At 37.5% G+C, this 288,358-nt stretch overlaps 1 protein-coding gene and 1 long non-coding RNA gene across 3 annotated transcripts; both read right to left on the bottom strand.

Moving 5' to 3' along the window:
* Positions 1-84,618: 84,618 nt before the first annotated feature.
* LOC309572861 lies at positions 84,619-146,875 on the bottom strand. The gene is made up of 3 exons (XR_014226391.1): positions 146,434-146,875; positions 90,287-90,450; positions 84,619-88,151 (listed from the first exon to the last, which is right to left on the bottom strand). It is a non-coding gene; the product is annotated as an uncharacterized lncRNA (long non-coding RNA).
* A 7,634-nt stretch (positions 146,876-154,509) lies between these two features.
* PDGFC (platelet derived growth factor C) lies at positions 154,510-279,013 on the bottom strand. Of its 2 annotated transcripts, XM_082281307.1 has the most exons (7): positions 278,902-278,982; positions 278,379-278,748; positions 206,983-207,178; positions 188,499-188,679; positions 162,418-162,625; positions 156,815-157,032; positions 154,510-156,154 (listed from the first exon to the last, which is right to left on the bottom strand). In XM_082281307.1, exons 2-7 carry the CDS (start codon positions 278,494-278,496, stop codon positions 156,038-156,040), a joined length of 1,038 nt encoding a protein of 345 aa, XP_082137433.1. In that variant the 5' UTR covers positions 278,497-278,748; positions 278,902-278,982; the 3' UTR covers positions 154,510-156,037. The 2 variants fall into 2 exon arrangements, with proteins under 2 accessions (XP_082137433.1, XP_082137432.1); XM_082281306.1 differs by having other exon boundaries at positions 278,379-279,013.
* Positions 279,014-288,358: the final 9,345 nt, after the last annotated feature.

Below are 288,358 nucleotides of genomic sequence, written 5' to 3'. Positions count from 1 at the left end.
GCACATAAAATCTACACATGGAGATCCCACAGGAGTGTGAGGTGCTGAAACTGGAACCCTGGTGAACTGAGTGTTGTGCTGTGACAAACAAGCCTTTACCCTTAGTGGCCTTTTAATAGTTCTCTTTCCATATGTGTGTTTCAGAAGAGGGAAGAGGTGCTGGTGATTATTTTGCCACCACGTATCGCCATGGTCTTGCAAGGCTTCTGTATTAATTTCTTGGGTAGAAATAGCAATGAAGATAGCTGAGGATTGCTTGTGCAAGCTAGCAAATGTATGGTCTCTGGAGCACTGTTGCCACCCTGTCCTCATTGCTGTTGTCTCTGCTCCATAGATGGCAGCTTCTTTGAGTATGTCTGTGTCTTTTGTACTTATGTGCTGAATTTCTCCTTAGCCATATTAATCTCATCTGTGTTTAACATATTTTAGTACTTAGAGTGACTCAAAATCTTCCATCTCTTTTTCTTCCTTCCTTCTCTACCAGTGATGCAAATGATTTTCCTATAGAAAAAAGGAAACCTGGGCTGGCTACGTGCCTTTGCATTTCACTACAGCCTCACTAATAAATCTTCTGGAAATTACAGCAGCAACCTTAAGGGCTTATAAAACAAGCTGGACCGAAGGTGCCACTGTACAGAGCCAAGTTGGAAGTCTTAACACATGCAGGTTGGATAAACTACGCAAGAATATTTCAGAGCTGACTGTATTTTGATTTTTGCAGCTGTAAGAATCTAACCACCAGTCTAAGTTATGATGCTGCGACATACCACTCTATGTGAGCTGAAATAATCCCTTGTTGTATAGTAATGGTGAACAATGTCCTTTGGAAGCGTAAATTGGAAGCATTATTAGATGAAGTAATTTCATTTCCCTTTGTTCTGCAAATTTTTTTACCATTACTCATGAACTAGTCAGGGTATATATGCATATCTTTTTATAATGTATTTTATGTCAGCTGAAATTTAAAGTGTGTAGAAATAGACACAATGAACTAGAAGACTAGAAGTCTTACTGATACCGTCATTCATTCCTCACTGTTCCCTATTTCAACAGGCAGAAGAGAAAAGTTGTAAATGTTAGACTTATTTAATAATTTAAGCACCTCACAGAGCTGAGTCTGGGTAAAGGTGAATATACTGAAGACATAGTTCAAAAAAACCCCCCAAACACTCTGTCTGCCACTACTTCTTTGAAGTGACTGAACACTTGAAGTGTAGATTTTTAGCAATAAAAGCCTCTAGACATTTTGCTGCTTTTGTGAAACTCTTAGGTTGCTTTGGGTTAAGACATTTAGCCCTTGTCTCCCAAATAAACCCACTTAGAATGCAGATGCTCCTGCTTGCATGTATAAACATGTATTCATATACACACTCACACACATATATATTAATTATTCATTAGATGAAACAAATAAACATTCTTCATGTCAGAGAGAGCTCTTCCTTTGCAGCTGAGATTGCCACATCCAATATAAATGTATAGATATGAGGAGTCTTGCTCCATCATTGCATCATAGCAAATCTTGAAATCTGTTTTGCAGAGTGGCATGGTGAATACACCCCAGAGGCTCACTGCTGGGATATCCATATGAAAAAGAGTGTTTAAATGATCTGATTATCAAAATAATTAGAAAAAGAGAGTACATTTTCAGTATCTATGGGAATAAACACTTTATCAGAACTGTAAGCACAAATAGCTGATCTCTGTTGGAAGCTTATTGATATAAAAGTTGCTTTGCCTTGGTTTAAAAAAAGTGGAACCAATAAATAAGATATTTTTATAAACAAGTTTATAGCAAAATCCTACCCATGTGGGAAAAAGCTGTATGGCAATGAAAGAAGCAACTCAGTAAAGTGTTATTCTCTTTCTCTCCAGTGTTTTTTCAACAGGATCAGTGCAGTTAATTACCAAAGGCTTCAGATGGGCTGAGAAACAGGGAACTATATGTCTCACAAATATAGTAGCTGAGTTTAACTGTGCTTATGCTAAGTTTAGGCTTCTATATGAGCCACTATTTTATCATTGTCTGGACGGATCTTTCTGTGGTCCTTGACATGTTAGTGGCTTATATGAAAAAAAAGTCTTCCATTAACACCTAGTTATTATTCAATAAATATTCAAAGTGTAGCTACTTTGGTTTGGGTTGTGGCAGGAAAATGAGCTGGTAACTGCATGGGAAATAGGCAAGAAATGAGGTTTGTAACCACAAGAGATTTATTTGCGTCCTTAATTAGACAAAAAAAGGGATAGAGAGTAGAAGACAAAGAAGAAAAACAGAGGGAACATATGAATGAGGGAAGAATTAGGAAATGCTTGAGATTGGAGGAGAGGACTTGGAGGTGAGGAGATAAGCTTTCAAATTTCTTATGGGAGAATTTGCTTATAATTCTTAAAGGGATTGGAAGGAAGAAAGTAAAGCAAGTTCTGTAGACTAGGAAAGTGACACCTCATTTTGCCACCTTTCTCTTTAAAAAAAACCAGCTATAGTCATTACAGTGTTATAAAAGGAAGCAGGATAAAGGGATAGTTTGAGCAGTGAATCAAAGGTGACAAGAGGCAGCTAGGAACAGAGAAGCTGTATTGTCAACTGGAACAATGGGAGAACCAAAAGTAAAGGGGTTTGACTCAACTGCAAAGCAAATCCACTGAAAAACATTTCTTATAATGGATAGTATGTGTGCTTGAAGTATTAGAATGATTCCATTTAGTAACTTAATGCTCTTCTTTAAGGTATTCTATTTTCTTCCTTTTTTTTTTTTTTTTTTTTTTTTTTTTGGTGCAGTGTATATCTAGTGATTAAAACTCACAAAATGTTTTTTTGTGCATTATCATGTCACAAGTCTCATGTCAGTCAACTCAAGTCCAGTCTTTATTCAGGGTACTAAGTTTTTTACGTTGATAACATTGATAAAATAAATAAAAAACCAGACCTCTCTTAAATTCTTATTTTGTTTTTTAGTCTTAGAGTGAAAAACATGTAGTAAGCTGTAAGTGGTGGTGCTTCCTGCATCATCTCTATTTAAAATACAGAATGCTGTCTGTCCTTCAGACCTGATTAGCTTCCAAGGAAAGTCAGAATATCATAACAGAGTTTCTACTATTCTGAGGTTTTATGAACACTATTTTTCTGATCAGTTTACAGCTTTTTTTTTTTTTTTTTTACTTATTTTATTTGTGTAACAGGTAGCGTTTATAGACTGCAGATTGTCTTATGAATTAGATTAAGTCCTTCAAGGTTATAGAACTGCCTTAGCAACACCATTTCCCTTCTGAGCTGTGTTTCAGAGAAAGGAAGAAATATTGCTGCTGTCATGGCTGCTGAATTCACTGCTTCCAGCAGCTCTGAAAGACTTTGTAGAAAAGAGCAAGGCAGTAGCAAGTGTAAGACAGAATATACATTTCCAAAGCAAGTCCACTAGTAGTAAACTGTGAACACACAGTGCAAGAAAGACAAAAGTGTGTTACATCATGCATCACATCAAAACAAAGAATTTTGGAGGTCATCAGTAACAGAGGACTGTGATGGAGCAGTAAGATAGGGAATGGCAATTTCAAAATAATAGCAGGTGCAATAAATTAAACTGGAAAGAAGGGAATCCTAAAATACTGTAGTTGGCTTCAATCTCAGGTGCTGGGCTGCACTCTGAATTTTCAGCTTGAAGACAAAATGAAACCCATGAAAAATAGATACTGAGACCTGTAACTTTTTGCTAGGTGGAGAACAGGAAGGATGGAAACACACTGTGCTTTATAGGAGCTTTTTCCAGCTGTGGTTAAGGCTGTAAGTAATTGATAACAGGTGACCTAACTCAGCATGGAGAAGCCCTAACCCAGTTCTGGTAGAATTTTGATAAGAACTTTTTTTAAACACACATTGAATTTAGGAGTAGATTTTTAATAACCAGTTGCACACTATATCACCAACTGTTATCAATATGGAAATTCAATTAATCCTAACACATTTGGAATAGTTACAGTAATGTTGTAGCTGCTGTAAGAACTCAGTTGGACACAGGGCATTTTCTTCTCCAGCTGTCTCTCTTCCAATACGCAAGGCTGCGGTACAGATGGAATTACAACCAGACCAGGCTTGGCTGTGCTCTTGTAGAGCTTCTTGGGTTCTTGTACCACAGGGAGGAGCTCTGCAAAAAGCCAAGTTGAGGAGGTGTTGGCACCAGCATCTCAGTGGTGAAGTACACTTGCCTCAAGTGCAGAGGCAAGAGAGAGCAGAGACTATCCTGAAAAGAAGGTGCTTAGCAAATCAGAGCTGCACTGGTGTGATATAACCTGCGTGGTGCTGGAAAAGGGAGCCTTCAGGCTGTGTGTTTCCCGGAGAAGTGTTACAGAGGGAAGGAAAGCTGTACCTCTCAGCTGTCTGTGGTAAGAGCTAGCTAGCTTCATATCTGACTTGCATGAATAGAAGATAGTTTGTATACTTCCTTAAATCACAGCCTACAAGGAACCCAATCACTTTCTTCAAATCTCCCTGTACAGAAGGGCCAACATTTGGCCCCAAATTTGCCATATCAAGTTGCTATCTACATACAAAATTTTTGCCTGGAAGTAAGAAGCTGAAAAAACCACAACTGGGGAAAACAGAATACCACACTGTTGCCAGCACTCAGACTAAAATAATCCGTGTCTCAAAAGCAAACACATGATAGACATGTTCTAGTGGAAGGTATTTGTGCAATGCATCACATACATTTGTACTGTCATGAGGAGACTGTTATGACTAATATATAATGTATATGGTCTTTTAAGGCCAAAAAATAGCACTGAGCGAATAAGGTAGATTTATAGTTTAATAGTCCATTTTGAGGACATATAACAAGATAAATTTGAAAAATGTAAGTTACACCATCTCCAGATCAGTAACTGTAAGAAACCGAAGAGATGTTTCAGTTCAGAGGAAATTTCTGTTATTTATTTAAAATCTATAGCCTTAGCTGTTACTATGAAAAAAGTATCAGTGCAGAAATCTTTAGTACATTAGCAGTATTTAATAAATCACCAGGTAAATAGAATATTTCAGCTTCTGGAAAGTACAAGTGTTGCCACTAAGAAAAAAACCCTGTAGCATAACAAGTTACTGTGCCCTTAATAAAACTGAAAAATAACCAAAACATTTTTGAATATCAGTATGCAAAATAAATGTATGACTTCAGAGCTCTGGTATGAGAAATGAGGAGCTTTTAAGGTCTAGCCACAAACTTTGATAAGGAATTGGAATTCTTCGGCAATTTTTAAAGTTGAATTGCAGTTTTTGACGTTTTCAATCCAAACATTTTAGCAATTTTCTTTTGCACTGCTACTACTGTTATTTTGTTATAAACCAGAATTCCATGTAAAGATGGAGCTTCACTGTGCTAGAATTTTTGTTGTGTTAAAGTAAGAGTAAGGTGCAGCTGTCAGTTTACATCCTTTAGGTTCAAGCTGGTAAAAGCTGTTTGCAAAAAGCAATCTGCAACTTTGTGATTGCTTAGGTCCAAAGCTTGCATATTTGTAAAACTAAGAACTAAGTACGTGTAAGATATGGTACTTCTGGGAGTTAAGGGGAAATAGGTATTATTGCTAACCAAAACAGTTTTTCAGGGCACTCAAAATAATGCAAATAGGAAAGAAAAAAAATCTGTCTTCTTAACTTCTGGTTTTGGTGCCATATTTTTAGTTTATTTGCAAAATTATGAAATTGTTGCCATCCCAGTTATTAAGAATTAATAGAAAGAGAGACTGGTCAAGAAATCACAGTATTCAACAGTAGCAGGTTGGAAGAGACCACAGTGGGGTGATCTGGCCCAACCTTCCTTCTCAATGAGAGTCTTCCTAGAGCACATGGCAGAGGATTGCATCCGGAGGGTTCTTGAATATCTCCAGTGAGAGAGATTCAGTATTCCATGAGCTGGGACTTCCTTTCTAGCATTTTTAGTTGTGATGGCATTTTTAGTTGTTTCTGAACCAAACTGAAAAATTGGCCGCATAACAGACATTGTATTCCAGATATTTCAGGGGATATGTCACCTTCTGATCCTTCCTCTAATTTCTAGGCCAAGTAAAAACTAATTTTGGTTCTGTAGTCAAGGGAAGTCTACAATGCAGTGGGGAGCTTGAATTACATCTTCAATCAAACCAGCAGGGATAGGTAATGAAAGTGTCAGCAGAAATTTTGGTGTGGGCTGGAAAGGAGGATGTTTGTTTCCACTCGCTTCTCTTGGCCACCGCACAGTGAGGTCCGAACAGGTTGGCCTGTTCCTGCTGACATTACCCCCCCTGCCCACAGTGCAGTCATTCCTCGACAGCAGGTTGAAAGCAGCAGTTCTAAATCTGCTGATGGACAAACAGCCCATAGTGTCTACTCTGCCATCTGGGAATCGTGGCAGTCTCTAAGTTCCATCCTACTAAACCGAGTCATGTTGTTGCAAACCCTGAGCCTAGCAACAGGAAAAACAGCTATGTTTTTTTGTCAATATAATTTACACTTATAAACAGTTAGTTATATGCTTTTTTCTTTGTGCCTAGTTTATTCAATGCTAAATGAAGGTGAAATTCTTCCTAAACATGTTTGAAATTGCACATATTTATGAGGATATATCTCACAGTTTTCTATTTAATTAAAGCCCAAAGAGCCTTTGTTCAGCCTGCATTTATTTTTCAGTTGTGTGGGTGTGTATTCATGTATTTTCCTTAAATTGTATTTGTGCTATCTCATTTCTTCAGTGAAAGATTTTGAAGCAATAAAATGGTGCATGTGTTACCATAGTGATAAAGATCTTAGAGTATCAAAAATAGTATCTTGTTAAATCCCACTGTAGGGTTGGTACCCCTGCAGTTCCAGCATCACTGTCTTTTACTCAGAATTTTCTGTTTTTTCTTTGAAATATGGAATGAGTGTGATATCATATGGTAGTCATATATGAAATGAAGATGTCCATTAGCAAGCACACTTCACATGAGAGTGAAATGTGACGTGTTATGGGAATAAAATAAGGCATCATTCCAAGTCCCAGGAAAGATACAGGATGTGGCAGTTTTCTAATTTATGCTACAGGAATCTAAGTGTAAATATGTTAAGGCCAAATTAGTTATGTAGCTGTTAAATGAGTAGAAGAGAATGGAGCGTATTAGCAAAATCTTATGATCCCTGGATGCCAGTTATAAGTTTTAATATTAATTAAAATCTTCCAACAATGAATATGCACAAATAGGAATCTTTGGACAAAACCATTTGAACATTCAGCCGTTGATATTAAATTACAAGGGGTTTGTAACAGTGCAGAGATATTATAGATGTATGTATGTATCTGATTCCTTAGTGTTAATAGTGACAGGATATTTCAGTGTGCCAGAAGTCTGTTGTGCAAAATGATAAAACTGCTTTCAATAAATCAACCCCTTGTTTCAAAAACTTATTTCCAAATGTTGGACTTGACATCTTAAATTTGTGAACTAAATTTTGTATCAAAAGATAATTAAAGGACTCCTTGTGCTCCAAGTCAACCTGCATATGCTCAAATTTGATTTGAGGTCTTTTGTATTGTGTAGAAATTACTGTACATGAGAAGAATGTTAGGCTGTAGTAAAAAATATGCCATATTCATAGTAGGAAAAAAATTGATTTACATTCTGATTTAATTTTCTTTTTTACTTTAAATGTTACATATTGAAAAATTTTCAGTTTCCTCAGTAGATATTTAACTCAAGCATAAGTCTCCAAATAGTGAGGTTTCTGAGACTGCCCACTGTTTTTCTTCCCTTGCAAGCCAAATCACCTTTTCTACAATAAAATGTAAGTGTTTTCATATTTAACATCAGGTTGAGGAAAAATCAACTTCCTCAGATCTCTTCTTTCCCTATGCGTTTCTGTCTCCAAGTGGTTTTTGAAAGTCAACCTCTTTTCGTGTTTCCTCAGGTGCTTCGTAACACAACTGTGAAAGCAATGTTGTGGTTTCATTCATAATGAATATCTCGGATACTTTAGTCTTTTCCTGTGGACAAAATTAAGGATGAAAGATGTTGGATTCTGTGGCAAGACTTGGCATGACTTACAGACCCACTTCATTTAATCTGCAGGTGTTTGCATTGGAAGGCAATTAGGCATCTCTATTCTTCTGAAGTTTCCCATACATTAATATCCCTGTCTGTCTCCTTGCTCTTTTGATTTTTTAATATGTTTCATAACATAAAGATCAATATTGAAAAGGCAGTGGCTTCTCACATTCCTGTGGATTTGTGATGATTTATTAAATATAAATGATTAACCTAATAAAGTCTGAGAGCTATACTAAACACTTCTAAAGTTTACAATTTTTTTTTTTTCAGTTACCTTGGTGTTTAACATTTCCTTGTGAGATAGGTGTTTATAGAGTTTATTAGAATTATTTACTATATTAACCTTTGTTAAATGACCATAATATTGGTATATCTTTTCCTGAAAGAACATAACTGAATTGCCTGTGCCACAGTTCCTTCCACTGTGGCAACTGGCAATGCTTTAAACCTCTCCTGAAGTCCCATTCCCTAATCAGCGGTAAGTCTGAAAGTTAATAGGTTGAAATAGCAATATTGGCTTCTGAAAAAAATACTTCAGTAGGAATTACACATCTTTAGTTGTACACCATGGTGCTACCTGTCGTCACAGTAGTTTCTCAGGAATAAGAGTTTATATCCAGAAAAGAGATCGTAATGTATTAAATACCACATGCTGCCTACAAAAGAAAGAAATTGTCAGATATCTGGGTTACAATCATGAGTTTTTCTATTTGTCAGTAATAATGTATCATTTGCAAGTATTTATTAGCCTCTTTATAGCTTCTTATTCAGAACAGGTGCACCATTGTTATGATAAACTTACGGATGTCTTTAGTAGAATTACTAAAGTAATCTATTATCTATGTAATTATACAAAGAACATTTTTCCAATTGAAATGAATTTTATATGAATCAGGAAATTATCTATAAATATCAGAGCTAATAATTTATCATTAGCTGCAATTAAATTACCAATGTAGCAGAGCAGTGTTAGAATTTACAAACATTTCAATCAATACTTTATGAAAAAAACCCAGTTTTTCTGTTGCTGATGTGCTGTACACTTTTCTTCCTGTATAGGGTGTCACAAATCATGTATCGATATTTCCATTTTTATTGTTTAAATAAGAGGGAAAGAAATACCAATGGCATAGAACACATCAATTTTGGGGCAATATCTTCGTACTTTAATAGAAATTTATATTTTTACTAGGAAATCAATAGTCATTTTTGTAGTAAGAACTGATAAATAGGAGCAGGGCTGAGATCACGCATATTTATTAATTTACACATGGATTTTTTCTTTGTTTGCTTGTTTAGAAGTAGGAAAAACGCTTTAGAATTTGGATCTGTCAGCATTGCTTTTCTGTGTCACTCATTTGGCCTTTCCTGTGCCTTCTTTAGTGTCTGAATATTAGCTTGAAAAGATATGTATTGGTATATGTTTCAAGTGATCTGGTCTTCCTTTTGAATCCCATATTGATTAAGCCTGCTTAGTTATTTGGAATGCAAAGTGTCTTGCTGACAGGTTATGAGAATGCCTGCTGGAAAGGAAACATAATGACATGGCATAGACTGATTGCTCTAAATTACATGGAGCATGCAAGGTTTGTTTACAAACTCTTGGAGGGAAGGTACTGTGGTTTTCCCACTGCAGACTGATATCAAAAGAACTCTGTGATGCTCCTATTGTGCTGCAGGATATGATTTGGTTATGTTATTGGATCATTTAGTGTGTTTGATGAGAAGTGAAAGTGAAATACCAGGAACACGCAAATAATGTTGTACTTACAGTGTTTTGAAATTCTTGCTTAATTAGCTGCAGGGCAAAACCACTCTGCTTTTGAAAAAAGCCCCAGAGGATTTTAATTTTGCTAAGATGATACCTAAACAATGGTTATGAGAATGGCACTGGAGATGGGAAGTACACCTTGTTCCCTTTACATGTCTCATTTCTGTTAATTTTTTAAAAAGTATCTTTATTCGGTTGTTGCTTCTAAATAAGGCTTCAAAATATGCCCTAGTGTTAGATTCTTTAATATCCAGTATATTGTACTCCAAGGATCCCAATACAATCAAAAAGGGAGTACTATCTATTTTAAAAATCTATGCCTTCATTAGGTTGTTCTCTCAAATTCTCCAGTAAACTTCCCCCTGAAACAATAGGTTTTTCCGTTAGGAACACTTTTTTTTCCCCCCCAAAGAGATAATAGTAAGTTCAGAATTACAAGGACACTAGAAATAGAAAATCTGCAGTTTTTCAGGGATACTTCATTATAATTTTTTCATTCATTGCACTTAATCTCAGGAAAATTTCAGTAATTCCTCCAGATAGATATTCAATTTACTATTACATGCATATACTTGTATTGAAAGAAGAGCTGAAAATTTGCTTCTACAAAGACTTTTTGTTAATGGCAAGCAATGCACTAGGAAAGTAGGTTAAAAATATGTTGCTAGGAAACAGAAGAGGATCCTAGCAACTGCTTCTGAAAATGAAAATTGTATGCCTGTGTAAGGATAGAGCTTCAACCCACAGCAATCCAGCGAGCTAATATTGTTTTGTAACGAGGATGAATTCTGTAGCCTCAATCTTTGCTATTTGATTAGTAAAATCATATTTATTATTTAGAATTGTGTTCTTAGAGAAAGAAAATGATTTTTGGTCCATTATAGTATCTTACAATGTACTGGTAATATGCTCAGTATTTAGCTGGACCAGAATTGTAAGCTTTTGAGATCCACATCCCTTATTTATATGCAGGACTCACCAGTTAGAAAGATGCTCATTAACCTGTGGCTTTATGCAATCAATACTCTAACAGGGTATTTGTTTTATTGAATTTTTATTGTTATGTTCAGGGATTTAACACCTCAGGGATGAAGCATGCAGTTGTGATCCCAAATTGTTTTTAGGAAAAGAAATAATAAGGGGTTTTTGAAATATACGTAGCCTGCTCTTCTTTCAGCACTAATTTCATTTCCTTCCTGGACTTTCATTTTTCCATCTTCTTTTCCCTCTTGCTGTCATTTTCCACAATATTTCACCTCATAGCATTTGTACTTTTCCTTTTCTGTTAAACCTTTTCTCCCTTCCTCTTAAGGAAACTGCGTTTCTTACACAGTCATCCTTCCTTCTATTTTGCCAGACCTTGCCTTCTCTTCTCTCTCTTACTCCTCCCTCTCCCCTGATCCACATAGTTATGTTCATTTTCCCTAATGAACCTTTGCATTGGAAAATGGGGTACTAGTTACAGGACACTGTAATGCTACAATTCCTTCTAGTGTTGCTAACTACCTTCAAGGCAGATAGGCTTTTATTGGTGAAAGCAGCAGAATGGTAGAGAAAAGTCCTTTTTATCTTCCATGTCCAGGCTAATGCTGTGCAAGCTCAGGACCACTTGATCTACATCCACGTTACTTTTCTATCTGCATATGTATAGACACTTAACTACAGTCACAGGTAGCATATCATCCTAAATTTGTATGTGTATTCTTAGTGTGTGTGTGAGAGGCTGTCCTGATCTTTCCCACAATGTCAAGATAAAAACTGATATAGGAGTACTATCAAATAGGTCAACATGCAGAGCTGGTGTAGGTTCCAGCATGAGTTATCCTTCTGTATTATACACTTGAGTCATTCTTGGAGCAATAGAAAGAGTTAAATGTGTAAAAAAACCAGGCAGTTACTGTGCTATGATGTGCTGTACCCTGCAGTTCAAGGCCTGTTGAGGAGTAGGAAATCAGAAAGAGATCTTGATATCAAAAAGGACAGAAACAAGGGATGACAGGTAAAGAAAAGACAATCAGATGTGATTGAATTTACTCTCTTCAACTATCTCAGCTAAACTAGCTATGCATGTAAGCAGATGTTGCTAAGGAGTAGCTTTGGAGAAATTATGATTTATGAAGTGGGAAACTTCTGGAGGAAGAACATGAGTGAGTCAGGTCATTGTGAGGAATCAGCTGGTTTTTATAGGTATATGATGGGGAAGTCTGTGGAAATTGAAAAAAAGTAATCCTCTTTCTTCATTGTGGTTTGGAGGATCTGACTATCACAAAAAATAACTGATTAGAGGTGCAGGGGTATAAGTTATCTTTTATGACTATTTGGGGGGGTTTAGTTTGGGCATGTCAGTGATGTATTTGTAGGAGCTGTTGTGATGCAGTTGGGCAGCTCTTCTCTCACTCACCAGTCAGAAAGTAGCCAATCAAGACCTGAACCAAAACAGCAATTTTCCTCCTATTCATCTACTGACTCTTTTTATGTCCTTCTTCTTCAAAAGCTTAGGGAAATAACTTTCAGACTTTATTCTTTGCAAACTGAGGAAAAACACTGGACTGTCTGTGTCCTCAGAGGCAGGAGCTGGATCCAAATGTGGGGCTTCTCTCTTATTTGTTACTATGGTTTCAGAGCATGGTTGTCTTTGCTAAGATGTATCTCAGGTACAAAGACCTTGATCATTTAAAGGACTATCGTTCAGAGCAGTTAATTTCAAGTTATTCTGGACAGCAGTAGAAAAAAGGTGTAGAAGTTCCAGCACTGCTTCCGCTCATAACTGTGGAAGGTAATATTTACCAAATAAGCTGCCGTAACCTACAAAACAGCCATTTGTGAATTCATGTGAAGTATAGCCCTGGGAAAGAATACACTAAGTCTTGGTTCTTGCCTATTCTTGGAAGATCCTTGCTTGTGAGACAGTCTCAGAATACTTAAGCTAAGAGAAACGTGGTTAATCAATATTAGTAACTGATATCTCAGTTGGGAGAGGGCACACAGACGTGAGTCAATACACACACACATGTTCATGTGTACATACACTTATAAATCAACCCACAGGCAGTAAACTCATTTGGCTGTTACAAAGTTACTTTCATTACAACTAACAGTTAAAAGTAATCTATTTGCCTCATGCAATTGAATGCATCACTCCTTGCTGTAATACTGACTTCTCACTCCCACTGGTGTTGAAAAGTATTTTTAGTGTTACTCCAGTTTCATCAAATTAATGGGTAAAAGATGATTTGTTTCAGCATGTATTTTTTCTTCTCTGTGTCTTTAACTTGGAAGCAATTTCTAGACCATAGAGTTTGTGTATAGTTTAATATTAGTGCAGAAACTTCTGCTTTATTGAGATTGAACTTGTTTCTCCCCTTTGCAATGGGAGTACAATTGTGTTACCATGGCTGCAGGTTAAGAAGGAAGAAACTTGTGTGGTAGGATATTTAAATGATGTGGTTGTAAGTAAAACAGCAGAAGACAGTTATGCATAATGCAAAATGAACAAAGTTCTTCCTGGGAGTAATAATTTTTTAGAATTCTACTATGTGTGAAAGTTATCTTGAACTGCATAATCTCCTAAACCTTTCTTAAACATTTCATACTTAAAACCAAACAGAATTTTATGTAGTATACAACCATATTTTAATAATAAAGCTTATGCTAGTCTGTTTAAGGAGGAATAGAAATGTATTGTAAGTATCTTGTATCACTCACACCTGATGAAATAGGATGAAAAGATGGGGTTGCCAAAAAGTACAGGACCAAAGAGTGGGATATAGTTTTTCTGAGGTAATGAAGCTCTTTCAGCTGTAGAATACTGAAGCTTCTACTAGTCTTTAAGCAGAGTTGCTAACCAGGCAAGGATTTAAATGACCTCTACTGTTTCCAGATTAGCAAGCGGTCAGAAATGCTAAAGTAGAAGTAATATTAACTACTTCTATGTGCTTGTATAACTTAAGGATAGATATTAAGGAACTACCTACATGATTACAAAGGTGGATGTGGGAAAAAATTTTAAGATTTTGGAAATCTCAGACAATAATATAAATGTCTTGCTGCAAGTCTGTTATTTATGCAAGTTCTGTAGCATTGTAGTTTATGTACTTCTAAATACATCTATAAGTAAAAACAAAATACTATATAAAATTGTGTGCAACTTAAGAAAAGGACACAGGATAGCTTTTAAAAGATGCAAGGAAGCACAACATGCTTAGTTTAAGAACATTAAAGTTTTTCCTATGTTTTATCTGCTAAGAAACTTCAAAATCCCAGTAGGGTTTTAGGCATCCAAATATCACAGTAATTTACAAATTGATGCCCACTTTAGTAACATTATTTCTAAAAAATCAACGTCTCCAGTCATATCCAGAACTAGTGAATTGTATGCACATTTGTACTGTAGCTTATGGGATGGCATTGCTTTTAGTAAGGTCATACATAAGTGATAATATGTGGAAGAAACTTATGTGTGTGAAAAAGCTTAACAAGTACATGAAAACACAGGAGATGAACTTTTTTAGGGTGTGTGAGATGGTAGAAATCACTGGAGGGAAGATAACTATTCCTGAACTAGGGATTGTGTCCAGGGCTACCATAACATCCTGAGTATCTCCCTTTTAGAAGAACTTGTTCCTCTTCCATGATAATGTTATGGCTCATTGGAGAAACAGATCCATTTTGTACCTGCATTTGTTTTTTTTTGTTTTAAGACTTTCTTCAACACTCCTTTCTACTGTGGAGGAACTAAAGCTATGGTATGTGCACTATAAACATGAGAAATGTACCTGGCTTCAGTGTCCGTCAGACCAATCCACTGCCAGCCTTGTGCAGTATGGAGATTTTGCACAGACTCATTTAATAAAGGTTAACTCTGCCTAGAAAAAATTATGTACAGTAGCTGGTAAGATAATAATGGGGCATTCTCCCTTCAAGGGAACAAACTTATTTTGAAGTGACTAACAGTGCAGTCCTTGTAAACACAGTGAAAACCTCAGTAAATTAAGAAACACTAAAGAATAATTATCCCTCTGTTGCGGTTCTTGATTAATGAGTAATTGAATCTCTCAAGCTGCTGAATATGGAGTTTAAGTTTTGATGAAATTAGATCTCTGTGGTGTGAGCTGATCTCCCATTTCAACTCAAATAAAATACCCATTGCAGGAATTAGTTGGATGATCATACTCAGATCCTCAAAATATTTTGCTTTGCATTACTAAACCACTTAATTGTTTATCAAAAGTTGGTGAAAGTGTTGATTTCCAATATATCAGGTCAGGATGAAACAGCTCTGTTAAAAAAGGTGCTAGCACAGAGTAAGCTCCAAGTATGATATTCTGCTTTTCTTTTGCTTCATTAAAAACAAAGACTGATCATGTTAGATTTCTCCTTGTGTATATACTCATGTATTTGAAAGCATGGGGAATGCAGTGGGAGAGGTGGATACATTGGGAATGAGAGATGATTTGTCTATTTTCCACTACATTTAGTTCCACATCTTGTTATTTTCTGGAGTATTTTCATTTGGCTTATTTCTGTTTGAAAGGAATACCTTGCGTTTCATGTATTCAAAGGTGTATTTTTTTGAGGGCCTTGACAGAAAATTGGCTGTCATGAATAATTTCTCTGTGAATGTCAGTCACTTAAGTCTCTAAGCATGGCTGAACACACAACATGTTTAATGAAACTTTAACAGACCCAAAAATTTGGTTTATGTGAACAAACGTTCATGATTAAATTAAGGATTGTTTCCAGTCCAAAGCCCAGCAAAAACAATCCTAATGGCTCCAGCACGCTAAGAAGGATTAAAGAAAATGTGTGCTAAAGCTGACAGTGATCACTGATCAAAACTTCAGTCTTTTTAGCCCTAAGGTAACTGGGTCAGATTTCATAATTGTAATCCTTAAGGTATAAAATAGAAACTGAACTTGCATGGTGATGCAAGCTGGCTATGAAATTAGGAGGCCTTGGCTCACAAAATATGAAAAGTTGGCATACTCAATGGAAATGATGTTCAAAGCAGTTCACAGTAAGAATGAGAAAAACAGCTTGTGCCGCTTTGGAAGAATAAACAGCAGTTCTCTTTTTGCAGTACTCATATTTCACACATTAATAAGTATTAGGAAAAAAAAGCAAAATTAATGTCGAAGTAGGAATAAAAATAGTGATCCCTTGAAGTTTCTAAATGTTTAGAAATTGTCTATTGTGAAACTTCTGTGTGTAAAATATAAAAGCTATTTTTTTGTGAATAAATAAGCATTTAGGAAAAGATCCAAGTAGCTACATATAATAGTATATTTTCTAAAAAATAAAGCTAATAAAAAACCTAGCACTTGAAAGCAATTTGAGAAAATAATGAATAAAGGCATTTTCCTTTTGATACAGGCTTTTATGGTTGCATTTGTTACTAATCAACAGAAGTTTCTTCTTAGTAGATAGGGGGACTATTTATTCTATCTCACAAGCATAATTCTTTATATTGAATTCTAGGTTTTTAACTCGGCAAGAGGATTGGAATTTGAAATGTACATCAGGAGGAAGCATTACTTAGTGAGAATATCTGAACTGCGAGCACAACATGTTAGTTCCAATTTTACTTTTCTTTTCAAAATAGAACCAGAGCATTGTGTCTATAGGACTCCTCCTGAGATATGGGCAGAGATCTCTAAACAGAGTACTGGTTAAAAAAGAAGTCCAGTGTCGTACCTCCTTCCCCATGCTCTGGGTGTCAGCCCAGGAGTCTCAATGCTTGTCAGAAGCATCAGCATAATCAGCTGTCACAGTTCAACAAAATACCCATCCCAACTCAATGTGCTACAGCACCTATTCAGGAACACTGTGATCCCAAGAGCCATCATTTATTTAATCATGCAGACAAACAGGTAAAACTCTGAGTGCTACACACTGAAGGAATAAGGCTCTCTTCAGCAATTTATGGGAAAGTGATATTTTTCTTTTTGAGGTGTTCCGCTGGGTGCTGCTAGAGGCCCTCTAAAGACAGAGAGTACAAAGGGTGCACGATGCACTGTTGAGTAGGTGGGCTGTGACCACCTTGTGCTTCTTGTGAACTGTTTCAACACCATGTGAGCTTCTGCCAACTTTTTTTCCCCTCTTTATTTTTGCCTGTTGATCTTTTGAGTAAAAACCAAAATTAAGACTGTATAGTGTATGGTATGTGTCTCTAAAGAGGAGAAAAAGGGTGACAAAGGATGTTAATTTAGAAAGGCACGAGTGAAAAGTGATGATGAGAAACTGCCACAAACGTATTTATGAAATAAAATATACATTCTAAGCAGTGAGTGGCCACTGAATTACTCCCATCTAAGACATCTTGAAAATTGACTGGATGCCTGGGGGAGCAGCAGGACAGGGAGTGGAATATGCTGCAGTACTGGTAGCTGCAGGAGCTGGAGCCTGGTTTTTGACTGCTGTTGTGTACATGCATGTGCCTTACACTACCCTGAAAGAGATACTTCCCTTTCCTATATACCCCATGCTCTTCCACTGCTCCAAAGCTGGCAATTGCAGCAGGCTTGTATAATTAGCAGCTAAACCGTGAATAAATCAAGCCACGCCTCGTGGCTGGGCATATCTATTTAGCTGTTAAAGGTTTCATGTGGGAAGAAGGTATCAAACTGGAAATATCAGGAGGGGCTGTGATGTTAAAGCACGTGAGCACATAAAAGCTGAGCTGGCAGGGGGTTGGAGAACAGTCTTCCTTGGAAAGAGAAGGCAGCAGGCTGGATTCACCTGAAAAAACCTGACCAAGGATTAATTTAATGCCATGGACTTTTGATTCTGAACCTTAATGATCTGTGTGTACTTCCTATTAAAATACAATTATTTTTGGTTAAGCTTATTGTCTGCCACCTATTTTGGAAGACAGTCTTCTAATAATGTTCCATTTATTGAAATAAATTTAGGATATTTCTAGTGCTGGAAATGTGGTTATTTCCAGGGACTTCTGCCTAGAAAAAAACATCGGCATAGGACTGGAAGAACAGATCTCCCATGCACATTTTCTCTTTCACACTCACAACATATCTTTAAATTGCAGTATGTATTTACATCCAGACCCACATACGAAATTTAGGAGATGATTTAGGAAATAAGAAAAATGATAAACAAACATAGCTTTCATGAGCAGCACTTGTATAGAATATGGGAATGTGAGATGTAATGATGAAAAAGGAACAGAGCATGAGCACCGTATTTATGGTGATGCAAACAGAAATAAAATAAGTAAGAACATTAAGATTCAACTGAAACATATAAAGGTGCTGTGAAGTAGAGGCCTGTTCAAGCAGTGGGGTGATTTCTGCTGGAAGGAGTGCTGTCACTGAAGTAAGTTCAGAATACAATGGAAAAAATACGATTATGAGTAATCATACTTTGACAGAAGATAGAAGTAACACTGTCTCTATTTCTTTGGAGAAACAACAGGACAAAACAACAGACAGAAAGCATGCATTTTCCTAAAAAAATTCAATACAGTACTCTGAGTCAAAAATGTGAGGAGATGATGTTACTCATCAGCATTTCTATAGTTTTACTGATAGTCAGAATGTCCTGTTCTGCTTTGATATATGGATGTTTGATTAAGATAATGATTGGTTAATTGTAATGATGATTATCTGATGCTAATTTTAAGTGGTTTAAGGTGAAGCTCACCAGTGGAAACTGTTGGTTAATCTGCAGTAACCTAGTGTAATATTAGTTACTCCATTTTCATATCTTCATGCAAGCTGTTGTGTCAAAATCACTCCTTGTATTAATGGGGAGGCAAAATTGTAGTAATCGTTTTCATTTGCATAGGGTGCCTCCTCACAGTTCCTCAAGGAACACTGAGAAGCTCCAAGAAGAGTTTCAGCCTGGCTTGAGGGGTAGGAGGTTGTCTTTTGCCGGTGAGTAAGGGGAAAGGACAGATAAAATGCTGGTACTGAATGTCAGCCTGGGGGTCTGTTCAACTCAGATGTCTTAGTGCCCTCCATCTGAGGAGTCATTTGAAGAACTGAACAAACACGACATGAGGTAAAACTGGGAGCTGTATACCGCTGGAAGAGCCATGTGTGCTTTCATGGAGATGGAGCTTGCCTTCTTACCTGTCTCCAGAGTAAGATTAATTGAGTAGGAAGAGGCTGATGACTCTAGCTGGGATTTAAGAAGAAGCTCTTTGGGGAGAAAAGCAGATCTGTAAAGAGTCACTGCAAATCCTGTTGTGTGTTGCTCCAAAATGTAAGTGGACTTTAGCAGATAAATTAATTACGGTCATCATGAAACAAATGGAATAATCTCACTGCTGTCTTGGAAGAGACCCACTGCCAGAGTTCTCAGAAGGACTTAATGCATAATTTACTGTTTAGTTGCCTATATGTATGTCTATGTGTATTTTATTCATATTCTGAAAAAAAATCTTAAATATAATTATATTCAAAATTTTGCTTGAGAAAGCCGTATGAAGAAGCTGCATTTAGATTTCCCACATTTTAGCATAGATATCAGCTAGGTTTATTTATTTATTGTGAGGGGCCCTTGATGTGTTGTATCTGGCCCTTTTTTTTTTCCATTAGCCACCTGGCAAAGGGCTTTTAAAGAGTTCAGCTGAAGCTGAAGCAGTAGAACCAATGTACACAGTAGTTAATTAAATTGGCCAAAGCACTTTTGGCTCCAGCTCTAAGGAAAGGACTTATTAATATTTTCCAGTTTGCTTTCAATGATCTGAAAATTATTAGCAGCACACTATTCTAATATAGGATGAGATAGTTTATCAGAAAATTTTGAATTGACCTCTCTAATTTTGAATTAAACTCTGTCTATGAAAAATCTATTTTCAGTGTGCTGTGATAGCAAAAATACTCTTAAAACAATAATTTATATGATGGATCTTTAAGATTGCATACAATTTCACTGGACATTTATGAAGTTACCAGCATGTACTTTTAAAAAGAATTGTAAGGCTGAACCTCATTTACGCTGGGTTTTAGTGGAACAGTAAACTGCAGCGGAAATTAAGAGTATAAAATATGAAAATATCATATTTGTTATGCTTTCATGCTGTCAGTGCCATTATACCATCATACATTGCTTATTCTTGCAAATGTTTTGGTTTCCAAATCGAGGAATTATTGAAGAGTGGACTTATATTTTAAGAAAATTATTATTCTTAGAAATTCAAGGAGACTATTTAAATGTCCTTCATAAGTAGGATCAGTTTTAAAATGGAAGAAGAACCCAGACTTCAGTACACACACAGAGGTATGTTTATGCTCTGATGTATCCCTTTTTCACCAAATAGACTCTAGGGTATAGTTCTAGGTCATTTGGGCAGAAATTTGAAGATAGGCACCAAAGTTTGTTTTTTTCCTCCTAAGAACTCAATTCAGCAAGAGCATTTAGGCTAGACTAGATCTATAGAACACTGGTTTTCTACCTTTGCATTAAGAGTGGTAAATCTTGCCAGTAAGCATAGCCTTCCAATATAATTCTGGACAGAAACTTTCTGCAGTAGCTTTCTCTTCTTTGACAAATATCTGAAAAAGTCCTATACTGTATTCAGTTTTTACAGTAAAGTCTTTAAGCTTGTACTTTATGCAAAATGTTTGGGACTTTTTTTCTGATTAAAAGCTAATACTTGTTGACATTGTTCAGGCCATCCCTAGATTTTTTGTGCTTCATGTTTGTATCCTGAATTTTAATCTACATGATTTCCCTTCCTAAATTTCTTTAAAATTATATGACATTGTACAAAAAGTAGGGCTCAGAAATGTGAAGGTTGCTAATGAATGTTAATGTACTTTTTAGCCTGTTAGACCTTACCTTTTATCTCTACCCTATTTGTTAATATGAAATTAGCTATTGTAGGTTAATTTAAAGAAGTAATGAAATCAAGAGCTAGAAATATGACAATCTAAAAATAATTCAGAATGAGAATATTAAATGAAAAGGCATATTAACAAAAACATCAGGATTGATAAGGTAACAAAGGATGCAATGAGTTCCTTTCTTATTGATTTCATTGAGTAAGTTTAAAAATCTTGTTTGCAATGTTTCATTTTAATCCTGGTTCTCATCTGTTTGTGTATTGCAGAGTTGTCTGTGCATGGGTTCCTAGGAATACCACAGTGCTTTAGCAACAGAGGAATTAAACAGCTCACACTAGAATGCTGGACATTATCTAGAGTTGTACAAAGCTGGCCTAGAGAAAAATATTCTGTGAATTATTTAGGGCTATAGCTATGACATCTGTTTTCAATCAATCTGTTCATTGGTACAAGTTATATATTGATAGCCTTACTGAAATATCAGTGGCTTAGTTAACAGGAGAATGTTGTAAATTAGATAGGAAGCTACTGCTAGAAGATGTACTTGGGAGTTAGGAGATACGAATAAATTTAGAGCCATTCATAAATTTAGAACCATTTTTTCCTTACACTTCACACATAACTCCTTTAATTTTTGTTGTTGTTTGCTTTGGTTGGGGGGTTTTAATCATTTTTATAGAATAATTGTGAAGAATAAAATTCTGATGATAATAGGATACACATATATTTTGCATGAGCATGCCCATAGAAAAAAATCTTACTGTCCAAAAATTGTCCAACATCTCATGCCAAGTCAAAGGTATTTGAATGTGTCATCTGAGAGAAGGGCTCTGTTCTTGAGCAGCTTCTTGCAGTAGAGGTCAGAGCTGCAGTAACTTTAAAAACTGCTAAAGCCTTATATATCTTTGTAGCAAAGTTGATGTGTGAGTTCAGATAGTTGCAAAATGACTTTCCAAACCCTACCTAGCCTAAGCAGGGCTATTAGACACAATATTTTGATGTTCTACTAGAGTGTTGCAAAAGTCCATAATTTCACTTACTGCTTTCCTAATCTCAGATGGAGATCAGACTGTCATTTGGATCTTATATCTCTGCTATATCTGATTGCAACCCAAAGATTTCTGAATCTGGCTGCCTAAGCCCTAGATGAAAACTGCTGTTGATTGGCTTCATGACCATCTAGGTTTTTAGGTCTTCACCTTTGGCCATACACGTGCCTCTCAATCTGAATTATCCTCCTGTGATTTCCCTTTCAAAATCAGTACAGTTCCACAAAAAGCCTGTGTTTTGAAGAATTAGAATTTCTTGATGTTTCACCAAAAATTCCAGACAAGTTCTAACCATTTTCCAGACCCACCCATTTTTTACTGATTATAACTTGCCTAAAATCACACTACAAAAATGTGAAGGAGGACATGCCTGCACTGGCAAATAGAGGCAGGTCTGAGCTCCCTTTGGTTGTGTTAGCCTGCAAAAACCTGGGAAATACTGGGCAGAGATACCCATGCAGGTTCAATTAAATTCCAGCTACCTTAGTGCAGCACCTTGACACAGCCTAATATGACCAGCTGAGAACTCACTGTTAGCTCATTGTGCTCACAGCAGCATGCAGAACGTGGTAATTTTACATGTGTTCTTCACCATCCTCTGTTTATGAAGTCTGCTCCTCCCAGTGAACATACCTTCAAAATGGCCCTTTTTCCCATCCATTCCAAGTAGTCACCAAACTGGTGGAGAATGATATTCTCTTTTATCTGCTGAATCTGTACATGGAACACTGGAAATGAGTGATTGTTTTCATTACTTGAATTTGCTTAAACTAATTCTATCGCCACTGATCTTAGCTGGTATATAAGGAGAGGTATGCTCCTGTACAGGGTGATTACACAACACTTCTACAGTAAACCCAAAGCATGAGGGATTCTGAGACTGAATTGTGCAGATTCTGGCTACACTGTCTATTCATCATGGCACTTTGGCTGGAGCTCAGATATCAGAAATCTCGGACAAATGCACAGAACTTTGTTGTCTTAATAATGGAGGCTAAGATTTCTTACACACTGGCTGCAGTTCCCTCTGGCTATAAATCCATGTTTGACTAATGAAAAAGTAATAGAACTAACACGTGGCACGTAGAGCTGCAGCATGAATGAAGCCCCATTTCCTATGGACTGGTGCCTTGCAGTTGTTTGGCCTTGATGGTTAAGGTACAAAAATGCTGTAGCTTTTCTTAATACTGAATATTTATAAGTGCTGGCATGCAGATTTTCAGGTATCATAAAAATTTTGCACTCCTTTTACAGTCTTTCCTTCAGCCACAAACTTACAGAATCTGATCTCACTCCTCAGTTTTATATTTATGCAAAATGCATGGAAACGCAATAATCTTTGAGATCAATGTCCTTTTGTTTCATTTCCACTGAAATCAGACTGTGAGTTCCAAAGCTATTTAGGAAGCACACACAGATACATAAGAAGTGTACTGAGACAATGTTTGACAGCAGAGCAAACTATGGCAGAAACAGCACTGTATTTTTCTTAACTGTCATTAGTGAAAAGTTAGAGTACATTTTTCATTATTCTGGATGTCTGCAGGGGAAAATTGTTGTCTTAAAAATTTCTGCTTTGACAAGTTTGGACTAAATCTTGGTTTGTGCCTTAGGAAATAATGCCAAATGAACTAGCCGTCTTGGAACTTTCAAGACACAGAAATAAGATGATGGACAATAAAGCAGGAGATTACAAGACTATAGACTTGTGAAATTTAGATTGCTTTTGAAGCTTCAATTTGGCACTAACTTAAAACCCAATTGCCTGAAGTTCATTAAGAAATTTATTTTACAATAACCTTGTCTCTTAAACAATAAGTTGGAAGTCAGTTCTTAATATTTTATAATTTTTGTCACTTCTAAACCTTACAAAGCAAATACAGATACCTTGTCTAACTTTTAAAGATCAAAGAAGAAAATTTTTAGTGAAAAGTAATAAATATTTCTGATTGTGTTTATAACATTGATTTAGCACTGATTAAAACAGAAAACCTAGTTTTTCTCTGATATAATATACTCCTGTGATGCATATAAATTACGATTTTTAAAATACAAGTTATCAGAGGCTTTAGCACCAGTAAAATATTATTCTTGGCAGACATCAGTTTCAATGAAATTTGAACCACAGTTTATGCAAAGTTCTCATAAGAAATTCATGTGTTCGTCTGTGTAAGGCTGAAAAAGTCAGACCAGCAATGGACCTGTGCAAAGTGTGGAGAGGTCTGGAGAATGAGCACATGGAAGTGGCACTGACTACCTGCATCTAACTGCCCGCTCACAGATGCTGATGTCTCACACAGCTCACTTCTCACTTTTCCTCTGCTTTAGAATGTGACCACACAATAGCCCCTTCTCCCTCCTGATGTTGTCTCGTGACGCTGCTCCTCTGATTTCTGCAGATTTATGGAGAAATCTACCAAGAGAGAGCTGAGTTATGAGGCAATGTATTTATTTCTCAGGGGAGTTACCTCGTTAGGAACCCTCTTTGCATTTGCCAGTTCAATGCAAGTTTGTTCACTGGACAGCGAACAGGCACTTACACGTGTACTGACTTACACATGCAAATACACAGAGGAACAGTAGCTTTGAAACTGCATCCTAGAAGCAAAAAGATCATATTTTAAACTGAATAGCCTCTGCATTTGTGAATTAAATGGCTGTTTTTATAGCTGAACTTAATACTGAGATATTTGCAACCCATTCACCATAATCCTGAGGTATAGAAGAGAAAAGTATGAGTTTCTGAAGGGAGCAAGGGAATATGTACTCTGGTTGCCAGCACCAATAGAAACAAAAGGATATTTTTGAGAAGAAGGAAGTGTTATTTATGTCTGGGGTTTTTTTCTTTGGCAGCACGTATTATATCTGTTTTAATTTCTGATATCCTTGCTCTTTTGATTTGATCTCAATGTTCAACTGAGCTATATTCCAAGGCTTACACTCTAATAACTATTAAAATTCAGAAGTGTAAAAGAGACATGTTAAAACTCATAATCAGAAACTAGTGATTTTCAGATTAATATGCCACATCTGTTCTAACTTCCAGCTATGGACAGTATTATCTTGAGGCCTTGATGAACAGCAGAGAATACTGAGGAACATGTGGAAATCAATTTGCTATGCTATAGGGTACTTCTGGAAAGCTGCACAAACCTGTGCAGTCTCAGATGCATCCACAAACTGTGTTAGTAACTTTTTTTTTCCCCTTGCAATTTTCAGTCTTTACTGGAATATCTGAAACAAATGATACTAGACTGATAATGACAGATAAGGTGCTTTGTTAGTCTACATCAAGGTACAAAAGAACCCTTTGAAGTTCTTTAAGCATGTCCAGCTGAAAACCTATAAAACATGTCTGAACACTGAAGTTGTGTAGCGATGAATTCTTCTGATTTCCTTTAGGGCTGTCAAAAATATAACACATTTTCTGTGCTACCTCGAGGTCCTGCTACTCTTACCTAAAAACTCTCTCAATTTATATGTTATTGTCTCTTTTGAATAATAAGATTTTCAAAATTATCTCAATTACTTAGATCGTAAAACCCTTCAAATGGTTTTTAAAAAGTTATCTAAATAAATTCAATTTCCTAAGGGTGTATACGAGAAAGACCCGTAGAAACAAAACAAAAAAAGATGATCAGAGGGCTGGAACACCTCTCATATGGAGACAGGCTGAGAGAGTTGGGGTTGTTCATCCTGGGGAAGACAAGGCTCCAGGGGGACCTTAGAGCACCTTCCAGTACCTAAAGGGCTCCCCTACAAAAGAGCTGGAGATTGACTTTTTACAAGGACATGTAGTGAGAGGACAAGGGGGAATGACCTTGTGCCGAAATGAAAGAGGGTGCCTGGAAACATTCAAGGTCAGGTTGTCCATAGCTCTGGGCTCTGGTCTAGTTGACGATGTGCCTGCTCACTGCAGGGGGGTTGAACTAGACGAGCTTTACAAGGTCTATGACAACATTCTATGACTAACATTCTATGACTCTATGAATAATTTCATGAATCAACACCTGAAATTTAGTTTGAATAACATGTAATATTACATTCCTATATCACCAATGACTGCAATGTGTTTCTGTTTGGAAAAAACTGAGTTGGTACTTTCAATCAGTGTTTTCCAAAGGCTTTGATGAAGTATGTGGAAATGCTTTTAAGAATCAATATAAATGTTCTTAAGACTAAATTTTAGCTTGGTAATTTGAAAACATTGGGATTTGAATTTATCTTTGTTCTCTGTACAGTAATCAGAATATTTAGAAACACAGGAACTGTGACATCCATGATTTAGGGGTGGAAGAAAGCTCAGGGGAAGCATTGTATGTACTTGCTCTACTCTTCTGTTCTCCCTGGACCTCCACTTTGGATCACTGTCAGGAACAAAATATGAACTAGGCAGACCTTTGGTGTGACTCATGTTCTTGTAAGTGCTCTCTGCCTTTTTTCTGTCACTTGAACTGTATTCCATTATAATAGTGAAGCCTGTAAGCTCAGGGAGTGTGCATGTTTTTTCACTCTGCCCAGCATAAAGGGGCATTGAGCTCTGCCACCTCTTACTGCTGCCCTGGAAAAAGAAAAATAACATGACTAATACCATATACTACATTATTTTCTGCTTCTAAAGTAAAACCGTAGGGAATTTAGTAGTCAATTTAAGGAAATAAAAATGAACTTTCATGAAAGTGATGAGAATGGAATTAAAGAGTAAACTCAAACACTAAATCAATGTTCAGGTAATTATGTGATCTTTTTCAAGTTTACTGAACCTAAAATAAGCTAGGATATTTGGCCTTCACTATGAATGCATCCATAATACCAACACCTGTATTCATGTTTTAATGCTGTTATTTTAGTAATCCCAGATCACGACATGCTGGTATCCTCTGCTTAGTCAGCTCTCCAGTTAATGTGGTGGTTTTTATAGCTGTGTAAATAATTTCAAAATAAATATTGCAAAGTTAACTGAAAGCAAAGCAAAATACGTGTGTCAGCAACACGTTTGACAATTTAGACTGAAGTCTAAAAATATTTCTGTAAGATTATTTTGTAATGAAGTAGTCTTCTGGCTTAGGGAAATTCCTGAGAAACTGGATGGATGTGCCAATAAAGTGTTTCTACATACTCACACCTCCCTTATGCCTTAGCAAGACTAGATGGACATTTGCTGTGACTCAGAAAAGCTGTTCTTTCCCTAGACTGTTACATGCCACTGATATGTGCATCTCCTCTTTCCCCATTGGTAATTTCATCAACTAAATGAAGGTTTCAGATGGCACGGTCCATGGAAACTTCTGATAGATCAGTACATTATTTGAATGATTCAATATTGCTGACATGGGATTAGATGAGTTGTTTTAAGGATCAATGGAAGCGTTTGTGCGTGACCCTAATGTGTCTCAGAATAGAAATGAATTGCCATTTCTCTTGTTCATCTTGACTGTTCTTCTAGAATATACTCCATTGTTTTACTACCATAACTCTTTGCCAACCCATGTTCACCTTTTAAAAATAATCCTGCAAAAGGAAATAGATGTAAGGTTTCTCTCACCAGGCTCGCTAATTAAGTGAAATAATTGTTTTCAGTTATGTCTTGCTGACTGTTTATAACAGTTAAGTGATGTGTCATCAAGTGTGGCCCATCAGAGTGTGTAAATTTAATTCTTTAGCAAGGACTCTTAGGACATGCCACTGCTGCCAGTAATATCCTATATATCTATGATAACTGATGAGTGTAGTTTCTTCTTGAGACTTAAAATACAATGCCTATGTCTAATTGTAGAGTATATTCCTATTAAAGTGCTTATCTGGCAAAGAGGCATTTAAATATTTTTTCCATAATGATATGAAAACATATGTTAAATATGTGGGCTGTTTTTATATTATGGCTGAATGCATATAAATGTAGAAGTGTATCAATACTTTTAACTATTCCTGATTTATATTGATTTGAATTAAAGCAAAATTTGGCACATATTTTTATATTATCTTAGGGCAATACTCATGCTGCAGAACAAATTATATTTCCCAAAGTTTCAGACCTTGTATCTGGGCTTTTAAATGTTCTTTCTTGAATTCTCAGATTTATTTAATCTTTTACAGTTCTCTGAGGCAGAAGAAATGTTATTGAAAAATAATTCCATGCAATCCGAGAGACTTCTACCAGAAGGGATGCAATGCTGGATCTGGTGGTCACCAATGTAAGGGAGCGAATCAGGGACATCAAGATTGGAGGCAGCCTGATGGAGTTTGTGGAGTTTACAGTCCTAAAGGATATGAGTCAGATAAGGATTAAAGATTTGGTGCCTGAACTTTAGGAAAGAAAACTTCTATCTCTTTAAGGAAATAGTCAATAGGATCCCCTGGGAGACTGCCTTCAGGGATAAGGGAGTGAAATGGAGCTGGCAGATATTTAAGGAAGTCTTCCATAGAGTGCAAGAACTCACAATTCCCAGGACCAAGAAAATGGGCAAGGAAAGCAAGAGACTAGAATGGCTGAATGGAACTCAGGGAATGAGGGAACTGCTGGTCAAAATAAAGGGAAAGAAGCAAATGCACAGGCACTGGACACAAGGACAGGTGACCTGGGAAGGGCACAGAGCTGACGTATGGTTGTGTACTTGGCAAAGAATAGCAGGAAGGGCTTCTACAGGTATCTAAACCAGAAGAAGAACGTCAAAGAAGCTGTGCCATCCTGATAAATGAACTGCCAAACTGGTAAAAATGGAGAAGGCTGATGTGCTCAACAACTTCTTTGACTGAGTTTTCAATGGCAGCTTCTCTTCCCACACCTCTTGAGTGGATAGATGGCAGGATTGGGGAGAAAAGTCCATCCCACTGTAAGAAAAGATCATTTTCATGACCACCTGAGAAACCTGAATGTACATGAGTCTACGGGATCCAATGAGATGCATTCCAGAGTGCTGAGGAGATTGGCTGCCATTTACCTAAGCAGTGTTAGCTGCAGACAGTGAATAAAAGCTCCCAGAATGACACACCTCTTTGAATCAAAACCATCCCTCATGACACTAAAAGGAGTGTGTTTTTTCCACTTGGCATTCCTGCTATACCTTCACAATCTCTGGACAGGCATTACAGCCTCTGAAGCAAAGCAGTCTTAAACACAGCAATTTCAAATCCTGCCTCCTCTGATATCTGTGGCAAAAATCCCAATGGAGACAAGATTTCACCATGTTTATTAAAGCTCCAAGGTATTCCTTGATGTTTATGAGATTCCATTGTGCAAACGGAATACTATAAAAGTTCCTTTGACAGCAATTTCCCGTCCACTGGCATAAAAGCAGATCTTGTTTGGCACAAATATTAGCAGCTGGCACAAGCCATAGTTAAACCCACTAGTCTCAAGACTAGAGAGACGCAAACATGTAGAACACAACCATTTTACCACCTCTCCTAGTCCTGTCTTCCATAAAATAGATCTCAGCTGACACAGAGAGCTGCATAATTTCTTCCAAAAACTAAACATTGAGAAATTAATTCTCCAGTATGTTGTGCGCTGTGTAAAGAATTCACGTGAATGGGAGGTGTTGTAAGGTTCTATTAGCACTCATTTAGGATGACTTTACATTGCTCACAACTGGCAAAACCACAAGTGAGTCACATGGGTTAAACTACAACACATGGTCATCCTAAATGCACACCAAGAAAGTCTGCACCAGGAAGGCCACTGAGTCATTGGTGAGGCACTTATTAAGCAGTTGACAAGAGTTATTCACCTCTTGGAAGTAACTCTGGCTCACTATGGCATACCACAGAAAAGAATGACACTTGCTTTTGTTTCTATGATGTGAAGATGAAGATTTGATTTGCAGTTATTTGAGTCTAATCAGCAAACCTAGGACAGTCCAGTTTAACAGACTTGTGAGCATGGGAAAAATAAAAACAACATACACTTTTTTGTACCCTAATTGTGTGCTTATGTATCAGTCAAAAGCTTCAATAAAGACACAACTCATAGAACAAAAATTTAAATAAAACAGTTAATTCTAGACTGTGGCATTTTCCAGGATATAGTTGACATATCTAATATGTGAAATTATGTCTCTTGCAATATGGCTGGCTTTATATTCAAAAGAACAAATGGTTAAATTTATATCCCTATACAGTTATGGAGGGGAAGACTGCTTCAACAAACCTTTTGCCTTGTGCTGTCATCCTAAATTCTGTATGCAGCTCTTCTGCTAACATCCTGAATGTGACATGCTGCTCTCGAAAACAGGTATTGGAATAGTATTTTCAGTATATTTGTCTTCTTTCCTTAGTGAGTCCCTCTATTACCAGCTTACATTTCCTGGTATACTTTGGTGTCCTATTTTGAGTCATCAGTTTAGAGTCTTCCACAGTTTTGTCCCAAACAGTATAGCTGCTAATATGTAAAAGAAAGACTGAAAGGGTTAGACCTGCAACTTGTTTGAGACTGAATGGAAAATAAAAGTTAAATTTATTGTATTATCTTATTGATTTACTATGGCCATACAATTAATGCGGTGATAAAAGGGAATAAACTGAATGTTGTGAACTATAACTGTAACTAGATCTGGGATAACAAGAACATCCTGTAACAAAAATCTAATCTATTTACTTCCATGCCTGGTATTACTTGCAAATTTCTCTTGTTCTTCTTTCCTACATACATAGGGCTTCTTTCTTGCTCTTTCCATTTTCAGTTATTTCTTACTTTCTCACTTTTGCAATCTTCCCTATAAAAATTTCGTATGAAAATCTTGTTCAGACTGGTAAGTTTTGTAACAATGACAATATTTTACTCTCAATTGCAGTTTCAGCCAGAACACTTCATAGAAATAAGACACTTTTCAAAAGCAGACCTTTCTGGGAATGAGAACAGGTGGCAGTATAATGATAAAAATGCCATACAGTAGCAAAGAACAAACCATTATTGTTTAAAAAGGCATCACTATGATGTTAATAGTTACGCAAAAATTTGCAAAATATTTTCTTTGTTATTTTTTTAATGATACTGTCATTCTGCAAGATTTAGTTATAATTGCATTCACATCATGTAATATATTCTGCTGATGAGTATTTGGAGTGGCTGAGTCAGTGAGAGCATTTGAACCTGTGATGCCAGACAGTCTAAACTTGCTGTGTTAGGATATCCCTTTCCTGATTTCTTTTTGCTTTTTAATGGAATGTCTTTTTTAGATTTACTTAGAAATTCCTATCTCTAGTGCCAGGGTGTTCAGCAGCTACTGGGATGATTTACTTAGTTGTGAATTTGCTATCTTACTTTTAATCCCAGTCAAATGATCCACCTGCCTGGTACTCACTTCCCTGACAGTTTCTCCAATAAATCTCAGAAATAGGATTGGTATACTGGTTTGTGTATTATGGTGAATAGTTTTTTTCCTTAAGTTGCTAATATTGTGTATTATTTTAGCTTTGAAATCAAAGAGTTTTGTTCAAATAATATGCAAACCCAGTCATACTCTGTCACTGTAACTGTCATAGAATATGAGATATCCATAGGGTGACCAAAGAACTCACATTAGGCTCACTAAGGGAAATCTACATGTTCTATGTTTACAGGATGAACAGAAAGCAAATAAAAGCTACATATGGTACAATCTTATTATATGTTTACAATGTTTATAAATAACTCAGTTTTCAAAATGTATCTGCTCAGCAGGAAGTTAAACATCAGTGAGTTAATGTTTAACCAGATGGGCATAAGCCCACATTTTAGGAGAGGTACCATGTTCCAAATTGCAGAACATGTGCCATGCTACAGCATTCTAGAGCAGTTAGAGCTCTGTTGATTATCAGGGCATGCATGCACATCCATGTTTAGCTAAAGATTCCCTGTCCAGGATGTCAGAGATACAAAGTGAGTGTATCATTGTCCAAGGGACGAAGCAGAATACTTCAGAATGGAGCAGCATCATCTCCCTAAGAGTCTTGCCTGGATCTTGCCTGTGTAGCATTTCTGTTAGGGTACAAGATTTTTTATAAAAATATTCGTTTGGGTATGTTTTTGTTATTCTCATAGAAACTAGCATCCTGGATTAAGTAAAATCAAGTGCCTCTGAATTATATTTTTTGTAACCAGTAAGCTGGATGGAGGTAGTCTAGTAGATAAACTGGAAGTAAGATGAGATTTCTGCACCCTGGTTGCTTGGCATTGTAGCTGTTGACTTTGAAGGAAATGTGAATCTATTACAGTGCTTTGGAGCTATACACTTAAGTGAACAGATTTTTTTCACAGAAGTTCAGCAGTGGAGATATTTACTAGAATGAAAGTGATGTCGTTTCAATTACCTTCTGTTTGATTTAGAGTAAGGGCTTGAAGTTATTTCTGTCACGCCTTAAGAAATGGCAGGTAAAGTGGGCAGTCTGGGAGATTTATTTCCCAACCTCTCAGACTGGAATTGCTAAATTTTGAAGAAATAAATGTTAATTTCAAGAGTACTTTAAACCTCTTTTTTCTGTGACATTATTAAGTGTCATGGTTATGAAACTGGAGAACCACTTTCTCATATTTGATGGTGTGGGTGTTTCTGCCTGTACATGTCTGTCTCCTGCCATCATTCAATGACTGTTTTAGTTTGGGCAGAGGAGTGACAGAAAGTGTTGGGTGAGCACTAAACCACTGAATTTTTGTGTAAAGTAGAAGCAAAGCCTCTCCTAAATCTGGTTTCATCCCAAGCCTTTTTATAGAGGTCTCACTAGTGAGTATGCTTTCAGAGTATCCTAAGGACTCAAAAGAACAGGTGAGTACAAGATCTGTTGGGTGATTCACACCAGCAGCATCAGAATTTGAGAATTGCAAATATGTGATGACATAGGGAGCAAATACTATGTTAGACAAGTACACCCATTTTGGATCAAAGGGAACCAAAGTATTTATTCTCCAGAGTACCTGTGCTTCAAACCATCTAACACGAATGAAATTTTTAAATCTGAGGGGATAGCTTTTTCCCTGCCTTTTTCACAGAGGCATTGCTGTTAGTTTACTGGTAACTGTTTTAATCACAGCAGGTGGCTAACCTTGGACTATTTCATATTGTGTTATTTTCTCCAGTATAACTGCATAAAGCAATAGAATATGGTAACTGGTAAGGAAAGAGAATGTGGCACATGTATTACAGGAAAGAGCACTTAAAATGCAAGATGCAATTTTCAAAATATTAAAACAGTAACATTTTCACACTTTTTATTAACATCAGGGAGATTTTTCAGCCTATACATTAGGATTTTTTTTCTTTAAGTAGAGGTTTTATTATTGCAAATAATTTCAGTTTTGCTCAGGGTTGTTACTTGGTATCCAAAACAACCTAATGTGCAAATTAATGGGAGAAAAATGCATCCTAAATTGAGCACATACACATCTAGTCAGAAGACGACAGCAACACTTCTATCTGTAATCCAGACTTTCTGTGCTTTTATCTCTTAACCTTGTTCCTTTTACTTTTCTGTAGTTATGACAAAGTTGCAGGAAAGTTTTTGTCTTCAAAGGAGCCTCTTCAGTTTTGAAGTTCAGTCCACTCAGAAATGGATGACGCATTGCTGATTTAAAGGCAGCGTTTCAAAGTTTTTGTAATGAGAAGCTTTATTTTCAAAATATAAGCTTTTTCAGTGTGTTCAGAGAATCAAACATCTCCAGGAAAACTGCCACATTTTTTTCCCCTTTCTTTTTGTGGTGCTTTAAGAGGCACTAAATTATTTCTGGAGGATTTTGTGTTGAAAAGCAGCCTTTGCTGAGGACAGTGTCATGCTTGCATAACTGCATGACATATTTTTCCAATTTGCACCACAAGAGAAGAAATAAAGTTTATAGCATTTATCAGGCACTGGGTAGAGTGCCAAATCCCAGACAAGGTTTTTCTGAAGTTTGCACGTGCCAGGAAGGTAATGGATAATGGATTGGTAGTAAAATGTTGATGCCAGGGGAAAATATTGGCCTGCCATGAAAGTCCCAAAAGGAAAAAGGAAAGCTATAGCATAGGAAGTCTATTGCCAAAAAGCAATGAGATCAAGTAAATGAGTGCCATTTTTATGCACTGCCAAGCAGCAACATGAGTGACATTTTTATGGTTGCAAGCTTGTTTTTCTAATTCTGACCTTCTCAACTGAATAAAAATGCACTAAGGTTAATTCCTCCCATCAGGCCTCTGAGGTGCTCTCTCCCAGTGTTGCTATGATCACTGAATAGGAGCCATCAGCAATGGCCCGAAGATGAGACTTCCCTCAGCAGAGCCACTCACAGGTTGGATAAAACAAAGGAGAGTCCTATGGAAAAGACAAAGTTGATTTTCCCTCCTTGAGTAGTTCTCTCATAGAGAGCTACATTTGTCTTCATATTCACTCTCTACACTGCAGCTTTCATATTTCAGGTATGTTTACCATACCACAAAAACACTGCTGAGCCTCTGCTAAAGTGGAAGGTTGGAGGTAGGTTGTTGTTCTGTGACTTAAGAGAAGTAATGGGTTTATGTCTGATCTGATCCATGCCATTTCATTAAAGAAAACTGGAAAGACAGAGACTCCTAAACATTTAATATGGCAATAATTTCATATATTTTTTTAAATTCTAGTTTGTTTCCCTGTGATATGATAGCGTATAAGGTGTTAAATTCAGTTATTTTCTTAACTGAAGAGAGACAGTATGTAACACAGCAAGCTTTAAACAGCAGTGGGAGCCAAATTTATAGGAAATTGAAAAGCTGTGAAAACTGGGAGAAATATTTTTGCAAATAGTACCTTTTTCTGGCCTTAATTTTGTATGTTTTCTAAAAGAGGGTAAGCTATTTTAGAAACTGATTAAAATGCAGTCTTTATTGCATTCTACATATTGCAAGCACAGAGGTGGGTTTTTTGAGGGTTTGTTTTTTGGGTTTTTTGATTTTTTTTTTTTTTTTTTTTTTGCTAAAGAGAGAATTAAAAAGATGACTCACTATTTCACCAGCCAGAAAAATCAGAGAAGAAAAAGCTAATTCCATGGGTAGAACTCTAGCTAGAGTTTAAGACACAAACTCCAGTTGCTGTGCTACTGAATACTTCCAACACATTCCTGAATATATTGCTTGGTTTCTGTTGCACTTTGGCTTGGCTCAGCAGCACTCCTGTGCCTTACAGGCCATACTGAGGCAAAGCTGCAATAAAGGCTTTGGAGGGCTCAGCACTACAGGCACAGTACAGACATCCTCTATAGAATCTTACAGGTCCAAGGGTGTGATAAGAAGAGACCTTGCTTAGTGAACAGATTACAAAAAAAATGTGTCATAATCAGATAGTGTGGGCTACAGAGCTTCTAATACTCATCAATAGCATGCAAACAGGAGCTCAGGGTTTATAAAAATGAGTTTAATCAATTAATGACGGCCTTTGCTTGTATCTCGTTAGGTATCCCAGCTGCTATTCAAGCTGGTGCTTGCAAAGGTCCATGGATACACAAGTGTCTCCACAACCAGAAACAAATAAAAGAGGTTATTGTATGCTGGTTTTAACAGTGAGGAGTAACAGGGTTCCTAAATTACCATAGGAAAACCCATTTTATTAACATTTAAGCAGATAATGCAGTTATTCTTTCCTATAAGTGATAGAATCTTGCATGTGCTAAAGGTGCTGAGTTGAACTTTCAACGATAAGATGTGCAGGGGTCATTTTACTTGTATCCATTACAGCTGAAGGAGCTCATTTCTCTCCTTGAGAGGCAGAAATAAAGAAGGTTTCTTGCATGCTGACCCTCCTTTACATGCCTATGCAGACGACAATTTGAAAACTATGATTAGTTTACCAGGTTAAGTTAATTCTTTAAACTCTTCTGGGAACTGGTGTTGCTGTGCCTTTTTCTGAGTTTTCCAAACAATAAATATTCTAACTTGGTTCTCTGGAAAGTAATTTTTCTGTTGCAGGGAGTATGTTGTAATCACTTCTGTCATCTATCCATATTTATTCCTTGTTAAGCCGTAGTAGTAAAGATTTCCAGCGAATAGTTTTGTCTCTAAATATCATGATAAATTTTATGCTGTATGTTCCTTCTCTCATTGTTGCTTTTAATTACAATCTTGCATCTTTTTTGCTTTTAGTAGATATGACTATTATCTGGGATTTTTTGATGTATTCTAAAATAAAGAGAAAAAGCCTTCATATATATATATGATGATAATGCAATGTATTGATAAAATATTTGTAATGTAATTTGCTCCTGAGTAAGCAGTAGTGGATCAAATTTTGACTTAGAATGCATGATATTGAATTCACATGAAAGAGAAATCCTGAACATTAGTGATATATTTTTATGATAATTTGGTTATTACCACAGCCTGATCATAGCCTTAGACTACTTGAAACTATTGCATTGCCTTGGCTGTTTCCTTTGCCCAAACATCTTCTGTTTCATATTCTATGTTTATTTTTAAACTATCAAAACACTTACTACAATCTCCTTTGTTTTCTTATGAATCATATTCCTCACAAAAGTAAAATTAAAGTATTTTTTGTGTAAAGTCTCAATGGGAATGTGAGAGCTGTTTTAAAAAGTTTATCTCCCTGAACCTGCTTAACTGCAATTTTTAGGAATGGTTAGGAACCAGAAATGGTGTAGAAAAAATACCAAAGTTTAAAAAGATGTGAAGGGTTACATTATTTTTCATTTCTCATTTTGTCTAATCTTAGGTGCTAGAGGTTACTGGTGATTACTGCTGATTAAGGCTGCAGGCTGGGGTAGTTTTTCCAGTCTAGATCTGGGAAAGGCTTTTCTTCTCAGTCTCCTCTCTTATGTTGTTTTTTGTGTTAGCAGGAGTGAAGACTTGCAGTACAGAAATATTTGCTGTTGAAAAGCCGTAAGTTTGATTTATTTATTTGTATTTGGTGGTGGCAGCTTGTGTTATTCCTAGGAGGCAATGGGAAAAAGGAAGTGTTGGAGAGACATCTTGAGACTCGTAATAAACATACTGTATGTAAGAAGAAAGGTAGATCTAGGTTATGCCAAGCAGATATGTTCTGGAGGAGGGTGACTTTCTATTTAGTGTGCATAGTGCTCATGTGTTGGCAATACTGTTAAGTGTTGGAATGTAGAATTGTCTGGGAGAGAGGAATCCTGGCTTTTGTATGTATCTTCTTCTGGCTTGGCAAAACTTTCATACACCAAGTTGTTCTGATATAAATATGGCTTTTAGTTAAAATCATTAAGGGTAAAGGATGCAAATTGTGAAGGTCCATCCCCATACTAGGGGCTGCTTGTTTTAACACAGAGAAATTTCTTTGTTCCTGTATAAGCTGTGTCACTGCTTACTGATTTGTGCTATAATTATATAATTACTGAAGGTTTTGCCTTGTTTGTCCTAGAGCCAAATAATTCTACAGAGCGTAAATACTGATCCCCTCCTCTGTTTTCTTGAATATTGAACTTTCATTCACTAATGGAACTGTACATGTGATCTTAGAATAGTATTACACCCCTTTTTTGTTTTGTTTTCGCTTGGAAAATCTAATTTTAAAAGGATGAAGTAATAGGTAAAGTTGCAGCTAAAGAAAGTCTGTTAATACTGGAAACTCTACAGCAGAAAATCTTTATTATTTTACTCTCATTTTCCTCTCTTCTAAAGTGTAAATCATGGGTTTCATTGGGAATTTTGCTTCTTGGTAAACCTTTAAATAAATCCTTATCAATATTAAAAACCAAATATGAAAAATACTCTTTGTAATTAATGAGTTTCTGAAATCAGTGAGGAGCTTGCTCGTTAGATTAGGCTTTTTTTAATCTATAAAATATATAACTTCTCACTTGATACACCCAGCCAAAAACACTGCAACACTTCCCCTCAACATGTAACCACAGTTTTCTTAAGCCTTCTGATGTAAATAGATTTCCTTTTTATGTCTTTTAAGGCATTAAAATGGAATAATTATATTCATGGGAAGTAATATGAAGTTAAAAAGCACAGGGAATGGTGTCTTGTAGTTTTGTTTCTGTGGGCCATGGTGACCTGGCAGCATTTGGGTAGCTGGTAAGTGAAGGCACCTGCTACAAATTCCCTCCATAATGTAATTTTTGTTTCTTTTTTCCGAAGCTACTCTTTGGTTCTCTGCCAGGGAACTTTCTCAGTCAGTCTGTTTTTGTTCAGTCGAGACCAGACACGTTTATTTCATGCATTTTCCATGTTGAGGTGATGCAGCTTCAGACTGCTCACTGAAAACAGAGTGAGGCCCCAGTCATTAATGCTGGCTGAGGGGAGAGCATGTTGTAGCCCAAGAATTTGGGATGGCATTTGAAAGTAGTTTTAGACATCCTTCATGATTTGGTGATTTTTGGTTGTGTAACATAATCTGAGGGTTCTGTGGTGAGTATACACCGTTCTTGGAGATGCCGTGTCATTTGTGAGTGCGAATGGCCATGGATTGGTGGTTTTTGCTTTGGATGCCTGTTTGTCTCAGTTTTTTGTTTGCTTGTTATTCTAGACTGCCTAACTACTTGCTGTGGGCACATGATGAAAGATTGGACAGTTGGGATTTGTTATCGATTTATGAGGCATTAAATATTAATTAGTGTTGGTGCTTTAGGTTACAGAAGGAAAAAAATAATGTCTGGTCATCAAGAACAATAAAGAAGTTTTGGACAGTAGGGAATGTTTTTAGAGATCGTGTTGGACTTAATTACTGTGCTTTTTAATAGTGATGGGGGAAGCACATTATACTCAAAATAGCTCACCAAGACTGCTTTGAGTTGTTTTAATTTAGAGAATTAAAAAACTTTTAATGGGAAAGCAGTCTCTCAACAGAGAGAAAACAGTAAATTATTTTGATTTTCTTTGTCTTGTAAAAGTATACAAAACTTTTAGAAAAGTATAGTTGTGTGTATATCTGCAAATCTATCTACACACTTACGTGTAAATGTACACACCATAATGAATTTTACTCAGGTTATCAAGGGTTGGTGGTCCATCCAATAAGTGGCAGAAGTAGCACCCAAAATACAGGTGCACCACACCACAGGGCTTATTTAGAAACTTCCAAAATCTTTCTCAAATGACAATTTTTGGTCAAATGCTGCACATGTAGGCTTTGGTATGGAGTGGTCTTAAGAATTGTCATGCTGTTTAAATAATTTCAGCAGCATATAAGAACCAACCAGTCACACATTTTCTTTTCAAGCTTCTAAAAGAATTTCACCATCATGAATTGAACTGTCACAACAGTGGTAGATGTTCTTATAGAATTGAACTTTGCAATAGTTTTTCCTTTGTACTATTACGACTTTGGACATTGTAAATCTCAGCAGGCTCAGTGAGTGGAAATGGAATGTCACGAACACTAAATTCCAGAGCTGTCAAATCAGGACACAGAAATAATATTAACTCTTCTATCACCCTACATTATAAAACTCTTCTGTATAACACTGAACATGGCAACGACTTTGGTGAAACTGTGTCTTGGTTCATGCCTCGAAAAAGCAGTTATGGCAAATAACCTGAGCAGAGAGAGAGGGGAGTTTGGGGAACTGGATCCCTTCATTTCAGAATTACTAGTTACTATAGCAGTGATAGCTGAGATTTCCATCAAAACAATGCAGAGGGCTTTCAAATTGAACTAAGCTTAAGCAGTCCAAGTGTTAAGGGCATTGTAGCCTTCTGTTTTGTTAGGAGTTACATAGACTAACCAATTAGAAACAATTGACAAAAAATTAAGCATGTCTCTGAGTAAAGGCTTCATTGGTCTGAGTCCTAATAATTTCTGTGCAGAATTGAAAGCAGATTTAATGTTGCAGGCTTTCCAATTTGAATTTTTAGGATCAGGCTAGCCTTCCAAACAGATACACTGGTAGCCCACTCCAAGAGCAAGAAAAATTCCTGTTGCCCCTTGAGATGTTGTAAGAGTCCTCTAGACTTTGATCAAAATACAGAGGTAAACAGGGTAGAAGAGCCAACTGACTATAAGGCAAAATAACAGCCTTCAGCTGAACATTTAGAGAAGCTTAAGTATCTTGGCCAGTAAGGCTTTTGACAGTCCTGTTATTCTGTTTGTCCGCTTTGAATCTGTGTTGTCAAAATCTTGCAAATAACTTGCAAATGGATATATTTTTCAGGCAGGCTTCTTTAAAGGTAAGTGACTTTGAATTTCATCCTTGCAAACCAATCAACAAACTGCAATCATTTGCCGTTGCCATAAAAATTTATCTGAAGATTTAATCTGGTAGCAAAAGTAACATAACTTTGTATTAAAGAAACATAATGAAAACATATTTGTCACATACAGTTTTAAAAGATAGATACAAGCAAAACCAATAGAACAATCATAAAAGCATGCATTTTCCTGTGGGCCATCTACAGTCTATATAACATTCAAAGAAGCCAATATAGACCTGGAAAAATTCCATTTGCTAGACATTAAAAAAGAGAAGCCTTTTACTTTTAGATGTGGTATGCCCACAGTCTGGGGAGGATATCAGAAGGGCAAGCAAAACCTGCTGAAAGAAGACCAAGAAATGTGTTACACTGCTTTAGTCATTGGCCTGTCTTATTTGAAATGCTTTTGTTTCCACAGAGCCTATAAATTCTTTCTTGAAGCTTCGGTAAAATTATGTAGCCCTATAAACATCTGAGCTGCAAATCAGATTTTGTTCAGAAGTTTGGATCTGTGACATGAAGAAAATAATTTAAATGATTCCTTGAAAACAAAGGGCAGACTGAATACTCTGGCAGAACCTTAGAGACTTTCATTGCTGGTCTTAAGGGATGAAGGTTCCCCTTGCCTTGAGTATACCTTGGGTTCTCCAGCAAAAGTTACTATCAATGAAACTTCTAAGGGAATGAGTCTGGCAAAGAAAAAAAGCCAATTAAAAAAACCCCAAAGAAAGGAAGGAAGTAGAGGACATTTGAAATGCAACTGAATTTCCTTGTGGATATTAAATGACAGTGGAGGAAGTAGGGTTCTTGTTACATCTGAATCTGTTTGCCTGGAAAGCTCTGGCAAAAACTGTCCTGCACGTTCCTCACAGAGCTCTGATTGCTGTCGCCCCACTCTCTTACAGAGTCTAATGCTGTATTTCACATAACTTGATCTGGGACCTATAAAATCTTTTGGAGAAAAATGTTAGAATTACTTCAGCTATTCTGGATTTGGGTTTGCTTTTTTCCTCTAAGTTTTGGAGAGTAGTGTTGCTACTGTGTGTAGACACTTTTAAGTGACCACATAGAATAAAAGACTGGCGCTATTACATTACTGTTAGAAGTTAAAAGTGAGGGAATTGCAAAATATCATCATTAGCCATTAAGGTGCTTTCTAACTTAAGAGACCTAATGTGATTTAAGGTAAAAATCCTTGCCTTCGGAAGTACTCTGCTTACTGTTGTGCTGAAGAAACATCCTTTTCAGTTCTTAGCTCCTCAGCAAAGAACATAAGCTCCATCATCCAGTACACTTAGATCACCTTTTACGAAGTAAACAGAGCCAAAGTGCTCTGAAAGGAAAATGGAAAATACTGGCAGATCCTTTTGTAGAGCTACCAGTATTGAAGCCAGTAGCTGTATTTTCTCTGACTCACACTAAGTTGTTGCCCTTGCCCTTCTACTCCTCCCCACTCTCAGAAAAGCCGTGATTAAGTGCTAGAAAGAAAGTCTGTGTTTCAGACAGCTTTGGGATGGTGGGAAAGAAGTGATCTGTGATTTAATCCAAGTGGCTTCCTGGGTGTGAATGGGTAATGCAGAGACCTCAAAGTCTGTGTAGAATAGCAAACAGGAAGCAGCTTCAGGCTGTAAAATTATTTGATGCTTTTGCAGGCGTCACCCAGTTTTCTGAGTCTTGAATGTTCCATGTAGGACAATGTGTGTCTTGAATAACTCAAGGTATAACCTCAAGTGTATTTATGCTCATAATATCTGGACTAATTATCAGTTGGAAGACATATCTATAAAATCTGTGTCCCTTCATCTGATACAGAAAGAAATCCCCTTAAGATGAGGTTTTTTTCCAGATTAGCTGCTTTGGTGAATTGTACCACAATCAGGAGCTTGGAGGAACGGAAGACCTAGAGAGAGAGATAGAGATTTTCCTTATTTAACAAGTTTGTTCCTTCCATTGTTAATAAAAGTTATCCCAGTAGTCTTTCTGTAAAAATCTGTACATCTCTGTGTTCTGCGTGTCAACATTTTAGAATGTGATACAGAAGTTCCTGGTGTGGGTAACAAGCTAGCCTGGTAGTAAGAGTAGCACATCTGTGCACTGTGGCTATGGTAATAAACATTAACACTAAGAACAGAGCCTGCTAAATACCTTTTTCTTTTTTTCCCCCCCTTTTTAAGTTGCTGGAAAACACCATGTTTTTCCTCCTATTTTTCAGTCAGGACACAAGTGAAGAGCTATTTGAAAGATGTGTGAAAGAAATGAACCTTGTAAACGTGAACATGTAAAATACTTCAGTAAATACTTTGGCATTAAGATTAAAATTGGAGCATGTTCCATCTCCCTGCATGTTGTCTTCCCTCTCACTTCCTCCTCCTCACTACTGTCTGGATTTGCTTGTCTTCAGCTGACCTGAATTATGGTACTATCCCATACAGGACTTTTGGGCAGGGCTGGTGTCACAGGCTGAGCTCCTTCAGTAAATTAATGCCTGTCATCTTTTTTTCTCTACAGTAGCCAGCTTGACACAGATCAGAAAGTAGGGCAGTGTACTTTTTTAAATTAATAATAAATCTAGTATGCTTTTTTTATTTTTCTGCAGGTTGTATTGTCTCAGAATAGATCTGATCTAGCCTCCACGAACATACCACCATCCAGCAACTGAAATTATTTTAAAACAACAAATAAGGTTAAGTTGGCAGTGGATATATCTCTTGATGAGACTTCAGAAAAATTTATGTGACCCATAAGTACAAAATGATGAAGTCTGTTTCCAGATGGAAAAGGCAGTCTTTTAATGTGTGAGGTGGGAGAGGAAATGGCATTGAATGTTTTTGGATCATCATTTCCTTGAAATCTTTCATATGCAACATCCCCAGAGACCATTTTTCTGAGAGGAACAAATATTCAGCGACTTCCTAGGAACAAAAATAAGCCAATGTGTCTGTCTTTGAGAAGTTATACTGGAGTACATATGCCTTCTTTCTCTCTCCTGTGTTTTCAAACAGCCTCCCAGGGCAATATTATGAAAATTTAAAAATATTTTTATGCTGTCTTTAGTAAATGTGATTGCCCAAGATATTAAACTCTAAAGGATGTCATTAATCAATAGAAATGATACATTTAAGGCCAAAGAAAATTTGTTTTCCCTTTGTGTTTACATCTTTCTCATTTAATATGTGAGTTTTGTGGATCATCGGGGATAAAACTGTTTCCCACTTGAGGCCATTTAAATTAATTATCACAAAGCCTTGTTTGTGTAAATATTTTATTTTTTTTCTTCACAGAAAAATAATTAAATAAAAAAGTAAAAGGGCACCAGATTCCAGAAGCTATCATATTTTCTGCAACATTGCTAAAAGTCAAGATGGTGTATCCTGATTTTGCCTACAGAAATAAGCATTTGTCTTTGGGTAAATATGTCTATAAATTCACATTCACATGTGTCATCATCAGTCTCACCAGATTCCTGCATGTCAGCCAAGGAAACGAGAGTCCTAGGGACCTAGGGTGAAAAAATGAGAGCCAACAGTTCCAGAGACAGGGAAAATGGAATTGTGATATTTGTTGAGAAGCAGTTTTTAGAGTGAATTTTCCAAAGCCCCTGCTTGTGTTTTGTTTATTTTGTATTTGGGAGACTCCTCCTGTCAGACGTGGAACTCTATTGCTTGCAAAGCACTGCTGACGAATTTCCAAATGCAGCACCCAGGTGAGGTGGGGTAGACTGTGTCAGCTGGTGAGAGGTTTGGTGAAGCCTTAGACTGTGCAGAGGTGTCGTTCTTGTGCTGCAGCTCTATGTGAAGTGCACTGGTCTCTGAAATGTGCAGTTGCTCCAAACAAGGTCTGGATTTCTTACAAGGCTGTTCCAAGAGCTGCCCAGGGGTGTGTGTCTGTGATGGGCCTGTTGCTGTGGGAGCTAATTAAGTTCTAAAGTCAGCAGTAAGATTTCCTTCTGCTTTGATTCCCTGGAGAGGATGAGCAAGTCCTTTTCAAATGCAAATCTTCAGTGTGCAGCCAAAGTAGAGGGAATAAAGATGGGAAGAATAAATCTGTCTTAAGCTTCAGGCATTTTCAAATTGCTTGTGCTACTGGTACGCTGTTCTAACATTTCTTTTTTCATTTCTGCAGAGCATTACCTTGCATAAGCTCTGCGATGCTAAAATCAGTCTGATGTTTAGGAATGATTTTTCTTTTCTATGTGCAGGAAGTTGGTGGTTTTGGTGGGAGTCTACATACTTCTCTCCCTGACAATGGGGAAGTAGAAAGCTTCCTGCTGCCCCAGAATGATCATGTGCAGTTTTGGACCTTTTCCAGTAATGCACATTGTGGGGTTTTTCTGTTTGTTGGCTGGTTTTTATGTAGGTTTTTTTCTTTTTCCCCAGAAGTAAATAGAAGCACAGGATGTGGCATGAAGGGAGGAATTCTGCCGGTGTCAATTTGTAGCTCTCTTCTAACTGGGCTCAGGGAGTTACCATTGTCCTTGTTCCCTTCATTTCCTTTGCCTGTGAGAGCCCCTACCTTATGGTTTCATCATTGCCTAATACTGGATTGCAGAGAATTAATTTTAGATTTCCTTTTTTGACTTGCAGAAATACTTTATTCTGCAACTTGTCATCAGTACTAAATTACTAATTACAAAGTACATTCTTCCAGCATTCCCAAAGTAGCTATTTCCACAAAAGCCTGCAAAGCGTTCAGCACCTTTCCTGCAAGGACATGCAGAAGCCTATAATTTGGGAACCAAACTATGTTCAGTAGATGTTTAATCAAAAGTTGAAACTAAAAGATGACTGTTGTTACTTGCAAGAAGATGTTGTCTTTTTGATGATTTTAAAGCTGCCTTCTCCATGAAACCCTTACAATTTACATGCTTTAGGAAAATCTCTTAATGGCTAGGTCAAGATTGCTGCTGCAGTTGGAGAGAAAGTACTGTAAGTGTTGCTTCTGTGTCCCCTTAACCTGGGACTGGCTGTGCACTGAGTTCCTTCAAGTAAATCAGCCTTTAGTTCTCTCTCTTACTGCCATCAGTGCCACTATGGGTCCTTGAACTGCAATCATGGGATAGGGCAGTAACAGGTAAATGCAAGAGAGGGCAGTGTTGCTGGGAGGTGTGATACTATTGGATGCTAGAGAATAAAGCATTAGGGCAGATAAGATGCTGAATCACCCAAAACCTCCCTGAATCACCCCAAAAATGTCTTGGATCAGTTAAAGGAAGAACAAGTATCATCTGTTTTGCAGATGGGGCAGTTGTGATGTATCTATTCAAATGAATGATCAATGAATCAAAATACCAGTTTTCCTGATTGTGTAACCAACATCAAGGCTGTTCAGCAGTCTTAATTTTGGGGTAGTATTAGGGATTTCACTGCTGTAGTTCCATTGACTTCAATGGCATGACTTCTGCTTCTCAGGGGAACAGAAAAAGTAGCTGGACTCATGTTTCCGAAGTTTCTTTTAATTCTAGTTACTAAGTAGGTCATGACTTTTGCTTACCATGTGTTTCCCATAAAAGCCCTGGCTGCCTTGAGTGCTATATGATAGGTTGTCTGGAAGCTGCAGACAAAGTGCATGCACTATGCTAGAGACACTTCCTGAAATGTCTTGTGTACAGTAGCTGTGGCTGCCACATGCTGCTTATGCTACAGTGTCTGCATGTGGTCACAGTTACAGTGTTCACACTGCAGCATTCCCCAGAAAACTACCCAGTGATGAAAGGGCTGCAGTGCACACAGGATGATGTAAAAACAAGTTAAAAATAAATCTGTGCAACATCTAAGGAGAGGAAAAAAAGACTGGGAAGGACAATGCAAGCCCGTGCTTTTGTGGACAGTGGCAGGGAAGGGAGAACTAAAAGCACATGTCAAAACAAATACATTGAGGGATATAGGAAATATTCTCTCCTTCCAGATTTATCTTCTGTAACAGAAACCAAGGTTGAGAGTTAAAAGAAAACTAATCTGTGTTGTGTGAATGTAGAATAGCACAGTCTTAGCTTGTGGAAGGCAGGTTAAAGGGTGATCACCCAAAGCCAGCACTTTACTGAGCTATTTTATTAAATTGACTGTTTATTTGGCATGTGGCAATAGCAAACTACCAGGATTTTCATGCTGGGGAAAGTGTGTGGGAAGGGCTGTTTTGGGGTTTATGTTGTCACTTTGCTAATGGTTATAAACTTTCAAGTCTGGAAACTGACCATTTGTGTGTAAAAATGGAAGAAAAAAATAAGTTTACTAGGTTTTTTTACCTTTTTTCCTTTCTTGAAAACCTGTGTTTCTTCAGCCCTGCTGAATTCAATGCAAAATCTTCCACTTTCAGTTATCATAGGACACCATTTAATATTCACATCATCTCTCAGTCTTGTGGTGTAGGTGGTCTTGTCCCAGCTGTGGTTTCCTTTGACACCGCAGTTGTGCTGCATACAAAGGATACATCCCTGGGTCAGCATAGCTGTCTTCAGTGATATTCCAGAAGGGACACTGATGACTTGGCAATATTTCTGGGAAGGGGAGTCGTTTGCAGACACCATTGCCCGCAGTGTGGTTGAGCTGTAGAGCAGACAGATGAGCTGCTGGCGTCTGGTGTGTTCTCCCTCAGCAAAGGCTCAGGGCCAGGGTATGACATCATGGACTAATGGATCAGGTGGGTGCTGGTGCATCAGGACTACTGCTTTTGTATTAAGGAACAGTTTCCTATAAAGTCCAGAGGTCAACGTTGATGAAGGATGAGGTCTAGGCAGACAGACTTTGGGCTGAATCCTGCAATTCACTGCTCCTGCAAAGAGACAATGAGTAGCCCCAAATTCTGGGGTTGAGCTTATACTGGTTAAAATTTGTGGACTTTCTGCTGAAAAAAAGAAAAAATTACCAATTCTGTTGGAATTCTTAATGGCTTTGAAAGACAAAGATTTAGAACCCAACATTCTTGTTATTAAAAAAAAAAAATAATAAAACTTCAGAGTTAGTTTCATGTACATGAGTGATCTCTTTTTGGTTACTTCTGTACAAAGTTTTAATAAATTCCTCTGTAATTTGGGAGAAGGGGAAGAACATAATCCCTGGCATGGAATAGAGAAATTCTGAATAAAAATGGTGAGCATAAAATCTTCCTGTCTGCGCTCTAGTATGCTTTCACCATGTGACATACAGGTATGGTAACCGAGGAAACTATGTGATGTTTTAAGTGGGTTTTGGAATAGGGAGCCTTTTCTGAACAGACAGAACCTTGAATGGATGGATCAGGAAAAAGGCAAATGTCTTGCTGAAAAATCTGTCTTCTCTGCATCTAAATGAGTTGGGACTGTAAGGCTTTTATGAGGAAAAGCTGATGATTAAATCTTTTGAGTGCACATAAGCACGTAATAAATCTGGATCTGAACTCTGCAATGTGACTGACTGTACAGCAGGGTGTATCTGAAAAGCTATAACTTTGAAATCTGTGGAAAGATTTTGCAGTCCATTCTCCAGTTCTGCACTTTGAATTAATCAGTTGCAATTTATACTTCTGTTTTGATTATGGAGCACTTGAGTAACTCACATAGCAGTACAGGAGCTAGATTTATAGTGGAAATGTATTAATCCTTGTGAGATAAATATCTAAAATCCTATTTTGTAGTCTAAATAGAAGGAAAATGTGTGGGAAGGTGAGCGGGATCTGGCTGTGTATTTAGTCTTTAGTAATTGTTCAGGAGGGGTGTTCATAGATTAATAGGAGCAGTCTTCTTGGTTGCAAGGAAAATTCTCACTGGGTTGTATGAATGTCTTTGTTCTCTGGGTTTATTCTGTAGTATTACTCTGACTTATTCATTAGCAGGTTTACCCTGATTAAATGAGATTCAGCTCGTGTTTCTGGTGAATGTTAATAAACAGTCATGTTATGGCCAGGTGTATTAGATCTGAATTCATTTTGCTAGTCAAACTCACTTAGAAACTGTTGTAAACCCCAGGAAACTATTTGAGAGTATAAATGGCATCTTATTTTTCAGGAGGCTGAATCTGAACTTTGATTAAGTATCATGAAAAACTTCAAAGTAAATTTGAAGGAGCTCGTCTTGACTCAGAGGGGCAGAAAAAGACAGGGAGGTACAAGGGTCCTACACTGTCCAGGTTAGATTAATGATGTTTCATGCACCAGTCTGAAGTGGGAGAGAAGAAACCAAAATGCAACCAAGTTTGCTATATCCTCTATGTTTTCCTTGGATGTATAGGATCACTTTCCAAACATGGAGAGGGAGAGTTCAGAATTTGAAACAAAGTTATTGTTACCAACTGGGAAATAAATGTGCTTGTAGGGTAGAAGGGGATGCTGGTTTAATTATTCTTGTACATCCTGTCTTTTGATAGGGCCAATTCACAACACCCTGAGTGTGCTGTTTGTTTGATCTGCAAATCAAGATTCCTCTCACTTGATGAGGAAGAATAGCTACTGTAGAAATGGCAGAGCATATTGTAAGGAATATGAGACTCTTCAAGCCTTAATTAGGGAACAGGAAAATGAAAGAAAAATGACAGTGCCAATGAACTCACTCACAAAAATCAAAAATTTTGGTTTCATTGTTGTAGAGGATAATCAAATAAAGCTTTGCAAAAATGCTGATGCTTTTTTGCACTAGTACTTAGGTCAGAAAAGTTAGTTGCATGTGTCATTGCAAACTGCTTTTGACTCTTTCAAAGGGTGGGTACTAGAATGGGAAAGCTTTTGATAGCCTTGTTTGGAGGGTGGTTTAGTTTCTGCTTGGGGTTTTGTTGTTCTTTTCTCTTTCTATTTCTTTGTTGTTGTTCTGGTTTTGGTTTGTACTGTACCTCTATGTCAGAAGACTTAATTCAAAGGAGAACTTGAGTTTAAGACCCAAAAAAGGAAGGAAGGCAGGATGTAGTTCTCTAGAATTTTCTGTTGTTATGTAACTAGGAGAAGAAAAATGGATATTCTTTCAAAGATGTCTTGTTTTGCTTCTTCAAAGAGTTAGTTAGCCTCTTGCCATTGTCCACAAGTGAAAATAAAATATTTGTGTCTTACTTTGATAAAGTGGCCCCAATTATTTATTTGTTTTTTTCCTGGATTGTTTCAACATTAGTCAGGACTCCCTTCTGGAGCAGTGTCAAGAAACCTTGACTTATCTTTGATAATGTCTTCTGACAGATGTACAACATGATGTGAGGAATGATTTGACTGTACCTTTCCCTGTACTAAATTTCTCTTTACTCCTCTCCCTGACTCAGACATTTTACCATTTCTCTGTGGAAATGGAGGCCTGTCCACAGTTGTCAAAGCTCTCTAAACTGTCCCCAGTGCATTCTACTGTGTCACTGATGAATGTGACAGATCTGGTGTGAAGAAAAAAATGAGCAGAAGGAGATAGGAAGGGGTCAGTGTGTCCCTTCCCATCTAAATTACAGCAAAATTTACCAAAAAAACCCCTTTGTGGGCTAACATATTTATGCAAAACAACTATTCATGTTGTCTACCCATCTCACTGGTTCTTTTCTCAATAAGTACAAAAGGTTCCCCTTCCTGCAAATTACCATGTGGAACTGAGGGGCCAGCAGCATGAGATGTTGTACAGCAATATCACTAGTGACCTATAAAAGCTATTCAGAACATTTTGTAGCTGTTACACTTACCCGAAGATAACTGTATAGCAAAGCTAAAATATTACTTTTTTTTCATGAGTGAGGCATGCTGCTCTGTCAGTCTTGATTGTACCTATTGGATTCTTGTGCACACATACACATATGGTTGATTATGCAGTTAGGCTATATGTGCTGCATCTTATTTATCTGTTTGCCAGGATCAATTCTTTATGGTTGCATTTATGCTTTAATTTATAATTGGTTTTCAGAACTTGACATCTATCCTGAATAGATCTGTTAGTATTCATGGGTTTGGATGTCCTTTAATTTGCTTTACTATCAAAAGAAGCTATACATAAGACAGAAATATTCATGTCTCATCCTCCTTCATTTTCAGTTTAGGCTGCATCAGTTTTATTCCACTCAGTAAGCCTAAGAGCCATTATATAGCTGTGAATACAGTTCTTTCAGTAAAAAAAAATTAGCCTGAACTTTGGCTCTTTTTTTAGGTAGAGGGTTTTTTGTGAGGCCACTCAGAAGTGGAGTACTCTATTTTTCTCTTTCATAATGAATTTTGGAAAAAGCAGGTTGGATACTGGGAACACACTGACCTCCTTGCCCTCACCACACGAGTCCTAAAGGATTTTTTCTCCTCAAAGTGTCTTGCTACATAAACAGATGACCTACCTGTTTACCAGACTCATTCCTGGATATGAAATAAATTCCAGTGACTCAGTGCTTCCTATTAAGTAATATTACCAGTATTCAGGGGAAGGTGGTGGAATTTTCCATGCTTTCTGTGGCAAATTGTTTATTTCCAGCACGTCTGAAAGACTTACTGCAGATGCCTTTCTGATATCATTTCCTTTTAGAAACTGAAGAGGTATTTTTGGTATCTCAATACCAGGTAATACACAAGTATTTATACATGAATAATATTACACCAGTAATCATTTCCCCAATTGTAAAATTAATGGAACAGCTGCAAACAGTTTTCAGATATGCTATAAGAAATGTGAACGTAATGTGAACAATTTTCTACAGTCACAATATGAAAGGCTGCTGCTGCCTGTGGACCATTCCGTGGTCCATTGTTATTTTATTTAATCATCATCTTTGATCTTCTACAACACCATTCAGGAATTTTAGGTGGAGTCCTGCACTTATCTGTAAGGGATGATTTTGTTGCTGCATAGATCCCCATGCGATTGTCGTCGAGGCTCTGTCTATATGTGGCCATTTACATGACAAAAATGGATCTGGGCATGTAGCGAATCATGTGTTCCCCATGAGTGCATTTTTATTTCAAAGACTAAGAAATAAGTAAGATCCTGTTCTGCCCTTTTGTGTCTGCCTGGGTACTGCAGTATCCTTTGTCTACTTGAAAAAGAGGTCAAGAGCTCAGTGGGCAAGAAAGCCAAACTTTTAAGGTTTATTTTCCAGGGTGAAGGCAAGCAGGAACATAATATTTCTGTAATCTCTATTGGTGAAGATTCCTCTGTGAGTCTTTCCTAAGCTGTGTGCTAAACAGTTGGGAGGGAATGGGTATGCACGCAGTTTTTTATGCGTGTACTTATATGAACAACGATGGATATTGGGAGCCATTTCTAATATATTTTTTTCTATTTTGATGAAAACTGTACAGAAATCAATTCTAGTTGGCTACTTCCCATGAATGCAGTTTGCACAGGCTTCATACCTGGCTGAATGAAATGCTGGTGTAGAAAAAGAAATGCTAAATTAACTTCTTGGTTAAAAGATCTTACATGGTAATCATACCCCTTTCTATCAAACCAAGCTACTTTTGCTTCAGGTGTGAGTTAGAACTTACCAAATGCTGATTTGGGAGCCAGTGACACTGTGTGAGTTTGCCCTAGCTAAGGCACCAGAACACCCCAGTATGCATCGTGTTGTGTATCATCTCACAGTAGAGTCAGTATTGTGATTGGTTTTGGTGGAAGTCCTAGGTCTCCTATTGTAGCTTTGCTTCTCTCCTTCAGATTGTTTTCATGGCTCCACTGAAGTGTGAAAGACAGATCTCCTACATGATCTGGAGTGTAACTTGGAGTGATTTACATGGCTGAATCATTGATCTGACTTACAGTGACTTGAGGCTTGATGGTTAGCTGTGAATGGAGAATAATTGAACTGAGGGCAGTGGCACTGGTATAAAAAGGGTTATGGAAGAACAATGAAGTCCTGGAAAGCAGAATGAATTGGTATCTTGAACAAAAATTATAAGGCTGAACAAATCTTTTGAAAAACTATTTGGCTGAACTCATCCTATTAAACTCTTGTGTGGCCATAGCCAAAGAAGAAGTAATTCTTGTCTTGGCCGTGAGTTTACAGTGCAGTACTTTTAATGCTGAATATAGAGAGATATATTTAGCATGCATATATAACAGTAGCTTTGAATAATGTATTGTGCTATTATAGCTAAATGTCTCACCCCAAGATGAATGCACAATAGATTCTTTTTTCCTCCTCTAAAGATTTTGATTGAACGTCAAATTTAAAATCAGTAAAAAACCACTTATTTGATATTTTAAAATCTGGAAAGTAGATCATGAGTGTCAGACACTGATTTTAGTGATGGGGTACAGTATCCTTAACAAATGTTACCTCTTTCCCTGTGTGTTTCCTTGTGTACACCTGATTTACTTGATCATCACCATATTTTTAACCTGTAGTTTTATAGGCATTGTCTGTATTTCAGTTAAGGGATTGAAGGGCTACAAAAGACTGTCCTCTGGAATGTTCCCTAATTTTATTTTATTACAAAGTACTTAAGTGTAATGTTTCCATATGTGCTGTAGCATTTTGTATCCTAAATAACTCAGATGATAGGCAGGCATTATCATTATATCATTTCTTCATGACTCATTTCCTTAAAGCGAAGCTGTGACCAGTTGGTCTTTTATTTAAGGAGAAATACTGTTAATCTGTCAACTCTGTCATGCGCTGAGAATGCATGAAATTCATTCTCCCTGCATCTACCTACATACTTGCTTAGTATAATATATTTTTAAATCATGCTTGGGGTGTTAGTGGATTTTTTTGGTAGCTTACATTAAAAATTCAACAAAGCTGTAGGCTTTTTAAGCCCATAGTGTTTTTTAATCAGTGAGTTATGTGTATTTCAATTTACGGAGCATTTATTTTCTTATTATTTATTTGAAAGGCCACCATATCTAATTTTAGAAGTAAAAATAAAGTTAATTGTATTTTCCATTGAAGGGTTGCAATTTCTTGTGAGCTGCTGCAATCTTTTTGCTCTCTTTCCAGGAAGACAACTTCAATAAATGTCAGATGTAGAATGCCATGACATATAATGACATTGCTGCAGCAGAGCTTGTAGACTTGTCACATGTACCTTAGACCTTTGTCACCAAAACTACCTAGCAGAAAAAAAAAATCCAGTGTGTTTTTCATTTCTTTTTGCTTTCCTCCTTCCCAGAGTGATCCCTTCTAGACACCATGCCTAACTCCTCTCTCTAATATATTAAGGTAAATGAAGAGCAAAAAGATCAGTGTCATACCTGTAATAGTGTTGCCCTTGTTGAAGGAGAGAGGCTTTTGCCTGAGAACTGTGATTCCATCTCAGGGAAAAAGCCTTTGGTTTCTCTAGGGCTTTTGAGAAAGCTGAGTTGAAAGTTTGTTGTCCATCTTTTTGAAGTGTTCAGAACAAGGCAAGATGCTTTCCCCCCAACCTTCCTGAAGCTCCTGATTATTATTTATTTGCTATTCAGTAGGACTGTGTGTACCTGTTGCAGACCTGCTCAGGTTCCAGCTGCCAGCCAGGAGCTAAACTGGTATGCTGTATCTGTCTTGAAAATGGATTTTTCAGGTTTCACAAAGGAATGTGGGAGATGTTATGCACTGGCACAGCAAAGTCCACTCACAGCCCAACCTAGATCGTGGTCTGCTGTTTGAACAATCCCTGTCCTAGTGTCCCATGCTTAATTTGTCCTCTCTTGCTTTTCTCATTGGTTCATAGGATTTATGCTAGCAATAACAGCCAAAAGATTTTGTCTCCACTAACTGGTTTGGATTATACATTGTATTTGTCAATCAAGAACCTCATGATTACAATTTTCCTCTCCCTTGTTGCATTGCTTGCCTGTCTGCAAATGTCACAGTACCCGCTTTCTTCTACTGTGGAAAAATGAGCATTATGAAAGGCTGGCTTTCCTGATCTTTTTAATCATGACTTTTACATGATTTTTCCCTGTAGAGTCACCATGGTAACACTTGTCTTTTTAAAAGCAATAGTTGCATTTGCTAATAGTAGCTATTTATACAGTCATTGACCTGCTAGTAGAGGGGAAACTAGTGCTTTCACTACATAAAACCTTATTTGCAAAATCCAGATGCTCAGTAAAACCCAATTCCCTATATAACTAACATTCCTTGACTTTTGTAATTTTTCGTTAGATTTATCCTGCTAAATTGTTAAAATCCTGTTTTTTTGAACTTTTGCATCCCTGTTTCTAGAGCACCAGCAGTTTAAATGACTGTGAGAGGAGTTACTCTTCTGTTTCTGCCACACAGGAGGCAGTGTCTCTTTCACGTTTTCTTTTATATGTGCATTTGTAAGTGTGTGTAACTTTAAAGAACTTGCTTGCAGTGCAGTGACAACCTCATGCTTACTCAGCAGTAAAATTTTAAACTATTATTTTAATTGTAAACTTTATTTAAAAAAAATTAGTTGACTTTTGCTCATCAAACAAAAGGTATGGTATTGATTTCTAGTTTACTTTTAGGAATAGGTGATGCTGGAAAATTATGTAGAACAAGAATGTAGAATGCAGAATTAATATTCTTGTCATCTCCACAAATGAATGTGAGGTTTTCAAATGGTATAAGGTGCCATGCTGGAGGGATTTTAATTCCTGATATCTATTTACTTGAGTGTCTGCATTGCACAGCTTAGATGTCTTTTGTCCTTGGACTCTTCATGTATGTGTGTATAAATATCTTTCTGCAATGTTTACAGAAACTTTGTATGGCAGCCACATTCCTGTGGAGTAAGGGTGGGGTCTCTGCTGTGGATTTAATGCAACTGTTTCTCAGTCCTTGAGAACTTTGTCATCCCTACTTGACTCGTTTGTCTTCTCTCCTCTCCCTGCCTTTAAAAGAGTTTGCTTTATTTGTTTATTTTAATCAAATATTATAACTGCAATGTCATCAGCTCAGCTTAGAATAAAAAGAAAAGCATATCCTGGTGGGCAAAACAGAGGCAGATCTCCATTGCACATTATCAGTGATACATGGCTTGGAATTACAAATGAGTTTATGCATCTGTTTAATATAGTAAAGTATTTTAAAGAGAAGGAGTTAATGCACAATTTTTAAAAAAAGGGTTCCTAGCCAATGGTGATTCTGTAAGAAAAGATGGAAGTAAATATGAGAGGAGAACAGGAAAACTAAGTAAAGAAAATGTTTTTTATAAACCTAAAGAACTGACACTGCATCACAGGATGGTTAGGATTAGAAGGGATCTCTGGAGCTCATCTAGTCCAAATCCCCTGCCAAGGTTGGGTCTCCTCGTGCAGGTGACACAGGAACTTTTCCAGTTGGGTTTTAAACGCCTCCAGAGAGAAGACTCCACGACCTCCTGGCCAGGCTGTTCCAGTGATCAACCACCCTCAAAGTAAAAAAGTTCTTCATGTTGAGCTGAAACTTCTTGTGGTTTTTTTATGGTCATTACTCTTTGTCCAGTCTCTGGGCACCACTGAAAAGAGTGGCACAACTCTCTTGACACCCACCTTCAAGATATTTAAGTGAATTTATGAGTTCCCCTCTCCAGCTCCTGCAATCTCTCCTCCTAAGACAGATGCTCCAGACCCCAAATCATCTTTGTGACCCTCTGTTGGACCTTGTCCAGTCTTCCTTGAATTGCAGGGACTGGAACTGGACACAGCACTCCAGTTATGGCTTCTCTAGGGCCAAATAGAGTGGCCGGATCAAAGATTTCAACCTGCTGGGTGCACTCTTGCAGATGTTCCCAAAGATCCCATTGGCCCCCCTGACCCCAAGGCTACCACTGGCTCATGGACAGCTTGTCACCCACCAAGACTCCCAGCTCCTTCTCCACAGAGCTGCTGTCTAGTAGGTCAGTCCCCAGCCTGTGCTGGTATTTGGGGTTATTCCTCCCCAGGTTGCAGGACCCTACACTTGCCCTTGTTGAACCTCATTAGGTTTCTCTCCATCTAGCTCTTCAGCCTATCAAGGTCCTGCTGAATGGCAGCACAGCCTTCAAGTGTATCAGCTTCTCCCATCCAGTTTTATCATCAGCAAGTTATTCTGAATTATCCTGTAAGGTATCAAAATACCTTGATCTTGCACCTCTGCAACAAAATATTTTGTATTTTGTCATGGAACAATAATTAAAAGAAAAACTGTGCTGAAAGGGAAGAGCCAGAGGGAATTCTTTTAAAAACAGTACACAAATGAACATTTGAACTGGAGTTGCACAACAGTGAATGCCAAGACTAACTATTGCTGTGTCTGTCAAGTTTGGGAATGTAAATGTCATGCCAAAAATGAAAGAACCGTTCAGAAAGAAGTAAGAAATTTTACTGTTGCCAGAATTATACAGGAGTTCATTTAGATACTTTGCAAAATCTCACCAGGGTAATTCATGGTGAGAATTTAGAAAATGTGAGAGTTGTAACTGTTCAAACTATTGGAGAAAAATGATCATCTGAAGAGAAGTTTTCACTAAAGGCAATCTAATGAGCAAGCGACCAAACATCAGTAAAGATTTTACCTTGAATGTTTGACATGAAGTGACTTCATATGGTTCATTTCCCAGAGACCTAGGAGTTAAGAATTAGCTTGGAAGACAGCAGAGTTGTGACTGATACGAGTTTTGCACTTGTCTGCCTCTGGTGGGTTTGGGGATGGTGCTTGCCTCTGCATCTCTGCTTTTATACTTTTACTTCTGGAACCTGGAAGACTATCTTAGGATTTAGGGAGTAGGGCAGGATGGTTGTTGTAGGCTGTGTTTGATTTTTCTCCTCTAAAAGACAGACATGACTTTTGAAATTCAGAGAGGAGAAGGGCAGGGAATTTGGAAAGCTAGAACTTGAAATAACATGCAGGTAGAATTTCTGTCACATGGAACAAATTTTACTACACACTGGATTTAGTGTAATACGTGAAAGAAACCACCATTGCAAAATACTGTTATTGAGATTGTTCTTGATTCTTTATGGGATTGCTCAACCTCCTCAAAACAAGTTGTTAGTCCACAATCATACCCCTTTTGACCCTAATAAAGTGTATATGTGAAGCTGTATAAAGATGACAACATATGCTGGGTGTAAATACAACAGTCTAAAATACTGCGCTGTGCCTTTTAGTACCTTATAGCTGGTTTACACTGATATTGTAAATTTTTTGTTTTCCCAAACCTTATTCTAGTACATTTAAACCAAAATTTGGCTTAACACAGAAATCTAGCATGAGGGAGCAGGTGGAAGAGGGAGTACAAAATGTACACATTGGCAATTACTATTTGTACTTCTCAGCTAATAATAAGTTTTCATTCTTCAGTGAACAGAAAGCAAGTGAACTTAAAAACTTTTCAACTGTTGAAAAACATGGCTGCATCTACTAAAGAATAAGATCAAAGGAGATGCTTGGACTAGTCTCCCTCTGAAGGCTGCTCAGTCACAGCCTTGCTTGTGGAACACAGCTTTGAATCCCAGCTCAGTTCTGGCAGCTGGCAGCAGTTTATAAGGCTGCATTTTAACCCTCCAGCTGCCTTGCCAATGCTATCTTTGGTCTGGTTCCATGGTATCTCAAGGATTATCTGTGTGCATACTCCAACAGTTTTGCATGTCTCTTGGCAATATCCGGCTTTAAACTTAATACAGTAGGAGGTCATTCTTCCCATTGCTATGCTTCTTATTTGTTTAGATTTCATGCAGTCACTGGATCTGCCACAAGCTTTAAATTCTTGCATGCTTGGTTGGCCAGCGGGAGCACGTGTATAACTTACTGATAAGTGACACATTTTTGTCATTGTTTCCAGACTGGTGTAGTTTTTATGCCTGCCGTTTTGTGTTCAGTGGTAATCTCTTTCAGCTGTTGTATGCTAAAGTGTCTTAATAAACTATTGCTTCAGACAAAGTACCTGAATAATTTCATTATGCTTATATAAACAATTATCTCTGTTGTTTTAACACTTATCTTTCTAAGTAGAGATGTTAAGGCACAGCTGAGATGAGGAAGTGGTAAACCAGTTTTCAGGGCTCAGGGTTGTAAAGGCTGGGTATTTGCCCACCACCTCCCTCACACCCATGCCCAGTGAGGGCAAATGGTACAAGAGTCACCTAAGGCAGCTCAGAGTTGACATTGCCTTAAAAATTTCAGTTGTGTGAGAGTGTCTGTGAAGTTTTATTTACTTGACTTTGTACTTACTAGAGAAAAACCAGGTATTTGTCCAAAGGAAAAAAGGGAAAATATCTTCTGTGGTACCCCTAGCTGCTATAAAGAGAGGTGTAGGGCATCACCAGGAATTTTGACCGTGACCTAAGAAATAAAATAAGATATATAAAAATTGACTAGTAATAGTCTGTTTTCATTTCACTTTCCAGAAGTCCTAAGAATGTAACACCATAAAAACTGAACTGAATATTATCAAATAATTTTTGACTGGGCTGTTACTTAAAAAAAGCTCTGCTCTGACTCATGTGGTACTTAATCAGAATGAAATGTGTCAAGAACCTCTTAACTCTTACTGATGTTGCCAATTGTTTTTCTAGAGCATGATTCCTTGCTTTAAACTTGATGACTTCTTGAAACACAGTTACGGTTTTACCTTGTTCAAAGTTATTTTAAGCCTGACAATATCTCCCTCTAATTTGGATTTCTTCATCATATAACAACACTACATAAATGCATTTCACTCCTCTAACTTTTAAGAATAGATTAACTATTCTTAAACCTACCTTGGAACAACAGGTTTAGGTTTAATCCTGAACATGCACAGTCAAACTTTGGAAATGCCACTCACCTACTGCTAGCTTTTTCCAGAATGAAACAAGAAATTTCATTCTGAGATTTCTGAAATCATTAGCCACTAGTCTCATGCCACTGTACAAAAATGAAAAACCAAATGGTGCATAATTAACCAAAACATTATGTGTTACTCAAAATTTGTAGGCATATCAATTGGAAAGCCACACAGGGTTTCCCTGCGGTTTGCCGATTCCTGTGGAGAATTTCCAGCTGATGCCTGGCTGTCACAGTGATGGCTCGTGCCCCTGAGCGCAGCAGGGAGGATGGAGGGCAGGGATCATACCGTGCTGTTCTCTTTGGTGGCCACCGGGTGTCATTCTAGGAGCAGGCTTTGGCCAGCCCCGGAGCACGACTGTGGCAGCAGCGCTGGAGGCTTTGCACAGTAAGTTGCTTTGCAACCCATCAGCTTCTAAAGCAATGCTTATTTACCTTCTGTATCTACTTTTTTTTTTTTTTAATAATTATTCTAAAGTATAAACAGTGCTAACTTCCATCTCTGCATTCAGAATGTGAAATGCTGGGATGTAACAAAAAAACCTGAGGCATTTGTGTTAAGATGTTCTGTAAATGCTACACGTGCAGTTAGGGAAAATTCTGCATCTACTCATCAAATTTGCATGAGCTTTAATACAGCATTTGTGAAGATGTTAATATATATTTTTAATGACTACTTCGGGGGCAGTTGTTTTGAATCTGTACATAACTGACACTTCACAATTAAAGTGCAGGAAGAATGAGGAGGCAGAATGACTTTTAGACAGAAAAAAATAATCTCTTTCCAGTTTGGCTTTTTTTTTTTTTCCCAAGTCATGTCCAATAGAGACGGAAATCCTAGAAAAGTTCCATAGCACCATGTAAGGGACCAATATGGGCTTAGGTGGGTGTTACACTGAAGAAAGCATTCTGAATTCAGTGTTTAACTTATTGCTGGGCTTGTTTTAAATAATTTTTAGGAGGGGTACAGCTGGAAGAATTAGCGAGTGGGTGCACTGGATATCTTCAAGAACAGGAATAGCAGCATGAAAAGAGCATGTGAAGAAAAGGAGATGAAAGGTTTAATGAGGTGGAGTAAGGTCCATGAGGCAAAAAGGACAGATTTTGGTAGGGCAGAGATTTATGAAGCTTTAAAAGTGAAAATGTGAAACCTGAACTTAAAGCAAAATTACACTGGAAGAAAACTGGGTTGCAAAGAGGAGTAGAAGTTAACATATTAGAGAGCACTTTCAATGTCCTGTAATGAGGAAAAAAAAGGATTTTTTTGTTCTGCATGTCTCTGTTTGCCTTCAGCTTAGCATATTTTCTTCTTTAATTGATAAAATACACAAAGTTGAAAGCATTGGTGTCCATCCTAATAAATAAATCTGGAGACCCATGTAGAATGCTACTAAATTGTTGAGAAGTTTTTCAGGAAAACTGGGAACGGACTTATAGTGAGGCTTTTCAAGTAACATGTACCAGAATTGAAGGTAGTGCTGGAATTATTGCTTCAGGCTGCATATGGTCTTAAAAAAAAAAAAAAACAAACCAGCCCAAAAAAACCCCCTGCTCCTTATGAAATGTTAGTTCCCACTTTTTCCATTTGGCATTTATCCCTCAACAAAGATACTTGGTGTTTAAATTTTAAATATATTTGTATATAATTATATAAAAAGTCATATATTTATGACTGTTATGCTGTTTTTCCTAGCTGGCACACAGGGACCTGTCAACTCCACCTTGACCTACAGAATTAAAACTGTTGCCCCTTGTCTTGTCACTATCTGCCCATATAAAATGTCCCTCTCCTTTTCATGAAACTCTTTTAGGTATTGGAAGGCCACATTGTGGCAATGGTATTAAACTGAAAGAGGACAGGTTTAAACGAGATATTAGGAAGAAATTCTTTACTGTGAGGGTGGTGAGACACTGGAACAGGTTGCCCAGGGAAATTGTGGCTGCCTCATCCCTGGAAGTGTTCCAGGCTGGGTTGGATGGGGCCCTGAGCAACCTGACCTAGCAAATGGCATCCCTGCTCATGGCAGGGATGGAGGTGGGCTGGAATTAGGTGATCTTTAAAGGTCTTTAAAGCCATTCTATGATTCTATGAATGCCCAGAGGCTGTCAGAGGGCTGATATTTTTGGTCTTCTTGATAAGCTGAGAGCAAGTTTTATGGTGAGTTTATATGATACAGGGAGTTTTAGGGTGTTAGATGGAGAAGGGCAGACACATTTGTCTTCCCTGTGGAGGCTGATGCTCCTCCTGTCATCTTTGAGCTGGAGTACTCATACTTAGAATTCCCAAATGCAACTGGGTTGATTTAAAGATTTTTTTCTGAAGCAGTTGGACAACTTGTGATTGTCCAACAACCTGTGAGTTAAGTGAAATACAAGCTTTGGGTTTTCATTGGATCAGACAAAGGAACATTTAATTTTTTGTCGTTTCACTATGGTTGCATTTCTAGGAGTGTCAGATCTTGAAAACTTGCCTCCTTTTGAACTGATAGATGTTTTAAAGGCTGTCACAACTACAGGCAGTAAGCTTTCTTGTGAAGGTACTTCCACAAAGGATATGGAATAAGGCTCTCAGAGAACTTGGTTTCTTTTGAGCTGTTTTTACATTAGAAAATTAGTCCTTTTTAAAACTCACATTTCAAGAAAGATCTGTGCCCCTGTTCTTTGTGCTTTGCACCATTATTGTCTGTACCATGCTATCTGAGCATCTGCTCATATTGAGTTAATCAAGATTACCAGTCTCTCAAGTGGTGCTTTTCTTTCTCTTCCCTCTTGCCTCCCAAATTTTTCACCAGGAAGAGAGTGGTGTATATTATGTTCTGTATGTTTGAAAGGTCTTATATACACAGGCTACTGTGCAGGTGTTAAGAGATGGCAAAGCCAAAGTGGCATGTGAGTTTAGTTCAGAAGAGACATTCCTTGCAATAGTTGCTGATGTGAGGAAATGCTGACTTTAATTCAGGCCAGAATCTGCTTTCTAGGGATTTTGGACACCTTTTGTGTCAGGCTTTTGATGATTTGAAGGAAAAAGTCAGGGGACTCAAAACCAGCTGGATGGCAGCTGAAACAACTGTCATCTCTCAACAACTGAAAGTAGCAAAACTGATAAAAAAGCGAGCCAGGCAGGAGCAGAATGTCAGCGAAACCTGAGGGACAAGAGGGTGAATCAGCCAGGTATGGCTGAGCAGTTTAAAACTGAATGGGACAGCATTGTGCTACCAGCTGCTCCAGAACCTCTCCTGTGCATGATAGCATATTCCTCTGCTTCCACTAGCTCATTTTAATTAAGGTATGAAGTCATTTGAGTATTTCTTTGGCAAAAGCAATATGATCAGTGATTGTGAATGATCTTACTGCTGCTATTTTCCAAGTTTTAGCACTTTATTAAAAATCACTTTGTGTCATTTCTAATCACTGCTTTAAAGATTGTCACCCCTATTGCCAATAAAGTTGGTTACTGGAATAATACCATGAAGAAAATACAAGCTATGTCCATTCAGTGGCTACAGATAAGAGATTGGAGGTGGATTTCAGATTTTAAAATGCATGTTGGTGTTCCTTCCAGTGTTAAAATTTTTCTGTGTTCTGCTGGATGCATGCCACCTGTTTGGGAGTGAAAGAATTTGTCAGCTTCATTTTGCCGGGGGTAATAATAATACACAGTTCACCCAGAACTGTTGGTGTGTCTCTCAACCACCCTTCCTTTGCAACAGAGTATTTATTGACTTACACCTGCCTGAGGGAGCTTCTTCCCAGAAGCTGTCACAGGCAGTACAATTCCCACCCAGACTCTTTTCAGGCTGATCCTTGACAGGAAACGCTCCTTAGCCCCTGGATGCTGTTAAAAACTTCAGTTTTCTCCTGATTCTTCTCTCATCTTCCTTCTCCCCCTGCCCTAGCTCTAGACAGGCTCAGCAGTAAAACAAAAGGATCTATACAGCAAATGTGTACAAACAGGATTTTAGGTTACAGATTGAAAATAAAGGTGTTTTTGAAAAGCTTTAAACTAGAATTTTGTTTTATAGCTCAGATTCATAGCTGCCTAGCTTGCTTAATCTACTTTCTACCCCAGCATCAGTGCTAGGAATTCGGTGTGCTGTGACACCTTATTTCACAATGGTTGCTGTTGCTTCTGAATTTTCTTCCAGTGCCTCTTTCTGCCTTAGTGGTAAATTTTAGGAAAGGAATGAATTGCCATGAAAAAAGTGACAGCTAGAAAGAGAAAAGCTGGATACCTCACAGTGGTTTCAGCTACCTCAGCTGATATGCAGTTTACTGGGACTTAAGTGAAGCACTTTTTACTGGATGGATACTAAAGAGCTACTCATGTTTTAGCCGGTCCAAGGGATTGCACAGCAGCTGTTCACTTTGACTTAGTAGTTTCATTTATATTAAATGTTACCACACACATAACACATATACTATGAAGTCTGTGATTTCTAAACAAATACCAAATTTATCTTGTGAGTACATATGATCTTACTGACACAGATAACTGATACATCTAAGCCACATATTGTTGGCTTAGATGTATCTATGAGATCTAGTCTTGTTTTCAAGTGTGTTCCCAGTGTGTCTTCTTAATCCTGTATTGGAGAAAAAGGTTTTGTTTTTATTTTTATATCTTTTATAACAAGTTATGCTAAACAGTTTGGGGGGGTTGCAACAGATCTAATTATACTTTTGTGTTCTTAATGAGACAGAAAAATGTTATGTTGCATACAAGTAGTAATTACTGGAAGACTTAGAAGATACATTTGAAAAAAGATCTGCTGGTAACTGCTTAAAATACTGTAGCTGCTGCAGAGTTTGCTTTTAATGTTGGGCTGGGTATATATTCATACACAATACATCTAGTTACCAAGTCTGACTTAACTAGTAGTTGTCTTGCTTATGACGTTGAACAAACAAAATGGAGAAAAATACCATGATTTTTTTGAGGTTTATTTTCAATCTAGGTTTTGTTTGTTTTTATCTTCTTTTTAAAGGAATAATACTGTTGAAAATCTAAGAACTACAGGGTTTGAAAGTGTTATCTTGAGCTGGGTAGTGCTGAAGCTGAATTTCACCATCCCTCTATCCTTCTTTTTCAGTGTGGAACATCTTTAAAGGATGGGAGGGTGTGGGGGTGGGGGGGGCGGGGGGGTGGGAAATATTAGTTTTACCAGAAGAGATTATTCTCCATGAATGTCTGCCTATATAGAAGCACAGGGAGAAACATCTGCTGCTTCCCCAGTGATATCATCCTTTTCTTGAATAGTCATGGACTGCAAGGAGCACACAATAAGGGAGGGAGTTTAGGCAGGCCCTATTAAGGCTTAATTGCCATGTTTGGGCAGTTTCTTACTCAGGAGCACTGGAAAGTGAGGCTTACCTTCTAGCTCAAAAAAACTTTCTTGATTTCATTCTGGTAATATGATTCTAAATTGAGACCCTACATCTGTGCATTCATGGCCTGATCTCTTCTTAAAAGACAGAAGTTTTTTTGTTTTTTTTCAACAGGAGAGAACTCTATTTGTAGTTGTTAATTGGTGCATGGGACGGGGTGTTCCTGGTAATCCAGTGTGGTGCAGTGTTTTGAGTATTGACCATCTTTAATTCTACTCAAATATATTTGAAAAAGAGAGTGTGTATTCACATTCAACTTAAGCATGGAAATGCTTGAATCCAATGGTGACCACCTGTATCTATTTGGATAAAAAAGAATACTAAATACCAGAAAATTAGCTCTGTCCTTCTGCCCTGTTTTTTAGTGTCAGACACAAATGAGAAACTGATATCTCTTTTAGTAAGAGATGGTACTTGAGAGAAGGTAAAACAGAATTCTTTCTCCTTCCTCTAGTTCATAAGAAAATGTTCAGGTCATGTAACTGAAAACTAAAGCATGGAGGTTTGTGGTTGTTGGGAAAACAGTGTTTGGTGAAAGTCTTTCTCTCCCTTCAGGTATAGATTAACTAAAAGTTAGCTAACAAAGCTAGCAATAAAGTTCTATTCAGATAGTATATAAAATAGCTGCATTTAGTAATAATTAATACTGTGTAAATACTCCCAACAATTAACTAAGATATGAAAATCTCTTTAGTTTAAATATTACTTTGTATGGTCTTCGTTTGCTCCAGCTCTCTCCAAGGCTTTGACTTCTATCTCCAGCAAACAGCCAGAATCAATATGCACTCTAATATCATTGGATCTGCACTTCCAACACAGAAATTTACTGCTGGTCTGATATGATTATAGCAATAAGAGAATTGTGTGCTTCATGGTTGTGCAATTAATGCCTTTTATGGTTGATTTTGCCCTAATCCCACTAAGTGCTGTGCAATATTTGTAGAGAGTTACTGAGTGACTGGAAGGCAACAAGTTCAGTTACATGTAGCTCCATTTTGGCATTGATTTAGTTCTCTGGAGATATTAAGCGAATTTTTATTAAGGGTAGGACAGATCCCCTTTGAGGGTTAATTGTCTAGCAACATAGATATTCTGAGTGGTACTCATTTTATTTTTTCTTTTGGAAGATTACAGATTCCTAATCATTTTATACCACCACCTTTTTCTGTCTCCATTGGGATAATTACTCTAGGTCATCATACTTACAAGCATAGGGTTTCATATTAGTTTCACTGACTGACTTTTCTCAAATATCTGTAAAAAATCATACAAATTCTCTCAGCTTTGATGGCTTTTGCAACAATCATGGCACATCCACATGGTCACCTATAATGCTTTGGAAATGAGGCCTGGAACATTTATTTAAATTGTGTTCTAGAAGTCTACAAAAAATATTGTGTCTTCTTACCAAATGTTTTAACTAGATAAGACTTTAGAGGCTGTAGTTGCAAATCATCACAATTTGCATGCCTGAGGAGTGGAGGACCTAAATCTGATTCCAGAACCAGATGTTTTCTCCACACACTGTTTTAGCAGACCGCTAATTTTTAAACTTGAGGTACAAAGTAGTAAGGTAAGATATATGAGAGTGAGGGTGAGAAGGAGAGCGTGATCAAAACCTTAAGTAGAAAGATAGCTGCAGTTTATGACACTGAAAATAGCAAACAAAATACACAATTAAATAGGATTGATCAAGATTTATTTATTGAACCTGTTCAGGTTTTTTTTTTTAATTGAAGTCACCACTGGAATATTAGGAAAGAATTTGGCCTGTAGGTTTTAGTATGCACTGCCATTTTGGGAAGTTCTCTGAGACTTGAGTTGGAACTACACACATCTGATTTGTTTAGCTTTTATTTGGGTTTTTTGTGTTTGTTTGTTTTCCTTGCTGTGATCACTTATGACTGAGACAAAATGTGTTCTTCAACATCGACTGTTTTATTAAAACAATTTTAAACTAGGTATTGCTTTCATCCATCTAATTTGCATCTGCGTATAATATGCTTTTTCTGGTGTAGTAGTTCATAGGGCTGCTAAAATTCTAAGTCTTTGCTGAGGAAATCTCCAAACCAATGTTTTGGGAAAATAAGGGTCAAGGAGTGGGGAGACTTAAAGATTCTTGTTGGGGAGAGGGTAGATGCAGGGAGGGAACAGAATCATTATCCTTTATCTCTAGGAAGCTATTACATTTTCAAACAGCATGATGCATGCTTTGACTTCCTGTGGATGTGTTTTAGTTATTTAGGATAGAAACCCACATAGTTGTCTTTTACAATTAATTTTTGTAACTTCCAAATGAGGCCAAAAACTTAGTATGTTTCTTTGTCAGGAACTAAATAGATAATTCTGCAGACTAAACTTCTATGAGTATGTTGGAATAAAAACTGGTTTGGTTTAAATGGAAGTTAAAACGCATTTCCCCTAGTCAGTGGGGATTTGATCTTTTTCTATAGGTGATGTAATTTGTATGACTGGGTGAAGAAACTTATGATGTGACAATTTTGGTTATAGGGCAGCTGGAGTTCAGTGACTTAACGACTCTCAAAGTGAAATACAGCTTTGTACAGTAGTCCTCATTTCAATGCACTAAACCAGAAGTGGAACACTGGATTTGTCTCTAGTTACTGCAGACATTTAGTTGACAGGATGGGTAGCTTGCTCCTGCAGAGCACAGGACCAGCTGGCACCTGCAGAGAGTGTCACTGACACTTGTATAGGGACAGGTAATAACATTGATTACATTTTGCACTCATACACAAGTACCATACTATGCATAAAAAATTTAAAAAGCTAAAACTCTCCCCAGGTCAAGTACCATTCTCTGTTAGTTCAGCTGTGTCCTTTTACAAGCTGTCTTTAGTGCTTTCATTGGTTGTGCTCTTCAAAGGCAAACACTGCTCCCTTTGGAGGCAGTTTCATAATCAATAGACTTCATTACAGGCAATGTTTTCCTTCACTTTGTTCATTTTATTAACCCTAGATGACTCTTATAATCTCTCAGGAATCTAATCCCTAACTCTCTTTGGATCACTTCCATTCCCCAGCCCCCATCCTTATCCCACATAGTTTGGAGATACCACACAATGCCTCCTAGCAAAAACTTTCAGGAATTAACTTCTCTTTGCACTGTTGAACAAAGAGTGCACTTAATTATTCATCTGATATACTTGCCAAAACTATTGCCTTTTTTTTTCCTTAACGACTTTGTTTCCTATTCACTTTTACTACTTGGTCCCATTAGGAACAAAAAATATATATATATTTTCTTTTTCAAATGTTTGGGAGAACAAAATTGTTCACAGGACTAGGTTTGGAGATGCAATAAACATACAGCTGTGAAGGATGTTAGATTTCCAATTGCCTTCCTAACCAGCACTTAAAATCTCTTTGAGATAAGAGAGATACAAAGGCTAAACTGATGCAATGTAGTGGAACACTAAATAACCTTTTTCTTCTATATTCTTTATTTGCACAATTTGATGGAATGGGTCCTTTTACAAGGACAAGATTAACAGGAAGTGATCCAATATTGGTATGATGTGACAGATTTTGGTTTTTTTTCCTCGCTAGAATAGGAAATAGGGTACATATGCAAGGATTAGCTCAACCCAATATGCCTCAGTTTATGAAAGATCCTTAAAAGGTGAATCCTGATGTAGTTTGGCACAAAAATGCTGTGAGGAAGGTAAGCATTAAGCAATTTACTTTTCAATTAGAATATATTTATTACTTACGTGGGCCAAAGTATTTGTAGGAACATGTTGAAACTCTCGTTCTTTCTCTAACTTGCCTTAAAAGCATATCTCAGTATAACCTTATTCATGACTTCTCCTCTTTAATAGTATTTTTTCAGTTCATTTAAACCAGAAGCCAGTATGTCTTTTCAGATGGTGGGAAAGACCTCTATGGCAGAAAACAGCTAAAATCGGAAACTGAAATCTTTGAATGTTCACCAAGATGGAATAAATTATTGGCCTCTCATTATTTTGTAATTAGAATGTGAACATTGAACCCTGTGAGAGATAAGAGTATGAGAAAATTAAAAAGCAGATTCCTTTCATTCTACTTGCTTCTGATCAGGTCAGATAATGGCAGCGTATGAAAAAAATCCAGTAGATGAACATGAAAAATTATTGATGATGTTTGAAATATTGCATAGTTGCCACAGACCTATCATGACATTTTTTCAGAAGAGGGCAAGCAGCTGCCTTATTAGCGCTGCCAGACAGGGCCACACCCAGTAAATTCTGCTGCTTAAATCAGATTCTACACTTTTTGACATAAAAGCAGTAGCAATTTTTGGTACTTGTAACTCTTTATATTGTTTCAAAAGCAAAATTTAGTACTGCAGAGGAATTAAAACAAACTCTCCCTGTTCATTCTGTATTCTGAAGTACTCATATCCTGGGACCTGAAGGAATGATCAGCACAGGATTCTGCCTGTACTCTTCAATGCCCTGAGGTTATGAATATTTATTAAGAACCAAGCCTATTTCATAATTTACTGCTTTCTCAATGAACAGATAAAAGTCTAGGAGCATAACTAGAGTTAGTGTGATAAGGAGAATTATGACTACCAAGTTTCTACTATACTCCCAATTAACTCCCAATATTTCCTGCTAATTTCACTTTCCCTCTTGCTTAGAAATATGGATAAGCCTTATCTTGCTCAGCTATTTTCTGATTTTTTTCAATGGGCAGGGAAGTGAAAAGGTTAAGATATGCCTTTATTGTGGGATTTAATGGTTAGACCATTATTCCAAAAAGTCACTTGTGACTTTTCCTTCAAAGACCAGTCTGCCCCTCTGTGACTGAATTCAAAAGGTCACTCAAGATCCCGTAGTAAGTAAGCTGTGTGCATTGATCCAGTTCATAAACTTGTATAAAATATGATTCAGTGTGCATGCTCCCATGAAATACATGATTAATTGTGTGGAAAGTCTTCAACCTGAAATTTGAACACTGCTGTGTGATGCAGGAAAGAACACTTTATCTCTCTGTGGGCTAATCATTTATTTAGAACTTACTGAGAAATCTGTTTGAGGACAGCAGATGACCATGGCTCATCCAGCCATGGGACATTAGCATTTCTAAAGAGGTGGAAGCAGTTTATAGTCCAAAAAAGACTTCAAACTGTTCTGTGGATAAATAGGGGGTACCAATTTTAGGTAGGTATCTCTCTTTCTAATGTAGCCCTGGGAAGAACTTGAACTTTTGAAATGGAGGAAAAAAGAAGTAGGGAGGTTGAGAGGAAGAAGTGTTTGTGCACAAACTGCGATTCTGCTTGCTGATAGTAAAATTGAAGACAAAGCTCTTGCAATACATGGGATTGAGTTACATGACTGAAAAACATCAGAGCAGCTTTCCAGTTCAGTACACAAAGTGAGAGACAGTGGGATATGATCCCAAAAACTTGAGTTTTTTATTTAATACCCTTGGTTTACCTGCCTTTGTAATAACTTGTGTATGTTTGGGATTGCTAATGAATAGTTTACTCTTTTCCTAATCCCTTTATGTAAGGCTTCTTCAGAGTAAGAGCAGTACACACAATTCTATTTTACTGAATGAGACGATAAAAAAACCCAAACCAACCAACCAAAAGCAAAGCAAACAAAAAAAGAAAAAGAGAAATAATGGATAGTTGGATAACTTTCATAGAGATCCAAGAAAATTCTTGTTGCTACCCAGAAGAGGTTTCTTTGTGAAGCTGGACATACAGGTATGGGTGTTCATAAATACGTCTGTGTATGAGACATTTGTGGTGATCAGAAATATACCCAGCATAAAAAACATAAATGGGAAGAACAATAAAATGTTCTTTTCACATCTGAATTGCAAAAACAATGAAAGATTTTTTGAGGGTTTGTTTGTTTTCAACCCTCAACTTTAGCCAGACTATTATTTTTCTAGAATATTGCCTTACAGATAAGCCTGAGTTCCAGAAGGGACAATTATGATTTATTTCTTCTTGGCCCAGCTGTTGGACTCCCACACAAGCCTTCTAGAGACTGCAGCTGATCACTTATCTAAGTGATCACTTATCACTTCTAAGGCTGCATTTATTGTAGTGCAGAGGGAGTAAGGCACTTGTCTGCAAGCTACTTCTTTAACAAGCACCTTCTCTAGACCATTTTGACAACTGGAGCATCAACTCTGTCCTTATAGCCCACCATTATAATTGAATGCTTCATCATTCAAAGCAAGATCATAAATATGCTAGTTGTAATGTTACAACACTTCTGATTGCCCTGCTTATCAGTACCTTGTTCTATTCCACCTGATAGAGGAAGAGGGAAAAAACTTTAAACAGCCATGTTTTCAATCAAGTCATATCAGATTAAATAAACCCTGTTTTGAAGTTTATTTAATAGTCATCATCACTGGTGACACTAGAAATGCAAAGAAGTGCTCTGGCAAAGCTGATGAATGAGTCATGACTAGAAAGGTTTAGTAGTTTGGTGGGATTTTTTTGTAATTATGAAGTATTTGTACTACCACGACATTGTTTTAATATCTCTGTGCAGTCTGAATCCCTGGTAAACAGTCAGACTGAATTTTCAAAATATGTATTAAAGAACAAAGTGGACTACAAGTAGGAATCTTACAGACCTATATCTCATCTCTCGGCTGTTTCCATGTAACCCTCACTGCATACATTACTCCTTTCTGTGTCATGTGGTCTGTGCATAGTGTATATTTTCTTAGGAAAACAGCTGAAAATAATTCTGTAATTTCAAGCTGAGGATGTGCCATCCACTCTCTGCCTTTGCCATGTGTGCATTATATTCCAGTTTTCCCTGGACTGCCAGAGTAATTTCTGTTGTCACTATGAGCAATGCATTAATTTCTCCCTTTAGATGAATTACTACAGCACTCCCACAGTAATGAGGGAAGGATACGAGTCTGTGCATCCACAAGGATTTGGGGCCCCAAGATTTATATCACTCTAAGAGGGAAGAAGGTATGTTTCTGTGACAGGGCAGAGCACCAGGAGCTGCTATATTAGTTAAAAAGAAGTATTCATAACAGTGCTAGGTATAAGAGTCAAGCCAATAAAAAGCTGAGCCCTGGCTCTGGATGCAGAGAACCTGCACCTGACACAGGAATTTCTGCCAGCAGCCCAATTTGGTTTTCCTCTGTAGTCAGGAAGTTCAAGCAGCTGCATAATGATTACCTTAAATGCACACACACTAAGGTGGTGGCTACTGTTGGTTCTTTCTTTCAGGTGCATCCAAGTAGGAAAAGTCAGTATTTGGGCTCCTCTGTAGGCAAATCGTAGATCTACCACAATTTACTGTACATTTTTCTGCTTTTAAAATAAATGCTGAACCCAAGAGCGGTGTACATACCTTGGAAAGTACTTGCATAATAAGGCTAGTACTCCCTAGTGAATATTTTGTAGGCCTATGCAGTACAGTATCTGTGATTTTTCCTTTTTTTTTTATTTGTGGTGGATTTTTCAGTTTTGTTTAGATTTAGCACACAAGAAATTCTCCAGGCTAGTGGTTACTGCAGCTGCCAGCCCACTCTGCCCTGAAAGAGAAGAATGCAGTGCTCTTGAACTTTATAGATCCAGCTGCATCAAAGGAATTCTCACTGTACACATTTGTGTATTACATGATTTTATATATGATGTATTAAAAGAAAACAAAATTTCTCTCCTCCTTTCTTCTTACCATCACTAATTTTATCTGGTTTAATCAAGGATTAGCAAAACATGAACCTGGAAAGGATTATCTACTGCTTAGTTTTGAAAATATTCCTCCTCAGGACAATACTTTAGAAATTTTTTACAGTCTATAAAACCTACAGAAAATCATAAATTTTCTTTGGCAATCTTTTATTCGAACTGAAGGAAATTAAAATAAAGATAATTTAAATAGAAATAAAAAAAGAGAGAAAATGGTGGTCTGTTGGAGTTTAGTGGAGAAAGCAGACTAAAAGGTTTGCTTTATTTTAGCTAAAATAGATTTCCTGACTGTTCCTAAACAGTTGTCTACTTGTGCTCCTTTTTGAGAACTTTTTGCCTTCCAGGTTGGATATTGCATATTTAAATGCCTATTTTTGAAAATGGAGCTGATTTAGAAATTCTTACCTTGAACAAAAGTCATAATTGCTTCCATTCTCTCTCATGTACTTACCAGCTTCTTTTTCTTTTTTTTTAGCTCTTAGGTGGCTAAGCTGCCAAAAGTATGCACATAGCAGATCCTGATTGTGTTTTATTGACAGTTAAATTACACACAGCTAATATTTCAGCAAATATTAGGTTTTTAAAGTTCTGCATGCATCACCCTAGTCTAATATCTAAGTTAATTATACAAATGAAGAGAAATGGAACACAGGGAGTAAAATTCTTTTTTTTTTATTTTCTAAGGCCATTTCATGTGTAGAAGCAATAAGCAGCTACTCAGACTTCTGGTCTAGAATGAAGGCACATCTTTTATTTCAGATTTTGCTAGATTCTTAGTACATAAGTACATTAGCATTTATATTAGATTTTGACTTTTATTTCTTCCTATCTTGCAGTTCTCTTCTTCGTGGCATGCTTTGGGCATCAGTTACAGTTCAGAATAAGAATTCTGATCTATTGTGAGCATTCCTTCCACAACTACATTCTTCAGTGAAGCTGTTAAAAAAGACAACAGTCATGGCAAACAGTCTGAAGTAAAGATGGGTGTTAAAATCATCACATGTCCATATTTTGGGGTGACCCTAAACCTTCTGTCAGATTAGGAAGATGACTTTAGAACTGCGTCTTTTTTGAAACAGCATGAAGTCAGTGGGAAAGAAATATTTACGAAGGTTTGTATTGAAACAAAACTAAATACACAAACAGCTAAATTTGCATCTTCACTTGTTATTACACCATCACAGGAAGTGGACCTCACAGTATCAAAATGAGCAGAAAAGGGCCTCTGTTTTGGGGGGCAGAGGGTTGTCTGTTTATTTGTTTCAATTTTGTTTTGTTAAATGGAAGAGAAAGAGCAGAAAGAAACTGATTTTCTGGTATATAGTGTAGCTATGTTGACCTGTTGCTGGCAAAGAACCAAGAAGTGTAGAGGTGGTTGCTGTAGTAAATGTTTTTTTTTCAACTGCCTTAAAACTACAGTTATCTGGGGGAGTTACTGCACCAGAATTGTTTGTCTTCACTCATCCTTAGAAAAGTTAGACTTTTTATCTAGAGGAGATCTGGCCAACTGCATGGTCAAGTTTCTAGGAAATCTGGAAAAGGCTTTAGAAACAAGCTGTTTCAAACAGCCCAACTAAAAAACTGCCCTCATTTCTTGGAGGGAAGGAAGATCATTTATATGGTGAAAAACCTTTAATCTTTTAAGTTTTGAATTCAAGTTTTGTAGGGATGTAGAAGTAGTTCCAAGGTTATGTTAATGTAAAAACATTCTGCATTTGTTTCTATTATGTTCTCTCTGTATAAATGGCTTTATATAAAATGACAATGTGAGTCCACAGCTCAATTTCGTGTGTGTAGAACTGTGTCAACAGGATTTCGCAAATACTTGGATACATCCAAATATATGGTCTGTGATTGCTTTAGTCGGATAACTCTGCTAAAAGAGAGTCAACTCTGCTGTAGTATAAGAAAGTACAGCACTGAAATCCATAGAGATGTACTACTGCAGTATTAAATAAGGACCACATCCCATAGGAACACTGTTGATAGCTCATCCTTCATCTTGAGTGAACTGGAGCATATTTTGTAGGCAGTCCAAAGAATTGCTCTGTAAGGTTTGATGAGGATGCACGATTTTCCTACTTAAAGGACCATGCAGGGCCAAACACATACACAAAAAAGTGATATAAATGTCAGGTCTTTTGGACATCAGGCACTCAGTATTAAGCAGTGCAAAAATTGAGGCAGGATGGGAAGAGAGAGGAGCAAGATTTTACAACTGTGTTTTTATATAAAAGGATATTGTTTGTTGTTACATAAGAACATAGTATTAAAGGGAGTCATAAGGGCATGCAAATGGTGAAAGACAGATCACTTTCCTCTGGGTATTCCCATAACTTTCCTGTTTCCATATCTCTGAATATAATAGTGCCAGTTTAGCCAGTTTTCAGGTCAAAATGCATTTATTTTATTTTTTAATTTGGTAAATGTGTTCTCTGCAGTGAGAATCTAAATCTATATGAAATAGGAAAATGAGTGTACATTGTCATATTCCAGCTAGGGTCTTAAGTACCAGGCTGTATACATTCTTTGCTACCTTTCTCTTTGAGGAGACTTCAGCCTGCTCTGAATATCCCATTAAAACATACAGAGCACACCTCGCTCACGAGGCTCATCAGGACTTTCACAGATGTGGCCTGAAGGGGGTTCAAGGTATCCTGAACTATGGGGCACTAGTGGTACCTGATCAGTTCCTCTGCACTTAGATGGCATCTTGGAAGTGCCCTGATCTTCCTTGAAGGTCTGTGGTGCCTGGATTTTCGTAGAATCGGATCCCATGAGACAGAAATAGGTAACATCTGCTGAGGACCTGAGCCTTGACATCTTTTTAAGAATAGTGCTGTGACAGGGAAAGCTGTATGTGTGTTCTGATACAGATTAAGTGGTAAAAATGACTGAAGTCTTTTGACAAACATGTTAGGGTGGATTCATTTCATGCTTCAATTCTACTGCAAAATTTGATGAATCTCGCCAAGACATGCATCTGTTAGATTCCCTTCCTCTTTTGAAGCTTTGAATTGTTCATGTTACTGCAATCTGGATTTCCACTGATGTTACCTTGTAAGCAAGTAATTCCCAAAAGGTAAACTGCAGGGGTGAACAAATATTGAAAGACATAATCTATATAAACATGAGCTCTTCAGCAGGTGACTGACAGGAAAATTCAAATCTAGTCCTTGATATGAATTGAGAACTCTTTCTGTTGAATCTGATGAGGGACTGCTGCCATATTCTCCATTGCTAACTTTGAGAAGAATCAGCAGTGTGAGGGAAAACGAGTGCTTCAAGGATCTTTAGTAAAGGTGTTGCTATATATCAGGGCACTAGAGTTCAATTACTGTTTATGATACGGTATTTTGTAAGTTAGGTTTTGAAATGCTGTGACTAGAGACTCTTTCACCAGAAAACTGTATTGGAGGTTTTGCAACAGTTTTGAAGCTGTTAAAATGTTTTTCAAAATGGAAAATCAGTTAGACTTTGTTTCAAAAAAGGAGCATAAGAAAAAAGACCTGTTTAAACAGTCTCTGCTATAAGCACTTCCTGTGGCTGTGAAGGGCTATATAGACCCTGGAACTGCAAGAGGAAAAGGGCAAGCTTGAAAGGTGGAAGATTCCACCTCTCAAGTGGATGGACTGTATTTCATGGTTCTTGGAGTCACTGTAGTAGGGAAGCCTGTGTTTGAAAAGGGAGATGAGATATGGAAGAACAGGGCAGGCAAATCAGCTTCTTGCAAAAGAAATCTCAGCAGCAAAGGGAGAACAACTGACATCAATACTGCACTTGGAAAAAGCCAATGAGCTTGGAGTCTGTTGTGTAAAGATTTCTAGAATTATGGTAAAAATGTGTTTCCCCTCACCTGACGTCTCAGTAAAGATAAAGAAAGCTTTTAATCCCTGAAGAATGATTGGTGATACAAGCTCATTTTCTATCCTCTGTTTTTAGACCTGGGAAGTATAGTCCAGAATCCTGTGTATCGACCAGCTAAAGCTGAAACTGCAAGGGGTGGGAAAGGGAGGGATCATCTTTTTTCTTTATGTTTCTAAGGCAAATTTCAATGAATGAAGATTATTTTTTAAGAATGCACCTTTTATTACAAAAGTCTCATGCTTGCTTTTTAGAAAAAAAAAACAAAACAAATTATGTGCCTAGTGCAGGGAACCTTCCCTGTGGGGTAAAGGATTTAAATGTTTTAGGTCCCATAAAATAACGTAAAGCACAGCACAGAATGTTATAATGAGTAATAATGAGAGCTGGCAAAATCCTTCCTTTAGATCACAGACTGTGTTCTGTGTTACTGAATGTACTTGCAAAGGGCTATCTCAATCATCACCCCATCTTGCCAAGCCCCATGTTATTAAGCAGCAGCTGCAGTACTAGAAATGAAAGAAAAAGTCATTAAGGTTCTGTAAGGCTGAGAAATGCAGGCTCCATGCAGCAGCAGCTGCCAACTGTTGCAGTCTTGTAGGACAGTGGTTGTAGGGGTGACATTTCTGATCAGGCTATCATTAGGAGAGGGTGTTATGGATGGATTTGAGTGTGCTATGTAATTTCTTCAGATTTCCAGTGTGAAAAATTCTAAATGAAATATGCTTGCTATAGGAGAACTAATATTTTTTACATATCTTTGTAATGTACTGCAAGGTTCCATTCTTTTATCAGCAAAGATAACCATAGTAGTGCTAAAGATTGTGAATATGAGGCAGGAAAGTTAATTTACCAGGCATTTTGAAAAGAGAAGAAAATGATGGCGGGTGATGCAGACTTCCGCAGGATGCTACAGAGTAAGTTCTGCATTTTGCAAAAACCCAAATGCAGAGCATTTCTTTGGTGTACCTACAATTAAAAGATTTAAAGGAAGATTAAAAATGATGAGCTGCAGCAATTCTGCATAGTTAGCTCTGGACATAAGATGCAATTTCCTCAAGCCAATGTACAAAACCACAGCTTTAATCTTATACCTTTAGGCTTTGTTTCAGAACAGGAGCTGGCAAAGTCAGTTTTTCCAAGTCTGATTCAGCATCTTCATTTGGAAAGTCTGCCTTTTTCATCATCTGAGTACATTATGGTTACATCATATAGTATCCCAGGGTCTTTTTTTTGTCAGTTCAGTAACATAATGTACCGGCATCGATGTGTGTAGTTGAGGATGAGGATCCTCAGGCAAGGTAGAGGCCTAAGAGGTAGGCTTCTTTCTGCATGTTATTGCATATGCCACTCCATGCCCCACAACATGCATAATTATACTTTTCTGGAAAGAAGGTAGTAGAAGAAAATATCTAAATCTGCATTTAAATTTACAATTGCATAAGAGATATATGTCTCAGAAATGTTTATTAGCAGTAACCAGTTCTTGCTCAGCTTTTTAAATCTAAGCTCAGCAATCCGAAGTCAGTTTGCTCATGCCCCTGCTTCCCTCCCTGGAGCCTACCTACCTGTCCCAGTCTTGCCTGGGACAACTTTCTCTGCTGTATTTGCAACTTCAACCACTTCCACTGAATTTGGACATAGCAGGGAATGGGTTTTTCTCAAATCCCACTGCTTTCCATTCTGTAGAGGGTACTTGTCATCTGGAGTGAGACACAAAAGCCATAGCAGTTGGCTGCTGGATGTGTAGCCAAAAGAAAAGGAATTTGTTAGTAATTGTACCTGAAATCTGTTACTTGAAGACAATAAATGGATAATGAAGAATACAGGAAGGTAAGCGATTGTTGAAGCTTGTAAATGTATAGGAAATGTTAAGTGATATAACATGAGCATAGAACTGAAGGAGAAGGTGTAGAAGTAGAGCTCATTTCAGAAGCTTTATACCTTTAGCCACTCACAGAAATAATAATTTTGTGTAGAGTACAAAAAATGCTCCAGAGCTCCCCAGTTGTGCTGCACAATTCAGTCAAACTTGAATTCTGCTTGACATGGTTCAATCATGGAGACCTAATACTTGGTGTTTCTAAGTCGTGAAGCACATTGCAGATCTGTAGAGGAACAGCTGTTTAGCAAAATGAAAAATGTAGAAAACACAGGTCTAGAAAAGTATTTTATTATATTCTTAATATTTGGGTGATCATCAGATAAAAGGCTTTCTAGTAAGAAATGTTAGAGATTGCACTACTTTAATATAATTAAAAATGGAGAGAAAAAAAATAACAGAATAAGCTATTGTTATGTAATATCATGCAAGTAAGTTAGAAATTGGCAAAAATAATTTCTATAAAAGATGTGACTAAGCATGGTCTGTATGAGTCCTGTCCTAGCTGCCTTATCTAACTCATAAAACACAAATTTAACCATGGAATTGATTATTTACTGCACATTTAGGTAACATTTACACAATAATTGGTCATGAAAATTCCTTTTGCTAATGCATTTTCTGTCACTTGATGTAGCTGTGTCTGTATATTAATATGCCTTGTGCTTTAGGACATCCTGGATGTACCAAAGAAATGCTGACAAATCAGATCATTCAGCTGTAAAGTTCTCCTTGTGATCCCTGCTTCTCTGTTATGGCTTACATTATCACAGTACTTCTAATTCAAGCTCTCACATTTTTATAGAGGTGAGTAAGAAATATTGCTTGAATTACATGGCCCAAGGAAAGCAGGGAAGGAAAATTAACATGGGATAAAGCAGGATCTAAGGCACACCACCACAACTGCTAATCATTTCTATATAAATAGCAGCTAGGCATGGGTTAAGGTAGACCTCACAAGGTAACTGTGAGGACAGCTACTTAATTGTTGTTAAATGCATCAAAGATTTTGAAAGTAAAGAAATATTTGAAAAAGTCCAACAACTTTTTTTTTTTTCCTCCTCCCTTCCCTGCTCCAACCCCTTTCAGGTAAGAGGAGAAAGAAGGATACCATCCAAGTAAAATAGCCCCATCATATCTGTAATAAAAAGAGAGAAGAGAGGATTTTTATAGTTTTCCATTTTAAAGCATTTTTACGGATTAGAGTACCAGCAGGTCTCTTAGCTGTGTTTTGTGCCAAAAGCTTATAGAGTCAGTACCAAATAACTAACAGAATATAATTTCAGTGTGTGCTATTAGATGTTGATAAGTGTGTATTGAGGGCAGCTCAAAACTAAATTTCACTAATGTTAATAAGAGCTTATAGAATATCTAAATAGAAACAACACTAGAAAAAAGAATATTTTTCTAGGATAAGAAGATTTGTAAGGAGTCATTGCTAGAAATGCAGTATTTTTCTCTTCTCCTTTCATTGATCTGACAAAAGCATTGGATGTGGTAAGTTGCTGTGGTCTTTGCAGCCTCACAGAAAATTCTTATCTGTTTAAGTAATTTGCGGTAGACTTCAGAACTGCTTCATATCACTACCAAATGAAGTTCAACAGACTGATACTTTCCATAGGATAACTCAGAGTCCATCTTGTAACTAGTCTTGTTCATGCTGTTCAGTACAGTGAGGTACATGATCACTGTGACTTTCAAATGAGCATTTGGATTTTTTAACTTCATGAGTGTCACTTATTCTCTCCAAATAGTCTAAAAAAGCTAAATGGACAAGTTAAGAATTCTTGATTATAGCCACACATAGGTTATCCACTCCAATTTCTGATTTACAAGTGCTGGAACAGAAATCGATTCTTCTCCAGACAGCTTTTAATTTGGCTGTCAGATGAAAAATTAGGGCTGCTAGAGGGAACAACAAAAAAGAGTGTTGACCCTCTAAACTGAACTCCTTGTCTGAAAGCTGCTCATTTTTCGGTGTTTGCTGAGTAATAATGAATGCCTACTGAAAAATGGACCCAGAAATAAAGGCATTACTGACAGGCACTTTCAAGAAAATAGTAGTCTGGCATCAGGCTCTCCACAAGGTGTATTAAAGTTTTGAGCTTCTTTTTTCATGCAGGATAACTCTTTGGGAGCTGGACAGAAGATAAATCTGTGGACTGGAGTTCTCCTATGGAAACACCAGCTTCCCCCTCTCTGGAGGACACTGTGCAATGAGGTGATCAGTGGCAATGTTCAGACTTTATGCTCACCAAGGTGTCACTGACTAAATTCCAGCTGTGAGAGATCACAGAAATTGTCCATTTGAACTAAATGCAAGTGCTCAGTTCCCGTGCAGTGAGATTAAATGAGTTAACAGGAAGCACAGTTACCACCAGAGGGGCTGCTGAAGCTGTAAACGTGCTCCTGACTACTTTCAACACAGCACGAGACTCTTCAAGATCCCAGCCACATGTAACGCTAGCACTGCAAGTAGCCTACCTTTTTGAGGGAGCATACAGGTCTATCCAAACTCTTTGACTGGAAAATCATTCAAGTCAAAGGATGCACCCAGCAGCAGGTGTGCCTTGGCCCACAGACTGAATGGCAGCGTAGATTATTTAATGCCTGTGTACTCACCAACCCTTTATTCACCTATGCCTCAAAGTGCCGTCATCCTCAGCTTTGAGAATTTTCCTCTAGTGACATCAAGAACTATATTAGCAATTACATTGTCCTTAATTTTAAACTTGCATCAAATTGTAAATAATAAGCTTCTGACTACTTGAGACAGAGGTAAACCTATCAAAACCACATTTGCTTACAGTCTAACTAGGATTAAAATTTTGTGCTCCCTCATGAATCTCCACAGAAATTTCAGAGTTGGGAAGGAAGTGTGAAAATTAGATATGAAATTACCCAAGGTTCTCTGGTAGAAGTATGGCTTTTTGTGAGAGTTTAGTGACTTGAATTCCCTTTTTTTTCCCTTCAGATCAGGGGAACATGTGCACATGCTTGTTTTACTATGGTAATTGGCTACATAAATAATAGACTTACACTGACAGTGAATGCAAATGTGTGCTAAGATTAAACTATGTTAGACAGAAGGGGGTTTTTTGTGGGTAATTGTCTGCAGCCAAGGGACAGTACGAGGTGATTCAATAACATCAGTGTTTTGAAGTGTTACAGCCAAATCTGCCAAAACTACTTCTGTCTGAGACTTAGGTCTCATAAATATTAATTTGTGTAAGTCCTGAGGTAGGACTTTCATACCCTAAGCTTTTTTCCCTGTGTTTACAGCTAAAACCAGCTTGAGTTTTGCAGAGCTCTCCTTCTAATAGAATGAGACTAAAATTCTCCTATTATGCATTCATTAGTATCTTGCATTATGAGCATGAAAGATGCCCACTATTGTTCAAAGAGAGAAAAAGTTAAACTCTGTACCTTCAAGTGCTTACAATCTTTGGACCTCTTCCCTCCTGACGTGGTGTTTTGCAGTTGCCTGTAAAAGGTGCAGGACTTGATTCTAAATCATCCTACAAAACATTTAGGCTCTATTAAATAAACGTACTTTTGCTAAGGAGCTGAAGAAAAAAGCCACCAGTCTAACTTATTCCATAGAACTAAGAGGGTGATTAAATGTTCCAAATATGCAGAAGTCAAATGTCCCATTTCTGCTTTAAATCTTTTCCTTTTATAGGCTGTGGGTTATACTCCCTGCTTTGAAAACCTGTGCTGTTTAGGAACAAGAATTTATTTACAGTTTTAAAAACTTGCAACTAATCTTGGATGAATAGTCTGAATTAACCTTTGGCAGAGAAGTTGTAATTTCTAAGCCAACACATAACTGTATTTTGCATTAGTTTAGGAATACTGGGTACTTTGAGGGGTTAAGAATGAAATATTTTCCATGATTCATATCTCTTTTAGCTTGAAAAGTCAACAACTTGATTCCAGTGTAGCCAAAAGGGGTTTCCAGTCCAAAATGTCTCATTGCTTGCAATTAATTTGGGCTCTTGCAATTAGGGTTTTGTATCCCAATGCATTAATGCATGAAAGCAGCTGCACAATGAGTAGTGCCACATGTTTGAACTAAAAATAATCTGTGTATATCGTTGCTGTGCAAACAGTTGTACATTTTGGTCACTGAAGATAATCTCTGTGTTAGAACAGCAGAGATGCATATGCAGATGCGGTGCAAATTGTACAACTGTGAGGGGACAATTGTGTGTGCCTGCTTGTGCCACTTACCCACTCCTTTTTGTCCTAACAAATATGCTGAATCCTATTACTTAAATCCATGAAAAAGTACAACAAAACTTTTCGTAATAAACATACTTAGGCAAATGGAAACAACTTTATTTTCCATGAAGTAAGGATTTTGGAGCTTAGAAAACTTGACATGGTGCTTAAGGGAGGGGGGGAAAAGGCTGTGCTACTTTAGAATGAATTCTGTCTTGCAGATGTATCTATGGGAGAGGGTAAAAAACCTTACCATGAAAATGGCATGCTTTCCAAATTTCCGAGCTCAGTCCTTCTTCCACTGTGCTGGTTTTGGCTGGGGTAGAGTTAAATTTCTTCACAGTGGCTAGTACAGGGCTATATTTTGGATTTGTGATGAACACAGGGTTGATAATATAGAGATATTTTTGTTATTGCTGAGCCGGGCTTTTCTGCTTTCTGTACTGCCACGCTGGTGAAGACATTGGGGGTGCATCAGAGGCTGGGAGGGGACACAGTCAGGACAGGTGACCCAACACACCAAAGAGGTATTCTAGACCATATAGCATTGTGTTCAGTATGCAAAGTGAAAGGAAGAAGGAGGAAGGGGGGACATTTGGAGTGATAGCATTTGTCTTCCCAAGTAACCACTACAATGATGGTGCCCTGCTGTCCTGGAGATGGCTGAATACCTGCCAGCCTGTGGCAAGCAGTGGATTAATTCCTTCTTTTGCTTTGCTTTTATGTGCTGCTTTTGCTTTCCCTATTAAACTCTCTTTATCTTAACCCACTATTTCTCTGGCTTTGACCCTTTCTATTCTCTCCCCAGTCCTGCTGGATGGGGAGTGAGTGAGTAGCTGGGTGGTGCCTGATTGCTGACTGGGGCTAAATCACATCATCTGCTTACAGTTCAATGTTTTGTGGCACCATTGAAGAGTCTTCGCCTTTCCAGAAACTCCAGAAAATTTATTCTGATCCCCAGCCTGTTAACATTCAGTGACTGGGTGACTACTTTATCCAAACTCAGAGTAACCTTTGGGTCTCAAAGGCACTTTTTCTACTTCCAGCCTTGCACCTTAATCTCTGCTCCCCATTCCAGAGTAAATTATACAGAGTAAAAGATTATGTCTAAAATTTTTTCTTTTGTTTCTGTTCTGTGGCCTACATCTTACACTGGTGGCTCTCCAGTGCAATACTGCACTAGACCAGAGCCTGGGTATTCACACATGCTGGGAACTGCTGCCAAAGTGCAACATAATGAAGGAGACTGTACCATGTTCCATTAGAAGATAACAGGACTGCCAGCTATCACTGCTTTGTAGGTATTAACATCCTAGGCAAGTTGTCCGTCTTTATTTTCCAAGCCTCAGTACAGCGCAATGTGCTTGACTGCCAACAGCCATAACTGACAGATTTTGGCTGCTGCCTTTCAGCACGGACTCCTGTCTCCAGTCAAAATGCTTGGATTATAAATTTCCTGTGGAAATTATGAAACTCCACTCCTGCAAGTAAGTTATGATCTTATTTGATGGGATGCAGTTGCAGGTGGCTGTTGACCAAATGAAAGCTGAACAGTCTGTGTGTGCCCTGTCTGAGCACAACAGAATGTCAATATTGGTGAAAAAACATGCCCAGTTATAGTACTAGCACATAATTTTTAACAGAGGATGTTATAATTATGATCTATAAACTAGGTGCTTATAACCATTTACCTGTCATTAGATAAATATCTAATGTTTTCAATAGTTCTCTTATATCTGTTAAGTTGATAGGATAATGACAATATATTATCAAGCTGGTACATCACTTTCTGGTTGTCCTTCTTCCAAAAATGCAGCATCAATTGAATACTGACAGTGGAGAAAGAGGGGCTGGGATCCTGAAGCTGAGCACACAAGAAAGGCAGAATAGAGATGGAAAAGTGTTTAGTTTCACATTCAGAAGGAGTCAAGAAAGGAAGCTCTTAAGTCCAAAGTGTTAGCTATAAAGAGGCTCTGATTTGTGATTAAAGAAGCTGACTGCTATTGCATCTCTTCCTGAGAAAATGGGAAACAAAACCAGATATATTCCCTCTAATTAGGATTACAGCTAAACCTGGTTATTAACTACTTCTAAAGGTGAAAAACTTGACTATTTAAGTCAGAAAGAGTGATGGTTTTTGAGTACTTCTTTCTCTTATTCCAGACATTGTCTCTGCTTTTAGCTCTGTGTTCATTTGTCCTTTCTTTTTTTTTGTTCTTTTTTTCTCTTTTGAGAGTGAGACGAGTAATATGTGCCCATGGAAGAACTTGCATTGTACAAGGGTTTCCACTCCATGTTGCCAGACAAGTAGATGTGGTTCTGGCATCTCATTTGTGCTCATTTGGGGTTGTTTACTGACAGTAAAAAAACAAATAAACAGAAGCTGTGAGATAGAATTTTTTTTATTTGTACTTTTGCCAAGATGTACTTGTGTACTCTCTCTGCGCCAGGATTTTCAGTAACGAGGGTGTTAAACTGTCCCCTCTTCTTCCTTTGGTCATAACTAGTAAGCTCATTTGTTTTTATTTAAATTGGCTATTTTAGAAATGCTGTTATCAGTTAAAACAACTTCTCTTTTCTAGAATAATATCATGGTTGTGTGATTAAATCAAAAGTTCAGACTGCAAAAAAGACCTTGTAATGTAGAACTAGAGAAAAAGATGTATTAATTTCAAAATGTATTAAAGATGTCTGTGTTTCTCCCTCTCTTTACCATAGTAGTTTGTTTGGACAAATTTTAATGTACTGGTTTGGCCCCAGAAATTTCAAGGTTCTGAATTCTGGATTTTCTTTTTTTTTCAGAGGCTTAAAGACCCTATACAACCAGCATCCCTTTACCTAAGTTTCATTCTCAAACTTTTATTAATAGACTGTGAACAAAGGAACTAAAATATTTGTAAACGCAGAAGAAAGAATTAGTATTCTTCAAAAATACCTAGAATTGTGGGTTTTGTGCCTTCCAAAAAAATAAGTGGTAGCTATTAGCCTGTGTGAATTTCTCTGTTGATTTAGATAAAATTTTGAGAACCAGCCCTAAGCTTCAAAGCCTACCTTCAAGACCATGTACACCGTGGGGAGTACTTGGGAAGGTTTCATGACTAAATGCAATCCAAACATTTAGGTTTCAAAACAGACACCTAAATGTGTCCAGTTAATAAACTGTCAACATTAATTTTTTGCATCTAATCTGTCTCTTCACTTAGGTCTTGGAGTCTATTTTTCATCAGAATCCACATCCTAGAACCTTCTCTTTGTAGAATGTGGAAGGAATGGAAATCTCTTTTGAGTATAAAAACCTCCTTGACTAGGCTGCCTGTCCAGCATGTCCAGCACACAGGGGAATTTCCTTCTCTGCTTGAAGAGATATGGAAACAGAAGGATGCAGGATACCTTGGAAACTGGGCTTTCTGCCCCCCTTCCCCCACCTTTTTGTTTTTCAGAAGCTGCACCAGCCTGAAATGTGGGGATAAAAATGCATTGCCCAGTAAATCAGAGGGTGATCATAAGAAGGTATGTGACAATTTATTAGCTTATTGTTCATCATCTGTCTGGGATGAAGAATAGTCCAAGCATTCCAGCATTTCATATTAAACAGCAGCTAAAGAAATAATACATTCTTTGTTGAGAGTGGGAACTGAAAAGTAGTGCTCCCACCACTACCTTTCCTGGACCACAATTTGTCACTGTTTCCTTTGCTTACTGTTCCTTAGGCTGCGTTCATCTAACCTTCACTGCTGCAGAGACACTCTGTCTCAACAGCAGAAACAGAATGTCCTCCCCCATCCTCATTTTTGCACAGAAATATCCATGGTTTGACCTAAGTCAAACTTTCAGGATCTTCGATTCAGGGAAAACTTGTGAATCCCAAGCTCCTTTGTAGGTGGTATAACCAAGAGAGTTTGCAGCTCAGTCCATGTATCAATGCTTTTGGCTATGCTCAGTTATGGGATAGTTTTAGTTTTCATTTTATCTTTGCTAGTAAATAAATAAAGGTGTGTGTCGACTCATAATTGCTTAGACATGTGAGCTGCTGTTGTTACATCTCCATTGTTTTTATTGCCTTGTACTTCAATGCCTATATGCTACCATCTAATTTGCCTTTTTTTTTTCTCCCATATCCTTGGAAAATTCAACCTTGAGGAAAATTGGACGCATCTGGAAACATTCAAAAAGTGAAGATTCAGACACAAACTTTGAAGAGGAGGGCTAAGTACTAAGACACCTCAGGTTGCAGGATAAAGCAAGTAATACAAGGGTTTGAAAAATTTCAGTTTGGGATTCAAACACCTAAATTCCAATTCATGCCCACATTAGGCACCTAAATTTTGCTTTTTCCATATATTCTAAACAAACAGTAAGGGGTTTCTGTGGAATCCTCACAGCTTTTTACTGGCTAGGCTCATAGTTCAATGCCTTAGAAAGCCTCGGGCAGCCTAGAGAGGTAGCACGGGCAATCCAGCATTTCAGTAGCTCTGAAAGCGGCAAATGGTAGCTGCAAAGCTGATACCACCAGTAGAAGCAAAGAGGGAGAAATATAGCCTTCAGTTTGCCTAATTCCTGCAATTAGAAGCTTTCAAACAGAGACAGAAACACACAGATGTTCGTAAAAGGGATGTGAAGCCAAAGAGCGCGGGGCCCCCTCTGGGGCCCTTCTTTTATTGGGAGAAGGGGAAAGGTGAGGACTGGGGGCGGACCCGGGGTGACCGGCCAGTCAGACACTGCTGAAGAGTTTGAGGTACATTTGGTTTTGCCCACTCTTGGAACAAAGGAGTTCAGAGCACATGGCAGAGGCAAGTCCTGGCTTGTCTTGGGGAGGGGGAAGGGAAGCTCAGAACAGGCAGCAACAGGTTTCTAACAAGTATTCTTTATAGATATACTCAGGTTCCTGGTATTGTAGTTCTCTGTAAAATTGAACACATTTACTTTTAAAGTAAAGGAATGTTTAAGAAAGAAAAAGTCACTTTTTAAGAAAACATCAAAATGCCAAAACAAAACCTAGACACCCAAAAAATCTTAATATCCATAATTTCTGGTGCATAAAGAACTGGACCCACTCAACTAGTGGTTCATTTAGACTTTCAGAAAGCTGCAGTATTCTAATAAAAATATGCATGTTGCTCATTATGACTTGCACTAAAATGGTGTTCATGTAGCCCAACTTCTGCATGAGAGACATTTCTCTTCCCTAAGAAAATGTAGACACCTAAACCCAGAACAGAGAATGAAGCTTGGCTGCTATAGACTAGCACTTATTCCCCTCAGGGAAAGGGGAAATGCATCAGAAAAGTATTAGCTAACTTCTAACTTTCCGAATATGAGCTGTGGCAAGAAGCAGAGTTGTGAGAAATCACAGGATGACGGTGGAAATCTTTGGCAGAATCCCACAACAGAGGAGACTGAATGATCAAAGAGGAGCTCTCAAAAATCTGTGAGTACAGCCCTGCATTCCGTGCTGAACAGGAACACTGAGGCAGTGTGCTGCAAGCTCCTGGTGAATTAAAACAAGTGGTATTGGAACAACAGACCCAAATAATGCAGATATCCAAGTAAGCAACTCTGTTGTGTACTGCATTATTAAAATATGATTCAAGTAATGGAGGGCTGTTCAAACCCATGTATCAGGGTCAGAACTACTTGCACCTATTCTGCTTCAGGAACTTGGGAGAAAAAAGAATGGAAAACAGCAGATGTAAGGAAAGATTTAAAATGGAGGTTTTAAAATGCATATGGCTATTTAAGTTCTTTTTCACTGAAAAAGTTTAATAGAAAAATGGGGCACTATCTAATCAACCTGTGACTGAGCTGAAGCTCTTACCTACATTTCGATAAGCCATGCTATTAAAAGGAAGTTAAAGTACTTTGAACCACCTCAAAATACTGCTTAGAAGTATAAATTTGACCAATAAGTAGGAAAAATAGTCTCCGTAGGTGAAATAAGGCACTAAAGGCACTAAAGGTCATTCTTGATTTCCAGTGGCAGATAACTGTTTGATGAGTAGTATAGAGGGCTATTGATAGCCAATAAAAAAGAAGAAATCTATTTTTGTTTGTTTATTCAAGTGAAATTAATTATTTACAGGCAATGGTTTTGCAGTAAATAAATTTATTTCTATGTAAATGTAAAGAGCAGTCATTGCAGCAATTCTTCACAGAGCATAGTTTGGTGGGGGTTGTTTTGCTTGTGGGTTGTTTTGGTTTTTTTGACTAGGAACCCCAAAGGAATCTAAATATAGATAATGTGGATCTGAATCAAAAACTGCTTCCTTTCTGTTTGGTGAATTGACAAGCTGCAAACAATTTATGAAAGAAAACATGCAATTTAACTGTAAAATGTGAACTAGTCAATCCAGTGAAACCTGATGGAAAGAAGGATGAAAACAAGCATGGAGTTACATTAGTAACAGCAATGCACATTATGGGGGAAGAACAGAATGCTGTTATGCTGATTAGAAAAAAGTACATACCATTTCTTTATAATTACCCTAGAGTATTAAGAGGTTGTTTACTCTAAAACTTGCAAATATTAGTGCTTTTTACAAAAGTGCTAGTGGCTTTCTCCTGTAGCACCTTGTTGCCTGAGGATGGTTTCAGTCATCCTCTATTGTGCAATCCCTTCCAGGGGTCTGATGGCCTGGACTGCTCTTTTCCTTCCTCATGCTCTCAACGAGTCATGCTTCTGAACTCCAGACTGACAGGTTCAAATGCTGTGTCACCAGGGTAGCAGGATAAAGGGTCTGTTTGTTCCTTTTCGTATTTGGAAAAGCAAATAAAGAAAATAAATAGTTTTATTAAGGAGGCAAAAATAAATTACCCTTTCCCACCAAAGCGCAGTAATGAGAGTGAGTTGGAATGAAAAACAGGAGCTGGAAAGAAATTTTTTCCCTCTTTGGCCAGTCTTCTCACATGGAAGTCCTTTCCCTAAAGAAATATTGCTGGATTTCTCCATTTTTTTCCATTCCCAGAGAATCTCTTTTAGAGAGAGGGGACCTACTCTCTGTGCAGTACAATGTCAGGGCCTGAGGTTACTGTAGCTTATGGTTCCGGGTGCTCTAGTGCTGTAAGCTACTGAGGGACAAAACACTACATAAATCCTCTCCTGCACTTGGGAAACTTATTACTGGCTTCCTTATCATATCCAGACTCCTCCTTATCATATCCAGTAATGGGCCACAAAAGAATAATAATCCCAGTGATTACTGTGCAGTAGAAGCTAGACTAGCCCTTTTACAAAAACAAAGCGTTATTTTTGGGGCAATAATTACTCAGATTTGCTTGTGCTTGAGCAGTATAGTTTATGGCAGTTTTCTTCAACTTCATACTATTTCAGCTGTTATTATTATTATTATTATTATTATTAATCTCTGATCATAACAACCAGGGATAACCTCCTGTCTGCAGAAATTATCTGGATGTGAACAGTGACATATAGCCTAGAGAAACAGGAGTTTGGGTGGGGGCAGGACAGGAAAGAAGGGTCTAGATGCAGTACTTAGAAATCAGCCTTCTAAATTTTATTAGCTTTATTATGAGATGATGTAGAGGCTGCCAATACTTGTTGAAGTTTTTCAATGAACCCTTCGTTTTCCACAGGGTTTTTTCAATTTTTTTTCCCCCACAGATTTAACCTCCCTTCTGTTTTCCCTTTGTTGCTGCTCTTCACTTAGTTTTTTTCAGCCATGGACTAGCTGAGAAGTGTGAAAAAAAAATGAATGTTTAGACATGGCACAAAATATTCAGAGGTGTGCCAGCATTTTTTACTGTACTAGCTGTAGCAATAAGAACAAAGTATATGTTGAATAAACCCTCTAATTTCTGAAAGTTAACAAGGAAGACTTGTACCATAGCAGGAAGAATTTCTTTGTGGAAAGGGTTGTCAAGCACTGGAACAGGCTGCCCAGTGAGGTGGTGGAGCCACCATCCCTGGAGGTATTCAAGAAATGACTGGCTGTGGTTCTTAGTGCTCTGGTTTAGTTGACATGGTAGTGTTCAGTCAAAGGTCAGACTTGATGATCTGGGAGGTCTTTTCCAACCTTAATGATTCTATGATATGAAAAGCAAGAGCAAGAGCTACAATCCTCTGTTCACTTGGTAGCTGTCCTAGAGTAATGCGTCCTGTAGCTAATTCTTGGGCTTAAATACGTTAGGCAAGTCTCTGGTGGTGCAATGGTTACCCAGGGTTTAGTGATAGAGCAGCATCAAACAGCTGCCCTTCCTCAAGAAGGTCATACTAGCATCAGTGACATGACTATTTGGAATGATAAAGGAGCACACAGGAGATGTGGCACAGACTTGAAGAAGACAAGTAGGAATGGAATGGAACTTGCTCAGAGCAGATCCTAAGTCTTCTTCGCAGGAAGAAGTTTTGTCCTGTGCTTTTAAGGCCATATGCATAGTAGATAAAATTACGCCATTTCTGATACTTCTACCAAATAATTTCTTAGCAATAACATCTTTTTTGAATAACTTTGGAAATCACCAAAGTTATTCAAAAATACAACTTACTATAATGTTTTAAATTAAAATAATTACAATCACTTAGAGGGAGTCTGTAGTTGATTTGGTTGGGGTTTTTTTCAAACAGAATTATTGCTCTTCCTCTTTTCTATGTCAGTAATATGTAGTAAAAAAAGAAAAGAAGAAAGTCAAATTTAACAACACTGCTACAATTACTAATGACCCAGTTTCATTGCAAGATGCAAAAAATATCTGGAAAGTCTATTTTATGTTCAATATGGCTTCTGTCATTCTTAGAAGATGCAGCCATATCTGATAAAAATATTGTATTTAAAACTTACATAGGCTTGTTCCAGTTCCACTAGTGGAGTCTGCAAAGCTAGGAAAAAGTAAAAAGGACCAAGTTAACATGAAAAATTACATACCTGACAAAAATTAGGACTTTTGTAGTGTGTCAGGTTACCAATGCTTTGAGCCATTGGCAGTAACTGGTGTTTTCAAAGATGATGTAAATGAATCCTTTTCCAAGTTTAGAAATTAGTATAATGCAGGTCAGGTGCAGATTTCTGCTGTCTGTTTCCTCACCAGCCTACAAAGAGAAGGGCAGGGGCTTGAATAAGTCTGTGAAGGCAACATTTTATTACCCAGTACTCCTCATATGCTACCATGCATTGCTCCAGGTAAGTGTACCTGAGAAGTCAGTTACTTGTGAATACCAAAGTCAGCATCTTATGTGCTTTTTGGAAAAAAAAAATCTATGGTGTTTCACTATGCTATTACATGGTTTTAAATTAATTTCTATTTTGCTTAGGAAAAAGTAGGTGGCTGAGAAATGCAGTTTCATTGTCAAAAAGCTAGGTGAGCACAGAATAATTCTTCATCATAGGTGCAGCCTTTTTGTGTATAAAACTGCTAGTAAAATAAGTGGTAATTAAACATTAAAATTCTAAATTCTATCTGGCTTACAAGTTTAAGTCTGACAAATGGGTTTGGAAGTGCCAAGCCAACGCAGATCTACAGAACCAGTGCAGACTGTTCCATCCCAGGCTTCACTCTGTCCCCTGTGGCATTGGTAGTCTTGGCTGGGCAGGTATTCTTGATATCCTGCCTAGCTATCCACAGACAAAACAAAGGAACAGAATTCTTACATTTTATTCTGAAGTCCCTTTTAGAAATACAGCTAATCAATTCCTAGTATTAATGATAGATACATAACTATACAATGAATAGATGTATTATTTCATATTAACTCCATTCCCAATATCATACTGAACAATGTGAAAATGAAGGTAGGTCATAGTTCATTGAAAAGATAAAATAGGAGCAGTTTCAAGAGGGTGTAATTATTGTAACTAATAGAAATTGCCTTTTTTTTTAATATCCACGCTGATAATGAAATACAAAGCTCAGCTTATTCAAATGAGAGTAAAGGGACTAAAGGTAGATGATACTGACCCTTTAGGGATGGTAGTTAAAATTAAGTACCAAAAGAAATTATCTCATAAAGATTTGGTTTGTAAGTCTTGCTACAGACTGATATTTCAGCCCTTTGTGTGCACCACCCTTTCACACAGTATTTGTGTTGGCACTTCATTGCCCCTTCCCACACGGCCTCACTAGGGTTTTTGGGAACTGATGCTATTTGGGAGGATTTTTTTCTTTAAATATCTTTCTGTGTAACAAAGCTCATAACATAAGGGAAGGCCAAGCCAAGAAAACTAATATAGTTAGGAAAGAAAGGAGGGTATCCACAGCCAGCACACACTGGCTGTGGTAAGGGAGCCACTTTTCCATTTGGAGGTTTTGTGGATTTGAGCAGACCAAGTGGAACAACCTTCTATTTTGGGACTGTGAAAAAAAGTAAAAATCCCTTCTGGTATACCTTTCTCAATATTAGGTGCTCAACCATCAGAGGGAAAGTATAAACAAGAGTTTTAAAAAATCATTTTGACTATACACGTTATACAGACAGGGAATATTAGACCAAAGAAAACCTTGACCCCATGGAAATCACTAAATAAATGTTTCCTTCACTGGGAAATGTCTTCTACTTATTGCTTTCAGCATTAGATCTTTTTTCAAATCCAGCTTTTATTCTGGTTGCAAAGGGGAAAAAAGATTAATATTGAAAGGTTTATCCATCAAAAAACTGCCAGTGATATCACTACTACTCCTTCATCCTCAGCAGAATTATTTTCATTATGTTCTTTGCAAGCATGGAGAATAAATTATAAGAAGACCATCTGTTACTGTGTAGTACTACACCTGCTTAGTTGTCTTCTGGTGTATAATCTAAAATATTAAATGTCATCATTGGTATTGCATCTGCCACAGTAAAAATAACAAAAATCTGAAATGAAAGCTTGTGCCAAAGCTTTAATATATCTGTGAAACACAAAATTTTCTTCTGCAAATTGATGGGAAAGGTTGCTCAGCTGGAGACCTCAGACCTTGCTCTAAAACCTCTAGCCATTCAAATAACTCCTGCTCTGGTGGCCAGTGAGTTCTTTTGTAGTAATGCTACAGAGTAAATAATAATTGTTTCATTTTTGAAATATTGTATTGTCTAAAACAGCATTTATAGGAAATAAAAAATGAAGTAGTAGCATTGAACATCTACCATATCAAAGCATATCACCTAAGATGAGCATCTCAGCATTGCTAACTTGCGATGGGGTGCTCTCAATCTGTAGCTTCCCCCACCCCAAACTTCATTTAAAGTGGCTGAAAAGAGTCACTGTTCCTTCTAAATTCAGTCAGAAAGCCACACAATGAAAAAGGGCTGCTCCTTGTTACACTGAGAACCTCCTACATTGCACCAGTATGGCCCCCATGACAAGTGAAGATCAGGAGACCATGCACATAGGAAAATAATTAGACTATGGTAAAATAATGACCTTCCTGAGAAAGTATGTGAAAGTAGTAGGAATGTCTGCAATCTGGCAGAAATCAATAACATAATAATTTACACATATACTACATTTACAGTCAATTTTAATTTATCTTTTAGCAACCCAACACAAAATAAGATGTGAGGTACAAGAACAAAAGTCCCTGATAGACTTTTTTTTCTACTATTGTTATATATAGGGATAGTGCTTCTGTCATTAGAATACACATACACAGAACTGTTTCACATGCTAGCAGATAGATGGACAAAATATACCAAGTCAGTGATAAACTTTTTACAAGTGTTAATCACCTTTCATCTTCATAGACAGAAAAATACCTTCCCACTATGTGAACATGTTGCAGGTAGGATTATAAATGTTCCATCACTATCCTCACAGTAAAAAATTGCATTAAAAAATACTAGGTTTTAAGTGTTCCCTTTTGCCTGTTCTTTCCTTGGCCATTTCTTACCTCATTTGTTGGTTTTGGCTACAAATGCAAACCCTGAACTTTTACTTCACCACATACAACAGGACAGATTTTGGTGACAGAAGCCTCCTGAGTGCCCAAAATGAAATTACAAACTACATTTGGCATGAAACTGTTAAGTCTTTGTTTTAGAGCTAGGTAATGCCACAGTGCCCAAGGAAGGATGTAAAATTAGTGTCTTCCTTCCCAATCCTCCTTGATGGCAGAAAAGAAGATTTGCTACCAGCAGCCTTGGGGGCTTCCTCTCATAGAGCAACCACTGGTCAGGCAGGTGTGAGCAGGCAAGTAGCAGTGACTGTCAGGGCTGGAAAGAGATTGAAGTGTGGCACAGTGAGTGCATTCAGTGCCAGACACATCCAGGCAGGACAAATGGAAAAACATCAAAGTTTCATATCTCACCCACACAACCAGCTTTTGCTCAGATCCTTATGATTTTTGAATTACTGGATTCTTATTCAGTCTTTGAATTCACACAACTTTCTGAAAGACTGAATTAGTTCCATGGGAAGTCGTTCTTCTGAGAGGTATTGGCATAGGTTAGAACAGACCAGTTCACTGCTCCTGAGGCATTAAGAATGTTATGCATGCACATACAAATCCCAAGATCCATTTCCCTCATCCCTGAAAAAACATTGAAGGAGGTAAAAAAAAGATAAATACTGAAAAAACAAAAAAGATAATGCAAAGGGTTTAGTCTCTCACACCACAAATATGACAAAGATGACATTGTTTTCCTGATGTGAAAGGTCTTGAGAGGAGTGAAGCTGCCACATCTGATCTTTAACATTGTGCCCCTTGGTATAAACAGAGGAGACAGAACAAGCTTCCCATTTAATACACGTAACACTTATTGCCGGATGCATTTTCTAAAACCTAGAATGGCAAGTTAGAAATTCCATTTGGATTTTGTGGTGATGCTGCCGAAATGCTTTGTTAGCTCTCAGTTGAGCTTCTGTACTCCATTGTGGCTCCAGCCAAAAAGAACCTCTAGTTGTGCAAAAGTCTTGATTTTGGTATAACTTCTTTCCTATGAAGAATCAGTTGACCAACAGAAAATTAAGTAAATCTACTGGGTGTTGATGGGACCTTCTGATCTACTGGTACAGTATGGGAGTGCTACAGTCCCTTGCTCTGTAGCCACGAAGGGTCCTTACACCACGAATGAAAAACAAATTAATAGAACGCTTTGATATCCTTCCAATAAAGCCTCACCACATTCAAAGTCTCATAAATTCTGTTACTTGAAAAGCAACAGAATATACTCATATGGCTTTCAGTAGAGGAGCTCCTGGAAAGGGCTTTCTTGTTTCAAGAACCTCTGTAGAACGAGTTATAAAAACAACGGTAAATCTTCCCTACACATCCATTAAACACCAGAGTACAAACCACTATTATCTGATTTCTGTCCATGCAATACTATTGAATTTCCAGTGAAGATGGTGAAATCAACACAGTAGTAGGAAAAAGAAAATATCACTCTCCTGAACAATCCTGAATGCAAGAATTGAGGTTTTACAGAATCATAGAATCATTGAGTTTGGAGAAGACATCCAAGGTTGTCAACCCCAACCTTCGACAGAACACCACCATGCCAACTAAACCACAGTGCTAAGTGCCACATCCAGTCATTTCTTGAACACTTACAGAGACAGTGACTCCCCCACTTCACTGAAAGGGTAGTTAAGCATTGGAACAGGCTTTCTGATGTCCAACCTGAACCTCCCCCAGCACAACCTGAAGCCATTTCCTCTCGTCCTGTTGCAGTCTCTCCTGCGAGGAGAGACTGACCCCCACCTTGCTACAAGTTCCTTTCAAGTAGGTATAGAATGTGATAAGGGGGCTCTCTCCTGAGCCTCCTTTTTACCAGGCTGATTCTGAACTAAAAACAGTGTGGGAAGCTGTTTAGAATGCTGCTCACATCCTGCTCCCCACTTTAGCGAGGAATTCTCATTCTCTGTACCTGAGTCCTTTTTTCATTTACCCAACTGAGAACTTGGTATCCCTCTGCTGCTACCTGACAGCCTGTTGTTACCTGTGCATAACAGGAAGTGTATTACAACTTTGTTTCCCACTGTATTTTATACTTACTGAAAAGCTGATACATCTTTTGGGGCATAGAAAACCTTAAAGAAAAGTGAACTCCACTACTTAAAGTAACATTTGAAAAACAATCAAAGCAACCAAAAAGCTTCACAAACCCAGAAGCATGTGAACTTCCTTACATAATTTTACTGGTATATCTTTTGATACAGCCAATACACAAAGCTATTTTAATGGGACCTATAATAGGTTTTTAATATTAATATTCCTATAATATGCTTTTTTCTAACCATCACTTTTAGAGGCTTTTATAGCTAGATGCATGAGATGAAAAGCAATTCAGAAAGTGTCTTTTCCAGCTTTAAATATCAAACTACTAGGGAGGTAGATTTACCATCTGAACCAGGACACAGAGAAATAGAGATAAAAGAGGATTGAAAGCAGAAGGATCTTCAAGAAGTCATAAATAGAAATTTTTGTTTTCTCTACATCTTTCACTGCTTTCTTTTCTGGAGAGATTCCCAGACTTGGGGGCATGCTAGTATATCTCCCCTACACTTCAGGCAAATTGAAAGCTTTCATTCACAAAGAAATTAATGCCTGACAATATGCATCAGCTTTTGCTAATAAACTCCATAAATCAAAGTTCACTACAAAAATAAATATCTTTCTAACATTACAGACGTTACCTATACTTGATACATTTGTGCTCATCCACAGGTGCATATGACAAAATGAAGTCTAGCACTTCTAGCAATTTTTAGTGTTGGAACGAACATCAAGAAGTCTGTTTCCATAATTTATTTTGTAAAACATTATTAAATAGTAGTCACTTAAATCTTTTCATAAGAGGACAGGAAGTTTTCTAACCATACATTCACTCTGTATAAGTTGGGGAGCTACTCAATGATTTCTCATGTGCAGACAGTGAGTCTGCCTTTATACAGGAACATATATGTCAATGTACCACACCTACAGCTGAGCTTATGACCTACAGCTCAAAAGCAGCACCTCCATAATGTGTTTACAGCCTATTGCTCAAATGGTTTATACCAGTGGAGACCTAAGACAAGCCTTGAAAAAAAAGCATTTTCAAAAGAAAATGAAATAATTAAAAAAAAAAAAAAAAAAGGAACAGCTTCTTTTGCTGCCTGGGCTTACTTAACTTGATTGCAATATTCATGAGTGACACAGTTACGGGGCAATGGTTCTTAACATGGTAAAAACAAAATAAAAGCATTTGAATTTTCTCAGCTCAATCACCATTTGGGACTGCAGTGTACCAGAAACACAGACAGAATCCTAATTTCTGACACAGAATTTCACCTGATTGATGGCACCTTGACTGCTAACTTGATACTTGTCTGAGGTAAAAATCACTTTTCGGGCCTGCCCTACTCTGGTTCACATACTTCAAGTGTCCCTGTAGACCATATTTTATACAGTGGGCCTTTATGTAGTTTTGTGTAAGCTTCCAAGGACATGGTTATAAGATTTTTTTCTTGTCTTCTTAAATTTATTTTAGTCAGGTTAATCTTTAAAGTTTACTTTGTTCCAAAGTGTCTGTAAGGATGAATGTTTGATCATAATGTCTGAAAGCTCTTAACCATTTCCTTATTTGCACAGTAGAAGAAAGAAAAAAAGAAAAAAGTTTCTTTTAATGAGATATTCCCCATGATGAGAATATTTTGAAGAGCTGCAAACATTACTGTAACAGTGGCATAAGTCAAACCATTCACTAAATGCTTCACAAGTTGTAGTTTCCTTTGCTAAGAATAATACCTTATTCTGTCTGGAGTTCAAAACACTTTTCTAAGATGTTAAGCCACTTCCCACAAACTTCACTCTCAGGAAGTTTGAGTTGGCTGTTTTTCCAAAGAGGTTTGAAGGATGCCAGTGTTCTCAGCTTTGTAAACTCAAAATGAACTTGTGTTCATGTTTCAGATCAAATGAATGGCTTGAGTTTTATGTTTTATTTTTTAATCACTGTGGTGGCACTTTGGAATCCAAATATCCAGTTCTCTTTTTCTTTTTTTTTTTTTTTTTGTAAGCATTCACTCTCATATTTTACCTAGTCTGTTTGACAGAACCATTAGCTTCAGACTTTTCACAGCAAAAATATGCAAACACAGATATTGTATTTCTAAATCAGAGGCTGAGGGGGAACTCAAAAAGGCTCCATAACAATAAATAAAAGAAATAATAATCAAATGAAATAAATAATGCACAGTGGTCTCAACATACCTGAACAGATCCACTGAAAACTGTCTCAAATTTATTTTCTTTTTTTGATCATACTTGTTAGATTTATAAGCCTTAGACATTTTTATTTAAATAATGAACTAAGTAGCAGTGATAACAGCACTAGCGGCAACATACTTTGCTTAGCTCTGCAGGAAAACAAACTGAACCAACCAAATAAAAGAAACAAAACAACTCAGTAGTTATCCCAAGGACTTTGAGAGCAGTATCAGGTCAAAAGCAAATACAGCTTCTCATGAATATAACACAAGAGAATTTTTACAAGTACCCTGTGTAAACAGTGAGTAAAAAAGAAACTAATAATAGCAAAAACCCCACACTTGAAAATTTGAGATAAAAGTCTTAGGTCCAAATTCTTGAACAGCCTTATGGACTACTACTTTGTATGTAGAGTTGAGGTAGGGTTGTCTCAAGGCCCAGCCAAGGACAATCTGTTCTGAAGGTATGCAGGCTTGTCAGCCAAGGGGCCATTGTCATAGTTCCTATTTTCAGCCATGAACTAATGCAAGACAAGGGTATTTAATGTCTCTAAGCCCTTCCTGAATTGCATTGCACTAGTTTACTCTTCCACAAGAGCAGAGTCCTGAATTTCCCCCCTCTTTCAGATCTTCTCTCCTACTTATGAGTGTTCTCACTTTTTGAAGCAAAAAGCAGAATGACTCAACTGTCAGGTGTGGATTTAAGAGACTACAGGATTTCCATTCAGTCACTAGATAGGATTATTTAAAATAAGGGGTGGAAAAGAGAATGAAAAGAACACAGGGAGGCAGTGCTGCTATTGATTGTCAGCTGGTGTACACAGCCCATTACCCTTTTGGAGACAGCCTAACAAACTCCTTTAGTGATTGGAAGAATGTGCAGCTAAGCTGAATATATTGCTTTTACTTTCATTTGTTATATGCACCGGATACCACCCCATCATAGACAGAGACTGGATCCATCAAATTTATTACAGTTCATAGCAACAACTGTCAATACCTAGAAATCAGACAGGAAGCTTTCCAGAAGCTCAAAGTGTCTCCCAAATTACTGAAAGAACTGTAAAGGTTAATGTTTTACACATTTTCCATGTTTATTCATTTGAAGAGTTGGATGTTTGGGTGGTTTAAAAAAAAAGCTTCAGAAAAAATCAAAAGGAAACCCTAGAAGTCTTCAAAGAAACACAGCTACTACCAAATATAAACCAGCACTATAAAACAGTCACAATCACATAATTTAAAAATTGTTTTTCATGTAACTGAGCTACACTACAATAAATATTCTGGACAGTAGATGTCCTAATTGTAACTTGGCAACACCTTTTGGCTGCACCAACACATTTAAATGAAGTGTCAGACAGTTATTGGGTAAAATCCACCTTATATGGCAAAGAAAATACTTCAATTTGAGATGTGCAATAAGCAAAAACCACATAATATTAGGTTTTGCTTTTGAGATAAAATAAACATACAAAATGTGAATCTGATAAAAGTTCCACAGCTGTCGGGTTAAGTTTCTTTAAGAAAATATTTGTGACATTTTCCTTGTCTTAATGACATGGACAGGTAGAAAGATCCCTGAACTGTGTAATGTGGTATTCCCAGCCAGGGAATTTATCATTAAAGCTGGTAAATTAATTCACAAAACAAAAATAACAAGACTGTTAGGGAGATCAAAGATAACCTCCATTGCCGATCAGTGTTGGAAAGGCAAGTCCATCACACTGTGTTAACACAAAGGTCAGATAAGCCCTTTTTCATACAAACAATAGGCAAAAGTGCTCTGAGACTGAGAGCCCATAAACCTGAGACAATATCTAAAAACGGATTCAAATTTTCTCCAGGTACCATCCAACCGACTAATCAATCCTCTCTAGACACAAGTTTTGTTGGCCAAATAAGTGCAAACAACAATTTTATTTACTCTATTGTAAGGGAGAAAAAGGTAGAGCATAAGGAAGTGCTACAAGTCACAGCATATGAAGTATAAATAACCTTAGGTTTTAGAAAATATAAGCCAGGGAACTGAGCATTTCTGGATAACAAACACAAGGGCTCATTTTAGACAAATGCATGCAGAAAGTCTTAAAATAACTGACAGTCTTACTTTGTAGTTCTACTTCTCTGTTTTTCCAAGATATTTTGGAAACTTTTGAAATCTGTCTTTTCTGTGGAGAATAAATTTCAGTTGCAAGAAAAAATTTATTCCACTATTGTCTTTTAATAACAAGAGACAAGCTGCAGTGTATTAAGAGTAACAGGTTATCATTTTCTACAATTATCCAATATATCAAAGAGAATTTAAGTGGGTTAAAAATATCACAGAACTAAACAATCACTCTAAGTTTGAGAACTTCTTGCTTCTGGAAAATGCCAGAGATGCCAAAACAGCTTACACAAGTCAGAAGCAAAAATTCAATGAATTTTTTCTTGATACTGACACTGTAACAAAGAAAGAGTCAGATTTCTTGACTGATGGATTCCAGAAATACAGGGAAACAAAAGGTATTTGAATACAGATCATCAAATTATATTAAAAAAATCAATTAAAATATATGTCAGAGTTGGTTCTAGACTGCAGACAAAGATTTGAGGGTGAGGAAAACTGGGAGGGTAAGATATACCATGTGTTTATCTGAACCTAACATGCAAAATAGATTCACGTCTGGTATTTCCATCTACTAATACAACTCCAGTCTAAAGCTCACAACAAATTCACAGTAGTCAGCACATGTTAAATGAAAAGTTTCTGCTCTATACATTGAACTGACTACATCCCTCCACCCAAATACCTGCAAGTGTTGTTAACTAAAGCAAAGCATGCCCTGAAAAGGGAATTACTGTTACTGGATCTGAGCAAGGCCACTGGGATCTTTTGTTTGGAATCAAACCTAAATTAAACCATACAAGTGGACCATAGTATGATGTTCATTTCAAATACCTACAGATTCTAGATCTTAATTCAGACTACAATACATTATATAAGAAGATATTAAACATGCAGCTTTTGGACCATACATGCTTTGATTGCCAGGTTATACTCAGTAATTAAAGCTGGTAAACCCTATCAGCTGAGATAACCAGGATCGGGGGCCTGGTGGGAAAAGGAAACTCTCTACTATGAGCTTTTCCTTTCCTATCCTTTCTGGTCATGTCTTTGCAGCTAAACAGTTTTCTCTTTCAGTAAGTCACATGACAGATGTTAGCTGTTAACCCAATTGAAACTATTTTTCTTTCCTTTCCAGTACATTCCAATCAGCAGCATGAACCACAAAGAGTGCCCAGCAATTGGTGAGTGGCAGATGCCCGAATACCACGCTTTTCATCTCCTTTCAATATCCTTGACTCATGCATCCTGTCTGAGCTAATGTTAGTTTCCTGATTGCAGTGTGTCTGTACCCTTGGACTCTAAACAAGGACCTGAACCATCCCAGAAAGCTCACTCTTCCTTGCAAGACTTCAGCTACACTGTGCTTTTTGTGACTGTCTCAAAACTACCTTGTTTTGCCAATTCACATCTGTAATTTCTAAGTTTGCATTGATATAGCAGTCCATTTCTTTTCCTCTAATTTTAAAGTAATTCTAAGTCATCGTATTAAAAAATACTATTCAGTTCTGACTTTATTTGGCCTCTAAGAAGACAATGTACTGCCACCACCAGTTATACTCACCACACTCCCATTATTACATTATCACATTCTTCCACTCAAATAAAATGCCTCCAAAACAGATCTGACCCAGAAAAAAAGCATTCCTTGTTTGCAATGTACTTGTGCCTTTACTTGACCAATACTCTGAAATTCTCCTCTCCAAGTTACTGTCATTTTCTAGGTACTGTAGCAGTGATTTCACAATACTTAAGACCATTTAATATTTCTATGGGTATGAAGATGAAGTGCAGTGATGCCTAGTCCAAGGACCTGAGTTTTAAGGTAAAAGGATGCCTTTTAGAACAGAAGGCAAAATGGAAAAAAAGGGAAAAAAGAAAAAGACAAGAAAAAAAAGTAGCTTTACTTTTAGCTCTGATTCAGGAATATCAGCCAGGAACAGAAAGAAAAGAAGAGAGTTGCCAAGTACTAATTTTTCTTAAGTACCCTAGCTGTGATTAAAGTACAAAGAGTTACAGTTCTGTAGCAAACTCATTAATAGAATTAGCTAAGGGTGCAAAGCAGTTTTCTTTTTTCATCCTTTTATGCCACACAGTTAATACCAAACTCAAATTAGGGTCATTGCCTTTATTTTTACATGCTATAGCAGCAGGCCATATAAATTATATGACAGAGTTGGACAAATGCTTTATCAAGCTACTAATTTCAAACTTATCTGCATACATTTCCACGTTCAGTTATTTACCATGGAGTCCTTTTTCTTTCACATTAAAACTTGTCACTATTTCCTTAACATTAAAAATATTTCCCCCAGACCTTGTGACAGGGAAATACTCTTACCTCTATTTGACAGAAGGAACGAAGATACAAGATCCATACAGAAAGTCTGTGGCCCAGCCAAGACTCCAGATTTCCTGAGACTCAGTCCAACACTTTCTCCTCTGTAGCCTTTTGATCTTTTCTTTCCTTTGTGAATGACTAAGCTATAAAAGACCTCTGTCTGAAGAATAGGCTTTAAGAACAAATACACATTTCACATTATTTAGAAAAACTGATCAAACAAGCTTTTTAAACAAGACTTGAGTCTTACCCAATTCCAGCTACGTATTCAGCACGTGCAAGCTTATATGAAACTATAGGCACCTAATGTTGCAAACATGTTCAGAAGTTCAGCAAATACGAATTTGTGGCCAATGAATTGTGCTCAAACAGCCTACAAAAAAGCACATAGCCATCTTTAGTTCTCAAAAGATCAGTGCATGTACATTATTTGAGCAATGAGAAAATGTACAAGGCCAAAAGCCTGCAGGGTTCCAATTCAAATGTATTTACTCAAGTAACATCTAAGCAGTAATTGCCTCAATAATTGGTGGGTGGAGGACAGTGTCTCACCTTAAACTATGACAACAAAGGAAGAAATAGTAATAACAGCAGCAGCTGCATAATCTAGCACTTTGATCAGAAAGTTTAGGCAACAGATATAGATTTGTTTGGTCTGTTGTGTTTTTAAAATCAAGAATATTGCTATCATCCCAAGGTCCTGTCCACCCAAAAGAAACAAACTCAAAAAATGAGGAAAGTGAAGGATAAACTTGAAGGCAGGAAGTGGCAAAGCATATTTTGCAAGGTATAAAATCGTACCTTGCTTCTTCATAGACTTCCGGTTGGGAAAGAAAGTTATCATATTTTCCTTTTTCTGCTGATTACTCACAGTGTTTATTCTCCCTACCAAATGTCTCTGAAGGCATTAACCACTTTACCACCAGGCAGAGTGGTAACACACAAAGTAGAATCCCACTGCAGAATTGTGGGTGAACAAGACTCCCTTCTGCACCAAAATAATTCAGTAGCAATGCTACTGTTGAGACTTTCAAAATCATCTCCTAGTGATGCTGTGATGACCATGAAAAGTAGCTTTTCCTCATTTCTGTTTTAAAGCACTGGGCACTCTCCTTTATTTGTGAAAACAAACAAGCACGCAACCAACCTAAGCCCAACTTTCAAATAATGGCATTTGTTTCTGATTGCACTAGCTTTATAAAATAATACAAAATTACTAATGACACAGTTCAGTTTACAATAATGCAGTTCAACACTGAAGAAATGTTGAGCAGAGTAAGGTGGTAAGTATCACAAGTTCACCCCAAGAAACTGTATAGGTTGTGCAATGCACAGCAGATTCCTATTGCGATTTTCACACTGTTGATAACAAAGACAGTGAAAAAAACCAAATGAGTGATTTTCATTTAAAATTGTTCAGAAGAGTCTTACTGGAATCCATCCTGTGAATCTGCATTATTCAGATGGCATTTAATTGCTCAATTTGTGGAAGGAAATGATAGCTCATAGTCCTTTTGATAGCTGCAAGGAAGCTACCGAAGATGTAGGAGAAAGAACTCATTATACTCCTCACACTATTTTTGAACTTCTCTATTCTTGAACCAAAGCATAGACTGCTCTTGATTATCTGTTCAGTCCATTTATAATGCATATTGTGCAGATCAAGACACGAAATCTCTTCTTCCCGGCTGTGCAAGCATTGATCACAATAGCAGTCCCTCAGACCCATAATTTTCAGCCTCATTCACTAGTTTTTTCCAAGCTGTATTTACAGATCTCATAGTTATGCACATCAAAAGTTGATTCTCTGCCCTCTGAAGTGAGCACAGCATGGTGTGCAGGCAGGGAAGAAGTCTTCCTAAAATAAGCATTTAAGAAAAAAAAAAGGTATTTTACCTTCACTGAGAAGCAACTATAAGGTTAAGTTTATAAAAAAGTGCTTTAACATTGGTGTATCTACACATCTTGTTGTATAGGTTTATCATTATAGGTATGATACCAAAATGGATACAAAACATAGAAATTAAATATCTTGCCAGCTTTTGTGGTTTTTGTTTTTTTGGGTTTTTTTTGGGGTTTTTTTGGGGTTTTTTTGGGGGGGGGTTGTTTTTTTGGTATGGGTATGTGGAGCTGGTTTGGTTGGTTCACTTTTGCCTCTATTGACTGTAATCCTTTTTGAACTATTGCTACACTTCCTTGACAAACCTTTGCTGAAGATGTCCTTTGGATGTAGAAGTGTTTTGAATTAAATGTAAGAATTAAGTGATTAGGAACATCACAATTTTACTTCTTAGACATATTTGGCAATCATATTTCTTCAAATCAAAGGTCAATAGTTTCTTCTTGGAAGCTGTTTATAGTGCAGTGCAGAGTTTTCCAGGAACTGGGTTGCACTGGTATTATACAGATATTTCTCCAGTATACAATAGGACTTACTAAGAACCCAATTCAAGTATCCTGCAGTTGCAAATGCAAAATGACAGAAGGTGACAGAAATGTGACATTTCACATAAGCTAAACTCACAGCAGAGAATAAAGTACTACTGAAATTATTCTGAAACAGTCTGAATGTTAGAACTGACCACAGTTATTTGTATTACTGCTAGCTTTTTAAGATAAAATGTATCTTGCACTTATCAGGGAATGCAAATATACAAAGATACAGAATGCCCACATTCATGATATTAAGAGAGCTTAGAGTATATCTTTCTGGGGGTTGTTATGAAATATTTGTATGTTGCCACACACAGCTGATCTGATTGATGGTAGCAAGTTGTATTGATGAAGTCGTGGCAGACTGGTGGCAGAAGCACGTCAGACTGAGAGGAGCTTACTGGCCATGGATTCACATGGTACTGCATGCAGCACTAATTCAACCAGGTGTAGCCCAAGCAGGCCTGAATATAAACTACTGTTTTCAACTGACTCTCAAGAATGCAAAGAATTTAATTTTTAAGATTTATACCTTGTTCTTGTCCACAGGGAGCAGGAGCCCTAACAGTCTATTGCTCTGGATTCCAAGATTCCTCTCATATCATCTTATTAATAAAACTGTCAGTCACAAGACTGGCTTATATTTTGTTGTAGATTTCTTTATTTTTCTATGGCAAGAAGCTCACAAAGACTATTAATTGCTTTTATTTGATCACCTACTCTATTAAAATGAAACTATATCTGTCTAAGGGATAAGTGCATTTAAAATCAAGTTACATTTTAAAATCTTGTGTGGAAAAAACATGAAGTGGTTTGAGACAGTGAAAGTTTCTAGCACATAGAAGACTAATCTATGGTTGGTATCTGATATACATTCTTCACTGCTTATCACCAACTTCAGAAGGAGTCCCTCTAAAAATGAGAGTCACCATGTGAATTTCAGTAAAGTCATACCAATAATTATCTTTTGGAGGAACAAAATAAAGGTTTGTTCACCATTCTATAACAAAGGGGATTTCTTTGGCAAATGGAGTCAGGCAAATCTCTCAGACACATGATATGATCCTTGGAGCTGTCCTGTGCAAGGTCAGGAGTTGGTTGCTTCCAACTCAGGATAATCTATGATTCTATTAAAAAAAAAAAAGGTGGGAATACTGATTTGCTATTATACCTACATTTCAAGGCAGACAAGGGAGGACTGCAAATTCAAGTGCCTTAGTCACGTCACATTTTACTAAAGCTGTACCCTGGCTGATCATATATGAACACTGTGCAGCAGTACTTAAAAGTCTAAACTAAACATCTTGCCACAGTGCCTCCAATTTTATTTATATCAGCAGAGTTTGCATCTTCATTACCTCTCTGCTTGTTATGCTGCAGGACAATGGTGATCGCTCCTGATCTGCTGGAAGGTTTTGTAACACTGGTGGTGAACTCAGTTCAGGCTTATTTTTACCAGCATAATTCAAAATATTTCCTGGCAGACTCAAGTTTGCTTGCCAGCATTTTTGTTTTGAGCAGTCTTCCCGCTAGACTTGAGAACCTACTCCAGTAAAGCCCCAAATCTGTACAGATATCTCCTTTTTTTTGTCTGTTTTGCATAGATTCACTGAATTTGAAGAAATCTAAATTTCTGCTGTTATTGCCACATTCTCTCACATCAGATATTTTATAACCAATTCACCCATCATTTTATTTTCTTCAGAACAACATTAATGAACTTTTAATTGGGCTAAATAAAATCAATTGGTATAGACAACAGCACAGTAAGCCTAAGACATTTACTATGGCAAGAAAAGCATTAGAGAAAGTAATAGTATATACCCATTTTTAAAAATGTCCAGGTACTTCAACTAGGTTAAGTCAGGGAGGTATCCAAATTTTAATATAGGAACAAACTTATAGACAATAATGGGCATTTGTTACATATGTCATCCCTCTTACACAGCTGGCACATAGACTTAAAAGTGTAACAGCAGATTTGAATCCAAATAGGACAACAGTTGTTCTATTCTCAATGCTCTGAACTATCTTGTCTTCCACATCTTCTACCCACAAGATTTACAAATCACTCCATCAGAACCTGCCTCATTTTGGGGGGGGGGGGAGGGGGAGGGTGAGGAGGATGTTTAAGTAGTTGTCACTGTGTGAATTAGCTGCATCTCACACGATTTGCTCATGAATTTGGCTTGTGAAACTGCAGTGACTCCTGCTCCCCCTTCCCCACACAGGAATGATTGCCTCCTTTCCTTGCTCTGTGTGTGTATGCAGAGTTTCACAGCTCAAGCCCCAACTGCCCTTTGTACACAACCCAGCCGAGGTTCACAGCTTCAAGGCTTCAGTGACATCCCTGAGTAGTTCAAAATCCAGAAGTACATGCAATTATCATTCAGCTGCTGTGAGGACAGACAGAAGATTCAATTCACCATTATTTATGAGTTTCTCAAGACAGCATGATGAAGTTACATAGACATCTTGGACTGATTTCTTTGGGGGTGAATGCAGAACTTCCTTAGAAAGGGGTAGGCAAATTCGTAGGGATTGGGAGTTACCTGCTGGATTGGCCATAAACCTATTCTTTCAAGAAGAAAAACTTATTTCTTTTGCATGTGTGGATGAGCACAGAGATCTAAGCACATTTAGAAGCTTACCCCCAATAATCCAAGATTTGTTCTGAGTACTGGTTATCTACCGGGTTTTTTACGAGAAGAAATAGCATCATTATGTATGATGAGGAAAGGAAATCTTCCTACCTTAAAAATAGTTTTTAACCCAATAGGTACATGAAAATATTCTGTAGATGTGATTAGGAAACACGTCCTGACTCATTATTTATCACTGCTGGACTTAAGTCATACTTTTTTCCTTTCAAGCCTTAAAGACAGCATTGGTGCCAGAATGTTGCTTAAGAAATAATTAAATTAAGAAATAATTAAACCTTTTACTCCCTTAATAATACATTGCTACTATTCTGAAGAAACTGAATTTTAATTTGAAACCAGCTTTGGATGCTGGGGGTTTTTTTCAGTCTAGTGCTGACGCAAGCAATTAATCAATTCCTGTTCTTTTTTATTTCCATTCTCATCAAAGCTCCCAAGCTCCTGACTATAGACTCTGACTAATTTGTTATTGAAAAACTGCTTCTTATGCTGTTCCTGTGACTTCTGTGAGAAAGAAACATTAGGAGTTTCTGGGCAAGAACTGACCCTAAAAGCAGTGTTTATTCTAATTCTTAAAGTGGGTTGCACCAGCATTATCAGAATCTGTCTAACAACTAAGTCTAAACACATCTTCAAGGGAATAATATAATTACAACAAAAATGGCTACAACATTTTCTGTGGAGCTGCCAAATTATAATCCTAGTAAGACATGTCTACAACACTTGCTAAATCTTCCAATTATCATCATACTGTTTGGGGGTTTTTTGTCTTGTGTGCTTTTGCAACCATATGGTTTTTATTTGCAGGTGAAACTGTAAGGACATTTACATATAAAGTGCAGATTATCGGCAAATAATAGAAACCATGAATTCCATTGAAGAAATATCCATGAGAAAGCTACATACTGTAGCTGAACTCAGAATATAACACAATTTGAAGCAATGGAGGTTTTATATACTATCTTCTCCTAAAATGTTGCCAGCCTGGAATATTCCTTATAACAAATGTAATGATTCCTATGCTATTCCTTTTTATATGCTTTAATTTTGTGCTCTAAACATTAATGTTTTCAGCTGGTCTGCAGTTCTTTGCAGTCCTTTTGCTGCACATAATATGCATCTTTAAAGTCTCAAGCCTTCAGCCACAACACATCATCAAAACTAGCAAGACTACTGTTGATCCCACACATCTGGAAACCATAGCTTCAGGACAAAAAACAAAACACAACAAAACCCAAACAAAATGGAACAAACAGAAAACCACACAAAATGTCACCCCAGCAAAACCAACCAGAAATTCCCACTGCTAATTTTACTTGGTCATACACAACATATGTCTAAGTAGTTTTATATATCAGGATTGCACAGCTAACTTTGCAGTTCATTTCCATTTTTCATATAGTATGCATAATACTGATTTAAACTGTCTCTCTATTAAGCAATCTAAAAAAACACAATTTGCCATCAGAAAAAAAGTGTTTTGTACAACTGAAATGGACTTTAACTTATGATAAGAATTATGATTTTTAGTGATTCTTTACAAACTAACTTTTTGTAAAAATAGGTATTTTCATTTAACTTATAAACAACAGAGGAGAAATGAACTCAGACAGTTCCCATACTTTTTTTGGTATTGTTTCAGAGTATGCTATATTCCTAGACTCTAAGATCAGGATGGCAAGAATATTTTGATTTCAACTATTAAATAATGCAATTATTTGTGATGGCAAATGCTATCACTGAAGAGGAAGGGTACTGATCACCAGAGGAAAGATTTGCTTGTACTCCTGCAGCATTCTGCATGTCCACAGTTCACTGGTCAAATGGCTGTAGCAATACAGATTTGATTAATTACATTTCTGGGGAGTATTTTGATATGCATGGTGAGAGGGATGCTTGTGAATAGCCTAGCAAGTGCTGGCTCATAAATAACCCAAAAATAGAGATCTGTCCAAAAAATACACACAAGCAGATATTTCTGTATTTTTACTAAATAAGCAAGCAGTTGGTTAGCTCCTGACATCCCAGTGCTTGGTAGAAATGCACACACAAATAGTCTCTTCCACCAAAACCCAAATATATATATAAAACCCATTTATCCAAGATGTAAAAGAATGGATGGATGCATATAGGTACATTCCCTGCTGGCTGTCATCCAGGGTTATTATGTGGGGTGGGAGCCAATCTCCAGAGCTGGTCAGCTCCTCTCACTGCACTCATTCAGTAACATCAGCCCAGTGTTTGAGCTGGGAGCCTCTGCTGTGGTAGCAACCATGAATCCTTAAATCAGTCAGGCAAGGTTAATTACCAGTGTGTTTATGTATAAAGATGATCTGTGACAAGAAAGATTAAATACACGTAAAACGCCAGGTTGTTTGTTTAAGCTTTTCATTGCTGTAGAAGTAATTTTCTATCTCATGATCACAGCTATCAGAGCACAGCTCTTTATTTTATTTGAGAAGCCAATTCCCTCAATGTTGCTTTATTTGATCAAAAATCAGCATCCACACAGCACGTATTTCCCCCCTCATAGGCTATCTATGTCGCTAGGCTGGGCAGTAACTGAACAGCTCTCACATGCAGACGTATTGCAGACCTATAAAACATTACCACAATTTACTGAGCCTGGTAAGGATGCTTTTGTTACAGCTTTTGTTTTAAATCCAGTACTGTGTCTGCCTCCTAGGGCCATAAAGTAAGTCTCTTTAAAAAGAGCTAGAGATTTATTCTTCCACTTTGAATAAGTGAAAGTGTGTTTTGTTGAAAACTGCGAATAAATGGATTTCCTATAGAATCCCCTTTTGTTTATGGCTTTGATGAAAGCATTTGGCACTTGATGGTTCCCAGGCTATCCCCAGCTTAAAAAAGAAGAAATCAAGTGGGCTGAGTGTTAAAATGTTTTCAACTAACCTCAAAGCAAGTGTAATATAAAGACTTGCATCAGGTGTCAAATTAGTATGGAAGGGTGGTGCCTCCTGTCTTGCCTCCTCGATATTTACACTCAGTATACTGGCCAATTTTGTTCTTAAAGGAGAGCTACGGGCTGAACCTATTCAGGCAGCCACCTGAAAGCCAAACCTTTTCCTCCCAGTTTTATCACCTACTACTTCTTCCATTTCAATTTCTTCACAAAACTATGCAAAAATTGTTGAGATTACAGGCAGGTGCTGACTCCCCACAGCCAGCCCTATTACAGAAAGAACTGCAGAGTGAATAAGATTGAAACTTATTTGAACACAATGAACTTCTGTTAAACTCCTCATAAGAGATTATGTTCCACTAGCAGAGTGGTTCAGAATAAAATTTCTAACAGAGAGCTATTGACACTATAAATACACAGAGGACACAATAAATTGGCACTTCTAAGAGGCTTTCTGTAGGATTGGTTAACAGCAGTCCCAGCTTTTGGTGAGCAAACATTATTTACACTGAAGCAGAGAAATATTAAACAAATCTACATAAACTTTTGGGACAATACTAATTATTCATAATAAATTACCATGAATTAGTAAGATCTTTAACCCATAATACATCACGTGCAAATCTCAGAACTACCTATTCCCATTTGGAATAGCCAGGACTTTTTCCATTAATTTTTTTGAGAAAACAAATACTTATAATTCTAATCTAATTCATTGTAACGATAACATTGAACTTAACATTGTCCCTTGTTTCATTGCACTTTTTGTTACTGTCCTTTAAAATAGATATGACACAGTCATTGTAAATTGATCCTAACTAGCAAATATCCACCTGATTGGATCAACTGTCTCTGAATGGTCTAAACAGCATGGTTCAAAGTCATTGGTTTTAGAGTAATTTGCAAAAATGCCACAGGCTTATGACCTCTTATTTGATGCACGTTTCTATACTTCATTTATCCCCTGCTCTATGTCTAAAATAACTTCACCTTTCATGTGCTTGGAAACACAGTAACATAACTGAGCTCATAATAATTTCTACACTTCAAGAAATAAGCAAATTAAGCGTCATTTCTAGTCCATGGGATCTCATTTCACCCTCATATCTCCTATGATACAGTTTAAACCTCCTGCCCAGAGACCACTACCAGCCCCCAACTTAGGTGTAAGAGACGTGCAAAAAATAATCATGGACACAGTTTTTTCAGCCCAGTTGACAATTGAAAGGACTCCATCCTTCCCTTCAGAGGGCTTGGGTTCCCAGTGCTCCCTTCTGTGAATCACTAAGTCAGATATTGTGTAAAGTAACTATTTCTTCAGCTTAGTTTCCTGTAGTAGCAAGTAACATCAGCTCACAGGAAGGGCCTGTATCCCAGTCCCAACACAGGCAAGTGATGTGAGTAGCACTTCTTATTTACAGTACAGTGAAAATGGTCCATAGCATAATTCTGCAAGATGCAGAAAGAGAAGGAAAGCAAGCCAGCATCTTAAAGGTACAGTGAATAACCCTATGAAGACATCAGGTCAGTGCAAACATGTCTATATTTTCATTTTGAAGCACGAATAACCCTATGAAGACATCAGGTCAGTGCAAACGTCTATATTTTCATTTTGAAGCACAAGTACAAGGAAAGCACAAGAGTAGGAAGAGAGTAGTAGAATTAGTAAGTGATAAAGTGATTGCAAAAAAGATTTTCAGTATTTGTTTCCACATGAGAAATTACTAAATCAATTGTTTTCGTCCTGGCAAGGATAAAATTGAAGGGTAATGTGGCAGAGGCTCATAAAACCCCCTGTACTGTGACAAAATAAGGGGAAAAAGTAATTCACTGCCTGTTTTAAAATAAGGGTTAAAGAAAGATGAGACTAGGATCAGAGCAGTCAAAACAAACCAAAATGAGGCTTCTTCTTAAAATACAGTGTATAGTTAAGCTTGATGCCACCAAAGTAACATGTATGTTTGTTGTTGTGCTTTATTGCTTGGTTTTTGTTTGGTGGGTTTTTTTGAGGGTTTTTGTTTGTATGGGTTGGGTTTTTTCTTAAATTCATCTGTGTAAGAGAATGAATTAAATCCAAAACCACTCCCTCTGCTTTGGGTAGTCCCTGAACCATGTATTTGCCTAATCTGTAAGAGTATTCAGAGAAATACCACCTCCACCACCACTGTGCTCTACCCTGATACTTTTTCATACTAACATTTTTAGGGAGAGAAGAATAAGCTTAGCACAGCTCTCATTGGTCTGAAACACTGCTCACTATTGGCAGGCCTATGCAGAAAAAAGCACACTTTCACTGGAGGACATCCCCAAATCTGAAAGTCAACAAGCTGAAAGTTACTTACTGAAGCAAAGCTCTTATGGAACATTAATTATTTGCATCATCTTAACAAACACCTATTAACAATTTCTTCTTTGTTTTCTCCTGCCATTTTCTCTTAATCATCAAAAAAAAAAAGATGGCTCTTCTTACTGCAAGCTGAAATAAGGGGCATACTACATGCCCCTTATTGAATAAGGAGTGTACTAGATTCCTAGATTACATTTCTCACTTTAATATGTTTGGAATCTATTTTATATGCTTGCCGATGACCCTTCCCTCCTGCTCTCCTCCCACCATAATTTAATCCAAACTGGGAACAATCCAGAGATTTGCTTCAAAAGCACATCCCTAACTTGAAATGCTAGTGCAGTCCAATGTGCCAACAGATCAGGAACATTATAAGATAAGACTGTAGGAAAATAAGGAAAGAATTTAGAGACAAAACTGGACTTTTAAAATAACAATTGGACTTCTAAATAACAGCTTAGATACCCAAGAAAACCCTGTCAGTTCTGTTCTGTTGCCTCGTTCTCATACTTTATGTTCAAACAGTCAAGAAGCAGAACTAGGAGCAGGCATATTCTGGGGATGCATGAAAATATCTCAGCAAACAAAGTTGGGCATTCAAGCACTGCCCCTTTAGGAATCCTCTTACCTGTGGTAGCAAAGGATGCAAGTAGGTAGCTGCCTCTCACTCACTCACTTGTCCTAATGTCACAGAGGACAAAGACAAGGATAAACACAAGGTGAACTTTTCAGTTCATCTATTCTTTTATGTTTTGCATTAAGGTTAATGTTTTAAAGAAAATTGAATGGAAATGGTGTTCCTGTACTTTAAGCCAGTACTGAGTAATATTTCAATCTGTGTACCTGCTTAACCATGGTCTGAAAGTATCTGTCAGTATAGCTTTAAACAATGTTTAACAAATATTGCCTTCATGAATCGGGCTCATAGCCAGAATATTTTATCTAGTGCTGACTAAAATTGGATATTTCTGAGGAAGGTACAAAATGGATACTTACAAAATAGCATGTTCAGAAGACAACTTTCCCTGGGTTCTGTTAACATTTCATCACTTAAAATCTAATCCATTTCTGTTCTGTGCCCCTTTGCCAAATACCTCTGCCACTTTCATACTTGAGTATAAGCTAAAGAAAAGCTACTGGCTACTTTCTGGATTGTGTTTCCAGTCTCCAAGGGAAAAGCTAGGGAAAAAAAACCTGAGAAATGCTTGCAAACAACTCTTAGTGTGTTACACTAACAGTACATCTTCTTGGAGAGCAGCAGCCATCAGACCACATTAGCCTTTTTTGGCATCCCATCTCTTCTACCTCCTTTTTGCTGTTGCTTCTTCCCACCTAAGAAGAATGCTGTATTGGCCTAACTTAAAAAATTAAATCCCATTATATCTTCTTGCCGTTTATGCTGTTCCTGTCTCCTCTTTCTCCGTTTGGTTCGGGATATCAACATGACAAAGCAGCAGCTGTATACATTAGCTGAAAACATTTCAGTTGTAATTGATCTGAGACATAATAACTATACTAAAGTTCTCACTTGCAGTGCTCTCATCAGAGCTTCAGCTACAAAAAGATTTTTGCAATTTTACAGATTAATTCCCTTCAATCTTGGCGTAACTTTCCAAGTGGCTTCTGAGAAGTCAGTCTGTGCATTCACTGGGGTAAGTCCTAGTACATAGCAATAGTCAGTAGTTATATGGGAAGGAGAACCATTAGAACAAAGACAGGAACAAAGTGAACACAGATATCCCATATGGCAGGAATTCTCCTTTCCAATACAGTCACAGACAAAGCACGATAACCACAAGTTTTAGCAGTCCCAAAATATAAATTGCTGTTTGTAATCAACTTCCTGCTCACTGATATAAGGCTTTCCAGGCAGTTCTTAGTTTTTGATTGTCATCCTGGGCCTACTGCATGTGTAAGACATATTAAAGCAATTTTCTCCTAAAATCACTGCAGTGACTTTAAATTTAATACATTCTTTATTTTGTTACATTTATCATTAAGCACAGGTACTGTTCATCCTATATGGGCACTTACCCTCTTAAAACATTATAGCTACAGGCTAATTACCAGACTACTTCTGGATCACTCAAGTCTGCAGTCATTACACACAGTTGTCATGGCAGAACAAGTTCAGAACAAGTGTGAAGGTATTCATGTTCATCTCTACCAGGATGCAGAGTCCAGCCAACAGAAATGCCTGCAGTTTTGGGAAATTATAAAGTGAGTAGGAAAATCTCCTCTTATGCTCAAGAGTGGCAGCAAAGCCCCTATTTTCTCTGTTTTAAAGGACTCCCCCCTCTCCTTCTGACTGTGCCTATCACAATCCTACCTGAACTCACTAACAGGATGGCCAGAGGCAGCCCCAGTGATGAAGACATTCACTTCAACAACACTGAATCCGTTCCACTGTCAAAGAAAATGGACCAGATTCACTCTCAGAAAACCTACACCAGTGCCTAGGCCTCCTTGTCCAGACATGAAAGAGAAGTGCCACAGCTGGTTAAATAATTCTGCTCAGAAGATTAAGTACGTAAGGCAGGCTGTCATGCTTCCCGTTGTCCTGATAGCCATGCACTTCACAAAAGATGCCAAGCGCTATTGCAAACACAGTTTGTACTTCCATGACAGTAAGTGCTTCTCTGTGTCTTTTCATTGCCACAGACCAGTGCTTTTGATCCATCAGCAGTTCTCAGGGCACATTCCCAAGGGAAATTCTTTGAAATGTACCTTCATTTTGATCACTGACCTCAAGCTGGTCTGCACCGTAAGCACTAGTGCAAAGAGCTGCAGTTGCTTTGTGCAGAACTTTATCTGATTACCAGATTTCAAAGAAGCTAAACCCAGGCTAATCCACCACATAAAAGAGTCAAACTATTTTTAATGCACGTTCTCTCTTTTAAACCTTACAAGCGACCTAAAATTCAGACCACAATTTAGCACAGTTTTTTTTTTTTTGTCTCAGAGCCAGTCTGCTACAGTTTATCACAGAAGATTATGCTGTATTAAGAATATTATTCTAGACATAATAGAGCATTAGAAATACTTAGGAAAATCAAACATACATACAGATCCAAGAAATAAACCCCCACAAACACATAAAGAAGATGAAAATGTAACAGCTTAATCCATTCATAAACAATTAGCTGTTATTACGTTATTCTGGTATTACTAATATATCTTGCAAAGACATATATTTTGCTCAAATTAATGACTAACAAAGACTTCATGTAAAGACTAATTCATTTGTCTACTACATTTGTCACAGAAGTTCCTTCATAGTAAGTTGTGTGGATGTTTTTACACATAACATCTGCAACACTTTAAAAAAATATAAATGCTTATAATATATTGAGAGGCCCAGCTGTTGTGAGAATGAAGAAATCCTAATGATATCAGAAAGCAGGAATTATATTTCATTCACCCTTTTTGCCATGGTGAAAAGTCAGCCAACATGATCCAGATGTTTGTTCTGGGTGTTAGAGAGTGTCTATGTGGTAATTGTTGTGTGAGACACGAGCCTTTTCTTTATAGTGCTGAAATAATTGATTTAACCCAGAAGTAAAGAATTCAGAAATACAGCAGCCCTCTTCCATTATTTTTCAGAGTGGAGGACGTGGTTTAACATTTTTTTCACATTTTGATACTTAACATGAAATCTCATGAAATTTTTCAGTGGCCAAAGAAATCAAAAGGATAATGAGAGAAGTAAATAATGAAGTATTAGAATGGCAAGTTAGGTTTCCTAACAAGTTGAATGAAATCCTAGTTTTTGGTAATACATGCCATTTGTCACTAAAGTTACAACATTCTTTTTGTAATTCTTTTCAGTTCTATATGACAATGATTCTACTTTTTTAATGGGGGAAAAATTGAAGTTTAGCTATTGAAAGCACACTGTTCCTCTAGACCAGCTTAGGCTTTTGGAAATTCACCAGAGTCAGAGATTTAAATCAGCCATTAGTATTAACATTTATGGTGACATTACAAAAGAGCTTTGGCACCGCTACTCTCAGAAGCATCAGGTGAAGTGACAACTATTCCTGAGTACCAGAAAAGAGAGGAGCAGTAAATAGCTATACTTGCACTTGCATACAAGTTTCCATCATTACATTATAACAGGCTGAAAGACTGTATATTTACATCACATCCCCTTTCTTAATCTGCTTTACAATACCAGCTGTGTAAAAAAAAAAAAATTAAAAAAAAAAATCACATAACATTTTCCATTGATTTCCCCAGTTGATGATCAATGCTTCTGTGACAGACAATCATCATGTTGCACAGCCTATGCAAAGTCAACAGCAGCATAAAAACAACTGTATTTGCAAAATTATTGGACCTCTTGAGGCAGGAGAAAATGCAGTATTTTTACAAAAGGTCTGCTTCCCCTTGAACAGACTTAGGATAAAATGGAATGTATTCAACTGCAGGAGCCAGAGAAATCTACTAAGAGGAGCACCCAGGGAATGCTCTAGCCTTGCTTCTTTTTGCTTTAATCTCCTTGCTGTTACCTTAGCATCACAGGCATAAATTAAAAGCCTTTTATTATTATTTATTTAAATGAAGGTGGCAATGATAACTACAAAACTATCCCCCCCGATAGTGGACAATCAACTGTGATGTCCATAAAGTCTTCTCAACTGTAGCATAGTGACAATACAGTGCAAATATTTAACACAACCCACCAGGGTGATGCCAATCTTACGTGCAACACCTGACTTCAAAGACTACACCAGTTGGAAAAAAATAATGTGATCCATAAAATGAAGAAATTTACAGCTGCGGTTAACTGAGTATTTATTGACAAATACTATTTGCTTCTTGTGCACCTGTGTTATGCACCAGATAGCAATTAGTCAGAAATTCTGGTCTTCAGATGCTACTTAAGTGAACAAGTTTGGATTGGCTATTTATTTTGTAATGCATAATTTATTGCCAAATGCTTCAGACCCAAAAAAGCTGCGATGGTGTTTGCTCACATCCAGCTTACAGTATTGGAATTAATCACACTTCTGCAAAGCCAGACACAAGCCTGGTTTCCTCTGGAAAGAGGTAGCATACATGGCACAAAACTTAAAATCCTCCCAAGCAAATCCTACTGAAACTTCCCTGAGGTGATCGGGAAACTATAAACTTACAGTGAAGCTTTAATCTCTATCACACATCACATTCATGTATTAGCAATGAAAGGAGCTCTCCTAGGAAGACAATGTCTGACCTCTTTTTTGGTACCAAAAATCTGTAACACCACACTGAAGTTTGACTGGGGGCAGGGTAGGAATGAACCCAAAATACAGACATCACATTCAGAAAGCTGGCTGGAGATTCACAACTCAGCTAAGATGCAGAACATTTCAGGATAGTAGCTAAAACACAGATGAAATTCAAGCAATAAATTTCATTAAGAAGTTGGAACAACAGAGTCCTTTGCAAAAAAAGGTCTTGAATAAACTTCCAAAAAAGAAAGACAGGCAAACAAAACGCATTAAACACTATTTATTTTTGAGGTGTTCCTTGACTAGTGATTTCTTCAGAGCTTCTTAGATGAGGAACACTTTGGGTTAAATCTCTTGTTATTTACATTAAAAAAAAAATAAAATCCAGTCTGTAACAGCCTTTGCATATGAATAAGATAAAGAATTAAGGGGAAAAACCAAAAAGAATGCAAACAAAACCCAATACCTAAAATTACTTAAACTACTAAATTGCCTAGATTATTCTAAACATTTCTAATATTTTTATGGAGAATGGAAAAAACAGGAACATGCCAGTTGGCTAGAAGAGTGAAATTTCTAAACAAAATGTTTATGCAAACACTCTACTTCCAGTGGTAGTGGTTAACATATCAAGACAAAGTTTTCTGTCTTGATAAAATACCAATTTTATACTTATTTATTTAATTGTTAAAGCAGCAGTGAAGGATCCTGGGTGTCTACAATTGTGTCACTAAATGTACCTGTCTAGTTTTGAAATAATCTCTCTTTATAGACAACAGAAACAAATATTTCTGGGTAATTCTTTTTTTTTTTTTTTGCCTTGAAGAAGGCATCTGGAACAGGTCAGAAGAATCACACCCTAAAGTTTTCTCTTTCTCTTCAAAGATTTTTGCAAGAGCTTGATGAAAAGCTAAGGGGTAGGCACCTACATCAGGAAACTCCTATGCCCCATTTCTGACAAAGCCTCTAGGGTTGGAGTCACCCCAGCTCTTAGGTGCAAGGTTCACACCATTAAAATTTTGGGATTTTTTTCCCCCACTATGCATACAAGCCATCTCAGTGCCACTACAAACACCTTGTATCCTGTTTCTCTCACCAGAATTGAAAAGAATAAAGAGCTCAAAAAGTAGAGCATGACAAGTTTGCTCAGAGGACATTGAAACAAAATAAAAACTTCCCAGAAAAATAGGACTCTCTCATATTGTTTCCTCCCTATTAAAAGATCCATAGTAACCTCCAGTTGTTCTGTCATAATAGTTATCTGGAAGTTTAGAGAACTGTACGTGTTGCAAAATGGAGATTCTGTTTCAGCACATAAAACCATCTCTGAAACGAAAGAGGTTAAGGATCTTCTTATGTTAATGAAATTCCCCAAACGAATATTTACATGAGTGAAGATAAGTCTTCATACATGTTTAGCTTTGCAGGAGCCTGGGAAAAAGAGAAGTATGTTTTTTGCCAAACTAAAGACATCACATTGTGCTTTTGTGGAAATCTTCTCCCAGATTTCCCACCTTGACTGCTAATATAGGGCCTACATATGTTGGCAGGAAAGAAGTCAAGGAAAGAAAGTAAGTGACATTTGGGCTCAAAGTGCAGCAAGTTCTTGTTCACTTCAATGGAACTGAAATTCATCAGGATCATTATTCTTGTGTCTCATATTCTTGACAAACCACATTTTCCTTGTTTAACTGTTCAGCCTTTCCTGCAGACCAGCAGACACATGAGACAGTCAGGGAAGCTACATGGTCACAGTGAGCTGAGTCCTTGTGAATACAGAGCTGATATTTTATTTTGCGTGGTTGAGAAGGCCACATACCACAGCCTGACAGTTCGGAGCACGCAAACCACCATCCTAGCCCTTCATTATAAATACCACAGTTATCAAATATAGCCAGCAATGAAGTTCACAACAGACCACAAAATGATACTTTCTACAAAAGTCATAGTGGTCCTCCATTTCCACTCACACCTGGTTTTGATCAAAATATTTGCATGGATTTTTGGCTAGTTTGAGCCATATACTGGAGATGATACTATACACAGCTCACAATCCTGGAACAGGGGACCACAGAAGCAGCAGCCCTGCCAGCACTGCACTCCCCAACTACTTTGCTACACTACTAGCTTTGTGCCAATACACAGGATTTTTTTCCTCCCCACATTTATATGAATACAAGGAATTCTGCATTTAGAAGTCCAAGGTATACTAGGCCATGATAACTAGTCAACTATCAAGGAGAGTATGATGCAGGTTATTATTAAAAATCAAGCATCTGATTAACAAAGAAAGTATTGTCCTCAGGAAAGAAATACTAAACAAAAAGAAAGTGAAATAAGCTGGGGTCAAATAAGTCAACTCACTAAAATTTAGACATGTTTGCTACAAATATATTTTAACAGGGCTTTTGTGCCTTTAGGTTTTTGCTGTGCAGAGACAGATCCTTCAGGGGGGATTCATTCAAAAAAGGTGCATCTTAGTTCTTACAAAATGTGGTTGTAACATAGATGGCACCAGGGGTGGTGTAAGAAAAAGAGGAGAAGGAGAAATGAAGGAGACAAAACTCTGAACTGCTACTAAAGTCAGGAGAAGTCTCCACTGCCAGCATAACTTGGGTCAAACAGCAAAGGGTTCTTCAGTTGCTGACACAGGAGCAGCCTGAAGCCAATGTGATATAAATGTCAAGGTTACCCCAGGCCCGTAAGCACCCTCTCATGGCTGTTGACTAATTTCAGGACCTTGGCAACCTCTGTCCTGACAGGGAAATGGTTCTTTTCCCACCTAATGTCCTGGTTGGTCTAGAGCTTCATGGATGACCATAGGTCTTGTTGTGACTTAGTCACACAGAAAAATAATCTGCATTTTCACACATGTCCATCCACTGTTTATATGTTGAGTGGGGAGTGCCAAATGCTTACATTCAGGAGAGGACAGCATTAGACACATTAGTTGACCTCAACACTATTTTAAAAGTTAGAAGTTTGGTAGTGTTTTCTCTCTTATGCATTTTGACACTTCCTAATTGAAGGAAGGCAAAAATAAGTAAAAAGAAATTGAAACCACCACTGGTGGTTTTCAAACTGTGTGATATTTTACTGTTGCAAAAGCTTTTGAAGTTTGATTGCCAATTACATACATCACTGACTCCTGCAAGACTTTGTAAAAGAAGACAATAAATTTCCCTTTTCCAAGACTAATAAAAATTGTAACAGTGTCATAGGATTGCAGATGACTTTTCATGCAAAGTATTGGAATGTTGATTTTGGCTCCATAGAATATATAGCTGTATCATTATAGTTTACTAGAGCATGGAGGTGGAGGGCAAATCATACCCCACTTCATCACCCTGCTGTTCAAGGGGTTAAACATTTTTTTTAAACCCCTTTGGCAGGAAAAGCAATAGAAGGCAAATATAAAAGCATCTCTATAAAAGAGGGGAGTTGCTTGCTTAGGGAGCAGATTTAACAAGCTTAGTTCTTCATTCTTCTCAGTAAAATAGCCATATATGCATCTACTTTGCAGCTGATGTGAAAAACAGGAAAAAAAATAAAATCCCTAGTTCTGAACCTAATTGAACCATGTTAAAAGGGAATAACATCCCAGGCAATTAAAATCTTACTAAAGTACAGGTCAGTTGAAGTGATAGTGAGAAGTACTAACTCAGCAAAATTCAATGCTCTCTCCATTTACTTAGAAATAGGTACTATCATTATTGCCCACCATTAAAAAAAAAAAAAAAAAGCCTTATGAATTGACTATTTATAATTTAAGTTTGAAGTGTTGTCTTCAAATATTTAAAATAAAGTCTTTCTCCCAATTTTGATATTAAATAATCAAAACATTTACTTCAATAAAAACCATTTTTTGCCAATTTATTTGTCTCATTAAATAGTATTAAAGTAATGCTTGCGAATAGTTTTTCTTGGTGTCCCTGTCATACGGCTATGGTGTCCAAAATGTAATGACATTTTGCCCCCTTAAAAGAGAGGAATTTATTTTGCCTAATATGTGAGTCAGTAGATAAATCTGAAGACAATGATTGAAATGGCTAAACTTGAACAAGAAACCATTTGTAGTTCCAACTGTGATTTATTGCTTTCTTCTGAAATACAGTCAGGCAAACCATTCCAAGTACCCGATGCTGTACGTAACATGGCACATCAAATCTGTGGAGGTAGAAATACTTTCCTTGTAGAACAGGAGTAGCTTAGAAATATTCATGCATTTAACAGGCTCCAAACCATTATGTTTGTTCCTATGCTTAACCAGTAACTCACACAAAAAACCCCTGTTGAGCTGTAAAAGGCTCCTGACAATAGTAAAGAAGCAAAGGTTTGCAGAAACACTGTTTTACTCACCCACTTCTATGCATTTGCCTCATTTTAGAAAGGCACAGTTTGTGGTATCAGTTTAGAAGAAGCATAAAGATATTCGGGCAACTTGACCACACCAGCCTGAAAGTTTCATACTCAGAAATCTCATTTGGCTCCTACCTTCCTCTGTGATACCCATATTTCTTGAAGGGGTTAAAGAGGTGGCTGACATTCTTTCTGCACAAAGGGAAAGATCTTCTGGGCTTGCCTGTAACTGCCCAAACCTTGGCAAAGCTAAACAAAGAGCGTAGACCCAAGCCCTGCCAAGATCTCTGAAGGTGATCCCCTTCTTTGCCAGGTTTTCTCAGCCCATGATTGGTCTTTTTTTCTTATCATTCTCACTTGTGTTCTTAAAAAAAAACAAACCACCAATTCTCTAGCTAAATCCCACGTATCTGGAGAGAAAGGAGGGGCATTCTCTACACCAGAAGCACCCTTACTGGAACACCTGGCCAAGGAACAAAACCTGGCTCTAAATTCCCATCTCTGCTGAAGGTGATAGAACATGAAAAGTAAATTCTACAGGTTTACAGTGCTCTCTGACATCTTTCTCCACAGAAGTAGCGCTTGTGTGGGAAAAGTACTTCACTGAAAGTGAAAAAGAAAGATATTGTAAGTTATTTTATACTCAATGACTCAATGTCAGAAAATTGGGTCCACAGAGAGCAAATGTACTGGCACAACCTAAGAATTAGAACATTTATTCAGGATAGGGATAACTGGCCAACCACACTTGTTATTTTATATTACATATGCCATTATTTAAATGGCTAATTGAACAATTCCACAAGCAAAACTGAGAGTGCTTTATCACAGAATACTTTTCCACTCCGTGGCTTAAAGCATTCCCACTGGAGACAGTTACGTAGCGGTCAAACATTGCCATTAAAGAAGGAATTTCAGCCTTAGCTTTCCAGAGCCTGATAAAATATTTCAGCTTCTACCTAGATTTTTAAAGGGTTATTGTTCCAACAGTGTTTTCTTTCTGAGAAGCTTGTTAAGGGTACAAGCCACTGACGGCGTGGATATGCTTCAGTCACATTTTGTGGGAACAATTAGTCCGTTCTTTTAAAACAACCATCTGTGGTTTTTGTCTTGGGAACAGAACTGAATTTAAACACAGCTTAGTATCCCACTAAGTATCTGATTGGCTGTACTTCCCAGATTATCACATTCACTGACATTGGATTTATTAAATTTGATGAAATGAAATAAAGGAGACTGGAAAAGGAGTGCCAGAAAACAGTACCTATCTGTGTCTTACAGTGCTTCTTCCTTAAGGGCAACCGGAGGTTGCTGCAGTTTCAAAATTGCCATTTCAAAACCTTCTGGATCTTGGCCACAGAACATTCTTTTCAAAATTGCCACAGACACAGATCACTCAGATATGGGACACACAGAGACAAAACAAAAAGCCAGAGAGATGCAGAGCCACACACAAGCAGCTGCTGACTTTCGATACAGGGCACAGGTGGACTGCCCGTAGGCCTAACAATGCTATTCCTTGCCCCTCATCCCCCATTAGACATAAAACTACAAAAACATTAAATAATCTCTTAACTTTCTCCAAGGCTACTTTTACATGCTTTAAAACATTTATATTCTACTGGGTTTTTTTCCCCCTAGCCTTCTCAAACTGCAGATTTTCTTAATCTAAAGTGACAATGAAGACATTGTCACAATTATTTTGACAATGAAGATCCCAGTTCAGCAACTTGTTTCTTCAAAACAAAAATCCCTCACTGCCACAGGAATGCAAAGGAGAAGAGAAATGCAAACTTCTCAGTGCTGCATCTGCTGGAAGGTCTTTGTGCTAGTGCAAGGACAGGAAAATGCAATGCCCAGGGCTTTGCAGGAACAGGAAGCACAACAAGTGTTTGCAACTTCTATCAGCTGAAGAGCAGCACCAAAATGTCATCGCACCCAACAGCTAAATAACTCCTCCAGAACTCCCACCTGCCTCTGTCTGGCTGCATTTAAAAGAGCAGGCCTCCAAAAATAATAGTCCAGCAAACAGGGGGAGAGGGGAGCATAGGGAGGGAGAGAGGGAGCATCAATGCCTTGTCTTTCTAGATTAGTATATTAATTACTATTACATCAGTAACTGGTCACCAGTTCTAGCATCAATTTTGCTCTAAAATCAACCAAAAAAAAGGGCATATATGTCCTTCTAAGCTGAGATTTTGTCAGTACCTGCAGGCAGTCCCTGTGTGCATATGCAACAGATCAGGAGGATTGCCAGGAGCTGTGTAGCCAATGCCCAGATTTCAGAGAAGTTGAAAATGCCTTGCTAGAACTCCCCAGACGAGGTCAGCCCAGCCAAGCATAGAAATTAAATGCAGGGCCCTAAGAAACACCTGCAGGGAGCATGCAGGTGTTGCAAATTCGAGTTTAGGTGTCAAAAAAAAAGAGGCTTTTTTAACATTTTGATAAATATTTTTAACATCTTAAATCCTTCTAAGGTCTCCTCTGGAGTGGACCACAATTAGAAAACTTTACATCACTTTATTTGTTTTCCAACTGATATAAGTAAGGGGAAACATGAACTGCAGAAAATAAATATACAAACATTCTTACCTGTCACAGATGTGATAGGAAACATACATGACACTTTTTTACTACACAGAAAACTAAATTATTTACACAATACTTACAATTTTTTTATCTTGCAAATCCTGACAGTGTAACAAACAATTCTTAAAATTAGATTTGAGAAAGGGAGAGTTCCACTTCACAAGTAAATTATTGACAGAAATACAAGTATTTCATATAATGCTGTTATGTTCTATTTCATAAACTTTTAGCAAACAACATTACTGTATCTGTCCTCCAATTTCAGATCATTTACATGATCCGTGTGTCTTTACATATGGCCACTAGGTGTGCCTGTTTTAAGAGTCTAATGAAATCTTAAGCCTTTCACATATTAGAAGATGCCAGACTGCCAACTTTTAGGAAATTAACGTATCTATGGCTTAGTATTGGAGTATTTCAAATAGTGATGAGTTTCAGATCCGTCAAGTCTTACATCACATACTAACCAGCAACTGTAAAGCAAATATGTGAGTTTTCAGCTTAGAAGTGGTGGAATTCATAACTATTAGTTTCACAAGTGCTTAGAAGTGCAGAAGATGCATATTTTTGTGAAAAATTTTTGACAATGATTGATGGCTCAACTTTCCATTTGAAAAATATACTTGCTGAAATTTAGTTAAAACTATACTATTCTGCATCTTCAAAATATGGTAAATTAACCTGCTTTGTTACTGTTATGAAAACTGTAAGCTCACACAATTTTGCAAACTGAAACATCTGATACAGGAAAATTTCTACTTCTTCACAATGAAACAGTAAAACAAAACAATAAAGCTGATTTTCAATAATAATTTAAAAAATAATTAGTGTGTATAAACATCAGTTGTACTAACTTTTAAAAGTACTGATGCAAGAAGCAAAATTAAAACCTGGAAATTTTATTGTATACTGTAACTGTATTTCACATTGTTACTGTAGGTTGCCAGGAGGAACAAGAAATTAATTTGGTTTATTTTTTTTTCTTACAATAATTTCTATGATTTTAAGAACTTGGGAAGTTTTTAAATTTTACATTAGATTTAATTTTTTTTTTTTAAATCTTACTCTAGCACAGATAAGCAGTAGGATTTAATTTTGATCACAGGATCTTGATGTTTTCTCAGCTCTTATTCAATAAGACAAACTGGACATATAGAAAATCATGTGCTGAACACAGTTGTGCATTCCTGAAATCCTTCTTCTATAAACAAGTGGAGTAAACCCAGCCAGTAGCATAATTAATTTCAAAGATGATGGGAAAAAATCTGGGGTCACTGGGTGAATGGAAATTCATTCACCTTTGTAATTTGGCCAGTAACCAAATTCAAAAAGACAACACGGAATCTTGCAGAACCAAACTGAAGACCCGAGTAGCCTGTAAAGCATGGCAATGGCAGTGTCAAGGTTTATCAAGCAAAAATCTGAGATCAACACCTGATCCACAGCTCAGGGAGTACTATGTTTTGAGGAAAACATTATTTTAAAATTCTCTGTTGTCATCATAGCTCTCTGAGCCATTGAATTCGAAATTAATCTTACTGGTTGGAGTTGTAATATGTGTCCTCTCTGAATAGGAAGTGGGTCAACACAAACTGGTGGCTTTTGCATTCTCTGCTGCAAGAACAAGATATTAGTATTACTTTGAGACTGTATACCTTGCTGTCCAGTATCCAAAAAAATGAAGGCAAATTTATTTTTAAAGCAATCTTAAACTCACACCACTACTTCTTAGATAATCACACTTTTTTGAAAAAACAGTATAAACAAATCGAGTCTTTTTTTAGCTTTGTAATTTTTCATTTTAAAATTTGTGTGATGTTCTATTTCAACTGTCATAGCATTAGGAAGTCAAATAGAAAGTTCAGTTGTCCTTGCTGATAAAGTGTTTGTCTGGGTTTTTTTGAATGGTATCCTAAAAGAGAAAGCTTGCATTTCTGAAGCGCACACAGAAAGATACGTACCATCCTTGCCTCTGAAAATGCTTTACTGGTTTTCTGAAGAATCAAAAATACTATCCATTGAAATATTAGTTCACCAGATGTCTTGTAGGAGCCAGAAAAAAAGCATGAAGCAGCAGAAAAATAGAAACTACTGTGTTGATTCAAGAAAAAAATGGAAAACCTTAAAAATAGAATGCCCATTTACATGCAAAAGAGTGAGAGTATCTTACTCCAGAGACAGTGACTGGCAGCAGATGGAACTGTTCCAGAGAGTAAAATTGCTGCTGAAGTAAATTAAGACTATGAAGACTATGAAGACTATATCCTGCAGGTTAGGATAGCACAGGTAGAAATGTGTCCTGACATGGTGGCAAGGGACACAGTGTGACACATGGACTTTTACATATTCGCTGTCATCTATCCTACAGCTCTCTGCTGTGGTCAGTGGGGGACGTGGATGGACCACCAGGAGCACTCCTGCTGGCTCCTGTGTCAGCACATGGAGAGCACTGCTTGTGTAAAGGCACGGACAGCGTGCAAGGAGAGACCTCTGCCTGTGCCAGGGATCCAGTTACAGCCTAAAGCACCAAGTTAGTTCCCCTTACCCAGCCAGATACACTCTTTGCAAGACCCTTTGTATGAATAAATACAAAGGAGTAAACAGTGAAATACCCACTCTGTGCTACCAAGAAGAATTTGAATGAGTTTTCCTAACATGAAATCTGCTACCCGACATGTCTTGCATGGCACTTGATTAAACTCAACCAACTTGGGGTCAGGTTCTTGGTTGCAATGTGGCTGGGTTTTGCCACCCTGCACCGCTGCTCTTCTCCCCAATGACTGCAGTCAAGGAGAATTTTAAACAAGCCTAAATCAGGGCAGTCCTCAGGTTGTTTTATGGCTTGTGGAAGGCAGCCCAGTCTGCAGGGGACCACACAGCTGGAGAAATACAGGAAGTGAAAAAATAGGCCACTGTTTAAAAAAATCGGCAATTCTGAGCATGTATGAGAGTATCTGCAAACTGCCTTAATCTGGAGCCATCTATCTTCACTTATCCATTTGAAGAATCAAGGAATTTAAGGCATCTTTCAAAGTAAGGAAGAACTCGACTCTTTTCTCCCTGGGCCTTCACAGAGTAGTTCTGATGATTGGACTTACATTACATCACACTTATGGTGGTACAAGTAAGCAAGCAATGGAGGCTGGCTTCCTGCCCCTTTTTATTTGCATCCCAGAAACTATTTTTGCACCATCTGTGATCCTGTTGCAATATCTATATGGGGATAAATATTTCCTTCAGACTTCATTGTAGATAAGACCACACATGGCAGAAGGCATGAAGAATGAGCTCCCTGGGTCCTTATTCACAGATGTGGCTAAGTCTCCTCCTCTCACAGGTAACTAGCTCATCAGCTGCTGTAAGGGCAGCTCCCCCAGTTCCTGCTCCCCACATAACTGAGGACAGGAGGGATGTGCTTATTTTCCCTACTGAGGGAGGAGCTTTTTATGGTCAGCCCTCTGTAATACATGAATAGATTTCCACACTCCCAGAAGAGAGATGAATTGGCTATATAGCCATTTTGCACCAGACCAGAACAACACAATAAATCAGCAATGCTTTGTCAGGGATGGGGATGTGAACTGTGGTGCCTGGTTCAGGTGTTTCTCAGCAGCTTTCAATATAATCTGTAAAGAAAATGCCTGCCTGGAGTTGCCTCTGCAAAGCCATTCAGTTCATTGCCCATGGGAAGCACGTACTTCTCACATAACCCTTCTTCCCCTCACAGCACTTTGATTTTAGTAGTATGGCAAAACACCAGACCTATCTATATTCAGGCACAGCTTTTGCATGGAAGTCTCTGTATAGCGGGCAGCTTTCTGGCTTCTTTTCCATCACAAATCTTACAGGAGAAGAGCAGCAGTTTCAAAGACTTTTACAAGGAAGCCTCAGGGCTTCTTTGCCAGACTTCAATGGGTATGTTTAGAGCCTGGTATATGGAGGTTGAACTGCCTGACTCTCATTAACATTAATAGAGTCAGAAGGCTAAATGCCTGCGCACCATTCTGGTGACGTACCCACAGCATCTGGCAAGTAGTGGGCTGCCATTTCTAAGTCCTTTTGGATATGATGTTTCCTTCTTGAGTATCAGGGTGGCAAAGTAAAACAGAGAGAGACAGCCTACCTTCCTTCAGCTAAAATATTCTGAAAAGTAAAATAACTGTGAGAGTTCTGCCTGAATTTCAACAGAGAACCTTCCAATTGTACATCAACTTACATGAACTAGCAGCCTTACAAAAACTAAATTTAAAATTCCATATCAGACAACAAACTGCTGTCAACCTATTTGTTGATTACAAAAGAGTAGGGTAGCAGTTACACAGGATTCATGGTCTCACAGAAATTCTAGGATGTTTGGATTATATGTGCTCTTTGAAAATTATAGATAAAGGAGTTACTTTTCAGACATGAGGCTGTTGCACAGCTGAAGCAAGTAGCTAATTTAAAATGCAACCTGTATTAATATAAAAAAATCCTTCACTCCCTGTTTATGAACACCTGCAGTTTTTATCACACACATTTTTACTGGAAACAATCTGTTAAAACTGTAAAATCATTATGGTGTAGTCCCATAGTATGTCACACTGGCAGTACCTTTGATCTCAGCCCCTGGGAAACATTTTTCCATGTGGGCAGCAGCAGCAGCTGTAAATACAATGTTAATACTGTTGAAGTATTAAATTTCTCTTTTATTTTGCAGGCTGAAGTCTGAGTGCTTATGCAGTACTACACTTCCCATATAACATGCTTTCAAGTTTCTGAAGTTTCAAGATAATCTAGTGTCCGAGATAATGGACTGTCTTAGATACTTTTATAATGGTGTTACAAGTGAAAAAAAAGGACCTCTCAGTTTCTTTAAAATCTGGGAAAATATAGTTCGGTGATAAATCTTAATCTCTCAACATCTTGATCCCCCCCTTAGCTGCAGGACAATTCCCAGCTTTTCTGCTTCAAGCTGATTAGAAACAACCTGTTGGCTAAATTACTTTGTTATAACCTACAGATAGATTACTGCATGTTTTTTCTCACATGTGTAGTCCTACTTAAACAAAAAAGATCTCTTTTTACAAAGAGTTCTCTGAATCCCTGGTGATTGGCTTATCTCAACACTAAAATTCTAGATTGTGTACCGACTTTGCCATACACAAAGAGGACAAGGATCCACCCTTATCAGCCACCACACACCCATCCCAACTATTCCTGAAGCCAATGGTATAAGGACTGGATAATGCCCTGAGCAGTGTAAACAATAGCTTGAGCTAGATGAATGCTACTCGAACCCCTACAATCTTATCCTGGTGGAGTTTCTTTGCAATAATATCTTACTCATTCAAGTTTTATACAGGGAAAATTATAAAGATTGGGCACGTCTTTTATTGTTAATGTACTGAGTGCACGTCCTCAGTAAGAATATTTCTTAAATGACATTTTAATAAAACAAACAGCGCACACATTCTGTTAAGTGAAAATTTACGTTTATATCAGTGTTTTAAGCGCTTTTTGCCTTTCAAGGGCACTTGCAATAAAGTGTCTTAGGAAAAGTGATTCTACCAAATAACACGCAAACAATCTTAAGTGGCAAAATTATCTTGATTTAGCCTCTTCTGTTGACTGCTTTTGATTCTGAATGAGCACACAAGCCACAAGGCCTGTTCTAGTTTGTATGCTCTGTACCCACTGCCATCAAATGTGCATAATAACATACATTTTTGTTCATTTTCAAATACCACTGTAATAGTCAGTTGTGTGCACACAAAGCTTTTTAAATGCATACACTGGGGTTTTGTGCCTTAAGGCAAATCTCATTTCATGCTCCTTGGTATCAATATAGCTTGGGAATGCAAGGACTGAAGCCTATATTCAGGGTCTAAATCCAGAAAAGATATAAAAGACCTGGTAGAAGGAGGTGGGGATGGAGGGGGGGTGGGAGAAAGAGGGGCAAGCAAGAGAGTACACTTCCTACCAAGGCAGGTACATGTCTTTCTTCTTCAGCCTGTGAATAGAATTAGGCACCCATTTGAGACTTAGAATAGCCAGGAGGCTAATGTTCCTAATTTTTTTGTTAATCAGGCATCAGGTAAAGCTTTTAAATAACCACTTGCAAGGACTGGAAGTCAGCCTTCCCCCTTTCCCAGGCAAGAGCTCTAACTGCCCCAGGACACCTAAATAACATGACTATTCTGTGCACACTCTCCCCCACCTCCTTCCACTAATGAAAATAAGTATTCCTTTTATTCCTACATATTCTTTTTAAATGTGGAGCTTTTCACAGAGGAAAGCCATATTAGAAGAGTTTTTACATGGAAGATTGGGGGGAGAGATGGACCTAAACCCCTTCTGCCAGGCAGAGCTTGAACCCGCATTGCATACCCATACTCCTGAATGAATGGAGACTCCCATCACCTTCTGCTGCTGCTGTGCTTCATGCACAGCCTGCACCATTAGTCATGCTAGGAGGATGCCAGCTGGATAGAGCCCCTCAGGTGAAGGAGACTGAGGAATGCCTTGCTTATGAATTCAAATCAGGCTTGAATGTAAATTATGGTTGGGTCACTCCACACTAAGCTATTTCAGGGATGCCCAAGAAAGAGAGTTCAAAGCCTTCAGGAAATACAGGGATTTTGACATGAACAGGTGGCTAAAGGCAGGTTCAGTCTGCACTCCCTCCAACCCAGCTCCAGCTAAGCCTTCTCCATTTGAGAACCTGGGCAGCCATGTCAGTGTGAAGGCCCAGAAAAATGCATGACAACTAAAGAATTCAAATTTACTCCAAATTTACATGGCCCTTTTATAACTTCAAGGAGTCATAAACACTGCCATTTGGAACACAGATCCTTAAAGCAAATATTAGGCAACTTTGTTCTTTCAGATTCATCCAGTCCTGATTTTCTTCAGATTACTTATATGGTGGAAAATCCTAGTTAAAGAAGTTCAAAATTTTAGGGAGGAAAATTTCATATGACTTTAAATACCTTGATGGAAAGAATTACACATCCACACTGCAAAAGATGGTGGTGTGTAAGAGAACAACCTGTCAGAAGTGAGCCAAGAATGGAAAAGAGGGACAACCTACATGACTTAGATATTCAGGTACCAGCTCTTGTTTGAGGGGCAGGGTTCCAATCACATAACATAAGGGGCTCAGTATGACTGCATCATAGACTCCAGTGGCCTAAATCTATTTGCCTGCACTGACAAAGTTGGTTCTTGGGCTGCTCTTTGCAGCCTGGTTCTGGGTCACATCTGCAATTGCCTTTAACTGTGGTGGCAAAGAAAATTGTGCAAGGATGGAGATGCTTCCTGAAATCTAACAGGAGCACACATCTGTGCATCCTTGACACCAAATCAGTTAGGGATGGCACCCATCAAGGATTTATGGAGGAGAGATGTCTCTTTATAGCTTGGAAAACCCATCTTGCCTCATATCAAATATTCTAAGGCTCCTACCTCAAAAACTGTTAAGGTCTCCCAAGCAAAAACTCCCATTCCCTGACCATTTTTGTTTTGCACACACCTACACAGTTTCACAGACTACTAGAGGAATGAAATATTTTAATAGAAATCGTTCTCAAAAAAGCTGTGATCAGTGACAGGATGATGCATTTGTTATGGTAGATTTAGACTATGATAAGAACAAGTTCTTTGAGTAGCTCTGGTATTTTTCACTCATGTTGCTATACTAGATAGGGAAGAAACACTATTCTATTTACGGTATATAAATCAACAAACTGTATTATATACAATGTGCAAAACATAAAACTACTTTTGTCAGAGTAAATACTTATAGAACTGTGACTTTAAAATATTGCAGTGTTGTTTAGTAAAGAACTTTTCCTGCAGTTTAGAAATACAAATTCTGGTAAAAAAAAAAATTCAGGAGGTACATTTTCCTTTCCCACAGCATCCTGATACCCAAATTGGAACATTATGGGTGGTGGGTCTGGATGGGTGGCCTACTAGATGGGTGAAAACCTGCCTGGGCCCTGAGGGCAAAAGGGTGGGTGGTTAATGGCACATGCTCTACCTGGAGGCCAGTTGTGATTTTTTCAAGACCTCTCTTGTTGAACACCATTTTTCAGTGACCTGAAGGAGAGGTCAGAGTTCATCTTTACTGAACTTTCAGGGGACACCTAGTTGGTGCATGCAGCCAATCTGCTTGAAGCCATGGCCACCATCCAGGAGCTCCGGGCAGGCTGGGAGGGATGGGCTGGGAAGAACTCTAAGTACCAAAGCAAGGACAATTGCAAAGTTGTACCCCTTGAACATATGAAACACTTGCAGTGGTACAAGCTGTGGAGCAGCTCTGTAGAGAAGACATTGGTGGACTCTCATCTAAAGATGAACACGCTCTGGCAGTAAGGAAGGGTAGCAGTGTTTGGGCCTGTATAATCAGGAACACGCAGTGGCAAGGGAAAGTCTGTGGCCTTTAATTTCATCTGTCAGCCCTATCTAGGAGACTGTGTCTGGTTTGAGGTCTCTTGAGCAGTAAAGGAAGGCATTGTTAATGCAGCAAGTTCCATGGAGGACTGCCAAGATGGCTGGGACTGGAGCAGGAGTGCAGGCATCCTGTAAGGAGATGCTGAGGCTTGTTCATCTGGGGGAAGGAATGGTGCTTCAGGGGACCCAACAGAGCCCATGGTGCTTATGGTAAATTTAGCACGAAGACACAGCCACAACAGTCCATGTCAGCAGGGTGACAGGCAACAGACACAAACTGAAATGGGGGAGGTCCCACTGAAAACAGGAGAATACTCTTTTACTCTGATGGCAGTTCAGCAGTGGAACAGGCTGCCCAAGGAGGCTGTGCAGCCTTCAGCCTTGGAGGCTTTCAAGACCCAGCTGGATCAAACCCTGAGCAGCCTGAGCTGACCCCAGGACTGATTCTGCTTTGAGTGGCAAGTTGGACTAGAGATCTTCTGGGGCCTTTTCCAGCCTGGACTAATCTGTGATTCATTACATGTTTTAAGACCTTTCCTGGAGCTTCCTAATCACTATCTTCTTTAACTTTCTTTTGCTTTGACATGAAAATCTTCTAAACTATTTCTAAAAGTACATCTAAAAGAACATCCTTCAAAATAACTGTTCTATTTTAGGTAAGTACTGTCATTATATATATAGATATATATATATATTCAAGTTCGGAATACTGCAGCTTATTTTGAAAGGCTCTTCATGAAATAATGAAAGCAAGGGCAAGCTTTTAAAAATTTAATCTAGATGAGCTATGTAGGAATGAATTAATGCCTAAGGATATGCTGTCATATTTAAATGTAGAAAGGTATAATTACAAGTGCTACAAGTACAAAACAGCTTCTTAGAGAAATTAAGACTTCTTTAAGAAAAATAAAAGGAATTGCAAATGTCTGTGTGGCTTAAGTTTTCTTCTTTTGTTACTATGGCTACAATAAAGAATTACCAAAGGAGAGAATTGGACTGGTACAGTATTAAAGATGTGGAGTGCTAATTAGTATTCTCCTTCTATTACTCTGATAGCCACATAATCCAGAGCCATTTATTCTAAATCACTTAACTCTGAACGCTTTTTAGCATTGTTTTGAAAGTAAATGCCAACTTTATTTATTACACATTTGTCTGTATTTAAAAAAAGACTCGGTTCAATTAACATATTTTTGAAGTCTAGACTTCTTCATTTTTTAAATACTCCAGACAGCCATTTATTGTCAACTTTTAGGCATATTATTTTCTCTCACACAACTGTATTACACAGTGTACTTCCTTTGATATATAGTCATTTATATGGTGCCTCTATACTTTTGGCCACACATAACATAATTTGAACATAAGCTTTCTCTATCCCAAAAATAGCCCTTTTAAACTGAAACACATTCGGATTTTATACCATTTTAATTGAACATTCTTTTTTTTTTTCTAACATTGTAGAAATGTCTTTAAAGCCAAGTTGTCTATTGTGTACTTGAAAACCTCCACGCTGCTTTTTAAATCTGAATACTTACATTTTTCTCTCATTTTGTAATCTAAGTTTGCATGATGTATACACACAAATTAAACCAAAAGTATATAAAGCTGTTTGCAAATAAAAATAAAGGAGAGAAAGAAATAAGGTACTTTTTGTGGGCACAGTTCAAGTGTTAAACCAGTTAGTGAAAAAGACCACTAAATGGAAAACTCAAGAAGAGTGCTAGGCACTGATATTGATTCAGATTTTGATTCATTCTTCACTCTGTTTCAGACTTGATAAGGGACAAGCTATCTAATCTCCTTCCTGCCTGAGGTGGTAGATCCTGAAGCTGATCTGTCTGCTGGCTGCTGCCATCCTCCCTGTCTCAGCTCTGACCCTGGCTAAGGCATTTCAGTATGAAAAGCTGTATGAAAGGGTTTTGTTCTCCCCTCCCTACTTTCCCCTGCTTTTTATAGCTTTAAGGCACAGAATCAGCCAAAATCAAGGCTGGACAAACATTAGAGTTAGTGTGAAGAGAGGCTTGCTGGTTTTCCAGAAAAGAGAAACTGCTCTAAGTGAGACTTAGTTACACTGCATGGGCTATCAGCTTCAGTTTCTCTGTCTGTAACATTGTTTCAATGTTGGTTCCCTCTTTATTTTCTCCTTATTTGTCCTAATTTGTTACCTGTAACCTTTTTTTTTTTTTTTTTAGCAGTGAGACATATTTGGGAACACTTATTAGCTATACATAAAGAGTAGATGCATAAAAGTTCTAAAGGAAAGATGCTGAAAGCAGTGAAAGGAAGCAACAAATGGATTTCTGCCAATAATGTGTTATAGTTAAAGCTTCTGGGAAGGTGTTTCAGCAGATGTGTATGATAAGTATTTGAAAGCACTGGAGGACATTAATACTCTTTATCATTACTACTAATAGGTATTTTAATAGATGAATTAATAGCACAATGTGCAATAATAAGAGCAAGCAAACCACAGGGCCTTCCTTGAAAACCTTACTGACCCAAAGATAGAACAAGGGGTCATCAATGCTTGGCCACATTTTCATCACAAAGTAATTTTTTTTACTGTTATGTCTGATCTGGAAAAAACATTCTGCTCCGGGCATGGTAAATTGGACAAGATTACTGCCTACTATTTGACCAGTCAATGATTTTGTCTGTGTCTAGGTGATAGTAGTTTTTTTCCCAAGGCAAAAGGAACAATTGAAGGCTTGACTGGAAGTGGGGCAAGACTGTCTTAGAATAAGCTAAGGGTTAGAAAACTTATGGAGGAGAAAGAATTGGAAAAGATTTAAATCTGAACAAAATCTCACTGATTCCCAAGAAAAAATGGGACAGAAGATGCTCTTATTTTTCCTTTTTTCAAACAGTCTGGGAACACCAGGTATGAGGTAGGACAGTGCTACTGATCATGTGTGTTAGCATAATGCTAGCTTTTTAATACAAGGTGGATAGGTGCAATTGCCTAGAAATCCCAAACCTATGGACATGGCAGTCCATAGTATGTGTGACCTGAACATAGTTCTTAACCAAGCCCATCCACCTTGCAGAGCTCACGGAAATATCTCAACAGCGAGGAGGCACAACTCACTCATCTGCACGAGTGGACAAGACAAAGATCTGTGAGAAAGAGCACACAGATAACCCAGGGCTCTGTGTAGCTTCCAGGCAGCAACATGAGCCAGATAATCTCCCCCAGAGCAGCAGTCCTTGGAAAGTTCAATGCTGTGTATAAAAACATGTATATTTAAAGATTTTTTAAGTAACCTTCTTCAAAGGCTTATACAGGGGCTTCATGAACATTAAGAGGTCTCATTGACTGTAGTAGGACTAGTTACATATGTTAAACTGAGCCCATCTCTAAGCCTTTGTAGAAGAAAGCCCTTGGCAAGTACATGAAATGTGCCAGTGACAATGAGTTGCTGACAGCGAAGTTCTTTAAGAAAGATCAAAACTGAGCTTTAGGAGGAATTCACTGGGGAAAGGACTGGATCAAATGCCACACCACCCAGCTGCTACCAACAGATGGGTAGCAGCCCTGGCACACTGAGCAGCTCTTACAATGGTATAGTGACAACTGGGCAGGAAAGGAAGCAAAGTGGCTGGAGAGGTTGCTATGATTTTTTGCATAAACAGCAATGACCTCATAGGAGAGGTGTTTTTTCATTCCTTCACAATTTGCTAGGAGCTAACAGACAGAAAAAGCCAATGTTTGGTACAAAAGACAGGTCTTTGGCAGCTCCTTTTATAGTGTCAATCACTCGGCATGCAGACTGAAATATCAAAAGAGGAGGACACAGACTAGACAACCCTATAAATATATTTTTCCATTAATAATGGCTTTGTACAGTTAACACAGCTGCAAGAATTCTGCAATATTAAAAGGTTCACCAAAACCAATACATAATCCTTATAAGGAGCTTAAAATAGACCTGGGAAGTTTGATGTCTGGCAACTTTGACTCTCCTCCACCTTGGGATAAGCTGATACAGAATCTTTGAAGAAAACCAATAAATATATTAGTAAAGCACTAGAACTGAGATCCTTAGGGAGACTGTGCACCAAAGCAAGGTGGATTCATTGTCATTAGTACCATTATCAATGCTCTTGTGTGCAGGGGATGAAGCACAGCCTCTGTCAGAAGACAGCAGGCCGATCTAGACTTGATCTCTTTTGGAAACACGTCACAGTCTTCTTTGAACAAGCCTTGCCAATATCAGTGATGTTCACAATTATAATACTACATTTAATACCACCCTGTGACAACCCTGCCTCCCTGCCCTATGAAAAGAAAGAAAATGTAAAAAGTAGCATTCTGGAACTGTCAGAATATTTGAATTATTTTAAGGTCCACATTAGACTTTCCTATTAATTTTGTGTGCAGGATACTCAAGTGTTAGATGGATTATCTACAATGAAAAATGCAACAGTCACATATAAACTTAATTTCAGTGATTTACAAAAAAACCCAGCACAAATAATACTAATAAATTTATAAGTAGAAAATAGATGTAAAGACACAAGGATGTTATGACTCACCCAATGACACATCACATCTTAAAGGGATATGAATAATTGTTATTTCAACAATCAAGCATTCAGTCTTAATTTGATGCTATTGTTGGGAATGAAATGATACACAAGAAGAAACATAGTAATTGTTATGTGCCATTAATTACTTATACCACATATTGATGTTCCCTACAACAGAATTTCAAGAAACTTCAGTGCAGGTCCTGTGCTTTCCATCCAATTTCCTCAAACCCATGTAAATCTGTAAATTCTTCACTGTGGGTGAAGTATTCACATCTAAGGCGTGCTGTTCACGGTTATGAATGAGTCAAGAATTCTCCTAAGTCTTTGGTGTAGGTGGAATTGTCAGTGCCTGGGTTGCATATTGAAACACTGCAGTGGGAATAAATCTGTTGTCTCTGGTATAATCACTTTGATAGGAAAAAGGCATTGGCATGGCACTGATGTATCATGTAGGTGCTGCAGAATCTAATTATAACTCAGAATGATTAAAGCATCTTGCACTCCTGAAGCTAGAACCTTTTATAATTAGGATTTTCTGTTCTCTAAATGTATTTTCTCCTAAGAAGTGACAAAAGCAAGTGTGAGAAGAACAGAGAAAGATCCATCATAAATTCTTATCAAATTCATGTTTGCAAATAGAGTTTTCATAATTCCAATCTCTTCACGATATGATTGAATGAATATTGACTCATAAAAAAAAAAGAAAATAAAAACCACAATTTCCTCCATTTCCCTTAAAGCTTATTTCTGAGTTACTTTTCTATTTTAAAGACAGAAAAATGTATTACATATATTAATACCCAAATAAATGTTAAATGTGAATAAATAGAATATAAATACTAAAGGCTTTATTTTGTGCTCATAATTACAACATAAATAATGTGCATGATTTTCAGCACTGGTCTGTTTTGGTTTCTTAAGATAGGAATTTCACTTTTTTAGATATATAATTTTATGCGTGATAGAAACTGCTACAGACCACATTCACATGCATGTTTACCTAAATAATCTATTCAGCTATTAAATTACTGAATATCTCTTAAAAATTCCTATATTTTCACTGATTATATGTTATTAATATATAATACACATGCATAAATTTTTTCCTATGTATTTTACTGTCATTTAACCTTTCTCTCAGTTTCCCTGAGGTATCAATCTCCCCTATCCCCTCAACTCATTATTTTCTGTTCCAAATAAAGCAAACATAAATAGAAAGAGAATCTGACATATGCATTATTCAGTCAGCTTCCTGTGTTATTTTTCCCTTGAAGTGGTTCACTGAAATATGCTCCACAGGGCATATGAAGGTTATAGCACCTAGTCAAAGGAAATACATTTCCTAATAACTATTATTTCTTTCCTGAACTTCCCACCGAGACCTTCACCTGAAATAGTTTGCATTTCTAGAATCTATCTTTTTAGTCTGATTGCCTACAAATTTCCTGGAATACAGACAGATGAAGAATCAGTCTTAAGAAATCTGACAGAATAGCACTTGGACAGAACACAGACACAAGACATCAATGACAGTCTGAAGAGGCTTGAAGGATACCATTATAACATCCCTCTATTTACTAACAAACTGAATACATCAATTGAAAACACTGCATGACCATCAAGCTTTAGCACATGTTAAACCAAGACCCTACATATTTTACTACTGTTTCCTGAAATTTCAGGACTATAATAGTTGAAATAGGGAATGTGCACAAGTGCCCATGGAAATACACTTATTGGCTATTCTGAGGGTTATTACATCTTCACAGTGCAATCACATCATCCATGTTACTTCTGGTGAACTTTCATTGTTCAGTTACCGTGCCTGCACACATAAATGGGAAAGGGACGTGTATTATGGAATGGTGAAAGGAACACTGTACTTGCCAAGTCGAACAAATACAAGAGCTACTGAGTGAGCTAAAGATGGCCTGCATGTACCACTCATAAATTGTCAGCTGTCTGTTCCTAAATAAATACAGGCAGCTCTCACAGCTTAGAGTTGAAGGCTTGACCTGCTTCAGTATCAGACCGGTGATCTAAACATCTACACCTTCTTCCCTCTTCTATCCTAAGTGTAAAAGAATATTATTTATAGCTCAGTACTTCCTAAGTTGTTTCCTAGAATAACTGCTAAAAAGGGGATGCTGGGAATTAAAAGCAGCAAGCAAGGACACCGCCCCCATCTCCCTTCTTCGTACAAACTTAACCCTCTCACATGAATAACAGCCATAAAAAAATTCTCAGAATTCTCATTGAAGAGGGAAACTTACTATGGTCTTAATCAATACAGCAACTTGTTCCACTGTCACCCAGTGCTGCATTTAGCATCATACCCTCCCCTTGTCTTCTGGGAAGGTCATCACCACGGCCATAAGATACTTTTTGGTCCATTAAAGAACATCCAAACAGTTCCTCAGACTTAATATCTTGTCTTGTCCACCTGATATACCTGATTCCATGTAGATGTTTGGATAACTTCAAGGACACCCAATACTTACAGAAGAAGAGCTGGAGTTTTTATGATGCGTACATCACAAATTCACAGTTTCTTAACAGAAATTTCATCCATGACTAAATACCCATACAAGAACATTAAATCCTGTCCACCTGGATCTTTCTGCTAGTATCTGTGAGATGCCTGAGGGTTTTTTTCACTTTTTCTTGTGAAGATTCAGGCTATTTTATAGAAATATGTATATATACAATATGGCACAATACAATACAATACAACCTCTCCTCCAGCCTGTGCCAGTCTGACAACCAAATTGAATCTACAGAAAAATATGGGGGAATCAAAATATTCTGTTCAGTCTCTTTCCTGTAATGTGAAATATATCATATGTTTTATATGCTAATTAATGTCTCCTATGATTTTCTGCAACTGCAGACATGATAAGAATAAGAAATACTTACTTCTAGCAGTGACTGATACAAAACAGAAGGAATTAAAGCTGTACATGTGTGGGAGTTGCTTTTACGCATAGTGAAATTCTTTGTGGGTGAAAATGCATATGAACCCTTCAACAAGGTGGTGCACCATGATTTATATAAAAAGACAGCTCACACATCTCACCTATTGGATTCAGAAAATAATAAAATATTAGAAATATCACACATTTGTGAGATGGATCAAAAGGTGCTATTTAGACAAGGCTTTTGTATCTTTTTTTCCCCCAAAAACTAACAATAAGATTATGTCAAATTGATTTTCTTTTCCAAAAAAAGATGGCTTCAAACAAATCAAGTTATACTGAAGTCCCATTGTCTGGAGAAAAGGAAAATATTCCTGGAAAGAAAAAGTAACACTCCAAATCATATGCTACTTTTAAGTAATAACTGTGAGGAGCTTCTGTGATAGTCTAGTAATTCTTTACTTCATTTGCTTTCCAGAGGCTTCATAGTCTATAAAAGGACTGGAAATTCTTATAATGAATACTATAATAGAATTTATTATGCCAGCAGAATGAAGCCTGTGTCAACACTTCCAATTTAAAAATCTTGGTTTTAAGAGTTTGTAACTTATCTCTATAAATACCACATACCCCACTGTATAATAATAGTCAAACTATTATTTTCCCACAGCATAAAATTATTGCAATGAAATCACTGGCTTTAACTGAACAAAGGTCTTGATTAACAAAGATTAAAAGAGAAAATAACCTTATTGCTTTATCAATGAAGTGTTTATTTTTGCAACAGTGTGTCTGAATCTTAAAACATTCAACACTGGTTCATAATTGGGGTAATGAGACTGGGGATAGGAAGAAGCTTCCCTGTTGTCACTGAGTGTAATGGTAAAATATGCAGCACTGAAGACATTTCTTTCTCTGTAATTTGCACTCTTTACCACTCATTCTTTTGTCAATATTATGATAGGAAGACAGCATAGAAAATTAATAGAAATATGTGCATAACACAAGAATGTATGGTAAGAAGGCAAAACTAATTTCATATAAAAGGTAAGAGCTGAAACAGAGAAACAGACACACATGAAACCAGGGATGTTTTCACTCTAAATGTAAAGTCTAGCCTATGAATGCACAAATAAGGAAATACACATGTATATATATATATATATAAAGAAATATCACTTTTCATTTTGAAACATTAATACTATACTCCAGAGATTTTCAACAGTCCGGTGCCAATCTGGAGCCACATGTTATATTTAAGCTCCACAGTTTTAGGCCTTTTTAAAAGTATGTTAATTTAGATAGTCAGACTCAAATTTTATATTCTTGCTGATAAGTTTTTATATTTGTAGCTGCCAAATGAAATATAAATTTGGATTTCTTTCAACAGAAGGAGTGAGAAAGAAGAAAAAGATATTCAGAAAATAATTTGAATACTGTAAGATGTTTTAGGTTAGATAGAAGCATTTGCTATGTCTATAAAGAAGACTAAGAAGTGTAAAGTTCTCCCAGTTACTTCAGAAATGGTCCCTAAAACAGGAATAAATACCATTTGCAAATTTATCTAGAAAATAAAATGACTGTTAGTGACATATTGAACATGCATTTCTAATATATCACATACACAGTATAGTGGTGAAAAGGCATCTGATCTAATGAAAACCAATTTATTTCAATCCCATTAATGCTCACATTTCCAAATAATCCATAGAAAGTAAAGTGATTTCTGTATTATCCTTCAAGCTACAGGTGGTAAGAAAAAGCTTCAAGGGAGACAGAACCACTGAAAAAACAACTACTCCTGAACTCCTGGCTTTTCAGGTAATTCACTTTAATTAACTTTAATTTGCTGGGCTATTATTCTGTCTGAAGCAATGCAGACACATACCAACCCAAAAGCTGGAATCCATTGCAACCTTTAAATGGCGCAACACTAATTCTGCTGATTTGGAAAGAAACTTGCACTAATGAAGATGTGCTTAAAAAATTCCAACCAAAACAAAAAGGTACCACACTTCCATTTTAATGCATGACTGGGTTACTGTGAGAATGCAGAAGTTTCAAAATTATGAATGCTGCATGCAGCATCTCAGCACTTTGTGAAATAATTACCTGGGGAAATCACTGTCTTCCCCTTATGCAGCAATTCAATTACATGACAAAAATTTCTGCAGTTCCATTTCCTTTTCATTCTGTATATCCCTGGGTTCATCTACGTGGTATTATTCCAAACCAGCTTATAACAAATAAAGTTGCATTTAGCATGGCAATTCCATATTCAGAATTCAAAGTGCCTTGCAAAGAGGCACTACATCCAACAGGGTAAATTAAGGAAGGGAGAAGGACTTGCTCAGCAATTCACCAACCATCAGTGGCAGCACCAAGAATATAATGCTGATTTCCAGTCTGAAACATTACCATTTGCAGGCAGAGGAGAAAAAGATGTTATTACATTAAACCTGGAAGCACAGACTTTGCTTATAAAAGCACAGAATCTGGAGTTCAGACTCACAGTCCCAATTTCTCTGGTTTTTTGTAATGCATGAAATAAACATTTCTGCTGTGTTCTGCTCTGGCAAAAAGATAAACTTTCCCATGCAAACTGAAAGGGCAATTCATTATTGTGTAATCTGCCAGCTCATTAAAGGTGTTTATGGAATATCACAAGAAAGAAAATAGGCACACAGCTTAGAATGTGTCTCTGTCATCAAAGAAAATTTGATTTTAAAACCACTTGGAGCTCATAACAATCCAGCGCCAACCTTGGCAGAGAATACATCAAGCAAAACTCAGTATTAATTTGGACAATTTTTCCAATATTATAAAAAGTGAAAGAAAAGATTACCATTAAGAGGATCTCTCTGTGACAAATATCCAAACTAGTAGCCTTCCAGCATTTGTGCACATTGATTTGTGAAGGAGCTATAAAGGTGTATGGTGTGATCTGCTGTACACAACCTGTGTGTGGGTATTTACATGCATTCCTTCTTCAAAAGTGCACTCCTGCTCTAAACACTGTGCAGACATATCCACAGAAGACCATGTGGAAAACAGGACAGCTGACAGACTGCTTGATGGGCCCCCATCCACTTCTTAAAAAGAGAAGAAAATAAGATGATTTCAATATCTCTATGCTAGGAAATGTATCAATATAAAGACACAGCAGAAGCATTAAAAATGGAGAAGACAGGTCTCCAGCCCAGCTCTCCCCAGCTGAAAGAGTGCATGGTAATAGCACTGAAATTTCCCTTTGCTTCAGACTTGTCATGCAGCAGAGGTGAGGAGGCACACAGGACAGGCAGCTCGGCAGAACACACAGCCCTGCCCTCAGAGGCTCCCCAATGTGCCTTTGTGCCTGCCCAGCAGGAAAGAGGGGCTGTTTGTGTTTGTTATTGGGCAAATGAATCCATACTCAGATGTCTGATACAACTAAATTGACAGTCACTAAACTGACAGGCAACATACCTGGAAATAGTCTTAAGCTCTCAGTTTCTTCTGAAAGGACAAACATATTAGCAAAAAAAAGTACATGTCAAAAAGCTTTCTAACTTTAGGTAGAAAGCTGAATATTCCACTGCAAATAAAAAAATACTTTTAAAAATCTCTTGTAGAGTGAATGCATCATGTTATCTTCCCATTCTTCCCACATGAAGCAATTTATTTCACCCATGGGAAACTCGGGAAAATACACTTCACAGTATGTACCTCTGGTAAACAATTTTGCTGGAGCTCCAGTAAAAAGAAAAGTTTCAAATAATAGAAAATTAAACATAATACCTCTGATTACTGAAAATACTGCACCTAGAATAAAAAGGAAATCAAGCACAATAGGCTGAGGGAACACCAAGGAACATAACACAGCAAACAGAAGACTAAACTATCAAAGTAAAGATATTCTTGATTGCATAGCGGGAGAAAATGTCTAAGAGATGTATACAAGCAAGTTTTCTTTTAAAATTAATTTCCCACTTGCTAGATTTGAGTCTCAAAGTACTCATGCCACATAAATGGAAATTGCAGCAGCTCTTTCCAGCTGTAAAGTTTCAGGATTTGCTGAATTAAATGATAATAGACTGAAGCTGAAGAGGACATGCCCCAATAATTAGGAAATAGCCAATACATTGAAACATTTCTTTTTTCTGTTTAGAATTAAATATCAGCCAGTTTCTCAGTCACAGTAAACTTAAATCATAGGTCTGATCCTAAGTTTTTATGCATATTGTATGTTTTAACCAAATGCTCAGCCTCTTGAAGTTTTCCTTAGCCATGTGCAACCACAACCAAGCTCTTGCCATTACAGTCTTGAATGGCTTTTCAGCAAACAGCAGACAACCTCTCCAAATCCCTTCTCCTCCTTACAATCTTTCCCTCTATTCTATGCTTTAACACGAAATAGGAACAGCTGAGTATTTGGCTCATTGAATTTAAACACAATGCATGTCTCCTTGCAACCTATTAAATGCACATTCCTCAGTCAATGTGTTGGCCAGGCCTTCAAGAATCACAGCCTACCCTCTCCATAGTAGATTTGCTTGCACAGGACAAAATGTTTCTGCTCAGAAGCTGTGAAAGCTTCTAGATATCCTGGACTTCTATACCTCCCCATCCATAATGGTACCAGTGGTAAGACCCATGGATAAAACAACATTGCTATAATTATAGAAAAGGTAACTTTTTAATTTACTTGGTCAAAAGCGAGGTGCAGCAACCAAATATCAAATAATAAATTTAGTGTGTAATTCTACTATATAATCCCAGAGTGAGAAATTTGTGTCACATGACAAAATTAAGTATTTTAAAGTATTTGGGTGGCAGTAAACCCCACTATTGCATTTCTTTAAGATGGAAGTAACCATCCACTGTTTCATGGATAGGGTGGCAATCCCAGGCTGTAGTCTTCCCCTCCACACCCTCTCCACAGTCCAAACTTGCTTACTGATATTTCTGAGCCACAATCTTTGGCATTCAACTCCAAAAGCAATTGCCTTCCTGACAGCTATCTGAACTTTCCCCCACCATAAGAAGCACACCACAGCTTAGTTTCACCAACCCCCCCACTTTGTTTCACTGTCTCAAGAGCTCAGTCCCCCTGTATCCCAGCTTGCAATTCCAGCACTCTCTGCACTGCCTGCTCTTCCTCCCACACTCTCTTTACACTGCCTTTGAAAACAATCAGGTTTTGACTATTGATCAAATTACTGAAGGACAAAATAAAAGCAGTCAACTGAATTAGAATGCACCCTGAAAAGCACTGGCTCGAGGCACAGCCACAGCTGAGGCTCTCACCACTGAGAACTGCAGCTCAAACCAAAGATGTACTCTTTCTTACGGCAGAATGGCAAAGAGAGCAAAACATTCAGTGAAAAGAAGGAAAGGACAAGAAAATATTCTGACAAAACCTTCATCTTTTATGACTTCACAAAGTAATGACAAACCAGACAGAACCTTGGGAGATGAGTTTCCCTCTACAGCCTGAGAGAAGCCATACCTCACAACACATCCAAAGAAACATCACCCAGAACAGCACACTTGGTACCCAGGTGTGAAGGCATGGCAGATGTCTCCCAGTACAGCATACTCCCTGCCTAGACCCTGTCTGTCCCTGATGGCGTACCCTTGCAAGGCCAGTCAGGAGTGCTTCTGCCTTTGTGGCCCCTGAGAAGACTTCTACTTAGGCACCAGTGAGACCCCTTCAGCCTGCTGGAGTCAAGGTGCCCATTAACAGGTCTCTGCCATGCTTGTTTTTGACATCCTACACTGTCAGGCAGAATCAGAGCAGTGTAAAACACAACTCATCTTCCTGCAATTGAGATACCCACCCTATTCCTTCAGAGCTCCTCAAACAGTGAATACCACCAGTTCCCAAACACAACCAGCTTCCTTCATAAACACCACCCCTTGCCATGTGCTTCGTTTCTTCAGTCTTCCTACATCCCAGTCCCTTTTCAAAGCTTAGTTCCTGTTGCCTTTTTTCTTTTGCTCAAAGGGGAGACTTTTAAAGGCAGTAATAAAGTCAAACCCTACAGCCCACTGGCTCTCAAGAGGCGCTTACCTTATATTTGTGTCCGTAAAGGGTTCCTCTGGCTCTTCCATTTTTCATCTGTAGAGATACTGAGCTTTAAATTTTTAAATTTAGCATGGACTAGCTGCTCTTCTCCACTTACTAATTCTATTTCGTCACTACACTGACACTGATCTGAAACATCCAAAAAAAGACCGTTTCTACTTTCTGAGGCCTATTAGCATAGCTTGAAGGCAGGAAGAATATGCTGAGGCTCAGGCAGTCCTGATGCACTGCTTGCAATACAGAAGAATGTGCACAAAAAGAATATATGAAAACTAATGAAGTTAAATATTTGATTACAGGTTTTTTATTTTAATCTTTTTACATTTCCCTATTAGAGGGAAGGAAATTTAAGTTTGAAGAGACAAAACAATCCTAGCTCAGGAATTGGAGTCCCCTTTCTGCCAACTAGGAGTGGTGTCACTAGCCATCTTCCTGAAACTTAATCTCCACCTGACCTCTTCTCTTGCATTTAAATAAGATTGCTGTCATGATCTCAGGGTTTAAAACTGTCCCAAAGGTCACAAAGAAACTTTACACTGCAGCCATCACTCAAGAGTGACCTCTGACAATTCTGCAAGGGCAGCCAAAATTCTAAAATCCATTAAGATTACTTAAAATAGTTATGAACTATGCTACCATATTTAAGGCAAGAATTTTAACCCACCACACAAAGTGCTTTGACATGGTTGGTTGTGGTTAGTATGGCAGTGATACGTTAATTCGGGTACTTTCATAGAGTAAATTATTTATATAGAGAACCCTCTTCACTGCTTTCACACTGGAAAGAATGTTGCCTTTACTGATCTAAATGCCACCTTGAGCATGGGCAAGGGGAACTGCAGCATTGCTTAAATGCTCTATTGTTTTTCCACATTCCCATGAGGCAAAAAGAATTTTTAAGCATCAGGATAGTTCAACAAGCTCTTTTTTTTTTTTTTTCCAGGAAGACTAGGATGATGTCATTTGCCTTTACATATTCTCGCGAAGAAAATCAAGGACAAGTCAGCTTTGAAGAAGAGCATCCTTTCCACGGTTGACTCCCAGGGGTACTGGTCCCCAGCCGTGCATCCTGTGGGTATTTACATAGTGGCCTATCCGTGAGTGGATGGTTATCATCATCCTGTGTGGCACCATTCCTGGCATTGCTGCCCCTGGACAACATGCCATAAAATTGCTCTGATGTCATTTACCAAATGACTAGAAACTCACAGGCTCTTTTTGCTCCTATGAGGTACCTTTTGTCAGGGCAAAGTACTGCTAGCAAGTATGAGGGGAAAATGTCTATGTTCTTATGTGCTACATAAAGCAAAACTAAAACACAGAGACGCTCTGTAAGAAATTCTGTAACAAATTTCCTGTAAGAAATTTGGTAAGAGTTCAAAGGCTATCTCTTATACAAGAAACTTGATCTTGCTTGAAAAATAAAGGTGTGATTTCACACAGGATATTGGCCTAGGTATAGGTCATTTCCTATCACATAACATACTGTTATTTCACATCCTTATCTTCAGTTTTTATCTTGAAAGCAATAATTAACAAAGCAGATATAAACCCTTAGAAGCTTTTTCTGGGAGAAACTGAAGAATTTATCAGATCATAAACATTACAAGGCAATTTGATGCCTAGGTATATCCTTTATAGCATAATACTTGACTCTGTGCTTATTAATTCTTTGTTCTATGATGATTTGAAAATCTCGGTGTTAAGACAAAGATTTAATGTTTGTGGAAATTAGATGTGTGCTAAAGATGTGTGCCCACAGAAAGGCTGAGCTTGGAAGGGACCCCTGGAACTCATCTAGTTCAAGTCCTTTGCTCAGACAGGGCCACCTACAGCCAGCTGACCACGTACATGTCCAGATGGCTTTTGAATATCTACAAACAGGGAGATTCTTTGTGAAAACTCTGCCAGTGCTTTGTCACCCTCACAGTGACAAAGCATTTCCTGACGTTCAGAGGGAAACTCTGGCTTTTCAGTTTGTGTCCATTGCCTCTGGTCCTGTCAATCACTGAGCAACACTGAAGAGAACCTGGCTCCATCCTCTTTGTACTTTCCTTTCAGGTATTTGTACAAATTTATGAGATCCTCCTCAAGCCACCTCTTTTTCAGGCTGCACATTCACACCCCTCTTAGCCTTTTTTCATACAAGAGGTTCTCCAGTCCCTTATTTAACTTAGTGGACTTTTGCTGCACTCTCGCCAGTACATCCAGGTCTCTCTTGTACGGGGGAGCCCAGAACTGGACACAGCACTCCAGGTGAGCCCTCAGCAGTGCTGAGCAGAGAGAAAGGCTCGGCTCCCTTGCCCTGCTGGCAACACTCTTCCTAATGCAGCCTGTGACACCATTAGGCTTCTTTGCCACAGATGCATGTTGCTGGCTCACGATCAACTTGGTTTCCAACAAGAAGGACCTTCAGATCCTTTTCCTCAAAGCTGCTTTACAGCTTGGTGGCCCCTGGAATGTACTGGTGCCTAGGGTTGTTCCTCTCCAGATGCAGGACTTGGCACTTCATTTTGCTGAATGTCATGGGGTTCCTGTAGTCCCTTTCTCCAGCCTGTCAAAGTCCCTCTGCACAGCAGCACAACCCTCTGGTGTATCAGTCACTCCTCCCATTTTGGTGTCATCTAAATTTGCTGAGGGTGTATTCACTCTGCCCCAACATCCATCAGTAAAGATACTGAACAGGACTGGACTCAATACTGATCCTGGGTCACTACTACTGACCCACATACTGCTCTCCAACTGGAGTTTCTTCTGGGTTGACCATCCAGTTTTCAATCCATCTCACTGCCAGCTCATCCAGCCCACACTGCATTAATTTCTCTAATATAGTGGCCTAGTTTCATTTCATTAATTGCATGGAAGAAATCCTTATTTTTACAAGTAGAAAAAAAGCTACATTTTTGGCATTAAGGTGCTACACTGCTTAACTACTGGAAATGTGCAATTGCCAAGGTGACTGAAAGGAATTCTTCAAAGTCACAGACTTTCACTGTGGTTTAGGCCATAATTTTGTCTCTTTTTTTTTGAGATGTTTACACATCATCTCTGTTTAGCAATGACTATGCTTTAAAGTTTGCCTTCAATACTTCATGAACTATTGTTAGCAATAGTCAAAATTTCAGCGCCAAAAAAATGCTAATATTTTAATTTATCTGAAAGTGATGGGAAAAAAAGAATATGCCAAATGTATGAGAAAAGATTTTTCAACTTGACTGATGCCTTGGGTGTAATGAAATGCACAGAAGGAAATACATATGCTAACAATGCTTTGTAAAAGAACAATCAGTAACTTTTTTCTATCCTTCCTGAAATTAATTAGTCCGTATGACACTTTTATTACTTTTCTTGTACACTTCATAGTGCGTGCAAGAAGTGTGCTGCTTCTCCGGTGTAAAAGTTACTTCATGATCCCCCTGTCTTTTTGGTAGTGATCAGCTGTTGCTGATCTGCTCATTTTGAACCTGTTCAGCTCAGGTGTGACAAAGGAAATCAAGTTTAAGACACTTATGATAACCATCTTTCTGTGAGGCAGAACCTGCACTGAATTTCAGCACTCTGTGATCACATCATGCAGAAGACATCCATTTATTTAAATGGGCTGTGTTTTACAGCTGCTGCTGAGGATGTTACTGGCTGTAATTCAAACTCTGGCTAAAGGAGTCCTAAACTGCTGATTTATGGAATTTGAAAAGCATAACATACTTGTATGCTTTCATCAATGATCACTATGAATAGAGACAAGAATGCTGAACTAGATGATCACTTGGTCTAAGGCAACACAGGCCTTTTGCTTGTTTTCTTATTCATAGACTCCTAATTCTTCATAATCAATAATCAGTCTTCTAAGTGGAAGCCAGCCTGTCACCAAGGACCAAATATGCCAACCATATCTCACATATATGTACAGACTGCTTCCCAAAGAGCCAGATGCCATAAAATTGTCAGGAAAGGACGCCCTCTCACCCTGCTCCCCAGCCAAGTGGAGATTACTTCTGCCTGTATCAGAAGTTTTTGCTTAAGCTCTGAGATTTAACTACACAACATAACACAGAGTAAAATTGTTGTTATAGTTCGTTGCTTAAGGCTCTGGATAAAAAAGCTTCTTATACCTCAGATATGCTTTGTCTTTCAACGCTTACCTTCAACGTGAGACATGAAAAACTAACTAAACAGGTAAACAGATTTGAGGCTTTGCACATGGGGCTCATCCTTTCTGGAGAACAATGGTGGAATTTTGTTCATTTGAATTACTTACACCCTTCAGCTAGTCTGCTATGACTTTACAATTATGTGAAGGCACCAAAAAAGCCAATTCCTGCTTGGCACCTCCTCTCTGCAAGTGTACCAGAAGTCTGCTTAGCCTGCAAGCATAAAGATGCTATATGGTACACAGGTCACTGATTTCTCCTCACTGAAAAGTACGTAAGTCACAATAAAGGAGATGCCACCTTGAAGGCTGAAAGAATCAGGGGGTCCAGGCTTTTAAAACCTGAGGAAATAGAGACTTACGTGTTTACTTTACTGTTTTTGAGGGTAATCACTCAATTTATGACAAAAGGATACAGAATAAAAAACTATTAATGAGGGTGAAAAGCAGCCTCTCTTCTGAAATTGTGGAAAACCTCTAAAAGAGTGAAATCAAAGTTTAAATATTTTCTTCTTCTCCGTCTCTAAATGAAGCCTTTTGAACAAAGTAGTGAAGTTAATTTTACTATCTTTTGAGTCTCAAAGTTGATAATTGTTCTGATCACTGTGTGATGCTGTTTTTCAAAAAAGAACCCTAAACATTATGGCTTTCACTGGCCTTCTCTCTTAAGTTTTAGTTTCAGGTGCTGAGACAAGATCCACTCCACAGATATGAGTGAAGCAGGACAAAGATAAGCAAGTTTTCTTGCCAACTTTGCTAATTTACTGAGATTCTGCACAGTGAAAGGAAAGCAAGTCTACTGAGATGTGGTTTATCACTCACCCTGAACAGGAGAGACACCACACCCAAGCTAGCTTGGATCTGTCTTTAGTGCAGCAGAATCTGATGAAGGCAACAAGGGCTTGAGTCAAAGTGGCACTTCTGTCTTTACTTCATTAGGCAAAAAAAAAGCTGGCCAAATCAGCTATCTGGAAAGCTATTCCATACTCCAGAACTCCTTAAAACTCTTTGAGAAAGCAGTGTATTGTTCAGAAAATAGGCCTGTATATGGGGTATTCCTGTTGATGAACCTTATGCACCTAACAGAGCTGCCTCATCTGAGAGGGCCAGACTTTGCCTCTATACTTGACGAAGACAGACCAGCTCAATGAAGGCTGACACAGAGCAAGATTCAGAGCAGGAATATAGCTTATGTGCTATCACAATTGCAAAAAAACCTGTCACCTTTCTCCCATGACTGAGCTGTAAAGTTATTTTACTTTCAACAATCTAGAAGAATTCCAGTGAGGCAACAGGCAAACTGTTTTCCCCGAAAAGTTTGCCCAATTTATGCTGAAATAAGCAGCCATATTTTTTACACTGTGATTTTGGCAGACAAACAAAACCACTGGGCTTAAGAGGTGCACAAAAGGGCTTTTGAAGGCAAATTGATAAAGCATCCCATGCAAAAAGTGATATAAAGAGCAATCTTGCTGAAAGTAATTTAAATATCATATGACAAACAGAATGAGAAAAGTTGGTCTACTTAGCTTCAGCACCTGGTTTGAACAAGAACCTTGCAACCATGGTTCTTTAGCATTTCTCCATGAGGTTTCATGAGAGGGCTTTGAACAGTAGCACTACCATTGTATCTTCAGAAGACAAACAGAAAGTAAATGTTTACAATTTTTGTTTTCAGAGTTTGGAGTAATCAAAATGAGACTATTTAAGGAGCTAGCATCTGAATTGCAAATTTTTAAGAGTTTCAACACAGTTCTTTGTTAGAAAGGAAATCAGGTAACAGCTTGCATTAACTGATGCACTAGCTAATAAAAACCAAATCTTTGTGCTTCTGTCTATCTTTTTCTCCATACACTGTTGTATCATCCACATTTTTTTTCTCCTCTTCTGCTGAAAAGGAGCTGAAAGCCTGTTCAACCAGGCAGACATAGAGCAAAACCACTTAAACTAATTTAAGAGCCAAGAGATCTGCAGTTAACGCTCTCAGTGAGTAAAGATATGGTGCTTTTCCACATGACTCCCATGCTGGCCATAGCTGACAGGAGGGTTCCAGGAATGTGAGTATCTACAGAATGCATAAAAACAAGGCTCAACATCAGTCATCAGCTCCCCCACCTATTTCTCTGGAGGGAACAATTACTTTTAACTGAAGACATTTATTGGGCATAGGATAAAACCTACAAAATCCAGACTATGCTATTTGGATTTTGTCTGTATACAGGAGCTACTTCATTCTACTCAATTGTTACCACTGTTCAGACCCATTAGAAACAGCCATTATTGCCAAACACTGATGCTTACATTAATGCAATTCAGGAATTCATGGCTTAAAATAGAGAGCAACACTTTAAAAAAATCTCCACAAAGATGTAAGGTCAAAACTTGCAACTTGTATTCCGCATTAGAAAAATCACAGGCTTACTACCCACTTTTGTCAATCTTTTTCCACACATCCTTGCATTCAGCTGCCATTTCCTGTAGCTGTGAAAGGCACCATTAGTTGCTTGTTAGTAATCAATGATTAATATCTTCAGTCAGTTTTTACCACACCTTTTGCTCAGATGTCACCCATGGCCAGGGGCAGCTGCTCTGCCTGGCCGGACCCAGGCTGCAGCACCAGGCAGGAGAACTGCACCCTTCACTGCTCCCCTCAGCTGCTGCCTTTCCCACACCCCCTCCTGCAGGAGAAATGAGCCTGCCCAGACTCTTTCAGCTAGGGAGGAGGTGGAGTGCCAAATCTCCTGAACATCCTGAACGTCCAAAAACAAAGTCTAGGCAAAAGTGGTGAGAAGACAAAGCTTGAGCATGGAGCCGAGGGGGAGGCACAGAGCTCAATGGTGCTTGACAAGAGGGTGGCAAACAGAAAGGATGTTGATTTTGGGTCAGAAAAGAGAAACAGCCCTGTGAAGCTGAGATACAAGGAGCAAAGGGGTGAGGAGCTCAGATGCAGGTCCATAGAAAGCAGTTGGGAAGGAAACTGGTTCAAGAAATTGGCAAGGAAGAAAGTGAGCCAGAGGAGGGCAATACAAAAAAACTACTTGTGACATTTGGAAAACATTACTCTCCATAATCCCACATGGTTCCAGAAACTCCCCATTACTCTGCCGCCACCAAATATCTACCCCAAAATTCATGACTGGACTTCTTCTCCTAGCAAGTCTACAGAGAGGACAAGACCCCCTGCATTTCCCCCAGCACAAATTTCTGTAATGGAATTACATTTTTTGATTCTTCTGCTGAATTATGATTCCAGAGGCTATGATTTCTGTCTTTACCTTGACTTGCTGTTCAAAAACTTTAAAAAAAAAAAAAAAAAAAAAAAAAAAGGGGGGGACAACATTAATGCAAAAACATCCCCAACATCCCTGCAACACACTTGTGGTCAAAGACTCAAAACTCAAGTAAACCAGGCTTCTTTTGTGACCATAATTCTGAATTCTGACACAGGGTTAATATTCAGACTAGATAATTATATGTCACATTTACACCAGATATTTTTCTTATTGAGTAGGAGTTTGAGGGTGGGGACAAAATAAGAAGCCACCTGAGTATTTTCCAGAACTGGTATCAGAAAGTCATACCAACTTGCAAAAAAACCAAATTTTCATCAGAATTCATTTTCACTATGGAAACAATAACAGAAGATGTTATTTCAATCTGATGGCTTCACATCCACACAATTTTGAACATTTTGAATGTTTACACAAATAGCATCACATTAATTCCTCTCCTTTCTCTTCTTGTGGATTTCCAGTAATGCAGAATTAATAAAGCAACAGAATAAAGTCTTGGCAACAGAAATCTTCTGTTTCAAGAGCTGACTTTCAACATGGTAAGGAGAAAATCACCATCCTAACTTTTCCCATTAGATTGTATATTGACAGGTACAAATACGCCACCACACTGAAACATTTATTCTCCCAAAATTAGCATTATTACTTTATTTTGTGATTCATTACAATCTGAAAATCCAATAGTCAAAAAAATAAACTAGGCATAATATTAAAGCATTTTACAAGCAAAATACTTTATTGTTTCCGTTTCAATTTGCATAGGGTGGGATAAGTGTATTGGTTAAAGAATATAACATACAGAAGAACAATACCATAGTTCATCAAACTGCACTGCAGAGTGTTATGTTCCTGTGAGTGAACAGTACTTAAACAGCTATTTCTGCCAATGGAAAACCATACACTTCAACATTGACAAGGCTGCCTTCCCATGACCATGATGCATCATGACAGCTGCAAGCCACTGCTTTCTTGTCTTACATTGTAGGTCATTCTACTTTAAAGAAATTAAAGAGTTAAACAAGCCAGAATGCATCTATCTATGCTCATTTCTTCTCTACCTGAACAAAGGCCAGTATGGAGAGAGGGAATTTTTAAAGTCACCTTCTGAAACCGGTTATAGTAACCTCTGTCTCTCATATTTTTAGTCTCATGGAGCTAGCAAGCTTAGAGCTTCATCCACACATCTCTAATATTACTGTGCATCCAGGTGAAAAACTGTACTTTTCACTATGTTGGAACAAACCACAAAGAGATCACGCTTCTTTCCCACTGTAACCACATCTCTGTTCCTCCAACTGTATAAATCTGGCTTTAAAGTCTCACAAAACTAAAAAATAGTTGATCTAGGTTGTAATAAAAAAAAAGAATATTAAATACCTTTGGTAAAAATAGATATATTTAACAAGTTTAGAAAAGCAAATAGTTATATTGTCAAAAGGAGAGTATAAAAATGTACACAATAAAAAATAACAAACACACAAACAAAAAATCATCAGCCATAGTAGTAAGAATGAAGGCGCTGTTCTTTTCAATGTTTGCTTCCTTAGCTCACGTTATTGTCCAGTCTTCCTTCTAAAAGGCAGGAGCTTTACTAGAGCATATGGAAAAATCCAGTCCTTCCTACCAGCATTAGACAAATTAAATTTAATTTGGAAAAAGACAGTCTGTTTTAACCCAAGTTTATACAACAGAGAATGCTTTGATTTAGAGTACGTAGGAGTAGCTGAACACAGAAAGATTTCAGGTGTTTTCAACCAGAGGCCAGATGTACTCGAGCTGCAGAAATGAGACAGCCAGCAGGATCAAGTCTCCATGATGTCAGCCTTCTAACTCTATTTTTTACTCCTAAATTATAAATCCATGTATTGCCAAGAAAATTGTGGGGAACAACAACAATACATATATTTTAAATCCCTCATTGATGCCTTTCTCCCATCCTTTCACTGGGCCTCCAAACAGAGCTGTCACACAACATATAATCCCAGTTTGGCTTCTCCTCTTTTTAGAGCTCACTGTAAATCTTCAAGATGGAAGATCCCCAAAGCAAACAACTGAGATTACAGAAGGAGATAATGCACAAGCCCCATAATAGAATCAGCCATCGATTGAATGTGCTTTGAAAGAAAACAGCACAATTAAATCATGTTTATCCTTCAGTATTCCCTTTGCACACACAGTCACACTCCTCATGGTGTTCCAAGGGTACATCTGTCAATGATTTATGCAATCCCCGGACACCAATCCTTGGCTTCAGCTGAAGAACCTGAAGGAGAAGAAGCCAAGCATCAAGAAAACAGCAAGTGCTTCATCATACACCTAGACTATGACTTAGATTGCACTGGAAACACACTGGATGAAATGAAGTGTATTAAAACTGAATTTCTTCATTAATTCCACCCACTCGTTACTATTTTTGCTTTTACCTCAAGCTGTTTACAAAATTTATTAAATCATGTTGAACATAATTAAATCATGTTGCTTTATCAAAGAAGGGTCTTGCAGTTTCAGATTTTCACTTAATTTTATTTAAGAGCAAACAGTAGAGTTAACCCAATTAATAATTCTATCATAAATAATTTTAGCTATCAATTTATTTCAATGGAAATGAACAAATATTTATTTCTTCATAAAGTTGATATCTACCACTACAGAAAGATGAACAAAAGGTATGGTTGTGATGTGTCTGAACCGCACCAGTAAATACCTCAGAAATAAATTAATAGTTGCAAAGAAAAGTATACTAACAAGGAATATTTTAATTTTTTCAATGCAGTACCTAATTAAAATGCGAAAAATATATTTACTAAAAGTGTAATAAATAAAATATTAAAATATTAATACTGGTGCACTCATTTTATTAAAAATAAACTCCTTAATTTGCTTTCAGTATTTCCAAACATGCAAATGTAAAAACAGTGCATACCTCATGGTATTTTTTGGTGACTTTTGTTGGCACACATTGGCACTCATTGCAGCTCTGTTGACAACAGGCACAGTTTCCACCACAGCGTTTCACCAGCAGGCACAGTGGCCAGAAGATGGTGTCAGTTCTCTTCAGCTCCTCCCTCAGGGACACGGAGAAGTTGCGAGGAGTGCAACTGTACAGCCGCGCCTCCTCCTTCAGGAGGTTCAGATCCACCACTGCAAAGAGACAGAGACAATGGTGCTGTCCTGATTTGCAATCCAAGTTCATCTGTGGTAAGTAAACTTCAGCAGTGCAGAACCCATGAGGAAGGTTCACCTCTGTGAACCAGGTTCAGCACGAAAGTATAATACTGCAGTTGCGTGAATACCAGGAAACTTAAATGGAATGATTGCTGTTCACCAATTATTTTAAAACTCTGGCAAAGTTGGTTCAAATTAAAGCAAGATTTGACTACTACGTTCCAGTATGTGTTTCATCGAATCAACGCTAATGGAATTCACTTTGTTCACACTAATACTATGAGCTCCACTGTTGCTATACTAGAGTCGTTTTGGATGGAGAAACACACACAGAGCAATTAAGAATCCTGCAAAATTTCAACAACTTTAATTCACTTGCATAAAGCATTCATACTTCTTCCTTGTTAAAATTTCAACTATAGCTTCTTTGCTAAGGCATTGTTAAGTATAAGAAAGAATGAAACCATTCATATCTAAGCAGAAGTCACTTTTATGGACTAAGAACTTCAAGAAGTTGTCATCATCAGGGAATTCTGCACAGAATAAATAAGTGCACAAGATTGTATATATAACTATTAGTAGGCTCTATTTCCTCCTCCCTCTTCATAGCAGCATATATATGAATTTCTGTTGCTTCTCTGGTTTCATTTTCTCTTGATGTGTCTTAAATAAAAGTTCCTCCTTGTAAGCACCTAACTTGAAATGCAAGTTAAAGATATTAATATTTGGCACCGGTTTCCCTATAAACTGTTTTCACTGTATCATACCATGCCAATGGTTGAACAGCAAGTTCATAAAAAGATCCAAAAGAGAACAAACTCCCTTAGGTTCATCTTAGCTGCATAGTTAAGAAATAACAAGCCTTGAAAGAAGCAGTTAAAATTGGAATAAAAAATAAAAAAAAGACTGGGAAAAAAAAGTGAAAAGCAATGTAAATTGAATTTATTTCAGAAAAGTCAGACTATTATGATCATGATCTAGGATCTTTTGTCTGAACTGTTTTTCTCCACATCTACCATTAAGGAACAGAAGTGATGTCTAATTCACAGGGATACTACTCTCTCTAGTAAAAAAAAAAAAAAAAGAGAAAGAAAAAAGATAAGGTCCTATTGAGATGACTTAAATAGAGGCCCCGAACAAAGTGGCAGAGATCTTTAACCAACCATTTTTAAGCTAAATCAAGAAAAAACTAGGGGGAAAAATATCCCAGTGCATTAATATTCCTTAGAAAAATATTTTATTGTTATCCATTCACAAATAAAAAGATATACAATAAAGCTAAAACAAGTTTCTGATCTGAATTACCCTCTAGAGAAATACCTTTTTTTCCCTCTACTATGTAAAGAGCCTCAAGAGGTCATCAAGGAGAACTTCAGCCTATCAAGGCAAGATAATACCTCTTAATTCTATTTAAACACATAAGACATAAAAAAATCTAGACGCTGTATTTCTTTAGCACAATTGCTCACTGGTGGTCTCCCAGGAGCAGATCTTTGGGAAGGAATTTCAATCCATGTTCCTTCAAACATTTCTTTTGCAGGCCATATCCATATACTGGCATCCATAAGTAAGGATTTATTGTTGTGAAAGGTCAGTTAAACACACTGAAGCCTTTTCTTTGCTTGCACTCACAGTGAATGCCAAGCTGGGGCACTTCATTCCATCACTATCGGGTTAACATAGGGTCCTAAATAAACAAACTGAATTTTAAGAGGAAGGAGTGTGTAATAACTCCAATAAAGTTACTGATAGGACACCAGCCTGCCTCCCACACTGCAAGAGCATTCCTTGGAGAAAGTTGAGAAGGGAGCAGAGGAAAAGAGAGACAAAACTTCCAGGGGAGAGATTCACTGTGAGAAATCAGAAATTATTTAAGCCCTTCTGATCAGCTAATAGCTCTAGGCTGAGTCACTTAAAGGGTGGACGTGTCTACCTCCATTAATCAAGGACTGTGGACAGGAATGGAGTACTTCTTTCTTCTGCTACGTTTTCAAACATGTAATAAGTGAACTGTCTGAATGAGGATAAAATGCCTGAAGCACACTGTGAGAAGTGCTACTTCTGCTAATACTTTCTACTGGAAGATTGTTTCTGCAGAGACTGATATGCTTGGTGCAGTGAGTTTGAAGAAGCTAAGCTTATGTGCTGCTCAGCCCTTCACCATGAGATATTGAAAGTGGAACCTGGGCACTGACACCTCTTCCAGCAGGCCCATGGAGCAGAGGGAGAGAGATTCTTGTGTGTGGATGTCCTTCTCTGCTGCCTCCTGCCTTCTGGCAGCAGCAGAGAAATGCATCAATTTCCATACCTACAACTAGCTGTAGTTCTAGAGAAAAGGGCAATGCACTAAAATAAGCAGCATGTTACATATTTGGTCACAAGAAAGGAATTAATTTGAACTCAACCCCTCAGACCTGCAGACATTAATTATAAAAGGGATCTGTTGGAGAACACACAGTCAGCTCTTAGCAGATATCTTCCAGTGTGCTGTACTGTTACAACAGGCTTCAGGAGAGATGAACAAATGTCATGTTTGATTTCCATGCTTTAAAATGTACTAAGATATATTGCTATGATACCTCACAATGAACCCTTGCCCTACCTTATGTAATTCAATTTCATTAAAAGGTCTGTGGCAAATTTATCTAGTGCTTATATAATCACTTCTTTGAAGTGTGTGAATGAAGCTGTTATTTTTTCAAAGAGTAGCTGTCTGTTCAAAATTTATTTTAACACACTGTGGGCATGAAGCTAGATGAGAGAATGTATATATTCCCCTAAAAGTGTTTACTTAACCACAATAGAAGGTTATGTGGATTTCCCAAGTGCACTGAGTTACAGTACCTGTTATAATGTGAACATTTAAACACTCCTTCAACTCGGCTTCCACTCATGTATCATGTTTGACACAACATTCAGGGTTCTTTTGTCTAGCACTAGCTCAGGAGGAGTGAAAGGCTCTGCAGTAGCACATAGATGGGAAACACTAAAATAAAAATAAGAGAAGGAGAAAAAGGGAGAAAAAATGTAGACGAAGGTATGCCTACAGTAAAGTGTATTTCAAGAATGTGCCTTCACTGGCACATGCAACTGAACTAATCCATGTTCACATGAGCCTGAAATTAATTGCATTATGCAACTGGCAATGCAATTTTCTGGCATCTTCTGGGATGTGTATCGAGTACCACAGGGAAACTTCTTTCCCAAAACATTTTTCCAGCTGGATACTGCTCTCAAAGTCAATGAAACAAATTAAACTCTGGTTGGGGCACTTGTGTGTGAGCACAGATAGCAGCAGAATGGTTTTCATTCGTAAGCACTTTGGAGATGTTCCTGGGAATGTAAGTTTCTTCCTGGCTTCTACAATAGGACCTGTCACAAAATCTCGAGGAAGAAGTGGGGTATAAGAAAAAAAAGTCACATAACTGTATGAAAAACACAACTGCTAAGGACTATGCTTTGATTGTGACTATTTTTTTCCTCTTTAAGGAGATTTCGGAATATGATCTAATGATTATACATAGATTCCAGTGGGAAGTGATGGGATAATTTTTTTTTGCACTGCAAAATGTATTTTATTTTTAAGCATTTTTAATAGTATAAAAGGATTTAGGACTACATTTAGACATCAAAGCCTCTGAACTCGGTTTTTCTTCTTTTTTGACTAGTAGTTTTCGGAAGCATTTTATCCAGAGAAAACATCAGAGACAGAAGTTCTCTGGAATTTAGGTTGTCTAAATATAGTTTTTTTCATAAATTATTAAGTAGGAGTAGAGGACAGTTCTCCATGTAAAGTGAGATACACTTTTAATAACATGTTTATGAAAGCAGGACAGTAATTTAGCTTTTACACTGAAACACTGTAAAAATGAAACTGATCTAATCATGAAATCAAAGAGTTTGAATAAAACCAAAAATTTTAGGACATGCTCTTCTCACAAACATTTCTTAAAAAGGTTTTGAAATATGGCAAACATGCTGCTTGAGAGAATAACATTGGGGAAAAAAAAGAAGAAAAAGGTTTTGCTTTCCTATCTATTGAATAGTCCTATGGCATTTCAACTGGACATACTTTCCACCTCAGGCTATTATATTACAGACTCAGTAATGCAGTCTGAGGGTGGTCCCTCTAAGACAAGTGTGGCAATACCATGATATGTTTATTCAGTGGAAAAATCTATTTCAGCATCTAATTAGAAGTCTTTAAAAGATTTACTCTGATAGTTTCTTTCTAAGATGTGTCTTGCAGGGAGTTGCTTTTGTCTATATAGATGTTATCCAGCACTTGCATTTTGTTTTTCTCCCACTTACTGTGTGCTTATGGCATGCATTTGGCAAATACTGAATCTAATTAAGGAAGTGTTAAATGACTATCTGAGGGCTTTTAGAGATATTTCTTCCTCTCTGGATCCTAGTTTAGCTGCTCTATGCACAGCTATAGCAATACAGATAGGGTACACAAAGGATGATTTTTTGGCTCTGATCTAAGAATTAACTGTCAGATCCTTAAATTTCAGCTATGAAAGGTTCTACTTCCTCCCTTTTCTTGCTGATCAGATGATAACCTAGTTTACACCACCAACAGGGAAGTCTGTTCAGTTATGCTCATATGTCTTCCTTTTCATGCTGGGTGGTGGGCAAGGAAGGTGGTATTGCCTTCATGCTATTCATCCACATGGAACCCATAAACATGAAATAGTGGGTGGTATCTGGATGGCATGCGGCAGGAAATTCATGAGTGTCAAATGCAGATGGAAGAAAATTACTTGCTGATCAATAGATCTACAAATTTTGAAAACACAATCTACTTTACTTCTGATTAAGTTGACAACTGCATGATCAACCCAGACATGGACACATGGTATTTCCTGCGGTGTCACCAAAGAGAAACATTTAGGTAATTGCTCTCAATTCATTTCGTGTAGACACTAGAAAAATTCTAGGGAAATAAACAATTGGTCCCATGATATAATAAGTGTAAGACATTACCTATCCCAAATAAAAATACAGTTTTTGCTCTCCGTAAGAAAAAAGAAACCCAAAAAATTCAAATATGTTACCCCATCAAGATGCCCTGCTACTCTATGGAAATAAAGATCTCACAGGTTTCCTGCAGTGTTTGCTTCTTTTCTTTTTGCCCCTTTGCTGCCTTATCCTGCTAAGTTCCTCTGAGTTTTGAGTTTAGCTATTGTCCTTTTTTAAATAATACAGTGGTGAGGACAGCTAACAACAGTGATATGTGCTCTCTTTCTAACATATTCCTTTCTTGGAACCAAAACTCAAGGTGAAAAATGCTCTTAATTCTTTGTCAAGAAATCACACCCGTAGAAAGCTGCAAGGCCAGGCAGAAGAGTAAGTTACCTCTTGATTTCCTCCCATGAATATATGCTTTCCCAAGAAGTTGCCACGTTGGCCTGTACAAATCTTCCAAATCCAGTTGCCACCGATCTGGTTCAAGGTACCGGATAAGGTCTTCCACAGTGCTAAATCCAGCAACAGCATTGTTTAATACATCCAAGGGCAAGGCTGATGGGGGTAGCAAGGATGGGCTGGGTGCTTCTGTGTGGTGCTGCAATCAAAGCCAAGAGAAGAGCACCAGTCAGAGGGTTAATGGATCTGCTCTGACAAAGTGCTGTACTTTACCAAGTTACATAGCTGGGAAAGTTTATAAGTGGATAGCTTGTTTCCAAAGTACAGTTTATCTAATAAGACAAATGACAAGAGTCAAAAAGTACCTAATTATTCTTTAGCAATAATTGTAAACAAACTTCCACTACACAGTTTTCCTACTTCTTACATTTCCAGCCTTGCAGCCAGCATGCCACTACACCTGTCCTTTGAAGATGTTTACTGAGTGACAGATGGGACTTTAGAAATAGAACAAAGGGTGATTTAAAAGTATGGCCCCATTACAGGCATTTCCCGTACCCCTCTAGGAATCTGAAACATTCCACATTCTGCCTTTCCTCAGAAACTTAGCCACAATCTTTGTCTTCTTGTGCTTCAATGCAAAATATTAACATACCCCAGTATGAAGACAGCAAATATTCTTGCTCTCGTCTATAGATAACAAAAAGCACCAGATGTGTTTCATACGGTAATAAGAAATGTTTCTGATTAAACAGTAATGAGCAGAATAATAACAACATCTGGCATAAGTAAAATGATTTCTCCGTTACGAAGAGAAAAAAATGTTTCAAATGAAATCAGAAGTATTTCAATGTTGAAATTGAGTCCTGAGAAAGTACTTTACCACAGCACAAATCTCACTGACAAACTCACTGGACAGGACTACTTAGTCACACACAATTCAAGCAAAGTGAGGCGTCTGTTTTTGTTCACTCTACAGTCTGTTTTAAAATTATCCATTAATTTGTATTTTCAAAAGAATTTAAAAAGGCAGGAAGGGAAGCCTAAATAGGAAGCTGTTTCTGCAGCACTGTAAGTTTCTTTAGCCTTTTCCGTATGCAGACATCAATGCAGATATTAATGTCCAGAGTACTGCACCAGAGCAATTCATCTGGATCATGTAAGACAGATGCAGAATATGCTGCCAGCTTACGAGATGGGAAGGACAAGAATATGTGTTTATATCAATATCTATATTTAAAAATTCTCGTACCACTTAGTGTCAAAATGGCACTCTCAGCACTGCAATGTGAAGTGTATATATACTGTAATTTTTCCAATCTGTAATGTCAGATCAATGGTAGGCATTCATTTACCTTCACAAAATGATCAGAGAAATTGATGAGAAATGTTAACAGTTATGCTGGAAAAAAAAGATTTAGTAAACTAATTCTTGCAACATTCCTCACTCAGCAGAAGTTGTCTAAAATATATATGCCTGTGGTAGCTGTATTCCATACTAATAATAATACTTATTTTTTGTCCTCTAAATTCTATTAAATATGCAGTTTTGGTTTCAGCTAAATGTGTGGTTGAAAGAGCAGCAAATGGAAGTAACCACCACAGCCTTCCTATTTTTTGCTTCAAGGCTTTCCCTCTCTACAACCTCAAGAAATGCAGCCACCAGAACGATTTGTGCTGCTTTTTAACTGGAAGTCTTGCAAAAAGAATACAAAACATAGATTAAGTGTGCTGCTACTATTAACTTTACCATATTTTCATCTTGCTAATCTTTTCCAATAGAGTTGGTGAAACAGTTGTTTCCCTCCCATTCTGGATGAATGTGGTTTTAAAAATATTAAAATATTTCTTTTTCTCTTTTCTCCATTGCCCACATTAAAAATAGCAACATGTTGATTCATCTATTATGTTATGATAATAAAGCAACAGATTCTGGTCTATAATTTAAATAGTTGCTCTTAGCAAAATATGCTACTCAGCAAGCTTCAGAACAGTGCTGTGACACTGGAACTCGGATGGTCAAAAAAATAAACATTCCAAAATTTTTCTTCCTGTTTTTCTCCACAGTGATGTAACAGTCACATTTCCTGGTTTGAAGGTGCAGGGTTTTACTAACATGAAAAACAAAATCAATGGTAGAACTAATAACTGAAGCAAAAAAAAAAAAAAAAAGAATCCACTATTTTGTTTCCATCTGAAGAATTTACCTGAGCATCTTACTTCTGGTGGGATTTTTGTTGCCAGAAAAACAGGTGGATTCTAGAATAAAATTCATTGGTCTAGAATCTATTTCCATATTTACAACTTATAACATGCACTGCTAAACAATACATTTGTAGCAAGTAATCACACAGTTTATGGTACTCTGGGTTCAATGGTCATTTGCCTGAGTTAAAATGTTGTGAGGATATGGTGAATCATTGCACTTAATGGTAACACAATTAAAGTTGCCATCACTTTCTAGTCATTCTCATGGCAGCCCAAAACAGAAAGAAAAAGTAATTGAAACAGCAAAATTATACAACTTTGAAGATGAATGTTTTAGAATAAAGTCATTTGAATCTCAAGATTAAGAATGTTTTTTCCTAATAATCTTTACAGTTAGCCAATTTATATGACAGTTAAAATGTACCAAAGATTAAAGATAATTGATATAATAAAGCTATAAATGCTGTAAATTGTATTTGTGACACAACCTTTATGAAATCTCAATTCAATAAACTGTTCAATATAAATGGTACTTCTAATTATATTCTACATTGTTTTTACTTGCTAGTAGGTACTACTTATTTTATAATTTAAATCTTTTGGACAGAACATCCAGGGCAGCATAAGTGATACTCCTTCCAGTGACTAAAATTATACATTGGAATTCTATACAATTTATGATCTCACTTGACTTTTTCGAAGTTTGTCATCTATAGGTAGAGTTTACACATGCAGTAAGGTTTTACTCTCAGAGAGGAAAGGAGAAATGACTTGATACAAGAAATGAAAACTCATCTTCATTGATGGTACACACCTTTTAGAACAAGCAATACAGAACTTCAGCATAACTCTGAAACGTAACAACATAGCTGCAACTTAGAAACGCTGAAATGCTTCTTTACCTGAAGCTTTCATTCACTTTATAGGAAGTCCATCACTCCTGTTGCAATTTAATCTACATCTCTCTAGGCAGTCCTACTCGGACACCTCACTCCACCTGCGTGCCTGACACACACTGGTGTTTTCAATGCACTCTCTGTGCTGGGCTATGACATCAGTACTCAGTGGGTGTCAGAGAGAGAAGCCACTTCACTGCAGAATGGTGGTGTGGAAGCCTCCCAGGAGGACCACTGATAACCTCTAGCTGTTTGGCTGCACAACTTTGATGGAGATAATGAAGATGATCTTATAATGAAGATGATCTTATAATGAAGCAGCCATCTGTCAACTGCACATCTATTCTATAGATGGCATCACCTAATTTAGTCCACAGAACTTTGTCATGTCACCCGTAACGGGTCAGCTAGAAAATAATCAGGCTCTGATTTAACAGATTTATTTATCTGACAGGGGAGATATAACCCAAGACAAAAGACACTCCTGCTGTCCAAATATAGCAGCTCTCCAAAATATCTTTCCTGATGGAAACCATTTTCTGGGAAGTGATGTTCTCCAAGCTCTGCTATAATAAATACTAATTGACAGTAAACACTATTTCTGTCATAGTAACACATTCTCAACTCATACCAATGTTTTAGATCACCTTCCTTATTTTTTTTTCCTGAGCATGAATAATTTCTGTCAAGATAGATTTGCAAAATACATGAAGTTCTCTATGTGATTCCTCTAGTAAAAAAAAAATTCTGTGGTTTGTTTCTGTTTTCCTACCCAGGAAACAATTTCAAATTACTTCAATAAGCATAAATATGCTTAAAAGCAGGATAGAGACAAACAGTTGCATCTTTACTGTTAGTTAAAATGATTCAGGATGAAGACCAGAGCAGAAAACACTGAGCTTCTGCTGGCCTGTAAAACAGCCAAGAATGACAATTAGTGTTGGATCAAACAGAATTTTTGTCAGGTTTGTTTATATTGTATTTCTGTACACTTTGTGCACTTTGCTCTATCTTCTGTGCACTTTGCTCTATCAAAACAAATACCATACAGAAATCCCCTAAGTTGTTTACAAACATACAAGACAGGCCAATAGACAAAATTTAGGCAACAGTTTAAGATATGGGCTTGGAAAAAAGGACAGAAATAATACTGACTAATGTCACAAGACTATACAGCCCTGAACATAACACATAATAACAGCACCCCAAAAAAAATTTAGGGACTAAAATGCATCTTATGGTGCTCACAATGTTATTTGTGCTCTGTTAAAGGAATCAAAACTACCCCATCTAGCCTCTTTCTCAAAGGGAAAAGAGTAGGACACTACCATAAGTAGAATCAGAAGTCAACCCTCACTGAAGCAGCAGATCTGAACAAAAACGTCAACAAACAGATTTAAAATCATCTAGTTGAAGTTCAAGTCTGAAGTATTATTCAGTATGTAGTCTAACTTGAAGGACTATGATTAATTTCTTGTTTTGACATGTATTTCTTGTGTTATCCTGAGCACAGTATTTAGGCCAAACCTTCATAATGTAAAGCATCTGGAAGTACTATCTCCTTGCATGACTGTGTATGTGGCTGCATTATAAACAAGAGGTAAACTTCTGAAAAAGAAGCATAGATCTGCAACAGCTAAGTCATCACAACTGAAAGCACAGCAGCTGCTAACACAAATACAGTTTTAGAGTCACTCTGGCACCAGGAATTTCACAGCATACAGGTTTGTAACACTTGATCTCACAAGTTCTGTGAAAGAATGAATACAACCAATTTTTATTAGATATTCATTATCGGTTTACCTTGAAGAATCTAGAAGTGTGTTAGAGTGATATCAGGTATAAATTTGGATATGAGACTGGATATTATAACCTCTTCTGTTTGCCACTATCCATCTGTTCTTTCCTTGCACTGAACCTGCTCCAAGGATAAACAATTTAGAACATAACAGCACTGACCTACAATCTACACAAGATCAGCTTTTAAGCACTATCATGACCTAAGAAAAGCCTTTATATTGCTCCTGTTTCTTAGGATAGGACTGTCAAGGTACTAACACTACCCTCTTCCAGTTAAAGGAGAGGCAAGAAATAGTATTGTTAGGTTGCTGCCACCAGGAGTGAGGAATTTCATGTTTAATAACACAAGCACTAAGTTAAGACTGGAAAAACAAAAACAAGTGAGTCAAATACTTGGCATGACAGGACACTTACAAGTATTGAATAATATGTCTAAAATAATTACCGCCCCACAAAAGAAATCCCCACTTTTTTTTTTCATTTCTTGTCTTGAAGAAAACACTGTCAGGCAGTTTCTGAGTGATGACCCATTCATCAGTTGGCACAGTTCAGAGAAACTAATAAACATCAGTGTAGTTTAATCAAACTAGAAGGGACCCTATAGGAAACCTCAAAGGAACCTACTCTCTTCTGAAACCCAACTAGGATCAGTAATTTGAAAGAAATACCATATTTCTTTTAATGAAATATCCTTAGAGCTTTTTTAATTACTATAAAAGAACACTTCAAGTCCTGCTTAGATTTAAAGATACGCTTTTGAAACTTAGAGTACATGCACATTCTTGTAACATGCACAATAAAGAGCCTGTTTTCTTCCTTTATAATCACAGGTAACCCTCCTACTTGCATCATTAGAAGCTATGAGAGAAAGCAGATATCCAACTCTTCTGAGTTTGCCCTGAGGACACAAATTTTTCTGCGTAACAATAGTTCTTTCTTTTCTCCCATAAGTACATGCAGTAATAGGTGTGAAAAGCCTCTAGAAATCCTGACCTACCTGAAAAAGCACACACTTACTTGCTTGCATCTATGCAGCACAAAAAAAAGCACTTGTGAAAGTCTCTCATTTGTAAAGACATCTCTGTACAACATTAACCTGCACCGCAGCTATGAAATTATTAGTCCTGTTCAAGTTGCAAGGCAAGGCAGAAGGAAGCGAGATGATCTGTAGCTGGGCAAGTTCCAGGCAAAACCAGGAAGAAGGCAAGGGTGTTTATTGCACATGGCAGAGATGGAAGTCAGGAAGGCTGCCACAGCTCCCATCTACTGCAGCATTTTTTACTGCTTTAGCTGAAGTTACTGTCACAGCAGCAAGGATAGTTGCATGAGAGGCACATCACTCTGGGGCTGCTGAGTAGGTAGATCTGGTGAAATAAGCTCCAGTGGCACTGAATTAACATCCCTCTCCTTCAGTTGCCCTCACTTCAGGGGTGCAACTTCTGCCAGCCAAATGACACACAGGTAGGGGTACCAGCCCTCCTCAATTTAATCAGCTTCTGCAAATGAGAACCAGACTGCAGGATGACAGCACCCCTCTTTCCTGGGCCTCCAGCTCTCTGCCTTTCACAGGCTCCCTAAATTTTCTGTTCCTACAGTGTGCTACAGCCTCTTACCAAAAGCTTGTTCAGGCTCTCTTCACCTGCGTGCAGGGTTTTCCTTTTATCTCACTGAGGACCTCATTTGCTGAGAATCCATGCATGCCCTTTCACCAATTTACATATTAAAGCCAGAGATGGCTTTCCAAACTCTACATCCATATTTTTGTTACTGCAGTTTGAGGGTTGCTTTCTGAATAGTGTGTAGTTTCTACTCTCCAAAACCACCAACAGGAGAAAGATCACAGAGATCACAAGGGAAAATGAACACATTTGTGTCTTTCTGGTTTTGCCTGTCACAGGTCAGAATAAAAGAATAAAGATGTGCAAAAGTCACGTTGGCTAACAGTCTTATAGCTTAATTAACAGCATAATATTTCCTCAGGCTGAACTTTTGAGATAAAAAGGTTTTTGAAAATGTTTAAGTATTCCCCTAAATAGAGGTTCTGTGCCGTTCACAGAGGAGGCCTGGAATTCTAATTGTGCTGGAAACAACTGCAAGGTGCTCCCAAGGAAGCTAGCAGCACGGAAATAGCACAGGATGTCACTAATCATCAGTGTTCCTCTGGCAAATTGCACCTTTCTGCCTGAAGTGTATGCATATTGAAACCTTTTGGAATAGACAGTACAGGTGTGAGGGACACTCTGTGAAGACGGAGATGACACATCTAGAGCTAGTTCATTAACTCTCAAAGGATGCCATCAATAGCAATAATCTCTGGAAGCCGTTTTCAAAAAACTTTAGTGATTGCTTAGTTATAAATTTCTATAATTATGTATGTATACATAAATAGTCGTGTTTATAATCGCATAAAAATACATTTTAATTTTTCCTGTGACCACATGTATCAGTAACAAGCCACACTAACTCATTTAAAAGGCAAAAAGAAGAAAACTAATGCTCAGCATTGTATGTATGGGAGATCTTATTGTCAATACACTTCATCATGACAGTTTTAGAGGTTTCTATTCCTAGGAATAATATACACAGAGACAACGATCTTTCTTGGATGCAGTTGCATGTTATTGATTTTTTCAGTGCCATCTTGTAAGTCTCACTGAAGCAGCATGTGCTACTTCATGAGTATTTCATAAGCACTACAAAGTTACCTGCTTCTCCTTTACTGGAAGTATTCATTATTCTACAAAATGACCCATTGATTCTTGTATTCTTTTGGGTAAGAGCTTTCATTTGCTGATTTATTCTTTCAGCTAATTAAGGTGAGAAGAACTGTATAAACAACTCTGCTTGAAAGCTGTGTTGCCAGCACCTTTGGCAACTGCAGCCATCTCAAACCATGAAGCAAATAACCCCTGCAACCCCCAGAATCCAGAAAGCTTGCAGATTCAACCAGATACGTGCAGCGGAAGTCAAATTCTGATGCCTTTTTTCTACCTTTGTAATGGGTTTTTAATTATATTTGCTTGCATTAGGAATTTCTGGACATGGTAGTGAATAGTATTCTAGATAGAAGACTCAAATAAATGCAAGAAATCTCACGACTTGGACATATTTTGACTCAATAGGCAAAGACTCAGCCTTACTATTCTGAAAGCAGGACCTGATGAATTTGAACTTCACTGGGCTGAACAGGAAGCATTTAAAAGCAAATACTTAGCCTGTGATAACAGTATAAAACAAGTTATGGCACAGATTATCTCCAAGACAAGAAGCTTCAAAGTCGAATCAGTATGTCAGTTTTAATCTCAAGTTACTTCCTGAAATAATTTGTCTTTTTTATCATTTTCAAATTACTGTAGTTATACAAGCTAATTTTAGGTTTATTATCCCAGACTCTGGGTTCCTATTAAGTATACTTGTGGCAGAGTAACATTTAAACTATACCTACTTCCAAAATCTTAATTATTAGTGACCACTCTCTCCATTTTATACATTTCTCTCTTCTAAATGAGACTTTAAACAAAATTTAGAGTGAGCTCTCCCCACTCCATGTAACTATATATATATATGCCACAAGAAAAAAATCTACCTTTTGCATCCTAGTAACAACTGCAAAATATTTTGGTTTCTGAACTTCAGAGTACCTCTCATTATAACATTTTCAAACCAGATTTATGCAATACATTTAAAACTATCTGGCTGTTCCTGTCTCATGCATGAGCATATGGGAGGACTACAACTGCAACTTTAAAAAGCTAAATCCCAGTAGATGATGTCTTGTACAATTTAAATGCTTAATAAAAATATTTAGTCTAATTCAGACCACGGGCAATACTAACATGTATATACACATTTAAAAGGGTATGAAGTGTATTTGTGTGTGTTTGTACAGATAAAGTACCTGCTGAAAATGACTGAAAGTAGACTGTGTACAGGCAAAATGAAGTACCAAAACAATTTACTGAAGTACAGTTTCTCTCATCACAATCTCATAAAATCTTTCTTTGGAGAAAGATCTTGTCTTGTGCTTGCAGCAAGGTGCTAAAGCAGGCAAATCCCCCAATGTCTAAGAAATCATAACCTTCATGTCTGATAACATTTTCTTTTTTATACCCACAGGACTTTCCTAAACACATTAACAGCTGCAGTGAATCCTTACAAGGTGTGGAACGTGTGAGGGAACGTGCACCTTCTGTAAGTGCTTGCTACAAGTTCGGTCAAGTGACCTGCAGATGTCGGATGTTGGCTGCAGTCTCCTGCCTCGACAAACCTCTGTGCAGGACAGGTGGTTAATATTCACATCTTGTGGGACTGCTGCTGATTCCTGCAGGCTCAGTTTTGCAAACACAAAACACTTTCCTAAGTAGTAACTCTGTCCTCCCTGTCTTAGTGCCTTCCTTTCAACTCTTCCTTATTAACTACTCATCACAGTATTTAAGGACATTTAAAGTTTATTCCCTGCTCAATCTAGCTCATTGTTAAGAAGTCATTGCAGCCTTGTACCCATTTTCAGAGCAGAATTCCATATTGATTACTTGCTGAATTTTCCAATAAATGTGATATTTTCTCCTCATACTGCTCTCACTGAGGAGTTAAAGTAGAATATAGAGACCCTTCTAAAACGATATCAACATTTCATTGCTTTATTACTTTCTGAATACACCTGGAATTACCTTTTTATTTTTCCAACATCAGCTCTTAAGGTAGCTTTGTTTCTGTTTTGTGCTTGAGCTGTCCTTGAGATTAAAGCAGTAGGGTATTTAATGACTGTTTTAAATAGTAGTGACATCACTTTGCACTAAAACATTCTTTCGTGGACATTCAAATGCATGAGTTGACAGCAAAGTAAGAAGTGTTTTTTCAAATGCTGGTATAAATAAACCCTTTACCTTCATTTCATGAATATAAACTTAAATGTAATTTTCTAGGTTGTCCTATTTTGATGAATGTTGTATTATACCTGCAATTCCGTTCTAGAAGGGAAATTTTATAAAGATTTATATATCAAATACTAAGAGCAAGAAAGAGAATCTCTCTTCTCAATATTTATAATGATACCCTAATATTTTTTTTTTACAGTTTATATTTAGTGTAGAGAGACCCTGGCTCCAAAACTTAGCTGAACATCAGCAGAGCAGGATTCCACCACAGCTTAGCTTCTTTCCCTGAAACTTTGATACCACGCAATTGCAGTATACGTACCTGTTGCAGGCTGAAATGTGGAACACTTTTTACTCAGTCAGGACAACAGGACAACCTGAATTTTCCTTAAAATGTGAAATTATCATCTAAAAGGAGGAATAACATTTTAGTTGAACTAACAGTAAATTAAGATCCTCAGTGCCCAAATGACTCAATGCAAAAAGAGATTCCCACAATCAGATTGCAGTGGGCATGTAGATGTAGTCTTAGGAATGTTTGCTCAGATCTTGTTGCAAATGGGCTTACTGTGAATATTAATCACTACATCTATAGACACACCTAAAATTCAAGCAGGAAATGCTTGTGTCTGTTACATCTATGATTTACAGAAGCCTTTTTTAAAATTTTCTGTACACAGAGCTCTAGATCTTACTTGACTGACAGTAGCTGACAAGGAATAAACAGTCAACATAAGTGCAGCTGTTCTGAATAGAAAAAAGTTTTTGTACATTCTTCTATGACAGGGGATATGGCCAGCCATAGTAAGAGGACATCATGCCTGCAGACTTCTTTTAAAATTTCTCATTTTACTCAAAACACACACAAAACAACAGTAAGTGTTTGGAGTCAGGGAATGAATTGCTCTTTAAGTTCCCTCTAGGAAGTTCTCCACTGGAAATGGATAGGTGTTCTTAAGAAAATGTTTACTTATCCCAGCACATACACAGGAGGTTCATCAAACATTAAACACTAGGAATAACCATTTATCACAACTGGAAAGTGTATTTGTGAAGAACAATGAAAATTACTTCTACAGTGAACACTACTTTAATTTGATCCTTCGGTATACATGTTAAATTCCACAACAGCCTTCTGTTCATTTCATATCACAATAAAACGAACACACCCAACATTCCTGTACAGCAGACATTGCAAATCAGAGCTTGTCCTGCCTTGAAGGTAAAAAAGTCCTTGAACAAAGCATTACTTTACAGGGAAGGAACCTCATCTCTGTCCGCATGTATCCATTCTTAGTGTCATCAAACCCATTAGAAATGTAAAATATTTTAAGATTTATGAAGGAAAATGTTTTGCATTGTGTACTTGTCATATTTAAATTTGTTTTATATATAGCACACACATCAGAACCCAGAAAGCATGGTAGAGACTAGGGCTACATTGCCCACATACAGATTCTCACACCATTTGAACATGCCAGATTTATAACTTGTGAGCTTGCTTTTATTGTCCTATACTGCTAACCATAATGTTGTCCTGACATACACTTAATTTCCAGCTGTATCACTTCTACCTATATATTTTCTTCTATCTGTATTTCTTAAATCTCATTTCATGTTACTTCATTATACTTTGATATATACTATCCACACAAGTAGAGTAATGTGATTACACAACAAGTAAAAGGCAAAATTAATTGGTAAAGTATTCTTAATAAGAGAAGTTTAACTAAAATATTTTGAAATCCCTTGCATTTAGGAGTAAAATATTAAAAGCATAAATACAAAATCATAAGTAGAGTCTGAAGCAGAATGAAGTGTCACAGTGGACCAAAACCTGAATAAGAGATGATGGGATCCTGTTTGAAAAAAACAAATCTCATTCAGATCTTTTCAAAACAACCTCATAAAAATAGATATTGAGCTGCTAGAGAGGTCTCAGCTGAAACACAGTGTTCAGATTTATCTCCAGCACTTGTTAGATACAGGCAGAGAGAAACAGGATATTCACATGAAAGAGCAAGATGAAAACAAAATGAACCATGATAAAAGATTGAGTGATACAATTTACTTTCATCTCGGCAAGACCAGGCTGACAGGAGACAACAAACACGTAAAAGAGCATCAGATGATCAGCTGTTCCCTAGTCCATCAGTGACAGGAATTATTTATGTTAAGAGTTAGAAAAAAATTTCATACAATGTGAAAGAGTGCAACAGATGACTGGGGAAATCTCTGAAATCTTCATTCCTGGAGTTCAGGAACAGCACTAGAATCTAGCAAGAATTACCTTAGTGTATCTACTCCCTGCTTAGAATAGGACAGTGGCTCAGAAAAGGTCCCACTGAGTTCCTTTCGAGCCTTGCATCTCTGTGATTGCATTACAAAGCATCTACCTGGTAAACTCGATGTTTCTAGAAGACCTGTTAAATTATGCTGAGGGACATGCTGAATTTTAGACACAAATTAATTCTAAATAATTTTTAAAACTGTGTTGACTAACTATGACAGAAGTTCTTCTGGATATGTAACCAAACAATTTTTTTCCTCAGTAACTATTTGTCCATTTGCACATTTTAACCCTTTGGATTTGGTAAACTAATGGTGTAATAAAAATCAATAACTGCATGCCAGTATACCTAAATATAGAATAGCTGGTGGAAAAAACATGTTTGGTTTTTTAGTTGCATGTCAACCTTAACTAAACTTAACTAAAATGTGAATAGGAAAATGAATGAAACTACTCCAGTTTTGGATTTTAATTTAGCTACTTTCTCTTGAAGAAATTTAGGGAGTCACAGGTTTTTTATTAAAAGTTGATTCCTTGGGAGTAGCAGAAGTTCCTTTGACAGTATCATTTACAATTTCTTTGAAACCTCAAAACAGTATGTAATATAACACACTTGAGAAGATGGCTTTAGTTATCAGCTATAAAATAAAAGTAGATGCATTTCTGCCACGCTCTACTTTTTCAAAGCTATTTAAAATTGATCTTTCAAAGATGGTTTGAAAGCAGACTGCTCTTTTCTATTTCTAATAGTCTCCCATTAAATTTGGTGCTGCTTACAGCATGAACAAATCTATTAAAATAGAATAGGTTGAATTTTAAGGCACCACTATAAACAACTGCCTCAGCCTGATGCTTGGTATTATTAAAAATGAAATAAATCTTTGAAGCAGCCTGATTACTTTCACTATAATGAATAAATATAGATTTTCCTTTGTACATCCAATTCCTTCTCAGCCCCTTCCTTGACACGCATTAAAAAAAAAAGAAGAAAAGAAGGAAAGATGGCATCTGCCAAGTAATGAACCTATAGTATTAACAAATCCAGTATTATACAAAGAAAATACAATTCTCCTGAAGACTGCTGGTTAATCAGTTGTCTTCCATTAAACCTGCTATCTTCAGTTACAACAATGTCACTGTCCACAGATGTGAACAAATTATCTCTAATTAGTCTGATGGTCAACTAGCTCAAGTATCTTGAGATAGATAGATAGATATTGATAGATTATATAGATAGATTATTATATTCATTTGGGCTTGCTAGCATAGTATGGATATGGGTATTCTTTTTAACAGCAATGATAGAAAATTATGCTGCCTTATGTTCTCAACCATGCCATTAATCTTCCTTGTAACGTTTTAAACAAATCTATTCAGGCATCAGTTATGGCCCCAACCCTGCCACCAGAGCTGTCAGCAGTCACACTGACTTAAAGGGATGTCCCCATGTGCACAGACCTTCATCTCCTTTCACACTACTCTGGTTTTGCAAGTTCACTCTGCTGGAAAGCTACAAATTCAAAACACCCGCACAAGAAAGGAAGTGCTGCACACTAACACTGAACTAATCATGACTCATTTACAAACTGTGGCTATCTGCTCTACCTTACTGTTACTTTTAAAAGAGCTGAGGGTTTTCTTTAATTTTGTGTTTCAAAATCCTAATTTTAAAAGAGTTGCAAAGCCTTTTAAAGAGGCACCTCTCACTCTACTCCCCTCATGTACCCTTTATTAGCACCCTTTTGAAAAATTAATATTTACACTCTGAAATATACCTTTCTGCTTGTATATATACTTAAAATATCCCTCTGTCTCTTATTTTTCCTGTTCACTGGTTCAGCAATACTGTCAGTTTCTGATGATTTAATGTAGAATATATGGAGCTAATTACAGAACACAAGACATCAAAAAGTGTGGTTTTCTAAACTTTAATTAATTGTGGTTTCACAGGCTGCTATTCACTGCAATCTAGGAAGTGGTTAGATGTGAGGCTTATTATCAGTTTAAGTAAAAAGCCAAACTGTGAGGCACTGGTTGCACCTGATTTTTCCAGCCCGTAAGAAATATGACTTTCTGTGAACTGCAGATATTGTGTAACATGGGGTTCAACTGAGAGAAAACAAAGCAATTTTTTGCATTATCTTACTGGACTGAAAGATACTGTCTAACCACAAATTTATCCTTTTACCAAGTCAGAAAGTGTTCTTCACAGCCATGTCATTGAAAACGCTCATTTGCATCCCCAACAAAGCACTATCTCAGAAATAAGCCAAATAAGAAGGTAAATTAAGATGATATTAAGAACACATTTTTTTACAAGCATTGATGACCGAATATATATCGTGGTATGTTTTTTCCAGGGCATGATGGACAGACACTGCAAGAAGAGAGCAAAAAAAAGAGGGAGTAACAGGGGGGAGGGAAGGGATTTTGCAAGGAAACACTGGTCAAGAACCCTCATTGAGATCTGCAGGGCTAATTGTGGTGAGATTTTTACCACCTGCCCTACACAGTGAAGCCCCATGAAATGATCTGTTTGTTTAAATAAGAATAGAAACCCATTCTGAAGGTTCTCAATACCAAAAATGAAACATAATTGAGATGTTCTGCATGAAATACACTTATGAAGCAATGTTAAACAAGTCGAGTAAAGTGACTGTGGTGACTACCACGCTTTGCTGAAGGAAGACTCAGTCTTATATTTGGGGAAAATATTTTCTGCGTTTGTACATTTGAGATACCTAATTGCCAAGAAGATAGTATTACCGTGCTCTTAGCCTTCTTTCACTATTTACTATTTAATTTGAAGCTACTTTGCATCTTTCAGATTATCTGTGCAGTTCCAGTGGACAAGCAAGGATTTGAATGAACAAATTAGGATGCGTGAGCACTAACCACTTGGGGAACAGGAGGGAAGACAAATCGTCATTTCAGCTACATCACCATAAATTTAATGTAAATTGCCGGAATTTAGATGAGTATAAATTCCCTTTGTAAGTTGTATTTCAGTTAAGAAGTCAGAAGAGGACATTTTGCTATTTAACAATTCAGGTTATATTCTCTTCTCAAACAATATACCAGTATCAGATATGGGTTACCTTAGCAACTATTGTGTTCTCAAAGAGAATTCTGAGAAAAAAGGATGCTTTAGTAAGCAACTAAAACATTGACAACTCTTTTATTTTTTTTCTCCTACCATTCAACTTCCACAGAAAATTAAACCAAGTTTTTGGGATAACCACTGATTGTAATCTCAGAATGAGAGCATCAATACTGTTTTTAACCTGATTTGCATCAAAGTTTAATTCTTCCAAGCAATCTTTACTTCATTACTGAATCTGGTCAATGAGGTATAATTCACTTAATTAGGAGATCAGAGGAATAGGTAGCAGCTGGGCAGAAGATTAATCTCATTGTAATAAATACATAAAGGGAAACAAATATTTGTCAATTAATTTATTAATATATTTTTTTAAAAATACCCCCCCCCCCCTCCAAAATCTGTTGAAGTTTGAATGATGTGACCATTATTTTGATGATGTGGTCATTGTTTTTCAGACTCACAATACCTAATATTTCATGTTGAAGGCAATGGGAACTGCTTGTTTAAAAATCTGTCATCAGTCACACTGTACATGACAAAAGAACTAGAATCAAATCTTCCAAAGATTTCAAGCCTATAAATTGGAAAGTATATGATTATTATTGCAATTTCAGTGGTGTGGTATATGAATAGAAATAACATTAAAATTGCATGAAATAATAAATTCAACTTGTTGCCTTGTTAAAGTAACTTTAAAATACAATTATTCACCCAACAAAGCCCACAGGAACACCATTTGTAAACAAAATGATCTAATTGTGACAATTTGGCACTATAGCACTTGCCAGTTATCATGCCTTGGGTAACTTGACTATTATTTTCTCTTTCTCCTCTGAACCTCAATACTTGGCAGAAAAGAGCTGTCATCCTTGTCCTGCAGAAAGAAAACTAGTGGAAGCTGCCACACTGCAAGAAGCCATGGCCTATGGCAGACTGTAAGTGGGGACACAACACTGCACATGACAAAGCCAGAGCAGGGTATAAAAGATCTAAACCAAACAGTTCACATGCTGTGCCCCATGCAAGATGTGTTACTTCCTAATTCTCCTTGGGGATTACTAATTCTCTAATTGCTCGATTAGGAGATTACCTTTTGTAAGTATTTATCTAAGGAGAGGACAATGGAGAAGTCTTTCAAAAGTAATTGTACTCTCATAATTTATTATGGAATCAGATTAAGAGAAAAATTAAAGTAATGGTGTTATTAAAATCACTTTTCTCTGGTTTCAGATTTTCATGATGACTACACCTTAATAGTTTGCCACTCTTTCAAATATGAAATACAAAATTTAGGCCAGTTCCATCTACAAAGTATCCATTGGCATTTTTGTATAGCACCGGTTTTGTAAATTGTGGCTTTGTACGACTTGTTTAATGATACTCCTTAGATGGGCATAAGTGTTTTAAAATTATCATCAACTTTTCTGAAATGGCCTGCAGAGAGAAGTTGGTTCTGTTCCCACTGATAGCTCTTAATGTATTGATTTTCCAAATTCCCTTGTCATTTGTAAACAGGTAATTTCAGGTAATGCAATTATCAAGCTTTATAACAGAAATGGTAAAGATTTTCTTCCTCTTTAACAGCAAGTATCTTTTCCAATTTAAAGAATTGAAAACCTTTCTGAAAAATTTTTAGTTGTCTTTTTACAGTTGATTTGACCAATTATCTTTGATTTTTGGTGAAAAGCTGAGCTATACTCTGAAGTTTCTATACCAGAAAACAGTTTCAAAAAACTCTTATGAACCATAATTCTACACTAATTTTGCATCAAAGATATACTGCTGTTTTAGGCACCTAATCACAAAGGCTTTTTTCCTACATGAAAGGTGCCTATGACTTTCTTAAGCAGAAAGGCAATTAAATAAAGTAAATACAGTATTTAAAGTTATATATATTGACAGAGTGCAAACAAGAGAAGACCAATGACAGAATTTACTTAAACTAAAAGACAAGAATTCCAAGCCAAAAAGGCATTACACAGATGACTTAAGAACAGGAAGTATTTTATTATTAACTTTTGATTACCCAGAACACCTTACATTGAAAAGCCCAAAGACAAATACGCACACACAAATCAGAAGAGTTCAGCGAATCAGAATGATTTTCAGAAGATAAGCAAGGGCAACCCTATTAACAACTTACATATTAAAAGCTTACATATATGTGGCTAACTGTCCTTCCAGTTAGAAAATTAAAAATTATTTGACATTTGGTCCTTTCCCCTCAAGAAATATAGATGATGACTCAGAGGGTTTGATAATTTGGCTCAACTCAGTTATCTTACTCTCCTTGGCTACTAGTCATTTAGGATGGGTCAGTCAGCAGGGAAGTTCAGGGTTGGTTGCATGGAGTTAACAAAAATTTGTTTTCAACTAAATTTTAAATTTTAGGGTTTAGCAAGCTTCAAAAACAGTGGCCTTTTTAACACTCACATGCAGGCACAGTAAGAAAAACAGTGAAAATAAAACACTTGAAAATGCAAATTCAGGAATTGCATTTACTATGCCAACCATTCACAAAACTATGAAGATACTGATTTCTAACAAAATTACCTCAGAACAGCATCTGTCTTTTTAAAGATGGTGCTTGTCACACTCTCAGGCAAATATTTAGAATAAGGGATGTCTACTGAGAAACTCTGAAGCTAAGTGCTACCAAAAGACACCAGAGCTAGATATTGAACAATAAATCACTATATTGATTTAATTATCTACACCACTACACTGAAAATCCCTTATCCTCCTAACACAATCACTCAGATGAGACCAAGAACTGCTGTAAGTGATGTCAGGGTAGAGTTATGATAGAGTTCCCCTAAGAAACCCTTTTGCAGCTGAAAGGGAAAGGCTACTAGGATCCACCAACCTCCACAGTGCCTGTAGGATTATATGCAAAATTTCTTGGAAAGCCTGTGTCATCTACATTTACACCTCCACCTTTCAAGTGCCTTTAACCCTGGTCTTTCATGTATTAAAACATACCCTTCAATAAGAAGCCAGCATTCTACTTCTCCTCGTAAATGATCTTATACTATTTCTCTTCCTGTGATTTGTTGCTCAGCTCAAAAGAAGAGTGAAATGAATAGTCAAGACTCTAGAAACGTCTTTTGCCAAGCAAACTGCCTTCCATTTCCACATGCAAGGGCTTTTTTTATTTCATTTTGGTTTTAAACAATTACAGATCTTCAACAACAATAGCTAGGAACAAACATGGAAGCAGCTTTCCTGAATTCCTTGTCTACTATCCTAGCCTGAGATAATTGCAAGAACAGATGTGACAGCTTTGTGATTTTCTAGACTTTCCCATGAAAACAAAACTGAAAGCTTTTCAACAACAATCCTGGCTTTTTCAGCCAAACCTTTCATCATCCTCATTAAAAAGGTTTTGAGCATTTACAGAAACTAACAAATGACAGCTCATAATCCCCATCTGTAACACCAGAGGCCAGGTACTGCAAAGACAAGACAGGTGCAAATTTTGGTATTCCCATAGTGCTTATTATCTATCCCTTTTTAGAAACAAAAGGATTTGTCTTAACACCACTACCAATATCCCACATTAATCTTCCCATGAGCAAACGCTTACCCTGAAGCTACTATACAGTGTTATTACTCTGTCAAGAATTTTTCTCCTGAATTTAAAGAGGTGCTTCTACCAACCTGTGGAGCTAGACTGTGCTGTAACTCATCGACAGAAGCTGCTCCACAGCTGAGTTCATCTCAAATGTCTAGAGCTACCCCCATCAGAGCTGTAGTGTGTGAAAAAGAAACTTAAAAAAAATTGAGAAGTTGCACCTTTCTATCCCAACTTCATTCATTTCATTTCTGCTTTTGCCTTTTCCTACCAGAATCATAGTAAGAAAATTTAGCACAGTACACACCACTCTAATTAGTTACTGCCCTAGTTATACACCACTCTTATTAGTTACACACCACTCTTACTAGTTTTGCTGGGGTGAGCCAATGGATAGGATTGTGGCATGACTAAGACACTAATGATGAAAAGGGACAGAACAGGAATGCACCTAAATGGCAAAACTGAAAACAGTGGTGGTGCCTGAAACCTAGTATACGAAATGTGCATTTGCTTACCTTTTGTTTTTAGTTAGCAACCATGTCAGACACAACATCTCAGTATTTGAAAGAAAAAAAAATAGGACAGCGCCAGTTACACAGGGGATTACTTTGAGAATGGGAGAGAATCACTTTGCTTTGGAACTTGTAGAGAAGCCATCAGCATGCTTTCTCAAAAATGTTGATCCTGAAATTCGGAAAAGGGATAGTCAACTAGATGACTCTGTAGTACTTAAAGCATAAAAAATAGGGGTTGCTAAAAAAACTTAGGAGAAGAGGAAGGTGATGTTGAGGGTTCTTTGGGGTTGTTGTTTGGGTTTTTTTCTGGGATTTTTGTGTGTGGACGTTTTTTTGCCTTTTTTTGTTTGGTTCGGTTTTTTTGGGGGAGGGTGGTTTGGGTTTTTTAAACCAAACACATGAAGTGAAAAGTAGCTTATAAAATATGTAGTAAAGGATTAAATAAAAAATTGCACACAAGTAATTGAGATACTTCATTCTTTAGGACAGCTATGAACAATTAGATTGAACAAATAAACTTGAACCATGACTATAGATAGAATAATTTTGAAAGACTAAAGGAACATGTGAACATCATTCTGAAATACTTCTGTTGAAGTAGCATCCAAAGCTCCAATTACATGACATCATTGGGTTTACAGCTGAAGAATGGTGTTTTTATATGAATACAGATTGCTCTTAAGTCACAGCCTTGGTTAAAGGGTTTTTTTTCTTTGAGGAGCCTCATAGAAAACCTTTAAATTTTTGAAAACAGCAGAGCACACAACATTAAAATTTACATTAGAACACTACAATCAAGTAAATGATAGAGCACGTAAAATTCATTTCCAAGTTAAATATGCATACATAAACTTCCATGCTGAAATGCTATGAGACACACTAATAAATTTTTTAAATACTAAAAAAGAGTCCCTGATAATATAAATATTCATTACTAATGGAAATCTAATAAAAGCCTTTGGGCAATTTACAAAAAAATGAAGAAAAGAGATCATCTCCTGTATTTGAAATGCTTTTCCAATATGCTTTCTAAACTTTTTCACTTTTTAGGGCTTTTTAAGTGTTCCGACATTGTTCTCACTGTATCGTTCTATGGTCTGCACTCATGTGGGAGGAGAGGGCTAATATGTGATCAAAGACAATTTGGGACAAGGAGCAATAAGGTTGCCTGCTTTTTTGTGACAGTTGCAGTACCCCATCTATTGTTTATGGCAATAATTTCTGCTTGAAACAAGTTGATACAGACTGATCTAACTTGGATATAATGCTCTGGACAACTAAAAGGAGAGTAGTTGTCATGAGCTCTTGTCCATGTCATTTGTTGTGATTGCCCCTCAGTACTTCCAAAAAAACCCCCCTCAAATCCAAAAGTAAAAGAGTTTTAAGACTGATGTAAATGTTCCATAGAAAAACCCACTTTGATACTTGTTGAACACTCCTGAATTTTTCAGGAAGAAAAGTTGTACAGAACTTTTTGAATAGAAAAAATACCAAAGCATGACATTTAAATGCAATTGCATTTAATTTTGAAATTACTGCTACTTATATAAAAATAAGAAAACTAGCTAGTTTTTATGTCTTGCCTCAGTGAATCAGGATGTAATATTCAAAATACTTCTCAAATCAATGAATTTAAATCTTAGTCAAATACATGACAAACTTGTAAAAAAATTTCATCCAAGGCAACAAAATTAATTTTTTCCACAGTCATTGAAACAATTTGTGATTCTTTTCAGCCTGCACCACTGCAAGACTAAGATCACAGAAAAATACAAAAGAAAGGGTTTATACTACATGTACCACATGAGAAACTGCATTCAGATTTTGGCCAAAGGGAAAGGAACCTTGTCTTTCATAGTACAAAACTTGCTATCAGGTAAGTATGCTCGTTCCTTTTAAGAACTAAATGACAACACCAAAATGGTTCAAAATCTCACTCTTCCTTTTAGAGTCTAAGAAAATCCTCACTGACATCTGAGGTTGTGGAGATCAAAGATACACTTCCATGGACTTCTGTGCAGGACCATAATTTTGCTAGATTCCTGTCTAACTGTCTCTCTGTGAGCCTGCTTCACACACACAGATCTTTAAACTTTTTATGACGTCCATGGGATGGAATGACATATGGTCACAGGAAAAAAAGACGTAATTTCATTAGAAAGTATACTTTAGAGGTTCTTTTGCCTCAAAGGTTTTTTTTCCCCACCACTCATTTTAGTCCCATGGATAATAGCCATTCTCAGTTTGTACTCAGCATTTTTTTTTGTTAACTGAAGCATTTCACTCCTATCTATGTATTTTGAGGTATTATTTACTGTCTCATCTAAGAAATTATCTCATCTAAGACGTTAAGCAGAAATTTAATATAAAATTGAATCTCCGAAGAAAGAATTAGTTCAAAACATCTTTGATTTACAATTAATTTTTACCACACAAAAGAAAACTAATAGATGGAATTTGTACACAGGAGCATCTTTAGTAGCCTGTTTAATTATCCAGACTAAGGTTTCACTGTACCTAATCAGTGGACACTCTGGACACAGAGTTTGTTTTAGAGTCCTTCCCACCACCTGAAGGATTTTCATAGTTCTTTTTCACTTTATGTAGTATTGCAAAGTGCTGCATAACACTCATCCACTCTCCTGATTCTTCACAGCACCTTGGCTTAAACAACCCTGAAATAGTTTTATTTCTAAAACCTTTTGACCACTTCTAAAGAGAGTGTAGAAAAACCCTTGTTTAGGAGATCCCTAATGTCCTTTAGGATGTTTCTGGATGGATTTCCAGTTATTGCAGACATAGTTAAGCATCTCTTGGGTTTCAGTACAAACATGTGAGAAACACACCTGATAGCTGTGAAATCTGTAGACTTGTGAAAGGAAGGGAAAGCAGGGTATGAGCTTTCCTCTCTCTGTTCTAGTTTTATGCACTTTTTCTATTAGTATTTACATTTTATTTGCCTGTTTCAACCAACAAGCTCTATTAATAATGTTCCACAAAAAAACCCCATAAAAGTAACATGCTCAATCCTAAAGAGCAAAACTTAGCCAATTTGGATGAAATAAAGGAAGAATTATTAGATAGTGCTAAATATCTATTTAACTTTCATTACTGTCAAAAGCAAGAGTGATACTAAAAGCAAGAGTGATACTAACAAAATCTCTGCACTGAAAGGGGAAAAAAGTAAAAACAAGCCAAATCAAACCACTCTCTTGGATTGAAACCCAGGAAGTCAAACAGGTATTGCACCAAAATCCCAAACCACCTGCTAAGTCACTTTTGAAGCAGGTCAGTCTTTAAGCAGCTTCTTGGAGTTCCATCTTTGCTTGCATAAAAGAGGGTTAAGCCTGTTCTTTTCAAAGATCTTTGGCATGATCTTTGATGACAAATGACATGCTACCATATGCCAAAAATGAAGTGGAATACAGTCACCCCCAGCTTCAACTTTAACTGGAGCTGCTTTGTTCTGAGTGCCCTGAATAATTAATAACTACTTTGGCAATCAGTCATGCATTCCTTAATGGCACCTCAGGCATCAAGTATCCCATTCACCCGCTCCCCAACTAACAATGGACTTCATTACATCGTTTTCTCTGCCAAACTTGTAACTGACATAGTTTAAAATAAACAAGTCACTAGGAAGACTGAGGCCCAAATGTATATTACAAGAGTTTATAAGATTTCCCTCAATATCATGTGGCTATTATAGGGGGCAAGTGAGAAGAAGGGGAAAAGAAATGAAATACGGATTTTTTTTTGCAATAATGTTCTAGGAGGGTTTAGGTGGGACAGTGCTGCCAAAATCTTGAGTTTTAATAAATGGATAGCTGGTCAAAAATGAGAACCATCACTAGGCAGCCCTTACTGAATAAAGCAGCCCACAGGTAAGCACAGAGTAAGTGACAGGGCAGAGCATGAAAGAGTGACTGAGACTAACAGCTGTGCTGAAAGGAGCATAATAATTTTGGAATAACACAAACTACATTTGCTTAATAGGAATAAGCTTTTTCAACACTTGCTTCCTTTATGGTATTGCAGACAAAATGAACTTGCAGCTATAAAACAGAGGAAAGAAAGTGGGAGTAAGACCAGAATTCCAGAAAGTTCCAGATGCAGCCAGGGTACTCAATTTAAAATGGAAGAAATTCAAATTATTAAGCTCTAATTAGTTAGAATCTGAAGACAAGCATCATGTTTTTCTTGGGGAGCATTCTGCTTGTATACAGTATGTGCACTGCTTTTACGCAGTGCCTTCCAATCCCACAGCAAACCTTTCCATAGAATGATGTTGCATCCACTGACATTGGAATGGCAGTGAGTCCTTTCTTTAGAGTGACTAAATCCTAGAAGTAAAGTAATCAGATCAATAGCCTACTTATCATGTGAAAAGTTGGTTTGAAATAAAATACACTAAGTAAAAAAAGAAAAAAATCTAAAAAAACCCTAAAAAATTATATATATATATATATATGTATATCTGTATATATACGATAAATTACAGCACATCTAAACAAAGCTATTTCTCTTGCTCTTTAAAAGACCTGAAAATGTGTCCAGTGCCCCTCTCTGTGTGTGGCCTCCAAATACAGAAACAAGCTTGCACTGTTTTATTTCAGTTTTGCTTCATTTCTCCCCAAACAATCTCTCCCTGCTAGTCTACCAGGCATCTCCCCCTCCCCAGCACTTGTCAAAAAAAAAAAAAAAGAGGAAAAAAATTAACTGTTTAGGACCAATTCATTGAACTGAACCTCCTAGTGAATCAGTTATGATTTTGCAAGCATTATTTAAAATTTAAGCTCATTCCTACAGCTGACTTTTTTTTTTTTTGTGGGCATGGGGCATGTGGGAAGGGGGCTGTAAATCTTATTTTCTCCTGAAAAGGTGGATAAGATAACTTTATAGTTGTAAAGAAAATGGCTTTGTTTGGCATCAGTTTTCAATTGCTTTAGGTACAAGAAACAGGTTTAATCCTGGAACTAAACTATATGTATTTAATTTACAATCTGTGGTCTGAAATGTGTAATTGTATTCTGCATGGCTTATTAGGACACACTTTTTGTTGAAAAAGATCACAGCCCTTTTAAAGGGAGATTTAAAAATTAACTGATAAGCAGTTTCTATACGGAACATTTTGGGACTCATTCCAAATTCTTGTGACAGCAAGTGGGCTGCTCTTGTCCCTTGCATATGTTAGGGGTAAGTATTTTGAACATGAAGTCACTGGTTTGAGGGTGCTGGTAATTTAAATTTTATAGCCGGTTTTCCCCACCAAACATTAAGGAATAAATTCAGTCCAATTTTTACAGCATGGCATAAAAATAATTACACATATACTCCTATTTTCAAGTGCCTTTGTTCAATCAGTTCCACAGAAATGGGATCATACATAAGTTAGATAGACACGTAGCAGGTAGGGTGTAATACCAGAGCTGCGACAATGGAAGTTTGGCACCAGCCCCACAAATACATGTATTTAGTGATTTTCTTTCACCATTTTCTAGAAGTAAACATACTTATTACATTCTGCCCTCGGGTGTACCAAAGTTTAAACCTGGCTTTATTTCAAGTTTGGAGACTGACATTTTATTTAATTTTAAAACTGACCATTATCAGGTCATAATGTTCTTCTAAACAAAAGTTAGAATAACTCATAAAAGAGTCATTAATGCAGATCAAACCTTTAGTCACTTTAGGAGTAGCTCTTCCTTAGGCATAAGTATTTAAAAATATTTCTAGGAAAACAACACACACATATATACGAACATCCCACCCCCACTACACTACACTGGCACCATCATCAGCATGCTAAATATATTCTTCTCAATAACTGAAATTTTGCCAGTGGGGAGAAGGAGCAAAAATGGCAAGAAAATGAAGCCAGCCAAATGCATTCTGAGTGAAGCACATGTCAGTGGGGTTACAACATGGATTCTTTTCATCAATTTTTTATTGGGCTTGGAGATATTTTCCACCAGCCAAATAACCACAGACCATGAGACTACTTTAACAAAAAATACTCCTTACTCTCTTTAAAATGGAATACTTATCCTAAAATAAGTCAATTCCTGTTTTCCTCCATTCTAATGTTTCTGGACATTATCTCATCCTTAAAATTCTATAAACTGTTTTTTGATATCACAGATCTTTCATTTCATGAAAAAAGTAACAGAAAATAGTTGACAGTGAAATTAGTCACATTTTAGACAAGACTAGTTTAATACCTGTGACTTACAACCTTTAAGCAATATTCAAGAGAAGCCTAAAGTACAGTTTACAGGGAAAATGCAGTGGAAAATGAGTATTATGGATTGTCTGCTTTGTCTCTATAATAAAACTATCCAGAATCATAAGAACTCTTCTGTTTGGGAACTAGGTGTAATCATCTGGTTGATTATGTCTAAGAGCAGCTGACTAAAAAACCATTCATTTCTTCAGTTTCGTTCTTGTAACTTCCCAATCCTCTTTCAACATCCCACTGCTGATTCATAAACTGATTTGTCTTTGTCTCAAGGCTGGAATTCTTTTTTTTCCACAGTACAGTATTAGGAATGCAAACATTTTACTGATGTTTCCACACAAACAACCGAGCCCACAACTTCCTAGTCCAAAGCCATCCAAAAGGAACCACAGGAACACTCAGTTAAAAAACAGAAACAAAATGTACAATTCAGGAAGACAGATTGCACACTGCTATTATTATTAAGAAATAAACAGTAATTAATCTTAAACTATTAAAAGACTCTTTTGAGCTACCACTTCAAAGATTTGGTATCCTGAAAAGTTTCGATCTGAAACATGTTACTTACTGGCATAAGAAGTGTATAATGGATGCAGAATCCAGGTTCAGAAGGAAAATATTCATCAGACACAAATCTTATTCTGATCTGGTTTCCTTTGGAGATTTGTCTGCTTGGCACAGTACTGGAACCACACCAGCGCCCTAAAACAGTGCCATCACTAGGCTCTTCAACTTCTACAAAGTCATACCTGAACAGAAAAGAAAATAAAGTGTTTATTTACTGACAAAAATTCTATAAACTTGCTAATTTAACCAATAAACTGACGCTGCAATTTTTAATTTTTTTAAATGCTAAAAGTATGCTGCCAAAGCCAGCTATTTGAAACTTAGCTCCCAAGTTGCTACTGACTTACATACATAATAAAATCATGCAGTGAGGTTAAAAAAATAAAAGCAGAGCTAGCATTTTGAAGAGACCCAAGTGTATGGTTTTGCTTCTTGTGCAGAAAGCAATTACCACATGTGCGACAGGGCAGAATAAACTCAGAGAAAAAAAAGGCTGTAATAGCCTGAGTGGCACAGTAATTCGTACTGCAGTGTCACCAGCAGTACACTGCATGCCACCAGTGAAAGTTCAGGTACTTTTTGGTATGGAAAACTCACTTTCTTGTAATGCCAGTGGTGAATAACTTCCCAAAGGTTAAGGTGGCTTAGGGAAACTTGGAAGGAGTTTATGCATATCCCAACAATGCTTTGTTGAGCAAAGACCTAGATCTCACTGCATGTCAGAAAGAACCCGATATTTTAGAAATATGGACAAGACACATATGGGCTGGGAACTTTGAGAGAGTGAAACATATTAAGTTTGATTTTATTGTTTTTAACATGTGGTCTGGGTACCTCTAGGGATCTGTGAACAACTTCAATTGCATCCATGAAAGGTAACTAAGACATGCCAGTCAATCATCAATAAGCTTCAGTATGGTAGGCAAAGGCCCTCGTTCTCACTGGAAATGTTTAGTGGGTTCCCAAGTCATAAAAACACGGAAAGCCACTGCTCTAGAAGGTACGTCTGGTTTCAGTGCTTTAACCTGCTTCATGTCAGCTCCCCAGCTGCCCTCTGACAGAATAAACACTAAGCATTTCAGCTGCATTTTCCCTGCTTCAGCTTGAAACCCCCAGAGCCCCAGTGGCAGCACAGCCCAGTGGTTTGGGAAGGTGAGTGTGTGCTGGATAAAGCAGGGCAAGCTCTTGGCTGTTTTCAGCTGCAGCTTCCCGAGCCAAGTTTTTACTTTTAAACCACAATTTGTAGCCTAAGCATGAGCATAACAAACCTCTGAGAAAGTTTTGAGGTTTCTGATATTTTTATGTTCTCTTGCATGTGCAGTCATATATTAAATACATCTCACATAAATCTAAATTCGTGAATAGCAGAGCCCTTTTCAAGGGTACAAACAGTCCTACCTCTGATGATAGCAAAGGCTCATATTTTAAAAAACATGCACACACACACACACACTCTCTACCAAATATGCCAAACTATATTTAAAGTGAAAATTATTACCTCATAAACATTTTCTACTAAAGCTTTTTCTGGATTTTTTTTTTCAGTAAATCTAATCTTTATAATGATTCCCAGTTCCCTAGTTAGACAGCAGGCAATAAATTCTTGTGTTGCATGTTTGTGCAAGACTGACTTGCACATTTATTATCTCCATTTAAAGGACCACTATTTTTTCCACTTAATTAAAAATGAATGTAATGAATATGCTCATTAACTGTGTTCAAAATCCATTACTGCCATGTACCACAGTTTTAAATCTTTGTTGAACTTATGATACTAATTACTTTATCATTATCTTTTTTCCCCCAAACACGAACTAATTCCTTTAACAGATCCACCAATGTTTTTACTTTATGATCAGGTATACAACTTATTACAAAGGCAATGTGTACATTAATTGTGCAAAGGCCTCAGGGCTCAACACATTTATCAAATTTATTTGGAGCACTGAGCTTTTTCTCTTTTCAAGATCAGCTTATGAAGTTTATAAAGATAACCTTTTTTATTATTTTAGTTAAAAATATGAAATAATTACCTACCTTTCTGATTTTTAAAGAGTGAAATAAGCTAATATTTACATTTATTGACTTAGGTTTAAGATGCTAAGGGGAGTCAGGGGGCTTAGTGCTTCTACCTAACTTGCAGTATTTTTTTTATTGCACCCTTTGGTCTTCTGGTACACCTGAAGTAAAAGAGAAACTCAAATTCCACAGTTTAAATCCTAGACCCTTCAAATAAAAGCTAATTAATTCCATTAGTAGAGAGGTAAACTTGAGGGAAATAAGTATTCTGAAAAACTGAATAAAATTCAGCTTGGATAATGACAGTTATCTAGGCTAAATGTGCTACAAGAGGCTGCCAAAAGAGCCTCCTCTGCAACTAAAATTCCTCTCATCACACATCTGGACTGATGTCTGAACTTTCTGTGAAAGAAACAAAACAAAGTGGTTCAGATGCTTTAGCATTTACATTATTGTGCTACGTAATTTTGCAGCTGATGTCACGGGGCTAAGGAGTGGCAGGGACAATAGTACACCCATGGAAAATAATTTCCCCATCAAGAGAAGCTTGTACTTGAAACACAAGAGAACTAGGATAGATAACCAAGAACTGAGAAGCCATTTTACAACTGCAAGGGAGCAAAAAAATGTTAAAATTAACAACACAGAAGCCTTCTTTTCTTTGCAGTGTGCAAATGAGCAAACACAATCCTCTTTGACAATGACTAAAGAAGTGCTCTGGTGCTGTATCTGTAATATTTTTTATATATACCTAAGTAAAATTTATGCCAAAAAGGCAGTCCAGTCTCCTTTCCTGGGTGAAAGATGCTCTTGCTTTTAGGCCTGATGCCCATAATGCCTTCTGTTATACCTGTTGCAGAACATGTACTCCCCTCTCCTAAGGCCCAGGTGCCAGGGAACATGGATTGAATTAACAACCTGAACAAAGACAATTTACTGGAAAGAAGCAAGGAAGCAACATAAGCAGCTCAAAACTTCAACAGCTTTCCAACCAGGAAATGTATTTTCCAAGGGTATATGTTTTCCTCTCCTTTCTATATGTTTTTCTGTGGTTTACACTGTCATTTCCTAAACATACTCTGACAGGCTGTTTATCTTGGCTTGCAGTTTTGTGACCTTTCTATGGCTTCCCTCTGCCTCCAGAATTCCACAAATGTATCAAAAAATGTAAGATGCAAAAATCCACCAGGTAAAACCCTTCATCATATCAGTGGTGTTGAATCTTTCCATCTGTATACAGATGCATGCTAGACAAAAATCTAGGAAGCCCATTAAAACAGTTTGTGACAGGTGAAATTTATTCTCTTCCCCTTTTGATAAAAACATGTTTCTTTTTTTTAATTAAGAAATACGAAGTTGTTAACAATCCCTACCAAATGTTTTCCAGCATTTTGTGGGGTGATGTAATATTTCTGTTCCAACTTGTTTTAAAGCACATAGAATTCCAAAGTTTTCCTGGTGTTGGCATAGCACACCCACCTGCAAACTCGAAACATCCAAGGTTCTCTGGCAGTTCATGAGACAAACTGTTGCAAAATAGTACTGAGATGGTTTGGACAGTTTGGATGGTTTCAATTTTGGAAACACCGAACATTACTAAAAACTGTCATCATGAAAATATAATTTTGGTATTTTACTAATCAGAATTTTAACCCCATCATTGTAAAGGAAACTTTACTTCCCTCTTCCACCTCTATTTGAAATAATTTTTATTTCTGCTATTGAAATATTTATACTTCCTATGGAACGAAATTCTTGGTTTCCATCATTTGACATAACTGTGCATTTGTATAGACAAAAGTGTGACATACTGGTGATACCTCACATATTATTCACTTCTTAGCTCACATTTAAATCACATCTGTAAGTACTAATATTGGTCTTTGTAAAATAAACATATTTGCTTATGGAGGGAAGTAAGGCCAAACATTTAGCTTGAAGACATTTTTTTCAAAACTTGGCAGATTAACATTTATCTGAGTGGAAAAGGGAACACTGGAGCATGACAGAGGCACTCAAATCCATGGTATCTAATAGCAGCTTTGTTATTCCCTGCAGGCCAATACACAGCAAAAATATGTGATAGGACAAGAGGAATGCTGGGTTTATGACAAAGGGCAGGGGGAAAATGGGACGACCCCAAGAAGAAAGAAAAGTACAGAGTAGCATGCTGGACTGGAGAAAAAGTATTTCAGGCAAGCAACAAGCCTACAGACATAGCAGTACGGTTGTAAAAGGAAAAGCATACTCCATCATTCTTTCAGCAGGTGGAGAACTTTCTTTTCTATTACCAATACTGGCCCTCTTGCTGAGACAAATTTAAGGTTTCCTCAAAGACAAAGGCACAGACGTAAAAGATACATCATGTGAGATGAAAATCGAAATGACACAAAATTTAAGTGATCAGTAATTATGAAACTGCAGGTACTTGTGCACTACTTTTCAGCTTACATAAGAGGAAATTTTACTTCTGGTGTTATTTTTTCTTTACAACGTGACCAGGACAGGCAGTACAACCACCTACAGCCCAAGTCTACAAGCTTCAAAGAGCTGTTTAATTAATTCCATTGCCTTTCAAATGAATTAATTTACACCACACTGTTTTGTATTTGTTGCCAGACAGAAACATCTATATGAATGTCAGACTGGGAAAGTCAGCCCAGTCCCCATTCAGCCCAGCCGATACAAGGTTCCTGAAACTGCAAACCACTAGCGGTGCACACCAATAAAAGTTACCTATTAATAACATCACTTGCCACATGGGCAGCAGAGAAAAGAATTCAGAAAGAAGATTTGCTAGAGGTACAGAAGGGACATGGCACCTTGACTGAAATGGTGGCTCTGTGACAGCACCAGCAAATACTCCTTAGGGGGTAAAAGTTCAATAAAAATGATTTTGCTCAACATCATCAGAAATATTTAACTGGGCCTACTTTGAGAGATAGTAAAGTCAGGATACTGGAAGAAAACTTTTTTTAAAAACTAGACAATATAAAATTTTAACTATTTAAAATATTCCCTCTGGATTTTGTCTTTCCAATATGAATTTCTCAACAAAGTTACCCAGAGTCATTCAAGTGCAGTTCCTGAGGCTCACAACATGGGTAATTTACCCCTAGGACTCAACCTCTTTAGGAGGATTTGGAGTGCCTTCCCCTGTAAGAGGAAACTCCTCTGGATATCATTACAGATTATCCAACAATTGAGAAAAGAGTTACGTTCTATGATTTCTGTAATAAAATCATCATGCTTGATGTTTTAACATATAAACAGAGAAAAGATGATGGAACAGCAGTGATTTGATAAATAAATAAATAAATAAATAAATAGATTCCCATAGTAGTTTCTGTATTTGCTGATTTTATGCACACTGTGTCGTAACAGTCACTGGAAAGAAACAGCAAACCCAGATATAATCTAAATAAATAACTGATGAGGTCAGTTTTTGTACTCAGAAAATTATGTTTAATTATATACAAACATCACTTTTAGCAGTAGACATCACTTCCAGCCAACAAATGAGCTTAAAACCCCCAAGTATCCCGCCGTGTCTACATTTTCCATGAAATAAAGATACTCAAGGTATAAACAGAGAACATTTCTAACTGCCATTCCCCAAATATGGATTGTGGTTTCTGTGCCAACCTACTTTGAATAAATCTATTTTAGAATCTGCAGTACTGTATATTAGGAACTGCCTTATGGAAACACAGATTCATTCACAAATGTTACATGGTTGCCATGGTTCTCCCTGTTTAATCTTTTCTCGTACTGATTAGCAACAGCCTGAGGCTTCTACCACAACTGCACAACTCTCTCTGTATTCCTACCTTGTTATTTAGGATACATGGAAAAAAAAAAGTTGAACCCTTGGATTTAAATTCTCTTCCCTTTCATTCACTGTAAGCCATTTTGATCATAAATATACACTTACCACACTACAAGTGGGAAGGAAAAACAAGACAGAGTTCAAGTCCCCAAATTCTACTCTTCAAACTTTCAAACCGACTTCGTGAAAAGGATGCACTGGTGGTTTGATTTGGAGAAATTAACAGCTGCATTACTGCGCTCCAGTCGACCAGAAGATACATTTCCGTTTTCTGTGGATCTGTATCATGTGAAGCTGAGAAATATACATTTTGCAAAGCAGCTTTTGTCCCTTGGTGAATGCATTTTGGCACTGCATGCAAAAATAAGAAACCCAAAGAAATGTGTCTCTTTTCCCCAAAACTCCCATTTGTATAAGAAGTTTACTTCAATGCCAGTTAATAAACTGTGTATTGCTGAATACGTCTCATTTCCCTGATGACTAGGAGGTTGGCACACAAGCAACTCTAGGACATAAACTCTCATGACTGGTATCTAGGCGTGCTGATAAACACTTATCTATCTCCACCATAAGCACATGAATATCCCATAGCCCCTGAAAGTGACATCTGCCTTGTGGGGACAAAGAGACATTAGCTTTTCCACAAGAATGACAAATTGCAAATTAGATACATTGGTAAATATACTTCAGGCTCTGAAACAGAAACAATTCTATGTTGAGACAGCAAGCTTGCAACTATTTAAGCATGTATTAAACTACTGATATGGATTAAGAACATAAACAAGTATTTTCAGGAATGCAGAACCACAGAATTCAGCCTCTTCTACAAACTAATTTATACCTGTACAACTTCTATTGATACAGCATTTCAAACACTTGAATAAGAATCTTATAGAAAGAGACAGTATAATCCTGCAGATCAGAATTTGAGGTAAGGAAAGAAGATGGTTTCCCAAACTCTTCCTTTCAAATGACCGATTGTCAAATTTCTTAGAAGCTACCTCTACTTGTCTTCCTTGTATTACAGAATGACAGTATTCGCAATGCCAGTCAGAATAAGAAATATTTTTAAATTTTTTAAAATATGGACTAAATTTGGTCCAAAAATGGCATGTTATGAGTAGAAGACAGATATAAACCAAAAAAGTACATGGCATTTCATACCCTCACTACTATTACTATGTATCAAAGAGGAATTTGGGAAAATTGGTGTGCTTGGGAAAAAATGTACACATACAAATCAGCCTGCAAATGATGTCCCAGTCCATGTTCTTACTTTGGCCTTTATCTTAAAATACAAAAAAAATGAAGTTCTGGGAAAATGAAGGCTCCAAAGATTTCTGACGCTCACAGTTAATATGATACAATTACCTTTTTCCTATTTAACTACAGATTCTCCTGTAGTTATCTAAAATGCATTAAATAAAAAAGATTTTCCCCCAAATTAGAAGTTACTTGGAAAGGTTATTTTTCAAGGACTAAAAAATGGGTAACATTTACATGAAACCCTTTCTTGTACTGTTTATCTTCAATTGTCTACTTTGTGCTATTCACTGCATATGTGGACCACAGATCTCCTCAGTACTCTGCACAAGTTATGAATGAAATAATAACACACGTAACAAAAAATGGCAATAGGACAAAGTATTCTTATTGTTTCATGCAGTAGCACTTCTATTACTTGTCCTTGTCTTCTGCCATGCAAACTATTACTGCATTATTATTATCATTTATTATTATTATTATTATTATTATTATTACCACCTTACAATAAAACATCATGTGGAAATGACCACCAAAGTTCAGGGTCCTGCTGCACTGGACACTGCACTCTCCAAAGCGCTTTTGCCTTCATACAGATGCAGCTGTTGTCTCTCCTCAGACAGTGAATCCACTCAGTAAGTATCCTGCACTGTACAGTACCACACATTCCACATTTTGGAGAACTAGATGCCTCACCAACTTTTTCCCAGGACTCCTCCATAAAGTCAGGTATATTTTATCTTGGGAATTACAGTGCTCATAATAAATCACATGTTCCTACTGTACAGATCAACATTTTGTAGAAAACCAAAACCTCTAATGGACCTTAGAGTTCACATTTACAGCTGAGGCTGTAAAGCACTCTTTCTAACCCACTATAAAATTTCTTCCTCTACTCACACTGTTCACAGTGGTCAATGTATCTGCTCCAGCTTCTGTGAACCCACAATCACATTTTTACAGAAATACTTATTTTAGTATCCCAAAGAGTAATTTCTTCTTTATGCACTCTCCAAGATATTCCAGGATATAAATCCTGGAATGCAGCAGTGGCTCCAGCCAATGATGTGCAAACTATTGGCTAAGCAATTTCCTAACAATATTCAAAAGTATAGTTTTGGGTGAAAAAAACCCATAAGGAGCGTAAGGGGCATTTTTAGCAACCCCAAGATTCTTCCAGGGCAGTGCAGGCAGCTTCCCTTCCCCCGAAGCAGCCTCTGATGTTCGAACACTGTTACTACCTGGATAAGTTTCTCATTTTCCCTTCCCTCCCTCCTGCCTACTTCAATGGAGGCTGGAGCTCTATGTATGTTATTTTAATGAAAATACGTTGTTTTTTTTTTTTTTAGCTGAGTAATACAATAGTATGTGGCTTCTTGGCAGCTACACCTGCACCACACAGGATTTACCAATGCACGACAGACCAGTTGTCACAGTTGTCACGAAGTCTGATATTCTGCAACACGACAGGCTAGTAATTGCTACTCAAACAGAAAGTGAAAAAACCCTATAATGTAACTGAACAGCCTGCATGAGCCAGAAAAAATATGTATTCCCAATCCTAGCAGGAGATCACTTTTCACCTAAGGAGTGTAAGAAGTTTCCTCTCACTTCAGTTTTACTAGTTATAAATTGATGGTCATTAAATTAAGCAAATCTGGTTTTAGTCCAGCCTCAGTATATGAGTCAAAGGCTAGTCTTAATAGAGATATGTCTTAATAATTCGTGCTACAGTGCTGGTCTCCCTCTTCACATGCTACTTTCAGAAAATGAGATCGTCTATTAATTTTACCTTATAAAAGCTCTATGACACTCCCACATGACCATCTAATATTTTTATAATAATGCATCTTTCTTACTGTAGTTTCTGATGCACATGCATCTTCTCAGATGTCCCGATGATCAGCTGAGAACAGATTAATGTAAATTGCATTATATTTTACTTCTACTTTATCCTAATGGAGCAGCATCAAGTGCAAGACTGGATTGTTACTAACTTGTCTGACTGACAATACTTACTGGCAATGCTGTCTAACTACAATTGCATGTGAGAAACATACTTTGATAAAATGTTGACGACACACTTAAAGAAGCATCCACAGCTTTTAGTGAGAGGGAAAGAAGAAAGGAAGAGGACAAGTGGAGAACTATCAAAAAGAAAATCTGCGTAACAGGCGAAGAAACACACTGTCCATCCAGGAACAGGACAGTTGGAACATCTGCTATTCCTCTTTATACACCTGATGGTGAGCTTAACATCGTAATGGTACTTACACTTTCAGTAATTAGAAAACACCAGGAAGGGAGTCTATGCTATATTTGAACTGGCATATTTACTGGCATACTACACGGGGTAAATGTAGATTATCTTGCTGGGCCTGACTCTGCAGCTCGCATTTGTCTTGACATCAGGACCTAAATTGAGCCACGCCAGAAACTAGAGGTGGCTACAGGGTCTGTGTCCCTGAGCTCAGGTGGTGATGGCTTACAGTATGTTTTTCTGCCCCTGAAAGTAGAGATTTACTTCTCTATTTTAGTAAGTGGTGGGGTGGGAGCAGGGGAACTCCATCAATAACGATTGCTCCCAGAGCACCCTAGAAAGAAGCAAGACCCAGCAGTTCCATATTCACATTCAAAGAAAATAACTTTGGTCTCCACCATTAGAAACACTGCCAAGTACAGTAACATAAAACAATTTTAGAAGCAATAAATTAGGATTAGGACAGTTTACAAAAAATATTTTGATAGTGGAGACACAGTTTACTTTATTCAAACAGCTTGCTTGAGATTGAGAGGACCAGAAAGAAATTTTAAGGAGCCTAAATTTTTTTTTTTGTCAATGACAGTAGTCTCTGGTGTGAAAAAGGAGTAAGGGATTATGTCAACTGCCCAGTCATCAGCAATCACTCTCCTACACATTCATCTGGGCTCTGAAAAGAGGTTTCAAATTACTTCCAAAATAATATCTATTATAGTGTCCTCTGGCAACAGTGGATACTAAAAATGAATGCTGCATTTACTGAAGCTGAGGGAAAAGTGGGTGGGCAAGAATGCAGTCCCTAAGTTTGTGCAGTGTGTCCTTCTGATCATATCACCTGTGCTCTACTGTCTTCCCATTCTGCTCAGAGAAGCATCTCCTTCACTCTTCCTTTTTATGTTTCATTCTGATTTGCTTAGAGAATGCAGTTTTGAAGCTATCATCCCTTCCTGTACAATAGAAGAGTTTACTCTTCTTGAACCTTAGGAAATGCGTGTTACAGAGTAGCCTCAGTTATAATCATACTGAGCTTTTATTTTCTGAGTTGTTTTTATCTTCTTTTATTGCCTGCGATATCTGCTTTGTCACACTTATAAATCTCCTATCATGAGAATGGTATAAAGCAACTTTTAATAAGCAGTAGAGAACCCAAAAGAAAGGATATACTTCTGGATACAGTACACACCTCTGCCACAGCATGAACAGTGGACAGCAGCTCAACCAATAGGATGGGACCAGCTGAAAGATGAGTTAATGTTTGAATTATGTGGCCATCAAAGAATAATGTTTTTTTTCTGGAATCATGCAATATCCAAAAGAAAAATATTTCTAAAAAAAACCAAATAAATCAAACCACCAAAACCCAACAAGAAAACAAAAAAAATTCCACTGCAGTTTTTTCAAAAGAAGAAACATATCCAGAAATTTCTTTTAATGAAAAAAACCCACTCACTTTTTCTTCAGAACACTAAGAAAGCAGGAAGCATAAATCTATTGGATTCTGCCTTAGAATTCCATTCATTAAATTGAAATAATATTGTTACATTTCAACTCACATGAGAGAAATAACCTTTGTAGTATTAAACTTTTTTCTTTATATATAAAAGAAAAATTTTTAGATAATCAGAGGACACTAGGCCTAAATCAATATAACTTCTTACGAATTTTGATCCCCATTCCCCACTCTCATCCTCCATTTATATCCATTTAACATTCAAACCTCTCTTGTACTGGCACTAGTTTTTAGTTGTCTTGCAAATGGATCGAACAATTAAAAATCAAAACCATAAAAAGCCACTCCAGAAGCATCAGAAGAAATTACTCCATCAGCCTGTATTAACACAAGTTTTATGCTATTTTCTACACACTGTTCCTAAAATGCCACCTTTCTCCCACTGATAAAATACCAGTGCTGCTACAAAGGACTTCAGATTAAATTAGGTACTTCATACTAATTCTCTGCCATCAGTATTTCAATTAAACCAAGGCACTTGAATGCTAGAACTCATCCCAACCATTTAAATTATATATCCCCCTTTCAGACTTTGAATAGAAATGATTAACAAGTAATTTATGTGTTGGGAAAAAATTAAATATTTTGTATTGAGGAATGAGAGTTTATATGCTTTTTATAACCCTGTATATTAATGAATCATTCCTTTCCAAATGGATCTGAGTCACAGAACAGAGCTATAATAAATTTTAACTCAGTTATGGTTTCATTTTTTGCAGAAGTTACAGCCAATTATGAGACACCTCAGTATTGCTGATGTGTAGAGTCACCTAAACAGAGCCCTGCCCACCCAGGTATTGGATCTCACAGAATATTCTGAGTAGGAAGGGACCCACAAAGATCATTGAGTCCAACTCCTGGCCCTGCACAGGACACCCCAAGAGTCACACCATGTTCCTGAGAGCACTGTCCAAATGCTTCTTGAGCGCTGTCAGGCTTCATGCCATGACCACTTCTCTGGGGAGCTGTTCCAGTGCCCAACGACCCTTGGGGTGAAGAACCTTTTCCTGATATCCAACCTAAACCTCTCCTGACACAACTTCAGGCCATTCCCTCAGTCCTGTCACTGTAAGAGAAGAGATCAGTGTCTGCCCCTCCTCTTCTCACGATGAAGTTGTAACTGCAATGAGGTCTCCCCTCAGTTTCCTCCTCTCCAGGCTGAACAGACCAAGTGACCTCAGCTGTTCCCTATATGGTTTCCCCTCCAGAGCCTTGACCATCCTTGTGTCTCTCCTTTGGACACTCACTAACAGCTTAATGGTTTTTTTTATATTGTGGCACCCAGACCTGCCCCCAGCACTCGAGGGGAGGCTGCCCCAGAGCAGAGGAGAGCAGAGTGGGACAATCCCCTCCCCTGCCTGGCTGGCGATGCTGTGCCTGATGCCCCCCAGGGCACGCTTGGCCCTCCTGGCTGCCCGGGCACTGCTGGCTCATGTTCAGCTTGCCATGGACCAGGACCCCCAGGGCCCTTTCTGCAGCGCTGCTCTCCAGCCTCTCATTTCCCAGTCTGTCTGTACATCCAGGGTTGCCCCATCTCAGATGCAGAATCCAGCCCTTGCTCTTGTTGAACATCATATCAATATGGTACATATTCATGTCAATATGAACATCATATCATGCTGGTGATTATCTCATAAAAAAACGGGTGGTTAAAACTGAACACGCTGATATTCCAAGGCAACAGCTGTAAGAAAAGAGTTTTAAGTATTAGTCCTCACTGTAACTTTCATCTCTGCTTTTAAGCCTCTGCAGGTTTTGGTACTCAATATTTCGGGGGTTTTCCAGTTTGAAGCCTTAAAACTTTTGGGGACTCTTTTCTGAATTCTCAAATAAAGGTGGCAGCAGCAACCCCTTCCTCTTCAGAAGTATGTGGAGAAGCAGTAAAAATCCCAGCAGCCCAGCTACTTAGCAACATGAGTCACAGTGAACATTGTCTGCACCAATTCCACTTTAAATACAGAGTTCACTTAAAGGTCTTTATCCAGTTATTCAAAGCCAACTTGAACTTTGTACTTACTCAGGAGATAACTTCACCCTCTGTAACCACAGCCAATGAGAAGCATTTAACACTGTCTGATAGTAAAGACAGCCCATCAGTTGTGTCCAGAAAACAATTTTCTTGGGAACTAGACATTGATAAAGAACTTGTTACCCTCAAAAGCCCCAGAATTAATACTTTATATGAAGGGGTGTATTTCTTTCACAAATCTATGCTTGATATTAGTGTGGTTTTCACATATATACCAACATTGACTCTATAATGCACCCAAGGTAAAACAGGAAAAATAAACTTTTTTTTCTTCCCTAGGGGGGAGGGTGTGGAATGGAATTTCTTCTGTCTAGAAGAAAATGATGCTGACATTATCCTTTCATGCATGCACTCTCTTGATGTTGCAAGGTGCTTCCATAAAAAGGAGCAAAACAGAAGCAAAAATTCTGTTCTTTTTTACTGAAGCATTAGAGTCACAGTTATGCATCCATATTTCACTCCACTTACTAGATGTTCAGATTTGTAATAATAACAAGAAAGGAAGCTCCACATGGTGCAAGTAACTCATTGTGTCTTATATTACACAGAAAGGTCTCTTTGGAAAACTTACACAACAAAATGTTTAGTCTTTTTATTGTGTTTACTATAAATTATCACTGTCTAGAACCCATTTGAAACAAATTATGAAAAAGAAAAAAAGACTGCTAAGTAAATATTTTCCTTCTTCATAGCCACAGACGAAAGACAGTATGTTTCCTCTTTAATACACTTTTTCCATTGTTATCAGACTAAGCTAAATCTTCTAATTTTTTAATTCTTATCAACAATTGCCTTACAGCACGTTCATTAGGAACACGTATGACTGTTTGAAGCAGTCTGGATTACAGCTTCTACCACTGAATCTCAATGTTCCATGAATGGAGGGCAATAGCTCAGTCACAACATATCTGACGTGAAGGCAAGTAGCCTAAGGAAACACAGGGAGGGGAGGTAGTGAATGAATTTAATACACGTGGCACTGCATAATAAAGCATCATCCTAAGAATCCTCAGAGGAAGAACATTCCCAGGATTAAAAATTAAGTATTGAATTTGAAATAAAGAGGAAAAACAAGCTGCACAGATTTTAGCCTAATTTAATACTGACAGCTGCCTTCAGCTTAACTAATTTTCTGCAGATAAAAGTTCTACATATTACAAGTATCAAGTAGACAAGCTTTTAAATGTCTTTCAAGACATTATAGATTAATGCTTTATTTATACATGTAAATGAACAGATTCACATCTGCACCTGCTAAAAACCTCCCTCCCCCCAAAACAAACAAACAAACAAATTATAAATGATAATTTAAATTATTAGAGGACTAAAGAGAGTTGGAAATCCATGTAACCATCCTAATATGAAGATGTTGGTAAAATGGTATTTGTTATTCTACTATCAGTTAGTTCCACAGCCTTTTACTCATGTATTTTATCCTTATCACCTTATCTACAGTAATTGCACTTTGGATTTGTGACACATTTCTGTGTTTTATTATGTATAATAAAAGTCAGACCGTAATCATCTGATGATTAGAAAGAACAGCTGCAACCACTACTAAGATGAACAGCTAGAGCCACTCTATGCACAGGGAGAGAGCAAGTTTGACACATGCTACCAACAGAAGAAAGATTCTTTTCTTTTCCTTTCCTATTGCAGCCTTCCATTGTAATGCTCCAATGTACAACCAACTCACATCATCAGACTTGTCTTTAAGGGCAACTGTAGCATCCACGTTCTTCCTGGAAGAAAGCTAAATGTGTGTCTTCCTGTCACAGAGGAGTTCATCATAAAGCTGTTATCACTTCATGTTCTTATCGACAGAAAGCAACAAATTCAAACAACAAGCAACAGCTGAGCAAAAATCAGTTTTTGGTCAAGAAGAGTTATGGCAGCTCCCTGGCAATAGGAGCTGTCTGGCACAGAAGTCTAATGGTTTTATGATTAAAACAGGATTTAGGGGCTAGCATCATGAAAATAATGACCTGTCATATCAGCTACCATATCAACAGCAGAAAAACTCCATTTTTATTTCATCAGAAAGGGCAGGCGTACACAATCCAAATCCTCAATGCCTCTGTTTGCTAGAAATTCACTGCCACTTCTAGCATGTAAACAGTGCTGCACAAAGCACCCAGGAGCTACATAATTCTCCTTTTTGTTTGGTTGGTTTGCGGGGGGATTTTTTTTGTTGCAACATTTTTCTTTTTCAAGTCACAACTGAAATCAAACAAAGCGTATGAAACCAAAACTACTGCAATATTGCAGAGATTTATATATCCCTACTGCCAACCAAATAACCTAAATCTCTTCTAGAAATGTGCATGGATCTATTTGTCAAATAAAGTCGAGTTTGTGTTCATTTTGGAAAGGACACAGTGGGATTCTTAAAATTTGTCCATAGGAAGGATCAAGCGCAAATGAAGTTGAACTATTGTAAAAAAAAAAAAAAACGAAACTACTGTCTTTAAAGGAATGCAAACATGATCTGCATGAATTTCAAGTACATCACTGTTGTAAAACAAAGATTAAAATCACCTGGTGAAATACAGGCAAAATACCAGAATTTTATTCTGAAAAACCTATAATTTAAACTGACCCAGCAATCATGCTTCAGACTGTTGCGAATTAGCACAACACGCACGTTAATGCTACTACAGGTGAGGTTGAGTCAGGAGGGCCGGCCTTAAACACAGAATTTGTTGTGATGCAAATTTGCTATATTAGTAAATACTGTAAGTTGAACGGCAAGTAAGAATAAAAGAAAGCCATGCAGGATCACTTTGATTTGCATTTTGGAAAATATGTGAAGTAGAGGCTAGACTGGTACCTGCAATATATCTGTAAAATGTGATATTTGCTCTAGATGAAAATATTTCACTGAACAGCTTGAAATTTCAGGACTGACTTTGAAGATATCTGAACGTGGAGGTCAGCGAGATACAGGAAAAAACTTGCCATAGTTTCAGGATACATCCATGACATTTTTTAGTCACCACTACCATTGTACAACTGGGTATGTTCGAGTTTTATTTTACTCCAAAGTATGAGCAATATTTGAACTACTACGAGATTTAAAAATGGCTAATTATCTTAAGCTGATGTACTCCAGCATATTCTCTCGTTGGCCCTATGAGCTGACACTGCGGGGCACCACAGTCTACAGTGCTGATGGAGAAAGCTCTGGCATTACCCAGAATGAGCGGCTTAAGAAACAGGTGGAGGAACTGAAAACTCTGACAATGACCACGGCAGATAACCTGTGAGGTTGTCTCATACACTACAGAAGGGAGACAATGATTTCCTGCTACACACTGTGCACTGTTGCATAGAAAGTCTAATGTTCCCTGGATGCAGCTTTTACCTAGTTTCAGTCATATGTCAGAACTAAAGGTATAGAGTTATAATAGATTAAACTTCATGTGATAGTTCATTCTCTCTTTTGTCATATAAACTTGCTTTTGGAGAAATTGTTGAACAGTCTACAGCAACAATACTGATTTGTGTTTCAAGATGGCAGAAACACAGTGAAGTAATAAATACTGTCGGATCTAGTCAATAAAAAAACCCTTAATTTTTCTACAGAGAGTATTGGAAGAAGTATACATAATTTTATTAGTAACTCTAGGAGGTAAGAAATGCAAGACATAACTCATAAAGAGATATTGCTCTGGTAACTGGTAACCTACTTGACCTGTGTAGAATTATTTTACATATTTAATCTCCCTGTGTTTTACTTATCTCCTCAACTTGTTATTTATTTATACTCCCTTCACATCAAACAAGGTGCAATTTCTCTTCCTTCGCTGAACTTGTTAAAGTTCAGAGGAATCCTAGCTATGCTTTTTATTTTGGTTAAAATCAAAAATATAAATCTTTTTTCAGAAAGAACTATAACTCTCTTTTTATTCTTCCCAGCTGAAAAGCCCAGTATTTTCTCAGTAGGACACATATCAGGAATTGCATTCATACAACTTCCTGGTATCCCTGCACAAATACGAGCACGATAAGATTACAACTGAGTGAAGATTGAGTGATTTATTACTATTTTTTGTCAATACTTTTGTATTTTGCACATTGTTTATTTAAAATAAATGTACTCCAATTAAAATAAAATTCTAGTTATAATATTATAAAATATTTTAACTTATCTTACTTCTCTTTTTGCAAGTGGACACATGAGTCACCCTACCTGGATTTTCTGTCACTTGCCACATCACTCTGCCATATGCACAGAAAAGAAAAAGGAAGCTAAGTTTTCACTTCAAGAATTATTGCACAAAGGGACTACACCCATTCAAGCAAACATATATTTATAGTAGCTAGTCTAATACTGACATGGCCTTGGTAATTACTCCCTTTAGAATTATGAAAGGAAGATGTTTATCCATCTGTTATAAACACCTTCTCCCAAATTAAGGACAAGTGTAAAAATAACCTCTAAAAGTTCAAATTTGTCATAAAAAGTTGATACAAGATGTAAAACCAATGGAATATCAGTTAATTAGAAAAACTGAAAGCAAGAATCAAGTCAAATGTGTATATGAGGTACAAAAAAATAAAGCTCAAACCAGAAAAACAAACAAAAAATTACTTTGAAACAAAAATCTTGTGTGAAGTACCTCTCTGCGAAAGCATTAGAGGAGAATAAGCCATTTAAATGACATATTTTATCTGCTACTTAATTTACCAAAGAGTTCAGACAATGTACCACTATTCACACATCAGGATTTTTAATGATGTGTTGCTGCGATGACAGACAGATACAGGATACAAGAGTTTAGGATCTCTCCTCTTCCACCCTCCCACAGGAAATAGACATGTCAGTCCTACTGCCTCACTACACACCCAAAACATCATCAACCACATAGCTTGGTTCAGAACTACATTCATGCTGATGCCTCTCATGTCACGATTGTTTCTCTCCCAAATTACAAAGCCTTCAGCAGAGAATCATGGAAGAAAACAGAGATTCCACCAGTCCTACAGAAACCTTTGCCAGTGACTGAGCAAGCAGATACTTACTTAAGTCAGGGAAAAACCAGTACCAATAAAGAATGTCAATTAGCACAGTACTTTAAGTGCTGTTTTTCAAAGACAACTTGACAATTTAAGGCCACTGAAATATTGTAGAGTAGCATGTGGGTTTGTCTTGAACAGGGATGTAGTACCTCATGCCATGACCTGAATTCTACTTCAGATAACTTAAATCACCAAAATTTTCTCTGTAAAAATTAGACATTCATAATTCTAACATTGTATCAAGAATATTTTCCCAGATGTCAAAACTTTTACTTGAGAGGGAGATTAAATATACCATATATTTGTGTTGTAGTATGTCTATGGCCTAGATACTGAATGCAGAAGTAAAAATGGGAGCACCCCAGAGCTTTCAAGCATGAAAACCTCCTCTGGCACTATAAAAAAACCCCATAAACCGACACTTTAAAAGATGCATTTTATAAATAAATTAATGTGCAAGTGTCAATTTTTGCAAAACTCAAGCAATATCTTTTTTTTTCATACCCCAACACCTCCTTTCAGAATTTCCTAAGTGAAAGGGAAAGTAACTTACTTGCAAATGTCATCTTCTGGGTCCTCAAGCCCAAATCTTTCATCAAAAGTAAGCTGTATCCATACGTTTTCATCAAGTGCTACTAATCTCCACACTAGCACAGTGTTGCGTGGGTACGTGTGTGGAAACTTGGGGCTGTGAATACTTCCATTAGTAGTCACAGTTATTATCTTCTCATGGTGAGGATCCTGCACACCTACAGTAAGGACAGAAAACAGAGGTATCAATACTCATTCCTTCTGCTTTTCCTGAAGTGTTTGTATAAGTATGCACAGATAGAGACACTTTTGTTTTGTTTTGTTTTCTTCATCTTTCAAGAATTTTTCCTTGAAAAATCCATACAGTAACAACACAAGAGTCGCAAGTATTACTTTGCTGGCAAAAAGTTATTCAAACCCAACTTTCAACTGCTCTTTAGAAAGCAGAACCGAAGTTCAAGTGGAAATAAGAGAAATGTGACTGCAAAGTCCCGACTACAAGACTGGACTTCTCAAGTCCACCAGCCCAAGGGCTACATCATGCAGCCTGCTGACAGCTTCAGTTCATTATTACTGGAGATTGCAGAGATCTCACAAGGCTACAGGGAGAGGTCTGCTCAGATTGACAACAAAAGGGATGATTCGAATTTGTCTTTTGTTAGTGGAGACTGTTTGACATTTATTTGGTCCAGTTTGATGAATGCCTCCTTCCTGAGGACTGTATCAGAGCAAAGTTGTCCCTACAGAGGACTGAAAGTGCGACATGCTTGAGGAAATTTGGGCAAGTCACCAAGCATAAGAAATAGGCCATTTACAGACAAGCCTCAGTCAAGGGCACTCCTCAAAATTGTTCAAAACATTGTTAGATTAAATACATGTAAAATTAAATGAATGTTTCACAACATGTCAGGAAATTAAGTCAAAAGAAATAAGGCAACTATGTTTGATTTTTAAAGCCCACAGTAACAATGAAACTACTGAAAAAACCTCTACAGGTTACGAATTTGTAACTGCGAGGAGTTAACCAAAAGAAAAGGACTCTGGTGAGCAGCAGCCATGCCTTTCAGAGTCCCAAGAATTATCTTCACAGTAACTCAAGAAACCTCATTCTCTAAAGCATCCAATATTCACAAGAATGCATATTCAGCTGCTGGAATCAGCTCATATCGGGTATTTGGCAGTAAAAAAAAAAAAAAAAAAAAAAAAAAAGGTATTGACCTAATCTTAATACATTTTAACATTGTGACATATGACAATGAGATTGCTAAACAATGAAAATTTATTTCCATAAGCATATCAAATGAAAACCATCTCTTTTTTGCTATAGCACATAACTTTTATCATTTTCATCTTTTTCTAAAACCTGTATATGGTCAGATTGATATTTCACTCAGTAAATTATAGGAATTCTCAATGGAACCTATTAATAACTTTTGTAACAAAATAAGGTTGTATTTTTGTACTGGAGAGTTAACTTTACTTTCTTTCCAGCTATTCATTGTTTTTTTTCCAGTTATATGTTTTACCTTATTTTTCTGACTTTTTTTTTTATAACCAGCATTATGATAAACATTCATTTGAAGTTATAAAAGACATACATACTTCAGTCTACTATGAAAATACATAGTGCAATTCTGCCTTATTATAGCCACATATAAATCTGGATAGCTAAATGAGTGCAGTGCAAGAAAAGAAGGCCACAGAGACTGCGTTGCTATTTTAAAAGAATTGATCTATACTTAAATATAATTTAAAGTCTGACAAACTTTTGCTTTCTATTCTTCTGGACTTGTGCCTTCTACTTGTGGTATGAAAATGGTAAATTTTCTTTTGAGTAGAATGTCTTCCTATAAAAAACGAATGGAGTGTGGTCCTGCCAGTACCCACACACGCTTGCAAAGGACTGACTGCAGTAAGAGAGGACAGCACGCAGTAATAATAAAAATAGGCACAAACCCAGAATTACTAATTTAGATACTTCATTGGGTTTTTGTTAGCTGAGTCACAAACATTTTTCTATAATGTACAGTCTGTCAGCTGAGAGCTGCATGCTAAACACAGGAGCTAACAATAATAAAAATTACTTTCCCAGAGATTAGTGCACCAGAGTGCTATTTCCAAAGTATTCAAAGGACCACCATTTCAGATAAACATGTCAAAGTGTGGTATCTGATGACACTACACTTAGTGGTACATTTTGTCTTTAAAAGCACAAACAGGATTACAAACCATGATATATTTCCCAACATATTAAAAGGTGTTTTCTTTTGCATCATCAGGGCACTGATAACAACAACACTGCAAGTAAGGACTGTAAATAGTCTAGGCATACCAAATGAGAAGTCAAGAAAAAGGGGAAAAGGAATGAAGAGATATCTACTAATTTAGTGAACTGCATCTCCAGTACCTTCAAGCTCCTCCGTTTGCAATGGAAAAATATCTATTTACTTTACACACAACAGCGTTACATGAACATATCCAATTCCCACACACACCACTTGCTCCATTTCAAATATTTGCTTTTGCACAGTGGAATTTCTTCTCTTACAAAAGAATTACTTTGTATGACTACAAAGGCAAGTAATTGCTGTCACTGGAGAATGAAGGTTGTTATTTCTCTTTAGATAAGCTGCAATATCCTTTTTTATCTGGTCTACATAAATTGTACCAGTGTACCTCAAAAACGCTAGCCTTTTACTACTGAGTTCATGGAAGGTCTGAAATTTCTTTTAGTAGACTGCATGAAAAGCACAGCTACCTGTGCATGGCTAAGAGGAAACTATAGTTTCTGTTCTTTGTGGAACGACTTTGCAATTCCTGGCTTTATTTTAGATGTAAGTCAGTCCAAGTTACACTAAAAAGGCAGTAACAAGCTCACTCAGATTTACAGCAGTCAGCTGTAGAACTCCAAAGCTATATTTATAGCTGCTGTGGTCTGTCTGCCTTTCTAAGAACAACCATCTACCCCACCCTCACCCTGATCTCCCTCCACTGTCAAAAAAATAAAAAAAAAAAGGGAAAAAATAGAAAAAAAAATTACTGTACAAACAGCATTGTATAAATCCGAAGCATCAGTTTAGGTGAGGATTGAGGTAGACAAGGCACCACCTCAGCCAGGAGACAACAATACCACACTGGGAAAATGGGGAGGGCCAAAACAACATATTTGCATCTTCAGTAAAAAGCTTCAGCAGACGATGAGCAACTAAGATCATCTTCAGGAGAAAGTCCTGGAAATGAGTCAAACTAGACAGGAAAAATCCCTGAGTTGACCCAGAGATATGACACGGTTACACTTATTAGGAAAGGACAGCACACACTTAACATAGCCTGAAGTTGAAGAATGAGTCACCACAGTCGTCTTTGATGTGGTACAAGATGCTATCACCAGATTTATACATCTATCAATGCAGAAAGTCTGCCCCTGAAAATTACAAGATTCCAGGCATTCTGAAAGCACGGCAGTGCCTAACCCTTCCACCAATGTAGTTATGTAGATGAAAAACCAGAGTATCACCAAACAGATCAGCAGATGCCACTGTAAACTGAAATTAAACCCACCCACTAGACAAGCTCATTCCTGTCTACTTCAAAGTAAGTCTCTTCCCCCATGGGCACAACACATTTCACAAAGATCAGCGCTGACACTTTTTAAATATAGCAAATACCTCCTTCTTTGTACATTGTAATCTCTACATTTTAGCAAGGGTCATGGTTAAAACTCAGACAAATTGCATGCAGTTCAGGAGAAGAGGAACTGTAGAAGAAGAGTGGAGCACCATGGGTGGAATAATGACCTCAGCACTGATTCATTTAAACGGTCACAGAGTACTGCTAAAATTAATTTTTAAATCCTTTTGCTACAACTATACTTATTTCACAGCAGGACAACAGTACTGCTAATCACACAGTCTTAATATATATTATTTGGTTGATTTGATCTCATAGCCCTAAATTATGAAAAAAACCTTTTAGGCCTTCAGAAAGAACATTAGCTCATGCGTGGCTATCACTGCTTAAAAACAATAAAGCCAAATTCAAACACAAAAAAAGTCTTAACTCCAAATATTTACCAATAAACATTAGAAATTTTTCAGGTATACAGCAATGTTGCAGTTTGTGAATTTTCTGTTTTAAAACTGAGGAACTAAAGTTGCCAGTAACTCATTGGTCATTACCATAGAACTTCAGAGGGAAGAAGGGTTTTTGAATTAATTGAAAGGATTTCCGGACAGCAATCCCATATAATTTTTACAACACACCCATCTGTACAAAAACTGAGACTTTGTAGAAGGAATTCTTTGAAATGTAACATAACATGCTATTTCTTCCTCTTTCACCAGACTTTCAAGAAGCAGTACACCTGCTTTGAAAAGTAGTAACTCAAGGTATACAGGACCTTCTGTCCTGTCTCTGATTCAGTTGCCTCCAGGCACTTAGCTATTATCTGAATACAACAGCCAAAAGAAATTTAACTCTTTTGCCAGGCACAAAAGAAAAACTGGGAAATCATCTGTTATTGGCAGAAAATTGAAGACAAATACCTTTGTTCTATATTGTTTGCATATAAAATGGCTATCAGAGCAAAGTCACTCAAAGTCATACAAATGCTGCTGTGCAGAGACCTCTGAGACCTCCAGTCCCAGCTCCTGCTTAGGTTACAGTTCCCACTCACACCAGAGCAGCACATTCATTGGAGGGTTGGCATTTTCTAGACAATGCTCAAAGCCCCTCACAGATGGAAACTCCACAGCACCTTGGGATAACTTGTTCCATTGCTGCACTACCTCTCTAGGTTAGATGTTTTTCCTAATGTCCAATTTGATCCTCTCAAGCAGCAATTTTTAGCCAGGATTTTTCTGTTGGTTTTGAGGAGGCTTTTGTGCGGGCTTTTCTGGTTTTTCTGGGGGATGGGGGGTGGGGTTTGGTTTGTGTTGGGTTTGTTCTTTGGCTTTTTTGATGGGTTTTTTTTTCAGGATTTGTTCTGGTGTTACACTCTGTACCTTCTCCCAGGAAGAGTTTAACTTGTCCACCCCTTGCAACTGCTCTTCAGGCAATTGGAAGCCTGCTATGCCTGCCTCACAGCCTTCTCTTCCTCTGACAAAACAAGCCCAGACTCCTCACTGTCCACTCACCACCTGCCACCAACTAGCTGAGCCTTCAAGCCTGGCCATCCAGCCAGTTTTCAACCTATCCAAGCAAGCAGTCTATTCTTCCAAACATTGTGCTCAAGCAGCACAAGAAATGTTTTTGAAGCACACATTGTTTGCTTTCATCATCAACTTTTCCAGTACTAAGAAAAAGAAAACTTAATACCGACTTGCTGTATTCTCATAAGAGAGCTTCCCTAAGCAGTACAGTCTGTGGCTTTTCTGGGATACACTTCTTGAGACAGATCTTCTGCAGATTTCTCCATTTTCACTTGCTTCTATGATACAGCTACCTATTTTAAGTCTTGACATGATTCTTCAGGTATTAGTAAGAAATTAGAGATGAGCACTACCCATAGTACACATACACACAATATACATGTGATCTGTCAACTATAACAGCATCATAAATGCAACCTCAACTAGAAAGATGACAGTTTGCACATTTACTAAAATTGGAAGATGTAACAAGTACAATTTATAAAGTATTGCATGGATATAAAGTAACAAACTAGAAACGTGTAAGAGAAAGATTACATTTTGTTTACATTACTCCTCCCTCTGACACGTACTTAACTCACACACTTGGAAAGGCATGTGAAAAAATTCTAGTTCACACAACTCAAGATGACTGTATGGAAGAACTTTATTTTTTTTTTAATCCTACAATTTAACCTATTCCTTTTTTCTTCAGTTACTATTTTGAGTTCAAATTTGTACTGTTACCTTAGGCACTGAATATCATACACTATTTGACTGCTGGCTAAAGGTCTTTCTGCCTTTCACATTTTGTTAAGAACTGAACACAGATGAAGTGAGCAGAGAAGAAAAAGCTTTCTAATTGATCTTCAGGAACCCTCAGTTTTGGCAGCTGGCCCAACAGGGAAGGACAAAAGGAAGAAAGCGAGGACAGAGGGGTGGAGGGGGAAAAGACATAAATGGGCAACAGAGCACGGAACTGCAGTAACAGATTTAATGAAGTTTCAAAAGAGCTATGTGACTTAATGTCCTGCAAAAGATAATAATGACTAATCAGAAAGTAACAAACCTTTTTTGATTCAAAATCACATCAAGAAACAGAAATGAATTTCTACTTTTACTTTACAAGCTTATACTATATAAACTTAAAGTATTCTGCCAGCACTTTGCCTAGTACTCTGGCTTCTGCTCAAAGAAGAGAATGGCAATTAAACAGGGGTGGCTTTTTGGTGGTTTTTTTTTGGTTGGTTGGTTGGTAGGTTGGTTGGCTGACTGCTGTTGGTTTTTTTTTCCTGCACAGTAGATCTTCTTCCATTAAAAGTAACCTCTACTGAGATCTGTTTTCAGACCAAATTCTTTTGGAACGCAGTCTTGGTCCTGAACTTCTCAATATCTTTTAAAACTAGATAAATACTACATTTTAGCCAAGATAAAGAATTCCTTTTGCTAAATGTTAGATGAGGTAACTTTTTGCTGTTATCACATGCTTAAAGATCTAATTATTGTAGAGTGTTTCAATAAGCTTTTATTCCAATGTCCACAGGTAAAACCTTGGCTACACTGGAACTGATATTAAAGCCCCTGCTGACTTGACTATGAAAGGAATTTCAACTATACTAAATACATAAACCTGCTAGAATTATGGTATAATAGAGTGATAATAATATGATCTGCTTTATTCATCCTGAAATAAACAGCATTATTACTACATTGCATATTCATAAGACAAATACATATTCTGGTCGTTCAAAAATTAACAAAGAACTCTGCGATACAGCAATTAGCAGTTAAAGTTATTACAGCAACATCCTTCTTTTCTCTTATGGATAAAATAAATACCAAGCTTGTCCTTTTGATATTTATTGCGCATTTTTCCTTGTCTCAGTGGTTTTTTCCTAGAAAAATTATTATTCAGTAAGTAACTATCACATAATATACAGTCTGTAGTCAAGGATTTCTCCCTCTCTCTGCCCTCTAGCTTGAGTGACCAGCGTCATCTCAAACAGAAAAGGCATCACTTAAGTAAAGAAAATTCTGGCCTCTTTCCACAACCAATATTATTAACATATTTATCAAATTAATCCAGGATTATGATTTTGTTTCTGGAGGTGCAAAGATATACAGAGGAAAAGATATCAAATGTCCATCAGAAAGTGTTTTAGAAGTTTCTAAGGCACTATATTATAGTTAATTCCATTCCCATTTTTCTTCACTTTGAATGATTTACAATTGATTTATATTTGCAGTATGGTCTCTGAATGTCAAAGAAGTACCTGAAGTGTGATGACAAAAACAAAACCATAACAAAATAGAGGGAGAAAGAGTGGAAAGGAGAAAGGAAAATGAAAACATAGTGAAAACCGTCATTCTGAGTAGATCACTCCCCCTACCATTACAAGGATTGGCAGATAGCAAACAGCTGCATGATCAATAGTATCCAGGGCAGACAACAAATGTAATCAGCCTAAATACCTGGCCTTCACTCATCAGTACGAGCTCTTTGTGACTTCCTTATCTTCCTACAAGACCACTCTTAATGTTTTTCTTTTCTGCTATCTTCGAGAGCATCAGTATGCTACGTAACATTTTTTATGTTTTCTGTTTCCTATTTTCTCTTCCCCTGTGGAAGGGGGAAGCATTTTTCATAATCTCCACTCACAAGTCCCTCTATGCAAAATGATTTCAATAGATACTGAAAATTGTTGAAGCTGAAGCAAAGCCTAACTGTATAGAGTGATGGACCCATTTTCCTGGTTCATCTTGTAGAAGGCTAGAACATCAGATTCAGTCTTCTTTAATAATGACCAGGTAAAATGGGCAGTCCTGAACAATAACAAAACTCAGGAAGGGAAATTTTTTGAAAGCTACTCACCCAGATTTTAACACACACATGATTAAATGGTGTGGGATAGAAGGAATTGCAAGTCTCCTTGGAAAAGTACAACTTGCTATACATGAAAAAAATCTCAGTATAAAGGTCACGCAGGAACATTTAAGGCTGAGAGGGACCAGGAAGTAAGCACGAACAGTTAACCAGGAAACCAGGAAAAGGTTTGCCCAGCTGGAGATATTTATATCTACTAAGAGATAACAAGGTCATTTATTTACTTTATAAAGAAGAAAAATAAAGTATTTTTAATGTCTTACGTGTTTGGGAGGTTTGTGTGAAGAAATATAAGTATTTTCAAATCTGTAATCTTTCCCATTCTGCTACTAAAAATAAGTGTTTCTTTTTTCCTATGGGAACTGATTTAGGAAAGTTTTGAAAAACGTAATTCTGAAATGTAAACAAACATCAACAGGAAGTATAACTATAAATAGTATCTACAGCAACAACAGAAACTCAAGTGAATGTAAAAATCATCACATATAAATGTTCAAGCCCAGCACTTCCAATTTGTTTTCAATTTTATTACAACAGCACTTACAAGCTACATCCAAAATTAGCTTTGTTAGTACTGGAGACCACACACATGCCCACACAGTATCAGTCAGTCTGTCTTGAAAAGCTGTACATACCAGCAGAGATAGGAAGGGACAGAGAAACAGAGCATTACCCTGAGTATTACCCTGATTTTCCAGACTGTGCATGGCACAGAGTGGTTACAAGTGCAAGAAGATAACTTCAACAAAACAGTAAAATGAACCTGGATTTCCTTTCATCTCCATTAAAAGCATTAGTTTCAATGCCATTTATTAAAAGCTACTTGTAGCTAATTTTCTAATACTAGCTATGGCTCTTTATATGCTTTTAAATGCATGTGATTCACATCATTTATAGACAAAATTCTTTAAAATCCAAACCGTTTGAAACTTTCACTTCTTAAGTCAGACCTTGCTGAAAAGCAAGGCTTAATTTTATTGTGTCCCTTTTCTTTATGGTGCCTTCAGTTTATATTGTGCAGCACTTGTTAAGAGAAGATACTAGTAAACATTTGGGAAAAAGATTATCCATGGTCCATGTGGAATTCAGTCTGGATAAATAGACTCTATGGATACGGTATGTGTTAAACAGCTCTCTCTCATTTTAGGTATTATTCAGAATGAAAAAAATAACCCCAGCCTGATCATGTTTCAAGAGGTGGAAAGAAGAAAAAAAAAGATAAAACTACTACCCTAATCCTTAGAAATACCAGCCCTGAAATGCTTTAGTTTGCTGTTTGCATTGTTCTGCTATTTGCATAGATTTTATTTTTTTAATTCCTCACACAGTGGAGTATGTTGTAAATATAGCAATGCAAACATTTATAAAGATCATCAGTCCTATTCTAAGTTCTGAAAAGAAAGTGTTACCCAAGACCATTTTGAAAAGCATTACTGCAAACACTTTTAGTCAGAAAATTACAGTGATGAGGTCATGTAAGAGAGGATGTAAAAGAAAACCAGAGATTTAAGAGTTTGTGTGCTACAATTGCAGGCATGAATGCAGCACATGTAGGGCTAGTTCCACCTACAGAACAAGAGTTACTATAAGAATGAAGCCCATGTGCCATTCAGTTCAGAGGGTCCTAAGGAAAACTCTTATTACAGAAGTGACATTGTTACTGGAAACCTCCAAAACCCAGCTGAAAATTGTCCCAGGCTTACCTCACATGTACACAATATCTACCTCCAGTATATCCTCGTGTTAAAAAGGCAAGAGAAACAAAGAAAATATTATAAATAAATAATTTAGCATCTCCTTACATATTTTCTGAACTGGACTACACCATACTTCCAAATTCAGAGACAAAAAAATTTACATCTTTAATGTCCATTTAGGCAAAGAAATCTTTTAGCTGGTGTTATCCTATTAAAACAAAGCTTCTGGAATAATATGGTGTCTTTGGCTTACTAAAATTTGATTTCTAGCAGGTGAAGTGATCATGTCCTATCAATACAGATCTGCAGAGACAAATGCAATGCAACTGTTACTGAACTGGAAGACCTTCAGACAGACAGAACTCAGAACAAAATCAAACTTGAAACACTCATTTCTAGTATCTTTGAATGGAAGGTTAAATCATGCAACACTAGAAAAATACTCTTCCATAACAGTATTTGCATGTCTAGAAGAAATTTAGAAAGGAAACACAAGTCCAGCTACAGCAGACAGTCTGCTGTTCTGCAAGGACAAAATGAGAAAGTTTTGTACAGTATAAAATCACCATATGGAGAAATAATATTTTTTATAACTCTGTTATCATGCATCTCTGATGCTGCTGGCTATTGAACTCACATATACTTGAAAACCAAGGATCTGTTCTTACAGACCGACCACAATGGCAAGCATCTGATATTTAGACAAACTGATGAGAATTTTCTTAGGACAGAGAAATTTTCTAGCTTCAGGGAGAGAACTCTTGCCACTCTCTCTAAATAACTTGCCATTTTCAGGTAATTTCAGGTGGTACAAGCCTAACTGATCATCCAGCCTTTACTCTTCAGGGAAGTCAGATGAACAATAACCTCACATTTGCAAATAATTTATCCTTATTTTCCTGTGACCTTTGTATTTTTCCAAAGACCATAAAGGCATAATAGAGCATCCATAAGAAACCTGTGCCCCCTAGGCTAGTGTATTGAACATGGTATTTTATGTAAAAACACTTCCAAAAGACCCTTTTGCTAATCTAGTATAGCAGGTGTCTTCGAGGAGGACTGACAGCAGGGCCCAAGCACCATCAGTCATAATTTATGCCACTGAAAAGATCATATGCAGTGCTGCGGTCCTCAGAAACCTATTGCAATACTGATTAAGGCTTCATTCCCCAAAGCTGCCAATGTTCACCTTATTTCCCAGCTTAATTTATGATTTTATTTGTTCACACATAATTTATGATTTTTTTCATACAATAAGCTCAAGCTTGTATCACTAGATGATTTAATGTTTTTTTCTGCTGTCTTTAATAAAAAAATCTTCTCAGAGAGTTATGTTTAATCCAATATCAAAAAGCTCTATATAGGTTCATCTGAAAAAAGCTTCACAGTTATAATATGAAAAGTGACATTTGAAACTCTTAAGTCACTCAGATACCCCTAGTTTCAGATAAGTTTCCCATTTATCCATTTAAAACTATACAAGTTTTAAAACATTGAAACTTTTAAAACTGTGATCTTCCCAAGGGTCTTGGCAATGCTGTACAGAGCTACATTCCTTTAACATAATTTGGTCAATCAGCACTGCACCAAAAGCTACTGCTCATTTTGAAATCCAGCATGAGAAGTTTGCTGCTTTCCACAACAGTCTTGTCCTCAGTGTCACTCAGGATCAGAACTCAGCCAGATGCGTGACTTTACCTTTCTAAAAACTTTAACCTTTGCCAAACCATCCATACCACCCTTCAGTATTCTTAAAATTCTTTGGAAAACACAGACAGGCATAGGGGAGGGTTGGGGGAAATCAATGCCTAAAACGCATTTTGGTTGCAGTGTCCCTGCAGTTCTGGAGAACCTGCAAACAAAAAGGAAAGCAGACCCTTAGCAGTGAAGCTCAAAAACTGCCAGAGCCGATTGGCTTCAGTCTGGACAAAAAGGCTTTGCCTTAAGAGTCAGTGGTAGAACAAACAGTGATGTGTGATGGAAGCCCATCTTTCCACCAATAAATAAGATCTGCTTTCCTGATAATTTATCCTAGGTGAACAGTAAATTAGGTTAGGATACTTGATGAAAACCACTTTCCAGTCTCTTCACTCCCTTTTCGGAAGGGGCTTTGGATGCCAGTTTTGGCTAAATTTGTATTGTCATTTGAACTCCTTGGGGAGAAGGGTAGAACTATTAATTTCACAGGCACAGAACTGCATTTCTTAAGTGCAGTTTGGACAAGTTGAATTCAAAGTTCACATCACATCACACGAGTCTCAAGATAAGAAGGAAATTAAATGCCAGAACTCTGTTTACCAAAAAGAAGTTAAATAGAAAGCATTTTCCCCTAGTTACACTTGGAGTCACAACGGAACCTCTCAAGTGTTAATCCCCACGCTGTAATTGTAAGAGTTATATGTATTTTAAAATAGAAGAAAACTACAGTAATTTCAATTAAATGAAATTGTGCCTTATATTAAGGCACTGCCTTTTTCCAGGGCATAGCAGCAAGTTACTGTAGGAAACGGAACAGCTTTTATATTCACATCTTGATGCACACTTCATTTATAATTTTATGCCTAGGAATTCCAACGCATCCCCAACAGAAGGAATTTATCAACAGCTTCAACACTAGTAGGTGAAGCTAGTAATTCAATTGCAAAACAAACAAGGTAGGAGTATGATGCCCTCAAGCTTATGCCTTCATGTAAATGAGAAGGAACAGAACAATTAATACATGCATAATCTAATCCAGCACTGCAATTAATGGGATGGCTGAATCACTTGGTGATAAAAGCTCTGCAATAACTTAATATACGTATCTTACACACGATGGCTGAAGAAGAAAGGAAATACTTCTCATATCTAATCAGCTTCCCTCTGCAGAATTTTAGCAATATCAGTGTCTAGAAACTTTGATGGTCCATAATTTTGTTTACTCAGTCCACCATAGCATTGCACGAAAAACATGTAGAATGCTTAAGATGAATCTGAAGTTTGTTAATTAATTGCTTACTGAAATTTTTAGCCATGTTAATATTTTCTTCTTATTTCAGGCACCTTAGCAGAAGTCTATTTTATTAAAACCTTGCACAATTAAAAAAAATAGTAAGTAGAAAGATCCACAGTGCTATGGCAGCTGTTCTGTTTGAAATTGAAAGCTTGAAGTTAAGATTATAATATGCCACAGGTAAAGTATTATCTGCTCATCAAAGTATCACTGCTATAAAGAAATATGAAGGACCAGATGCCAAATGTTGACTACCTCCACTATGAACCTGAATAAGAACCAAAGACTGCTGAATGAAAATCAACTGAGAATATGCTTAGGGTTTGGGGGGGTGAGGGTGGTCTTGTTGTTTCAGTTCCTGGTTGTTTTGGGGTTTTTATAAACAGCATATCAACATGGTTTAGATATTTTGGGTCTTCTGTAAAAGCAGATAAGTTACATTATTATACTGGTAAATCTGTCTTGATGACTGTTGATTTTACTCTTCTAGGACTCCTTCCTCACTGACTGAATTTGAGGGAAGTAATGGATTTTCGTCTTGCTGGCTGCAATTTAAATTAACACAATTTGGATTTGTAGTCTCAGAGTGAAGAAGTTAATTTCTGAGAACATTACTCTCCCAGATTCTTTTAAAACATGGGTGTCATATGAAATTTTTTTAAGGATGCTCAAAAAAGCAAGGGTCAGGAATTTTTTTATTTACAATCCAGAGATGTCTTAAGTTCACGTCACTTAGGTTTAGGTCTTCAGAAGAAGCAGAAAGAGAAGGATTAGTATTTCATGGTACCACCTATTTGCATAAAACTAAATGTAACTGAAACAGTTGATTTCACTGCAAGTTTAGTAGATTCTCTGGAGTGAGAAAAGTTTTCAAAATAACCTTTAAGTTGAGGTGTTACTGTTCAAAGAACAGCGCTGGACCATGAGTGATAAAAACCCCACTTTAAAACATGTCTTCTCTTTTAAAGATAACAAATACAGACTTGCTAACAAATATACTTTCCTTCACAGTGCAGTAACTTTATTCTGGTTTCAAATTCATTATTTTACATATTTTAGAGAGAATTAAAGCTCACTCTATTAAAAGTAATTAGACTGACTCTTTTTAGACTATCAGTAGGATACACATGATGAAAAGAACTGATGGCTTTAATTCTTTTAAAAAAAAAAAAACCTATGTACAGAACTTTCACCTAAACCATTTAAACATTCTTAGATAAAGAGCAGGAGGCATTATGAGTTGCATTGCTGCAAACCACATGCATCCATATACAGGCATTTATTAAAGAATTGGTGAAAAAATATAAATTGTTCCATAATTTAATAGTATTTCTTACTTCACAGTTCAGCAGACGTAGCTCTGTGATGTCTTTTCAGATTTCACGCTACTGTTTACGAAAAAAAAGTTTTCTTGGAAGGCGATCTCATCCTAATCTTTTCATTTTTTATGGTACGTCTAATTACTGCTGAGTGCACTTCTGGAAGTAACATCAAATCTACTTGTAAGAAAGACACAGGGAGTTCATAGCATAAGGGAAAGTGAGAAAATAATTAAAAGGAGCAACAACAAAATAAGTCATCATCTCATTTCAAAATCGGCCAAATCTGATGAAGGCTAAAGAGATCACATATTCTCAGCTCATGGGAATGCACATTTGCCTCTGGAAGATTCTTGTTCTAGCAAATTGGAAGAGGAGAGCAGAAACTGTTTCTGCTATCTTTGAAGCTGCAGGCCTAAAACTAATAAAGATGAAAGTCTTTGTGCCCACTTCAGAAGGGATGGATGTGAAATATATTAAATATCAGAGGCATACATGAAATCAACAGTGCTAACAGCTGTATTAAAACAAGTCCATACCATTAGAATCATTACTAGCAGAAAAAGCAATTAAGGGCAGAAATTAAAAATGTGCCAGATTCAGACTAGCGTATTTCCCAGGATTTTTCAAATTACAACCCAAGGATGCCCTCGGATCAGAACTAACCAGTCCTGGTATGGAAACGTCAAAAAAATGCTCCAGTTCAGCAGAGACTTTGAGAGATGTTAAACAGACCTTAAGAGTAACAAAAAGAACAGGGGAAAAAATCTCATGGCCAGCAGCCCGAGTGATTCCATACATCAGGAGAACAGAAAGCGCCCCCTTCTCCTCCCACAAGCTGCATTTCCCATTTGCTCCATCACTCCACCACATCTTACTGCAGCTGTGAGGATCCCCACAGCGGGGCCTGTCCGTGGGGTGTGGGAGGCGAGGCCAACCCCGGCACAGCTCTGCTCCTGCTGCTTTCTCTGCCATCGTTACTGGAGTCAAGCCTGGCACCAGCTGCGCTCCAGGGCAATTCTGGCTTCAAAGCAGTTCCCATCTCTTAGCAACACCATCTATGCACACCATCAGAGAGCCACTAACATCTGGGTCAATATCTTCCTCTTCACACACTGGTAGAAAGCAATTCCTTCACGTTTGCTTGCTAGAGTTAACAGAACCCCTCCTTGATACAGGTATTCAGTCTCTCAAGCTCAAAGCGTTTCAGCTGTTCTGGGTGCAGTTTTCCACATCAAAATCATCTAATATTCTAAAAGAATGGTAGCTTAACTGTGAAAGAACAGATAGAAGAATTAAGGTGTATTAGGGCATTTCAGACATTTGCTGTACTGATAAGATTTCCCTTAGGAGACTTCCCACAAGGACTGGAAGTTTCCACAAGGGTCTGCATTTGCACTTGGTCCAGTGTTGCTTATTGCCCTCACTACTCCTAGAGACTGTCTAGGAAAATGTTAGGCAAAAGTCCAAATGAAACAAAGTAACCTTTGTAAAGTAAAAATAATACCGATTAATAAAGAGGCTAGAAGCACAGTGTCTTTCTTTATTTTGGCAATTCTTCATATACAACTCCCTCCAACCCCCAACAGCTGGATGACTGGGTTTTCATTCCATTTTCTGGTACAACCTGAAGACGACAGTAAACCCACTTTATCTATTTTCAAAATCACTTGCAGTCTTGTGACTGCTGTTAAAATTCAAGCTGATAATGAAACCACCCTCCTACTCAAGGAGACACACAGCATTCCCCAGCACATACCCCTCAAGCGCTAATGCCTGGTGCAGGATGGGATTACTAGGGATCAGCAGCTGGCAAATCTGGGTATCTACTCACAGCTTAGCCCGAAGCCATTCATAAAGACAATACTCTGGGTCTCATTGAAGGCATTTAGTTATAGCTGTTCTTATTTTCAATTCTAATAATTCCCTTCACACGACAACTTTTTTTTTGTTAGTGCTACCAGAAAACAATGCCACATAAATACTAAGAAACATCAATACTTATCAGCAATTCCCAATTAAATATCCCAAGGATCTGTTTAATTCATCCCCTAAAGTGTTACAGTTACTGTATGAAGAGGAAAACAAAAGCCACTTCCTTATTTGTGTTATAAATTTATTTTTAATAATATTTATTCAAATTCTGATTAAAAGCCAAAATAATTGTGTATCAATGTAAAAATGTAAGAGTTAAAATAAAAATTATAAATGAAAAAAGCAACTAATGATAAATACTTACTGTGCCTGTCTACTCATGGAGATAAATCCTGAAAGATGATGAGAACCGCATCCCCTTTTCCAGCAGAGCATGTAATTATCTTTTCACTCAGCTCATATTACCAACCAGTCTGGGATGGAAGACCCGTCTTATATTGCCAATGTAATAAAATCTAACACCTTTAGTACAATGGAATTTATCTTAAGTCAAAGCAAAAAAAACCAAAAACCAACCTAAAAACATTTAATGACCTCTAAAGCTAAAGAAAACCAGAAAACCCATTAAACAGCTTTTTTATTTTAAGTGCACTAAACAGTTCACCATTAATGTCTAGATTTTACTACAACCTTAACACAAGAATACCAGAAGTTCATTTCATCCTCCTTTATCACTGTCATTTATTACTATCATTACTGGGGAGTGAAAGCAGGTAGATGTTTCCTTTTTTTATTTCCTTTAAATTCAAAATACTGTACCACTGTTAATACCTAAATGTTTAAATTAGTCATAGTCATTTGATGACACAATCTACTGGAATCCTTCTCTTCTTCTCTTTCCCTCTTTTATTCCATGTACATTACAGCTGGTAACGTGGATGAAATCCAGATGTTATGTAAAACAGCTGCAAATATGTGCTTCTATTTAAGCCTCCAGTACTTTTACTCATACACAGAAAATGCTTATACACTGACTGTCTGTGAGATCAGTTCACTGGAAAAAAAATTAAGTCAGCTGCTAGGCCTTGTTAACTAAAGTCAAAAAGAACCCTCAGTTAAAGTCAGTTCTTAAAGCTGAATACCAGTTGACTTATCAAGTTATTCATTCACTGACAAAATATACTATTTTGTGGCGCTTTTTTTCCCCCCTATAAATTCACCATTCATTCCATTTTATTTATTTTCATCTACACATACATAACAACACTATACAAAAGCTGATTATCTGTTCTCTTCCAAGGTTTGGCAAAGTTTTATCAAAATCTGCCGTCCTAGTTCATTAAGGCAAATGAAAGCTCTAATTTTTCTCCCATTTGGTTGCTTTAACACAGAATCATATTATTTCTATTCAAAACAAAGTTTTTAGGTAAATTAAGTGAGGAAGTAAGGAAATATTGATCAATCACAGCAGAAAAATCAAACAAACAAAAAAAAATCCAATAAAACTCCAGTACTAATACAAGCATAGAATAACACCACATTAAGAACAGTTTAGAGGAAAAAAAAAAAGAAAGAAGTGGATATTGATTAATTTTATTTTAGTCTCACGTAAATACCAGATTTGTGGAGTTCAGTATAAAGTTATCAAATATCAGTGCTTGTATACTTGCAAATAGATCAGCAACAAAAGAAGGGCTACGGAGAATCTCCATTTTTATGGATGCATGGGAAACATAATGAAAAAGTATAAAGAAAAGTCTAAGGTAATAACTGCCTTCTTTGCCTCAGACTTCAACAGCAAGATCAATACCCAGGCCCTGAGCTGGAAGACAGAGAACAGAATGATGCCCCCATCATCTAGGAGGGAATGGTCAGTGACCTGCTCTGCCACAGGTATGCACAAGTCTCTGGGATGAGATGGGATCCATCCAATGGTACTGAGGGAGTTGGCAGAAGACACCATCAAGCCACGTGCCATCATTTACCAGCAACCCTGGCTAGTAAGGGTTGTCCCAGCTGATGGAAGGTTAACCCATGTGATGCTCATCTACAGGAAGGGACAAAGGGAGGATTCTGGGAACTAAAGGCTTAGCCAACACAACCTCAGTGCCAGGGAAAGTCATGGAGCAGGTCATCCAGAGTGCCATCAAGCAAACATGCACAGGACAAGCAGGGAATAAGACCCAGACAGCATGGGTTTATGAAATGAAGGTCCTGCCTGACGAACCTGGCCTTCTATGACCCACTTGGTGGATGAGGGAAAGGCTGTGACTATTGTCTACCTAGAAACTGGTAAAGTCTTTGACACTATTTCCCACAGAATTCTCCTGGAGAAGCTGTCTGCTCGCAGCTTGGAAATGTGTACGCTTTGCTGCGCAAAAAACTGGCTGCAGGGCTGGGCCCAGAGAGTGGTGGAGAACAGAGTCACATCCAGCTGATCACTAGTGGGGTTCCCCAAGATTTGGTACTGGGACCAGATGTGTTTAATGACTTCATTGATGACCTGGAAAAGGGGATAGACTGCACCCTCAGTCAGTTTGCAGGCGACACAAAGCCGGGTAAAATCTGCTTTTGATTAATGGAACCCATCATTTAACTACCTTAGGAGGTAGGCAATCAAACTTTAATCATTAGTCATCATGCTAGACTTTTTCCCAAGACTGGCTTCTTTAACAAGGAAAGGAGAGTCAGCAATGAGGAAACATATTCTGCCATTTACTATGCAGAATCCAATAAAATACTTTGGCCAAAGTAAGATATATTACTTTTATTTATCCACACACATACACACACAAACACCCCTATGCACAATTCTGAACAATCATGTCTGTGAGGATTCCTGTGGGTACGTATTCTGTGTCATGAGAAAAACACACAGTTCTGTCTAGATATCTCAGGAAGGATCACCTACCTGCATGCTGCACACTTAGACCCCCGATGAAATTCTGAGCGAGGTATCATGCAGGGACTCTCCATAATACAACAGCTAGCTGCCCAACTCTGTATTACCAATTCCCATGTTTTAGTGCAGAGTGGTCTTGCAGAATTTTAGCATAAATATGCAGCTGATCATAGCCTGACACAGCTGAATAATAAAGGCGGGAGCACGAATGCAAGGAACAGTAAACCAGTTGCCCTGTGCGAGGCTACAGAGAAGTTCTGAATCCTCAGAACTGGTCTAAGATTACAGGAAGAACCTGTCGAAACCTTTTCTGCAAATGGAGTACTGCAGTAACCTTCTCCTGTATGAGTGACCAAGATCAGACAGTGCATTAAAGAGAACTTTGATAGGTCGCCATCTCCTGATTTTCTTAGACCCTGGGGATCTAAGAAAAAAAGAAACTCTTCCAATCAATAAAGACAAATAATATGTGTCACAAAGTGAGGCTGACAAAGCAGTGTAACAGCATTACCCTGACAGTGAAACAGCCAGGGCAGCAAACACCTACAACCACCTTTCCCATTTCCACATGTTGCCATGCAATAGTTCTGTGCAAAAGAAAACACAGATGTCATCTTTCTCAAGTGATTTCTCTTTTTTCTTTGTAAAATCGTAATTTTACTGCATTTGTTTGCGTTTGCAACAACAGTAGATTGCAAAGGTTTTCCAATCAGAAAACTATTTCATGGATAATGAAGGTTCTCAATCTTCTCACTGCAGCAGCAAAACCAGGCACTGCTTAACCAGTACTGCCTGACAACACGGTTGGTTATAGACAGGATTACTATTATATTTTACACTGAAATGTAGGTGAGATTATCAAAGTGGCCACCTGCTTAGTTTGTGGAGTAATGGTTTCTGACTACTGCATTCAGAAAAAACTGGAGAAGTGTGAAAACATAACACAACATTCATAAAATTCTGAATTAATGACTGTTCACCAGTTTGAACTGGAAAAAATAACTTGCAATTTCATTCCATGTTATCCTATGCTTTTTGGTTCCTGGCTTTTTAAGAACAAAATACCATTTTTACAAGACATATTCAGTATCAACTGCAGTTGGTCACTGACAATAGTGGTGAAACTTCTCAATACATGCATTTTTAATAAAAGGCCTTTTTACTTGCTGAATTATATTCTTTCATATCCCATTACTCATGCTTTCCACTTTCATTTCCAAAAGCAGGAGTTTAAATTTCTTACTTAACAAAGATAAAGCTTTACTCTTTCTCCTTATTTCATTGTTTATGATTTACCCCTCCTTTCAATTTTGAAAAATGTTGAAGTGAATTGGAAAGAAAAAAAAAAGCTAGTTTGAAAAAAAAAAGTCCCTGCTTTCTCTTCTGGAAGAAAAAAAAGAAGTACATAACTTAGAAAATATTTTCAAACACTTTTTATTCTTCCTTTCCCAATGAATGAACAAGAAAATAAGTACAAATATTTTAATCAGCAATTTAAATTTTTACAAGTAGAAACATTTCTGGTTTGTAAGGCCACAGATTTAAAATTTAGGCTTAAAACTAATTTTCTGTTTTCCACTTACATGTGCAAACTAAGTTTTATACCTGGGAAGAAACCATGGAAATCACAGATATTCTCATTTAAGACAGAGGTTAAAGGTTTTTTTTTTTTTTTAATTTAACCAAACTTACATAGACAAGAGTTCTACTATCCTACTTTTTGCAGATTAACTCTATTTTCCAAAATAAGACCTCCCTCAAGTAGCTTTCCATTGTTTTAGCAGATTCATTTAAGCTACTTTCATCTCTCTTGAAAGATAAAAATCTAGTCAACAGAAGAATATAGATCAAAAAGCCTTTGCCTTCAAAGGCAAACAACTTCAAATTATGGCTCATAAAACAGTAACACTCCAAGTTTATTCTCTGTCTTTGTTTCAGAAAGGTGTTTTTAGATATTTTTCCTACAAGTTCACCTTCTTTCCTCCTTCTACATAACTACCTCTTCTACTGGTAAGTCTAAAAATGCAGTGAAACCAAACTATTTCTGGGACTTGGAAATATCAGGATGGAGAATTACTACACACGTGCAAGTGTTCAGGTGTTCAGTATTTCTTAATTTAAATTAGCACTATCTGGGTGTTTCTGCAGCCACCAAGAGGGTGCTGGGAGTGCTTTTTGAAGAGATACAAAGATGAAACATTTTCACACCAGGTGCCTCCCTCCAGAAGGACATGTGTGTAGTTAGGAAGCAGGCAAGCTAAACAAACTATTTTTGCAGCTTATTCTTGCAGCTGTCTCATTCTCTTAATACAGCTGTGCAAGCCGTGAAAAATCCACGTCATAATTAACTGCTATGTTTTCACTTCTCATCTCCTCTATAAAAGGCATATAATCAGTCACTTTTATGCTGAAGCTTGTAATATACATCAGTGTAATTACTGCTATAGTATTTAAACAAAACGAGTGCTATTTAATCAGAATCATAGTGGCGCTTACAGTGTTAACTAACGTCTGCTGCTAGTGACAAATTACTCTCAGTAGATACTTTATACAGCAAATGTCATTTCTCTTTTGGCTGTATTACTATCAGATAATTAGCTTGCTTGTGCTTTTTGGGTTTTGTTTTTTGTTTGTTATTTAAATAACTCCCAGAAGAAAAGGTCCTAAAATTTCAAGGTTAATTACAGGATACTTATGTCCTGTACTGCTTTGGTGCTGTTCCTATGCTCTAACAAGGGTAATCAGGCAGGATTGCAGCATCCTGCTGTTACCACATTTTCTCTGTCAGACTATAGGTAAAAATTCATAATTTTTGATAGCTGTATTATATAAATACACTTTTAAAAAAAAGCCTGTTTAAAAGATCTGAGAGCTTTTCCAGTCTAAATATTTATTCTCACTACTACTTTTGAGGTCTCCAATTTCTGTAGTCACTCTCACAACTTGCAACTTTCACCAAGGTCTCATTGCTGCACAGAGTCAGCTTCTGCCATCTCCCTGGGGACTACTCTCAGACTAACACATTCTTCATAGCGGTTAAGTCCAGTGGGGTGTGTTCCTCAGGAGTATCAGACAGCCTGAATTAGCAGCATCTTCAAAGAAAAAAGGTCTTCAGAGTATAACTACTTTTTCAGGCTACATCTACCCAAAGCGCAGCGTAAGTCTAAGAAAATAAAATAGTTCTGTGTTTGCAGGGCTCACAAATGGCAAGAGCCAACCTTTGTCTCACAGAATCCAAGTTACAGTCAGGAACATTATTATGAGCACACTTGCCATCTGTACTCAAACATTAATGGCGCAACTGGATTGACTGTATATGGACAGAAATGGTCTCAGAAAGATTTGGATTACAAAACAGATAAAATATAACAGATGTGCCCATCAGCAGGCAGGCTGGCATTCACTCTGCAGCAGCTGAAGCTTCCAAGAATAAGCATACTGGAGTAATTCATCTCTTTCGAGCTTTCAAGTCACAAAAGGCAACAGTTCAAAAGTACCCTAAATATATAAGAGAAGAAAAAAAAAAAAAGGTAAAAAAGAAGACTTGCTCCTTGAACCATGGATTATAAACAAGCTCTAGCTCCAAGCCCTGTAGTATTGTTCTGCTCTGGATCCAGCCTCAGCCAATTCATTCTGCAATTCCTGAGTTGCAATTCCCTGGTGAGCTGGGCAGAGCGGCTCCCTGCCCACAGGGACTCCAGGCACTTAAGAAATGGGGTGAAAAGAGCAAACACTGGTGCAAACCTGCAACAAGAACTCCTGCACCACCCACTTGACTCAAGTAGGTTTAAGTATTGCAGTGCCCACAGTCCCCAGTACACCCATGCTGAGCACCAGACTGGAGAGCAAAGCAGAACGTCTGAAAGAGTTCTTCCCCAAGAGGAGGGCACTGCCCAAAGCTTGCTAAGGGAGGCACAGATTGCACCACTACACAGCCAACTCTCGGCTTCTGCTTCAACTGAAGGCCAGCATTACACACTTTCAGCAGCATCAAAGGGCCACCTTCCTCATGGGAAACTGGAGATGTTTGAAAATCCTGGGAAAATCTCTTCAGGCTAGGAACTGATCAGTTTCCTAAATCCCAGGCAAGTTTCTTAAGGGAAAGGGAAGGGAACAGCCACCATCTCTTCTTGTAATCTTGTTTCTAAATTACCAAAGCCAGTGACAGATTTCCACTAAAATTTTTTTGACAGTGTGTTCAGATGGTGTTCCACTTTCAAAGACCATAATTTATTGTGTATGTCACCATGTTCAGAGGGGAGGGGGGGAATTTTTAAATCCATCTTTTAATATTTGCCAAGCTTCTACCAGAGTGGCAGGCACATCTGACAGTTTTATCCTACTTTACTACTTTTGGAAAAAAAAAAAGCAACACATAGAAATACTGTTTCCAAATCGAAAGACAGAATTTTGGAAGAATCCCAACTTTCTTCCACTCTACTGATCTGAAAATGACATAATGACCTGATGAAGTCAACTGCCAAATACTTTTGAGGCAGACTTCAGGAGCTCCAGATGGCATTATTCAGAAGTTCTTACAGTCCTTGTCCTACCGGCTGGTTCAACAGCATTAAAAAATTGTTATTTTCCATATGAAATCCTACTTCTGACCACAGCAATATTTCCACAACAAAAAGCATACATGCTTAGAGATGATATAAGGCAGATTGTATTTTGCCTAATATGTCTCTAGCCTTCAAATAAAATTAATGTGTCATTTAATGGCACTGTTAGCATTAAAATTAATATTGTACCTATATTAAAATTCTAAACAAGTACACAGTTGAAGATCAGATGTTGCAGATTTTATGCATTCCAATCTTGTCTTGCCAGCTCCAACTCCAGAAAATTCAAGTTCTCAGATGATTCAGGTTAATGCCAGCACAGCTTCTAGTTTTATATAAGAACACTTTATGATACCTCTACAAAGGATTCTCCAAAGGTTATCAAAGGTTATCAGAAGTACTGTCTGGAGAAGTCCTATCCTCAACGTCCGAGTCTAAAGTCAGAATTCAAGTAGTGTAGAAATTGGCATTAAAAGCAGCACAGGTCTCAGTTTTCAACAGATCAGGACATAACCGAACTGATGTTAGCATCCTATATAAAGGAGGTATTTTCAAAGTTTTTCTTCTCTCTTCTCAATGCCAGATGAAATAATAGTATAATTCACTTTGCTGGAACTGAAACTGGGCCGGCAAAATGAATGCCAGGTAAAAGAGCTGCAGCACTTGATTTCATGTGGTTTTCTTGTGAGGTCTGGTAAATTACTTAGAAAAAAAGTTAAAGACTAAGAGCTAATAATGCTTCTGGCTACTACTACTCCACCCCAAGGACTGATGTCCTGCTGGACATTATATTTGAGAATCACTACATAAATATACAGAATAAGAATGCAAGTGCATCTGATTTACAAAAGTTATGAATTAGCAGTTGTTTTTAAATGAACCTGTTATGCAAAAAGAAAGGTTAATGACAATAATCTGGCTGTAAAATAGTTGACCTCCTACTCATCTTTCTCTTCCCCCTTCAACTCGAGTGAAAATTTTAGTTTGACCTTCCAGCAATTCTATTCTCATTGCTACAAAATCTCCTGATCTTATTTCAACATTCCTAACTTTTCTTTGCTCAGATCTCAAGTGGCCATTTGTGAAATAGCTCAGATCAACAGTAAAGATGAGAATTAGCAAGCTAGCTGAACAACATGAAAATATCTGCTAGCATATGGTGTCCAGGAGGCTGCATGTGAGCACAACTGCCATTTCCCACAGGGGTCAGCGGAACACGAGGCAGATTGCACTTCCATCAGAAGCCCAACATCAGACCCTTCAGAGCAAAATCAGCAGTGTAACTATTCCACTGCGAGATAATGAGGAGGAGGAGATCAAAACACTGACAGAGAGAAGTTTGACCAAAATATTCCTGGAAATATTTCACCTATTTATATGAAATATCCAACAATGCCTTTGAAAGGTATTGAAATAAATTAATATTGAAGCCATGCAGCAGCTGGGGAAGTCTGGTATTTAGTAAGGGATCCTCATTTGCAGGCCTTATTTCTCTGAAGTCAGCATAAGCAAAAAGTAGTGCAAGTTTTTGTTCTTTGAAGATTATTCTGTGCTCTTAATTTTGATCATTCTGAAATAAGAAAACACTGTTGCAATGCCTTGGTATGTTAATGGCAACCTTATTGAGGTATTTATGTGAACTGTAAATTTACAAAATCCTTCAAAACAAACAAACAAAAAACCACATCAATGAGACACATTTCTCCCTGTGAAACAGCTTATTATTTACAACCTCAATTTTGAAAACACTTACTCATGTGCTCAGTGTTAAAGACTGCAGTTAGTACCACAAGGGTCAGTGAAATCATGCAAGTAAATTTAGAGCTTCACAAAAAGCAGGCACATAAATGAATAAAGTGGTTTTAATGGAAATTTTTGTTTTGATAGAATTTATGTACAAACCTTTATTTTTTATTATTTTAGATGACATTTATAAGACTGCCTTAGGTCAGAAGTGGTTTCCCCAAAGATTTATAACTGGTAAAATACAGAAAAATGAAGGGTGGGTATTTGGGGGGTTTGGGGGATATTTTGTTATTTGTTTGGGGTTTCTTGCTTGTTTGTTTTTTAATTAAGAGGCAACCATGTAGTCCCTCAAGAAACCGTGCTGAAACTACTGCTGCTGGTGTATTAATTAATTTTTTAAAGTATCAGGAAAGTGAAACCCCAAAAAAGTTAATTAGAATGGGCCTCTCAAGAAAAAAATCACATGAGAAGCTGAGAGAAGAGTTCATAATAGGAACTGATAAAACTACATCCCCAACAAGCACCAAGGGGCCAGGACCAAAGCACCAGTATCACTACAGAGACCCTCTGAAACCATCAGATCAAACACCAGCTGCGAGCAGAAACAAAACTAAGATCACTATGCTGAAATTCCAGGCAAGGATGTGGACCCAGAGAATGGCAGTCAGTCCTAGTTCATCTCCCAGTCAGCAAATAGAGCAAGTCCTGACAGAACTTACCACCCCAAGAGCAAGGAGGTGACATACAGAAGCCAGACCTTACTTGCTCTTGAGCAACCCATCTTCTAAAACAGCTGCCTTGCCTCTGTGGGTGGGCAGACAGAATTCCATTTAATTTACCTTGATTTCAGCAAGCTTTTCAACACACCCCAGTATCAAATACCCAATCAGTTCTTGTAGTCACGCTGAGGAGATACAGACTCATGGGGTAGACAAAAGTGAGTAAAAAACTGGTTGGACCATGAGGCTCAAAAGGTAGCAGTCAATGGTTTGAAAAAGCTGGCATTGGGGCTGACATCAACACTCTTACCAGTAACTTGGGCAAAAGGAAGAAGGGCAAAGTCAGTATGGATGAAAGGCAGAAGAAAAAGGGGGGCACTGAACAGGCTGTAGGGCAAGGCTGCTGCACAGAGGGACCTCCACAGGCCAGAGGAGCAGCCTCTCAGGAACATGCACAGAATCTGTCGAGGGAAACTCACCGGCCTGCAAGGCCACAGCAGGCAGGTGGTGGCTCTGCAAGGAAGGTCCTGGGGGTTGTGGTGGGCAGCAAAAATGGACAAGTGAGCAGTGCACCCTTGCAGCAACAAGGGCTAAACACACAGCTGGCTGCACAGGCACCTGAGGATGGGACTGCTCACTCCCAAGGCTGCCCCAAAAGATCCATGCCTGGCATGAGAGATGGGGACACACTGGAGGCAAGACAGTGGAAGGCAGCCCAAAGTGCTCCTGTGTTTGCAGCAAATGATGCAGAAGGAAAGACTGAAGGTTTGTTTAGCTCGGAGGAAAGAAGGCAAAGGACACATCTCATAGCAGTCTTCCACAACCTAAATGTGGGTCACATAGGTGTAACTTGGGACACAAGTAACAGGACAAAAGCCAGTGGTGGCCAGCTGCAGGAAGACAAGCTCTGGCTGAACATGGGAACAATGAGGGTTAACAGAGAGCCATCAAGCATTGGGACAGGTACTCAGGAAGGCTGTGAATCTTCATCCTTAGAGATTTTGAAAATTCAGTTGTGTAAGGCCCTGAGCTACCTCATCTAGCTTTGCCTTGCTGCAAGAAGGAGGCTGGATGAGGTGACCTGCAGAGTGCCCCAGCTAAAACTTCAGAATAACTGGCATGGAGCAGCTTCATTACGCTTCAGTGAAGCGAGAAAGCAGTCAAATTGCAAGACCAAAGACTACAAATGAACTTGTTAAATCTATTACATAGTGATTTCTTTAAACTCCAAATACTCCAAACAAAGAACCTCAAGCATGGTCACACCTGAAGTCTGTTCTTGGTCTACAGTCTGCAGCACATCTTACCTCCTGGCTGGCTGGCTCCTAACAAACTCAGTGCTCCAGGCACAGGGGCAAAGACTGCAACATTTGACAGTCACGTGAACTTCAAGCCACACCAGATATTTCTTATGTACTCCTTTAACTACCTGGAACACTGAGGGTAATCCAGAGTACAGAAAGAACATTCAGAAATATTATTTTTGAATGTGTGCAGAACTACCAAGAAAGATCTGTTTAAGATTAATATAGAGCTTACAGAGTTTGACATTAATCCTGTGAAGTTTAAAATGATTTCCACTTCAAATTATATAATTGCTTCACACAACATAAGACTACAAAAAGAACTGCTTGATAAGTTTTATGCCACCCTAAAAGACCAAGATAACTTCACTACAAAAAGAAGACACGTTTTCTAACAGGTGATTCTAAATCCAACAGGAAATTCAAGTAGTGAATCCCAAAAGCCAAGGCACCAAAGAGACCATGCTTCATGGGTATCAATTATTCTATCCTTATCAGCCATATTAAGTTGTAATTGCTGCATATAAATAGAAAACATATGCCTATGTATTAATGATGTACACTATCAACTATCAAATGCAGTTTCTTTCCAGGAACATGCATTCCAGCTTCTCACTATACAGGCAGACTGAGCAGAAGAGATAGCAAAACATTTCCTGATGTATGCAACAACATTACTTCCATTAAAAAAAAAAATTACAAAAATATCACAACTTGAGCCCATACTAAAGGCAATCTGCTAGAATTATTATGTGTTCATGAGGAAAATTTTAAGTTTTTAATAGAACTGTACTTATCTTAAAACCTCATGTCCAGTTTTGGAAAAAAAAAAAAAATCCACAACTTTATTTGTGGAAAAGTAATAATAAAAAATAGAGTTAACAAAAAATTTAGGGCCATTTTCTTTCAAAAATTCAAACCCAATTCTCTCTCCCTCTCTATTTTAGAACTCTATACAACAATAAATTTTATTCATGTTTTGGAACTAAACTAAGGATAGGAATGTTCTTTTGCTAAATATATATATATATATTTTATTAAATATACCTGTCCCCCTACTAAGAAAAGCAGGCACTGCTTATGATACGTGAAAGACAGTGGAATGAGTTTTCCTGCATTAATAGCATTTTGCTTAATTGTTGGTGTCTTTAATTTTGCACAAACAGGATTTACAATAAGACCAAATATTGAAAAAGACTGCAACAGTCCTTCCATTTAAGATGATATTTCATGCAGCAAATGCAGGAATGTCCTGCAAGCTAATCTGTAAAGTTCTCTGGAATAGTAAAGAAACAGACAAAACAATTATTATTGAAAAAGCAACAGCTTTCAAATCTGCTTCAGAAACTGAACAAGGTAGAAAGAAACTTAAATACAGAGAGGTAAAAGAAGAGTAAGAAAATGTTTCCCATGGAATTTCTGCTTTTAAAGCTCTAGAATACATTTCTGGAATTTCACACACAGGCTTTGCTACAAAGTGAACAGAAGCCTCATGATTAAACCTCACAGATTTTTTTAAGTAAACAACATTCTGTGATTCAGAATTGTGACCAGTTCTGCCAACCAACACACTCATCAGGGTCAAAGTTACATTGAAAATGTACCAAAAAGACATCCTTTAAGAATACAATTCTTTGCCTGAAAATTACAGACTTACTGCAAGTTGCAAGAAATAAGTGTTCCTTGCACCAGTAATGTCCTAGAGCATGCTGCTTAAAAATGAAAAAGGCACATTCATGAAACATTTACAGGACAAAGCCAGGACAAAAAGGGAAAGTTCCACATCGTAAGGAATTCATAAATGTACGTGCTTTAGAAATGTATCAGCGGGAAGTCTGTACCAGTTCCATCAGCCAAAAGACTTCTACCTACATGACAATACTAAAACATTCCCTAAATACTGGTTGTCCAAATGGGGATACAGTAAGACTTCAGAAGAGACAAATATCCCTCACTTAGCCTTACCTGCCACTGGTCCAACTCCACCCAAAAAGAACAAATATGTGACTGATTTTATTTTTAGCATATAATGTGAACTAATTCTCTTTTTTCTTTACTTTTAAGCTATTTTATTTTTGTAGTCACTCAATACATGGCTTTTGCATTTAACTGGGCCTGAGTACAAAAAGGGATCATTTGTTTGCATCCAAAAGCATATAAGATGAGACAGAATAGCTCTATTTCTCTCTGTTTCCTCATTAGGCATGCCACTTCTTGAGCTGAAATGAGGCAGGGGGAACCTTAATTTGCATAAGCTGTCATCATTCTATGCTCAAATTTTTCTGGAGAAATTGGAAAGTGAAATTACAGGGCAGATAAAACCGTATTTCATACGGCCTCTAGCAATGACCAAAGTTTCTGTGCAATTTAGTAGATTCTAAGTGAAACATCTACAAAATTCAACTGTTCAATCAGTTTCTTGAACTTACCTTCTCTGTCTCATTCCATTTATCTTATTTCCTCCAATCACTGATACAGTACCTAATTTAACACCTATCACCACAAACATTTACTGCCAGCAGTTGTTGCAACATGATAAATTGTAAAGTAATTGTACAGTGCCACAAACTTTATGACTCTCTAGGCAATAGTAGGAAAGAATAATAAATGAGTGATCACAAGACTTACCAAAGGCACTGAAAACACATAGAACTGGGTTGAAGAAAGATGAAAATGGCTATAAAAATACTGAGTAACAAAGATTCTCTTTGCTAATTCAGAGGATTTGATGTTGATGGTGGCTGGGGAAGTCCCTGAGACTGGCCATACTACATTAAATCCTGTGCAATCCCAGCTAAAAATTTTATCACTCTTTGGACTCATCTCTTTTCCTACACAATGCCCAGCTAGCTGGCAGTAAAGTAGATTTATAGAATAAAAACAAACTGCTATTATTTCTTCCTGACTCTTGTTTTCTTCTGATTATCTTCTGAAAGCTTTGTAATAGAGCCAAAGGCAACTTATTGCCAAAGTTAAATGAAATGAGTAACAGGCAATTGCAAAGTGTTAGATTTCTTAACAGGGTAGCACTCCAAAGAGTAGACAAAACAAGTTGGCCTAGGGAGGCAGCAAGAGTAAATTATGCTTCATTAAACACATGAAGGCTTTAATTCTGTTCAATAAGCTTTTGTTAAATTTCTGCTTCCTTGAAATTAAAATGGTCATAAAAAAGGAAAAGTGAGGTAACTTTAAAGGATTATAGCACGAAGGCATCTGTTGTCCCACAGACACTCAGTGCATTCATACTCTATTAGTGAAAGGGCTGAGAAAAGAGATGGAAATGCCAATTTTGCAGCACTAAAAACTATAGGGCTCTTCAAGCTGGCCTCAGTGGGATGGTCAAAGAAGGTTAATGATTCTTTCTTTGAGCATGCTTCCCCAAAACTGATGCTGTGATCATTGCTCCTGGCATCAGAACAGAAAAAAAAAAAGGCATTTCCACCAAATTTTATGCTATGAATGACTGAAGAAGTGGATCTGACAACACATCCATACAGCAGTCTACAAAAAAATCGCATTCTCCACTTTTTAATGCATATGTATTGCAAACACAGGAATTTGCAAAATTAGTGCTTTGGCCATTCTCACCCAAGGTAAACATGAAGCTTTCAAGGACATTTACTCCTGCACTCAGCCTTTACAGCATTTCAATCTGCTATTCCACAAGTCAGATTTCTTACATTAATACATATTTTCACTAGCCTTACATTCCTTCCCACAAAAAACACTCAGTTATGTCTTCATGTGTAACCAGATTGATAAATAAGACTGGGGAAAAAAAAAAAAAAAACAACACACACACACTCAGAAAAAAACCAAAACAACACAACACAAATGCAAAGAATGCTTTTTTTTTTCCTCTCAAGGGCCTCAGAAAGTCAGTCACTTCAGTGTAAGCTGGAAGTGACCCAAATGTTGCAGAGCAGGGCCAGTCACAGGAACACCCACAGGAACACCAAACTGGCAGCTAAGAGAATGGCAAGGTTTGTGTCCTTGAAGTTTTCCATTTCCTTAGGATAAGACTGGCATGGAAAATGGACAGGCTTCGGTCATAGCATGAGGTTCACAGAAAAAAGTGAGTGAGGAGAGGTCCAATCACTGAGCAACTGCAGGTAGTAGGCTCAAAAAAACAAAGAAAGCAATTCTTTACAAAAAGACATGGCTAACCTGTAAACATCTTTACAACAGTGTTCTGTGGGTGCTGAAAATACACAGAGTGAAGTGAACTGGAAGATGGACACGTTACCAGAATGGAAGTCCACTATGCACAGAAACTGCCTCTGATTCATGAGCTACAGCATGGGAAAAAATTAATGGATATTTTATGCCTATTCTCTTTCATATTTACCAATCTGTTTACCTTTAGTCACTTCCCAGGGCATATACAGGCCTCTGAACATGCCTATGCTCATGTTTAACAGAAAAGAAAGTTATGCATGTATTTGCAGATTTTTCTTTTAATTTCTTTCAATATTTTACAGTTCCATCATCAAAAAAGTCTATCCTGTGTGACAGACTAATGTAACGGATAACAATGTATTGATTTTTACACTGTTAATTATTTCAGATCAAATTGTATTTAAAGAGTATCTTTTCCTCATTCAGTTAAATCTGGCACTATAACATGGGAAGATTCAGAAAAATTAAAATACTAGGTTAATAAGTAATGTCTTTTAAACTGCATCACTGTGAGACAAAGTGATTTAGCCATGTTGCAGCTCCTCCAAGGCATACAAATCAGTCTAGTCTAGAATTACCAAAATATCTTGCCAAATCTGGGCACTATTTTTTTTAAAACAACCATAGAATCATAGATTAGTTTGACTTAGAAGAGACCTCCAAAGTCACCAAGTTCCAGCCCCTCTGCCATGGGCAGAGATGCCTTCCACAAGAGCAGGTGGCTCAGAATCCTATGCAGCCTGGATATGAACACTGACAGGAATGGGGCATCCACAACTGCTCTGAGGAACCTGTTCCAGTACCTCAACACTCAAATAAAGAATGCCTTCCTTATATCTGATCTAAACCTACTTTCAGTTTAAAGCCATTCCCCCTTGTCCCATCACTACATGCCCTTGTGAAAACTCCTTCTCCAACTTTCTCATAGGCTCCCTTCTGTCTGTCATCATAGAGGAGAGGTGCTCTATTCCTCTGATCATCTTGGTGGCCCTCCGGATTCACTCCAACAGATCCATGTCCTTCCTGTGCTGAGGACTCCAGAGATGGACACACTACTCCAGGTGGGAAGTGAACAATAAATGCAGTGAAGTAATTTAAATATTTAAAGCCCAACAAAATATGTTACTATCAAGAATAAACCAAGAATTTGTGGTACTCTGACACAGGCTGTGGCTTAGCCTACCAAACCTGTATAACCATACACTTCAACACTCCAAGAGTATTTTGAAAGAAGTATCTTTCTATATAAGCTTTCTAACACAAACATTGGATGTTTTAATAGCTGAGGAGGGCTCATCCTTCATACTTGGATGAATACTCCTAACAGTAGGCAACCATGGTTAAAATATGACAGTCAGGACCACTTCTTCTAGACTTCTCCCTCTCAGTAAGAAGTAAGGTACCTTGCATATAAGGCTGCCTCACATGCCAAAGCAGGCTTCCAACCAATGCTAAATTTTATACAGGATACCATTCTTGAAAGGTCAAGGAACTATGTTTTTTTCTCTGGTGAGAAAGGAGATCAGGAACAGTTAGAAATAATTGTTTGGTCTTATTTTTACCCAGGCAGGCCAAACATTGTGCCTATTCCCTTTCAGCTCGATGAAGATAACTAACTACATTTTTTCTGCTGCCTATGATGAAAAAAACCACATTACTTAACCACAAAAACACATTCGGTGTTGACATGAAATTGAGATACAATTTACAAATAAAATGCAACACCCATGACTGGTTTTCTTCACTGACATTTAGCTGACATGCATGAAAAGGACCTAAAAACCAACTAGAGAAATTGTAGGCTAAGAAACATCTGTTTAAAGAACCACTTTATTTATAGCCTATTAATTTTAGGCAGATGTCCCCAGATCAATATTTATAGTATTTTTAACCAAGAGTTGTTTAAAATAAATGATTTGATTCAAAACCTATTAAAAATAAATCCTACAGGCTTGCAATCTCTGCAGTTTTATTACTGCAGCACCAATCATTGATAGTAGTGTGAGTAATGCAGGTGTTGAAGAAGAGTGCAGATAGAAATACAGCCCTTCAGAGAGTTTGCCTCAAATCTATTTCAAGCTTTGAAGATAAGAGTATTTCATTTCTCCTTCAAATGGGGGAAGTGGGACAACAAACAATCTTAACTCTTCTCTTTCAACAAGTGTTTGACTAATAGGTGTAGTGGTCTCCTGTGCAAACAATATTTGAGCCTGGGTTCAAAGTATTCTCAGGAATACACGGGCTCCTTTTATAAAGGACAGAGTAGGTCTGCTCTGTAGTTAAGCACACAGAGCCCTCTATTAACTTCTCAGAAGGGCAAACTAGCCTATGCAGAAAAATCCCAGTTCCGAGATTCTGGGATAACACTGTACAGGGCAGAAACCAAGCCCTTGTAACTCTACTGAAGTGCACTATAGATTCCCTTTAAAACAAAACAAAGACCCCCAAAACTTTCCTGCCATCCAACGACACTTAGCTCTGCCAACATGCACTGGGAGTTGTGCTTTCTCAGTTTTAATTTTCTCCTTAAAAGGAGAGTTTGCCTCAAAGAACATTATCTCCATGTCCCAAAGAAGTCACAGAAACCAGAGCAAAATATTATTTTGGATGTTAATCTACTACTTTACTTTCTAATTTAAACAGTTATAAGAAGCACCAAGTTCAGATTTGGTTTACACACATCGAATGCCATTTAACATAAACATCTTCCTTTCATCCAGTAAGGATTGCCATGTCATTTTCAAATGTATCAGGCCTGTGCACACTGACCACAAACAGCCATTCTTAGCCTAAACTACTTAAGTCTTTCTTCCCAATGTAGCAGTGACTACATCACCACACTCCCTTCAAACAATAAGCTCGCCCATCTCAGATACTTCTAATTAGAGGATAAAACTAAGCTGCTGTCTAAATTTAACAGGGAAGGCCAGAGTTGGGGATCATAACCCTGGTCTCAAGGGCATTCCAGTCATGTCCACTGCCTCTAGCCAGAACCCACAACTCTCACATCCTCCAGTTAAGTCAGTACACAATTTTAGAAAGTTCTGTCTCCTCTGTCTGCAAGGCACCATTCTGCAGAAAAACTCTTCTCATTAGCTCTAAGACAAGCAATAGAAAGCCAAGTCACTAGACCTCTTATCTGAAATTTTACTCATCATCTCAAATAATCTGGAAATTCCTGAGAGAATCCCTGCAGAAGGAATTCTCAAGATTTGTTCTACCCACCACATAAACACATGTAATTCAGAAAACACTGAATGTCAGGTATTGTATCCCCAACCCTACGCCCTTTATCCTCAGCTACAGCAAAAATGGATGGAAATTAAAAAAAAAATTGTCACCAAAAAAAACCAATTAGTGTCAATCCCTGCATCTTATTTTAGATGATTTGCAACCTATCTGAAAGACAGTTTCCAAATCTCTCGGAAACATTTGTTAGTGGGTATATGCTGTAACACTGAGCTTATGCCCCATCAGCACAATTTGTGATATGCAACTCTTAAGAACAGTGCCCTAACTGCCACTGAATCACTCACCACGTATCAGACAAAGTATCATGTAAAAAATAATATATATATATATCACAGAAATTTCCAAAATAAGAAATAAAGAGCATATCTGCAAAACATTTAGGTCTGAACAAAAACCAAATGTGTTTGAGAAAGACTGACTGCTTGAGCAAGGCAGGGTACTTGAAACATGGTTTCAGTCTGTTTACAGACAAATCAAAGAACAGAAACACAATCTCATCAGAAGGTTTAGAGTTGGATTATCCATTTTGAACTATATACCATCACAAAGTCCTCAATTCACTCCCTTTCAAACTGCTTGTTTCCACACTGTCTTCTTGATCTGCTGATAGCCCAGAATAATTTTATCAGTCACATTGCTTATCAACATTATTTCATCTACATTTGAAGAAGTGCTCCTCAAAAGATGCAATTTTCCAAGGGAAAGGTGTATTATTCATTTGTATTAAAAAAAAAAAAAAATTGTCAAGAATTAGAATCACAAACGTTGAGGGAGAGTAAAGATTTTCTTTACACTTTTTTGTTTAAAAGTATTACCTTTATTTTTCAAAATATTTTTTAAAAATTCTACATGGTCTAAAATAGAAGGAGACATTCACAATAACCCAGGTTTTGCCCAACCTGCACACGACCATAACACATTTCTAAATGGAAAAGGTAAGAAGCAAAGTAAATTTCTTAAATTGAGTTGCATTATGATTAAACATGGTGAGCAGTTGTGAGAAAAATATTGGAAAGACAGATGGATTTATAGTTATTAAAGCCCGAGAGGAGGACAAAGGTTGTTCTTTGAAGTTTTAGGGAGGCAGGTATCATTTCAATGTTGACTTAAATAACTCCTGCTTTGCAATTAGAAGTCATATTTCTTAGAAGTCAGCCTTAGCGTATCTAAGCATTTTACTGATAAAAGGTAGGATAACCTGAAATCGTTCAAATTAAATTTGAATGGTCCACTGAACCCTTAATGATGTCTAATCCCTTCCTTTTTTGAGATTGGTGGATGTATTTCCAAAAGGCTGTTGAAAAGACTATCTTCAAATAAGCCTGAGAAGCTTCTTAAGTCTCAAAGAGATTTAGAACAAGAGAGTAAGCAGATCCAACATACAACCAGGAAAAACTGGAGTGAATAAACCTACTTAAAGCTGGTAGAAAACAGTAAATTATGTAATGAAAATTAAACAGTATGGTTTACATATGTGATTTAAGTAACTATTTCACAAAATTTTCCCCTGCAACAACATCTTTATAACTATTAATTAGTATTACCAGAATCTGAACATCTGGTATAAGTAATAGAAATGGTTTGGGATTGCAAACCTTTGGAATACTTTTGCTGATTTTGCTGACTACTATGTCAAATAGTCACCAAACCCTCCTAGTTCTAGTCACAATTATCTTGGCACTAGTTATTAAACAGCTTGTTTAGAAAACTTCACACTACAAAAACAGAGAACCATTAATTTGTAGATGGATTTAAATCCACATTTCTGCTTGGATATGTAGCATAAGCAATAAGCTAAACATAGCTTTAAAGGCAAAAAATAAATTACTTTTCTCCACCAGTTAACAGCTCATGAGACTGAAAAGCACACAGATGAATTAATCCAACATATGTGTTTTACTACTTAATAATACTACATGATAGCATCCAAGAAACTCTTATTTTAATGTTCTTGGAGAGGCAATTAAAGGCAGCATTGCTCAAAAGAGGAAAATACAATCATTCCCTGTGCATATTTGGGTGCTGAAAGAATAAACACATCAGAATATATTCCAAATGACCAGGAAACTCAACTATTCTTGAAAAGAAAAAGAAAAAGAAGAAAAAAAGAGAGAGATAATCTCAATATTGATGGTTGCTATTATAGACACAGGCCTTGCAATGAAGTTTCCTACAAAGGGAATCTTCACTAGAATACTGACACAAGTGCCTTCACTGAAAGCTTCAGTTTACTTAGCAGACAGTAAGAGAATCATCTTATACTTCAGATAATGGACTCTACATTCTAATGCATACCTACCTACCTTAGCTTTTTATGCTATATTATTAATTCACTCCTTTTTAAAGGACTGTGCTTTTAATAGCTGTATATAATGTTCTACATGCAATAACGCCTATATTTATAATTATATTTTTTGCTATAGGTAAAATTGCTAATCCTAGTCAGATTTTAAACATGCAGTAATTTATCCTATGACTTTTGAAAACGTGTTTGTGGAAATCAGCTCAGTTACTGCTGAACTTTCACGAGATAAACATATATTGAGATTTCAAACATTACTGAAATCATCTTACAAGTTAGAAAATGGGATTGCCAGTAGCCACTTTCCCTAGGGGAAGACTCCTTGTGGTGTGAATTTTAGCATAATTACATTCAATAAGCAGTGCAAATGCACCTTACATTTGGTTCAGTGCACAATATACAGTACATCAATATATTCTCCTTGCTGCCAGTTTCCTTACAAAAGGCAATGTCTGGCTTGCTCAGATCATGCCTAGTCCCAGCACTATCAGCTGGCGACTACTGAAATTTCAGCAACCACTTCAATAGGTAAATCTTACATTACTTTTGTGAAAATCTGATGATTTATCATGGAACAAGGATGAACACCAAAAGCAGCAGGACAGTATTATGTATTTTCTAACTAACTGTGTTTTAATGTTAAAAGTAACATAAGATTAAAGTGAAAAAATAATTGTAATTCCTTCACAGTGCCTTAGGGACCAAGGCCTCAACAGACATGATTTTTACTACTAGGAAAGCTGTTGGTTCATCAGATATTGCACTTGTTGCTGCTGATTTTCTTTTCTCTCTTTTTTTTTTTTTTTTTTAAACATTTGGCCATCTTATATTCCTTCACTAGACTCTAAAAAGGATGCTTAAACAGATGCTCAGCTTCCAGTACTGCTTACACTGTACATGCAAATACCATTCTGAACTGCATTTAATAAATGTGATATATTTCAGATTTTCCTCACTCTAGGAACGTATTGTTTAAAACATCCACCTTAGAACAGATCTTGCAATATTGCTGTTCAAAGGACTCAGAGTGATTGTGTATGGGTTTGCATTCATGAATACCATCTCATGCTCTGCATTTCAAAAATTTACACCAAGGTAGAAAGCTAGGTAATTTCAACTAAGTTGAAATTCTTGAGTCTCAAGGGAATCACATAAAACCTGTACTCTCTCAGATGACATAACCCCATCCCACTATTAGACCCTCGAATAATTATCAGCATCTTCACTGAAAGCAACAACTGATAAAAAGGGAAAGCCAATATAAAGTCATGGAATTTACAATGGGAATAAATTCTCTCTGTTAAGTCATGTTACAATATTCATTTTAAATCACTATTGAAAACAATGGCATTCACAATTTTCACCATCATCTTAATATTCTTTAAAATTATTTTAAAAGAATTTTTAATAGTGCAGGACTTCCTAAACTTCCAAAGAATAAGAGGCAACCCTGAGAAAATGGATAATTTTCCCCTTTTAAATATATGTTCGTGTAAGATTTTCTCGTTGTTTGCAACTCCCTTAATTTTCCTTCTCCTTATACTGCAGCTCCCCAGGAACTTTCAACAGTCAAACACTGCAATGCTTATCAAAGGGGTTAAACCAAAGCTTACCTTGGAAAACTGAACTAAGATTTGTCTGTTGTACCTCTAGCTGCCTCAGGACCAATTCTGAACAGCACACGTGGGTGAAGAAAACAGCGTTTTGGGAACGAACATCCAAGTAGGGATGCTTAAAGCTTTCACAGAGCTACTGCTCTGCAATTTGAAAAAAATACATTAAATTATTTGGCAGTTTTCTAAGTGAAATGAAATGTGCATCTTCAACCCATCAACCAAGAACCTCAGTTCTTCCCAGGTGCATTCAACACACTAGCTGGACAATCTGTCACTTTTCCAGCTGCTGTACACTGACAGCATGAACCACATTTGTTTAAGAGCTCTCAAGTTCACTAGGCCTTTTTAAATAGCTATGGGTTATTCTGCAGACTTAGAAGGTGAAGTGTCAAGTATGAATATATCATTACATTTTGAGATAAAGACATCTGAACTTGTCCCTCTGCAAGTTCAGAGGGCAGGACAACAGCTGCCCTCGTACTTCTTTTCAGGCAAAATGGAAACAATGAGAAAAAAGCAGGAGAAGAAAAGCATGTGCAGTTGCAAATTTCTTCAGTAAACAGATTTTTCCATTTCACTCAGAAAACTACCACATAATTTCATGTATTTTTTCAAACTGCACTTTATTCCTCATAATAATGTCTCATTTTTTTTCCTTTCTTCCTGTCTGTTTAGCTACCATTTCTTCTCACACTCACCTAAGTAAATTTCCTTTTCCCCTAGAACTGAAGAAATTTCAATTGTTTTAAGGTTTATTACATTTGCCTTAGGTATTGCTTAGCTAAAATACACATATTCTGCTCAAAATTCGCTATAAATAACTCGGCAACTTTCCTTTGAGCTTTATCCAAGTCATAACAGCACCTAGCTCCAAAACCAAGCTCACTGGAGTCCCATACTTTAGACGAGGGAAGTTACAACTGCCCAGCATCTCCAGAAGTTGAAAAAGTCTTTTTTTACTACCACATGGCTTCACAGTCCTCTCTGACACCACTGTTTTCACTAGTTCTTCCTTGGGTTTCCATGTTCTAGAGCTATCAAAGTGATGTTTTCATCTTCTATCTTTATTTCTTGGTTCTTGGCTTTCAGGTACTCATTCTTCTTTATCTGTCTATGAAAAAAAATATTCAGAGAAATTCTTCATTTTTGATTTTACTGTAAATATTGTTTCATGTGGTCTTCGTAATGTGCAGCACAAATTTTCCACCTCCTTTTCTGATAACAACACTAGGAAACCATAATACAATCTTACCACTGTGCTTCAGCCTTACCCTTCTCAGATTTAAGTGAACTGAAGTCAGCACTTCTGAATTTGAGTTACCTCCTAATTCAATATTGCATAAAGTAAACTCAGCAGCAAACATCTACTCTATTTCATTATGCACCTACTCACCTCCCCTACACTTTTCATCTCCCTCTGGTCTTCTAAAGGAATTTCAGAGACCAGAAAAAAGCCCGTATTAACCAAAAAATTCTGGTGCCTTTAAAAATATAGTTTGATTTATCCAAAAGATTATGCAATTTAAATAGAACAATCTGAGGCACCAAATTCCTTACTTCTATAAAAATAAGCTACTTTTTAACCACTAGAACTTACAATGGTAGAATATTCAAAATTGAGACACAGAACCTCCAGTCAGAGACAGTGAGGAGCTGTCTGACTAAAAATACATTTTCTACTGCTCTATACCATGATGTGAGTTAAGGATCCATACTAAAAGTCATCGTGGACAATCCCTGTTTCAAAGAAGCTTCAATTTAAGGTAGAGGCTCTGAGAACTGATGTAAACACCGCACATTTAAAACTGAAGAATCCACACCACTCACAAGAAAAAAAATGTATCTGTTTTCTTTTGCCCTGTGTCTATTTTCTCTCCCAGTCCACTATATAAAATGAATTGAAACTTTTAACGGGTATGGATTTGTGGGGCTGCTTGACTTATCCTTCTATTACAGACCCCCTGCAAAATAAAGTGAACACAGCATGGCATTCGGGCTGAGCTATACCTCAACGCTCACCATTTTAAAACTCTGTATTTAAAACAACTGGATGTGGCACTTAGTGCTATGGTCTAGTTGACAAAGTGGTGACCAGTAAAAGGTGGGACTCAATCTTAGAGGTTTTCTCCAATCTATATGATTTTGTAATTGCTTCTTACACATAAGAAACATATACGGAATTTCTTGTTATACATATTGTACAAACATAAAGCAACAACAACATGACACCCTTAACAGGAATTACAACTTTGAAAGAAAAGTCATCCTATGGAAAAATAACTTTTTTAAGGAAGACTTAAGATATAGATATATATATACTAAGTCTTCCAAATCCTTCTTTTGCATATAAATGCTTCAGCGAAATGTTTTTCCCCAGTATAGATGATTAGTTTACATTCTGTGAATTGGAGCCTCTCAAGAGTAAAAGGAAACGTGAATGTAACTCTGAGGTAACATTTTGCCATAATCCAAGATTGTGACTTGGAAGATACAATCTTTAATACCTCAGAAATTTGCTCAAGTCTCCACATTCTTACTTTATTGCTGTAAAGCACTACTGCATTATCAACTGTCCTACAGTTGTCACTTTTGTAATCTCTAAACTGTGGACCTAAGCCACAGGAAGAAAAATAATTGTCAACATAGTAGAGAAAAGCTAAATCACACAACCCCCTTGCAGTGTAGTCATATTTACAGAGTTTCCAAAAGAAAAAAATATTGTTAAAATAATGTGAGCACTGGACAAGAGCAGATAACCTCACAACTAATATCACTGCTACTTCAGGTGTGTTTCCCAGTATCCCATGTTCCTGGAGATGTTGAAAAAATGCAGATTAATTCAAATGTTTTCAAAAAACAACAGTGCCTCCAACAGCAGCTATGAAAGGAGGGAAGCTAAAGTTTGCAATGTCACACAATGCTACACAAGCACATTTCCCCCACACACCAGGTGTATCCAGTGAAAATACAGCTACATTGGATTAGCAGGTGGTCTGCAGTGGGGAAACTTTAACAGACATGTTCCAGTGCCAAACAACCACATTTTCTTACTGCTCAGAATAACTGGTTTGTACTTGACACTCTGAGGAAATTATAAACTGTATTCCATTCTAAAAATCTGTGTTATACAGAAAATCTATATGTACATACCACAACACAGAGCCAATAACATTGTTTAAAAGTACTGAATAACATAATAATAATAATAATAATAATAATAATAATGAACTAACTGAAGTTTATGTCAAATCAGTCATAGTTCTTGGTTGGTATTTCATTTCTGAAAAAGGGTCTAAACAAAAGAGAAAAAGCAGACTTAATTGTATTTGTAATAGGAAGACATTGAAGTATTAAACAATATGTAAAATGCCTTTTTAGTACAGCAGTCTATTTCATCTTCTCAAAATTAGCCCTGAAAATGGGCTGCTTTGCAGTATAGCAACATATCTGCTTTATCCAGATTAAATGTTTTTACTTACAGTAACCACAGGTTAAGTTGAATGACACCAAATTATTTCAATCAATTGCAATTTTATCTTAGTCATCCCAGTTTATCCAGTATTTTGCCTTTCCCAAGGTGGTGTATTTATCATCTTCTGCATCTGTGCTCCTTTATCTCCTATTTCTTTCATTTTCCCATTCCTCCACAGAAGAGGAACTGAAATCTTCCCTTTTCTCATACTCCCTGATTAGTTCTTACATTCCTTTCTATCTCAGTTTCTCACATATTCCCTATCTGTCTATATCTTTCCAAACATGAAGGCATAGGGACCACACTAAACCACCACAGTATCACTTGCTAACTCACTTCTATCTAGAAATTTGTCCTGCCATGATGAGTTCAGCCTAATTCATTCTAAGCACCTTGAGATTCAGAACCAAATCTCTAGTAAGCAACCACATAAAATTTTTCAAGTGACTATGCTACTATATACCAAAACTTCCCAGTATATTACTTGAGAAAAATAATTTTTGTGGTGATTTTTTTTTTTTTAAGTTTTATTTTAACTTTCACCTAACAGAGCAAAGAGACAAAGATATCCTTCAGTTCCTGTGCTATTGGCTGCTGGAAAAGAGTAATGAGAAGCTGGAACAAGGATGGATGAAAATACAGTGTTATGAAGAAACAGAACACATTATTTTGCAGCTTAACACTGGACTTGTGACCAGGCTTATGAGGAACACCACAAAGACACACCTCACTGAAGCAGAACGAGAGAATCCTCTGTCTGCAGGAGGAGAGCACAGAGCTGGAGCTTAGCATACTCTTTAGCTGAAATGTTTATCTACAGGGCTTCAGATTTATGCAGAGATTAAATCCATTACTTCAGAGCACTCAACCACTGCTTCTCCACGGGGGGCCTGTTACTAAGATGTGCGTGGTGGGTCTCTACTGTGGAAACAGCTGATTACAATACTCAGGTCAAAGAAGTCACCTCCAACACACTGAACAAGGAGGCTGAGCACCACTACCTATCTAAGGCTACCCAACACACGCAGAGACTAAATGCCAATGTTATCCTTCCAGCTTTGTTTAATGAAAAAAACCCTTAGGATTTTTAAGGAGAAAATGTTTCCAAGAAACATATTCTTTGTCTCCGTTTCCTGAGGCATACACAAGCAAGGGCTCCTGGGTCAGAGCCATGTTCTGAGGTCCAAAGAAGTATAACAAGGATAACTGCGTCACTGGGGTCAAGGAGGATTCCCAATGACTTCAGCAGGCACCAAGGTGTATTTTCTATGTTCACAACCATTGTAAACAGCTGACAGAGTTTTTATTTATTTATGTATTTATTTGGTTTTTAAACTACTTGTCTGAGGTTATTTGTAGCTTAAAAAAAAAAACCCCAAACCAAACAAAAAGCACAACTAACCAAAAAGACTGGGTCTTCTATAGGTGTAAAGTAGGAAAGAAAAGACACAGCCCAGTGAAACAAAATGCAGCTTTTCAGGCTGACACATTCATGTGTTACCACATTTTCCAGTAAGAGAATTAACTCCAATTTCACATGAACATGTGAACTAATATGTGAAACGCAGGCTAAAAGCGAGAGGTATATGTCTCAACAGTCAGAAGTCTGTCATTAATACAACAGTCAAGTATACAGAATTCGGAGCATTTTATCATTAGCAGGAGATACAGTATAGGCACTGTTACAGTGAGTGACACAAATTATCATATTTGTTACTTTCAGGAGAAAGCAAAATCATTACCAAAAAAAAAAAAAAAAAGAAAAACAAAGCACTGCAACTGTGTCCTTGTAACAAGCCTGAAACTGTGTCGCCAGGTTTAACTCTAATATGACCAAAAAAAAAAGATTTAAAGCAGGATACTCATACCATGTTTTATTCTACAAAGGTGACAAGGATGCTGTTGTTTACTGCAAGTTACTGAGACAGAAAGGTTAAGCCAGGTGTCCTAGACACTGCTTCTGGCCTTTGTCATGGAAAGCCTTCAGAAAGGGCGGCTGAGGAGCTAGAGCAGGCTACAAAAGTACCGGGCCAAAAAAGATAAATGCCCATTATTATACCTGCAGTGCTCTGCAGATTTTGTGTCACAGATGCTAATTAAGAGACCAATACTTTTCAGGGCATCTCATTAAGCCTGAAAATTAACAAGTCCATCGTGATGATTATCTGACAATGAAGCAGGTATTCTGAAGTCTTTAAGATGATTTGCATGCAATTAAGAGATCCTCATGGAACCCACATGTAATGCAACCACAGCCACTACATGGAGTGGAAGAAGTGATCACTGCAGCCATTGGCAAGAAAATTAGCTTTATAAATAATACCTGGCACAGACCTGTAACTCTTTTTTGCTTCCCATAGCTCCTGAGACTACTTGTGTCAGGTCAGACACAGCTACAGAGCTACAGGATTCATCCTGGTAAATGCTGAAAATGCTGCTTTGTGACTGCAGCAATCTTACACAAGCATAGCAGAGGACCAGGAAAAAAACCCTACACTTTTATTTCCTGGGAAAGAGTCATCCCTATGTTTTCCACATCAAATCAGTATGGGATCTAAATCCTAAGTAATGGAGTACATAATGCAACAACAGCACTTTAGTGAAAGCTGAGATTAATACTGACATATAAAAATTTAAAACCAGTTCAAAATACTCTTAGCAAACCTTTCACTATTTTGCTGGATTTTTTGGGTTTGGTGGGTTTTGTTTCCTTTCTTCCCTTAAAAAAAGGCAGCAGTAAGCCTCCTCATATATTAGCTTTTTGGGAAAAATGTTTATGGGATTCAATGTTGGCTGTCCAGTGTGAAGTTTTGAATAGCACAATGTTAAGCTGATAAACGTGTGACTAATTCATGGATTATTTAAATAGCATGCACAATATTACATGGACACTGCTCAGATTTCCAGTGCTAAGGATTTGCCCATGTTCCTTCAGCAAATTCCTGCTTTTACAGGGATAGGGATTAGTATTTTGTAACCAATCTGGAATGGAATGGTTTAGGACTTTTAATTTCAAAAGGATTGCTAGTTTTGTGTGTTTACATACTTACAGGACCAAAGATTCAACCATATGCATAAATTTATGCATCCGAAAATTTGTAGCACATTGTACATAACCTGTCACTTCACCACATTTATTTCTAAAAACTTTGCTTGAGTCCAGACAGGTCCACAGGCAGTCCTTCAAAATCATCATCTAAACCCCAAGTTTTGCTGTTACAGCATTTCACAGAAAAATATTTTATATACATACATACGTATAAAAGTTTTTTTTAAAAATACATATACAAACTTGTATGTATATACACACATACCCTCCTCTCAAAGAAAAAAAAAAAATCCAGGCCTTAGATTCTATAAATTTATTACATTTTTGCCCAAAACCCAAGCCTTACTCATAGTAACAAACTAAAAATAGGGGTTTTTTTTTTCTTCAGGACAGTTATACTTCAGTGTTTGACTTTATTTTCTCTTGGGTGTTAGCTTCAAAACTAATCTGTATTTCTCAAGGCCCGCCAGAGTCAGGCGACTGCAACAGTGCCTCTTGATGGACCAACAATCAAAACAAGACTGTGCATAAAACAAAGTAGCAAGATCTGCTACTGTTGCCAGTTTCATGGACTTTGAGCATCTGCAGACTACTATTTTTGATTTTTCATTCATCCACCCTATTCTACATTGCAAGACCACTCCATCAGCAGTTTCTTAATTTCCCATTACTTTCGGCGCTTAGAAAGAATAGTTTTCAGAACACGCCCATTTTCAAAATTATAAACTTGGCTGACAGTAAAAAGTAGAAACACAAAAAACCAGATTTTAACACAAGCCCATGGGCCACAGAATATACATATTAAAAATTTGTCCCACGCATTCCCTTTAAGCAGTTGCTTTAATTAGTAACATGCTTAACATATCTCTTTTTTTTTTTTTTCTTCCAAGCCAGAAAAGCTATGGGCTGGAAACAGAACTCCATCAGCCACTGGTTACATGATCCTGAGGACTGTTCAACAAACTTTACCCCAAAAAATAATATGTAAAGTAAACCATCACTGTTATTAAAGGGTAAACAAGAAAGATTGATGAACCAACTTACCAGACACCTTAGAAACATACCACTCATGGGAAAATTTTTGCTGCTGACTGATCTCGTATCCCATGTGTGTCCCAGAATGTTTTACAAGTTACATATAATTTATTGCTCTCTTGCATAAATCCTGCGTAAGGGTTTCTAAGCAAGATCAGTCCTAAATGTAAAAACCAGCATTATTCAGGCAGTCTCTTTATATTGGTCAAGCAACTACTTTTATAGCCTGACAGGACCACCTGTGTGAGCTTAAGTAATAAAAGTAGCATTAAAAAAGAGAGAAAGAAAAATATGAAACATGAAGTGGTGATGGGGCAGACACAGGAGGGAAGATGACAGTCCTAAGATTTATTTTGTAGATGTAAAAACATTGTGTAATTTGTAATCAGCTCTACGTATTTAATGGTTTGTCACCAAAGCAAGGGATAGAGTTTCAGGACTCCAGTCACACTGCAAAGCCTACCAACTTGGAAAAGGTAATAATCAAGTTAACAGCAAGCACCAAACATAACAGTTCAGTTGTATGCACCTTCTTGTGGAGAAAAAGAAACTCATAGGTAACATCACACCTTTTAAGATATGCAGGTGTTCTGAACTATTTCTTCACTTACCACCCAAGCTTGAAGGGTGGGCGTGACCTCACAGACCACAGCAGATGAGGTATCTTCTAGATTCACAGATTTAGAACACGATCACAATTTACTAGCTTAGCAATTACATGTGAAGACTGATCCTATAAGTTCTTGGCCAGACGTTTCATTGGAATTGACTCCACAGGCTCTGAATGATCCCACAACTTGTGTAAAGCTGTCTTCAAAAGATCAGAAGCTGGTTCTGCCAAAATATGCATGCCCAACAGGGTCTCATTCCTCTTTTAGTATAGAGAAGAACAAAGGCTGAATGGAACAGTGCTCCACTGCTTCACATGCAGAGGACAACGTTCACCTTCCTCTCATGCCAACATGATATTTTAATGCTGACAGCACGTCTTTGACGATAAATTAAAAAGCTTTTAGATTTTACACCTCCTTATCTCTCTGGTTTAACATCTCCTCAATTGAAAGCAAAAGAACTCTCCTTTTACAGTAGGATACAATGGGTTTCTGTAATAGATGGCTTCCATGAGAATTCAGATATAATGGCCTTCAAGTTGATTATGTGAAAATCTGACTTTTCCATATACTTGTCAAGCAATTAGAACTTTGTGGACACTGAAAATCTACATATTTATCCATGCTCCAGTTCTTAATAGGACCATCATAGTAACAGTCCATTTTTCTACTTAAAAACAGACCAAACAAGACAACAGTGTTGGTACAAACTTGTATGTTGACAAAAAGTAGGAGGAAAAAAAAGGCCCATGTAAAATATCTGAAAAGTCAGAGATATTTACATCAAAGGAAACTCAACAATATGAAAGCAACAACTGTAAACTGGAGCTACCCATCACCTTTATGAGAAGTTGCAACTCTTACTTACATACCGACTGAGCTTTCAAAATTTTTAGCAACTAAATTCAGTTTGAAGTTGTGATAACATAAGACAATCAACCCCAACTCTGAGTTGGGTGCATTTCTAACATCACATTAACTACAAAATCCTAATCTCAAAAGCCACAATTTAGATCTGCCTCAGATGACTTTCCTCCCACTTATATAAGGCCAAAAATTTTTGGTGGTTTTTTTTTTGTTTGTTTTGTTGGTTTTTTTTGTTTGTTTGTTTGTTTGTTTTTCAGAAGAAAAACAGAGCAACAGTAAAGCCACCAAGTAACAGATTTCAAAACATCCTTTTTATAGGTCTGTCCACTAGCTGCTATGAATATTGAAGTTGATAAGGTATAATACTGTTTATTCACATTTAAATTTGTGAGTTTACAAAACTCACACTCAATATGTTCATACAATAGAAAAATAAGACTATATTTGTTGCTTTATCTCCACCAGATCTCTAAAGAAGAGGGTTTCATTTTTACATTCAAATCTATAATACCTCTGGAAAAAAAAAGTTATCAATAGATCCTAATAAGTACAGAACTATTATTTCATACTGTCACGGTACCATCCAAGCTGTGATACTCTATTTAATAGATTTGTTCTGCTAGCTTGTTTCTAGAAACCAAAGCTGTATCAAATTCTCTTGCAAATTTGATGAGTTCTTGAAACAAATAGCAGAGTCTCTGAAGATAGTAAAATACTTCAAGCATTAAGCTGTAATTATATTTATTGCCTGTTGCACAAGAAAAATTCTCTAAGTTTTGTATTTTAGCTTTGCTCTTAATAAACCACAAAGGGTCAGCTGCAAAACAGATTTCTGGAAATCTCACAGTCAATGGGCCTCAAGTTACACTTCACTGTAGGCTTTATGCAAACAAGAGGGGGAAAAAAAAAAGAGGCTGGAGGAGAAGAGAATAATGGTGAAATGAGGTCTAGAAGCTGAAGTGACTGACAATCTCTGAATAGAGTACAGCTACTTTCTTAAGTTTGTATTTAGCAAATGGAGTAAGACGATAATAAGTGCATCCCACCAACAGCAATACTTACTATCTACTTATACTGAAATATGAATTATCAAAGACCAATATTTTAAATACTATAAACTCATAAACCTGACTGCATTTTCTTAAGCTCCTTGAAAACGGAGATCTTAAAGCCATGTTTCGCAGATCTGTGCTTTTTCTTCCCTCACTACAGACTGTTCTGTCAACAGATTAAAGTTCATTTATAGAACAATCTAAATCAAAAGTTTAAATTTTACTTTTACCAAAAATAATGCCAGAAAAATGCATGTGCTTTGTTTTTTGGGGTGGCAGGGTGTGTTCATCGGTTTTATTTGCCAGTTGTCTTGGGTTTTTTTAAAAAAAAGAAATTACTGTAAATTTTTAGAGGAACCATACAAAAATTATACATTCAAAGTACAAAAAAATGAAAGGAAAGTTACAAAAAAAAAAATCTCATGGGCACTGTCATACCTAAGTGTTTGGCACATGGTTTGGTTTCCAAACAAATCTGAAAACCTGTATTAGGCTCCTGGAACGAAAAACTTCATTTAAAGAACAACAAACCACACACTCATCCCAGTTCAAATCACTTATGTGTACCATGAAAAGACTTAAAGCAGATTCAAGAAAACCAAACACCATGGTGGAGGAAGATGTGCTTTTTGGGAGTCTTGCTTTGAAAGCAGACCCTCTTCATTCAAAGACATCAGTGCTTCACTCAAAGCTGATCTACTCAGATCTGCAAGTCATAATCTCTTCCTGAAGGTACTAAGGTATTTAAACATCAGGACTATTTAAGTCATATTTTCATTCTACTCAGAGATGTGTTCAAATGTATGAAATTATATATTCCTGGAGGGATCCTGAAATGCCATGCTACAGCTTTTCTCCAAGAATATCAGGCACAAGGTTTGAAATCCCTCTGAAAAAGGAAAAATCCTGTCTCTGTCCCATCATGTGCTAAGCTTGAGGAAAGAACAACAGATTTCTTTACTGCAAGCAAGAGGCACTGCCACTGTGGTTTTCTAGGAGCATATGTGTATAAACGTGAATAAAGTACAGACTAATACTCAATTAAAAGCCATCTGGAAAGTTCAGCAAAAAAAGTCATCTGCATTTGGAGACAGATCATAAGATGAAAAAGCATCACCTCAGCTTGCCAGGAGCAGAGTATTTCTGGATATACACACAAGCCATGTTTTTGGGTAGTCAGCAACTACTAATATGAAGAGTATCAAGTCATCTTAGCTCTTTTCTGCTCTCCTATCTCAGCAGGAAAAAAGATAGGACAGTTCATTTTGTGATGGCATAGATGATATGCACAAATGAAAATAATTACCTAGGCCAGAACTGCAGGATAAAAACCCTGGAAAACCTTGACATTGAAGTAAACTTTCCAGCCAAGGTCAAATGCCTTAAAATACAGAAAAAAACTCACCTTTCTTCATGCCTATTATGTGAACTGCATGCACTTTAACAACGGAAGACAAAGAAAATGTCTCCATCAATTACTTTAACTTTGAATTATGTCAGCTCCAAAATATTCTTCTGTTCCATTACAATTTTAATAAATTAATAACCTTAGCCCTGAGCTTGAGCAGTAACTGAGGATACTATTACAAATATAAAATTGGCAATAAAATCAACTTCTGCCGAGTCTAACTTAGTAATACCAAACTCAGGGTCACATTCCCTGCCTCATCAGTTTAAAAACAGGACTTCAATATTCCTGTCCAAAAGCTTTAAAATCCTATTTTCATACCATTTTTCTGCATCCTATTAAAAACCCCACACATAGTAAGAAAAAGCCCACCCACACCACAAAATCCCAAACCAATCACTATCCAGTGGAAATGCAAAATAGGTTGACTCTAAACAGACAAAACTGAAAGGAGTTGTGAAAGCAAAGGATGCAACAGCTCCACAGTTTTGACCTTTAGAAGGACCCAGCTTTTCAGCAAGCATGAATTCCCTTGTATTGGAGGTGAAATGGCAAATATTTCCTGTTATTAAGGAAGGTTTTGGATTACCTTCTCCTCACTCAAATACAAGACTTCTGATAGCTAACCACAATGACAATAAAAAGACTGTTAAGACTATCCTGAAGCTGTACTTAAAAGCAGATCACGTTGCTATTGGGAAGAACAATAACACTGCATACATGGCCATCACAAAAATTGTATTAAGCTTTTTTGATGCTGCAAACAATTTCAGGGCTCTGACAGCTAGGAATTATTCCTCTCCTAATTTCAGATATAAAACCAACAACCATGGAACATAAAAACTAATGACCTGCTGCTTTAAAGGTGAAGAGATCCGAAAATAAAGACTGAACTTTAACCTTTTGGTGGCATCACAATCATAGCTCCTACAAATAAACCAGGCTTACAAATATAGCCTTCCTATCGTCTTAGCTTGGAAAGAGCCACCAGAACTTTTAACAAGGCTTTGAGTCACAGAACAGTTTTGTCTTTGGAACTTTTCGTTGATGATTCCACAACTGCAGAGTTTTGTTCCTTTATTCTCTACATACCAGGTTTTCAGCTTCAGTGGTAAAAGAGGATGCCATCTGCTTCATTATCACTCAAAGCAAGAGGTAGTCTTTAAGTAACCAAACAAATTTTTGTGTAGTTCAGAGCAAAAACTGATGTTACATGCAGATAGACCGTTAAAAAAGCACAGATAAGATGCAAAACAACAGGGCTCTTCAGTTTAATGCGAAATCTGATATTTTACACAGGTAGTCAGGTTCAAATTACTATTTTGTAGCCCTATTTGAGCATGCAGTTATAATGCACAGGTTGTTATCTCAAAACACCTTACTTTATCATACCTTTACAGTTTAACTATCACTAGTCCCTGGGGCAGAAGAAATAGATCTGAATCTACAAGATACTCCACACTTTGACCCCAATCTAGCAATGCACCAAAGCAGCAGCTGAGCTTTCAGCACAGAGTCCCTCTGAAGAGTTTCCTGATCAGGATCAAAGTACTCTCTACTATCTAACGTAAGAGAATCAGCTCCTTTCTAGTAAGTCATGCATGTGATTCGCACCTAAAACATGAATCAGCTCAGTGATACTGTATGGCTAACTGAGGAACAAGTTTAATGTGCAATCATAGGAAAGAGATGTCCATAAGACCTTGGAGAAGTCACCTAGGTCACTCCCCTGCCTTCAGCAGTGACATCATTAACCAACATCAACTACAAAATCACACAGAAGAGAAAATAACCCATATCATATAATGATACCAATAACAACCATAGGCAGCTAGAAGTGGGAAAACAGCACAAAAGGTAATTAAACTGATATAAGGAAGCAGGAGAAACAAAAACTAAAAAAAAAAAAGGAAAATAAAAAAATGGTGTCCTGGATATTAGAGTAGTACCTCATAGAAGACATAGTTTAGTCTAACATCAAAAGGCAGCTTTAACTCAGAAATTTGCAGATTAGTTATTTGTAACTCCAGCTAACTGCACATGGCATGCCCTGTGAATCGAAAGATAATTAAACACATTAAGTGACAACAATTGAATTCTAAGAATACACTTGATCCCCTTGAGGCCCAATTTTCTCTGTTTTAATCCCGCTCACTTATTTCCACTTAAGTAATAGCTTTGCTTGCTCCTGGCTGAGCAAAGTTCAGGATTACACCACTAATTAACTAGTGGCACTGGGATTTCTAGGCCTACACAAAGCAGTGAAGACTTAAGTTGAGAAAGTGCCCTAGAAACTCTACTATGCCACTGATTTTTACTTTGGAACAGGATACTTTCTTGGTTCATCTGTGGTAGGGTTATGTATTTTCAAAGATTACATAGCACCAGTTAATGCAAGAACATGACCTTGGAGAGAAAGCTCCCCATATTATGAAAGCATCTGCAAGGTAATCTTAATTGTCTGATTTCCTACTTGTATGGACTGATTAAGAAAACTTAAACACATCTCCCTTGCAAAGTTTTAAGCCAAATTCTTTATGGATGTCTCCATTGACTGCAAATATAGACCTCTATGAACTTAGCTGTACCAATTCTGCCTTTGCAGAACGATATGACTAAAGGCAGCCTAAGAGAAAGGGAACTGTCTATTGCATGCAATTCATCTTTTCTGAGTAGAAAAAAAATCAAGCTTCCCAAAGACTTCATCTTGATTTGAAACTGAGTATTTAAAATACCTAAAAGCACTATAATTGAAAACATATTCTTATCACACATGACACATACTGTTATTACAACATTCAGCTAGTTGTCATTTTATTTTGACCTAATTAAACAGTCTTGAAATCAAAAAACACTTCTATGGCAACTCTCACTGCACAAAGATGAATGTGGTACAATGTATCTGTGGGAAACTAAGTGGAAATTTTGAAACCTATCTCTTTTAGTATTCAACAAGTGATTCTTTTTCCTGTAGGCATCCTTCTTTTCCAGAAAGTATTAAAGGGTTTTTATCTGATTAGTCTGAAGACAGCAAATAACCACGTTTAAGAAAAGCTATTTAAAACTTTTTAGTAAAAAAGCTAGAACAGAGTACTGTGCCCATTATGGCATAACAACAAAAACCAGTTTCAATACGTAAAAAAAACTACAGCTCTTGTAGCATATTTCAAGTGTTTCCAACTGTCCAGCTTCTGACTATTTGCAGTTTCCAAAACAGTTGATAGAAAATTAAATCCCACCTGGACACGTTTTGTACTGCACATTACAACTCCCCTAAACACTTTATCATTTCACATAAAAGAAAGAACATATTTATTATGCTTTCTGCAGCTAAATTGCTATGCAAGTAAATGATTTTATTTGTGCCTTCTCGAGACAATGATACTTTCTGACAGTGACATTTAAGTGTTCTGTATTCATCTTACAGGGCTGGAGGTCACTCAAACTGAATCAAAATTTCTTTGATAGGTGAAATAGGCCTGCAAGAAACCACTATTTCTGAAATATTTCATCTAGGTGAATTTTTGTTGGTTTCTGAGGTTTTTTTCTAAGAATCTCTTTGCTAGATACTATTGATTCATTATGATCAACTGACACTGAGAACCCAGAAAGTGTTTTAGATATTTTAAGAAGGCATTATCAACTGAATCTCTTGATAAATAGACATTTGAAAAGAAGACACACAGTCATGAGAGCTTGATCTTAGTGCTATTTTTATAAGTAAACCTGAATGACGCAACTTAGGTTAGCAAAAACCATCAACTTCAAAACCTATTTGTTTATCTTAAAGTATTTTACTACTGGAAAAAGAAAAAAATTACTTTTTTGCCTTTAATCCCCCAAACTTCTTTATTTAAACTGAAGTTTACAAAGTGTTAGCTGTAAGTTTCTGAACTGCATACTTGGAAATGTGTAGTTCTCTGGGCAGCTCACAGACAGAGGGAAACACCCCTTCCTGACCATAAAAGGTCCGAGTGCATGTTCTCAAGCGGAAAATGTGTGGGATCTTATTTACAAACGTATAAATACATGCCATTCCTTTGCGCTCACAGGCACAGTTGAAAGCCAGCCAGAAAAGGAAGTACTAGCAACTCCATCTGAGATTTCTATTACATTTCATCTGGCATGGTACCACTTCAGCCTCGATTTTCATAAATGTCTAATTACTGCAGTGAATAAGGCCAGACAATATTACCCAAATACGAATCGCATTTGTCAGTTTGTGCACCAAACATCCATTTCTCTTCATTCCTCCCCCAATACCTTTATAGCCTCCTAAGGCACAGACAGGAGACCTGAGGAAAAGGCTCAGGAGATCGGTACTGGATGCAGCAGCAACCAAGAAATGAGTATCACAGCACACAGCTTTTCCCTTGGAAAGGGCTTCCAGCAGACGAGAGCCACTGGTGAGCAGCGTGGCACTGGCACTGTCCTCAGGGACACCAGTCCCTGCTCTTAGCACTGCCCACAGAGAACCAGGCTTGGCTCACTACAGCCTCGACTTAACAGGGTCATCCAAATTCCAGCAGAGCATACATTAGGCTGTTCATGATTGCAGAATTCATTCATTCTCCCAAAATCCATTAGTCTTGAGATCACAGCATTATACTTAACCATATCTCTTTCTTTTGGCCTCATTACCATTTGGTGATATTCAAAATTTATGTATTATTCCATATCTTTAATTACACCTTGCCTTGCCTCCCTTTAATAAAATTGTTTCATCTCGAATACAAAGCACTTCTTTTTGAGTACAATCAACAGTATTCTTTCTTGAATTCTCCTCAGCCTAATAATAATTATATAAACTACCTACCACTAAGTTTTACTTCTTTAAAAATTTCCATATTTACAAGGTAAATTGATAATTCTTAACTAATTTTTTTCTTGGTGAACAGGAGCCATGTCTGACTGAGCTTTGAAATTTTTCTGCCCACAGTTCTGTTCCATTTCCCTTCTCTTTCTCAAAGATTTTAGTTCTGTTTAGTTCCTACATTTTCCCCAAGTTAAAAATGAAATTTAACAAATAGACATTCAGTCACATATTCCATGTAAGTATCTCAAAAAATACTGAAACAGATCCAAAAGTTCTGTGAAGCTGGGCAACAGAACAACAACTACATTCTTAGAGATGCAAATGGTAGATAAGAACCTCAAAGTAGTTAATAAAAGGTTGCTCTAATTGCAGGCATTATTGTAAAACAAGAAAATTAAGTGTTTAGACAGGAATTTATGGGGACCAAAAGCAATTCTGCAATTTGAATTTGGTCAAAACAGTGTTATCCTGCAGCAAGTGATAGGTGATCTCAGTCACCATTTCAACCCTCCAGCATGGATGGGGGGAGAGAGAGGCAAAAATATAACAAAACAAGGAACAAAAGCCCTCACAATTACAGAAGAGCCTTCATGCCCCCTCCAGTGCCAATACAGATGGAAGGTGAACACACTGTCTTCAAACCCTCTTTATCTAACACTCTGTATTTCTTTGAAAGCCTACTCAAGTAGTAGCCAAACCTAATTTCAACTAAGATACAAGAACAGAACCTCAACCTTGTGTTTGCAACTGCTCATGCTTTATTACTACCTGAATGATGGCATGATACCAAGAAATATAACTGAAGTGTTACACAGAGACTGTCATTAAATGAAGTCCCTGGCAATATTTTTGCATCAAGGCAGTAATAAAAAAGTCTTCATGATCCTGGAACATTTCTGCAGGTGCTTCAAGAAAGTTGCTGACACTACCTAAAGCCTAATATACAGCTACAGCTTGAAAAGTGTATACCTAAATTGCATATAAATACAATTGTTGGAGGCGGCATCTTCATCGTTAGATAACCCTCTGCAGATAGATCAAGATGGTAAAATTTTAAAGCACATTATGAGAAAGCTATGAAAAGAAAACAGAATTATACCTAACCTCAGAAATTAACAACACAGAAATTTTTTTTCACCTTAAAAAAGACAAGTAGCTATCTGAAGCTATTTATAGAGTTATTTTCTGGACATGGTCTCCTTGAATGCAATGGAACTTATTTGAACTAGTATTTGTAAACAGAGGTTTGAATAAGTAGGGAAATATTGTACCTAGAACCAATGTACCAGATACTCTATTTATAAAGGAATAAAATTCAGAAATGCTGAATTACATATAGAAGGCTTCAGTTCTGGAGCAGAAGGAAATTCCAGAGCAAGAAGAATTTTAAGGACAAGGGTACCCACCTTAAAAATAAAACACAAACATAATTGTCAGAGAATGAAAGTTGTTTCTTTGAATTACATCTTGTTTTCCTACAAACATTCTTAAAATCTGCATAATATTACTACTTTTGCCTTGCTACTGTCATTATTTTTTAAACACAGAATTTATGGAACTGCAAAAGACAGCATCTCTTTGCTGCTGGAGGGAAACCATTTATTCACATTACCTGGCTAAAAAACATCAATATTTTTCATGGAAAAGAGCTAGAGAAAAATTATTTACCAGATATGATATTTGATTGTATGCCCTTTTTTTAAACCATCTTTCTTTTGGTGCTTCTCTACCAAAGGTAGCAGTAGCAAACACCTTGGTCCTTTGAGCAAATAATCCCATTGTGTTTATGGGGTGCTCTTTGTTATCAAGTCATCTTGAACAGAAGGACTGATTTTTGTTTCATTCAGTCTTCAGGAACTGCAGCCCAGACAAGTCCAGTAGGATGCAAGATCTTTCCCTCCAGCCCTTCTCTAACTGTGACAGAAAGCAGATGCAAGCTGAGCACTCAAAGCCTAATGCTGACCATTATAAGTGTTATTTCTGCAAAAGGTGATTCCAGGGCTGTTCACGGGCAAAGAAATTACCAAAGCTCCTCTTTGTCCTGCATTCCCCATCCATATATAAATACACATCTAACCATTTCTGATCAAAATCTTTCTGGCAGGTGCAAGCTGTTGACTTTTCAAATCAAAAAGCAACCCTTTAACCACTGTCTGGATCATACACTTTTTCCTTAGGGCTCAGCTTATTTTTTAAAAAATTCCAAAATGCACACATACATACACAAAAAAAAAAAAAAAATCAGGAAGATGGGAAGCCTTGAATGTAATTTTATTTCTTCTCAGAAACATTTCAGGCATTATGAAATCATTCTTTGGAAAAGTGCCAGGAATAACAAAACAAAACAACCAAGAAAACAAAACAAATAATAAAAACAAAACAAAACAAAATAAAAATAAGGAAAAAAAAATTAAAACTAGTTGCACTGAATCTATCTTGGCACCAAGGTGCCACTGAGCAGTTTGTTACATTCTCTCTTCTGGCTTTAAGGATCAAGCTCCTAGTGGCAGCATAAGCATGTGCCAGAAAAGTAAGTATATGGATAATTTTCAGAGAGATATATGATTTTCCAATTGTCATTAGGTTTCATTTTTTAAATGTTTAGGTCTTGATTTTTAGAAGTATTACAGTTTCCTCTTGTTTAAAGTAATGACAATTATTGGTACAAAGCTGTCCCTTAAAGCCACACTTAACTGACCACATAAAAGACAAGCAGTTTGAAAGGGCATGTCTGTCTGATTTTAATTTTGGTGCACCAGAAAAAAACACAGTAAAATAGAGATTGCTTGTGTTACAAATCCAATATTGATAAAAAGCCTAAGGATCAGCTATTTTATCTGTACTTCATCAGACATATAAATGCTTGCATGACACTGAAGAATGTTTTAGCATGAAAAAACTGTAACAGCTGAAAGAATGTTTCTCTCTTCATTCCCTGGATATGAACTCTGATTACCATGAAGTGAGAGAGAAAATGGCACAGTATTCATGTTATTCTCTGAACAAGTAAACTTCTACTCACTTTGATCATTACAAGCTAGTAACATAAATACAAAGCCAATGACTTACCAATACTGCCTTGTTACAAGCAAGCCTCAGGACACAGTGAATGAAGCATTAGAACCTTGCCTACCAGAAGTTTATCTGAAGAAAGATCTACCTGTTCAAACCACCAACATCACCATACACACCCTATGTTTTGAGGAGCAGTGCTTCAAAAAGAGATGTCAGTAATGCTGAGGACTGAGAATAAACCAAGCCAGTGTTTATGCACTGATCACTGTCTTTGCTGTTTACAGCTTCATGTCCTGTTACAGCGAAAAATCTTCCAAACTCCCCTTTTAAATACCTTTACATGGTGGAAAAATTAGGTGATATCAGTCTAGCAGTATAAAATAAGCTCCTCATGTACAACAGGATGAAAAACATAATTAATCCCATTTGGTAATCCTCAAAGAAGAGCTCCTGTGCTGGAGCCCTTTTGCTCATTCTTCTACTACAGAAAGAAAAAAAGATACAGAGAAAAACAGTTTCTATGCAGTGTTGTCCCAGCATCTTGTTTTTTTCTGTTGTTGGCTTTCAACACAGACTTCTTTGACACGTCTGTCTTTACCTCTCAACATTTACCACTTCCTTATGCTTTAATGCATTCAACGTTGTTCAAATGAACTGCAAAAAAGAGCATTTCTCCCCTGCCATAAAGGCAGAAGCATGGGACGGTTTGTTACAGTTTTTATCAAATTTTTATCAAGAACAGATTTTCATATCTGTCCATCAGTATTTTACTGTAAATGGAGTAGAAATCCTGTTGTTCAGCATACAGCTTGGATTCCCTAGCTTGGTGAGTGTAAGAGAGCTATAAAAGAAAATAAAACTCAAAATATGAAAGCATGATTAGCTTTTATCTTTCAAGTACTATTTTACATAAATAAACTTTATTACACTTTAACCATTATTAGTTGGGGTTTTTTCAGGTAACAAGTAATTCAGATTCAGTAAATGTTTTTTATAGCTAGACAGGCACCGCCACAGCCGCCACAGCAAGCATGAACTCAATTGCTGAACTTTATTTCACATTTAATGGACATAATCAAAAATCTGAAAAAAGTCATCAAGATGCTTCCCTTTTCCAGGCTTTGAATTAATGACAAGGTCTTGATCTTGTAAATGAGCATCACGTAATTTTTTTCATTCTAACTAGATCAAATCACTTCCCAACTTCAATGGAATTCCTCAAACAAGATCAAGCCTATTTGTGTATCTTAGGGAACAACTCCGCAATATATCTTTGCATCTTTTACATCTATCCAATCCAAAGTACTGTCAGGAGGGAAGTTCAGGGATTAGAGCTAGTCAGCTAGTAACACACTATTTATAAAAGAAGTATACATACTTAGCACACATAACAAATTGCTAGTAGACATAATAGCATGTGTTATAGTGATTCACAAGTTTAGAACTGCTTCTATGTTAAGGATCTGACTAAAGCAGGGACAGAAGCTAACTAAATGCACGCCGTTATCAAAAATATTATATTACAAGGTATCTTTCAGAGTAGACTTTGAGCTTCAAGCTAATGAATATTCTTCAAAAAGGAAGAATGTAATTGAAAAAACCAGCTACCTCTGAACATAATTAGCAATTTTAGTTGACTCTGAAGTCTTAAATCAGCCAAGGGAATGCGGTAGAAGTAACAATAAAAAATTGTTTTAATAAATTAGTTATTAACAACGAAGTGCTCATTCACTTAAAAAAAATTAAGAGAAAAAGTTTTTTGAAAAGAAAAAAAAGAAAATTAAAAAAGCCGAACAAGAAAACTCCCACATATTCCAGAGATGGTTTTGGAGATCCTGAAGTAATGCTGGGATATCAGGACTGGGAAACCAACAGCTCCTATATTCTGTATTCAGTAGCAACATCTGGGTACACATGCAAATTCCAAAACCAGATGGCGTAAGCCCTCTGCAGCCACACAGATGAGACATTATCCCTCTGTGGAGCACATAGCTCAATGTGCAGCTTGGATGTGGCTGATGATACACATGTTCAACAGCCACTATTGCCTGGAATTAAATGATTTCAAGAACAGTTGACATGTAGAAGAGCAGGGAAGACTCCATTCTTCCCAAAATCAAGAAAATGCAGATAAAATGTAAATATTGTCACGTTACCTAGCATTAGTTGATCTCCATGTAGACATAAAAAACTACTATTTAAACTCTACACATTTTATTGAATGTTTTAGGACCTGTTTAATACATTGATAACCCACTTTGAATTCAGTCAAAATAGTTTTAGCTCCAATATTCACCACTGCTTGCCCAAGCCAACTTAAAACAAGAGATTCTCATTTCCTGAAAAACTACAGAGAACACATTCTCATCTGAAATGCAAATACTGAACGTAAAGTTACCAAGCACTTCCTAAAACTGAAAAAATCTGAACGGGTCAATCTAGCCCAAGAAACCTCAAGAAACAGAAAGAGAACAAACACACATTAAGCATCCACATACACAAAAATGTCAGAACAAACCACACACAAGTGCACAGAACTATACATTTGAATAATTAACAACCATCTACAGAGCAACTGCTCAGCTGGGCTATTAAAACTGTCTGTAAGAAAACTAAGCCTCCCTTCTACAGTGAAATATTTTAAACTGTTTCAGATTAATCAGAACCCTTAACAAGATGTGAGTTTTTTTCCATAATGAGCAAGAGAAATCAGCTTCATGCAACGGCATTGATCCAACCTGGAAACAGTATTTTTAATAACACATAGAACCCCAAACTTAAAGAGAAGCTAAAATCCCATAAAACCAATGGTCAGTGTTAAATATACCACCAGTACATCATCATTTCTTTCCTCAATGTGAGAGACTAACTGGGTCCAAATTTTGGTAATTTAACTATGTTAAATGCAGTAAGAATTTGGAAACATTTCACTGCTACTTCATTGGATATTACCACTGCACCGTACCTCCACATGCATCTTGACAAATGAGGACAATCAGAGTTTTGTAAGATTCTTGCTGATAAGGCAAGCACATGCTTTAGAAACATGTTTACCTTTCTACTTGACAACTATACAAAACCATCTTTTTCCCCACAAGCAATATGATAATTTTGCAAATCAGATAGGTATTTAAGTAACAGAGCTCTCTTTACTGGAATACTCTGCTGAGGTGTGGCATTTCTGAGGTGTTAGCTAAGATCAAAGACAACCTCAATGGTCTCTCTTCAGATGAAAATTATTGAACTCAAAATCTATGCCAGTCCTGTTTGGACTCGGCCTAGGACACCCACTTCCCTACACACATACTAGTTCTTGCAGGTACTCAGAACATGTATAAAATAAAGATTCCCAATGAAGAAACCAGAAAAATGGCTGTTCTCAGCATCTTATGCCAATGTTCTTTATAAAGGATCTTAGGCAGATAGGTAAGGATTGCTGAAAGACTCAACTGTCCCAAATTCAATCTCCATTTCAAAAGGAATAGCTACAAGGCTGCACTAGCACTACAGGCAAGTACTTTGTGACTCTTAGAACAGCAAGTACTCTGAGAAATACAGTGAGTGCCTAGCAGAAATTTTTAGAGTATTTAAAGTTTCAGACTCTAGTCTGCCTATAAATATGCAGTGCACCTTGGGCCTGGGATTTTTGAATGACACAAAGAAAAGAAAGCAAGGCCAGCAAGAATCTCTAGCCATATTTTGAAACAATAGGCAAGGTCATATACAATAGTTTCATCTCCTTTTATAGAGATAATGTTTGTTTTGGAGCCATTACTTGTTAGCTGTCAATTAAAAGGTTTTACCTCCCTTACAGATCCCCTATAGTTTCACAAGCAACAGAAATGTTGTAGGTATGAACCTCCCTGTGTAACAACAGACCAACTAAGTAGTAAGACATGGAAGCCTTGAAATATTAAGATAGACCACTTCCCCAAAATTTATTTTTGAAACACAAATTGCAAATAATATACAGATAAACCTTTTACACTTGTGTCTGATGCAACATTCATTTGAAACCCTTTCTGAAGGGCTTTTTGAAACGCTTTGTAACACATATACACTTCCCAGGTAACAGCTATTAGTTTCACAGACACATTATCAAGCATCTAAGAGATACATCAACAGTTCATTTATTAGCATTTATTAGCATACAAATAGAGAGCTTCACCCATGTATAGTTCATTATAACTAACTCCAAACTTGTGCTTAGTGAAGTTATTTTCATTCTGAAAGGAACTTCACACAAATTTTAGTGCATGAAGAGTTATGAAAGGTAGCTGAAGTTGCTTTGGTAGTAACAGAGCAACCACATCTCATGAGAAGGGGAGCATCCTGTAGTAGCTAACTCCAATGTCCCTCCCCCAGATGTGAGAAATTGTCCATGCTTAAGGTTACATTTACATCAAAGCAAGTAAATGACCCACAGAACGCATCTTAACGTGCAGAAGTCTTAGTTATCATATTTTTCATTCCACTTTCGCTCCTCTCCGACAAGTGATGGAAGTGAGTCAGGAGGGCCTTGTGAGTTGATTCACCACAGATATAATGTTCAGTGCTTCAATGAGATGTGACACAAGTTTCTGTGACTAGCACAGCTTAGCTTGGATCACAGTTGCGGCTGTTCTGTGCAAACCTATTTATGCTAACAGAGCAGAGAGCCAAAACGGTTGCTTTGTAATTAGTTCAGGCATGTTCGAATCCAGAAGGGAAACTCTTTTAGTTGATTTTCCCTGGGAATACTACAAAGTTCCACTACGGCTTCACAGTGTAACCATGCAGATCAAGAAAGGCCCCTCATTCACCTAGAAAAATAACATTTCATAGTGCTGAATTGTTCTCCTGCATCTTGGCTTTACTCTGAACGCACTAAAATGTTTGAAAACAGTTTTTCTGAAAATTTGTCATCTGTAGTGTCAAAGGCATTCCTGGCAGAGAAAGAAAATCCTGTTGAGGGCAAAATTCAGTCAAGATGACTGTAAAAACCTAATCCACACCTTTGAATTTGGACTGAATATCCATCACTTAAACATCTTGTAAATGACCCAATTTGTTTACATGGCCCTGTAGCTTTTTATGACTTTTCCATAAAGAAGTTATTACATCCATTCCTTTTATTTTGTTTTAGAGCATTTGAATGAGCCCCAGAACCACAAGCAAGTGAAACAGATTCTCTGCAGATGGAAGTGGCCTCATATAACTCCCCACTACCGGTGAACTAGTCAGAACAACATTTTCAGTTTGGATATGCCATACCTTCACACACAGCAAAAGAATTTCCTGCGCCATATGTCTTTTTTAATGTTTAACTATTGCATAAAATGAGTGCTGGTTTCCTGTCAATCCAAGGAGGAACATGGAGCCCCTAGGACTAATGCCTCAGATTGTTTGGAACAGGGGTGAACGCAGTTGGATGGTTCCACAGAGAAGTACACTGGGGGAGAAAAAGTAATAAAGTAGAAAATAATAATAACCAAACTTAGATATCCTAGCTGCTATCATACAATAGCTCATCCAATTAAGCTCCCTAGATAATAGTTTAGTAAAAGACTGGACAACTGAGTTTTGTGGAAAAGGCTATAACTAAAGATAATTGAAATAAATGATATTGTGCATTAGTTCAGAAATAAGCACCTCTTCCAGCTAAGTCACTTTCCCATTTCATGTGCTTTTAAACAAATAATGCTGAAAAAAGAAGCATAGAGAAATTAGGAGCTATGGATTGACAGGGAAGATGTGCTAAGAGCATTTCCAAAACCATTTTTTCCCATGTGAACTACTCTTCAAACATGATACTCCCTGGTATTTTACACACCAGCTTCTTGTTCACAGAAAGTTACCACTTTGCTGATATGTGCCAAACTGAATAATGGTTTAAAGATGTGGAATATTGAAACTACAAAAAGGGCACCGCTCCTTTACCTTTTACTGCCTGAACCTAGTTTGAAGCCCATTTATTTGATTACAGGACCAATTCCTTAATTAACTGCAGCATCTAACCCCCTGCTCCCCACCTTCTTACATGATTTATTGCCAATTCATAGTAAGAATACTACAGCAGCAGCAATGCAAAAAGGAATTAAATGTACAGAAAACACAAGCAGCATTGTTTCGTTTTCCCAAGACATTCTTTGCTTTTTCTGAGACAGACAAACTTAAGATTTCAAGAAAAGCCACCCAAGGGCAATAAGGAAGTTTAAATCTAGCACTCAAAATCATTGCTGGCTATGCCAGACATTTGCTGAAAGCTAGGGAAACCTTCCCTCTTTTCCTTTAGCAGAACTGTAGTATCATAGGGAACATAATATGATAGGTACCCAACCAACAGCACTGTTTATCTAGAAAACCAAGCACCAAAAAATTAAGACCAAAGATTTTTAATTCCAGCCACAATACTGGGAAGGTGCGTGACCAAAGGAAAGCCCGTGCCTCTCTGCCTTTACCAAGCTTTATTCAGGATGAGTGGTACCCTCCACTTCACATGGAAAAATCAGTGCAACAGTGATCAAACTGAGCCATGCTGTTTTAATGCAGTTAATAACCAGTTTTAACTAGTTCAAGGAGAGATTCCAGTGTTTTGGCCTTTCAGGGAATGTAGGAACAGAGGTGATCTTCAGCCTAGAAGAATCTCCTTAAAACATCCATGTTTATAATGATACTTTGAATGAATTTACCATAAAATGGCAAGATAAATGAGTAATTTATGAGGATTAATTCACTAAAAGGCACATTGCTACAGACAAAAAAGGTGTTATTGATTGCAACTTGCAACTCTCATTCTCAGTAGTATAAAAGGATGCCACTTCATGGGAAATAACATTTGAATATTTTCTTATTTCATTTCTCCTTCTGCCTGGATTGGATTGCACTGCAGGGAGGTTAATTTGTCTCCTCTTTCCCCAGCTCCAAACACCTGCATATGAAAATAGCACATGAATGAGAATAGCCATACAGTGAAATAATAATCCAGTGGCTCAAAAAGACTTAGCTGAACAGCTGAGGAGTTCTTTTAACTTCAGCTGCAGCCAGCTCACGTGAGGGTCTAGTCAGCAAAGGTGAAAGCACATTGCCAATGGCTTGGGGGTGGCACACACTCACAGGACTTGTGAGTTCCACAGTGGCAAGAAGCCAAGCAGCCTCCAAACCCAGGGCAAACACAAGGTCATGCCTACGCAAGGTGAATGCCAAAATCCAAAACCCAAAAGCCAGGGCACATTCAACAAAGATGGAATAGCTGGAATAGAACTAATTAAGCTCAGAAAAAAGACAGCCCTTGCAAAGCCTAATGCAGAAGGCCTGGAGGAGATCAAGGAATTAGCTGGGCTTTCTCCTTTTGTTTACGCTATTTTTTTAATAGTTCTTATACTCTCTGTAAGACTTTCTCCCAGAGCATCCAGAGTCCTGCCTTTTGTCACCCAGCTGACCAACCAACTGCTGTGGAAACTGATTAAGTTATGAAAAATCTATACAGTTATTGTACACATGCTTTGTAAAGATGAAGTACTTTCACACATAAAACTGCTTAGTATGCTGTAGGATCATGAAATTAAACACAAATAGCCCAATGTAACACTGGAGATATGTTTAAAAAAATTTCAGGAGAATGACGTCAAGAAGAGGTGATCAGAAGACAGATGAACCTCAAGGCTAGGATGTCTATGGATGGAGCCAGGAACAAATTTTCCAGGCATTGCCACCTTAAAATAACATCCTATCATCTAAGAAAGCCTCTTCAAAGCACCAATTTATATTTTAGCTTCACAAGAACACATTACGAATTTTCACTTACATACTTGAATAAAACACTTCACATTCAAACACAACCTGAAAAAGTTCTGCCCAAAAGGGAATGGCAGGGCTGAGTAAGTTTTAACATGCAACTAATTTATCAGAAACTCTGAAACAACAAAGCATTCATGGAGACACTAAAGCGCTACTAAAATAACTATGTTTCTATGTTAGCTCTATCCACTTTATGTTCTGTAACTTTTTGTAAGTCCCACTGGTTTCTGCTGAAAGGCTACAACTGTATAGGCCAATTCTTAAGATGCTTACACACCAAGAAGTGTATTTCCCATGGCATGCACTTTGTGACTAAAAAGCAGAGGCATGGCTCTCTGCTAAAGCCAAGAGCTATCTAAAAAGCAATTGAAGAGGCTCATTTCCCGATAAGGGAAGTGGGCTTGCTCAGCACATCCTCTTTCTAGTAACCAGAAACTGCCAGACACAGCAAAAACAGCAACTACCCAAAAGAGACAAAACCCCCAAAACCACTGCTGTAATGCACAACCACTGCTGTAAGATGTAAATCAGTACTTTGCTATTACATGTTGACTATGTAATAAGACTCAAAGGGTCTGGACAAAGTTATAAAATATAAAAGACATTATGTTTATGTGAAGACAAAGTTCAACATAAGCTCTTTGGCAATATCGCTGTCCCCGTCTCAAGGTATGCCTCATGTTTCTTCTCCATTATAAAACTATGACTGACAGACAAACTAAAACCCCCCAAACAACATGACATAAAGCTTTGAAGTCCAGTCTGCAAACCTAATAACTAGTTAATGCAAAAATAAGATTTTACACTAAATTCCAGTCATGATTCCATTTTACACTAAATTCCTTCCAACCCTAAAATATACATGGGGAGGTTGGAATGACTACATATTTGGGACAAGGAGTAAATGCTCTGTGCTTTTAAAACCCTTACTTTTACCTAACAGAAGAAACTGAGAGGAGCAACAGGACTAAGGGAAAGTCCCAAGCAGCACTCTGCTGAATGGCAAACAATATGCCAGAAGTCAACTACAAACACAAAACCCCCCAGTTTTAAAAACTTTCTTCCCCTCCAATTTATTGTAGTGTTGAACAGCTTCTCTAATTTGCCACAATCTTTTGCTTAAAGTCAAAAGAGGATGTGCTGTAATTCATTACTTTCCAGGAAAACAGCTTTAGAACATTTCAAAACAAGACTTGGACTAAGCAGAAATAGATTTAACTTGAGAAAAATTGCACGACTGTCAAGTTTCCCTTTAGATGACACATGCTTATCTATTATACTTCCTTATCTTCTCAAAAGTAAGAATTGCTGCTACCCAGCAGTAGACAATAGGCTGTGCTAGCTCTCCTCAATTCAACACGAGCCAGTGGAAGTGGCATCACACCACAATAAAGTATGCTCAGTTATAAGAGGTAATTTTGCAGTCAAATGACTGCCTTCAAGCAAAAGCAGTGAAATTCCCATCCGTAAGGATTCAATGTGCTGCATCACTTGGACATCCATGCTTTTTTCTGATGTTCAGCCCAAGTTAAAGGAACTTAACCAGAAACTCTTTGCTGCTATGCTGTCCCCCTCCCTGAATAAGCTGTGAGCCCTCTTTGGAGACAGACAAATCAGGGAATCCTCTATGTGGTTTACAGTAGGTGTGGCAGGCCACACACATGTCGAGGTGATGAGAGAATCTTCGTCTGGCATTTCAGCTACTCACTCAGTTCCAGCTGCATCGACCAACTTTCTCAAGGATGGTCTGAAACATGCAAGTTTCAAACTCTGTCTCAAGGGCACAATTTTGGGTTTGGGTTTTTTGAGCTCCATAAATCTTGCCCATTTCAGAAGATTTAAGAAATAGATATGAAGTGTTCAGTTAGTGAAACTTATTTTTAGGGGCCTCCATTCATGCTGAGGAAGAAAAAAAACCGACTTAATTCCTTTTGAGATCTTTGAAAAGACAGATCATGACTGACACATTACCTGTGCTGCAGAATTGACAGAAATCAAGTCAGTGCTTCAGTTTTCTAAGATTTACTCTACTTACTGCAGTTCATTCATATTTGAAACTGACCACAGGAAAATCAGCCTTTCTAGTTGATCCTGGTGAGTTTCTAACAGACCTCAGGTTCTCAGCCTTCTGAAGTCATTCAGTCCTACACTTGAAATGTACAGGCCACCTAAGCTGTACACATCATTGCTTATGGCACCCAGTAGTAGTTTTCACATTATGTTCTACAGAGACACTCATATTTCTCATAGAAAACATAACAGCTGATAGCTTAGCAAAATTACTTTAAACATTTATTCCATCTTGTTTTAATGAAGCCAAGAAAACAGATCTTAAATTCTCCTGCCATCTCATGTAATCAAATCCAGATTGATCTAATAACATCACACAAGCAGGTGCACTCGAGACTACCAGAATGCAGTCACTAGAATTGAGTTATTCACAGTACTCAACCTCCCAATAGCTCCCTCAGACATTTCTGAAGCTACTGAAGCTACAGAAGCAGCAAGAAGATACTATGTCAAAAACAGCAGTGAAAAGTAGATAGAATTGAAGCAAGAACTGTAACAGAAAGAAGAAAAAAGTAAACCATCCAATTAATCAAATTCAATATATAAGAGATTCAGTTTTCTGATTTAAAAGAAACTGAGGATTCAATTTTTCTTGACTCTTTGCTTCAATATGGAAAAATGGTAATAAATACATCAAAGAGCCAAAAGAGAAATGATAAAGCCACCTAAGTGTGAAAAACCCTTCGAAGCATAATCTGTTTTTCAACATGACAAAGAATTGTAGAAATGAAATCCATCCAGATAAATGGGAGCCATCACTACATGCACCATTTACCGCTACTTTACATTCCAGAAAACTGTTGCATAAACTTCTTTGATCCTCCAGATGATTATTTACTCAGTGGAATAAAATAAAAACGTTAAAGATAAATAGGATTTTTTCACAGAAATCACATAAAACCCCTTACTGTCAAGAAGAATCACAAATAAAACCTGTTCTTAAAGAAAATCTCACTATAACAGAGGGCAGGCAAATAAAAACATGGAGGTAGTTTTAAGTGGTTTCAAATGGACCTACATTGGCCCCACAACAACCAACACTCAATTTCCAGGAGGTACCAGCAAAATACTGTGTTCTAAAATATTTAATTTACAACTGCGAAAAAACATTTACACTAGGAAATTACCACCTAAAATAATATTCACTATGCAGCAAAAACAAGAGAGCTTCTTATGCCCACAATTAGCATATAAATTGAGTCAAATTGTAATTTTGAAGTTAATAATGATTTAGTTATTAAATAAGTAAATATCAGTTAATCCTTAAGCACATGCTTACCCTTTGAAACACAAGTAGTCCCACTGAATTAATAACTGGTCACAGGCATCTTCAGCATCACCTTGATGCAATAGCTTCAGCACCCATGCATGCAGCTGAGTAACACTGTAATCCATTCTACTGCAAACTTCTTGGCCACTTAGCAGTTTTACAAGTTGAGGACAGAATTTTTATTTGTAGACTGCGTGAGTAAAAAATCTCCCTCTCTCCTGACCAGAGATTATTTGGCACGTGAACAGCAATATCTCATTCTCGTACTCCAGGGAGTTTTAACCTGCCTCTAGCTAAAAGCTATACAATCTTTAGATTGCAGCAGAGTGTAAAAATCACTCTAATTAAATCAAGTAAGAACTGGTTTGACTAGTGTTACTGATCCCCCCAAGTAATTAAAATCAGTTAAGAAAAGTTAGAGGTTGGTATTTAGCTATACTTAAACTTGTGCTAATTTTTTTAAGCAAGTTTTGCAATTGAACAACTATAAAGCAAACTTAAAGTAAGCTACAAGAGGAACCTGGATTTTTCTAAGTATAAACTACTATATAATAGAGTTTCAGGGCACCTTTTTTTTTTTTTTTTTTTTAATAAAAGTTCTCCTGGCTTTGCATTTCTTCTAAGATGTAGTGACTGTATCTTAGGACATGCCAAATTTCATTCCAAATCAGTTGAAGCCTGACCTAAGGCAGCTGCATTTCTGATATATGTGAACAGAATCCAGCTTGTAATGTCACATATACTTACACCTATTTACATCAGTTTTGTTTCTGGGCTGTATGATCTACCTTTTACACTGTTGTGCTCCCGTTGTTGCACCCTGGAGGCCTTTCAGGGCCCAGCTGTGTTATCCTGGAACAAACCTTTTAGAGGAGACTGACAGAATAGCAGGTTTCTTTCCAGTCCTGACAAAGTTAAAGCAAAGCAATGACAATACTCTGTGTGTTGATAAGCTCCATATGCACACCATGCAAATTTAAGAGAAGGCAGCATAACAGCACAAGACATTAGTACATAATTGCCAAGCCCACGCTGTCAAAAACTGGTGCCCTAAAGCCTCCAAACACCAGCTAGGATGGGAAGGGGTAGAAAGTGAGTGATTTCTCACACAGAGCAGATAATTTCCTGTACTGTGCACAAAGTCTGATTGGTTTCCTGTCAGAATACCCCGGTCTCTGAGTCTTTTGATCACTTTCCTCTGGCCCTTCACAGTTGCTCTGATTAGAGATTGATCCCCATGCTGCTCTTTGATCAGCAGCTCTGGCAGTCTGCAGGTGCCATATATCATCACATTAACAGGCCACAGCAGTATTAATCTCCCCCTTTTAAATTTGTTAGTGCATGCATATTCTACCCGTTCATGGAGCACTTACAGGGGTCTCTGAAACTTTGCTTTCCTTTATAAAATATGTCGTAGAATACTTTTATCTGGGGAGTCCCAAGTTCAAAGTTGAGAGAATTGAATTAGCCTCGAATCTGCGTTTCTGCTTTATTTCATTACAGTTCAGAGAGTTTTGAGAGCTCCCAGCTTGGCCTTTTGTGTTGGTTTGTGCCCAGGGAGAAAGCTTGTTCTAGCTGACATGCTAAGTACTAAATTTTTCAAACACACCCCCGTGCCCCTCTCCCCCCCCCCCCCCCCGCCCCGTACATGAAACACCAGGGTTTCCATGAATGTATGCTAACAGCCTTAATTTCAGATATTCTACAGTTAAGTGTGGTTTCATACAGTATATAACGTTACAGTTTGTAAAGTATTCTTTAAAATGACTTCATAATAGCAGATCAAGAGGAAAGGCGCTTAAAAATCTGAATAATGTAAATCATATGGAGTTCAGAGGCTAAGCAAATTACACACCCCGAAGCTGCCCTTGCTGTATGAAAGGAGTCTTTCTCCAGCTCTGCACAGCCCCAGCCCAGGGGAACTCGCCTTTGAGAGTTTTCTAAACATTTCAGGTACACTTGAAAGTTGAAAGTAATTCTCATTTCCTATGCAGGATTAGCTCGTTTCCAGCCCGTACAAAATACCACTCATTCACGCACAGACACAAAAACCCACCCCCCGAGAGCGAAGTATTTCGGGTACAAAGGTGCGCGGGTCGTTGTTGGGTTTGGGTTGTTGGCTTTTTGTAGGATTTTTTTTTTTTTTTTAGCAGGGCGACGGGGTGGAGGGGAAGGGGACACATTTTGCACCTCCAGTACCATAGAAGAGGCTCCCCCCGCGGCCGCCGAAGCGCTGCCCTTTTACCCGGAGCCGGCGGGCAGAGCCCCGCTGCCCCCGCGCCCTCCACCCGCGGGGCCGCGCTCCCTCGGCGGCGCGGGGCTGCCCGCGGGCGGGAGGAGAGGAGACGGGAGGAGAGGAGACGGGAGGAGAGGAGACGGGAGGAGAAGAGACGGGAGGAGAAGAGACGGGAGGAGAGCTCCGCTCCGCGCCGCCTGGGCGCCCGCCCCCGCCCTGCCCCGGGCTGCGCGGCGGCGGGCGCTGCGGCTCCTTACCGTTCTGCTCCTTGGCGCCGGAGAAGGCGAACTTGCTGCTGAGATCGGACTCGGCGACGGCGCCCTGCCTCCGGCCGGCCAGGGCAGATGTCAGCAGGAGCAGCCCGAGGAGGAGCATTGGGCCGGCGGGGCGAGGGGCTCCGGCACAGCAGGCACTGGCGGCGCGGCACCGAGGCCCGGGCGTCTCTCAGCAGCGCCCGGCGCGGGCTGCGCCGCTGGGGAGAAGGCAGCACTGAGCCTGCTCTGGCAGCGGAGAATTGCAGGGTAGTTTCCACATAATCCCATCCAAAACTTTTTCCTAGAGCCCTTTTCTGTGTCTCCAGGTTTTGTTTTCCTTTGGCTTTTTTTTTTTTTTCCCCTCGCTCTCTCTCTTAAAAAGAAGAAAAAAAAAAAAAAAAAAAAAAGGATCAAAGGAAAATCTGGACCCAGACCAGCTTCCCAAGGACTAAACAATCCGTGGCCGTGGCGGGAGGGGGTCGGCGGAGCCGGGGCTGGTGCGGGGCCGCCGCGGAGGAGCGCGCACCTGTCAGCCGGCAGCAGCGGCGCGGGGGCGGGCGGGGGGCGGGCAGCCCGCGCTCGCACACCAGCGCTTTCCTCGCCCGCGACTCGGCGGCCGCGCTGCCAGCCCGGGCCGTGTCTGCCGACTCCCCCCTCCCTCCCACGCCTGCCGTCCCATCCCGGCGAGGGCGGCACCTGGCGCGGCCGTTTACGCCCCGGGAAGTTGTCGGTGGGAAGAAGGAGGCGAGCGGGGCGGCCCCCGCTGCTGCCCCCTCTCTTGCGGCCAAGTGGCGGCGCAACAGGTACTGGGGAGAGAACCGGGGGGTCTCCCCCTAGCCCCGTCTGCTTCTCGGAGGGGGCTCTATCCGCCGTCTCCCTACCCCCAAGGGGGAACCGAGGTCATCGTGGTCCGGAGTCAGTTTGTGTGTTCAGTAATTAGGGCGAGGTGCTGGCTTACCAGTATTTATTTACTGGGTTCTTATTATGGTAATTGGGTTTGTGCTTGAAAACTTGATGCTTGGTTAAACATTTCATCTAAACGATGTCCTTGGTAGTGGGGACTAAAACACTTAGAGGAGGTTTTAAATAGTCTCTTTTTTTTTCTTTGTTTGTTTGGGTTTGTTTTGTGTTTTTTGTACTAGAAGTTGTTTTGGTTACCCTGAACTGAGACATCTAGCAGTTACATAAGCAGATGGAAACACAGGTTCAACTCTTTGTGACTGTCCCTGGCTTGTTGCAATGCCGTGTGGTACTTGGTGAGGTGGTATCCATCTATAAAGCAGACAGGATCGGGTTCCTTTTTGCTGTTTCACCAGAAAGCAGAACTGAGATTATGTCAAGGAGTATTCCCCTATTAATGCTGATGAGGATTAAAAGGACTGATGATGTTCAGCACCCTTATAGATCTTTGCTAGAGATGGCATTTCTAGTTTGCTAGAGGACTTAACTGTGGCTGTGTGGTGGATCTGGGTAACAAGACTGAATGCTAACTGGATACTAGGAGGGCAAAAGAAGCAATTAGGACAAATCTTTGTCTTGACTGAGAGGTTTTGGGAGGGTTTCCTAAATTTTTTCCTTCAGCCCTCATAGTTCTTAAGGTGGTTTTGGGGATGGATGGGGGACCTATACATCCATATATATTTTGGGGGGCCTATATAGCCATGATATGTGCAAGAAACACAAGAGAGAAACTGAGTCTGCATTGCCAGAGTCTTGAGCACACACTACATAAATTTCTTATCCTTTGACCCAGCTCTTTCCATTATATAACTGAGCTGTTTCTTCGCCTCAGCCAAAGTAACCCTTGAGACAGTGATAAACAACCCCTCTGTTCCTAGTAAGTGACATATTTCCAGTAGCAACTGAAAGCTGTCCAGCCAAGTTGGGCTGTCTTCTGAAAAGCAGACTTGGAGCATACCGTAAATAGCAACCCTTCACTTACAGAGCATGAAGACAGAAATGTACTGCACAAAGCAGACTATGTAGTTACTTTTATTATTGTTATCCTTACAATTTTTTTGGCTTCACTGTTGTTATTTTTAAATGGAAATAAAAATAACATGTACAGCGTTCCAGGTCTCCTACCCTGATGATTACAAGCAGTGTTTTTTTAATCAAATAAATGAAGAATTACACTGTAGCTTAACCTTCATTGCCTGAGGATTTAGTGGGATTCTTTGTATTTTGGAATACTGATGGCAAGTTCACTCTGAAAAACATTGGACCTAATGTCTTACACTGTGTACATGAAAAATAAACCATTTATTGAAACATCTAGGCTGCATCAGACCAGGGTTTCATGTGGAGGTGCTGAAGCATGCCCAGAGAAGGGCAAGGGGGCTGGTGAAGGGTCTGGAGCACAAGTCTTATGAGGAGAGCCTGAGAGATCTAGGGTTGTTTAGCTTGGAGAAAAGGAGGCTCGGGGAAGAGACCCTATTGCTCTCTTCAGCTGCCTGAAAGGAGGCTGTAGCAAGGTAGGGGTTGGTCTCTTCTCCCAAGTAACAAGTGACAGGACAAGATGAAACAGCATCAAGTTATGTCAGGGGAGGTTTGGATTGGATGTTAGGGAAAACCTCTTCATAGGAAGGGTTGTGAAGCATTGGAACAAGCTGCCCAAGGAAGTGGTGGTCATGATTCCTGGAGGTATTTAAAAGATATGTAAATATGTCACGTGAGAACATGGTTTAGTGGTGTACTTGGCAGTGCTGGGTTTGTGGTTGTACTTGGTCATTGTGGTCTTTTCCAACCTAAATGATTATGATTCTATGGTCCGGGCTCAGACTTTCCAAAGGAAAATGCAAGAACCCGCATAGTGGCTGCATATGGAGTAACACTGCCTAGGGAGGAAGCTTCCATTCTAAACCTCCTGTAATTAAAGATCAGGGTATAATTTTGATCGTTAAGGCTTTGCTTCTTTACAAAAATGCTTTTGCTGCAAATGCCACACAAAATATCATGTGCGGTAATCTCTGTCCTTAAAAATGTCCAATCTTCTCTGAAATTCATGCTAAGCATTTATCACCAGCTATCTATATTTATTTTTAATATTACTGCTCTCCAGTTTCCTCAAGTGTATGTATGCGCTTGGGTTATGAAAATAAATCATTTATATTTGCCTTCTTTACCCTGTCCATCTTCTGTGTTACAGCCGTATCTCGTCCTTTCCCAGCTAGGCATTTTTACTATGGCTTGCACATAACCACCTCTATACTTCTAAGGCTTCTCCAGTGCCATCTGTTTTTGCTGAGTTTTATTTGGGGTGAGACAAACCGAACATGACACTCCATGTGAAGGCCTAATCTAACATTATACAGTGAATGAAGATAGAATGTTTCATTGTATATAGTATCTCTTGTCCATGCCTTTAACTTTTATATGATCTACTCATGTAATAACCCACGGAAGTATTGGCCTTAAAAAAGTAAATGGATAGATAATTATGACAAACTAATGTGTATGTAGTTCAGATAATTCCTTCCAGTGCACAGTGCACTGCCTATACTGAATTTCACTGGGGACCACGATGCCAATGCAGCTCAGAGTTCTGGTGACTCAGGGCCCAGTACAAATTTCTCTGGATATCATTCTTTCCTACATATATAATACATATTTTTAACTACATAGAATTTTATGTTCCTAAGTTTTCTCCATGATTAGAATTACACTTCAGTTTTTGTCTTTTTTATCAGTCACCTCACCATAACTCATCTCACAGTTATTTAGTTTACACTCTGTAGTCTTTCAGACTGTTCTTTTCCCAAAGGTTTTGTAATGTAGTCTATAAAGTGCATATCAAGTATTTTTCAACTTAAATATTGCAACAGATGTTTCTCTGTAAATTGGGATATTCAAATAGTCTGAGATGCAGACTTTGCTCTGTAGAATAGCCACACTGATTTGACATATTTTCAGATTGTTTTATGACTGTTTTTTATCATCCTCATTTAGAGCTATTTTTGAAGGAGTATTTCTTTTGCTTGAATAAAATTTGAACTATTGGGATTTTCCCACAGGAATTTATTGTACTGAGACACAAGAGAAGGCAACAGAAATGTAGTCTGTTAGGATATCAGAGAGTTACTGTGATGCTGTATAGCCTTTGTACTCCTGAACTATAAATATCCTTGAAATGAAAAGGCTTTCTCCGTGATTATTATTAATTGAAAGAGTTACCATTACACATAGATAATGTATATATACATATATATATGTACCATATACGTTCATCACACAATCTTCAAAACCTTCACTTACATCAGCAAATAGAATTCCCCACACCAAAGTCAAAATAATATGGTCACAGAGCCAACAGAGGTGGACAGTAACATGTGCTCCACACCTTGTCCCTTCACCACTTTGCAACAAGAAAGGTTCCCCATTACTTTTGGAAGTGGGCTGGAACTGGCAAGGGGCATAGATGTTCACAGACTGCCCTTTATGGTTTGAGCTGATGCCAAGAGATATGGATGGATTTCAGGGAGCTCTAAATACCCCAAGCAATATCTGTGAGGAAGTGTACTATTTCCTTTTCCTATATGCTCTTTCAGAAAGACTTTTTTCCCCTCCAAAAGGTTTGCAATGACATAAGCATTTCTCTCCTGAGAAGGAAGAGGGTGAGGAATACAGTGTTTGGGGGTAAAATAGCAAAATGCTGGGATATAAACCCGTTTTTTGGCATGATGTACAAACAAAGGAAAATGCTTCTGGAGGCATGTACCTCTGGAAATGCAGTTACTTCTATCAAGTTCCTGTCTCAAAAAGTTACAGCTAGACATTTATGTATCTTTGCAAGACTATGACCCACTGTTCGGAAAAGCAGATTGATTGATTCCCTTTTCTTTCCAAAGCTTTTTTCACTTCTTGATAAGAATAGGGGGGAAAAAGAAATTAATACATACGTACTTTTATATTCCTATATATTCCAAATGTACCTGTATAATCCTGTTAAGAGGCTACTAAAGGCAAAACAGTATTTTGCAAAAGTTAGAATATAATTTAGAACTAATAAATATCTGCTCATCTAGCCACACAGGCAAGTGTCCACTTTTGTGCAAAGTGCTCCTGATTTCCATGTAGTTACACATGAATTAGTTGCTGGTATAAAAGGACTGAGCTTTAAATGCTTATGTTCACATTATGGAATTATTTTTAATTATTAAATTAGCTATTAAATATTCTATTAATTTTTTAATGGATGAGTGATAAATATGAAAGTGGAAATTGCATTACCAACACTGATTTCCTTGTAGAAGAGCAAGAATAAAATATTCTGCTCTCATGATCACCAAGCAATTAGAAAAGAGGCATTTGTACAAATAAACATGACTCTTGTAAGCTTACTCATGTGAGGTGAAAAGGCTGTGTATGGAATTGAATACAATATCATTCCTGTGTTAGAAATTACTCCCGTAAGTAAGGTAACAATAAATTCTAGTGTTTCAGTCTTATTGTCCATTCCTACTGAATTTGTACATGAAATGAAGACTTGCTGTCCCATTTCCATGCTACATTTGAAAATTAAGAAAAATGTGAAGTCCAAAGAGGCTTCAATTATGTTGATGCTTGTATGATGTAGACTGCTCAGACACGAACAGAGGAGAAGGAACTCCAAACACTTTGGTCACTTGAATTGCACCTCTAAATAAAAGGTGCCATTTCTATTTTGCAAATCCTAAACTGAGACTTGGATCTTAAAAATACACCTTAAAAAAAGCATTTGAAAACAGACTTCTAAGCATATCAGTGTTGTTCTGCTCGATGGTGCATAGCTTAATCATTTTTCAAAATGACTCAAACATTTGAGATCAAAGTCCTTTCTGTACTTTTGTGTTATTTCCACTTATAAGCATTGTTTTAGAGTAGTCACATACAAGAATTCCAATGATTTAATCAGTTACATACACATACAGAGTCCAAGTTACAATGCAACTTTGCTTTACATAGGCTGTGGGAGCTACACCAGGAGACAAGGAAGGAGGCCCACTAGAGGTCTCCCAAACTGTGTAAAAGAACACTATCCACTTCTGCCACCTGCTAGCTCATTTGGGTCTTGATGGGCTTCCAAGGTCCGCATGTAAAATGTGGGGTGTTGAGATCACTTATGCCTCGTAACATGTTTGCCAAACTTCAACATGGACTACACCCAGGCCTGGAAGGGCAGCAGTTGCCAGTCTGAAAGTCAGTGTTTCCCCATGGGATATGTAGGAGTGTTCTGGGTGCAAAGGTCTCTCTCTGAAAGCATTCACTTTCTTCTGCATGCTTTCAGAGTAGAATCTCCTGTCATTTTACACCCCCGTTCAGATGCACCTCAGTATGCAAGTGCCTTGTGCTCTTAGGCACACACTTGAGCAAGTGCATAAGGACTCAAGTAAGTGCCGAGACGAGACGCTTGCTCAGGTACTCATGAATGTTTACCTATTTAAGTCTATGTGTGTGATGACTTTGGTTATTCATGTCAGAAGTAAGCTTTCTGGCTCCTTTTTAATTAGATGACATCCCTTATTGATCACTAAGATCTTTGGTTCGATCAACATGCATGAAATCCTGTCATGATCACAACTGAAGATGGCACATCTCTGTGTCAGCTCTAAAGAACTATGGAATTCTGGATAACTTGGTCTTCCTGCCTGTCTTCCTTTCACTGAGCATTGCAAAATACGGATATGCAATCAGAATACAAATTTTGGTTAGTATTTCTAAGCATTACTAACCCCTGCTGTTTGAAAAAGTAATATGCAAAAAGTTTTAAAGTTGCAACCTCTATACCCAGATTCAGTAAAATTAGGGGTAAACTATATCCAAAACACATATAGATATAAACATTATTTCAAACACTGATAAAACCCACTTACAACATTACAAGCTTTTTTTTCATACTGAAATAATTCTAAGCTATTTATATACAAATATTTAATGGCTTTGAAACTGCTCTTCAGAGAAATGAAACTCAGCTGAGAGTATTTATGGCGCAGCAGCATAATTTTGCTACCAATATTTGCAATTTATCTAGAACATAACACCCTGAATGCAGATTGTCTTTCAAATAGTGATACTAAGATCTGTCACATTTATTTGAATGGAATATTTATATCTATTGAGTTTGAAGTAGAAAAATACATTGTCTTGATTTACTTTATGTTGTAAGCATTTTATGTTTATGTTATTTAGAATAGTATTGATACTAAGAATTTTGGTTGTTGAACATGTTTAATTGAACCAGATTTTTTTGTATAGCTGTTGCACTTCAGCTTTAGTCTTCTGGTGCTTTAGTCCACACAGAGCAGAAGTAATGCTGAGACAGTTACATAGCTATGAGCCTTCATTTAAGTACAAATTCAGCAGAAGAGAACAGGAGTTGTATTGACGACATCAGCTTCCAAACAGCATTGTTTAAAGGCTAAACTCAGATTACAGTTTAATTGGTTAATGAGATCCATCTAAGAAGATATGGCAAACAAGTCCATAGGTTAGAGAACATCAGGAATCCAACAGGAGTGGAGTAATAGTGAACTGAAGAGCAGGAACAACCACCCAGGAATGATGAGGCACTGGAGCAAAATTTCTACTACATATCTGTCCTCCCTAACCCTGACTCGGCAGTTTACATTTCCTCTCATTTGTCCCTTTCCTGTCTCTTCCCTAGTCTTCTTCTCTTTCACCTTCTCCTTTTCATCCTTCTCAATTGATTAGTTACTACTTCTACTGTGCTCATTATTTAATTAAAGTATTGTCCTCCTAATCCTACCTCTCCACACTTGATTTAAGTACTGTCTTTCCTAATCCACCTCCTTGCCTTCATAACTGGTCCACTGATACTCCCTACCACTGAGATTTCCTCTTTGGAGTTTGCCCTGTTTTATTTCTTGTCAATCTCCAGGCCAGATTTGCTTACCACAGCAAACCCTTTTTTCCGCATGTTCATCTCACAGAATGACTTTTCCACACCATTACTCAGGCCTTCATTGCATTGATTTGTTCAACATAGGCTAGTGGAGTGAATCAGTTGGTGCTGCAGACCCAGCACTCACACCATGCATATATTGGAGAAGATCTTTCAGTATGCTTCCATAAGAAAGTTCTTATTCTGCAAGACAGCTGTGAGATGATAATCACTGGTGAAAGTCTCAGAAGGTGTCTTTCTTATCAAAACTAAACTCCAGTGTAAACATACATGCTATTTTGTCTGTCCCAACTGTTATGACACTTTTCACAGATCTCTCTTATTTTAACTCACAGTACATACATCTCCTTATTGGTGGAGTATCTGCCTCTGAACAGCTTTCTTTTTCCACATTGCACACAGTCAACCAGAGAGAACGTGTTCTAACAATTCACCTGAGTCTAGGCTTTGGCATCATCTACAGAAGCACATCAGAGTTCTATTTAGGCCATCTGGAGCTTTTCCAGAGAAGAGATGAAGAGCTTCCAAGGAACTGATCTGTAATATTTAAGAATGTGCAGATCAGATGCAAAGTTTAATTTTCCAAGTTTCTTACAATTGATTAATTTATGTAAAAAAAAAAAAAAAAAAAAAACGCATCAGGAACATGTTCCAAGTAGTTGATATCACTTCCTAAAACATGAACTCATCAGAAATTTTTTTAAAAGCTTTAACATGGGAGACACACAAAATTATAAACACTGAGTTTCTCATCAGTTGCTTCATTCACAGAACTATCTAAGTTATTTTGGCAGAAATAAAGTTCAAAATGGACCATGGAGGCTTTCATCCCATGTATTTTTCCAAGGTCAGAAATAGAAAAGTCTTTTAAAATATCAGGTCACTTTAGTAAACAGCAACAGTCCTTATATTTTCAGAACTTTAAAGAAGATCTAATTTAGCTCCTCTGTTCATTAATATGTTTTAAAAGCAGATACAGATTCTACAGGATTTTTTTCCCATAAGATAGATTGTTATTGCTAAGGACTGAGCAGCTTAATTCTACCAATTTTTTTTCTACCCCTTCCTACATAAATATAGGTAGACTTTCTGCATATTATAAAATATTAGAATAATCTCAGATACTGAAGCGCAGTTAAATTTTTACTTAGATACACTGGAAAAGAACATAGAGTAAAGCCTACTTTAGTATTATTATTTTAAATCATACATTAGTTTTTGTATCTGGAAATCCAGGTAATGCCGCAGCAACTGGACTGCCAGCTGGACAAGAAGAATATACAAATGATGCATTATTCGTATCAATAAATTCTCATTGTTATTTTCTTGCCAATTCACTGAATGGAAATACACTACAAAGGAAAATAATTTTAAGGCTTTTTGCAGTAATTTTTCAAAGCTATCCCACAACTAACCACTGGAGTTCATGTCATCCAGTTAAGAATGCACAATATTCCAGAGTATTGCCAACATTTTTCTTTATTGATCAAACACTAGCATCAGACTCTCATTCCCACAGCATCATAAAAAAATAAGAACTTCAGCTTCACAGCCATGTGGATCACAGATCATCCCATAAAATATGTTTAGGTTGACAGTAGGTCTTTGAACTACTTATTTCATATCATGTTTCTAATACTGTTGTATGTTATGCCCTGTCACAATCCATTTTGAAAAGAATAGCACTCCATTAATGTTCAAATTTATAAAAAAATACTCTTTTCTCCTTAGACTATAATCTATGTCTAGCTAGGTATTTAGAGTGGACATAAAGAGTGATACTGTCATTCCCTAGTGCTCCTTCAGCATGCTGGTTACTGTCAATAGCCCAAAATTTAACATTTAACAGGAGTTGGAGGAACTGAAGATGCTGAGGTTGTCAGCATCTTTTTGGATGGAACTCAGTACCTCACAGGATAATGCCTCCCCTCCAAATGCTTGTCAGCAATGCCCAGAATGAATGGTGTGAATAGGGGTGGACCTGAAGCAGCTCTTAATCAATGCAAAATATGAATGTTAGTACAAGAACATATTTTGAAAATGTAAACCAGTTTTGAGATGATAGTTCTTAATTTACACAAGG

This window comes from Coloeus monedula (assembly GCF_965178545.1).
Source record: "Coloeus monedula genome assembly, chromosome: 5".
In the NCBI taxonomy this organism is placed as follows: domain Eukaryota; kingdom Metazoa; phylum Chordata; class Aves; order Passeriformes; family Corvidae; genus Coloeus; species Coloeus monedula.
Note: the sequence above shows the minus strand (reverse complement) of the source record. Positions and strands in the feature narration are given on the sequence as shown.

Excerpts from the sequence above, each read along its gene's own strand:
- PDGFC (XM_082281306.1), bottom strand. The coding sequence starts at position 278,496 with ATGCTCCTCCTCGGGCTGCTCCTGCTGACATCTGCCCTGGCCGGCCGG. Across the intron at positions 207,179-278,378 it reads CGGCGCCAAGGAGCAGAACG|GTGTGCAGGATCCTCACCAT; the intron begins GTAAGGAGCCGC and ends TCCTTACTGTAG. Across the intron at positions 188,680-206,982 it reads CCAGAAGATGACATTTGCAA|GTATGACTTTGTAGAAGTTG; the intron begins GTAAGTTACTTT and ends TTTTCTGTTCAG.